The following is a 231,623-nucleotide window of genomic DNA, read 5'->3' as shown; positions in this document are numbered from 1 at the left end:
GTTGAAAATCCCAAGATTAAACCATCAATCAGCGTCAGCTCACACAGGACAGCAGCCGACAGCATGAGTCTCGGGTGCATGCCGCAGACAAGCGAGGAATTGCAGAAACTGCTCCCCACTTCCAGAGAGCCTCATCCAAAATCCAAATTTATTTCTCAATTGAGCCCCTGTTACACCTCATGGAAAAAAATTTGGTAGATCCCACACGTTGTGGAAATCGGTTTCATGTGAAGCAGTCAGCGAGTACTTCTATGCTGTATTTTATGGCTTTGAGCCAAACGTTGCGAGGTGGATCGACGTGTTTTTGTAAGTGTAGTAGCTGTGTGCACATCGTGGGCTTACCAGGCACGTCGACAACACTGGAGTTTAAAGGGTAACTTATGGTGCGACGTAACGTCAGCCCTCACGTTAGAGTACATACGTCAGTATTATCGAAACTAAGTGCACTTTATGGTGCAATCACGTGAATATCATACGTAACTTTCGTTAATGTATTCCTCCGGGGTCGAGCAATGCTTCAATATAGATTACTGAATCAAAGGAATACAAATACGGTGTTTATTAGACTGCTATAAAAGCGGAGCCAACACTGGAACCACAGACGTTAATCTGATATGACACCTCTATCATAGAAGTACATATGTAGTGTTTATTTCTTTGTTGTAAAATTAGACAGCCAGCACCACAACCTCAATTGACGTTGCACCAGCATTACGCCTGCATAGGCTGCTTATCCAAACCGGTTTATAGACCTGGCGTGGCTCTGTGGTACAATACCTGATTGCCACGCAGAATGCTTGGGTTCGATTCCTGCTGGGATCCTAATCTTTATTATTTCCATTCAATGGGTTAGTGCTGCCGATGTCGGTTTTTGTTGACGCTCTAGCATTTAAATGACCAGTGTCTGTTGTTTGCCATTCCTGGGTATATATAAACTGTCAATCACCTGTGGCACATACCCGTACTTCGCGGTCCGTAGTAAACGGGTATGTGCCACATGTGTCTGGAGGGAAAGGTTTGACTACATACGTGACAGGATTTTCATGTTATTCATGTCGCAACCCGACAGTCATATTCGTCAAATCCTCTTACCCTCCCATGCCAATTCTGTTCTACACCAAGTTAAGGAGGCGATCATGCGAGCACCCAGATGTAGATGGCTATATAGATAGATAGAAACGCTCAAACTGCCAAAGGTTTGCTAAAAAATGCTTTGCATTTAAAAGCGCAACTAACATTTACATGATGTTTTAGGAACAAACCACGAAATTGCTCCAATTGTAAAGGCTTAACCATGAACTCCCATGCTATAACCCTTTACATTCTAACACTAGCGCTCATAGCTCACGTTTCAGGCTGTTTTGCTTCACCTGTCCGGTGTGGAGAGATGCAGAACAGAGGAAAAACTGGAGGACAGTGCCTAATCCCTAACGTAATTCTCAGAAATGTCATATACTGTAAGGCTGTCTGCTGGTTACAGAGTGCTCTGCTAATTTTGGCAAAAGCATTGAATTGCACACACGGGAAGAGATGACGACACACAAAGCGCAAACTACCAACAGAAGCTTATTTCCTTGAACACAGAAAGCAAAGACCTTGCTTTTCTGAGAAATTGATGGTTAGTGCATGTGTGGTGGTTGTATAAAAAGAGTGCGTTCAAGGAAATAAACTTTTGTTGGTAGTTTGTGCTGTGTGTGTTGTCATCTTTTCTTTTAGTCAGTGTCCTGTTTGTGCAATTCAACACTTTTGATTGTGAATCTACAAGCCCGATTATCAGCCATTCTAATTTTAGCGTCTGCTGTTGGTTTAGGGCCCTATAGTACTTCTCTGATCATTCCTGTTTTACATTTATTTTATTGTGATGTGTTCAGATCCTCAAAAATACACCAGGTAAATAAGGAATAAAAAACTTTGTACGCTATGTATCTTTCAAGTAGATATGCAAGAATATTCCAAGCTGTAGACATTCACCCTGGAAATGGCCATGAGGTACGGTTGGGGTTTAACGTAACATTACTGAGGATTCGGCCCTTGACCCTGCTCTGAGTACCAAAGAACCACAGCCAGTATGGGAGCTGGGAGAGATGGTGTGATTTAACGATGCATTTGACATGTTAGTGCATTACGATATCTATTCTCGCATTTGCATTCAACCAAATTCTTTACTGTGCACTCCGATTTCTTGCAGATGCCTCAGCAGATGGAAGACCTTATAAAAGGAGCTAAGCCAGTAATTGCAGGAAAGACTTTCGATCTTGGTGTCTCAGTTGAACAAGTCCACTGAGGTCAAAGAATGACAGCTCCTCCTCCGTTATACATTTTTATCGAGGTGTTGGAGTTTGCGCTTTCAGCTAGTCTGTCAATTATAGGCATCGGGGTGGCGAAAAAGAATGTTTAAAATGCTTGACATAATCAGCACGGTGAACCTGAAGACACAGAATGGTGCTATTGCAGCCCTCTACAAACCGTCTGGTGCTACCACGTCACATGAGGACTTTGAAGAAGCACACTCATGAAATTTGCACACCTGCATCAACTCCTTTTGCCATTAGAGAGCTGTAACATTTTTGAACGCCTCGTGCACTCTTATGGCATGGCTCAGTGTGGAGAGTGCGAGACCACATGCAACATTGTGGCATGGGACGCAGGCACATGCGGGGGATGTCTGTCTGCTTATTGGACCGTTCGGTTCCATTCTGTACAGTGAGTTATTAAGGGCATCTAATATGGTCACTCTCTTAATTCTTTACACAGATGGCACTGTTTATGTATAGAGACAAAGTATTGTTATAAGCAGTTGCTAGTTTGCACTTTGAATGGTGTGCTTTGTCTGGTTTTCTACTGTAAGATAATACGTGTTCATCCAAATGTGGTCCCATTTTCAAGTCTACTTTGGTACAGCCAGTTTCGTGGACGCAGCTTCTCACGTGCTATCATTTACGATACTAATTTTTTTCTGGTTTTCATTGTTTCAAGAGGACTGATACACTCGCCAAGAATGGCATATGTGAAAAGCACTGAATCTATGTGGGTGAGGCCCATCTCTTGGCCACATCACCATCAGTCAGAAATGTGCATTGGCTGTTCAGCCCATTGTGTGACTACATCTTCAGCTATTGTTTCATTCCTCACCATTTTGCTTGCGCTCTCGTTTGTGATGTTCTTGAGATTGTCGACATTCTGTTATTTAAGGTTGTTGACAGGGAAGTTGTATTTGATTTAATCATTAATTTAACTTAATTTTATACTGTCGGCCCCATTCAGGCTATTGCAGGGGTGGAAAATGAAGAAAACGCACATACTCAGTAACTAATGAAATCCCTATGCAAACAATCTATAATTAATATGTTAAAAGAATTAAGCAATGAGCTGATAGCCAAGACACTGTACTCAAAAGCACAGCAAATACACATAATAAGAAACTATACAACAGCCTGGAGCACTGCGTCCTTCAGGTTTTTCAAGAACAAAGCTGCACATTCAGATGAAACGGTGGAGTCCAACAGCCTGTTCCACTCACTGATCGCCCGTGGAAAAGAACTGTACTTAAAGGAATCGTTGTGAGATCTGGTAGGAGGAACATTTAAAAAAGGATCGCCAACCTTTGTGCAAGATTCCTGGTTCCCTTCCCATTTGTACATGTACAGCAATGCCGGAACAAAAGTATGGCCATTATCAAATAAATAATAGATTTCGCTTAATGTTTTCAAAGAATCTTTTGTAAGACAAATAGTTGTTAAGGTGCCCTGCATGTCTCCACTCAAGGTGTGTTGATGTGCCTGTGAAACATGCATGCACTGTGTAGTGTTTGCGATTCCCAGAAAGAAAATAATGGAACAGGCAACTTTCATTGATTTGAATCTACATCACTGTTGCAAGCGAACATCAGAAATATATTTCTGAAAGCACAAAACCACGCTTCTATGATTGAATGTTACATCCACAGATGGCTGGAAAAGAACTCATGTTTACTGATGCAACATGCAGGCAGGGTAAAAAGTGCATGAGATGCAAGTTGAATAAAGAAGTGTTATATCTGGCCAGTGTGGGCTTGCAGCCTGCTATTCCACAGTGCTAACTGTGCTAGAGTATGCAATCAACAGAATGCTGTAGATATTTACTGGCTGCTTGGTAAAATTCTACTTTTTTGCTGAGTCCACATCTTATAAACATTATCCCTGCCTGTAGAAATCTCTACAAGTGTACTACTGTTACTGTCTAGCACATAGGCAGAAAATAGAACCTTATTATATTCAAGTCATATCAGAGGCTTCAAGATACCCAAGTTGTGATAAGCTGATCACTGGTGCATGCTGATGTTGCCAAAAATGTTTTGCGAGGCGGGTTCATGAACGAGAGGGATATATTAGTGACAGCTTCATGCCTCTGTCTTGTACATGCCAGTTTTTGCTGAATTTGTGGAGAAAATCATCACTTGTCATTATATCACCATTTATTATGTCCATATTTAACGATTACAGCACTAGAGTAGGCATTCAATTGCTCGGATAGTAATGCTAAGAATGGTAAATTGAACTGCGGAGTGCCGTAGTCTCCATTACAGGCCTCTGGGTGCAGCTTGTCTGTGCTCTCCTTAATGACACCGTATTGTTGTGGAAACCCATTTGTTCTGGTGCACACCTCTTAAGATTCAGGGAGTACTGCTTGTCTACTGCATAGATGCATAGAAGGTTCAAAGAGAGCGTGTGCTGTGCTAGAAAACTGTGCATCAATGTTCCATGATCCCTTGTGTCCAAGCTCTCAATAATTACCTCAACACAGGTCTGAGCATTGGTACATTAAAGTATCCAGAATTGATGCAGAGTGTTCCAGCATAATATGAATCTGTCGGATGTAGGCAATGCTAACAGTGTTGAGCTTTGTCTGCAATGTCGTTCTTGCAATGAATTGAATGGTCTCTGTTGCAGGCACCACGAGATAATGGCACACATCTGGTCAGCGCGTGTACAACTCGTATGCAAGAATATTGACCAGATTCCTGGCCCACTGAAGATAGCGAAAGTCAACCGGTCACCGACTTGAGCATATACTGCACCTTCATGACGTGTGGTAGCCTGTCCAATGCATGCACAGTGCAGTTCGTTGATTACATGCCATAGGAGGAACAAACATTTTAATGTCACTTTTGCCTCCATGGCTGTCACACACTTATTGCAGCAGAGGTACACTTGAAGGGGACACCTGCTGGTGATGAGTGTAGGTGGGGCAGTCTCGCAAGACAGATGTCCTTGTTTGCCATTGGTTACTCTGACTTTGTTAGATAAGGGGGCGATGTTTTAGAGAGACATTTTAAAAAATGGATCTATGATACAGGAGACAAGCCATGGTTTAAGCGATGTGTGAATAAAAAGAAGCGCTGGTGTCGCAAAGCAATGTGCACAACATCTCTTCACGGTAGGCCCGGACTTACAAGGCTGGATACAAGGATCATTCCAACAATACTTATTAGACTTTATGCACAAGTTTAACTCGATTGTTTCCTGGTGACGCGTCTCTCGTGATAATCATGCAAATATGTTATGCCTAAGGGCAGTCTTTCGAATAAAACAAAGTTAGGTCAGAATTATCATTTTCTAAATAATGTTCACTACAGATTGAGGCTGCAAAATACAAGTTTTTTGAGCAAGATATTTCACATTTTCTAAAAACACATCAAAAACAATTTTGGAAGGTCATTTCTCCTGCACCTACTGAAGAGTGGCCTTTGTTTGAGATTGAGTCTGGTGCTGCAATTGATGTCGTGGATGTACGTGATTTGTCAGCAGTGCATTTAATGACGGAAAACCCCTCAACATGTCAAAAGAGCTTTCCGATAGTTCTACGATTATGGAATGTATTACTGTGACCTGTGACGGCATTGCTAAAGATATTGAGCGTTTGACATTCTTTTCTTGTCATGTCCTGATGGTATTTGTACTTAGATACTGAAAATGACTAAGCACAATTCAACTCTTATGTTTTCTTGTCATGTCCTGATGGTATTCATAATAAGCTACTAAAAATTACGGAGCACAATTCTACTCGTATGTTGTTTTCTAGTCATGTCCTGACAGTGTTTGTACTAAGCTACTGAAAATGACTAAGCACAATTCGGCTTTCATGTTTTCTTGTCATGTAATGATGGTGTTTGTACTAAGCTACTAAAAATGACTAAGCAAAATTCGACTCTATGTTTTCTTGTCATGTCTTGATGGTATTTGTACTAAGCTACTAAAAATGACTAAGCACAATTTGACTTCTATGTTTACTTCTCATGTCCTGATAATATTTGTACTAAGCTACTGAAAATGACTAAGCACAATTCGACTCGTATGTTGTTTTCTAGTCCCATCCTGACAGTATTTGTACTAAGCTACTAAAGATGACTAAGCACAACTCAACTTTTATGTTTTCTTGTCACATCCTGACGGTATTTGTACTATGCTACTAAAAATTACTAAGCGCAGTTTTACTCATATGTTTTCTTGTCATGTCCCGGTGGTATTTGTACTAAGCTAGTAAAAATGACTAAGCACAATTCTACTCTTATACTAACACTATTGTTTCAAAAGTCTCACCACTGGCGAAATTCCAGACCGAATATTGGCACATGTGACACCTATATATAAAACTGGTGGCAAAAACAAACTAACCAATTAGAGACCTCAGAATTAGTGTAGAAGCTTGTGTGAGTTGCTAGGGATTTATACTTGCAAATGTGGGCGCTTCACGATGTTTTTGATGAAAGACGAATAGAACTTGTTATGTTCCCCCTGTTTCTTTTTCTCAGATTTGGACTGTATCACAGGTTATAACTGTTGTGCTTTTGCTTACGTTTATGTGCACATTATTTTCATAATTTCATCTTTGCTCATTCTTCACTGTCACCATTGTCTCATTCCAATGTGGCGCTGTTGTACTGGCTAATGTCTTGCCCACCAATTTTACACTTTGCCTTGCTGGCCAATTTGATTTGTGCAGACTTGGCCGCCGTACCTCATCTGGGCTACCATTGGGTAAAGCACTTGCTGAAGTGCCTGGCGTGTGGCTATACCACAAGGCATAGCACTCACATGGAGAGACACCAGAGGACACACACAGGCGAGTGCCCATACAAGTGCCACCACTGCAGCAAGGCCTTCAAGCAGAAGGTCCACTTGGACAAGCATGTTCGCACCCACATCGGTGAGAGACCTCTCCAGGGCTTCCCCATGCATTTTGTGCAGCAGATGAACCTTGCCCACCACTCGAAAACTCAGAAACACGGGACGTTCTTTGTATGATAATGTCAAACTGCAGTGGTAAAGGCTGAAAAAGTATGCGACTTGTGAATCTCATCCTAAGCCATCAATGGCAAGGCTGACATCTGGAGTAGACGGTTGCAAGCTTTTGTTAATAAGTCATTCGAGCAAAACTTCAGCTGTGGCAAAGTATTTCTGCCTTGACATAGAGCTCCTTAGCAAGGACAGGTGCCTGACTGTCATAGGATTTTTATAAAACGTACCTGTATTGTCTGAGAAAAAACACACTGTATAACGCTAGTGAAAATTATGAGTCACTTATTATCACAACTGTCTTCAGAAAATATCCTGTGCGTGGCTGGTATCTTCACAATACCTGAGTATCGGACACTGCCTCGTTTATTCTCAAGGGCTAACTGGATGGGTATGGGTCAAAACACTGGGTGGGGCGGACGAGAGCATGGCTCTCGCATGCATCTTCTATTTCTGTTCAATGTGAAGTGCATTTGCACCTCATAAACCGTCATTTTAACGCGTGCATACACTGGGTCTCTGGCTGTTGCGCAGCTGCAATTTCGCCTTTATTTGTGTGCAGTGGAGGATTCGCTGGTGATGGTTAAGGATGTTTTCTTGATCAGAGCTGTTTGCTGTTAGCCGTGCTGTTAATTGTTTTCCTCTTATTACCGTGAAAACTGGCGGAGGCACTGAGTACAACCAGTATGCGCTAGTTCAATCTCTGGACGCTTAGAGTTCCTGCCACCATTCCCACAGTTCTGGAGGAAAACCAGCCACTTTGTCCCAGCCACCTGACACCTTTGTGACCACCACATAAAGCTGCTTTGCTGTTAGCTGTGCAATTGATTGTTTCACTTTTATTACTACCGTGATAATATGTGCAGTTCGTCACCTCTCAAACTTATGTGGATGGCGTACACTAAGTGGACAAAAGTAAAGCCTGCATCTTGCCGATCTTTTCTGGTGTCGTGCTGTGCCTGCACCATTGAACTCGGGCTATGCAGTATCTGGACTTCTTGTGCTCTGCCATGAACTGGTTCAGACTGGTGCAGGCAAATCGAACGGACCTTATAACGAATGTTGAAAGCAATACTCATGTATGCAGTGGGCTCTCGATAATTCAAACTTGAGGGGACCATACGATTTTGCGTGAATTATAAGTTATCATAAATAACTCTGGGCATCATACCAACTTGCGTTGTAATGTCTGCTGTTTCTCAGGGCCGCCGCACTGTCACAGACAGCTCTGAATGATTCCTGGTAAAGTTTTTAGATGGCAGCAATCATACTGGTACTCGTTGCTATACAGCACATGCGTGCATGTGTAATTAAAGGGACACTAAAGAGAAACAATGAATTGGTTTAGATTGATAGAGTGTGCTCGGAGAACTCTTGTGTAGTTTATTTCACCAGCATAGGTTTATTATTAGAGGAGAAAACCAAGTTCAAAGTTTCATTTTTAAATTTCGCGCCAAATTTTGTAATTCGTGACGTAAGAAACTTCAAAGAGCATTTAACGTATTTTGGCGCCACTGGCTCGACGAAATTTCCACATACTCGTTATGTCAAGTCTCTGGCCCCGTCAGAGGACAATGTACTTCGATTTAACCGATTAGGAACTACGTAGGCCCAAGCAGGCGCCGTCAAAAATATGTGACGTCACGGCAAATGGTGCGGGAATTCCAAGGTGGTGTCGCCACCTGTATTTTCTTTTTGGGTGTTTTCTATCTTATTAAGCGTCTTCGCGCAGAAAGCGTGGTGTTTTTGGTATCGTGGAAGACTACTTTACTAATGCGAGAAAAATCGTTTTGCTCTTTAGTGTCCCTTTAAAGGGGCTCTGCAACACTTTTTCAGGTAATCATCAAATGACCTCACTATCGCAGTTGCATGGCCTCACGAATGAACTGCCCCCAAAATTTTTGGCATCCATCAAGTACGAGTGGCATTACAGGGATTTGTCACACGCTGTAAGAGCTTTCTCGCTCCTCTTATGCTACAGGCTGCGACCTTGAGCACTGACTTTTCGTCTGATGCGCTGCTCACTTTCACTGTGATCATGAGCACACTGATGAAGCACAGCGCAGGCACGTCACGTCACTCCACAGTAGCTGCGATAGCCATGCAGCTCACGATTCTCAAATCAGCCAATGGCTGTGTGCATGTTGGTATATGATGCAGTTGATTACGGCTGTGTGGCACTATTGTCGAGAGGAGAGCAACCGATTTCTAGCTGGCTGTAATTTAATTTTAAATTCCATGCCGCGTTCTGAGCTATAATGTCACATGTTTGCAGGAGCCTTGACTACCAAATAGAAGCATTTTCTGAGCATGCTCAAAAAGCGTTGCAGGGCCCCTTTAAAGGGACACTAAAGGCAAATATTAGGGGTGTGCGAATATTCGAAATTTCGAATATTTTTCGAATAGTGTTTGCTATTCGATTCGATTCGCACTGGAATTTTACTATTCGAACTATTCGAACTTCCCGAAGACAAATGCAGTCAACGTGTGGTTGAAAGTGACCCCTTCAGATTTTCAATATGCTTCACCTCATCACACCCCCGTATTGCGGCAAAGCTGCCTTTCAAGCTCCGTTACGGTCGAACTTAGGCAAGAGACAGTCAACGTCTGATTGGAAGTGGTCCCTAGATTTACAATATGCTTCACCTCCTCACACCACCGTATTGCGGCAAAGCTGCCTTTCAAGGTCCGTTACGGTCGAACTTAGCCAAGAGACAGTCAACGTCTGTTTGGAAGTGGTCCCTAGAGTTTCAGTATGCTTCACCTCATCACACCCCCGTATTGCGTACATCGCATCACACCCCGTATTGTCAGCAATGAGATGCACTATTCTGAAACCAGGTTCTTCAACCTTTTCCATCGCATATCGAATCAACATTGAGAGTTGGGAGCCATTCATACTTTTCGTAAAGAAGTACGAGACTGGTATTTGATAAGACACTGAGAGCCCGTTTATAACAAAGCATAACAGGGATTGGAGAGCACCAAGCTATTCGCTACACCCAAGTCTACATGGCCGGCGGCTGGGCGTGCGGATTTCACTTCCTTGTGGGCGCGCGTGCGATAGGTGGCAAGTGGTGTTGCATTGTGGGGTGCACTTGATTCCCCATATACTTTCCTTGGCAGTCACGAAACACTCGCGCCTAACGATTATCCCGCGTCTCTATATTAGAGTGTTTTAGCAAGCAGGGCCGGTTTACCCCACGGAAAGTGTGGTAATACCGTACCGGCTGAAGAGTGCACATGCATGAACATTACCGCACGGAAAGAATTTCCGTAACGTAACAGGGTGCACCGTGACCGGGCCTATAGGTATACGGTGAGCTGTCGGTGAGCTGCGCGTCGTGCGAAAGGTGATTCGTACTTAAATTCAAAGTACAATCAAAGGATCTGACTGTTTTTGCTTTTTTGCTTTCTTTTTATCTATCATGTTTTCTTGCCCACCCCTCATGTAATGTCCCTCGGGACCCTTGAGGTACTAATAAACGAATAAACGAATTATACTATTAAATTCCTTTGGCCCTACCAACGCGATATTGAACACCACTATTGCCATGCTTACGCACTCTTCCCATAGCAATATTAAGATGCTTTAGTTAGTCCACAAACTTCTCAGCGATAGCATTTTACCTGATCGCGGCCCCACAAACTTGAGCCGCCTGGACAGGTGGCACCATCTGGCGGTGTAATGCGCAACCAGGCAAGCAAATAACTAAACAGGTGTGTTCTACTTCATCGAAGAGGAATGGCGATTTTAGTTGGCCTCCAAATGGGTTTGAATCGCAGCTGTCATTTCCTCGGAAATGCAGCTGTCATGTCCTCGGAGCTGTGCTATGTGCACAGCTACGAGGAGCTAGTGCACATAGCATGGTCAGTCACAGACATGGTACGGCTGTTGCGACGGGTTCACCTTTCCCCTGAGCACCTGCTCTTCGCCGCTTTCGCAGCTTTCATACTTTGTGCTGGTGGGGCCGGCATGCCTTGCACGATTTCCAATTTTTGCCGACTTATACGTCATGCGAAAACAGTACTGCTCGGTTGGGTTTTGGTTTCGGTGTTGCACTTTTTTGCTTACTTAAAATTATTGTCCAATTTGCCTAGTATTTCAGATATCGGACCCGTGACAGAAGCGTCTCAGATAAAAGCACCATTACTTTGACATGGTCAAAAAATTGCCAGAGTTGGCCTTTAAAGGGTGTTTCTGCATGGAAGCAGCTTTTCTCTTCTCGCATGCCACATTAGAATGCAGCGTGATACAACAGTGGGTGAGAGGGATGGGCCCAAAACATGAAAAGAAGGGAAGGGCAGAGAAAGAGGGAGGACCGCCCAGGGGGTGGGAGGAGGAGGAGTGGCTGTTACTGACGCCCTTTCTTCCTGAACTTTCGTTATTTTTCTTTTTTTGCACACCACCGTTCGAAGACGACTTACGAGCTCGCCCAGTGGTCCGTCCATCTGAAGTGAATTAGTGCAGTCTTGTTTAACCACTCTGGCCATGCTCCAGATTCAAGGCAAAGACAACTGCGACATTCAAGTCATTGTTTCTCGGTATATTATTATCCGACCATCTGCTATCGAACTAAGCTATACTTGTGGAGCTTATAAAGATATTTGGGTGCGATTCATTTGATTGCGTCATTTAGTGGAGAACAAAGATTATCTTCAGGACAGTCGAGAAACCTAGCACAGAAGCCAGTTCACCTGCTATATTTACCCATTTCTAATATACACCTTTTTTCAGGAAAGGCAGGTTTCATATTGAGGTCACATTATAATCATATGCTTACCAAAACTGGCCCGCTTACAGCCCATCATCATTGCCAGTAAGCGGTGATAGCAGCTCACTTGTTGCTGGCAACCATGTTGCCAGGTTTTTCTTGTTTTTGGTGTCGCAGGTGTGCAGTGTGGCCTTTGATGTTGTCAAATTCGACCCGCTCAGTACTTTGCCCGAGAGAATATCTTATCAAGTGGATAGACCCTCCTTTTAAAGATGTATTGTGTCTGCTTTGGTAATGGCTTAAGCGAAAAGTTGTTTTATGCACGGCTAGCCTGCTGCAGTAGCATAGTTGTTACGGTGCTCAGCTGCTCACCTGAAAGACACGAGTCCAATTCCGGCTGCAGCGTTCGCATTTAGATGGAGGCGAAATGCTAGAGGCCTGTGCACTGTGAGATTCCAGTGCACATTAGGAACCCCAAGCGGCTGAGATTACCTGGAGACTTCCATCACTCGCAGCCTGAGTGCCTTCGGACGTTAGACCCATAAACAAACCAGCCTACATGTGGCAGAGAGTGGCAGCAGGGAGGTATCTTGTCACTTAGGTGTGCTGGGGACATGTGTTCGCGATTGGCAAACATAGAGCAAAGGCCATCGCATACTGCGAACAGGGAGATTTCTGGACCTTGAGTATGAGATCGCAGATTTTGTGAGGCAGCCCCAAGTCGCGTGCCTGCAACCATCGAGGTGCTCAAGGTAAGGCCCTTTGAACTTGCCTGGTGTCGAGGGCTTTCAAGAAGCACAGGCGGAGTGTCAGACGCTCTCGAGGAAAAGCTCATTTCTTTCCAGCGGTCCATTTTGTCGTAGCGACGCAGCATCGCTTGTCAGCGTGGGCAAATCAACAATGCCGACCAAAGTCCTGTCTATTTTTACATGCCTGCCCGTACAACAGTCGAGTAGGCTTATATATGTACCAATGTATGTACAAAGCGGCTGGTAACCCGTCGGCACAACTTCGAACTTTTGTTATTAAACATCGCCGGACTTTCAATAAAGTTGTTTCCATCCATCCATAGACAGGGGCAGAACAAGTTTGCATCAGGCAGTGATAACACCCGCAGGCAGGACGACATTGGCTGCTGTGCAAAACACTTCCCATCCACAAGGTGCGATATAGCGCATGCTAACGAGGAAAGTTGGATGGACATGGATCTAGTAATTGACTTGATCAACTGTGTGGTGCAAGAAGCTAGGCTCTGGCTTGAGACTGCTCCATTCTTGTGCCCGACACTTTTCAGTGCCACTTAGACTTGTGTGTGTCAATGACAAACTTGCAACTTGCCACATGAATTTAAAGACAATACTGGGCAGCACGACATCCCAGCTACAGCCATCGTACGTCTGCATCAATAAGGGGGTGAAGGACTGCATGCGGGCAGAAAAAAAAACTGAGACCGCTAAAATCGAGCAATTTCTTTTTGTGTAACCCCTCAAAATTGTTAGATTTCTACATTTCTAAATTCACTCTTACACTGTGAGATTAGTGTGTGCATAACACTGAGTTATGTAAAAATGAAACGGTTGTTCTTTTCGAACTATGTAGACAACTTTGTTGCATAGAACACTGTGCTGAAGTGTGATAGCTGCTCTTTTGTTATTCTGTTGCGAAATGGACCTATGTTCACTCCTGTATGGGCCTGTTTAGGCTCACAGTATCCAATAAATAAATAAAACAAATATTCCAGTGATATACAGGGTTCCATCTTTGCTCATTCCTCACTGTCACCCTCATCTCACCCCAATGTAGGATAGTTGTACTGGCTAGCCTCTCTGTCTTGCTTCCCAAAATTACTCTGCCTTTTGCTGAAATTGCTCCAATTTCACTCGTGCAGACCTGGTACCTCGTCGTCCTGGCCGACTGCCTCATCCTGGTTCTCAGAGGGGAAAGAGTGTGCTGAAGTGCCTTGCGTGTGACTATGCTACAAGTGTCACAACTCACATGGAGAGGCATCAAAGGACGCACACAGGCGAGCGCCCATACAAGTGTGACCACTGTGACAAAAGGTTCAGTCAGAAGGAGAACTTGCTCCAGCACATTCACATCCACACCGGCGAGAGACCTTTCCAGTGCCACCTCTGCCCCATGGATTTTACGCAGCAGAGCAGCCTAACGCACCACTTGCGAGGTCACAGACGCAGGACAGCTTTTGCTGATGATGTTACAACCTAACAAAGAATTCAGAGAAGGTATGCGGTGTATGTGTGTTTTTCTAGGCAGGGGTGGAAGCACTGCTCCAAGCGCACCTCCAAAACAACAATACTGAGGACAATTGCTAAACTTGGTGGAGTTCACCACGGTCAACCTTATCAAATCCGTTTTAGCGGTCGCCCCCGGAAACTGCAGAGCGGTGCGGCCAATCTAGTCAGATACATTTTAGCACTGTCAGCCACCTCACACACTACATGTTTCGTGCTGTTTTATGTGCTGAACAAGATGGATGGCTACTGAGAACTAATCTCTTTCTCGTGTCAGCCAGCACTGAAAGACACTGACGGTTTCTGTGCAACGATATCTGTGTTGTCCATGACAAGGTAGCGCAGCTATTATGTGCCATGCAGTCTTCCAGAAGCACACTGAGAATGCGTAGAACCAGCACAACGGTGAAGGGTGCGCTTATCAAAAGACCTATGCTTCAGAGCACTATAGATCTTAACCCTTTAATGCCTGAATTATGAAAGCACCGAGGAAAAAAATTTGTTTTTCATTTTTCAGCTTTAAATAGCAACCTTAACTTAAATCAGCAGTTGTATTATCCATAACAGTGGCGTAGCCAGGAATTTTGTTCGGGGGGGGGGGGGGGGGGGCTCACGTTGCACCGCGACCTCCTCATTGAATTTTTAGAACGACTAAGTATATGAATAACATTTATTTATTTATTTGTTTGTTTGTTTATTTATTTATTTATTTATTTATTATATCCTCAAAGGTCCCATATGGGACTTTACATGAGGGGTGGGCATCATAAAATGGCGGTATCGATGAAGGTGTATGTTAGGATGTGGTTGAGTCTGCTTCCTGGATGGCATTTTTGAAGCGCGCAAAATCGCGGATGACTGCTGCTTCGTTCGGAAGGTCATTCCAGTCTCGGGTGGTGCGCAAAAAGAAGGGCTGCTGAAATGAGGTGGTGTGGGCACATGGCGGAATCACAGCATTTGGGTGACTTGTGCGATGACCTCGATGGACCGGCTGGATGAGGTGGTTGTCACGCGGGGTTGAATAAAAGAATCTGTGAAAAAGGCAGAGACATGCAATACGACGACGAAGAGCGAGGGTAGAAAGATTTAACTGGGATTTGAGGGCGGAGACGCTCGAGTAGCGGGAATAATCTGAAACAATGAAGGGCTGCTGTGTTGTCGTGATCTTCTCCCTTTGTCCCCGTTGTAAGTGCGCGCTAGCCTGTGACGATGAATACATACCAACTCGCCCAGTTTTCTGCTTTGTTATGAAACAATGAATCTGGTTGCTCGGTTCTGTACTGACTCAAGTATTTCGATATGATTAGTTTGGTGGGGTTCAAAGACAGCAGCTGCGTACTCAAGTTTTGGTCTGACAATGGTGTTATAAGCGAGTAGTTTAACGGAAGGTGGTGTCATGGAAATGTTACGGCGTGTGTACCCGAGAGCGCGGTTATCGGAGTGAATTATGTGATTTATATGGTCGCCCCAAGATAGGTTACTCGAAAGATGGACACGCAGGTATTTAATCGAGTCAGTAGCAGCTATATGACAGTTGTTGATTGTGTAAGTAGCCGGCGTGTGGTTTCGGCGACGATGGAAAGAAATTAGTAATGTTTTTTTCGCATTAAGGGACATCAACCAGGTGGTACACCACTGCTGAATGCGTGAGAGGTCATGCTGTAGAGAGGAGACATCGGTGGGGTTATTTATAGGGCGGTAGAGGACACAATCTGCAGCAAAAAGACGGATGTTAGATTCAATGGAAAGCGGAATATCGTTAATGTATATTAGGAATAAAAGAGGCCCTAGGACGATACCCTGGGGCACGCTGGACAAGACATGCGAGAGGTCGGAGGAGTGATCATTAACATGCACGAATTGTTTACGGTTTGTTAGGAATGCTTTAATCCAGTTAAAAACATGCCGATGAAGGTTTAGACACGAGGTTTTTTGAAGGAGACAGGAGTGGGGTACCTTATCGAAGGCTTTTTCAAAATCTAAGAACAGTGTGTCAATTGGGATGTTACGGTCCATATGAAGGTGAATGTCGTGCAGGAATAATGTTAGTTGGGTCTCGCATGAGTGATCTTTACGAAAGCCACATTGGTTTGGGTGAAAGAAGTTTACGGATGATAAAAATGTAGCAACATGAGAAAAGATGACGTGTTCCATGATCTTTGAACAAACACTAGTGAGCGAGATTGGTCGGTAGTAACCTGCAAATGAGCGGTCACCTTTCTTGAAGAACGGAAAGACCTTCCCAACTCTCCAGTCTAATGGGACTTCACCTGTGTCGGGTGACTGCTGAAAAATGATTGACAATATGGAACTACATACATGTTTAGTATTTTTCAGAATTTTGGCGTTTATGCCATCTATACCGCATGACGAAGAGTTCTTTAATTGGTTAATAACTTTTACAGTTCCCTCTGAATTGAATGTAATCTTTGGCATTGGCGGAAAAGCAAAATGCGGAAAATCAGGAAGTTCGTTGTTAGGTTCGTTAGTAAAGACTGAACAAAATGCAGAGTTGACGGATGGAACGTCGCAGTCGGCAATGGGGGATCCAGAAGTGTCACGAAGAGAGACTGTGGTTTTGTCGTCCGGTTTCATAATTTTCCAAAAGCGGCGTGGGTATGTACATGTATTACCATGTACATACATTGTCACTGGTATGACCATTAACATGTATTACCAGTGACAATTTGTATTAGATGCTGCAAATCACTTCTTGAATGCTGCCCTCTGTTAAGAACGAGTAAGAAATGTGTTTTTTCGTAAAAATATTATGTTGGCATGTCCGCAAAATCTTTCCAGGAATAACTGTCTTCAATCTTTTCAATATTTGTGTTTGTGTGTTTGTGTAACAGGTACGGCAAATATCACGTAAACTTCGGAACTGCATCAGCTTTGAAATGAAGAGGTGCCTGATAACAAAAAAATGAAGTCCACGAAATAACCAGGATTTTAATGCAGATTGTTTACGCAAAATGTTAATCTTTTTGCACAAATGATGCGGCCAGGGAAAAGCAAGAATGGGAAAGTACACCTCGAATACGGGCAAAATATAAGTCACCGGAAACAGTGCGCAGTATGCTTACGCAAAACTTCACAAATGTACATTTAAATATGCAATCAATAAACGGAACTAAGCAATGATCACTATACATAATGGCCAACTGATATGTCCTTGGGCCAAGCTGCTGTCTCGGACGCACCATGTAAACAGAACTATAAAGGAAGAGCGCAGAAATAACGAAAGAAACTACTTCAAAACTGTTTTAAAAGTGCGAACCACTATTGTGCACTCAATTTAAAGGAAGGTTGCCGCTTCTAGTTCAAAAAGCAATGAAGAACAAAAACGACAAATGAAAGTAACAAACAATGCTGTTAGTACGGCTTCCCAATAGTTGAATTTGTTTGGTAACACCGCGTATGCCGACCTCTCAGTGAACAAGGTGAAGCTGTCGATTGGCTGGTAATGTCCACCTGATGCCCGTATTCTTATGTTTATATTAGGTCACAGTGTTAACTGCTAAAAGGTACAAAATCCTCACGGCTTTAAAAGGTGGTGAACAATAATATTGCGTCAGAATTACGGGCTCATTGACCTGAACTCTGGAACAGTAGTGTCTTTTCCTTTCGTTTGCGCTGATTTTTGTCCTGCTCGGTATCAAAGGACAACGTTGACCCGGCGAGGAAGCTTAGCGAAGCGGTCAATGACTTCCGACACGCTGATGTCGACATTTCTGTGGGCGTACAGAAGTGCCTGGCCAACCATGCGTTCCTCAGACATCGTGGAGCGCAAGTAGTTCTTAAGTAACCTCATGCTTGAAAACGTTCCCTCTGCGCTGGCAGTGGTCACTGGAAGGGTGACTAGAATCCGGAGTAGCTTGTACACATTCGCACAGAACCTGCTGTCGCAATGAGAGAGGGCATCGGTTCCTGTACCGGGGCTCTGGTTTGCTGCTTTGTTCGCCCACTTTGTCCACCATAGTCGCAGTTCTCCAAAACCAGCCCTCGTTTCGACGTCATGCGCAAAAACGGTCAGGAGATTTTCTGCTCCTTTCTCCCGATCATCTTGCATTGGTGGTACTGGGGATGGTACAATTACTGAAAAGTCCTTTAGAAGTGTCCTGTGCTGTTCGAACCGTTGGTTTAACTGGGCTAGTACGTGGTTCATGAACGGAATGAACAGGGTTCTGCGAAAATATTCTTCCGCACTTTCGAATGCATTGCTCCCAAGGTTTTGCTTCCGGACACCGGCTCGACGGCTGGTGATCTCCACATTCAGTTTTTCTGCCAATGCCTGCATTTGTGCAAATATTTTTGAGAAAGAAACATTCGTGTTCTTGCGGTCACTTTCAATTGTCTGCTGTATCACTTCTATGTCGTCAATGGCAGCGCTCATGTCGATACTCCTCGTCTGCAGCTTCTTTGACAGTGGCAAAGTCAGTCCTAACACATGTTCCGTCACATGCAGGCTTACAAGGAACGCTGGTGAAAAGAGTGCCAACATTAGACTGTTTGCCTGCACTGGACTTTCGCCATTTCCGTTAAACTTAGTCTCCTCTAGTGCTGCGATCAACGGCTGAAAGAGGCTCACAAATGAAAGCACTGCATCGTGCTTCTCGGCCCAGCGCGTTTCGCATAGTCCCAAAAGGCGCTGCCTTGTAGGCTCAGGACAGCTCAAACTTATCACTTTTCGCAAAACGTATGAGCGGCTAGAAGATTTACGGAAAAAGGCTGACGTCGCCTTCAGAGTCCCAAAACAGTTTCGAATGTCTGTGATGGAGCATGCTGCACACAAAACTAGATAAAGGGAGTGACACACGCAGTGAATACATAGAGTGCGGCTGGATATTTCTCACGGACAGCAGCTTGAACACGATTCGTTTTGTCAGCCATCGAACTTGCACCGCCGTAGCCTTGACCACGGAGATGCTGCATGTTAATTCCCATTTCTATAAGGAGCCGTATGATGGTGTCGGCCAGGGCCCGGCCATTTGGTCGTGAATTGGCACAAAGCCTAAGAACACTTCTTCGATTCCGTTCGCATCCTTATTAAGGTGCCTTGCACAAACAGTAAGCTGCTCGATACCCGCAACATCCGTCGTTTCATCAGCAAGTACGGAGAAGCAGCCTGCAGCGTTTACTTTTGCGACTAGGCTTTCCTTGATGATTGCAGCAGAAATTTCTATAATGTGGTTTTGTACATATAAACTAAAATATGAGGCCTTATTTGGGCAACTTTCCAAATGCTTTTTTTTTATCTGTGTCGCCACAATCCGCGCGCATGCGAAGCAGCTCTTTGAAGTTGCCTGTATTTGTAGAGGAGGCTGTGCTTGAATCCATGGGACCACTGTCTCTATGTCCACGGAGAGCGACACCTTGCCACCCGCAAAAGAGAACTGTCTCAACAATAGGCTGTAACTTCCTTCGGATCTCTCTTATTTGAATTTGCCTGCCATGGTCCAGCTGATCAACAACACTGGGCACACATCCTGAGAAGGTTTGAAGAAAACTATCGGCTACCAGATGAGCGTCAGTGTGATATTTAGTGACTTCATGTGCACCGAAGACTTCGAGGGCGTGCTTCCACTTCTGAAATGGATTGGATACGAGGGCCTTAGTGCGCGCATGTTGGCCCTTGCCAGTCTCACTTCTGCTAAAAAGGACACACACTCGGCAAAACGCACCCTCTTGAAGCGCTGAGAAGCTAAGCCATCGGTACCTGTCCAGCCAAGCCACGTAAACATTCGTTTCTGCTTAAAATCGTTCATAGACTTAAACATATAGCATGGCGGAGGAATCCAAGGAGAAGCTAGCAGTTGATGTTTTGTGTCATCATCCACTTTTGAGCCGCCTGTGTAGAGCCCGATATCAAACTTGCTTCTGCTAACATTTTGAGGGTCATAAAAAGATAAATAATTAAATAAATGATAATCAGGCTGAAGCCCAATAAATCCCACCACCCGGGTGACGCCGCTGGTTGGTGGTGTATGAGAGCACGAAAAATTTCGGGGAGGCTGAAGCCCCATAAGCCCCCCCCCCCCCCTGGCTACGCCCCTGATCCATAATGCAACGTTAATGCATACTTTGAGGTATGTCGCGAATTCGCGACAACCGGCACTTAAGCCAATAGTAGCTCAATATGTTCAATGCAACGCAAGTATGACATCACCGCATCAACGAAGCGGATCTCTTTACGGCGACGTAACTTGGCGTCATCATTGTTGTTAAATGCAAGTTTGACTTTGTTGCCTCCTACCAGTCACGTGACATCGTGTCGTCCACCCTGTGTGCCCTAGACTCTGCCGCCCAGTATAGCCGACTTCATGGGAGCCGACAGAATGACATGAAGGTGACGGCACCGAGAAATAGATCTAGCTCACCACTAGAGAGAGCCAGTGCTTTGTTCAGATTTTTCTGCGTCGCAAACAGATTGCTCTGCTGAACGATGTGTTCCATAAAGGTGTCATAAAAATTCCTTGAAATATTGAATAGGAGCTCGGACAGCGTCACAGTGAGGATGAGCGTTTTCAAGTGTGGCACTTCCCGCTGTTCTTGACAGTCTTTTTTTTTTTTTTTTTTTCCACCGCACTGCATGTTTTAGAGAGGCACTAGCTTGGCTGGCCTACCACATCTTTGTCTTCATCCTCACTGCTCGATGAAGACACTCGTGCTTGTGCATGAGGATCGACATCGTCGTCTTCGCTGTCATTGAGACAGCTGTCGTCACTTTTATCTTCAAGTGGCAAGCGCATGCGAAGCCATTTTTTCTCATATAATGAGCGGAAGTCCATCATGAACTTGTCATACCGGCAGTCATCACTGACTGACTCAAATGCCGGATGTCGCGAATTCGCGACATACCACAGAAGCGAGGATTGCGCAGGAAATAGCGTACTTCAAAACAATGTGACATATCGTGTGCAACCTCTTGTATGCGTGCACATCAAAAAATTTTTATAGGAGATGGAACTTACGTCCCTCGCGCAGAAAACAACTAAGTAGTGAGAGCCGCTGCACGTGCTTCGCGCTCTCCGGCAACTGATACAGAACACTGGGTTCCAGCTTGCAATACCTTACATGCAATGGCGCTAGATGTCTCGTGCTGAAAGCCACGTTCGCCGCAAATACGTGACAGCCGCCGGTGAAGGCATCAACGCGTTTCATGTGTTACTTAATCGGCGTCTTTCGGTATGTCGCGAATTCACGACAACCGGCAGTAAAGGGTTAACAGCGAAGCTGTTTTAAGCCGGCTGTGCAATGTGTACAAAAAAAACTATCATCATCATGAACCGGCAGACGCTCTCTTCATACTCTTTACAATAAAGCTGTTTAAGCTATCAGTAAGTTGTGCTCCGTCGTGCAGAACTTATCAGGTGGGTATGTGCCACAGGAATTGGACAAGCCCCACTACAGAGTACAGCAGGTGCGAGCGTTAAACGAAAACTCTGCCCAGCGAAATGGAACACGTGAAAGAGAGAGAAATAAAGAAAGAAAAAGAAAATATAGAGAGAAGGAAAGCGATAGAAAGAAAGAGGAAAGAATGGCGAAGCTTGCACTAAGTTGCACAAGGCTTGAAGCTGGACGATTCTGAAGTCTAATAAAAAACAGCCTATAACCTAGAAACAACTAGCTAAAGCCCAGCAATGACCTAGAAGCAACCTAGGAAACAACGTAGCTAAGAGCCTAGCAGCTACCTAGCAGCACGTAGCTAAAAGCCTAGCAACTACCTAGAAACAACCATCTAAAGCCTGGAAACAACCTAGAAGTAACCTGGAGTCACCTAGCTAAAGCCTACAGTCATCCTAGACGCAACCTACAAAGAACCTAGCTAAAGCCTAGCAACAACCTACAAACGGCCAGATTAGACTTCAGAATCGTCCAGCTTCGCTGTTTCAAGCCGTGCGCGACTTAGCGCAAGCTTCACCATTTGTTTCAATGCTTTTTTGAGTACCATCGTTAAAATTAAGGCTTAAATTTAGGCTAGGTAGTGCCCGAGACCTTTCTTTGTCGAGGAATACACAATGTTTTGATACTTAAAGGGACACTAAAGGCAAATATTAAATCGACGTTGAAATAGCATTCCAGAAACCTCGTAGTGCTTGTTTCGTGCCAAGGAAATGCTTATTTTGAAAGAAAAGCACGTTTTATTGGTCCGCATGGCGTTAGCTCACTTCAAATTACCCGCCTGAACGGGCCTTCTGACGTAGCAGTTGCCATGCTCAACGTTGCCCGCCTTTACTGCCCGGCCGCCGACACTACGGTTTCTTGCGCAACAGCGGCCATCAACCTTGCCAAGACCAGCCACGGGCCACTCCGAAACTGTATAGTTCACTGTAACCGAGCTTAGCTTGGCCAGCAGCTGCAGTAGAGTATAAGCAGTCCAAAAATAGCTTATATTAGCGCGGTACAAATAAGAAGTAGACACGACAGACAGGTAGGCGCTAAACTTCCAACTGTTTATTCATGTCCTTCACACCCATCTTATACATGCGTAAAAAACACAACTCATCCAGTACGCGACCCTGAACCAAGAAACGTCAATTCCTTTTCCGTCAAAGCAATTGACGGCGAGCTTACACCAGTGACTCCACTCCTGCGCCAACTGCGCCAAAGTGCGCCAAATTGTATTTACTGCGCCATCCTGATAATATCGACGAAAATTGCGCCAAACTGCGCCAAAGTCTCGGGTTTGGGGGCGTCTATCACCGGCAATCGCACGGCCGGCGCGTCAGAACATGTGCAGCTTGATCTTGGGGCTGCCAAAGTCGCAACCATGGACCAAGAATTATTCCGCTGAATAAATAGCGCTCGCGCGTGCGTCCCGTTTAGGGAATATGGCCGCTCCAGGAACCGAAGCGTTTTCTTGCTCTGAGTTCTCTAAACACGAAGTAAGCGTTGAGAGCACAGCAAGTTTACGAGCCGCCTCCTGATGCCTCAAGATGGCGCGCGCGCAAGCGACTGCCCCCTTCGGACGATGCGGTCCCCTCACCCCCCCCCCCGCTCCCCTGGCGTCCTTTCATGCTCCTTACGAAAGACGGGCGGGGCGTTTCTTCTCTGTTTGATGAGCAATCGACGGCAGGCCCGCACGCGGGAGGATGTTATCTCATGCGCTGTCCGTGCGACGGAGACAGACGGCCGGCTAGCTTAATCTCCGCTTCAGCCGCGTTCGTCGCCAGCGCTCGCGAGCTTTTACCCGCGGCTAGAATGCGCGTGGTGATGTTATTAATTTGGTCTTTACACAGAAAATTGCGGCAATGGCGACGGCAAAAATCCAAGGAGAGCGTCCATATAATTGTTATCACAATAAACATTTAAAAAAGTTGAGGAGCCATTTCACTCTGTGAAGTGGATGATAAGCGAAGCTGTTTCGCGCATGGCAAGGAAGTGACATGGTGGAGGACAGTTTGGTATGTAGGGCCAGGTTGTTAGCGTTCAATACGCAATATTAATGCGAAAGCATCAGATGCTTTATCAAACACGAAAATTGACCGTCGGCGGCGTCAATCGATTCTGATCAATTAACCTTATTGATTGCCCTGCGAATTGGTGGGATGGGCCTGGATCCCGCATAGGCTTCGGCCAAGGGTTGCTGGCCCTTGGCGGCTTCCTCGGCTCGCTGGACGGCCCAGAGTTGTTGCTCCAGGTCCGAGCTGAGCAACGCAGACTCCCAGCGTGCGCGGAGGCTGTCGCTGTTTAAGGCTGCATCACAGCTATTGTTTATTATATCTGGACATCCCCATAGTATGTGCTCTAAGGTGGCTCTAGAGTCACAATGTCTACACCTGTCTGTCGTGTGTAAGTCTGGGTGTATTACATGCATGATAGCTGGTGTTGGGGTCGAACTTCGTACGTTCGCCGAATATACCTTCATATTGTTACCCGCCCCGCGGCCGGCGTGCCCGCGCCAACACGGAAGCGGTAGTTTCGGGTGGTGGAACGACGACTGTCTGCTGGTCACGAAGGATGCAAGGACTCACGTCTCCCGAGGGGTTCAATTATGGTGCCTTACAGGAGACCATGGCCTAGCCGGGCTACAGGGACGGAAGGTACACTTGCGCCTTCGCTGTGACAGCCAAAAGCAGCGGCAATGATGCACGGGCCTATTGTATTGACGACCCGTCAACGGCTGAGGCCGAACATTCTGGAAACCGGGGTGAAATGGAGCTGAGCGGCGGCGGCGAACCGACGAGCGGGCGAGAGGCGGTGATTCCTGCGAGGAGGTGGCGAGGAGGAATCCGGGCCTGGTGCGTTCAGCGGCAGCCGACCGGGAGACAAGGAGAGAGTTATTCCTGCTTTCCGATTGGACTGTAAGAGTGTTTGAATAGGGAGACAGGGAATAAAAGCAGGGGTGCAGTGACAGGAGGGGGAGAAGAGAAACGAATAAACGTCGAACCAAGAGGCACTTGCGCCAATGTGGTTCGAAGACGTTGAGGCAACGCTCGAGTCGTATGAAGTTCCGAGCGAATGGTGGGCCGGGCTAGTTTTGCCACAGTTAAGCGAAAGGGCGCGTGGGCTGCTGTGCAGGCTGACAGCAGAGGAGCGAAAAGCTTACGTTAAGCTTAAGTAAAGCATTTTGGAGGGTCTCAGGCTTTCGGCGGCGGAGTACAAGAGGCTATTTGCGGGATCGAAAAAGGGAGAAAAGGAATCTTGGGATCAGTTTGCCGTGCGCCTTGAGAATTATTTCGACTATTATGTCCAGAGTTCAAAGGTAGGCACGTTCGAGGAACTCAAGCAGCTAGTGGTCGCGGATCGCTTGAAAGAATGTTTGAGCCCGGAAGCGAGAGCGCATGTCGTTTGTAATCAGCAGGAGGCCTTTTTGCTACTGCAGCGGTGTGGCTAGGCTCGCGGAGAGATTCGAGGAGAGTGAAAAGTGCAAGGCAGCATAAAAGAAGGCGAATGTCGAGGAGTGGCAAAAGAAAGCTAAAACACCTGTAGATATACCCACGGACGGAAAGGGGAAAAGGCGATGTTTTGAGTGCAAGGGAACCGACCACATTGCCAGGAATTGCCCCAATAAAGGGCTTAAGTGCAAGGCAAGGCACTAGGCCAGCAGGACGACAACAAAACGGTCCAGTGGTCGCGAGAGTGACTGCTTCTGCATTCGTGTTAGGAATAGCAACGACAGACAGGTTATTGCAGTGTAAAGAGCAGAAACAACCCTCACTGGAAACGGTAACGCTTAAGAGCTCAGGCCGGTCATTAAACGCCGTGGTAGACTCAGGAGCAGAAGTGAGCGTCATTAGAAAGGCAGTGGTAGCTCAGTACAATGGTACGGGTTCGCAGATAAAGTTGACGGGAGCGTTCGGGCAACAAGTGACCGCTGAGTTGGCTTACGTGCCGCTCATAGCTACTGAAGGAAGTCCTTACGTGGTGTCCGAGGTGGTGCAGTCTGCTGTGCTTTGTGCAATCACAGATAAGCTGCTAGACGGCACCGACGCGCTGATCACGCCGAACGATTACGCACAACTTCTCGAGGAAAGGGTTAGACGTGACATGGTGTCAGACGAGTGTTCAGCAGTCGAGGAGACCGAAGCCGTAGTAGAGCTGTCTGATGAGGCATGCGAGGAGCAACAGGCGATTGCGGGCCTCATAACCGCGGAGAGCAACAGCGAAGATTCCGAGCCGGTCAAAAGCAAACGACAGGAGTTTCGTGAGGCTCAGGAAGCAGACCCGGCTTTGCGAGACGCTTGGGCGCAGGCAAAGGCCGGAACGCATGGTATGCTTGTTCAGGACGAGCTATTATATCATCAGGAACACCTCGCGGGTCGCATGTGCAAACAGCTAGTGCTACCATCGCACAGGCACAAAGAAGTGCTGAAAATGGCTCACGATTCACCATGGGCAGGTCATTTAGGAGAGCGGAAAACACTACAACGGTACGTGAAAAGCTCATTTTACTGGCCGCAGATGTCGCGAGACGTAAAGGAGTACTGTAGATCGTGCCATGGATGCCAGGTGAAATCTCCGACGAGGCCGATAGATAGGGTTCTTCTAACGCCCCTGGCCAGGCCCAGCGCGCCGTTTCAGACAGTAAACATGGACTGCATCGGTCCTATGGAACCCCCTTCGGCTAGAGGTCACTGCTATGCTATTTGTGTCGTAGACTTACATACCAGATGGCCAGAAGTGGTATGCCTCCGTTCACTAACGGCAAAGGCTGCGTGTGACGCGCTACTGCAGATATTTTCTCAACATGGGGTGCCAGAGACAATTTGCTCAGATCAGCGCACCAACTTTACGTCAAGGTTGACACAGGAGATGTTGCAAAGACTGGGGGCAACACCGAGGTTTTCCACACCTGATCACCCGCAAAGCAACGGCTTAGTGGAACGCTGGAACGGCACGTTCAAAAGAATGCTTTCTCACATAGTCAGTGAACACGGGCGCGAGTGGGATAGGATGATTCCGTTTTTGTTATGGGCATATCGTGAGGCTCCACACGCGACTACAGGGCGGTCACCGTTCGAGCTCATGTACGGGCGGGTGCCGAACGGGCCCCTATCCATTCTCAAAAGGACTTGGTCAGGAGACTGGGAAATTCCGGAATCACTGGCATGCCAGCAGCGGAATATCTTGCGAAGCTTCGAAGTAGTTTGGAAGAAGCTAGCGAAGGAGCCGCCCGTCAGAGTGAAGTCAGTCAGAAGGTCCGAGCGATAAAGAAGATCCCGGCACCCGAAACGAAGGGACAACTTCGGAGTTTCTTAGGGCTAGCCAACTATTATAGGGACTACGTGCCCGAGTACTCCAAAGTCGTTATGCCTATGACCAACCTAACTGGCCGACGTATTCCGCAGAAATTACCTTGGAATACAGAGGCACAGGAAGCCTTTGACATAAGCCCCAGATCCGAGGAAAGAATTTATCCTCGCTACAGATGCATCCGATTACGCGGTTGGTGCGTGCCTGGCACAGCAGGATCTGGAGGGCAAGGAGCGCCCTATCGCTTTTCTGAGCAAGAAGCTTAGCCCGGCTCAGACCCGATGGGCCACCATAGAAAAGGAAGCTTATGCAATCATTTGGGCACTGGGGAAGTTGGACGCTTGGCTGTTTGGCGCTAAAATCAAGGTGATTACCGATCACAACCCACTCAAATTTCTGACTCTAACCACTCCGCAGAGCGCGAGGCTGACACGCTGGGCGTTGGTGTTACAGAAGTATAACCTGGAAATTGAACACAAAAAGGGGTGTCTAAACGCTAATGCCGACGCAATGTCGCGGTTGGTGACTCCTAACGATGACGCATAAAAGGGACAGCGAGTTAAGGGGGGGTGCATGCTTTGTCAGCGCGTGCGCGCGACAGAGTCAACGGGGTACGAGTGACAGTGGTGCCTCACGTGTCGAGTCAGTGAACATGTGTGAATATGCGGTTGTGTGTTGTGTGTCGCATGTCATAGATACAGTGCAACACAGTTGGAGGGGAGGTGTTGGGGGTAGAACTTCGTACGTTCGCCGAATACCTTCATATTGTTACCCGCCCCGCGGCCGGCGTGCCCGCGCCAACACGGAAGCGGTAGTTCTGGGTGGTGGAACGACGACTGTCTGCTGGTCACAAAGGATGCAAGGACTCACGTCTCCCGAGGGGTTCAATTATGGTGCCTTACAGGAGACCATGGCCTAGCCGGGCTACAGGGACGGAAGGTACACTTGCGCCTTCGCTGTGGCAGCCAAAAGCAGCGGCAATGATGCACGGGCCTATTGTATTGACGACCCGTCAACGGCTGAGGCCGAACATTCTGGAAACCGGGGTGAAATGGAGCTGAGCGGCGGCGGCGAACCGACGAGCGGGCGAGAGGCGGTGATTCCTGCGAGGAGGTGGCGAGGAGGAATCCGGGCCTGGTGCGTTCAGCGGCAGCCGACCGGGAGACAAGGAGAGAGTTATTCCTGCTTTCCGATTGGACTGTAAGAGTGTTTGAATAGGGAGACAGGGAATAAAAGCAGGGGTGCAGTGACAGGAGGGGGAAAAGAGAAACGAATAAACGTCTCTATCCAGATGATGTCGGAGCGGTCGTTTCCTCAAGGTGCCAGCAGATGAAAAGTTCTCGTCTTCGGCTTGCTTGGCGACAGCAGCAAATGTCGCGCAACCAGCGAGGCGAGTGGAAGAAACAAGAAGAACCTAACTGCTGGACTCGGGTAGGATCGGGTTTGTAACTGCCGCCATTCGACAGACTGTTTCTTGCTTAATTTCGGGTGAGGCGGTGGGAATTTACGCCTCTGCAATCTATGGTGTACTGTAATTTCGTGAAATGTGGTCATTCTATCTTCCCACTCCCACTCATCGGTATTCCCTGAGACGGCACTAATCGATGCTCGGTCTGTAAGCCCTCGAGCCATGCGGTGCGCCGCCTCATTACTACCTTCTGATAGTGTGTGAGCGGGTGTCCATATCAGTTGGACACTTTTTTCTTGATTATTACCGAGTTTTAGAATTTGAAGTGCCTCTGGGGAGATTCGGCCGTTTGCAAAGTTTCGTATCGCCGTCTGCGAATCACTGACGATCACGTCCGCTTGTGTTTGTGCTATGGCTAATGCGATAGCTATTTCCTCTGCGGTTTCTACGTGTGGCGTACTGACGGTAGCACTCGTCAAACATTTAATTTCCCTCATAATTTATCACCACGGCTGTGTAGGCGCGCTTGTGTCTGTATCTAGGTGCATCTACGAATACGATGTCCATGCTGTGACCAAATTTCTTTTGTATATCGCGTGCTCTGCTTTCCCGCCTGCCCTGATGGCGGGCGGGATGCATATTCTTGGGTATCTCTAATATGTCTGGGCATATCTACTTTGACGCCATGTTGGGTGTGATAAGTAATACCTAGCCGATCCAATATTTGCCTGCCTGTTTTAGTTTTGGATAGGCGTTCGTATTGTGCGATGCGATGTGCCTCGATTAGCTCATCCAGTGTATTGTGAAGACCTAGCTGCAGTAGACTATCGTTGCTAGTGGTGATGGAGAGTCCAATTGCTTGCTTGTATATTTTCCTGATTAAACAATCTAATTTGTATCTTTCTGATGAGTGCCATCGTAAGTATGATGCTACGTAAACTATTCTGCTTATTACAAACGCTTGGACTAGTCTAAGCAGATTGCCTTCTTTCATCCCGCTATATTTGTTGGCGGTGCGTTTAAGTAGCCGCATAATTTGAGACGTTACATCGTCTAATTTGCGTATGGTCTCTCCATTATGGCCGTTACTTTCAATAATGAGTCCCAACACTCTGATCCTGTCCACCTTGGGTATAGGTTTACCATCCGCCGTAGTGAGGTGAATTTGATGCAAAAAATAATCATGTGACGGCGTCATCATCACGTCATAGATCGTCAAAACTTGTGACGTCACCATGGCGTCATATATCGTGATGTCACGTGATGACGCCATCACGACATCGTCGCTTTAAACTGCTTCCGTAATCGGTGCGCCGATCATGGAGCTAGCGCAAAACCAGGTGAGGTGCAGATAGCTTGCAGAGAAGGAGGGGGAGGATCAACCCGTCGATCGAGAAGAAAAAGAACCTGGCTTTCGCCTTGGAGTTTTTTCAGGGGAATGCATTAGGGACAGTGTGGCAATTGGCATTGAGGCACTGCTGTACATCACGGTGTTTGTCTACAATGTCTGCTGATAACCACGTAGATGTATTTAGAGTGTTATTTCATAAAGTGCAATTTTATTGATCTGGTATTCTGTTTATTTGCTAGTGTCGATAATAATCGCCGAAGAGGTTAATTCAGAACACTCAACTGCATGAGCCCTTATTTTTTCATTAGCGAGTGAAGTATGGAGTTCTCCTGAGATGATTTTTTCCATGAGATTTGCAATGAATCGAAATATTTCTAGCCTTCATAAGAGCCCCATAGTAATATTACGGTGCATGAATGTTATTGCAATATGCTTCTGTAGTGCACTCCAGGATGTAAAATTCGCTGCTCCAGAGTGCTCCCAGATGCAAAATTATCTGCTCCAAAGTGCTCCAAGATGAAAATTTTGCTGCTCCAAAGTGCTCCAAAACGCAAATTTTGCTGCTCCAAAAATTGCTCCAAATCAGAAGTCCTCGGTAGCATCACTGGCTTACACACAAGTCTCCCATTTCTACTAAAGCCTCGGCCTCTTTTTTTTTCACGTGCGATCTGATTTCTAAACTGGCCGATAACCACACAGCTATGCAGATTAGGGGAGCACCCACACCTTTTGCAGTGCGCTGCTAGGAACCCTCCCGCTGAAAGCCTATTTTTTTGCATTGTAGCTGTGCTCGCGTAGTCTATCATTCAGACACCTCTTGGTCTGTCCTGTGTAGTATTTCCCGCATGATAATGAAAACGTGTAGACCACACAGCACTCGCAATCAACAAATCTAACCTGATGTTTCTTGTCACAAGCTAAGTGAGCAACTTTATTTGGGCACGTCAACCTGCAAAGCTCCCCCAGTTTTTTGGGTGCTGAAAAAACGACGCGGACATTAAAAGAAGCCGAGGCTATAGCAGAAATGGGAGACGTGTGTAAGCTCGCCGTGAATTGCTTTGACGGAAAATGAATTGACGTTTCTTGGTTCAGGGTCACGTGCTGGATGAGTTGTGTTTTTTGCGCATGTATAAGATGGGTGTGAAGGACATGAATAAACACTTGGAAGCTTAGCGCCTACCTGTCTGTCGTGTCGTGTCTACTTCTTATTAGCACCGCGCTACTACAAGCTAAGTTCAGGGATAACCAACTTGCCCGAACTACAACACTTCCGAAAATAGCAAGAGCCAAGCACACGCAGCAGTACGCGATACCAAAACTACTACCGAGGCGCGCAGCTCGGCGAAAATGGAACTTTTGAACCACTCGCGCCGTTCCCCTTGCTAAAGCCAAGAGGTTCTTTTTTTTATGAATCAAACAGAAACGAAAAAGCAGTCCTTTATTGCGTTTTGTGATGCCCGGGAGGTTCTTTTTTTTTTTTTTTTGTCGCAACTAGTTTGATTACTAGTAGCTAACTGTACTCGGGACTCTTGATGTCATCGGGATCATTTCCAAAATGTTCCACTCGTGGCGCACGTCATGTCCTTCATTTACCTTAATTTCTCGTTTAGTAGAGCACTGCTGTTGATAATATTGACGTTTTAGACATCCTCACACATTGACCTTTCACTCTGACATGAATTGTTATTTGCCTTTAGTCTCCCTTTAAGCATAGTTATATTGTCACGTGGTTGCGACGTCGACGAAGACAGCAGTCGGCGTTTGCAGAATGAAACTCTTTATTTGGGCCGAACTTGTGGCCGGGAAAGTGAGAACTAGAACTACAGCAATACACGCTGTACAATGATAGCGGCGAACAGGGCGTCGTCCGTCGATAAACTGACAAGCGGTCAAGCGCGTCGGCTTTTATACAGGCGCTATGGAACTTTCCAGCAATATCGCTGGTGGCGGCGTTATCTCTCGACAAAGCTGGAACATTCGCGTGCGGCGCGCAATCTTAACAAAACGATCTACAATGATCGGGAAGCTTCACGAACAATGTGGCGCGGTTTGCGCTGAGCGTTGCTGACAGTCTTCGGGGGTGTAGCTTCAACTCATGAAACATAAGACACGCGGCAATGCCCCCCTCTGAAAAAGCATCGTCCCGATGCTTAAAAACAGAACATGATTACATGCAATACTAAAGAAAACTAATAAAGGAAGCAAACATTAGCGTCCTCTGGTGCGTTAACGTGCATAGTACGGTTTAAGGCGCACCACATGCACGACCTCGGGTCGAGCTCGGCGCCTCTGAGAGTTCGTGATGCCGTCGGGGACAACCTCGCAGTCGAGTTCGCCGAGACGTCGAAGTACCCTGTATGGTCCGAAGTATCGACGCAGAAGCTTCTCGCTCAGTCCGCGTCGTCGTATTGGTGTCCAGACCCAGACACGGTCGCCGGGCTGGTACTCCACGAAGCGTCGTCGAAGGTTGTAGCGACGGCTGTCGATGTTCTGCTGGGTCTTGATGCGCAGGCGGGCGAGCTGTCGAGCTTCTTCGGCACGTTGTAAGTAAGCGGCGGCGTCGAGATTTTCTTCGTCGGTGACGTTCGGTAGCATGGCGTCGAGCGTCGTCGCCGGGCTCCTTCCGTAGACCAACTTGTACGGCGTCATCTGCGTCGTTTCTTGGACGGCCGTGTTGTAAGCGAAGGTCACGTACGGAAGGACCGCGTCCCACGTCTTGTGCTCAACGTCGACGTACATGGCCAGCATGTCGGCGATAGTCTTATGATGATGATATATGTTGTTTAATGGCGCAAGGGCCATTGATGGCCAAAGAGCGCCAGGAAACGGTGTCGGATGGGAACAATGATGATGTTTAGTGGCTGTATAAGAGCCTAAGATTCTGCGCACTAAAGGTGCGTAAAACATATATGTAATAAAATCATGAGAGTGGAGTGAAACGTGCATGGTGAGGATGAGTTTTAGGTGATCATGACGCTAAAATATAGAGGTTGTACTAGCACGGATGCCTCGTCAGCGCCCTTAGTCCTAAGGGCCTGGAGGCAGGTGCTCTTTTTGATGTAGCATCCGCAGCAGCAGCCTCCTCTAGGAGGCCGTGCTACGGATCACCTGCGTAGATGACATGAAAAGTACGTATGTCCTTTAAAAACGCATTCAATGTATCATATTTAAAAAGAGGTTCTCTACCTATGAACATCGCTGGATGAAGGGGTATGTGTTGTGTGAACGCCAGTGGAAAGTGTTTTTTTTCTGTAAGCCTCTAGCTCAGAGCATTCAAGGAGTATGTGATGTACGGTAAGTGGATATGGCCACATCTGTCACAGCTGGGTGGGTCACCACCGGACAAAAGGTGTGTGTGTGTGCTGTGTGTCCTATTCTAAGCCGACAGAGAGTGACCTCTGTACGGCGTGTTTTTGATGTAGGTGGCCAGTTACCGAGGCGTGGTTTGATCAGGTGTAACTTGTTGTGCGTTTGTAGGTCCCATAACTTTTGCCAGTAAGCCCTGAGCTTTTTCCGTATGTTTGGTTTTAGGTCCATCACGGGGACAGCAACTGAAGAGATTGCAGCGCTTACGTTGGTTGACGTGGCCAGCTGGTCAGCCAACACATTTCCTGCGATGTCGCGGTGCCCTGGCACCCAGCACACGACGATATGTTGCTTGGACGCGTACGCCGCGCAGAGTATTGAGTAGAGGGACATAATTACCGGATTTCTATGTTTTTTCAGATTTTTCAGCGCCATCACGACACTCAAGGAGTCAGTGTATATTAGAGCTGTGCACGGGCCGTATTTCCGAGCCCGAGCCCGGCCCGGGCCCGCTGACTTTGTCGAAGGCCCGCCCGAGCCCGACGGCAAAGGGCTGCGAGCCCGCCCGGCCCGGCCCGACGTACGAAAACACAATCCCGGGCCCGGCCCGGCCCGGCCCGGCTTTTACAGCGAAAGCTGTTATGAGATCATTTCACCGGCCGTTTTTGGCGCCGTAGTTGTCCGCCGCTGCCGCCGCCGCCGGTGTCCGTAACCGGTATCGCTCGAAATAAGAAAAAAAAACGAAATAAGAAAAAAATTCCAGGATGGAACGAGGTTCGAACCTGGGCCCTCTGCGTGGGAGACCAGTATTCAACCTCTGAGCCATGCCGGTGCTTGAAACTGCTTTGCAAAAGGTCCTATACAGGCTTCATGTAGAAGAGTAAAATAAACACCGAGCGTCGCACAACGCGAATTGTGTAACCACTCGTCACACAATGCGAATTGCGCAACGAGAAGGTTGTTGAATGCTTCCCCATTACAAAGGACTCTGCCATAATTCTTCATCGTCATCAGGCACAGCATCGACAAAGTGCGCATATGCCTTACATGGGTTTAGCAGGTACCAACGCTCTCCGTAGAATGACGAAAAATGGCACAGTGCCTGCTGCCCTACTTCTCAAAAATTACAATGACTTATAGCGTAGTGGGTTTCTCGCAAGTGCACTTGTATTGGTTGCCAAGGAAGCCCATAAGCGCATGATCCACTTCCTCGGGGTCTCAGTAAAATTACGATTTATAGCGTAGTGGTTTCCTCGCAGGTGCACTTGTATTGGTTGTCAAGGAAGCCCATAAGCGCATGATCCATTTCCTCGGGGTCTCAGTAAAGTTCTCGCCCCCCTCCCCGTCTCTCTCCCACGTCAACATACGTTATACAGAACGGGAGAGGCAAATAGCGACCGGGCGTCACCCAATGCAAATTACATAACTGGTGGGCCGTTTAAAGATTCCAACCCATTACAAAGGGCTGAGCCATAATTCTTCATCGTCATCAGTCGTCGCGTCAACAAAGTGCACATAATGCCTCACAGACGTGTAGCTGGTGCCTCGCTTCTCCGCAGAATGACGAATAATGGCTTAGTAGGTGCTTCCCAACTTCACAAAAATTGTGATTTATGACGTAGTGGGTACCTTTCTAGTGTACTTGTATTGAAGCCCCAAGAGAGCTTAACGGGCTCTAGAAACGCCGCTCTTCCAGCTTTCGCTGTGACTGTGCTGCGGTTTCAGCGCAGGCCTGGCGTTTTTTTTCAAGGTTCGCTGTGAAAACAAAACATCGTTTTCCGGTAGTTTGGCATTTTATTGAGCATATCAAATGTGATTACACAGATTACAAATTGTCGTGCAAAAACAGCAAGCAGTCCAACGATTTAGGCTTCAACGAAGTGCGGCGCTTTTGCCCATGCAAGTGTCAGCTTGCACGAAGGCGATCTACGTCGGGTCGCTCGTCACTGTCGCGTGCATTTTCACTCATATGGGATTTGGCCTTAAATCTAACGCGAACAGTCGCGTGGCGCCGTCACTAGCTCAGGTTATGTTACTTCTCTGTTTGTCGGAGTGCAACAGAGGCAGTGCTTTACCTGCTCCCCTTTTGTTTAAAGTAGCGAATGGAAAGGAAAAGCGGTAAAGGGCGGTCGCGGAAAAGGCGCTGTATGCGTGCTGAAAAACAATTCCTGCTCATTCTCTATGTTTCGGGCTTGAGTCGGGCTTTGCGCCGGGTCCGAGCCCGGTCCGATAAAACTCCAAGTAGCCCGAGCCCGGCCCGGGCCCGACGTGAAAATACGTCGGCCGCCCGACCGGCCCGCGGGCCGGGTCGGGCTCGGGTTACCCGGAGCCCGTGCACACCTCTAGTGTATATAACTACCCTCGGTGTATTCAATTCTTTAATGTTTTAACGGCTACGAAATAACGCGTAAGCCGCGGCTGTGAAAATGCTGGCTAGTGGGTAAAACGCCGGCATCCGAGAAAGATGGTCCAACCGCTGCATATGACACCAGCATGGGACTTAGATCAGCAGTATAATAGTTCTGGGCAGTCATATTTATGTTGGCAGCTCTAGGAAATACATCCGAATGTGTATAAGGGGCGCGTGCTTTGTGACAGCTACGAAGGATGTGTCGCAGTCCGATAAGCTGCCACTGGCCATGGCGGAGCTGCATAGTGGGGCGAATAGGGTGTATTCAAGCAGTGGGACATTTGTTCTTCAGCTAGCTCTCTAACGCGCAGTGGGGAAGGGCGTGCTATTGTGGGCCTATTGCGAAAGAGTTGAGAGCTGGACAGGTCCTTGATAGTGGAATATGCAGGTGCTGACTGTTCGCATTCACTTTAAGAAAATATATGAAAGAAGAATACGTTCTCTGCAGATGGAGTGACCACTCGTCTGATTCCACATGAAGGCTTTCAATAGGGCTTGTTCTAAAGGCACCTGTGGAGAGGCGGATACCTAGATGGTGAACTGGGTCCAGCATTTTTAGAGCGCTTGGCTTGGCAGAGTGATAGACTATCGCCCCATAGTCAAGGCGTGAGCGTACAAGGCTTTTATACAGATTCATGAGGCACTTTCTGTCGCTGCCCCACGCTGTGCGTGACAGCACCTTTAGGATATTCATTGTTTTCATGCATTTATTCTTAAGGTGTTTTATGTGCGGTACAAAGGTTAACTTCGCATCCAAAATTATACCTAGGAACTTATGTTCTGTGTTTACGGGCAAACGCTCACCCTTCATGACTATTTCAGGATCAGGGTACAAGCCTCTTTTTCGTGAAAAAAGAACGCAGGTGCTTTTCTGTGGGTTCAATTTGAACCCGTTTTCGTCAGCCCATTTGGACACCTTGTTAAGAGCAAGCTGAACCAGTCGCTCACAGATCCCAAGAGAACACGATTGAAAACCTATCTGCAGGTCGTCAACGTATACTGAATAAAACATATTACTTGGGATGTACAGACGAAGAGAATTCATTTTTATAATAAAGAGCGTACAGCTGAGCACCCACCCTGTGGCACTCCGGTTTCCTGTATAAATGTTCGGGACAAAACATTGCCCACTCGAACGCGGAATGTGCGATCAGACAGATAACTTTCGATGACATTGAACATATTACCACGTATACCCATGTGTGAGAGGTCTCTCAGTATCCCAAACCTCCAGGTCGTATCGTAGGCCTTCTCCATGTCGAGGAATACAGATAAGAAAAACTGGTTATGAACAAAAGCTTCACGTATGCATGCCTCGATACGTATGAGATGATCGGTGTGGATCGGCCTTCTCTGAACCCGCACTGGTATGGGTCGAGCAATTTGTTTGATTCAAGGAAGTGTAGTAAGCGGCAATTAATCATTTTTCAAATACTTTGCATAGGCAACTTGTTAGCGCTATGGGTCTGTAACTTGATACAGCAGAGGGATCCTTTCCTTGTTTCAAAATTGGGATTATAACAGCCTCCTTCCAAGAAGAGGGGATCACACCCGAGAGCCATATAAGGTTGTAGAGAGTGAGGAGGGGTTTTTTGCGTTTCAGAGGGTAGTTGCTTCAACATTTCGTACATTACGCAGTCAGAACCTGGGGTAGATGTGTTACAGCAGTTCAGTGCTGTTTGCAGTTCTGCTAAGCAGAATGGTTCGTTGTACGCCTCATTTTTTGCAGATTTTCTTTCCAACTTCTGTTGTTCTATTCTTGCTTTGTACTTTTGGAAGGTTTCGGAGTAGTGTGAGGAGCTCGATATGTGTTCAAAATGTGTGCCAAGAAAATTAGCTTGATCCTCCAGCTTTCTCCGAGGCTATTTACTAATGGCAGGGAGTACGTTTGTTGGCCCTTAATTTTCTTCACCTTATTCCACACTTTTCCCTCGTCTGTGTACGAGTTGATACTCGATATGAACTTTGTCCAGCTTTCTCGTCTGGCTTGTCGGCGCGTTCTCCTTGCCTGCGATTTGACCTCCTTGAAATGTTCCAGGTTTTCTGCTGTTGGGGAGTCACGAAACAACGCCCACGCTTTGTTCTGATTCATCCGCGCTTTTCTACATGCATCGTTCCACCATGGAACTCGCCGCTTAGAACCCAGGCCGCTTGTTTGGGCAATACATTTTGATGCGGCATCAAGAATAAAAGCTGTAAGATACATGACAGCGTCATCTAAGGTCAGAGCGGACAGCTCACTCCATGTCATGTGCGCAAGGGTTTTGTACCGTTCCCAATCAGCTGAGTCAACCTTCCATCGAGGAACCTGCGGGGGCAGTTGGTCTTTGGTCGGCGTACTCAGGATGATTGGGAAGTGGTCACTCCCATAAGGGTCTTTCAGAACGCTCCATTCAAAGACGGGTAAAAGGGAGGGTGATGAGATGCTAAGATCTATGGAGGAGTACGAGTTGTTTGCAAGGCTAAAATACGTAGGCTCCTTCTTATTTAAAAGACATAAACTAGACGAAAAAAGGAGCTGTTCAATGAGACGTCCTCGAGAGTCACAGCGAGGATCGCCCCAGAGGACATTGTGTGCATTAAAATCACCTAGAATCAAAAAGGGTTCTGGGAGTTCATCTAATAATGATTCTAAATCGCGTCTGTGAAGCTGATGATGTGGTGGTATATACACGGAACATATGGTAATGAGTTTGTTAAAAAGTACAGCTCGAATGGCCACTGCCTCAAGGGCCGTCTGGAGCTTCAAATGGTGGCATGCTATACTTCTATCAACTATAATGGCCACACCGCCAGACGATACGACAGCATCCTCGCAGTCTTTTCGGAAAGTAATGTATTGCCGGAGGAAGTTCGTGTGTTTTGAAGTTAGGTGTGTTTCTTGCACACACAGCACTTTCGGGTTGAACTTACTCAGAAGTTCTTGGATATCGTCTAGATTTCTAAGTAGTCCTCTTACGTTCCACTGTATGATGTTGTCCATGATGGGAAAAAGGGTGCTGTGTGTAAAGTGGACGGAGATTGGCTCATTTTACGGGGCCTTTGTTAGGCCCTGTAATTGGTGTTTTGTCCTTTTTGGAGCGGTCGAGAGAAGCTCGCCGCTCCTTCGGCGCTTCCTGCGCCGTTTGGCTTGACGTAGTGTCCATAGCCTCTTGCGAGGCACTGGACACCCGCTCGACAGAGCGGTCTGTGCGTCTCTTAGACCTCGCCTCGGTGGACGAAGTCTTTGTCCCCACCGAGCTGGAGGTCGATAAGACCCCCTTGGCCTCGTGATTGCCCTGGCTGCTGCCAGAGCTTGTGGAGGCCACTGGTGTGGACAGGTTGAATGTGGGCAGGGCAGCGCTAGCTGCTCCCACCGAAGGGGCAAGTGGCGTTAGCCTGGGCACGCTAGGCGTGTTCCGGGCTACCGCCAGGGGCCGTTGTGGTGCCGCCCCTCGTTGCACCACTTCGGCGAAGGTGTTTTTAGTGGAAACATTGACGAGATCCGTTGTCTTGCTTCCCGAAACGTGATGTTTTCTTTAACTTTTATAGTGATTATTTCTTTTTCTCTCTTCCAGGCTGGGCACGCTCTGGAGTATGCAGGGTGGCTTCCGTCGCAGTTTGCACAAAGGAACTCGTCATGATTGCAGTCGTCAGCACTGTGACCAGTTGTGCCGCACTTAGCGCAAGTCAGCTGCCCTCGGCAGCTCTGAGATGCATGTCCAAAGCGCTGGCATTTGAAACAACGCCTCGGGTTTGGAATGAACGGTCGGACATTGAGTTTCACATATCCAGTTTCAAGAGTTTCGGGTAGGGTGGTTGAACTGAAGGTGAGTATCAAGTGCTTCGTTGGTATTTCGTTGTTGTTACGTCTGATTGTGATGCGTTGGACATGTGTCACACCTTGTTCTTTCCATCCATCGAGGAGTTCTTCTTCATTCAGTGTCATCAAATCTTCGTCCGATACCACGCCCTTCACTGTATTCATGGTACGATGTGCGCTCACAGAGACAGGTATGTTTCCAAAGGCTACGAGGTGCGAGAGTTTATTGTACTGTTCCTTATTAAAGGATAAGGAACAGTACAGGTCTTGCACTCGAGGAGCAGATCTCCACTTGCCATCTTTGTGGCCTTATAACCGGTTCCAATGGTCTCCTTTAGGCACTTGGCAACAAGAAAGGGTGAGATTGCTCTAGCTTTCGTTGACGATTGTTCGCAGTGGAGGACATGGAATTTCGGGAAGGTTTCTTTGTTTTTGGGCCAGAGGAGTGAAGTTACGTCGGTGCGTACCCTTTTCGGGGCACGATCGGTTGCTGAAGGGGTCGAGGATCCCATGGGAAAAAGTGGATTTTTCGGTAACGGCGCCTACCACCCACCACGGAGCCCAACAAGGGGGCGTGTCAGAACATGTGTACAAGTCTGCGCAACGCCAGTAGTGCGACGTTACTATAACCCAATATGGTTTACCCTAGGTTGGGTAGCCACACAAGGTTAACCCTTGCCGCCACTAAAATTGGAAGTGACTAGAAGATAGGAGAGGACAGGAAAGGCTGAAAGTGAGAGAGAAAGACGAAGATGAGGGGAGAGAGAGATAGGAAAAGGCGACTGCCGATTTCCCCTGGGTGGGTCAGCCCAGGGGTGCCGTCTACGTGAAGCCGGGGCCAAAGGGGTGTGTTGCGTCTGCCGGGGGGCCTTAAAGGTCCAATCACCCAGCGTCGGCTCAACCCCCAGGATCCCCTTTTCCCCGGACACGGCATAGCCACGCACGGCGAGGCGTGGGAGGGATCGAAACCCCCCGTTAGCTCGGGTCCGTGGTGTCGCTACACACCAAACGCCTGCTTGCGCAGACGCCCCTGCGGGGGGCGATAGTCTTATTTAGACGCTCTGTGAGGCCATTGGTCTGCGGGTGGTAGGCGGTGGTGCGACGGTGGCTCGTCTCGCTGTATTTGAAGATCGCCTGAGTGAGGTCCGCCGTAAAGGCCGTACCTCTGTCTGTGATGAGGACCTCTGGGGCGCCATGACGCAATACGATGTTCTCCACGAAGAACTTGGCTACCTCGGCCGCACTGCCTTTGGGCAAGGCCTTTGTCTCGGCGTAGCGGGTGAGGTAGTCAGTTGCTACGACGATCCACTTGTTGCCGGAAGTCGACGTCGGGAACGGCCCCAGTAGGTCCATCCCGATTAGTTGGAACGGCCGGTGAGGTGGTTCGATTGGGTGCAGGAGTCCCGCTGGCCTAGTCGGCGGTGTCTTCCGTCGCTGGCAATCTCGGCAAGTCTTAACGTAGTGGGTGACGTCGGCAGCAAGGCGTGGCCAGTAGTATTTTTCCTGTATTCTGGCGAGCGTGCGGGAAACACCGAGGTGTCCAGCCGTCGGGTCGTCGTGTAGGGCCTGGAGGACTTCTGGTCGCAATGATGAGGGCACGACAAGAAGGTAGTCGGCTCGAAGTGGCGAGAAGTTCTTCTTCAGGAGAACGCCGTTCCGCAAGAAAAACGACGGCAGTCCTCGCTTGAATACCTTCGGAACATCGGCGGTCTTGCACTCGAGGTACTCCATAAGGCCCCCAAGTTCCGCGTCGGCTCGTTGCCTTTCGGCGAAGTCATCGGCACTTATAGTTCCGAGGAAGCAGTCATCGTCGTCGTCTTGCGGCGGCGCGTCGACGGGGGCACGAGACAGGCAGTCGGCGTCAGAGTGTTTTCGTCCGGACTTGTACACGACGGTAATGTCGAATTCTTGCAGTCGTAGGCTCCACCGTGCGAGGCGACCTGAAGGGTCCTTCAAGTTAGCTAGCCAACACAAGGCGTGGTGGTCGCTCACAACTTTGAAGGGCCGGCCGTAGAGATAGGGGCGAAACTTCGATGTAGCCCAGATGATGGCCAGGCACTCCTTTTCTGTTGTGGAATAGTTGATTTCTGCCTTTGATAGCGACCGGCTAGCATAACTGATGACCCTTTCCAGCCCGTCAGTCTTCTGCACGAGGACGGCTCCGAGTCCTACGCAGCTTGCGTCGGTGTGGATTTCCGTATCGGCGTCTTCGTCGAAATGCGCTAGTATCGGAGGCATCTGAAGGCGCCGTTTAAGTTCTTGAAATGCTTCGATTTGCGCCGTTTCCCACTTGAATGGCACGTCGGTCTTCGTGAGGTGCGTTAGTGGCTCGGCTATTCGTGAAAATTCCTTGACGAAGCGTCTGTAGTAGGCGCACAAGCCGAGAAAACGGCGTACGGCCTTCTTATCGGTGGGTGGCGGGAAGACAGCGATGGCAGCTGTTTTGCGCGGGTCCGGGCGAACACCATCTTTGCAGATCACGTGACCCAAAAACAAGAGCTCCTCGTACGCGAAGCGGCACTTTTCAGGCTTCAGGGTGAGTCCGGAGGTCCTGACTGCTTGAAGTACAGCTTCAAGGCGCCGAAGGTGTTCGTCGAAGTTTGAGGAAAATACAACGACGTCGTCCAAGTACACGAGGCACGTCTGCCACTTCAAGCCGGCCAGTACTGTATCCATGACGCGTTGAAATGTCGCAGGTGCCGAGCAAAGACCAAAGGGCATGACCTTGAACTCAAACAGGCCGTCTGGTGTTATAAAGGCAGTCTTTTCTCGGTCTCTCTCGTCGACTTCGATTTGCCAGTAACCGGTCTTCAGGTCCATCGACGAAAAGTACTTTGCGTTGTGTAATCGATCCAGGGCGTCGTCTATCCGGGGAAGGGGATACACGTCCTTCTTCGTCACTTTGTTCAGGCGACGATAATCGACGCAAAAACGTAGAGTTCCATCCTTCTTCTTCACTAGCACGACGGGGGATGCCCACGGACTCTTCGACGGCTGGATGATGTCGTCGCGTAGCATTTCGTCGACCTGTTTCTTAACAGCCTCGCGTTCTCGCGTCGAAACTCGGTACGGGCTCTGACGGATTGGTCGGGCACCTTCTTCTGTTATGATGCGATGTTTCGCGACTGGGGTCTGTCGAATTCTTGACGACGACGAAAAGCAGTCCTTGAATTGCAGGAGTAGGGCTTGAAGCTGGTCTTGCTTGTGCTTCGGGAGGCTCGGGTTGACGTCGAAATCTGTTTGGGGATCTCGATCCTTCGAAGCAGGTTCAGTAGCATCGAAGAAGGCGAAAGCATTGCTGGCGTCCACGAATTCGTCGATGTAGGCGACCGTCGTACCGATGTTTAGGTGCCTATATTCGTGGCTGAAGTTTGTCAGCACTACCTTTCCTTTGCCATCGCGCAGCTCGGCTATGCCTCTTGCGACGCAAATCTGACGGTTCAGAAGCAGGTGCTGATCGCCCTCAACGACGCCTTCCAAGTCTACTGATTTCTGAGTGCCGACGGAAATGATGACGCTGGAGCGAGGGAGAATGGTGACCTGGTCTTCCAGCACATTCAAGGCGTGTTTTTCTGGCGGCGTGTACGGCGGTAGTGCTTTTTCTGTGGATAGTGTTATCGACTTGGATCTCAGATCGATGACTGCACCATGAAGGCTAAGTCCATACCAAGAATGACCTCTCTCGAGCAACGCGGCAGGATTACGAAGTTCGCGGGATAAATCCGGTTGTTAATAGCGAGTCTCGCTGTGCAGATTCCCTCCGGCGTTACTAGATGACCTCCAGCTGTCCGGATTTCGGGGCCTTCCCAGGCTGTCCTAACTTTCTTCAGCTTCGCGGCGAACGGTCCACTGATGACAGAATAGTCGGCTCCGGTGTCGACGAGAGCTGTGACGTTGTGGCCGTCGATAAGGACGTCGAGGTCGCTAGTTCGTCGTCTTGAATTGCAGTTAGGTCGTGGCGTCGGGTCACGGCTACGTCGGTTTGTTCCGCTGCTTCCCTGTTGCGTTGTCAGGTCCACTTCGGTCCGCGAGGCTTCGTCGTCAGGGCTCTGTCTGGTTCGCGTCGGGTCTTCAAGGTTTCGTCGTGGCGTCGTCGTCGGCGGCGGAGGATCTTCGATGTTTCGTCGTACAGCAACCGCACCTCCATCGGTTGCTGCCCTTAGTTTTCCGGATACGGGCTAGGCGACCGGCCCCGGAACAGGCCAGTGTACTGGCGGCGTTGGGGAGAGGCGTAGCGGCCTGGCGACGGCGATCGGGAAGGTCCTCGGGGGGTCCAATGCGCTCCTGCCAGATAGTCGGCGATGTCACGTGGTCGTTCACCCTGCTGTGGACGCGGCGCGTCGATGGCGAACCCACGCAGTCCCATCCGTCGATACTGGCAGCGGCGGTAGGTGTGGCCAGCTTCTCCGCAGTGGTAGCAGAGTGGACGATGGTCGGGGGCGCGCCAAACGTCGGTCTTCCTCGGCGTGTATCGCTGGCCGGTTGGCGGGCGGTATGGCGTCGGTGGTGGCGGCGGTGGTGCCTGGCGGTGGAACTGCTGGGGCGGCGCGGCGTCTTGACGCGGGCGAGGAGGGGGGCGTTGCGTCGGGCTGCAGCAGCATAACTCATTGCTTGAAGCTGCGGCGGTGCCGGCTGAGGAACACCCAGTGACTCTTTGATTTCCTCGCGGACAATGTCTGCGATGGAATCCACTTGAGGCTGCGGCGAAGGTAACAGCTTGCGCAACTCCTCCCGCACGATCGCTCGGATGGTTTCGCGCAAGTCGTCGGTGGCTAGTGAGTGCACTTCGGAATAGGTTGCAGACAGCGGCGAGCGGTTGTACTGTTTCGTCCGCATGTCCAGTGTTTTTTCAATAGTCGTAGCCTCGGTGAGGAATTCGGCGACCGTCGTGGGCGGGTTGCGGACAAGTCCCGCGAAAAGTTCTTGTTTGACACCCCGCATGAGCAGGCGAACTTTTTTGTCTTCCGCCATCGCAGCGTCGGCCTGACGGAAAAGTCGAGTCATCTCTTCCGTGAAGATGGCGACGTTTTCGTTTGGCAGCTGCACCCGGGTCTCCAGCAAAGCAGCGGCCTTTTCCTTGCGGACGATGCTCGCGAAGGTATTGAGGAACGTCGTCCGAAAGAGGTCCCAGGATTGAAGGCTCGATTCATGGTTTTCGAACCACGTCTTCGCGGCGTCTTCTAAGTAGAAGTAGACGTGGCGCAGCTTCTCTTGAGTATCCCAGTGGTTGAAGGCGGCGACTCGCTCGTACGTCTCCAGCCAGCTCTCCGGGTCCTCAAACGACGATCCACGGAAAGTTGGTGGCTCCCTTGGCTGTTGCATCACTACCGTTGTAGGTGGCAGGGGGTCTGTCATCGTCTCGGCGGTAGATGTGACGGTCTTCGGCTGCCTGGCGTTTTCGGGAAGGAGCCCGTACTCTGGTTGTAGTCCCTTCTGCCGGCGGCTGGTTCGAGGATCCGGGTTGACCTTAGAGTCGTCTTCTTCGCGGCTTGGGCTTGGGTCAGCGCTCCGCGGTGGCGTCCGGATCATGAAGCAGCACCTCCACCAGATGTCACGTGGTTGTGACGTCGACGAAGACAGCAGTCGGCGTTTGCAGAATGAAACTCTTTATTTGGGCCGAACTTGTGGCCGGGAAAGTGAGAACTAGAACTACAGCAATACACGCTGTACAATGATAGCGGCGAACAGGGCGTCGTCCGTCGATAAACTGAGAAGCGGTCAAGCGCGTCGGCTTTTATACAGGCGCTATGGAACTTTCCAGCAATATCGCTGGTGGCGGCGTTATCTCTCGACAAAGCTGGAACATTCGCGTGCGGCGCGCAATCTTAACAAAACGATCTACAATGATCGGGAAGCTTCGCGAACAATGTGGCGCGGTTTGCGCTGAGCGTTGCTGACAGTCTTCGGGGGTGTAGCTTCAACTCATGAAACATAAGACACGCGGCAATATTTTGCTTTGGTTGCTAATACAATTCTATAGGCTTGTGCGAATATTCGAGCACTTCGAATATTCGAACGAATAATACAGTATTCGAATTCGCTTCGATTCGAATTTAATTTATTGAAAATTTCGAAGTATTCCAAATGAACGAATAGGTGTATATCAGTCCGCGTGTAACTACCCCTGTAAAGGTGATTTCACTGCAGTGGAGGGGTGCTATACCGTGAATACACCTTTCAAAAAAAAATCGCACTGTCCGCTTGTAACCTTCTGTAAAGGTGGTTTCACTGCAGTGGAGAAGTGCTATACCGTGAATACACCTTTCCCGGGAAAATCCGCACCGCCGCGAAGCCCCACTTCAAGGTTAAATGAACATATTAACCTCACATGAATCATCATTTTTTAAGTTTAAAAACTTGTTATACCGGCTTAGTATAGTAAATTTTAAAACGTAACACATTTACAGGTTATCACTTGCATTCTACCAAAAGCCAAATCCTGCTACTATTGAAGGTTACTTCCACTTCCTTTGAACCAAAAATAATGACATTTGCGCATGCGTTGTTACAATGTAAAAAAAACGTTGTGCAGATTGGTTGGGTCATGACAAATATGCTCGTTTTTTTTTTTAATAATATGTGATATATACTATTCGAATTCGATTCGAAATTATTCGACCAAAATCACTATTCGCTTCGAACCTAAAATTTACTATTCGCACAAGCCTACAATTCTACACTAGAATAGCGAGCAATTTTTTTTTGTATTGTTGCACATGTGCTATTTTGATAATCGCATGGTTTACTAAGCTACTCAGAAAAGCAATCCATGTGTTCCAATGTGTACAGTTCCTGCTCCAAAGCACTCCAGCCTGCTTCCATCCCTCTCTAGGGCTTTAAGTGTTGTGCTAGAGGGCCCAAGATGGAAGCCAGTCTGTCCAAGTGCCAGTGAAATTTGTCACTATGTACTACTTGAAAGACAGAAATGACACGCATGATACCTGGATAACTGCAGCAGTACAGAAAACTTCTACAAAATTATAATGAATGCTAAAAGTTAGACTCGTGTTCGCATTGGCCTAAGCATGTGTGCAGCTGGCCTTTATGTAATTATAGAATTATGGAATTTCATTCTGTGTTTATACATACTTACAAAAGTTGTGTTGAATGAAGTAATTTCAAAAGTACTTGTTCATTGGTGTGTTGGGAAGCGTGTACGCATGGTAAAGAAAGTCAACCGGATGACGTGAATCCCAACTCTCAACTGACTTTATTCTTGTCTCTTCACTCTCCTCTCCCTCCCCTTCCCTGTGTGGTGAGGGAGTTGAGTAGGCAAGGGGAGAACCAGTTAGGAGAGGAGAACTGCGGCGTCTTCTTTGATTGGTTTGTTGGCGGCCAACACAGCACTCCTCCCTTAGAGAGTTGCCGAACGGAGTTAGAGGTCCAGGCGAGTGGTGCTCTTGATAGCCGTTCGCTGTGCGTTAGCTTGGGCTGGCATTGAAGCTGGGGGTCCTGGCTAGGTGGAGATACTACTTCATCTTCGTTCAATAAGGTTGAGAGCTGGGCTAGTTGGTGACTGATCATTATGCCTATATGGTTAGGTAGCGCACTTTCGACGGGAACAAAAGAAACAGAAAGGACACGACACTCGAGTAGCGAGTGTCGTGTCCTTTCTGTTTCTTTTGTCCCCGTCGAAAGTGCGCTACCTAACCATATAGACATAATGATCATCTTCGTTGTCCATGTGCGCTGGCTTGATGCGGTCCAGCGACACAACCTCCTCACGACCGCACCTACTGATGGTGAAATGCTTGTTCCCGCGGCGGAGGACCTTAAATGGCCCATCGTAGGGCGGCTGAAGGGGTCGCCGAACCGCATCGTTTCGTATGAACACATATGGGGCACAATGTGAGTTGCGGGTCAACGTGCACCACACGCCACCCTGGAGGCCGCGGAGGTACCGCGCGAAGTTTGCTCATGACATTGCGTAGGCGGAGTGCGTAGTCACTGCAAGCTATGGATGCCTCCTCTGAGCCGGCAGCCCGAGTGTCATGCCATGGACCAACTCAGCGGCGCATGCAGCGAGTGTCCTCGTTTAAGGTGGACCTTATGCTCAACATGACGAGTGGGAGGGCCTCCACCCAGTTGTGGTCCTTGGTTGCTTTGAACGCGGCCTTCAGCCGACGGTGAAAGCGTTCCACCATGTCATTGCTCATGGGGTGCTACGCCGTTGTGCGTATGCCTGAGGTTCCCATGAGCTGACTGATAGCAGTGAAAAGGGCGGATTCGAACTGTCGGCTACGGTCCGTTGTTATCGTGGAGGGCACCCTGAAGCGGGCTAGCGGTAAAGGAAAGCAACCGTCTTTGCGCTGATGTCCGCGATAGGGATGACCTCCGCCCAGCGGATGAATCTGTCCACGCAGGTCAGCAGATAATTCTGTCCGTGGCAGGGTAGCAGTGGACCGATGATGTCCACGTGGACATGATCAAAGCGAGAATCCGGCGTTGGGTGTGTTCCCAGTGCTGTCGAGGTGTGGCGTTGAATCTTGGAGCGCTGGCAAGCTACACATTCACTTGCCCATGCGTCGGACGTCCCGATTAATGCATGGCCGGACAAACCCTGCCGTCACCAGTCTTTGGATGGCTCTAATCCCTGGATGAGACAGTCTGTGAAAGGACTCTGAACACATGGCGACGGAGGCTCGCAGGCACGAACAGGCGAGTTCTGCTAACGCTTTTGCGTCACAGCATACCTTGTCCTGGGATCTGGGCATGGGAAACCACTTCAGATTGAGGGCAGTGGTCGCAGTCAACAGGTGTTCTAGCTCGTCGTTGTCGCGTTGAGCTGCTGCGAAAGCGAAAAAATCAACCTGCGGTGTAAGCCCGATGGCGATAGGATTAATCTGGGAGATGGCGTCTGCTACCTCGTTGTCGCCGCCTTTGACGAGGTGGATGTCAGTCGTGAACTCTGATATACCTGTATGACATTTGGCGCAGTTGCCGTGCTGTGTGCGCTCAACTGTCGGAGCTTAGCGAGTGCAATGCATAAGTGAGCGGCTTGCGGTCGGTGAGGGCGAAAAGCTCTACACTTTGTAGGAAATAATGAAAATGTCGGATGGCAGCATACACGACCAGCAGTTCTCTTCCGAAGGTACTGTAGCAGCGCTCGGTGGAGGTTAGCTTCCTTGAGAAGAACGAAACCGGGCACCCAACGAGCTGTTGTAAGCCAGCCCCAACGGCTGTATCGGAGGCATCTACCATTGCACACTGCGGGACGCCGGGCCTGAGGCATTCAAGGAGTGCGGATTTTGCCAAGACGTCCTTGACCTTTCAGAAGGCTTCCATTGACTCCTGAGACCAGGAGAGGGTGTTCAAACAGTTTCGCGAGGTGGCAAGCATGTCGTCGAGAGGTTGGAGGATTTGGGCGCAGCGGGGGATGAAACGACGGTAGAAGTTTACTAAACCCAGAAATTCTCGAAGCTAGCGCTTTGCGGTCAGCTGCGGAAATCCTTGCACGGCTTTGACCTTGCTGAGCTGAGGTCGAACTCCTGAGGTGGAGATGACGTGTCCCAGGAACGATAGCTGTGGTACGCCAAGCTCGCATTTGGCCATGTTCACGACCACTCCGTGCTCTTCCGGAGTGCTGCTTGCGACTAGCAAGTCATCAAGATAGGCATGGCAGAAGCTGAGACCGCATACAGCACCGTCCATGAACCGCTGGAATGTCTGAGCCGCGTTTCGGAGGCCGATCGGCATTCGAGGAAACTCAGTCCGAAGCATAGCTCGGCAAACTCACTTATGAGTCAACTCACTCAGACTCAGATCGAGCCGTGAGTCTGAGTGAGTTCGGGTGAGTAGTATTTTGATGAGGTTGAGTCTGAGAGAGTCCGCTTGAAGAAAATTTTTGAGAGTCTGAGTCCGGGTGAGTCTAGTTGAGGAAAATATTGGTCAGTCTGATTCTGAGTGAGCCCTAAGCGCAAAAGATATTTCTTGAGTGAGTTCGAGTCAGCTCCACCTTTTGTTGCCGAGCTATGGTCGTATCTACTAATCTTTAGCATTACCATCAGCCTTATATCGGCTTACGTTTATACGCAAGTTTATTCACACATATCTCAGCTCACTAGCATTCATGCGCCACCACAGTATTTATTGATCAGAGGCGAATTAGGGGGACAGGTGCCACGACCTCCCCCGAGAACTCTTTCATGGGAATTTCTTATAAAAGTATCTCGTGTGAGTCGCGTATTTCATAAAAATGTCCTTAATGGATTGATATATGAAAATGATAATATATGATATGTGATGATAACTCGTACTTGAAGGTACAAGATCAAAAAGCGTATCGTAGAGCACTGATTATGTGAGATACCGACATTAAAGAGGATTGACACCATGATCGAAAAAGTTAATTTTACGCCGTGAGTCGACTCACTCAGGCTCACTCAAACTCAGGTGAAGCCGTGAATCTGAGTATAATATATAATACCTGGGGTTTAACGTCCCAAAACCACGATATGATTATGAGAGACGTCGTAGCGGAGGGCTCCGGAAATTTCGACCACCTGGGGTTCTTTAATGTGAACCTGAATCTAAGTACACAAACATTTTCACCTCCATCGAAAATGCTGCCGCCGCGGCCGGGATTCGATCCCGCGACCTTCGAGTTAGCAGTCGAGCGCCGTAACCACTAGACCACCGTGGCGGGGCTCTGAGTCATAGTAGAGTCCGGCTGAGTAGTAATATGTTGGTGAGTTAAGAGTCCGAGTGAGTCCGGTTAAGAAAACGTTTAGCAAGTCCGAGTCCGAATGAGTCCGGTTGAGGAAAATTTTGGCGAGTCTGAGTCCGAGTGAGCCCTCAGAGCAAAACATATTTCTTGAGTGAGTCTGAGTGAGCTCCGATTTTTTTGCCTACCTATGGTCCAAAGGGCGTTGCGATGGTGGTCTTCGGAGCATCCTCCGGGGAAATGGGAATCGCCCACACCAGGTCGATAGTGAAACCGTGAAGTCGCGTCGTGATATTGTGTACGTGCGGTGCCAGGTACCTGTCTGGTGTCGTAACCCGGTTCAGCGCCGTTTTCCCCCGCATGGTCGCCACTCGCCAATCTCCCGGTGTGGGCTTTGGAACCATATGGAGTGGAGATGCCCAGGAGCTCGACGAGGTCCTGATGATCCCCAGCTCCAGCATGTAGTGAAATTCTTGTCGGGCGACTTTCAATTTCTCCGGGTACACAAGCCGCGCGTGTACAGGCGCTGGTGGTGATGTAGTGGTGTACCTCGTGCTTCACCATAGAGCCGGCTGGCGGCTGCCTCTTCAACTCAGGAAACTCGTGCAGAATGCGAGTAAAATGTTCTGCGCCGGATGGCCCGAGAAAGCGGCGGAGGGTATTTCGAGGGGTTGCCCTGCACAGTCGTCTGCGACACGGGATCGTGGAGGCACCTGTTGCGCACATCGGCGAGAAAGCCGAAATGTCGTTGAAAGTCTGCACCCAGGATAGCAAACTTCACTTCTGCCACAATGAAAATCCATCGGAACGTTCTGTTCAAGAGCGGCAGCGAGCGATGTCTGTAGGTGGCGATAGTTAATGCGTTGTTGACCGCCTGAATTAAGGGGGGACGAACTGGGGACACGGCGATCTGTTGACCCCACTGGCAACACGCTCACCTCAGCGCCGTTGTCCACGAGGAATCGCAAGCCAGTGTCACGGTCGGTGAGGGAAAACACTGATTTACGACGTTCTGGGGTGTCCCGGTGTTATGCCGATCGAATGATGGATTACAGGGTAGCGGGTGCTTCACAACTGTACTTATACTAGGCAGCCTCAGAAAGTTTACAACTGGCTCTATGGCCGCTCCTCCAGCATACACTGTGATTGTTATGCGTGTTCCATGCAGGCTTGCCGTTTTTTGTCCACACGCAGTCACGTCTGACACCAAATAACTTTGCTTTTGTGCTAGCGAATACATTTTCCCTTCCTTTTTTTTTTTTTTGCTGCCCTTGTAAATCCCCAGTGTCCTTTTTTTTTTTTTTTCCATGCATTCATCAGAGCAGCACTTCAGTTCACAAAAGCCTCACACTCCCCTGCACACTCGCGAGATGCTTTGGCCATAGCATTTCTATGATGTCACTCTATCCATGGTGTAAAAGCTCTCTGACGAGCAGGCATGACTGTCTCTTTCGACCAAAGCTTTTGTTTCTCTCTGCTCTGATCCGTTCTGGCCAAGCTATGTGAGTATGAGGTGCAGACTGAACTTATTTGCTTCAAGCTTGACCTAGTAGTCAGAGCTACATTGTGCATTTTAATTGATTAGCTCAATATGAAGAAATGTCCAACAATGCATCTAAATTGCAAAATGCATGCAAGAGAGCTAGTGGACAACCCCAAGGGTAGTGAATATGCATCGGCAAGTACTCTGGCAGCAGGCTCAGTATGAAACAAGCAACCGACTCCGGCATGTAGCATTAGAAAGAGCACACCACCTCACAAACAAGTGTAGAATAAAATGAAACACCAAGCAGATGGTCGGCATTAACACATGCATACTTTTTACCATATTTACCTAAGGATTAGCAGTAACACTATGCACTAAGGATAGTGCTCTTGGCAATAAAAGCAAACAGCCAATAACTGTTCAGCCTGTTTGCTGAACAGCCGATGATGATATTGCGAAACAGAGAGCAATGTTACAATTTTTTTTTGTGTTTTTGACACGAAACTGTAAGTTCCCCATTGCATGCTGTGGAAAAATGTTTGGCTCACGTGTTCGCACGAGCTTCATTCACAGCTCCATGATGGCAAGTTCCACAAGCTTCCTGCAGATACTAGAACACAATACCACAAACGACAAACACTTCTGATCCATGGTTCTGTGTTTTAGTGTTTCTGTAAAATATTCATAAATTTGTGCCAACTAACATGATCGTATTGCCTGCCTTGTCTAAAGATTGCTGATGTTCAATATCACGAGTGTTTCAGAGCCTCTTTGATGTCAAAAGTACGAATGACTGATAGAGGAGATTTCTTGCTTGCCGATATGAAAGCTTGTAATAATTCACGAGCCACCACATTACTAGTTCTGCCCACAATCTCGCACTCATATGCAATGCATAGAGAAATGATGGCCTGTTTGCACAATTTGGGTATGGAGAGCTCTGTGGGTGTGCAAAAAAGGATCTATAAATGTTTGTTATTTGAACCTGGGCAGTCCTTGTGCCCATACACTGAATGACTTTCTTAGCAGTTAGCGCTTAATTCGGTAATCGTCTTTCGTGCATTAAGTGGCCACAGGCCTGTAGCCTGGCTGTTGTTCAGAAAGAAGTTAGGTACAAACTTACTTGAAATAAACAAGAGCAAGAGACACTTAGTGCCACATTTATTATTGACCAGAAGATGCAATTCTGGAAAATTTACAAAATGACATGCTTTGACTGTTGGCTGCCTTTGTAGGCTGCGTGAGGGCGGTACCTCCTTTTGCAAAAGAGCATTTTTTGTAGAGCGCTGCTGCCGCTACTGGCAAAAGGACTTTTTCAGGCTCAGGTACGTTTGTCTCTGCAAGCCAAAACAGTATGGTCCGGAGCAGTTGTAGCTGGCAACCCTCGACGACATGTGCAATAAATATTTTATCCGCACCAAAGACACAATTCTGATGCTCCAACGTTGGTATTTGGCAGAGTTGATGCACTGGTTCACTGGCCAGATCGGGACTGCTTCCACTCAGTGATACGTTGTCGGAGTTCTTCATCTGCAAGACACAAAAAAGGCTTGCTGGATCTTCAAAACGGAGCATTTTTCACACCCCATATACACTTGAGGCACAAATTATGAGAGACTGTCTATAAACATGCCTTGCACCAAAGACAAAGTGGTAGAGTGCTCATGTGTGCATGTTTTAGTGAGTCATCATAATTAGAATGCAATTACACATCTACTCAAGTATACTAAAGGCCCAAGCAGGCATTACACAGGAGAGTTATGATAAATCAGTGATGGTTACAGCACACACACTTGAACAGAGAATACTAGTTAATATTAAAAAACTCATGCTGAAACAGGTTGCATAAAAAGACTCAAACTGTGGGCTCGAAGTACATGCCTAAATTATTATTGGTTGTAATAATTCTGAGCAAATAAAAAGTATGCTTTCATGGCATGACCAATGACTCATCGACATGGCAGTGGAGTTAGCAAAATGACTGTCCAAAACTCCAGGTCTTTTGCTTTTTCTTGACCGCCAACGGACAGAACTAGTAAAACCAAGTTGCACCCATAAAATGTGAACACCACACCTGAAGAAGGTATGCCATGCTCCATACCGAACAGTTTGTTTCCTTTAAACTCTTTTTAGACAAAAAGTCATACTTTCCCTTCATTTAGTGCATTAAAATTGTCAAGCATTGTAAGCGATTTTTAGCACTGCATTTCAATACGGTGGAAGACCAAAAGAACAAATAAATACAGGCGAGCTATTCAATAGACCCTTTTCAAGCACGCACGCGCCACCGATGGGCGTGCAAGCACTCATGGGAAAAGTGTGTATGCCGCAGCAGTCGCCGCGATGAGTGCACTGGCCTCACGCTTTAGCTTTCCGCCTGCGCCGTGCCAGCACTTCTCAGATCAAGTGAATGTGACAAGGTGTAGCATATTAATTACTCCGGAATTCAGTCATGAACTTCTGTGTTTCACTAAGACGGCCTCTCTACGATTTCCATTTGTGTTCCTGCATGCTGCTCTTGAACCAACTGAGCGGTTCCGAAACGTCTTTTTTTGTTTTTGTTTGGCGCCAGTATTCCCTGTGGCATAAATTAAACAAAGATACAACTCGGTTTCCTACACAAATTCCACAAGCGGCCAGTGGAATTCACCGATCCATTAGGAATCGACGTCCACTGACACTGTTGATGAGCACAAGGTGAGGCTCTGAGATTTGGAGATTATGCGAGAGCGCACTACAGTCGGCCTTTAGAAGTAAGATACATTGATCAGACAGCATGCGCGTTGCTCGCACCACAGGTAACAAGATAAGCTTTTATCACCATTTGTTGACACTAACAACAGATGTTACATTTTACAAACGGCGGTTGTGTTTTCGCGTGTTGGCTCACATGTGACCACAATGTAGATATGTGTAGTCGTACTTGTTAGCAATAAGATGTTACCTTTTAAAGGCCATAGCGGTTATATGCAGTTGGCAAGTGCAGTAGTGTTCATGGCACTAAATGCTCAAGTGGAGAGCTATCTCTGGCAATTTGATACGTCACATTTGTATTATTATGTGTATTAGAAGTAACCATCAAACAAACATGAATTCACTGCTCCAGCTCATACTGTAACACGTCTTGACGGTATCGGCATGCAATAATGTGCATACTGCTTAACTGCTATATCCGATACATATCCGCCTGGTAATACCTACACTTCACTGTGTTAATCTTTTAACATTTCATGCGCAGATATACATGCAGATGCGCTCGGATGCGTGTACTATTTATATATTATATAATAATAATTGTTGGGGTTTTACGTCCCAAAACCACGATATGATTATGAGGGACGCCGTATTGGAGGGGTCCAGAAATTTTGGCCGTCTGGTGTTCTTTAACGTGCACTGACATCGCACAGTACACGGGCCTCTAGGATTTTGCCTCCATCAAAATGTGGCCGCCGCGGCAGGGATTGAACCCGCAACCTGCGGGTCAGCAGCCGAGCACCGTAACCGCTACACTACCACGGCGGACATGTGCAGTATTTTCGTTGTGAGAATGTTCAAGTGGCGACGTGTTCATTTCGTTGCGTGCTGCCACTGCTCACAACGAGCCAACGAGCAGGAGGCACTTGAACAACCGGCTCGCTCGGCGTACACACTTTTCCCACAGTGCTTCGTGCAACCGCAGGGTACTCTGGGATTGCTTGAAAGAGGTCTATTGCACCATCCTGGCACTACTGTTCTTCAGCTGCCCAACAACTTGCATCTTTTTTTTTTTTTTTAAAGCCGAACCAATCATGAGACAGAGTTCTTATTCAACAAAGGGCTCTGATTTTCCATAACCATGGAAGGCACCTGAAAAAAGCAGTAACAGAATCATGCTCTTGTGTAGAAGGTCAAGACGTGCATTTCCACGCCTATCAATTTATTCTGACCAAGCCATCGCTGTCCACACAACGACAGGCCGGATGACACCCTCAATACCTTAATAACCGCGGTGGTGCGAGCGTCAGGCCGTCGTCAGGCCTCTCTTGCTAGGCCTCTCAGCTGCTCTCGCTGTGAAAATGATCTCCGTGCTGAGAAAGCGCAAGGTTTTTTCTTCTGAAGAAAAGTTTGCGATTGTAAATGCGGTTTCCGCAGGTGAGAAAAAGAAGGACATTGCTGCGCGATTTGATATCCCAGCCAGCTCCCTGTCGACGATACTATTGAGTGCGAAGGACAGCATCCGCGAGGCAGCGGAGTCGGGCACGGGTTCGAAGAAGAAAAGACTGAAGAAGTCAACATACGCTGATGTGGACAAGGCCGTCTTCACCTGGTTTCTGGACACACGGGCACGCAATGTGCCCATAAGTGGCGCAATCCTGCAGCAGAAAGCGAAGGATTTTGCGTCTATTCTTGGCCATGACGATTTCAAGGCAAGTAACGGCTGGCTGCAAGGATTCAAGAGCCGGCACGGTGTCGTCGGTAGAGTGATTAGCGGCGAGTCCGCATCTGCTGACTGCGATGCCTCTGCCTCATGGGTGGCCGAGAAGCTGCCTGGCATCTTGGACCGCTATGCGGCGGCGGATTTGTACAACGCCGATGAAACGGCGTTGTTCTACCAGATGTTGCCGAACCACACGCTGGAGCTTAAAGGGCACAATTGTCGAGGCGGAAAGCAGAGCAAACTACGCGTCACGGTCTTGCTTTGCGCAAACAGTGACGGCAGCGACAAAAGAATCCCATTAGTTACAGGAAAAAATACCCGGCCAAGGTGTTTTAAAGGCACGAAGCGGATGCCAGTCAAGTACGTGGCCAATTCGAAGGCCTGGATGAGCCGAGAAATCTTTACTGAATGGCTGAAGGCATTCAACGAAGATGTCAAGCGTCATGGTCTCCAAATATATGTCTATTGCTGGACAACTGCTCCGCGCACCACATCGAAGGCCTTCAGCTATCGAACATCGAGCTGCAGTACATCCCTGCCAATTGCACGTCCCTAATACAGCCGTTAGACAAAGGGATCATCAACAGCTTTAAGTGCTGCTATCGTCGTCGCGTCATTCAGAAGATCCTCTTGGATATGCACTTTGAACGGCTGACTAAGATAGACATTTACCAAGCCATCGAGATGCTTGCTGCTTCCTGGCAGGAAGTATAAAAGCTGACACAGTCGCAAATTGCTTCATGAAAGCCGGGGTGTCAGTGGTTACAGAGGCTGGAGTCGACGAAGAAGAACCCCAGGAACCTTCAAATCCATCCGATGTCAGTGAGGCGTGGGATGCACTTTGCGCGAATGGTGGAGTGCCCGACGACGTTGCACTTGACGACTTTTCATACGCTGACAGTGATGCTGTATCTACCGAAGAAATGTCGGATGTGGCACTTGTAGAAACTGCCCAAGATCGCGGTGATGGTGAAGGTTCGTCAGAGGCAGATACAGTGCCGTTGCCTACTGCAAAGGAGATCTTGGACGCGCTGGACGTTCTGCGCCGTCACGTTGGCTCACAGGATGAATGACGAGGCAGCATTGGATGAGTTGGTTTCTCTGAACCGCCGCGTGACGTCATCTTTGACGCGAAAGACACATGCCAAGATAATGCAGTTTTTTTGTGCTAAATAAATATTTGAGGTGAGTGGCACTGAACTGGCATCCGCCGCGTCTTCGTTTGGTTTTTACGATAGTTTCTTTAGTCTTTACTCGAAAACTGCATGTAACAAAAACCTGGATGTAACGAGAATTCGCGAACTTTTTCCAATTTCGTTATATCCAGGTTTAACTGTATATACTGTGATGATGTGGATTGTGGCTGCGACGAAGCGAAGAGGAAACGGCAGTTCTTCTCTTTGCTATGTGCCTCTGACCGGGAGGAAGATGAAAGAGAAGAGCGAGGGCGGCGTGCGGCTCGAGCAGACGGGGCGTGACACGATTGAACGGCAGCTTGCTGAGCGGCGGTTCGAGTCGCGGCATGCTTCAACCAGGCGTCCTGCAGCCATGCGGACCTGGTTGGCCTGATGTCCCGCTGTGAGCTGCTTCCCTTGACCGAGTGTCCTGCAGCTATGCGGACCTGAGTGCTGTACTGGACGTGCAGACCTGTGGCGTGGATGTTCGTGGCCTGGCACAAGAGGGGCAACCGCCTGCTGTCCAGGTGACACGAGGTTCCCGCAGTTCGTGCTTTTGACCGGCGACTGAGCTGTACTGCAGTGGCCTGGTGTGCTGCAGTTCGACCACTATTCCGTCACAGCCTGGTCAAGCCGTCTTGGGTGCTGGACGTCCGACTGCCTCGTGGAGGGTCCACAACGACCAATCCCACCACAATGAGGACTACATATCGGCGAGTAGGACGGTTGATGTGAATCTAGGCGTGTAGGACTTCCAGACATTGCAAAGTACGGTTGTTAGTGTTGTCAAGTTTGTAGAGCGTTTAATTTATCATCTGTTGTAATATAGTCTGTGTTGTGTGCAAAAACACCTGTCTGCCGTGTCAATTCATACGGATCCTGGGCCCACATTCATTCTCTTATCGCATATACCTTGTAAAGATAATCTGCAACGCCTTTTCTCCCCGTAACAATATTATTAAAACAAAAACTAATTACTAAAACATACAAAATGTGGCCGATTTTCCCAAGGTCACAAAAGAGTTAGTGTTCTGCATGCAATAGACCAAAGCCAGAAAATTTCATAACTGCTGCCCTTTGTTATTATTATTTTCTTTTCGTGGTGGCCTTGGGGCTGTTCTTCAGATTTATGGGTGTGCCTGTACAATTGGGAGGATTGCTCAATATACAGGAGTCCCCCAGTCAAATCGGATGAGTTGGCTGGTGTGTGTGCCCCAACAATCGCACATGTTGATGTCGTGAGGCCTACTTCACCAAGTCTATCACTTCCCCTTTGGATATTTGTCCAACATTAGGGAGTTTTTGAATAGGGGCCCCAATCGTCTTGGGGCCCCAAAGGAATAGCGCCGAGGCTACTGCGCGTGCGCGAGACCCAAACAGCATTTGGGTTTTGCATTGGGGATGCTATTTCTTGAATTTAGCGGAAGCCCCAAAGCATGCCCCAAAGGCTTTGCGTCAAACAAACATGATGGCACCCACTGAAGCGACGGCTCTTGGCCAAGACTAGAGTGACTTAGAACAGGGGGAGTGTCCAAAGCACTGCAGACCTTATTCGAAAACTCCCTATTGATAGGACGTCTAATTGCAAGACGTGGCTTACTTATATGAGACAAGCCGGTGTAAGCACAAAAACTAACAATGTGACCTTCAAAAAAGAAAAAAGAAAAAGAGTGATTCCAGCACCATCTAAAAGCTAAGGTGGGAGTATCAGGGCCTCCAAGAATGGCCACCCCATGTCAGAGGTTACAACATGCAGCTGAGGCCAATGCTGACAACCAGCCAAACTGGCGGTGCAGCGCGCATGCTTGCACTCAGCCCGTGCTCGAGTTCCTCGCACCCACACGTAATTACAAAGGGTGCGCGGGCAGCACCTCTTTGCATCTGTAAGGCAGTGAATGTTCATATCAAACGTTGCGGGCAGAAAACCGGTTCACAACAATCGTACTCTAGTACATGGCAGGCTAATAGGCCTTGGCTGGGGCCACAGAAAAATTTGTATTACTCTGAAATTCGCATGAGCCGTGATTGTATCACTGAGATTCTGCTGTACTTGGTTGCTGTGATCGAAATCGCCAACGCAGTTGGTAGAGACGTGCTTAGTGCTTGTCTTAGGGGGCCACACATGTAAGTGTTTCACGTGCAAAGATAAAGAAAATGCAGATCTTTTTATGTCACTGCACCGAAGAACCAAACATTAAAGGTTGCAATGCTGCAACAAAAGAACAAGTGAGGCACACCAGTCTTACCTGGCCGCAGCATTTCCTCTGTGAGGGGCTGCCGGTTGAATGGGTCGGTGTTCGAGTTGAGCAGGTGGCGCACAATGGTCGCCTTGTCCACAACATGTCCACTGGGCAGCACCACGGGCTCTTCCATGAGTGTGTCCATGAGAGGGTCACGGAACTCGTCCGGTGCATCCGCATAGTCGGCATGGCGACGTGCCTGCTCGGCAGCGGCTGCAATGCGGGACACTAGCTGCTCGAACTGCTCGAGCCGCGGCTGCGGCTTGACACAGGCTCGTCGCATCCGGGCTGCCGCATCTGCAAACAGCTGCGGTCGATAGGAACGCTCGTCCCGTGCTACGGCCGACAGGAAAGGTGGGAAGTCCAAGTGCAGATACACATCCGTCAACTGGTCCAGCAGCCGCCGAGGTTCCCAGCCGTACTTCTCGGGCTGTGCCACCTTCAGGTCCTTGCAGCGTGGCCCACACAGCTGTCCGAGGTTTGAGTTAAGCATGGCTGCCAACCGGTCCACCAACTCCTGCAAGGAACACGTTGGCGCACATTAATAATGCCCCTTAGAGATAACGAGTTGCTGAGGGCTGTGAAAAGTCATTAGTCTTGGCCATGGAGCAAAAAATATTTAAGAGGTGAAACTCATGTTAGAACAGGTGTCCGCGGGCATCACAAAAATAGCTTGTGCCGACGGAGGCACTTCAAGCGACGGTGCCTTGCAGTGTGAAGCCGCAACCACAGTGCAAGAAAACAAAACAAAACAAAAAATATATTAAAGTGACTGCTGCGTGAGATGGCTCGAGGCGAACACACCCGCACACGCCTTTTGGCAGTATTCGTGAGCCAACGTTACTAGATCCTGCCAGTTCTCAAACTCCCACGGCGGCTGCCGTAGATGCGTGGCCCAGTTTCGTTTCCGCTCACCAGACGGCGCGGCGGCCACGGTTAGCCTAAAGTCCCTATGGGGCTTTTAGGTTAGCCCGTTGCTGTGCAGCAGGAAGCCGGCGGCACGCGTTGTAAATGGCCGTTCTTTGCCTTGAAATACTCGTTCAATGCGTCTCAAATTTCTACTGCCATTAGGGACCTCTTTGAACGATCGGGTGATGCTTTATGTATTACATTACATACATTACATTTCTAAATACGCATTATTTCAACTGTTATTATGAATGTTAACCTTAATTTTGTGTTTTCGAATAAGTATCCTGTCGTTTTTTTTTATGAATCAGCTAAATTCCAATTTCTTTAATGCCTTGCTCTGTGTATCTACTTTAAGGTTGTCAACAAGTGCATTTTTTGTGTGAATTCTTGTCATGTTGCTGCTGCTATTGTATGGGGAGGTGGGACTAGTCAAGCTGCCTTTAAGCAGCTGTTATTCCGCCATCCTTGCTACTTATGCATGTTTTGTGTTTATGTAGCAATAAACTTCATATATATATATGAGCGGAATGAAAAGCAAAGCTATAGCGGCGAAGCTGCCCGCAAACGTGCGGCCAATGGTTGCGGATATTCGTTACTGCAAACAAAAACTGAGCAAAAAAGGGGAACTTTTATTCTCAGTGCCGCGAAATGCGTTTATTGCCGAGGCCCAAGGCACACGCACACAATGCAAATGTTCAACGGCTTCACAATAGGCGAGCTTTCTTGGTGGCGATGGCAACTTTCTCGCGGGTTTGAAGGCGTCGGTTGACATCCCTGGCGTAAAAATGCATTCGTGTCACGATGAAAAAATACAGGACCTGACACGTGAACGTGGGCTTGTGCTGGTCGCAACCCAGCCTCGTCAGATCGCACTCATCCAACTCGTCCAAGACCTTCCAAAACAGGTCCGCACAGAGACCTTCCTCATCAAAAGAAAATGAAATAGATTCTTCTTTCATTTTTTCTCGCCTTGAGGTCGCGCGAATTGCTCTACGCCGAAGCGACTTCAAGCAAACCCTCTGCTTTTTCCTGCAGTCTTCGCGCTGCTTTGTACGCTGCAGAAAAAGCTTGTTCAAGGTCCTGCATTGAGCACATGTAGCGTTAAAGCTCAATACAGTGCGGTTGTTGCGTCTCCACTTTTCACCTTCTTTTGTGGCCACCAGTGATGATGCGATCTTCGGGTACTTTTCAGCAGGGCATCCCTGGCACAGCTTAAGCTTTTCAATGTAACGGATCAAACATTTCAAGTCATCAAACGAGTTCATTTCAATGCTCGGCTCCCCGGCGTAGACGCTGCGAGGCACGATTCGACCATTTGCGCAGACAGTTACTTCGAGGTTCTCCGACAGCGCCACTGACGTTTCCACACGGGGAATGTTACTTCTTATGCTAAGCTTGTACAGTAGTGCCGTTCGTTCAGCAATGCCAAGAAACCAACCTTCAATCTTCTGTCCCCCTTCGGCCAAGCGAGTTAGCATGTCAAACAAAGGTTCGCCACTATCCGTCGTCCCGATGTTTTTTGCTTCGTCGTTGCTATCACCAACTGCTGAAATCAACTGCTCACCTTGCCCTTTTCGACGCTTGCTTTATGCCGGGGAGAGTCTGCGAGCAGGAGCGTTGCGTTTCCGTGTCGGTTTCGAAAGGTAGCTCGGGCAAATTCAGAAACAGCCGAGGCACGGCGTCGTCTTTCAGTGCCCATTTGTCGCGCGGCATCGTTACCAGCTCACCACAAATGTTGTGCTCGAAGACTTTCGAAATGTCCCCATCGCGGAAGTGAAGGTCACAAACAGAACACGTGCTTGAAAGCTTTTGGTCCTGCCTGGGTACTGCTCGCTGCCATAGTGCAAGGCGTTCGGCGTCTCGGGGCGGCCTGAAAAAATGTCTCTTCACACCCGAAGGTAGAAAGGAATTGTAGCCGCTTTTACACCCGGGCACGAAACAGCGTGGCATGGTTCATACACTTGCCAGCACGGTCCACAAATGTCTGCGGGTACTCGCGCAAACGTTACCAAGCACACTGCAGCGGGCTGTTTACAACGGTCGTCCGGCCGTCCGGCCGTCCGTGTCTGTCGCGACTTGCCGCAACTTGCCGGGCAAACTCTGTCACGCGCGCCCCCACGCGGAGCGCAACGGAACGGCGTCAGGCGGAGCTCCGCAGTTTGAGAACTGGCAGGATCTAGTAACGTTGTCGTGAGCAGACGACAGCGGCGTTCCTGTCAGCGGACACGTAATATCTTTCTTTCTGTTGCATCAGTTTCTGTGAGCATACGCAAGGAGTCTGAGATGACGGAGCAAAAAACGAACTCTGCCGAGTGTGCTCCGCGTCCACACACTGTGTGACTACGGTGGAACGGGAGCAACACACTAGACCTGTTCCCTTGGCAACCGAAATGGCCCCAATTTCTAAGTCTGCCGCTAAATGCCGCCAGCATGATGTGGCTCTCCTGGAGCGTGACGTTATCAGGCCAGTAAAAGAAACCCACGTGACTGGTATGGCAAATTGAGGCGCCATCCATGGACTGAGATCAGAGTTAAAATCTGCGTTCAGTCTCTTTTCTCCCAACTCTCTTAAACCCCCTCTCTGGCGGGATCAACTCCCTCTCCTCCGGGAGGCACGCTTTCCGCCGCAGACTTCGAAATCCATTAGAAAGTTTCGTGTCTGGCATTGGTAAGGCGTGCGTTAGCCATCGTTGCTCGTCTCTTTCATGGTGCTCGCTCACTGTGTGCTTGTGCGACGCGATGTTTTACGACTCGCGCTGTTCGTGCATAGTGCTTTGTTGCTCGAATACTTCCAGAACAAGTCCCGGAATATATGTGCCGGCCCCCAAAAGAACGACAGGTGAGCGTGCCCTTTGAGTCGTGGTTTTCATTGTGTCAATTTGCATTCACGTCCATACCGAGTAGCTGTTCTCTGCAGTGGGGCTACAGTTAATGTTTTCAAACATGACTGATTTGAAAAGGGCACGATGCTGCGTTTAAATCGTTATACGAACAAGCAGCAGACATGAAGCCCATGCGAAGTTACTATAGTTACAGGTTTACAACTCTCACAGAACCGCGTGCTTGAGTGTGTGCTTTGCATTTATTTGTCTCCGGTTAATTACTCGCCATCACCTATCACCACGTTTGTGAGACATTAGATAGATGTATGAAAACTTGTGCTGCTCTGAGACGAACAAACGAGTTCACTTTTGCACGAGTCGATGGCGCTCTTTATCTCATTGGGACTTGTCCCTTTTCTTCAGGGTGGAAGCGTTTTTAAAGTATTCCGGAATGCCACACAGCTGATCGGTGCGCCCAGAGAAAAGCTGAAGAATTGCAGAATCTGCGCATTTCAAGAAGAGATGCCATGAATCCTCCGATATCATCCGTTCATTTTCTCCGCGTTTTATCATCACTAGTTATATGAAAATCAACGTTTTTGAAAATGTAGTCAATAAAGTAAGTACGGCCAATATTAGTTGTGTTATATGTGGAGTTCATTTTGACGTCTTTAAAATGATCTTTACATTATTATGCTATTTTTAGGTATTTCAACTACTTTCATTGTTTTTGCATTGCAGTGAATGTTCAATTTTGTTAGTTACGATAATTTTGTGCAATATCGTGCGCATATATCAGAAGCTCTTCTGCATTTTTGTCAGTATAAAAATTGTGTTTTTTAATATGTGCCCTAGTGTTATGTTCTGTTCTTTATTTCACCGTTCTTTAGGTTCTTAACTTTGCCGAGAACTTTCGTGTTGTTTAGTGATCATGAACACGTGTATGTTAATCTCCTGTTAATCACTTCTGTGAATCTCCTGAGCCTGTATATTGAAAATGTTGAGTTTTCGGAAACGAGGACAAAAAAACGAGACCAAAGATATTTTGTGTTGTGAGTGCAATTCATTCTTTTGCGTTCTGGAACATGCTGCACGACTGCAGTTTTTGCAGAATGCCTGATTGCAAATTGCGTACATTCAAACGTGCAACAAACGCGCGGCGCAGCGGATGCAAAAAAAAAAAAAAAAAAAAAAAGCGCCCGGCGCGCTGCACGGCGCAGCACGCGGACGAGGGAATCATAAAAAAAAAAAAGAAAAGGAGTGGGAGAGGGAGCCCGCTCACGCAAACAAAACAAAAAAGAAAAAAAAAAACGGCGCGCGAGAGAGAGCTAGGAGAGGAGGCGTGGCTGGTGTTAGTGTTGCCATGACAACGCATACCGTGTGCGCCGCCATTCTGCAGTTTGAGTTTCTGAATACCAGCCGCAAGGATAGTAACTGAAGGGACGTTGCTGCCAGCGCTGAAGTCATGAATTAAGGCGTCCTATTGGGAGGTATACGGAGTAACCTCCCCCTGATGTTATCTGGTCGCCTGAAATGGCAGAGTTGCACCTCCTAAATGCTTCTTGCTCAATGATCTTGGCATATGGCTGCTCGGGAGTGGCTAAACAGTCAGGTACTTAGAGCGGACCCCATTTCACAGTTACAGCACCCAAAGACACGAGGCATGGTGACAGCGGACAAGATACATTGCGAAGGTGTCTTCTGGTGTTCCAGCTTGCAAGTGTCGTAGCTCTTGCCAGGGATCAGTGTCCCAAGTTTGTAGCGAATGAGAGCAACTTGTTTTTGAGTGGCTGATGAACTGATGTCCTACCACTCTGCCTGATGCGCCCATCATGCACTCCAGCTATGAGATCAAACAACCTCTGTGTTGGGTGGTAGTAACTACTTCACTGGGCCAACTGTGACGTGCACAACAGTCTATTTATTGCGTCGCTGGCACACCTACACTTTCACCAACATGATTACTGGTAATCAACAATCTGCAGTGCGTGTCTCTGCCTGTTTAGAGCATCATGTGACAAGCTTCCATGCAAATACAGTCGAGCCCGACTATATCGAACCCCGTTTATATCAAATTATCCCGTATATCAAACAATTTCTAAACACGGTAAATTTACATTAAGAATATATAGCAAAAGTTACTTTTACATCGAACGAAAATAGCAACAACAACTGATATATCAAACTCCATGTGCCTCAAAAGTGCCCCAGCAAGTCATCTTTCCCTCGCGGTGGCGGGGAAAACTGCCGGCGCCACCCTAGAAAAAGTAGTTTAGATCCGGCTGTGCACGGGCGAACACCCCCCTGCAAAAAGTGATCCTGGCCTGCTCGCAGTGCTTACAGCCAATCAGAGGCCGTCGTGCTTTCTCCGAGTCGCGGTGGCGATACAAGTGAGCGCCATTTTTTCTTCCTTTATGTTTGCGTGCCTGCTGCAGCCTCTTTTCCTCGAGTCCTCATTCAGCGTGGTCCGTGCTGGTGGTGTTGCCTGTTGGCGCTCTGTGAACTTTCTTGGCGCGCTGTCGTCATGGCTTGTGCAAAGATGCAGAATTTGCCGTTCGCCGTGAAACTCGAAATCATAAATCGAGTCGAGCGCGGTGACAAGAAGTCCGACGTCGCCGCTGTGTACAGATGTCACGGAGACAATCCAGAACTGCTTTAGGCATGCGGAAGCCGGCATGCCTGGTGATGACACCCCAAATTCCGATGACAGCACTGAAGACACCGCAGGTGTTTCCGCCGAAGTTTGGAGCGAGCTGGCAGAGTTCCCGGGTGCTACCGACAGATCGGCATTCGATGAGTTCGTCAGTGCGGACGATGATGTCGCCATCATGGGCCAGCTACAAGATGAGGACTACATTGCGGACGTCGTGCTGACCACGAGCCAAAGCGACAGCAATAAAGAAATTGACAATGGCCCGTTGCCTACATCCTCCGAAGTGATTAGGGCACTTGCGTTGGTCCGGCGCTATTGCGTGAATATGGAAGGTTGCGACCTAAGCTGCTCCGACTCGTTTGACACGTGGAGGCGTGCGTGCTGACGCAGGCAGCGAAGTCGTTGAAACAGAAGAAAATCCAGGACTACAGCATAGACCATTTATAACGTAACCGCCTATAGTGCGGAACCGGATATAATGCGGTTTTTTGTGACCACCAGTTCACCTACCATTGAGTTCAATGTGTTAGCAGACCGCTTAGTATGCGCGCGCGCGCGACGACAGACCGGGTACAGTGCGGTTTCTCCGAAGAGTGCACCCCGCTGCACCCTCTACAAAAAGAAAAACGAAGTGATGGAACTCGTCGCCAACCCCTCTGAAGGGGGGAAAAAAAGAAACGTGCAAAGAAAAGAAGCACGACGGGCCTCTCTTTTCTCTCTCTTTCCTTCCCCCCCCCCCCCTCTCCTCCGTGCGGCGCCGCTGCTGAGCCGACAGCCAACCGGGCACCGGGCGGCCCGCGCGGGCGAGAGAGAAGTCGTCGGGAAGGTTCATTCGTTCGTGGGTGGTGGCCGGTTGACAGACTTGCCCCGACACATTCCAATCTTTCACTCTCTGGCTCTCTTAGTCTGTGGCGTGTGCGTGCATGCCTTGAAGAGTGTTGCCAACGTCGTAGGCCTAGCCACCGGAAATTGTGTTTGTGTGCGTTGTGCCTTGTGCGCGGCCGGTACACGTGTTGCGTTATCGATCTTCTGGCTTCTTGTGTCGCGCTGCACTGAGCTGCCATGCCGCCTGGTCCTTCCAACCCATGAAAGCGGCAAGCTTTATCTCTAGAGAAAAAGCAGAGCATCGTAAAAGATGTTGCAAGTGGAATGAAAAAGGTTTCCGTCGCTCAGAAGTACGGCATCGCCGACACAACAGTGTCGGCGATTTGGAAAAACAGAGAGAAGATGCAACAGCAGCTTCAAGGGGATACTGGATCACTCGCAAGAAAGCGGATTCGTGTTTCAAAATATGAAGACGTGGACGCCACTTTGTACAAGTGGTTTTGCGAGGTGCGAACCCAAAATGTGCCTGTGAGCGGTCCGATGCTGCAAGCGAAAGCCAGGTCATTTGCCACCTTATTGGGAATCGAAGGCTTCAACCCGTTAAACGGGTGGATTCAGTGCTTTAAGGACCGATATGGAATCAGCTGTCGTGTTATCTCCGGGGAGAGTGCTGAAGTCGATGACTCGGCTGTTCAGGCGTGGCTCAATGTAAACATGGAGACCATGCTGTCTAAGTACGCCGAGAGGGACATATACAATGCAGACGAGGCTGGTGTATTTTATAATCTCCTTCCAAACCAAACTCTCGCACTGCCCCACGAGCGTTGCTCCGGTAGAAAGGCTTCGAAGGAGCGTTTTACCGTTCTCTTCAACGCCAATATGGATGGCAGTGACAAGAGGTGCTTGTTTGTGATTGGGAGGTCGGCGCGGCCGCGCTGCTTCAATAAAAGGGAGTGCCTTCCAGTCACATACGAAGCAAACAGCAAGTCTTGGATGACACGGGAGCTGTTTGCGAACTGGCTTCAAAAATTTGATGAAGACATCGTGTCAGAAAAGCGGCAAGTCGTCTTGGTCCTTGACAACTGCAGTGCGCATCATGTAAATTTGAAGCTGAAGGCGGTAAGCCTCAAATTCTCGCCCGCAAATACAAGAGCCAGCCAATGGACCAAGGCGTGATTGCGGCAGTGAAGGCGCATTATAAAAGGCGCATATGCGAGAGGCTGCTGATAAACATTCAGCGAGATCAACCACTGAAGGTTCATCTGCGTAACGCCATTGACATGGTCACGGCATCTTGGTGGCACATAAAACTATCGACCATCGCCAAGTGTTTCGCTAAAGCTGGGTTCGTTCGCAACACCGCAGCAGGCGATCGGGATACGACGAGCGACGATGACGACGAAGCCGTCGACGTGGATGATGTGTGGTCGAACCTAATGAGAAATAACATTGTTGGTCAGGACGACACCTTCGAAGGCTTCGTGAACGACGACTGTGATGACATTGTCTGCGAACAAGCAGACACGAACGAGGCAATCGTGGCAGTTGTGCAAAATCGCGGTGACGAAGTATCAGACGACAATACCGATGAGGAGGACCACACACCAGAACTTTCATCCAGGGATGCTCTCGATTATGTCAGTAAGCTTAAGTTGTTCTGCGCGCAGAACTTGAGCGAGAAAGCTCTCCAGCATATCATCACCGTTGAAGACGAAATGGTGCAACAATGCAGTGAAGGCTCGGCGCCAGACGAAGATCACGGCATTTTTCCATTGAAAAATAAATTTTTGTTCGCTTGGTGTGCATTCCAATGCCTTATTGCATGTTGCCTTGTCAAAGACTTATTAAAGGTGAGTTTACAATAGTACCGGCATATGAATCAGCTTTTAAAGTGACGTTTTGGTTATAGTGCGGTACCGCTTATAATGCGGATTTTCCCGGCTCCCGCGACCTACTTTATAAGCGGTCTATGCTGTATTTTGTTCCAAAGTAGGACACGCAAGTAAGCCACCATAATAATAAAGTACTTTTCTTATTGGTATGTGCCTTTGTGTCATCAAATCCTATAGCGGGCCTATATCGAACTAATAAACGTTTTTTGGCGAGTTCGATATACCCAGGTTCGACTGTAGCGACAAGACTACCATGCAGAACGAGAGGATGGAAACATCGCGGTCTCCACTATTGCAACCAACCTTGGTAGAGTATGTGTGAAGCTTGGCACAGTACGAGCGTCTAATTCAGAGAAAGGCAGGGGTGCACTTCAGGTGGCCAGTTGTTCAATAACGCATAAACACTAGTCTACAGCTTGTGGCACGGTATTGTGCACAAACTTTCTTTCTCTTGTGGTAAAGTCTATAAAAGACAGACTGGAAGATGTGTTAACGTCTGCCTGAAACGATGTCGTGCTTTGCTGAAAGATGCCCCAGCACAGACCTTTATACCCATTGCTAAGCTTCTGGGTGCACACTGCTTTTTGGTAGTACATACTGCTATCATTACCAGGCATATGGATCAGTGTGCGCACGAAGTAACTGAAGCACATATTATCTATGAACATCAGCAGGAAAGCGTCAGCCACCCCTCCATACCTTTAACACAGGAAGAAACAAACTTTTAAAGCACAGCTCTTAGGCGCCCGTTCCTGCATTGAACAGTGTCGGCGGCGTAACCGACACAGCGAAGGAGGACGAGAGTGAATGCGGAGCTTGTTGATGTCACGAGCCACGGGCTCGCCGTCTTCCTTCGTCACGCGCACTGGCTTCGCTTGTTGTAATGCAGCTGTTGGTGTTTCGATTGGTTCGCGACGCCTGCAATGCACAGAGTGTGGTGTGCATAGCACTCGAGCACTGGCAGTTTCCGTGGCAATATGTAATGAATGTTACATTGCTACAACTGCGGATAGCCAGGACTTCAGACACAGTTGGCATTGCCCCAACACGAACTGCGCCCAGAATTCGCGTTAGGCAGTATCGTAATCGTCGGTGAATTTTTTTACATCGCGTGTAATTCGCATGTGTATGGTTGCAGTGCTTCTGTTTTGGGTGTGGGTAGGTTTTGTGTAATCATGGTGCAAATATGCCAATGTGTGCCACATGTTTGCCTTACACTTACAATTGACAGTGAGTGCTTGTGCTGTGTCTGCTTCGGTGTCATTGTTTAACTGCTGCACTGGTCTGACGATGCACTTTCTTACTGCAGCAGCACTTCCAGAACACTATGCACAGCTTTACTGCCCTTGAGAAAGAAAGATTGTGTTGGAAATATCCACTTTAATTGGGACTTTCTTGCGCTAGTTGGCGATATTCATGCATTCTCCCACTTTACCGCACACATCCCATTTTATGGCCACTGAGATTGTCATACGATACAGTCGCCGACCAATAAATCGGACACCGATAATTTGGACATGCTCGGTAATTCGGACAGTCGCGCGGCACCGCCGATGATCCCATAGAAGTAATGTGTAAAGACGACCGATATTTCGGACAGCTGCGATATCTACATTCGATAATCCGGACCCTGTCCGAGACTCGCGCACGCCGAATCGCCAGCCATTATCTCCTCCGGCACCCGTACCATACAAAGTATGGCCTCAGAGATCAAAACGAAAGCTAATTGGGGATCTATGAGGCTCTATTTCGATCGCTACTTTATGCCTCAGATTTGGAATTGGAAATGCTGATCTTGGAGGCACTGGTCAACTGTGGGAAATCGCATCGACATCACGAACATCCTACATTCCGGATCCTGTATCCCCGCGCTGCGCTGCTATCGCCGCCATTTTGTCGAATGCGTCTGCGGTAAAGCGTTCTGCGCGCGCGTTCATTTTTATCTTGAGACTTGCTTTATTTTACGCTCTGCTGTCTCAAAAGATCTGAGTTTAATGGTGCCAACGGTGCCCTCACAGCCAGCGCCGAAGGCCGCGCCGACGACAACGAAAGGCGGCAGATACATTCAACTGCCGATTTTTCGGACGCCCGATTTTCCGGACATGGTCGAAAATTCGGACGCTTTCGCGGCACTGTCACCAGCCCCATAGACGTCAGTGGTCAAGAACGTCAGAAATTTCGGACGCTAAAGCTCTTCGGCGTCCGATTTTTCGGACTTTCCGCCAAAATTGCAGGTTCGAAAGGCAATAATTGAAGCCCGCAACTCTGCCGCATCTATCATCTCGTAGGTTCGAACCAGCGCTTTCGCGAGTCGACCTGTTTGCGACAGTAGCAGAGTCCGAAAGTCAGCTTTGTCGCGATGCCGAAGTGTTATGGGGTGAAGCGGACCGGAAATTCAAAGGGGCCGCTATCACGGCGCCGTGCGGCGATGTCTTTACGGATAAGCAGTGGAAATGCACGGAGGCGTGATGGCGGCAGGTGGCAAGCGCGCCAGTAAGGCTCAATCGCTGACGAGCCTTACGATAAGCATCTTCAGTCAACTGCTCGATAGTGCATGTGGCCTGGTGCAGTTGCATGCGTAGTGCATGCATTTAATAGGCGAGAACCCAAACGCGCCGCGCCGCCATTCATGCTGCCTCTTTGTGGGACCGCTAAGTGCGCCGCACAGACGCGTTGCCTTCACGAACGAAACCAGCTCGTCATCGTACAGCGATCACATCACACTGGCGGAGATACAGGCGGACTTGGTTGCACGTAAGCGGATGTGCGGGCAGCAACGCATTGACAACTTTTTTCGGCCACCGGGACCTTGAAATGTCAATAAAAGTATTTTTTTTCTGGCGCATTCGTTTTTTCGGACATTCGATAATTCGGACTTATTTACGTTCCCCGTGGAGTCCGAATTATCGGTCGTCGACTGTAGAATGTACATCCACCACGATGCGGTTCAGTGCACAAAACAGGCCGTGGTAGAATTACTGTTCAGCCTCAAGAACTTCCTGCGTGTTTGTGACACTGCGCTCATTGCACCGAGACACAATGAAAGTCTGTCATGACTAATCCTGCGATTGTGGATGACGACCACACAATTTTGAAGGCAAGAGTCAAAGTGAAACTGTAATCTGCCACGACTTCTGTGAACAAAACCACAGTCATGATTATGAGATCATTGATGGTGACTATTAAACTCCTAAAGTACATTCGCAGCCAATGCGCACTGAATGTAAAAGCAAAAGCAATGCTGCTTGCACGAATCAATGAGGACAAAACCGTGGTTGATGCAGTCGTGAACAGCAACAACGCGGCTCCGAAAGTACACGCATGGCCAGCACCCACAGAGTCAAAAGGAAACTTGCTGTCTGCCACAACCACTGTGGATAAAACTGCGGTCACTATCGACGTGATCATGTATGGTGACCACCAAACTTCGAAAGCATGCATGCATCCAACGTGTACCAATCCAAAGCGATGCCGCTTGCTACAACTGCTGCAGGCGAAACCACAGTAAATGTGATCCTATATAGCAACAACGCAGCTCTGAAGGCACGTGTGCAGCCAGCACATGCAGAGTGAAAATGTAAATATCATTTGCTGCAGCCACTGCAAAAAAAAAGCATGGTTGCTATCATCGAGAGCAACTTTGTTCCTTTGAAGGTACATGGCCACTATAGTTGTAGGTTAACCCTTTGAGGGATAATGGGACGAATCTGTCCCACCTTTTCTTCTTCAGTAAAAGCTTCCTCCGCCGCTGCGCATTGCCATCAGCGCTGTGATTTTCTGCTGCCGTGGGTTATAAACATTTAAGAAACCAAGGAAAAATATTTCACGCATTTACAGTATGTGGTGTCGGTGATACGTTGAGTTTAAATTTGTTTTGCTCTGTACAATTTTTTTTAAATTGTTGTTGCTCAATTCCTCGATGCTCAATTCCTTGTCAATTAAGACGCTTTCTTTCTGAGAAATTTCTTGTCGAGCTTAATGGTACAAATGGACGTGTGACAATTTTTCCTTCCACTGTCCAAAAACACTGCACTCCGTACAACAATTAATCTCGATAAACACAGCATCGACACAACAAAAAAAAAAGAAAGCATGCTCACAGGTCGCAGGAAGGGCTCGGGCACGTGTGCAGTAAGGTAGTGGAGTGTGTCGACCGTCTCCCTGGCCAGGGTCAGGTAAGAGCGGCACTGCCGCTCGTCCAGGGCCAGCTGTCGGCGGCGGCCCTGCTGCTCGCTCACTGGCACGCTGTCCCAGTCAGTGGCTGCGGCCTGGTGCAGCCGCTTGAGGCTCTCCAGCGACTCGTCCAGCAGGAAGGTGGTGTCGTTCATCAGCATGTTGACGAAGCGCACGAACTGGCGGCCTGCCTGCGAGGCCTCTTTGAGAATGGCCTCCCTGTGCCGTGGCCGTTCCCAGAGCGCCTTGAGCAGCACACTGCACACGGATCAGTTGCACCCCTGCATTTTCTTTGTTCCCCATTATTTTTCGAGTAGTGCCACACGTGTGTGTGTGAACACCAACTGGCTGCAAATACAAGAACCTCTCTATGCTTATTTGTGAGCACACGGCCCTCTGGCACCAAGCTTTCCCAACTGGGTGTCGTCAAAAGCTCACATGCAGCATAGCACTCGAATTGGCTTGCTACATCTGTGCAGCACTGTTCTTCCTGGCATTACCTATTAAAAGAACCATCTGTGTTTTCAAGCAGCACCTTTGGATAGGATGCACCCATTTTTTTGCTCAATAGGCACGATTAAATGTAACCACACACATCAGTACATTTGTTGCGATGTGCCATACCCACAATACAATACTAATAAGCATAACCTTTACAAGCTGCAATTTCTAGCAGAATAAAACATAATAGCAGTGCTTTAATAATGTCCAAAATACTATTATCTAACAAACTTCACTCAAAGCCATCAGAGGCCTCCAATGCAGTCATAACCTTCTGCCTCTTTGGATTGCAGTATTGCAGTGTTGCAGTCACTAGATCCTGCATAACTTGTACGTGACATTGTCAGCACCTTGACCCCCTAGTTACGGCCCTGGGTGAGCTTTAGGTACATAATTCAAAAGGACTGCCTCTTATTGCGCTAGATGGGAGCAACCGTTGCAGTTCACTGCAGTGTAAGCCATGCACCCGTCCTTGTATGTGCTGTTTCTTATCTGTTAACGCTAAGCTGTGGCTCAATATGTCATGAAGGGCGGTAACTGTTTTGCAATAGTGCGTGTGGTACAGAAACAATAAAAAAAAATGTAGAATGAGGTAAAGCGACTTCGAGGGAAATTTGCAGTGGCATTTAGCGTCATAATCAGAAACATCGTGTCGTGGTCTTTTGGAAGACAATGTTCTCAGCCATATGTATGCCACCAAACGAGCTGATATTAATGAGAACTGACAGACAATTATGCCAAGGAAAGTATAGGGGACGTTATTTCTAGTAATTAGAATATAAATGTGAAGAAAGTAAAGTGGACGAAAAGATAACTTGCCGCCGGCAAGGACCGAACCTGCGACCTTCGAATAACGCGTCCGATGCTCCACCCCCGTCCACTTTACGAGCTGCGGCACCTATAGGCCATTTGGGCAGGTCATCTTGCTGCATTCGTGTGACTTAGGTCATTGTGAGAAAGGCCATCGTATATCTCGTTTACTTTTCACTCTGTGGCGCAAAAAGCAAACGAATCGTCAGTTTAAAAGATGTGTAAGGCTGTTGCCGTGTAAATGTTTTATAATCAAATGTACGTAACCTAGATATTTTTTTCAAGGTATGGCCCACGCGCTACGGAGGAAGTGCCAGTACAAATTCTTCTCATTCTCGTTCGCCTGCTTGTGGCTACCTATATGGAGGAAACGTGCTGCTGTAATCAGTTAGCCTTTACACCAAAGCATTAACTATGTGGTGTAAAAGGATAGCGGGAACGAAGCTGCTCAAAAGGAACAATGGTCTAGAACGTGTGCAGTTGAGAACTGCCCGTTTCGTCACAGGTGATTACGACTTTTCCAAAAGGTCTTTCAAAATCAAAAATACTTTAAGATGGCCTCTTCTTCAAGACAGGTGCAAATTTTTAAATTTATCTCTGTTAAATAAAATATTCCCTGGTTTAACGGGTATTCACAAAGAAAACGACATAATAGAGCCTACGTATATATCTGCCCGTACTGATCCCACATTAAAAGTGCGCAAGTTTGCTACCAGAATTAAGCTTTTTAAATATTCATTTTTCCACGAACAATTCAGCAATGGAACAAACTACCTCAAGAAATTGTCTCCGTGTCCCGTGAAACATTTGCACTTGTGCTTCAAAGTTTTACCATATTTACTCAAATCTAGGCTGCCCTCGATTGTTGGCCGATCCCTGAAATTTGCAAGGCCAGAAAAAAGAAAACTTAATCGTACTCGAATCTAAGCCGACCCCCTCACTTCCACACATCATTTTTTCGAAAAAACATCGGCTTAGGTTCGAGTAAATACGGTACTTTATCGTGGCCTGGGCAAACTTGAAAGTTATTGTTTATACTTTCGTTTCTTGCTTGTAGGAATCTGCGCTTGAGTTTTTTTCTTCTTTTGTTTTTCGCTTGCGATTTCTACTTGTATCTTTTTTTTTATGTTGTACTTGAACACACTTCAATGTTAATAATGTGTCACCCTTGGGAGCTTTATTGTGTATTTGTATTTTTTTTATGTACACGCCAGTGTTAATGGCATGTCACCATTCTGGATTTTATTATGTATTTGTATTTCAATGTTAATACCTCCTCCCTACACTAATGACCCACGTAAGTGCTGTAGGTATCGTAAATACAGTAGACTCTCAGTAAATGAAAATCTCTGAAATGGAACTGCTGCTTAAATGGAACAGACAATATTGGTTTCGTACCTGGATTCTGCACCTCTGTTTATCTCTCAGTAAATGGGACTCCTGTTAAACAGAACCCGTTTTCCTGGTCCCTTCAGGTTACGATAACAAGAATCTACTGTAAATAAATATTCCGGGGTACTAATCTGTGGTTGAGAGTATTTCAAAGCCTTGAAAGCAGTGGAGTAGCGTTCCCATTTCTGCAAGGTTTGGGGTGTCTTTCTTTCTCCTCATGTGTGCCTCCTATAGCCTTTCTTTTAGAGTATTGTGCTATGTTTATTGGGCTTTGCACATGTCATTCAGCAAGTATCAACTCTCACAAGAAAAAGTTATTGCACGTGTGTGTGGGTTGGGGTCTGGAAGCCGTACTGTGCATCAATGGTGGTGGCACACACAATATATCGTAGTGTACCGCAGCGATCAAAACGTGGAATAAGTTTATACAAGCTTCACTGCAGCGGTTAGGCCTGCTAATAAGTGGGGCTGCTGGTGTACGCGCCAAGGGAGCAAGTTTGACCCCCCCCCTTTTCCCTCCGTTGGTCCGGTAGGAAAGAAAATAAGCTCCGCAACGAATGCAAAAACGAAAATGAAGCAATGATGGGCTTCCCACAAAGGCCTGCCATTGGTCCCCACCTTTCTGGGGTAAAGGAGGGAAGTAAACAGTTCTTTGGATCCAACATCCTTGGTGCCATCATCGTCAAGAAAGATGTGTAGCCATAACCCTGCGCATTGAGAGATGATGTGAAAGGTCCGAATGAGTAATTGGTGCCCCCGTTGAGATGAACAGAGGGAGGCCTGTCTGCCCCTCTCGTGTGCATGCCTATGCTATCTGCCGTTTATGAAACCTTGCCTGAGCTGGTTTACTGAAGAAATAAAAAAAGAACTTGGGAGACTTACTAATTAGGGTGGAAAAAGGCAAATATGAGTGCCAGAGGGCATGCAGACCATTCGGAGAATCTCCATGAGAAGTGTGCCGGCCTAAGGTTACCATCCACACTTTCTATATAAAATTAAGGAGGATATTAAATGTGATTCGAACAAACAGGCATATAAATTTAGGTGTGAAGTGTGCAAGATCAAATATACTGGACAGACAGAAAGAGTGTGTCGCCAGCGTGGAACGTAGTTTGCCTTAAAGTTCAATAATTGACAGCAAGAGAAATGAATCCGAGAATTACGTCCAGTGAGCTCGCAGTTCCTAGGCTGTGGCCTCAAGTTGTCTAAGTGTGTGCGCGATAGAAGCAGGGGCGGATGCAGGGTAACCACGGGAGCACCTTGTTGCATGGTGTGCTACATTGGCAGTGAAGAAAACCAGAACGTCAACTGCGTGGTATAGCACCTCAGGTTGCGTGGTGCACCTCTTTAGTCGACTTGGCGCTTCCCGCGAGGGTATTTACAGAGTCCTTCAATATTCTCCTGGTCATGGAGCTGCACCATAACTCTATGAGGGAGCTTTGTGCGCTGCAGGCGGAGGCTGCGGGGCGGTGCTGTGTCCAGTCCGTTGGCATCGTGCCGACGGCAGCAGACGTGGCTGCCGGTGTCACTGCGAAATATTGTCGCGCGTTAGCGCGTCCTTTTCGCCGTAAGTCTTTTCATGTGGCTAGTGTGTAGTGCCTGAAGGTCGGGAAGGATGGCACGTACCTGCTGCGTACCCGGATGTCGATCCGGATACAAAGGAAACGACGAAAAAGTGTCGATGTTCTCGCTTCCTCGAGACACCGAACGGCAGGAAAAGTGGAAGTGCGCCATACCGCAACAAGGAACTCGTGGTTTCACATTCGATTCCCCACATGTACGCGTTTCTGAAGAGCACTTTGATGAGAGTGACATCGTTCGCGTGGACCAGTGGATAATCGAAGGTGCTGTCGTGACGTCGCAGCGCGACGTTCCGAAACTCCTGCGTGACGCTGTGCCGAGGATTTTCGATGGCCTCCTGGCGTATTTGTCAAGCGCGAAAATGTCCAGAGCTCGCCTGCCTAGACAGCAAACGCTTTCTAAGCGTCGTCTGGAACTTTCACCAAATGTGGAGACTGTTGAGGCTGCACCTACACTGTGCACGAGCCCCTCTGACACAGCTACTGTGGAGAATAACGCAGCTAATGAAGGTGAGCATATTGACCGCCTTGACGCACACTTACTCAGTGCATGCTTGTAAAACATGAGTTCGAGGAGTGCAATGTTTGCCGTTTTCTTTTACACAGGCACTGACATCAACAAAAACGTAGAGATAGCATGCGAAACAGACAGAGCTATATGCAGTTCCTCGCAGCTTCAAAAACTGAAAGCACACGTCCGTTGCTTGGAACAGCAACTTCAGCGCTACCAGCTGAAGCTTGCTAGGGTGACAGTGCAAGAGAGGCGCACCTTTGTCATGCGAGTGAATGACCTCTTTAAAACGTTTAATATACACACAAGATATGTGTTGTGCATGTGTATTAGTGCAAACGCCTGTACTAAATAAAAACATTTGGTTTTGAGTGCTGGTGATCTCATAGGGTTTGAATCTGATGGATCAATAAACAGTTCTTAATCGACGTGCGTAATAATCCTGGTTCTGACGTGCTAAATGTATATGTAATCAACACCTGATGAAGACCGAGACGCTTACGAATGCCGGAAATAAAGAAAAATAATTTAGCGGAAGTCGCAACTGAAGAGCGCAATAAATACATTATCACGAAATGGTAATTTTTTGCGTCACATGTTGACGCCGCCGACATGGGACACCGACAATCAATTTTTGCGTTTGATGAGGCATGTAAGGCTTTCGCCTTGACAGTAAAAACAGAAAAGAAGGATTGGGAAAACTACACAGTACTGCATGAGCAACCGAAGTTTAAATGTGGCACGGCACTGTAGTGATAAATAAACGCGAAATAAAACATGAAAACCTGGGGAAAGCCCTGTGAACTCTCCCTTGATCATCGTCAATTTTCAAAGAACTGATTCGTTCAAACTGGCTCTTAGTTCTTTAAATACGAGGCTATATTGCGATACAGTCGAGCCCACATATAACGGCCCCACTTAAAACGAACTTCGTCTTAAAACGAACGGTACCCGCGTGACCGTGGAAATATACATTAGTTCAATGGCACAAAATCACACTTACAACGAACGCCTTTGAACCCTGCCGATCGGTTACAGCGAACGGAGTCGGCCGGCGACTGTGGAGACACCCCTTTCGACCACCTATAAGCCATCGGTGAGCCAGACCACCAATAAGCCATCGGCGAGCCAAACGCCGATCCTGCCTCCGCAGGCTTCTCATTGTCGTTCTCCCCGACAGTTTTTTGTAACGCACCCCTCTGTCCTTTGTCCCCCTGCTGCTCCGAGCACCCCGCATCGCCAGTGGGTGCGGGGTGCTCACCGACTTCGATAATTCGCGATTCGTTCCGTGTTCTCGCTCATTTTGCACTCCATTCAGCATGCCCTGCACGCGTGCGGAAGGGTAAAAATGGCTTACACGGAACGAAGTGCAAATTATCGAAGTCGGTGGGGCCGCAAGTTCAACTTTTCATGATCCGTCCCGTGTGACAGCCGTTTTCACCCTTCCGCGAACCGGCGCCCCAATGAGATTCTCTGACCGCTGCGCGCGTAGGCCACTCTCCCAAGTACAGTGACTCTATCCCAACGCCGTTCTCCTCTCTTCCACCTTTATCGCAACTCCTCCGCCTGTCCACGCCGGCTCGAATTCCGAAGTTTCTTTTTCTGGGTAGAAACGAGCTCAGACAGGGCGCAGAGCCGTTCTATGCTTACTTGCTTGTGTGTCGCACGTGCGCGTCTTGCTCGCTGTTGGTGTGCGTGTGTGTCAGGATGGTGGACGGGAAGCCCTCCGCGCAAACAGATGGAAAGAAGCGAAAAGCGCTGGACATTTCTACCAAGCGAGCCATTCTAAACGAGCGAGCTCAAGGCGCTAAAAACTGCGAGCTGGTTAAGAAGTACGGCGTGTCCAAGTCAACGATATCAACGATTCTAAAGAACAAGGACAAGATAATCAGTGCCGATGCCAACTCGACGGACAGAAAGCGCCTGCAGAGGGCCACCTACGCGGACGTGGAGGAAGCGCTTCTGAAATGGTTCGTCGACGCGCGGGCTCGGAACATTCCGATAAGTGGTCCTATGATGCTGGCCAAAGCGAAAGACTTCGCATTTCTGTTGGATTTTCCCGACTTCTGCCCAGGAAATGGCTGGCTACATCGGTTCAAGGTGCGTCATGGCATTGTTTTTAAATCGATTGTCGGTGAGGCGGCCTCGGCCAGCGACCAAGACGTTGCCTCGTGGCTTGAAGCAAATCGAGACACTATTTTAAGCTATGCGGAGCGAGACGTCTATAACGCAGACGAAACTGCGTTATTCTACCAGATGCTGCCAGGAAAAACGCACGCCATGAAAGGCGACACATGTGCTGGTGGCAAGCACAGTAAAGTGCGCGTCACAGCGCTTTTGTGCACTAACATGGATGGCAGCGACCGGCGCGTGCCCTTTGTAATCGGCAAGTCAAAGAAGCCGCGTTGCTTTCGGGGCCATGTGCCTGTGCGTTACAGGCATAGTGCTAAAGCGTGGATGACGCGCGATTTATTCGCAGATAGGCTGAGCGAGTTAGACCGCGACATGCACAAGCAAGGCAGGCGTGTGCTGCTTGTGGTCGACAATTGCTCTGCGCACCACGTACAAGCCTCTCTCACGGCAGTGACCCTGCTTTTCCTGCCGCCCAACACAACGTCGAAAGTGCAACCGCTTGACTTAGGCATAATCCGCGCGTTTAAGACTTATTATAGGCGCCGCGTTGTGGAGCGCATGCTCATAGCTGTTGACCGGCCGGCAGCCAACCTGCCGCTTCGGGTGTCGCTGTACTCGGCCCTGGAGATGGTAAAGGCTTCGTGGGTGAAGGTAACGGCTACATGTGTGCAAAACTGTTTCCGCAAGGCCGGCTTCGCCGACGTCGAAGCTGATGCCGACCCTGAAGCTTCCGAAGAGGACCACTCCGGCGGCGATTTGTGGCAGCGTGTTGTCGACTCCGACATGGGAGGGCGGGACATCTGCTGGGATGATTTCGTTATGGCCGATGATGATGCTGACACCGCGGAACCGTGCACGGATGAGGGCATTGTCAATGAAGTGCGCGGCAAGAGCGACTCGGAGGAATCAGATGACGACGACGATGAAACGTTGGAGCCAGTGCCCACAAGCGTGCCTGTAGCAATTGGCTACATAGATAGCCTCAGGCAACTTGTCTATGCCAAGGGCCTCGGCGAGGAGCATGCTGCCGCTTTAAATAAACTGGAGACCACCCTTATCGCATCGGCACTCTCGAAGCAGACGTGCATCACGGACTTTTTTGCGAAAAAATAAATTTTGGGTTTTCACTTGTAACTTTTTAAAAGCTGTTTTTTCATTTATTACGAACTTCGGGATACAACGAACGGACGCCGCGTCACGCTCAGGTTCGTTATAAATGGGCTGGACTGTATATTCGTATACAACCGTATTCGTATACAAAGATTTGATATGCCCGATCAAAAGTTGCAACCACTGCGTTTCCACGACGCGTGAAGATCCGCCAGAGTCCTTGAAGGACTCTGTATCCACAAAGTTCCCCTAGATTCATCAGGAAAAAAAAATCCTGCGTTTATAGCAGTAGTATATCGTGCACAGTGGAAGCAGCATGCGTTTGTTGCCATCGAATTTCTAGCTTCAAGGCCTCATTCGACGCTAAATTGCACTGTATTAGACATTCCCTGAATTTCCGTGAGGGTAACATCACTCTGAAGACGTATTAAACGTTCACGGGTACTTTCAATCACGTTTTGCAGTTCCGACGCGCGCCGTACAACTTCAGCGCCGGTGCCGCTCCGATGCCCACGCACGGGCGAGGGCGCCCCTAGCGGCTGCTCCTGTCCCTATATCAAACTTTCGCAGAAGCTTCATGACCAGGAAAAGTATTGAAGGACTCTGGTATTTATCTTCGTGTACTGTTCTGGTCTCTCATTACATCTATCCCTCAAAAGCGGGGGAACGGCGGCACTCCCCCCTCCCCTGCCAAAACACAACATGTAAGCTCCCCACCTCGCTGCGCCCCTGAAAGAACTCACTTGTTGTGAGTGCTCCCCACTAAAAAAAAATTCTGACACCGCCGTGCTATCCCTGCAGCAAACACTTTTTCTTACACCGTGCCTTGCAAGTTCATGTTGATTCGCTTCATTGTTTCAGGTTGAAATCTGCAAAAGCCCGCGCTGTGCTCTTGCAGTCAGCGATGCACCAATTGTTGTTCGGCTTTGGGGTTTATTGAAACCAATGATGGATATTCACAGCCGATTCCAAATGAAGAATTCAAAAGTGCCCACATCTTCTTGGAGCGAGTTTGATGTAATTATGAAGAACATCGTAATCGGGGACTCCTGAACACTTGGAGTGCACAGGAATATATACACGGCTGTTAATAAACTTTGCTGCCATGGAAATGCGCCTGTCGTAGGTGGAAATTGAACCCGCATCCTACAGCTAAACAGTGCAATGCATAACCTGTTAAGGTATCTAGTAGCACACGTTTAGGGGCTAGTTGGTACATTCTTTCAGAAAGTAAGGGTTGCACAAGAAACACAGCACACAGACAGAGACGACAACATAGGTCTATGGGATACCGCTGACATGTGGGAAGTCATACATCGGCCAAATTGGCTGATGCATAAATGATCGTCTTGAGAACCATAAATGGGCATTACAAAATTGCACAGGCACTCTCACACCACATCATTGCAAAGCCTGCGGGGCGAATGAAAATAAAAAATGCGAAGTGAAACTGAAGGAAACAAAGATCTTAAACAGGAGCAAAGACAACACAGCCGTGAACTGATTGAGGCTTTTCATATTGATAGAAGCAGTAGTGATTGTATAACCACCCCCTCGTTTGCTATTTATAAAAGTGAATCTGCGTTTTTAGATGCAATGTGTGTAAGTATGGGTTTTAATCATCCATCTCCCTTTTCCAGTTTGCTCTGCGCATGTGGGGTACCTCATTTCTGGTTATTGCCCTCTCTGTGTCCTATACTATATTCACTCGCCTAAGATGTAAACAAAACACTTACAAGTTTGCACTGGTGTCGTCGCTGTCAATGTGCCATGTTTCTTGCATAATCCTTCCTTTCTGTTAAGGTATACCATACACAGTGGTTCAGAGCGAGTGTATCATGCCAAACTTCCGCTTGTAGCCTAATCTAGCAAGTTCACAGCAAAGCAAGCGCGGTTTGACGTGATGGGTCACTTTCGCGACACACACTCTTGCCGCGCCGTTGTTTTGCGCGGCCCGAATGCTGGAGGTGCAGAAAAGGGAAGCCAGCACAAAAGACATTTGAGCAGTCTACATTTGACTGAGGAGGAGGTACACTGCTTAATTGTGTTTAATTGTTAGTTTAGTTAGTTTAATTAGCAATGACAGAAATAAATATGCAGCAAGTACAAAACTCTGTTTTTGTCATGCCTTTAGTGTGCCTCGTCTCGTAATTACACTGTTTATTGGGATGGATTCATACCAACTAGCCCACCTAGCCACACTTCTGAAAAGCTATACGCTTGATTGCAAAAAAAAGCAAAAAAAAAAAGAAATGAGGTGATATTCACAACATACTTCACCCACACGTGTGCTCAGTTTGCTCGTATTGCATGCACACTGTCTGTTCGTCTGCTTTCTTTTGTCTGTAGTCGCACACCTCTCGCTTTTTTGGGGTAGCCCAAGAGGGGCCTCAAACACAGCAGCCACAAACAAATGCATACACACACGTGGCACGTCTTGAGAAATCGGCCTTTCTTTTGACCTGAAGACATTCACCCCATCCTTGGAGGGTATTTTCAACAGAGAATGATCACCTCCTATCTGAACTGTTGCACGAGAGTACCCTCAGCAGTGCCTCTTTAGGGGGTCACGCATATTAAAAACAGCCCAGGGGAGATTATCGCGGTGTCCAAGGAGCCTTCGTTGACAACGTGCATACCCCTGCTCCCAACGCTCTCTCGCTAAGCAGTAAAAGAGATGGAAAGGGGAGGCAAAAAGAAAAGACATTCCCCTGACATAAATGTTTTCGCACGCCACACTCCGAGCTTTCAAATTCAGCGCTTTTGTTTTGTCCATCTAGGCGGTTAATTAATTAATATCTGGGGTTTAACGTCCCAAAACCACAATATGATTATGAGAGATGCCGTAGTGGAGGGCAAAGGAAATTTCGACCACCTGGGGTTCTTTAACCCCTTAAGTGCTTTATTTTTTTTTTTTAATTTCCCAACTAAAAGTGCCTATTTTTTTATTGCTGATTTCAAATCTGATTGTACTAAAAAGTACCTAGTCGATGTTGAAAAAATATTTGTACCACGTACTTAGTTAAATCAACACAATAAAGCTGATTTCTGGACAATACATAGGAAACCAGCTGCTTTGCATTCAGCCGCTTTGAGATTGGTTTCGTCTACCACTAGTGATATGAGTGCATCGTCCAGAAACTGCTGAATATATTCCATAAGGTCATCTGGCGAAGACAAGTTGAAAGTCTTGCCTGGAATGGCCAAGAATGGAAAGCGAGGAGGCTTCATAGGAGGATTGTCCACATCAAGCAGGATCCACTGGCAAGCACTCGCGACGTTCGCTTCTGAGCGGTCTTCATCATCACCGGAGGAGTTGCTCAATTCACCGCCATCGCTGTATTCACTTCCGGACACAAGATAAACATCTGTATCCGAATCATCATCACTTGCAGAAGATGACGAAAATGAAAAGCTTCTTTTTCGTGTTGACGAGCCAGCTATGCATGGGTCGCCGCCACCGCAAGCCTCCTTTTCATACAAAAGCCGTGCTCTTTGTGCAGGAAAAATATTAATTGTCAAGTAAATGCTGCCATCTGGTGGATTACATGCAATCTAAGCTGTAGACAAGCGCTTCTCGTCCTGAACGCTAAAGGGAAGTACCTATTCCCCTAGGACAAGCTCTGCTCGTCCAAAGCACTTAAGGGGTTAACGTGCACCTAAATCTAAGTACACGGGCCTCAAACATTTTCGCCTCCATGGAAAATGCAGCCGCCGCGGCCGAGATCCGATCCCGCGACCTTCGGGTCAGCAGTCGAGCGCCATAACCACTAGACCACCATGGTGGGGCTCCATCTAGGTGGTGCCAGAGGAAGATTTTTGTTGTAATGATAGGAATAATGTAGATTTCTCAGTATTCCTGCAGTATTTGTGTGTGATTCGTGTGTATATTTATATCAGATAACCGTAACTGCTATATTTTAAGCTAAAAATGCGCAGATTTCAGTGTTTTTTGAAGATTACTCCAGTTTCGTTGAAGTCTGTGGCACCATAAATCAGGACAATTTACGAGCTTCATTTCGCATTTCTGTTTGCCTTATTTAAAAAATGTTACATTGAGGAACTATATCAGGGGCTCTAGTTTCCCTACGCACAAATTCAGCCACAGATATTCAGTAGCTTTCCACAAAAATGGGCCAAGGTGGGTCCTAATATTGAGAATATTGCCCAATTTTGATCAATATAATTAAAAGAGTAGCACGCATACGCCGATGAAATGTATCATTCAGTTGGAAAATTTTAATCTCTACAAACGCCCCGAAAATGAACTTTCTCCAGCAAATAGTTACCGAACAGTCTGCAGCGAAAGTTACTAAATTTGGCTGTTTTCAAAAGCTAAGCAACAATAAAGTAGAAGTCCAACATTAATTTGCTATGTTGAGGAAATAGGAAAATATGTCTTGAAATGCTGCGCAAAGAACAGTGCTGCAACTGTAGCAGATTTTGCAAAAAATGGTCACTGCTGAGGCACAGTCAGCCAAAATTGTGTGACTAGCAGTTATTCTTGGCTATCCATCCCCAAATACTAAGGTTGATTTGTTTTTAATAGCTATATCTGAAATATATTCGAGCTTTTCAATGATGTATAAGTCGACTATATAACGAACAAGAGCAAGAACAAGAACGGCCGTTGCGTCAGCTGGAAAAGCGACAAAAGCGATGTGTTCGTGCCGCCGGAGTGAGACCGCCACCTTAAAGATAGGCTCTGCAAGCACTATACCGACTGGCCTACACTGGAAGAACATCAGCTCACCCCAACTGGGCACATCAAACGTGCTTCGCTCGGCCAGCTGGCGGACTGGATAACGGCGGTGTGGAGCGAAATTCCAGATGAAACAATCATTAGAGCTTTGTAAAAGTGTTGTATTCAAACACGATGGACTGAAGTGAGGATGATGCCCTCTGGGATCAACTCAGCAAAGAGGACAGCAACATTGCGGACGACGATGAATAAACTTTATACGTACGTGCCCACAGAATGTGTGCTTACGCAATAAAAATGCGGGGTTTTCTACCGATGAAACGGCATCTTTTTGTTGTTTTTTTTTTTACCTCAATTCAAGGTAAGTTTTTTTTTTTTTTTTGCCTTGCCTTGCCGAATTTCAGGTGTCGGCCTGCAATCGAGGGCAGCCTAGATTCGAGTTAATACGGAATATTCTAAATGATTATCGACCCGTGAACACAGATTGAGTGCGAATGCGTCACAAAGTAGCGCGATTTTCGACAGCCATGACCTCGTGACGTGCAAGCAGCAGATGACGCTCTCCCGGAGTGAGCATTCACAGAATACAGCCAGCTTTCCAGCTTCCACTTCATCCCCAAGCTTGTCTCCTGTATCCCTTTCTACGGCGCAGACTGTGCCATTGATGTTCCGTGTGAAAGAGTTGTGCATGTTAGGGCAAGCAAGGAACGATGTAGGCCATGCAAGCCATCTCCCTAAGTGCACTGTGGCAGAACGGGGAGAAAGATGAAACACACGCAGTTGTGGGGACAATGCACAGGGGTTAATCTTCTGGCAGGTTCAAAGGCTGCCAGACCGAATGAGATAGCAGATGATTTTGAAAAGACCCCAACCAATTGCTGCACATGACAGGAGAGTGCGAGGCTGGCTGCCAGAGTCGACCGAGAATAGCAGGCAAAGCTGTGCGTCCAGTGCCAGCATGAAACAGGTCCACTTTTCATGTTAAACGTGCTAACATAGTCAGCGATAGGAAAGATTAGAGGAGGGGCACAGGCCACGATAATAATAGCAGCTCTGCCAGTCCACCTTCCTCGTTTTTTTAGCAGTCCCGGTCATAACAATGGCATTTAATGACATTCAAATATGGTTTTATCTGGGCTCAATTGTACACTGCTGCTGCAGAGACATTTATGTGCGAAGCAAAAAGATTGGGAGAAGATGGAGAGTAGAGTTGTCGGTCGGTCACAGTGAGCACAGTCTATTCTTAATCCCCTTTCTCATACAAATTCCAAGCAAAGCAGACCTGATGTGGTAGCGAATGGTGAACTTGTCGTAGAACTCGGATGCAGCGCCCGTGGACTCGACGTCTGTGTAGAAGCGCATGAGGGCTGGTCCCAGCTGCTGCTGAGCACAGGGCAGGTCGAGCAGCCGCCCTGCCAGCTGGCCACAGCTGCCTGCCACTGTGGCGCAAAACAGCACCTCGACCAGTTTGGCGCTCAGGTAGGGCTTGCCCAACCGGTTGGCCGAGCACAGCAGCTGTGCCAGCAGCTCGACCAGGGATGCCTCCGCCGCCTCCACTGCCTGCGCTCGATACCTGCAACACGATAGAGAAGACCTTGTGCCCACTTGCCGTGGCCAAGAACACCAGCCTTGTGGCTTTGCACAAGTGCCAGGGCAGTTACAATGTGTGCCAATGGCACCGTGCGAGCTCAAGGAAACTAGGCTTACCAAACGCAGCTACACTGAGAAGCATTCACAGTGGAATCTCGGTGATGCAAACCTGGCTGATACAAATTTGTAATATTACCCAGTCGAACTTCATTATGTGCAACAGGCCGAAATCCGGATGTTCCAAACACTTTTACGCGTCGCGACGGGTGATATGAACCGGGGTACTGAAACTACTGAGTGATGGCCAACAGCAGCTTGCTCTGGAAGCTTCAGAAGAATGCACCCGGCCAGTGCACAGAGTCAAAACTGTGCTTATCGTTGGCCACAACCACTGTGAATGAAACCACTGTAGATGTGATCATAAATAGCAACGACGCAGTTCTGAAGGCACACGCGTGGCCAGCACACGTGAATTGAAAACGAAACTACCGTTTGCCACAACCACTGCACATGCAACCACGGTTTTTCTTCTGTTAGGTAAACACCTGCTCTATTAGATCTAAAATCGGTACCGGTGGTGCTATAGTTGTTAGAATCTTATTTGCATATAAGTCAATGGCATGCAAGTCAAAATAACATCTACGAGATTTTTGAAATAACTGATGTATCAGCCATGAGACACAAAGGCCCCTAATTCTTGCATGCTTCATATTTCGTAACGAAGCAACACGCAAGAGCGTCAATAACGACACTACAGCGGCATCAGAACTTGTGCGATAGACACCGCACACTTTGAAGTACGCGGAGTAGGACAGTGGCTAAGGAGCAAGTATCACTGCACTGACACAACTAAGACAAACAATCGAAAAAACAAAAGATACGTGGGCTAGCGGAGACATTTGCGCACTTGTTTCTGTCGACACTGCCATGCGACTCTGTTCAGGGATGCAACAGCCGAAACAGGATTTGGAGCAATTTTTGGAGCAGCAAAATGTTGCTTTTGGAGCACAAAAATCCAAATTTGGAGCAGGTTACGGAAAAAAAACCTGAATTTTTCAGCCCGAAATCCCAAATTTGGAGCAGTATAACAAAGGCTTATTTTTAGAAAAGAAAACAAAAATATGTAAAAACCAGTCAACGTCAGCTAATTCGTGCACAGTGCACGTGAACACTGCTATTTCAATAAAAGCAGTGCGTTGAGCCACCCCACAGTGCGAACAATGACTAAGTCCACATTAGCATTTGCAGGACCTGTCAAATAATTTGACAGGCACTGGAAATGCTAATGTGGACCTGCGAACCAGGCAACCTAGAAATTTGTGGGATTCTTAAAGCAGGAGCAAGTTGGGGTAGTGAAAAAAGAAAACTGGCATACGCTTTTGTCAGAAACGCCATACACAGAAGCTCCAAATGATTGCCAATAATTTTGTATACGTCAGCGATCATACTAGTACTCGTAATTACATGGCACGTGCACGAATGAGTAATTAAAGAACAAAATGTGCTGTGTTCCTGACAGCTAGTACTAATAGCCCCTTCTCAATCTCAGTATGCTTTTCCGCAAGACACCAGTGTACTGCGGCAAAAGTGGCTTAAAAAGCGTTCTGCATGCAATAAAACAAGCATCAGGAAATTTGAGAACTACTGTCTTTTTCTATCGCGATAACAACTATATGGACACTCTCGACGAGTTTTTGCTGTCATCTTCCGTATGAAGTCCAAACTGATAACATATATGTGTGCATAGTATGTTCTACTGCGGGTAAAAGCGCACAAATGCGGGTGATGAACGCAGCTGAAGCAGACATCAAACGAGCCAGCCCATTTCCATCGCTCGGCGGGCGTATGTGATAACACCACTCCGCTCGGGAAGCCTGCCATCAAAGCATAGAGGAAGCGCCCCACCCGTCTTGAACGAGCATGAAAAGACGCGAGAAGGGGGAGGGGGGGAGCTGTCGCTCGAGTAGCAACTTTGAACTTTGATTCTAAGGCCACGGTCGCGATTGCTGGCGCGCGCACTATCTCGGCAGCCATCAGTGGGCTGCTCGTATATCCTGCTACGTGCTGCGCTCTCAATGCGAAGACACTGTGCAGAAAGAGCATTTTTCCCTGGAGTGGCCGTATTCTCTTACACCAACATCTTGTAGAGTTACGCAAGATCAGATACAAAAGAGTTTGCTGCCAGCCTCACTTCGTATAACATTACAATTTGTTGATATCGTATTCAATGCTTCGTCCTTGCGGTGAAACTGAGTTTTTTTTCTTTCGCAAGGGGTTAGGGTCTGCGCCTCTGTATTGGATGACAATGCCCACACTGCAAATGACTAACGCGGCCTCCATTTCTTGCTCAAATTCACGCAACTGAGCAAATTTTAAGCTGGTTGGGCATCTTGGCGCAGCATGGCGCAACTTTAACCAATATCACGATTTTGGCTCAGCTTGGCGCAAAAATAAAGAATTGTATCAAATTGGCGCAATTGGCGCAGCTGTTGCATCCCTGCTCTGTTCCACCAATAGGGACACGCGGACTTCGTCGCCTGTTCTTGCTGGAGGATCCTGGCAGAAAGATAAAATTATGTCACTGCCCTTAGTTTTATTCAGGTGGCTTAGGGGCACCAGTACCAGCTTGAGATGCGGAATTCAACCAGCGATTATTGTTTTGCACGGTGGTCTGCGATAGCAGTATCTTGTATCTTAAATGGCTCCTAAACATGTCTGAGCATTTTGAGATGACGCACAATGCATACTCTGGGCGTTCACGATCACGTCTGCCAAAATTTGAAACGCTATGCGCCGTAGAAATAGTCAAATTTCAAGGTGAACGCTGCTTGTCCTTCGTCTCACGGGCGCGTGCCTCAAGGTGGAAGGGATGACGTACGACAAGGAATGGCCCTACATGGTTATCTATGCTTTGATATGGCTGCTCTACGTAGACATTGTGCTTTAACGCTGCCCATAGCAGCACGTGGCACTGCAAGAATTATTTGAGGCGACGTGTAATTTGTGTAATCTGTTGCTTGAATCGATGAATAAAAGTTGAGGGAAATAATAAAACACGCAAGCAGAATGTGTGCGTGTTTTTATTTAATTTTTTTACTTTGAATCACAGCAAAATGTGAGACTAATCTGCCTCCGTTACGCAGGCGTTCGTGTTCTCGCCGTTCCCGCATTGTGCAGGTGCCAGCCTTGACAACGCTTGGCACGTTTTTGGTGCATCGTCTCTGGCAGCAGTTCCAGCGATGCGACGCGGTGTGTCACGGTAAGGATCCGTGATCCATGCCAGCTTCTCCAAATGTGCGTGCACCGAGGGATCCATCCCTTAGAAACAGGCTGTAGACTGCAGAGAACGCCGACATAACGCAACACCGCTCGCGTGCTCGGGGGCTCGGACATGCTAGGGCGCATCATGCGCCCGTAACCTTACGTGCGCATGACGTGTTCATGCGTATGCGTCGTGTGATCCTCCGGCTCCAATGTCGAAGAGGGCAGGGAAGGGATTTGGCTTGCGAAATCTACACGGGGCAAGTGACAAGGGTTTCAAGCTCGCCTGCTCGCATCAGGGTTTTGTGCCGCTTCAAAATACTGGTTTTCTCAGCTCGTAATGAACCTATTTAAAAATTTTTGTGGCATATTGGTCTTCATTGGGCACACAACAACTTCCAGTGTCTAACTAAAATTGCTAATGTGACCTGGTGAATGGCCCTTTAAGATACGCGATATATTATGTAATGTATCGGAAGTACAGTTACTGATACACATCGTGCGAAACGTATCGCGGTACAGATGCAAGATACCCAAAGAGTATTTAAGACTGTATCAAAGACGCATGTATCTTCGATACAGCCCAGCACTGTTTTCAAACACTTCAAAACACTTCAATATAATGAATTGCGAACTTAAAAAGTTACAACGGTGCACAAACATAAATTCCCAAGAGATAAATGCACGTGTTTTCTCTATAATTAGCATCAACGTTGGCTCATGCGCAGTTTACCCACAGTGCCTTCTCCTTTGTATTTCCCCACCCCTTTTTAGTCTTTTTGTTTTATTAAATTAGTTGCTAGATGCGCTTCGTCTGTGTCATCCCTGTTTTCTGTCTTTTGAACTAAGCAGCGCTGCCTTTATCACCCGATGTAAGCAATGCCCAGCTCTATACATGCCACTATCATCATCACCAGAACGCTCGCTTATTTCTCTACAGTCGAACCTGACTATATCGAACCCGTTTACATCAAATTATCCTGTATATCGAACAACTTCTGAACACAGTATAGTTACAGTGAGAATATATAGCGAAAATTACGGTTACATTGAACAAGAATATCAGCGACTCCCGATATATCGAACGTCAAGCGGGGCAAAAGTGCCCCCGGAAGTTGGCTTTCCCTCGTAGCGGCGGGGAAACTGGTGCTTTTCCCCACCGCTCACTCCAAAAGTGGTTTAACCCGGCGGCGCATGACCCGCTCTCCCTACCGTGACCGTGCCGCGTCAGTTGAGCCGCCGTCACCCCCCCTGCAAAAAATGATCCTGACCCGCCCGCAGCGCTTGCTGAGACAGCCAATCAAGGCCTCTTGTACTCTCGTCATGCGAACGCGCGGGTCGTGCGAGTTATCTCCCTGCATTTCTCGTTTGTTGTGCTTCGCACCATGCGCCTGTGTCGTGATGGCTAGCGTGAAGCGTCAGAATTTGCCTTTCGCCATGAAGCTTGAAATTATAAATCGATTCGAACGTGGTGAGAAGTCGGGCGTCGCGGCAGCGTGCAAGATTCCAAGGAGCACTTTCAGCACGATCTTGAAGAATAAGGCAGAGATTAGGGATAAAGCGGACAAAAGACCCGGTGCCTGTGGCACCCGAGGCGTACGCACGGCTATGTATGAAGACGTCGAGGCAGCCGTGTACAAGTGGTTCGTCGACGTTCGGTTGCGCAACCTCCCCGTGTCCGGCCCCATGATCAAACATAAAGCAAAGGACATGGCTTTTCTCCTTGGCAGGGGGAATTTTCAAGGTGGCTCCGGTTGGCTACAGCAGTTCAAAGAAAGGCATGATAAATGACGATCCTTTGCCCACATCCTCAGAGGTGATTGGTGCTCTCGCACTAGTCCGGCGCTTCTGCGCGAATGAGGAAGGTTGTGGCCTCGCCTGCTCCGACTCTTTAGACCATGTTGAGAAATGCGTGCTGTCGCAGGCAGCGAAGTTGCTCAAACAGAAAAAAATGGAAGACTATTTTAAGCGCAACTAAGCTAGCTTCGTCAATAAAGTGCTTTTATGAATGGTGTGTGAATTTATGACGTCCAATTCTTTAGCAGGCTTATATCGAATTATGCCCTATATCGAACTAACAGGCGTTTTTTGCGATTTCGATATTGCCACGCCCACTTCTTGTCTTGTTTTGATGTATTCGGGTTTGACCGGCAGAGACGGTTATCAACGCTCGACGCTGTCCGCGAAGTAGTGTTCTAGAAGCATCGCGATTGTAGTAGATCGGTTTGTTAAGATTACGCCCCGCACGCGAATGTTCCAGCTTTGTCTAGAGATTACGCCGCCACCAGCGATATTGCTGGAAAGTTCGATAGCGCCTGTATAAAAGCCGACGCGCGTGACCGCTTGTCAGTTGATCGACGGACGACGCCCTGTTCGCCGCTATCATTGTACAGCGTGCATTGCTGTAGTTCTAGTTCTCATTTTCCGGCCACAAGTTCGGCCAAATAAACAGTTTCATCCTACAAACGCCGACTGCTGTCTTCGTCGACGTCACGACCACGTGACATCTGGTGGAGGTGCTGCTTCATGATCCGGACGCCACCGCGGAGCGCTGACCCAAGCCCAAGCCGCGAAGAAGACGACTCTAAGGACAACCCGGATTCTCGAACCAGCCGCCGGCAGAAAGGACTACCCCCCCAATACGGACTCCTACCGGATAAGCCAAAAGCCACGGCGACAAGAACAACAGGCACGATGACGGCCGCAGCGAACCCTGCCGCGATAGTGATGCAGCCGCCCAGGGAGCCGCCGACATTTCGTGGTTCGCCATGTGAAGACCCCGAAACCTGGCTGGAGACGTTCGAAAGGGTCGCAACATTTAACAACTGGAACGCCGACGACAAGCTGCGCCACGTGTACTTCTACCTGGAAGAAGCAGCAAGGACATGGCTCGAGAACCGGGAGTCCACGCTTCGAACCTGGGATCTCTTTCGTAGTGCTTTTTTGGAGACGTTCACGAGCGTCGTTCGAAAGGAAAGGGCCGCATCCTTGCTGGAGACACGGGTTCAGCTCCCGAACGAAAACGTGAGCATCTTCGCGGAAGAAATGACCCGGCTGTTCCGCCACGCTGACCCCAACATGCCTGAAGAAAAGAAGGTTCGTTTCCTCATGCGAGGAGTAAAGGAACAGCTCTTCGCTGGCCTTATGAGGAATCCGCCGAATACCGTCCAAGAATTTGTCTCCGAAGCAACAACAATCGAGAAAACGCTTGAGATGCGGACACGGCAATACAACCGCAGCCTCTCGACCACAAGCTACGCCGACGTTCAAGCGCTAGGATCCGCCGACCTGCGTGAGACGATTCGAGCAATCGTGCAAGAGGAGCTGCGAAAACTTCTACCTTCGTCGCAACCTCAAGTAGATTCCATCGCCGACCTCGTGCGCCAGGAGATCCAGCATTCACTCGGTGCGCCTCAGCTAGTAGAGCCGCAGCCGCAAGCTATGAGCTATGCTGCTGCAGCCCGCCGTCATGCTCCTCCTCCACGCCCACGCCAAGACGATACACCGCCGCAGTACCGTCGCCAGACGCCGCCGCCGCCACCGATGCCCTACCGTACACCTGTCGGCCATACGCCGCCGCCGCCACCGACGCCCTACCGCCCACCTGTCGGCCAGCGCTACACCCCGAGGAAGACCGATGTCTGGCGCGCCCCTGACAACCGCCCGCTCTGCTACCATTGCGGGGAGGCCGGCCACACGTACCGCCGCTGCCAGTACCGACAGATGGGACTACGAGGATTCGCCATCAACGCGCCGCGACCGCAGCCAGGCGAACGGCCTCGCGACATCCACGACTACCTAACCGGAACGCAGTGGCAAGAACGACGTCCTTCACGCTCGCCGTCGCCCGGCCGCTACATGTCACCGCACCGCCGGCCGTACACTGGCCCAAACCGAGGCCGGTCGCCTAGCCCGTATCCGGAAAACTAAGGGCAGCAACCGATGGAGGTGCGGTTGCTGTACGACGAACTACCGAAGATCCTCCGCCGACGACGACGACGTCGCGACGAAACCTTCAGAACACGACGCGAACCAGACAGACCCCTGACGACGATATCTTGCGGACCACAGAAGACCCGACGACGCAACATGGAAGCAGCGGAACAAACCGACGCAGCCGTGACCCGACGCCGAGACCCAACCGCAATGCAAGACGACGAACTAGCGACCTCGACGTTCTCATCGACGGCCACAACGTCACCGCTCTCGTCGATACTGGATACTGCGTCATCAGTGGGCTCTTCGCCACGAAGTTGAAGAAAGTTAAGACCGCTTGGGAAGGCCCCGAAATCCGCACCGCTGGAGGCCATCTGATAACGCCGATTGGTGTCTGCACGGCGAGAGTCACCATCAATAACCGGACTTATCATGCGAGCTTTGTAATCCTACAAAACTGCTCCAGGGATGCAATACTTGGAATGGACTTCCTAAGTGAACACGGCGCCGTCATCGACCTGAGGTCCGAGTCGATAACACTAACCCCAGATAAAGCGCTCCCGCCCCGCGCGACGTCAGGGAACCATGCATTGAATGTGATAGAAGAGCAGGTGACCATTCCGCCGCGTTCCAGCGTCATTATTTTCGTCGGCACCGAAAAAGCTGAAGACATCGAAGGTGTCATCGACAGCGATCAGCGTTTGCTGCTAGACCGTGACATTTGCGTCGCAAGGGGCATTGCTCGGTTGCATGAAGGAAAAGGAAGCGTGATGCTAACGAACTTCAGCCAGGAATACAGACACCTGAGCAGGGGCACGACGATTGCATACATCGAAGAAATCTTGGCCGTCAGCGATGCGTTTGCCTTTTCAGATTCTGACGAAGCTACGACGACGATCCCTGAGCCACCCTTCGACGTAAACCCAAGTCTTCCCGCTCGCCAACAGCAACAGCTCCGACGCCTTCTGCAGGAATACAGGGACTGTTTCTCGTCGTCATCGCGGGTCCGACAAACGCCCCTTGCTAAGCACCGCATCATAACAGAAGAAAATGCTCGACCACTCCGTCAGAGTCCCTACCGGGTTTCGACGCGGGAACGGGAGGCCGTTAAGAAACAAGTCGATGAAATGCTACGCGACGACATCATCCAGCCGTCCAACAGCCCGTGGGCGTCTCCCGTGGTGTTAGTGAAGAAGAAGGATGGGACCCTACGTTTCTGCGTCGATTATCGTCGCCTGAACAAAATCACAAAGAAGGACGTGTACCCTTTCCCACGGATAGACGACACCCTGGATCGACTCCACAACGCGAATTACTTTTCGTCGATGGACCTCAAGACCGGCTACTGGCAAATTGAAGTCGACGAGAGAGACCGAGAAAAGACCGCCTTTATAACACCGGACGGCCTGTTCGAGTTCAAGGTCATGCCTTTCGGTCTTTGCTCGGCGCCTGCGACTTTCCAACGAGTCATGGATACTGTGTTAGCTGGCTTGAAGTGGCAGACTTGCCTTGTTTACTTGGACGACGTCGTTGTGTATTCCTCGAACTTCGACGAACACCTCCAGCGACTTCAATCCGTACTTCAAGCAATCAAGAACTCCGGGCTCACCCTGAAGCCAGAAAAGTGCCGCTTCGCGTACGAGGAGCTCTTGTTTTTGGGTCACGTGATCAGCAAGACTGGAGTGCTCCCAGACCCGCAGAAAACAGCTGCCATCGCCGCTTTCCCGCCACCCACCGACAAGAAGGCCGTGCGCCGATTTCTCGGCTTGTGCGCCTATTACAGACGCTTTGTCAAAGACTTTTCACGGATCGCCGAGCCACTAACGCAGCTCACGAAGACCGACGTCGAATTCAGGTGGCAAACAGCGCAAGTCGAAGCATTTCATGAACTTAAACGACGCCTGCAGACACCTCCGATACTTGCGCATTTCGACGAATACGCCGATACGGAGATTCACACCGATGCAAGCAGCATAGGACTCGGCGCCGTCCTTGTGCAGCGGACGGGCGGACTGGAAAGGGTTATCAGTTATGCTAGCCGGTCGCTGTATAAAGCAGAGGTCAACTATTCCACAACAGAAAAGGAGTGCCTCGCCATCGTCTGGGCTACGTCAAAGTTTCGCCCCTACCTCTACGGCAGGCCCTTCAAAGTTGTGAGCGACCATCACGCCTTGTGTTGGCTAGCTAACTTGAAGGACCCTTCAGGTCGCCTCGCACGGTGGAGCCTAAGACTTCAAGAATTCGACATTACTGTCGTCTACAAGTCCGGAAGGAAACACTCCGACGCCGACTGCTTGTCTCGTGCCCCCGTCGACCCACCAACGCCCGACGACCAGGATGATGACAGCTTCTTGGGAGCCATAAGTACCGAAGACTTCGCCGAACGACAGCGAGCCGACCCGGAACTGAAGGGTCTAGTGGAATACCTGGAGGGCAGGACCGTCGTTGTCCCAAAAGTATTCAGGCGAGGATTGGCATCATTTTCCTTGAAAAACAACGTCCTCGTAAAGAAGAACTTCACTCCGGCCCGAGCCAGCTACCTTATCGTTGTACCTTCGGGACTGCGACCAGAAATTTTGCATGCCCTGCACGACGACCCAACGGCTGGACACCTCGGACTTTCCCGAACGCTCGCACGAGTACAAGAAAAGTACTACTGGCCGCGCCTTGCCGCCGACGTCACTCGCTACGTAAGGACGTGCCGAGACTGTCAGCGACGGAAGACACCGCCCACGAGACCAGCAGGCTTCCTTCAGCCGATCGAGCCTCCTCGGCGACCATTCCAGCAGATCGGGATGGACCTCCTGGGGCCGTTCCCAACGTCGACTTGCGGAAATAAATGGATCGTCGTGGCTACCGACTACCTCACCCGCTACGCCGAAACAAAAGCCCTGCCCAAAGGCAGTGCCGCTGAGGTAGCCAAGTTCTTCGTTGAGAACATCGTCCTTCGACACGGCGCCCCGGAGGTTCTCATCACCGACAGAGGTACGGCGTTCACGGCTGACCTGACTCAGGCGATCTTTGAATACAGCCACACAAGCCACCGCCGCACCACCGCGTACCACCCACAGACCAACGGCCTCACCGAGCGTCTAAATAAGACCATCGCCGACATGCTGGCCATGTACGTCGACGTGGAACACAAGACGTGGGACGCCATCCTTCCGTACGTGACCTTCGCGTACAACACGGCCGTACAGGAAACGACGCAGATGACGCCATACAAGTTGGTCTACGGACGGAGCCCGGCAACGACGCTCGACGCCATGCTACCAAACGTGACCGACGAGGATAACATCGACGTGACCACGTACCTACAGCGCGCTGAAGAGGCAAGACAGCTCGCCCGCCTGCGGATCAAGAACCAGCAGACGACTGACAGCCGCCGCTACAACCTTCGACGACGCCACATGGAATACCAACCCGGTGACCGTGTATGGGTATGGACGCCAATACGCCGACGAGGACTTAGTGGGAAGCTTCTTCGACGATACTTCGGACCGTACAGGGTACTTCGACGCCTGGGCACACTCGACTATGAGGTTGTTCCAGACGGCATTACGAACTCTCAGCGGCGCCGTGCGCGACCTGAAGTCGTCCATGTCGTGCGCCTTAAGCCGTTTTTCGCGCGTTAGCGAGCCTGGGGGACTCTATTTTTTTTTTCCTTTGTTATTGTAATTTATTTGTGTATACACTTGTTTTTTTCTCTTCTATGTTCTTTCACAAGCATCGGGACGATGCTTTTTCAGAGGGGGGCATTGCCACGCCCACTTCTTGTCTTGTTTTGATGTATTCGGGTTTGACCGGCAGAGACGGTTATCAACGCTCGACGCTGTCCGCGAAGTAGTGTTCTAGAAGCATCGCGATTGTAGTAGATCGGTTTGTTAAGATTACGCCCCGCACGCGAATGTTCCAGCTTTGTCTAGAGATTACGCCGCCACCAGCGATATTGCTGGAAAGTTCGATAGCGCCTGTATAAAAGCCGACGCGCGTGACCGCTTGTCAGTTGATCGACGGACGACGCCCTGTTCGCCGCTATCATTGTACAGCGTGCATTGCTGTAGTTCTAGTTCTCATTTTCCGGCCACAAGTTCGGCCAAATAAACAGTTTCATCCTACAAACGCCGACTGCTGTCTTCGTCGACGTCACGACCACGTGACAAATATATACGGGTTTGACTGTACCTGTCGGGCATTGTGACACTGTTCAGCGCTCGATAGTCCCCGCAAGGGCGCTGGTTACTCCATGACCACTTAGGAACCACGTGCAGGGGAAATGCCCAAGCACTGGAAGAACGTTGAATGGTGCCCAACTCCAAAATATGGTCCAAGTCCTGCCATGCCACCACCAGTTCTTCAGGCTACAATCGACGTGGTTGCGCGTGAACCGCTGATCCAGTAGTGGTGATGTGGTGAAACAAGTTGTGTTTTACTGGGGATCCCACTTGGTGCTGGTGTGTCAGGTTAGAAAATTCGCCCAGTATGGAAGTGAAACAAAGAGGGCCTGCTGGCTTGATCAGCGTAGGGCTGAGCGGCATTGTCTTGAAGGCTTGCCTTTTACATCGCATTGTGACACGGGGTCCTGTAGCCTCCAGTTACGCACGTCACCTAACAGTCCAAAGTGGCACAGGAAATCTGCCCCAAGAATAGTGAATTTCATATCGACTACTATGAAGATCCATCATAGCGTTCTCTGCAGGCCCAAACTGAAGGTTAGGGAGCAGTTTGCATACGTGGCGATGGTCGTGTTGTTGACTGCTTGCAGAGGCGATGTGTTCGGGAGGTTGCAGTCCACAGGTTATGCTGGGAGTAGTTGACGAGGAAGCGGAAGCCGCTTTTACGGTCGGTTAGGAAGAAGACTGATGAGCAACATTCTTGTATGGCGGCAGCGCTGGTCACCCTCAGCGCCTTCCCGGGGCGTTTCCTGAGAACTCGCAGGGTGGTACGCATTTGCGTGCAGCATTGCTGAACTTGCGATGGTACCAATATAATTTTTGGCATTTCATAGGCGACTTCGGAGCACTCTGACTGGTTGACCGTGACATGGCATGGAGGGCAGCCACGGAGTACATGAGAGGCAAGATTTCATTCTTCTATTGAAGCTGCTCACGTGGAGACAGTTCGCTTGTGACGGCAGCGACAGACGTGGGAGCTACCGCCACGAGCTTGTCGGCTAACTCAGTCATTTTGGATAGATTGTTTTCATATGAGGCAGTCAAGCCCATTCTGACGTTCGGGGGAATTTTTTGTAGAAATATTTTTCGGAGCACCAGGCTGTCAAGACTAGGCTGGTGTGAATATTCGAGCACGTCGAATATTCAAACGCATATTACAGAATTCGAATTCGCTTCGATTTGAATTTAAATTCTTGGAAATTTCGAAGTACAGTCAACCCATTTATAACGCACCCAAAGGTGTCATGAAAAGTGGTCAATATATCCGTAGTCCGTTGTACATGGACACGGCCTTAGAAAGTGGCACTTAGCGACCAAGCCGTTTTCTTTCTGCGCATTTTTATTAAAAAGTGCTAACAACCCCTTCGGTGACAACTGTTAAGCTTTTTCACATCTTGAAGCGATGCCCGCTGCATGCTCACGAGTAATTAAACCGCCTTTGCAATGAAATGACACCGTTTCATTGAAGCGGTACCATCACGTGGAGCCGATCATCCCTGGCTAGTTGCATGCAGCGCATTGCCTACTCGGCCCACGCCGTCACTGCCCGGCTGCCTTCTATGCGTGCATTTGCGTGTTCATCATGCCTGCTTCACTCTGGACCATGCACGGGTGTGACGAGTAGCCTGTTCGTTCGACGCGGCGAAGACAAGCAAGTGATGACAATGTCGCCGTCAGTGCATCGACGTTTCTCGGTGCCCGCACTGCTTAACACCAGCGAGCTGCTTTCCTTTCCACAAAGTGGTGAGCATCTCGCATGACTTGCGAACAGCTGCATGGTGCACTTGTACCGCCGTCAATCCGCACAGTTTACGCCACACGCGTAGCCGAGTAGATAATGACTATGATAAGGTTGTTGGTGATAAGTCATAACGGCACGTCCATCGCCGGCCGCCGCCTCACCTTCGCTTCTTTTCTGATGCTTATCCGCGAAGGCATCACCGCAATCACGTGGAAGTTGTAATCATTGATTGACGGGTCTCTGCCGTTGCCGAAAAGATGGAATACCTTTTGCCGCACATTGGGGCATCGTCAAATTAAGGGGCGCAGTGATCTTTTATGGGACGAAAAGTTATCACTATTATCGCTTCTTGCATTTATGGCTTCTTGCGTTCTAAGGCATTGTTTAGTTCATCGTAGGCGGTCGTAGCTGCAGAGAACGGCATCAGAAAAGGTTGACGTGCGAAAGCTGACCCGAAGGCTTTATGCTGCCTCTTATTTCTTTTTATTTTTTTTTTATTTCCTCACCGCCACTGTGCCCCTAAAGAAACACCTGGAAAGCAAGCGACGTACCTCGCTCACAGCGTCCGAAATCTGCGTGCGGTGCTCGCTGATCTAGGATATCTCCATCGCAAGTGAACTGGAGCGGGGCACACGCAAGCACGTGCCTTTCTCATGCTTTAGAAGGCATGTCTTAACTTTTTTTTTCGATTTGTATGCGCCACATTTTTACCGCGACCGTGTCTGAAGTGTTCATTGTAAAAGTAAAAGGCTTTGAAAAATGTTCGTTATATGTGGACGCAGTTTCAATGGGTAGCATAGGAAAATTGTAAGTGCACTGAAATGTGGTCGTTATAACCGATAGATCGTTATATCTGGGATCATTATAAGTTGGTTCGACTGTATTCGAAATGAACGAGTAGGTATATATTAGTCCGCATGTAACCCCCCTGTAAAGGTGGTTTCACTGCAGTGGAGGGTGCTGCACCGTGAATACACCTTTCCAAGAAAAACCCACACTGCTGCAAAGCCCCACTTCAAGGTTAAATGAACTTACCCTCACATCAATTCATCATTTTTTAAGTTTAAAAGCTTGTTTTACAGGCTTATATGCGCTAAGTAGAGTAAATATTAAAATGTAACATATTTTACAGGTTATCACTTGCATTCTACCGAAAGTCAAATCCTGCTACTATTCAAGGTTGCTTCCACTTCTTCCTTTGAACCAAAAAGAACGACATTTGCAAGTGCCTTGTTTCAATTAAAAAAAAAAACATTGTGCAGGTTAGTTGGGTCTGACAAACATGCTCATTTTTCTTTATAATATATGATATATGTACTCTTCGAATTCGCTTCGAAATTATTTGACCGAATCACTATTCGCTTCGAACCTAAAATTTACTATTCGCACAAGCCTAGACAAGACCATCCACTTCGTTGCCCAATAATTGCTGCAGCAACTGGCTTGGCGTTCTGCCACCGAGGTTGGCTTCATGGAGAAGCTGTCGTAGCCGTTGGCTTTCGGGGTGTGACCCTGCAAATGAGTGTTGCCTTCAACACCTCGTAAACGCTGTCCGCTAGTAGGAAAAGCAACAGGTCTCGAATTTCGCTAGCGGTCGATGGCGGCAGACTGCTCACCACATAATGGTATTTCCTGGAATCTGCTGTGATGCGCCGTGCAGCAAATTGTCATTCTACCTGAATGAACCACAATGCAGGATCCGCGGTTCAAAAGGGAGGCAGTTTCACGTCTACGCTAAAGAGTGTCGGAATGTCGGTGCCCTGAGGTGTGTCCATAGCACTTGCTGCTCGTACGGGTCACCAATGTTGTTCGGGATGCGAGTGCGGCTGGAAATCAGCAGACAGACGCGAGTAGCGCGTCCCTGAAGAACAAGCAACAACTGAACTTTATTTTCGTGATCATACAGCCTCTATGGCTCAGTTGCGTACCACTTCCCTTTCCTACCACAACATGATAAGATTTCACCGACAGTCAAACATGGGAAAGAGTGTCTGGCTGCTGCTGTGCCACCGTGAAGTCGCCACAATGTCATCCCAAGCACAAAAAAAGAGTCCCTGCATTTGCTACACGATGACCAAGCAGAATGTTTTCTGGACTTGTGAATTACAGAGCTGGTGTCTTTAATCACTGAAGCACGCGTGAAGCGTCTTGGTGATCGACACCTTGTGGCTGTCTCTGTGTTCACTGGGCAACACACATGCCGGCCACGCAAATATCCTCAAATGAAGTCAATTTCCGATTTTCCGGACACCCAATTTTTCAGACATGCTTGAATATTCAGACACTTTCGCAGCACCATCACAAGCCCCATGGATGTCAATTGTATGAGAATGTTTAAAATTTCAGACACTGAAACTTTCTGCCCACATTTCAGGTCCAAAACAGCATTAATTAAAGCCCCCATCTCTGCTGCGTTGATCACCTCATAGGCTTGAACCAGTGCTTTCAAGAGTCGATATGGTTGGCGCTGTAGCAATGTCCGAAAGTCAGCTTTGCCGCAATGCTTAAGTGCTATGCGGTCAAACAGACCGGATATTTGAAAGGGCTACTATCATTGCTATCAAGGCACTGTGTGGAGATGTTTTTAGGGATAATCTCTAGGAATGCACGGAGGTGTGATGGCGGCAGGTCGCAAACGTGCCGGTATGACTTAATCCCCGACAGCCCTTTACGATAAGTACCTTCAGCTAACTGCTCGGTAGCGCATGCGGCCTAGCACAGTTGTGTGTACTGCACATTTTTATAGGCAAAAACCCTAACGCGCCACGCCGCTATTCATGCTTCCTCTTTGTGCGAGACCGTTAAGTGTGCCGCACAGACGCGTTGTCTTCACAAACGAAAGCAGCTTGCCATTGCCGCACCCGTATGCGGTCAGGAATGGAATGGGCATAATGAACACTTTCACGGCAAATGCATGTGCCCCCTGTCAGTGATGGCGTCAGCTCAGTTGGCGACATGCTGCACACAACTAGGAATGATCAGCTTCATGCAGCAGCAAATGCGGCGTGTCGGCGGAGATTTTCGTACATGCATCAGGGAAAGCTGGACGAGTCATCTGCTCTGCCACCACAGCCTTTGTGTTCCGCTTCGTCGTTTCCAAACGCTCCACGCGAGACAGCCGTAATTTATTCTGCGCTTTGCTGGTATTGGCGGCGCTCATCACGAGACGCAAATTTTCGAATGGCGGTTGACATGTGGTTGCATGGGGTCCACGGCAGGTCCCAAATATATTCACGAGAGCCTGGGAGTGCACCAAAATGCCTGATACTGGGCAGCACTGAAGCTCTTTCGGACGTGGCTGTGGCGATTTGACTGCTTGAGTGGAATGAAAAAGCATGAATTCATTTTTTCGCACTGCCCAAATTTTCGGCCGATTTTGTGATCTCTAGGAAGTCCGAAAAATCGGGATTTTTCGGACTTCCTAGAGACCGCGAAATCGTCTGAAAAACCGGGCATTTACTATATCGAAACAACAACTATGGTCCAACTATGTGACGCCCAGTCTGGCTTGGCTTGGCTCGGATTGCGTCGTATGCAGGTGCACCACGATGTCGCTTTCAATGGGGAAACCTCAGGTAGTTAGTTTCGTTTCTGAAAGTTGAAGCACACCCTTGGGCGCAGACTCGCAGAGTTTGGAGGAAACGTAGCAGGATGTAGCAGCCAGGGCACTTGGGCGTAGTTTGGTAGCATTACGGTAGCATTACTGCATATTGTTTCAACAGCATGCTCCCAATTTGTCGGGGCCTCCGCTAATCCTGTGAAAACTCTAGAAACAATAAAATATCTAAAGTGAGCCTTTCATAATCGATGAGAGAACCAAGACCTACTGTATCACAAAGAGCAAGAAATCGGCGATGTCCTCGATGTACCACTCGGGGTAGGCAGCAAACAGCTTGGGCAATGAAGATGCATCTGCTGGAGCCCTGCATGAAACAGGCATACCACTATCATGCCTTTCCACAATCCAGTTTTTATCTCCTTAATTAAGCTTGGAGCCAACTTAAATTTTGCCAAATAAAACCCATTAAAAATGCTGAACTGCTTCACGAACAAGCAAGCAAAAACAAAAAGATAATCCGAACAGCTGACAACAGTGAACCAGTCACACTGCAGTCACCGAGTAAAAAAACTAGGTGTTATATATATTTTCAAGAGGAAGAAAAGAAAAAGTTAAGGCAGCTTTGCACTAGGGGTGCCAAGCCTGAAGGAAGTGCGGAGCTGGGCAGCCTCCTTTGTTTCTTTCTTTTTCTCTCATATTTCTGTTTCTTTTTGTCTCTGTTTATTTCTATTTCTTTCTTTCTCTTTCTCGTCCTTCTCTCTCTCCATTTCTTGCTTCCTCTTTCTTTCTATCTTTTTCTGTCTTGCTTCCCTTTCTTTTTCTCTGTTTTTCTCTTTCTTCCGATCGTATGCTTCTTCCTTTGATCCTTTCTCTTTCGGTCCTTCTTTCCTTCCTTGTTCTTTATTTCTCTCTTTCATTCTATGCTACGCTTTACTCTCTCCCCTCCTCCTCACTTCCCTTTCCAGCCACCTTGCTATACTATACTATACAAGGGTATGCTATGCTCTGCTAGCGTGCTTGGATAGCCGAGTGGTTAGGACGCTCGCCTTCGGATCGTAGGTACGCAGGCTCAAATCCCACCTCACCAAGAATTTCTCTCTTTCTCTCTCCCTCTGTTTCTTTCTCTCTCTCTCTCTCTCTACTCGTTCTCTCACCCATCAGAGTTATTCCATCCCACACCGGAGAAATTGGCGCACGTGTCTGCTGTGCACTGTGCATTTGTGCACTGCATGCGAGCATTCACCTGCCAGCGGCAGCAGTGGCGCATGAATTTGATGCGTTTTTCACAGAATGCCGCGCCTAGCATCCGTGCTGTGGTCTAAAAGAAGTGACATTGTCTTCGTCGGAAACCGGCCTGCCAGCCATGTTGCCGAAGCACGTCCAGCGCTTGCGCCATTATATAGCTACAACTAATGGCAGCATGGCAGACCTACGAAGGATTGTGCTCATCTTCCTACGAAGGACTGTGCTCATCTACCAAGCCATTGCAGGCAGTGTGGGTGCAATCCTGTGCTTGACAACCCTAGAATCCTAGGTCAGGGAAAGACAAAAGCCCAAAGGGAAATTTTGGAAGCCTTCTGCATTAAGAAAGGAGGAAACAATTGCGTCAGTGACACGTCAGCGCACCCGTCTGCTAAGGAGACAACTTTTCTAGACGCCGTGATAACTCGTTAAGACTAGGGATGGGCGAATATTCGGGCATTTCAAATATTTGAATGAATATTACAGTATTCAAATTCGCTTCGATACGAATTTAGATTATTCAAAATTTCGAAGTATTCGAAATGAACAAATATATGTATACATTTTACCGCACATAACCTCCTGTAAAGGTGGTTTCACTGCAGCATCTGGTTGCTGTGCCGTGAAACAACCCATCCAGGGGAAATCTGCACTGCCGCGAAGCCACACTTCAAGGTTAAATGTACATATTTTTTAAAGTTTAAAAGCGTGTTATATGGGCTTATATGCGCTAAGTATATTAATTTTTAAATTGTAACGTCCACTTATAACCCTACTGCTATTCAAATCTTGATACTATTCAAGGCTGCTTCATTTCAAACCAAAAAAGTGACATTCACTCATACCTAGTTCCAATCCTTAAAAAAAACATGGTTGATCCCTCCGTCATAGGAATCGGAATAACACGAAAGTAAAGCGTGCCCTTACAGAAGTACCTGAATGCTTACTGTACATTGATATAAGAGAGTTTGCACAATGTATATTGATGTCTGGCAGCTAATGGCACTGTTTAACGTGTATGTACATCTTCATCCCTACGACTAACGTCCATGTTAAATGATTAAACAAACCCTTGTGGTAGCTGTAGTAGTTAACAGTGAAAGCGTAATCAGAGAACGCGGTGTGATAGCCAGAAGAGCGTCGCATATTGGACGCAGAACTTGGTCGCAATCCCACGGCATGTTAAAATGTGATTGAACACCATGGCCAGACTAGAGGAAAACGCAAAGCACGTCGTGCCGCCTCGGTAGCCCGGCCGCGATTTTTCTCGGAGCGAGCGCGTGAGCGTGGAACGCGGTGTTACAGCCAGGTGAGGCAGGCGCACGTCGCAGAGCTAGTTTTGGTCTGTATTAGCGTGATGCTATGAGCGAGGCCGACACTTTTACTACGCTTGGGCAAAGATCGCCACCTCGTGGTGTGTTAAGGCATTGACAAAATTCAACTTCTATTGAAAACGCACCGAACGGGACGGACGCGTAATGTGTTGCAGGTGCTAGTCGCGGAGGCCGCAGCAATGACGAATTACTTTACCTTACCACTCCCAGAGGTCAACACCAACCCGCCGACCGGGAGAGTGGTAGATATAAAAGGCGCGTTTTAAAGCCTCCAGAGTCTGTGACCGTGGCGCAGTGGATAGCGTGCCCGGCATCTGTTGTTGCGGACCGAGCGGTCGTGGGTTCGATGCCCGTTGACGGTACCTTTCTTCGACGTCATTTCCGTGACGGAAATACGTCACTGAAGTCTTGGTGGACCCCGGCATAAAACACTTTCGTGTGAAAATATTGTGCAAGGGTCATGACAAAAATGCTCATTTTTCTTAATATTATGCGGTAAATACTATTCGAACTATTCGATTCGAAATTATTCCATCAAATCACTATTCGCTTCGAATTCGCTTCGAACCTCTATTTCACTATTCGCCCATCCCTAGTTAAGACTTTGTTTTGTATGACGCATGGCTGCTTCATGCATGTGCAAAGGCAGTTGCCGATGGGTATAAGGTTGCGTTTCAAGCATTCTTTGATCAGTTGTAAGTGCCAGCCTGTCCCGTCGCGTTCTTTCTCTGTGGTTCATGTTTCCCGCTGGTTTTTATCCAAGTCAACACGTACCAACTAGCCCAGTCCATCGCCTTGATACCAAGAAACTAGGCTTGTGCGAATAGCAAATTTTAGGTTCGAAGCGAATTCGAAGCGAATAGTGATTTTGGTCGAATAATTTCGAATCGAATTCGAATAGTATATGTCACATATTATAAAGAAAAATGACCATATTTGTCATGACCCAACCAACCGGCACAATGTTTTAAAATTGTAACAAGGCATGTGCAAATGTCATTCTTTTTGGTTCAAAGGAAGTGGAAGCAACCTTGAATAGTAGCAGGATTTGGCTTTCGGTAGAATGCAGGTGATAGCCTGTAAAATATGTGACGTTTTAAAATTTACTGTACTTGGAGCATATAAGCAGGTATAACAAGCTTTTAAACTTAAAAAATGACGAATCGATGTGAGGGTAATCTGTTCATTTAACCTTGAAAGGGGGCTTCGCGGCAGTGCAGATTCTTCCTGGAGAGGTGCATTCACGGCATAGCACTCCGCTACTGCAGTGAAACCACCTTTACAAGGGGGTTACATGCGGACTAATATACATCTATTCGTTCATTTCGAATACTTCGAAATTTCCAATAATTTAAATTCGAATCGAAGCGAATTCGAATACTGTAATATTCGTTCGAATATTCGAAGAACTCGAATATTCGCACAAGCCTACAAGAAACAAGTTGCTAAGATATCTTTGTTCAAGAGATATTGAACAAATACTTTATGAAAAAATGAGGGAAACATTGAGATTCAACTCGGCAGACGTGAATGTTTCGGTACAGTGCTTATTTCACATAATTTTAAACAGATGGGGATATTTTCGGAGGATTGCTAGCGAGTGGCAGCTGCATGCAAGCATTCCCCAGCCAGCGGCAGCAGTGGCGCATCGTCTCCGGTCTGCCATGCTGCCATTAGTTGTGGCTATATAATGGCACAAGCGCCGGACGTGCTTCGGCAGCATGGTTGGCAGGCTGGTTTCCGACGAAGACAATGTCACTTCTTTTTGACTACAGCACAGATGCTAGGCGCAGCATTTTGTGAAAAACGCATCAAATTCATTATTTATGCTAGTTTCTGCCTGAAAATAAGGTTGTGTCAATCAGTTTCAGTGCTCAAGCTTTCATTCGGGCTAAAAATGTGTGCAGTAAAAGTTTTGTTCAGTTTCCGTTTAAGGCTTCTTGATAGGCTCACTGTGGCCTAAACAAGCAATTTTTCCTGCCGAGTATTTTAAAAGCAACACCAGCCTGAAAGAGCATTGTGTCGTTGGGTATGTCGGTGCACTTTGAAAGCCAGAAAATAAAGCACACGTGTGACTCACGATTGGAGCACGGCCATGAACACGGCAGCAGCAAGGTTGTAGAGTCCAAAGCAGCGGCTCAGCAGCAGGGGGTCCAGAAGGCCAGCGTCCGCACACAGCTTGCTCTGGGCCACGCGCCGTGCCTGTGCACGCCACTTGGCTAGCAGACGGCGATTGTGGACGGCAGCAGGGCCGTCTTCCCACAGGGGCTGGCTGGCTGCCATCTCTTGAGCAAGCCGCTGCAGCTCCCGCAGCACACGCAGTCGGCGACCGTAGCGGGCCATCGCAGGCACTACGCCCAGGTGGGACGCTTGCATCGCCAGGAACAGGCATTCCGTCGAGAAATTGGCCTCTTTCTGGGGTTGTAACCCTGCACAAAGCCTCCCTCGTCATTTAGGCAAACTGCTGTCCAAGTCATCACAGCTATTTCAATGAAGCGCGACAGGGCTACCATTCACCTTTTTTCTTTATTAGTGGAAAGCACATCTCCAAAGGCATTCTAACCTTCCCAGTGCGAGTCGTGCACATGAGTCAATATTATGAGACAGCATTATGGTGGCCGCACACTCTATAGTCGTTTGTGGGATTGCATGCACATCCCAATCTCATGAGATGTCTATGCACACAGTGGCAAGAAGAGTTGCGCTGGAGAGGGCATGTTGCCACTCCCGCTGCCTTTTACACCATGCTGCGATGCTGTGAGTCGAAGCAGCTCGTTCCCTCCTTCCCCTTTTCTGGAGAGACTCCTCCTCTCAGCTCGTGCCACTTTCGCCATGCCTCTTTGTCTTGCCAAGTGGAGAGGTGAATGCACCTCCATCAGCCGCTACCCATCATCATCACCCTTGAAGCCCCCTGGCCTTCGAGCGTGACCTACCGCCACAGTGCTAAAACGCTAAGCCACGCGAGCCGAGCTGAACGTCTCTCGACAACTGCTTCCTATTTGTTTTTTCCTAGTCGTGCGGTATGCTCCACCACTGAGGTGTTTGTGTGTATATGCTGCTAATGGCAGAGGTGTTGTAACTGAGGTGAATACCGTATTTGCACAATTCTAGAGTGTTGCCTACTGTAACATGCAGGTAAGTTTAAAACAATTGAAAAAAAAAATTGATGTCAATTTTACCGCGTACAAGAAAATATAAATAAAACAGTGACAACACATACCTAACAAAAGACATTTCATTTTATGAAAGCAATTGTAGCACGATCACAACCCAAATGACCTGCTTTATGGGCCTGTGTCGGAGTCAGATTAATACCATAATTACTGTCATAAAAACCCACATTTTTTTCACAAAAGTTGACGCCAGTTTGCAGGGGGAGGGGGGGGAGGGTCATTACACGGGAGAAAAAAATTGCGGGTGTTACAAGAGCTGAAATTTCGCATGATGGTGTTGAGAAACTTGCTGTCCAACCACTGCTAGCCTTCAAGTCAGTGGCGGGAATGCCTTGATTTCTGACTGTGGCCCGCACATGGGTTTATATCATTTTGTAGGACACTGCACATCCCCCCTCACTACAAAGCCTCTTTACATCACTGAGAACTTCCACAAGAGCAAACGTTCCTTACTTTGGCCTGCAAAATGCACGACGATTCTTTATTGCAGCCCGAAGCTCTCGTTTTCTGCAGTAACGTACGTGCATCGGATCAATGCTGAAGTGTTGTCCAGCTGCACGGTTCTCATTCCCCAGCGCATGTTCGACCACCTTGAATTCAAAACCGGCTGTGTAACCAGTGTACCGGCCCATCGTACCCTATGCACCAGGTGTCCGAAGTTCACCACGAGAAACCCAACAACAAAGAAGCAGTGACGGATGGCGGTGCACACATGTTGCAGGTGCACGTTGTGCTTTGTTTTTTGCTTTCTTTGCATGCTGCTGTGTTTGCATGGCGCTATAGGGAACCAGCGCTGGAGTTTTCATGGTGCAGGGAGCGCTGCCCTGGCGGTCAAAGCACGCATATCTCAGCTGCTCCCGCTGACGAGAGTGGCGACTGGCAGAGGCGATGCAGGCACGAGTCGCCGAAACAAAACAAACGAAGGGTGGCGGTACTGTCGTGTATTCAAGTGCCACAATACGTAGGAATGAGGGAGGATGTATAATTCTGTGTTTTTTCTTCTAAAGCTTATGAATAAATACGGAGGAGGCGTTGCACCCAGGCAGTCAGGCGATCAGAGTATGTTCTGCTCTTGCTCTCCTGTTTAATGGCGTCGGGCTGGTTTCTCAAGCGAATTTGCATCTCTGTTAGATTTACTCAATAGGAAAGGTGGCCATCAGTGGAAACGAGAGCCAAACATCAGAATTTAACCAGTGTTTTTTCAGGAGCTAAACGAGCATATTGTGCAGCATACAGTTTATGTAAAAATTTTTTCATCTGACCCCCTCCACCAAGCCCCTTGTAATGCCATCGCGTGAAGTGAATGATACAATAGGCAAGTAATCTACATTATTTGCAAACAGCTACATAGAAGGAAAGCTGCCTTGTCTACGAGATGTGTGCAGGGGCACATTTGCCTAAGCCGCTGAACTGTTACAAAAAATACACACGCGATGGATACTCGATGCTGAGATGCCACCATTTAACTTAATTTGTGCTACAGACAGGGTTCTTGTTACAAATAAAGCAGCGGTGTACTCGGAGCCCAGCTTTCTGGAGTCATGCTGCCGATGCGGTGAAGCTTCCTTCTGGATATCGGCTGCCGTGGCGAAGTGACAACGGAATTTATGCCTCGCTATGGAAGTGCGAAATGTCTTGAATTTTTACTCATTGTTTAACTCGTTAACATACTGTTTTAGTGTCTTCACTTGCCTGTGTCTGCCTAGAATTAAAGTGTTCGGTCAACATCAATCACTTCTGGGGTTTCACGTGCCAAACAAGGTCTGATTATGAGGCACGCCGTGGTGCATGACTCCAGATTGATTCTGACCGCTTAGGGGTTCTTTAATGTGCACATCAATCTAAGTAGTACACGGGTGTTCTTTGTACTTTGCCCCCATCGAAATGTAACGGCCGTGGCCAGGAATCTATCCTGCTCCCTTGGGCATGGCAGAGCAACACCATGCATGCAATGCTGCAATGGCGGTTCGCTTGATCAACGTCCGCGTGTATACATACCGCCAGTGCCTCCTCTATAACTTTCAGTGCCTGGTGGATGGGGAGGAGAACAAAAGGCGCGACCGTCGGCGCGAGTACAACCGGTCACCGCCAGGCGCCGCCACCCAAACAGGGTTTCGCGGTCTTTCGCTCGCTGCCCGCGCATCACTTGCGCAGGTGCGGCTGCTAGTTTCGTTTCCCGATTTTCTCGACTTCAGGATATCTGAGATGCTGACAATGATCGGTAGAAGCAAGGCCTACTCGACCGCTAAGCTCTTGAGCTCTTGAGACCGATTGAGTTCGAAACAGCAACACCTCTCGGGTGACTGGAACGCACGCACACCGGTAGTCGCAGTGATCTCGTTAATGACGTCGATTTCTTTTTCAGGGGGCATAAGAATGTTATCGTTAAACTGTGCGTTCCGTGAAGATCTTTCATTGCAGTGGTAGCAAAAGCACGCGTAGCACAAGTAGTCCGTCTCACTGGCAGTCACTGACCTTTCGGGCGTTAAATGTTTCTTCAAAGCGTATATGCCTAGGTCGGTAACTCTACGAAATTTTGGCTTCTTTGCAATATAATTAAAGGAGTACTGACACGATTTTGAGACATCGAAAAAGGGACATTTTTTGTTTCGTTGGTTTGCAGTGTCAACGCTGTCCACACACTGGAGTCGGAGAACACGTATAAAATATTTTAATTTTACTTTGAAGTTTTCGTCGCTGAGCATCTGCAAGCCAGCTCCACTGCAAGGACATTATCCCGACGAGTCAAGACAGTTCCCCCGAGTATGCGAGTTCTGCGTCCTGCATGCAGCCTAAATCGCAGAAATCACTGCCAGGGTCACAGGACGACAATTCACTTATCGTTGTTTATGTGCACCACGAGCAGATGACGAATTTCGTGTCAGTACTCCTTTAAGCTTCTTGTGCTTCGAAAGGTAGTCTCCACAATACACTCATTCCGAGCTATACTTTCTCGCCATGAGACGCACAGGAGGAGTAGAGTAAGAGCAAAGCACAAGAACTATCCGCGCCGAATGAAGTGTGAACAGCGCTCTGAACGCGCGGCTAGTTCAGGCCGTCTGCTGCCGACATCTAAAATAGGCAAGCGCGTCCGGTTACCGATAGTTTTGCTTTTCTTTCCTTTGACATTCCATATTTTGCTTTGCCACTGGAGCGCCACGTTAATGCTTTCCACTGATCGCAACTGGGGCAGCGCAGTTTCTCTGGCAGCAGCGTGCGTGAAGCGAGCGCTCATAGCTCCCTTATTGAGTTCTCATCTTGCTTCCATCTCCGCCTTGTTATCAGCGCCCAGCTGCGATGCGAACAGAGGGCGGATAGAATAGCGAAGCTCCAGTGCACGTGCGTTCAAGTCACCGGGGAGGTGTTGCTGTTTCGAACTCAATCGGTCTGAGGAGGCGGAAACGAGCTCTCACTGCGCCGTCTCTTACAACGAGCATCTCGGGTGCGCGCGCGCCTGCTCGGTAGCCCCGCGCTCGTGGCTGCTGCAATGACCAAATAATTTCAAAATTAACGTCTTCAGTGCCGGCGACACCTTTTTCGGTACCTGCTGGCCTTTTAATAAAAAAGCAATTCAATCCTGCCTGCATTTTATACACTTGCTGGGCAAGAAGTCGGAATTGCCAATCCTTGCCCAAGGGTCTCATTGGAGGGGTCGTAACTATTAGTGCAACGACATTATGCTACATGTTTTCAATGATTATGAAAGCTGATGTGGAGGACAATAAGTGGACAAAGTTTAAGAAATATGAAAAATGTTTTTTTTTAATTGTCGTCAGAAGTTTTCATTGTCCGGTGTTTTCTTTCACTTAGCCCGATCATGTCTCTTTACTGAAAAGTTATATAAATATAAGATTCGGCAGTGTGGTAGATAAGGATGCGAAGAACGTAATGCGCAATTTTTGTCGCTCTGCTACAAGGATTTTTCGAGATAAAGACCTTCAAAGTAAAGAAAATAACGTCTCCTGGGACTATTTTGAGGTTTTTTTATAAAAAGATCTACACTACACATCAAAACTAAAAATACCTGAGCAGAAGCAAAAACATGCATATATTTAGTTAAAGAAATTTCAGCTACCTAACTTTAATATATTTAGTGCAATTCATAACGAAAGTTGGCCAAAACAGTAGGGCGGATGAGCGCTCTACTCCACCTCTTCGTCATTATTGATTTCCTGTGCTTCGAAAAAATTTTTGGCGGCAAAACAAATTGTGGATCTCTTTTTTCCACTCATCAGGCAATAATATATAAAATTTTGAAATAAATTTGAGGGGTCGACCAGCCATCGATTGTTCGATCTTACGTGGAAATCACCCTAATAAAACTTTGAACTCGATTTTCTCCTCTATTAATAAACCTATAGTGATGGCGAAGTTAACGACATTAGTTCTCGGAGCACAATTTATCGATCTAAACCGATTCATTGTTTCTCTTTAGTGTCCCTTTAAACGCATAGTTCGAGAGGAGTGGCCTGACGAAGTAAATAAGGTTCCCGTGTCGCACCCTGTGGTCATAGCTGCCATCACTCTGGCATTTAAGGAGCCTTGATGCACAGAGGGCTGGAACTGTGTACTTTGTCAAGGTACTGAGTGGCTTTGCCAATGTTGGGTTGCCTTTGAGAGCACCGTCTGCAAAAGCTCGCAAAGTATCAAGGACAAAAAGGAGCTGGTCAGATGGATACAGTCCAGGCACTCTCTTTTTTTCGTCCGACTTGCACAGCGGCACGCAGCAGTACGACATCGCAATTCATGCAAGCTACGTGGTCACGACAAAGGATCAAAAAATCTTCCATCGCATTCAACTCGCTAAACCCAACCGCACGTGTCAAGGCAGAGCAAAGCAAACAAGCGCTCTAGGCCGCGCCCGCACCAGCACTACCAGCTCAGCGCCCGACCCTGTTTGCACAGCGCCACCACGCAGTCGCGGCGAGCGGGGGAAACGCAAGCGCCGACGGCCGCGGGAGGGTGTTCTACCAGGCACTGAAAGTTATAGAGGAGGCACTGATACCGCGGACCACCAAAGCCTCAGAGACAAATTGATGCAGCTACTCCCTTGCCTCTCTCTTTTCTTTTTTTTTTCCCTGCAGAAGTTGACAGTGCAGCATCGTCGCAGCATGGACTTATCGATGGAGGCTTGTCAGCCTGCACTTGCTTGACACAAATCCCAGCACACAGTCAGAAAATGATTACGAGGGAGCCGCCACCACAACACAGTGCCTTCTCTTCGACGCCACCTCCATGCACAGACATACCGTAAAATCACGAGCAAGCGCCCCTACCCGAGCAAGTGCGCACCCTTCCCTTTTTTGGGAGATTTGAAGTACAGTCAAGCCTGGATATATCGAATCAGAAGGAGACCACAAGAGAGTTCTATATATATAGGCAATTCGATATACAAAATATTTTATGCGTCAAAAATATACCGGATAGCTAGGTGGGCTAGTTGCTATTGCATTATGATATAAAACTTTGAGCACAAATAAACGACGCAGGATGAACAAGAGAGCGCTTGTGGTGTGTGTTTCCCTTCTTCGTCCTGTGTTGTTTATTTGCACTCAAAGTTTCATATCATAATCGAAAATATATTCAAGGGGATTTCACAAATGTTCAATATGCACAATAATACGTTATATGTGGGTTCCATATACGCAGGTTCGACTATATGCACCAATGTCGGATCAAGCACCCCCTCCTCCCACCATTTTTTTTTTCAACCTGTTCTCCGCCACAGAATCCTGCAGCAGCGGTTCCTAGGAACCCAAGTTGCTGAGGGCCTTTAGATGTGTGCACGATTTGTTAGTACTTTTACAGTGGTGCCTCGGGGTTGCATTCTGAGTTGTCACAAAATATCGATGTAAAGACCGTCTTTCTTCCCACGGGGATTCCCTCCTGTTCAGTAAAAATAGTAAAAACGCATGTGTATTCAATAAAGCATTTCATTACAAGCGCACGTGAGCATTCCTCTTAGAGGCTCTTCTGTCGCCATCTTGAATTGTGGTCCGCGACTGAGCATATAATGGCATGATTAAACATTGTTTCGATCGTCAACGGCACTGGCAATCACACTGAAATAAAATGAACAAATACATACATTAAATTTTTTTTTTTTCGAGGACCAATGCGTTCATTACCGGAGTACATACGGTACTCCTTGTGGCTGACCACAGGCCATCAGTCATGTTGCTGTACTTCTTGAAGGAATGCACCACCATCACCCACAGGAATGCCTTCTGTGCGTCATGAACCCACTTCACAAGGTCTGCCAGCGTTGGCCTTTTCATCCCTGCCAGCACCACAGCATGATCATTCCCAAGCAGCCAGTCACTTTGGTACGCAGCTTTATTAAGTCAAATGTCTAGCAGTAGCAGTTGCAATGTCATGTTATTGGGGTGACCACAAGGTCAGTGTGGCAGGTCACGAACATCTCTTCAATGTGGTCATTGACCTTAACAAGTCAAGGACAAGCATGGCGCGCACACCTGGGTCTGCTCCAGGCCTCTTCTTTCATATGGTCCAGTCAATCCATCCACCCTATTGTGTACGCTACAACCTCTTTAGGAAACACGAGGCCCACTGGCAGTGTTTTCCTTTTTAAGATCAAATACAGCTTCAGCTTGCACCTATCAACCAAGCAGCAAAGCACTGGTGTCATCCGCATCTTCTCGTTCCCAGAAGAAAGTACGCACACCTGCTTCGTTTCTCACACCTCATCCATGCAGTTCACTAGCATGTCAAAGAAATAAAACGCCGTCTGGTCCACCTTTCCGATCATGCCAGTCAGGCAGCCATGCAAATAACGGAGTTCAATTACAAATCTCTGGAAGGCTTCTTTCCATACACTTCCAGCAGCATTTGACAAATCCTTTACGTTTTATGAATTTGTTAATCCAGCATCTATTGGTCTTAAACTGAGAGTGGGAAATGCTGAAGTGCCTTGACCTTCATAATTTCTGAGGTGACGGGCTAGCCGCTGCTCACTTATAAATACCATCCGGCCATCTCCAACTGCCAGGGAATTTTCCTGCTTGGCGCCAGTAAATCCTTTCCCTGATGGCATGCACGAAAATACGGCAGTCCTTCGTTTCTGCCAATGTCGCATGCACATAACTGGGACACCTAATGCGCGTGATGCCACGCAGTTCCCCTTGCTCTCAGCAAGCAAAATAACTTTTCTTTTTAATGACGCTGTTGAGCTTAACGTTGCTTCTAGGTGGCGCCACAAGTTATGTGCTCACCTGATGGCACCACAAGTAATCTTATCATCTGTATATATACTTCAGTGCTATGAAACCAAGGGATCAAATTTTGTGCTCTTCGATCAGAGCAGGTCCTTCGACTCGTGTGCATACGTAGGAGCATGCACAATTACAAGAGACGGCGACGAGGATAACAAAGCAGCCGGCTACGCATTTCTAAGATGAGCCTGCTGCAGCCACCAGAATTCCTGTCAGCACCAGAAAAACCCGTCGTCCCTTGGAGCCAATGACGTCGGATGTTCCCGAATTATCTTGTAGCATCGGGCAGCGAGACCCACTCGAATGCCCGCCGCAAGGCTCTCCTTCTACATTGTCTTGGGGCAGAAGGTCAGTGGATTTTTTTATGCATTGCCGGCGAAGCAGAGCCCACATGCGTCGGATAAACCGGAGGTGTCAACTGCGGGGAAGGACAGCACGATGGAGATTGACGAATATGCGATTGCGCTCGCGACGCTCAACGCTTACTTCTCCACCGTCGCCAACGTTGTAGCGGAGAGCCACCGCTTTGGATTGCGTGCCCAGTAGCCAGGTGAGTCGGTGGATGCTTTCGTTACGGCTTTATGTGAGCTAGCAAGTTCATGCGACTTTGGGTTTCTGGCAGACGATTTCATCCGAGACCGATTGGTGGCAAAAGCAACCCAGTGTTCACTACAAGAACGATTGTTACTGAAGAGTTCCACATTGACCTTGGACCGCGCCATAACCATCGGCAGAAGCTTTGACACAACGGCGCAACACTGCAGCGAACGATCGTCACCAGCCGACATCTGCAGCGTGAACAGAACTCATATGCAAGCCACGGGGGCCATTCAGCCACCACTTGCACCCTGGTTGTGCTCCACTGTGGTTCCCATTGTCACATTCCACGTTCCGCTGCCTGCACGGCAAGAAATAAGACGTGCAGAAAGTGTGGAAAGTTGGGCCACTTTGCATGAATGTGCCGCTGTGAGCAAGCAAACAGAACCCTTGCTATCCAAGAACTTGCATCCGCAGATGCACTGGAGGCCCTGATTGTACTGCACTTGGGCTACAAGAGCGGAAGAGGCTTGCACATTGATGTACAGGTACATGGCATTACAATATCCAGGTTAGTGAACACCGGCTCTGCATGTCGATACTGTCTTCTGCCAGCTACAAGAAGCTCCAGTCTTCCGTTCCTCTGCAATCGTCGACCACAACGCTGTTCGACTTCTCGCGCCGCCACATTCCTGTCCAGGGTTGCTTCCGTGCTTCAGTCGCATTCAAGAGCCGCCAGGCGATAGTACTGTTCTACGTAGTTCCAGAGGGGACCAACATCCTGGGCCTAGACACCATGGTGGCTCTACAACTGCAAACTGATGGTGGATGTCTACGATGCCTTCACACTGGTTAAGAGCCTGATGGACTCCCGGCTAATGTAGCCGCCAAGTTTTCACACTTATTTGATGGCAAGCTTGGGTGCACTAAAGACTTCATGCATAAAGCAAGAATTTGTGAGGATGCCAGCCCTGTCATTGCTAAGCTGCGTCGGATACCCTTCTCGGTGAGGGACAAGGTCTCTGAAGAATTGACCGTAAAATTTGGAGCAAGCGCCCCCACCCGTCAGCTATGCCTATGCAGTCCTACACAGTGGCGAAGAAAATCGAGGTTATTCGATGGCATCGAGAAAACGGAAAGAACATGCACCAGACGTCTCGACATTTCAAGCTCGACCGGAAGCGGATACGGGAATAGGACAAGAATTTCGATAATTTGCTGCAGCTAAACAACGGGAAGGCAAAACTTCGACGGAAGCTCAGTAACGGCGCACCAGTGTTCAGCGAACACGTGGACAATGCGCTCTTCGAGTACCTTGAGCGCGAAAGAAGTGCAGGACGTGCCGTCAGCAACCGGATTCTTTCCGAAGAGGCCGTCAAAATTGCCAACAGCATGCAGTTGGGAAACTTCGTAGCCTCCAGCCATTACATAAATCGCTGGAAACAGCGGTTCGCATTGCAATGCGCCGCGCTACGAACGAGAGCCAGAAGACGCCCGAGGAACTTTCGGAGGCAGCAAGTGCCTTTCGGTCTTCCGCGAACTCGCTGCGACGGCGCAACGGCTACACCATATATAACATGGCCAACATGGATCAGACGATGGTGCGAATAGACAACCCCGCCAACAGGACGAACAACGTGGTCGGCGAAAGCACCATAGGGATTGCGAACACTGGATGTGCCCGGCGAGGCTTCATGGTTTGCCTAGCTGCTTGCGCCACCGGCCACAAGCTCCCGGCCTTCATTATCTTCAAGGAGCAAAGCGGAAAAATTCCAGCCAGGGCCTTTGCGAGCCTTCACATACCAGGTGAGAATAATATTATTTTTTTGATGGGGGCGAGGGGTCACATTGTCGCCTAGTTCGTTTTATCACAACGCTGACTTTTTTTCCCATTCGTAGCAAATGTTCGTCACATCGCCACGAAAAACGGCTGGATGACATCGGAGAAAATGCAAGAATGGCTGTTGAGAGTCTGGGGCCCAAACGTCGACAACGTGCGACGCTTACTAGTGTTGGACCAGGCGCCCATCCATAAGACACAAGCCGCCACAAATGCCTTCAAGGAGTACGACACCCGACGTGCTTTATGTGCCTGCGGGGTGCATGAGCACCCTGCAGCCCGCTGATGTGTATTGGAATAAGCCATTCCAGTCCACCTTGCGGCGTTTGTGGGAGCAGTATATGCGTGAGGAAGTGCGAACACCGAAAGGAAACTTGAAGAAGCCGTCGCGGCAACATGTGCTCGATTTTGTTGCCGAGGCGTGGGCCGCTGTGCCTGAGGAGACAGTGGCACGGTCCTTCAAGGGATGTGGTATTAGTAACGCGCTCGATGGCTCGGAGGACGGCGACCTGCACAGAGGACTGGCCGATGTTGGAGCTGTGGTGCCAGAAGACCGCGGCGGACTTCAAGCGGAATGCTGCGACCTGTTTTCTGCAATTGACTCAGAGGAGTCCTTCGATGGTTACACGGAAAGACGCCGAGCCGTCAAGAGCGTGCCTTTGATACTGGGGCAACATGCACGTGTTAAACTGCTAGGCCATGTACCTAAGGGCACCTGCAGCTCTTCGTGCCCATTCGCCATCGTCAAGTGCAGGCATCGACACATGAACTGGACGATGGCCACACCTGTAACTGTGAGCGTTTGGTGTCTTACACCGCAATGCCAGAGTTGGCTTCCCATTTTAACGACGTAGCAACATGCCCTGACTTAGCAGTGTCCGCCTCTTCTGATCCGCAGCAGAGAATTACTGGTGTGCAGGAAGCCTTGGCAGAAGTTCCAGGTGATACAGATGTCCAGCCAGAGCAATGCCAGGTCGAAGATCCTGGCCCATGCGGAAGTCTGCTTGAGGTGCAAGCAGCTCCTGGCCAGCGCGACCTAATTTACTTGATCAGAGTTCAACTTGGACTGTGAGGCACTCGTGCAGGCAGAGAAGAGGACCAGCATGATTATCAGTTTATAAGAGACGATAAGCTTAGCGATTGGTTTTGTGTAGGCTTGTGCGAATAGCAAATTTTAGGTTCGAAGCGAATTTGAAGCGAATAGTGATATTGGTCGAATAATTTAGAATCGAATTCGAATAGCGTATATCACACATTATAAAGAAAAACGAGCATATTTGTCATGACCCAACCAACCTGCACAACGTTTTTTTTAATTGTAGCAAGGCATGCGCAAATGTCATTCTTTTTGGTTCAAAGGAAGTGGAATCAACTTTGAATAGTAGCAGGATTTGGCTTTCGGTAGAATGCAAGTGATAACCTGTAAAATATGTTACGTTTTAAAATTTACTACACTTGGAGCATATAAGCTGGTACAACAAGTTTTCAAACTTAAAAAATGATGAATCGATGTGAGGGTAATATGTTCATTTAACCTTGAAGTGGGGCTTCGCGGCAGTGCGTATTTTCCCTGGAAAGGCGTATTCACAGTACAGCACCGCTCCACTGCAGTGAAACCACCTTTACAGAAGATTACAAACGGACAGTGAGGATTTTTTTTTGAAAGGTGTATTCACGGTATAGCACCCCTGCACTGCAGTGAAACCACCTTTACAGGGGGGTTACAAGCGGATTAATACACACCTATTCGTTCCTTTCGAATACTTCGAAATTTTCAATAATTCAAATTCGAATCGAAACGATTTCGAATACTGTATTATTCGTTCGAATATTCAAAGTGCTCGAATATTCGCACAAGCCTAGTTTTGTGAGAAGGGAGGATGTTGAGTAACGTTTCTTCTAGGCGCCACAAGTAATCTTATCATCTGTATATACTTCAGTGCTATGAAATTAAAGGATGGTTTTTTGTGGCCTTCGATTGGAGCAGGTCCTTCGGCTCGTGCACATAGGTGGGAGCATGTACGATTACAACAGATGCCTCGCAGTGCAGTCTCCTTGAAGCCATTACAACTGAATCCTTGTGGCAATAGTAGGAGCAACAGCACATGCATGCCAACATTTGTCCACGTGATGTTGATGTTGATTTGGCTGTTCCTTTGGGATGTTCGGAAAAAGTTTATGTGCATGGCAGCGATGCTACTAGCTATTTTGCAGCCAATCTTGCTTTTGAGCCCGATTCTACCACGCACACAAATTTGAGGGGTACATTTAGCAAAATAAGTGCACGTTAGAATTGTGCAAATACGGTAAACACAGTCACTTAAAAAACTCGTCTCTGTCTCCACTGGCCTGAAATCCTCCACGGTCACAACTTAACACAAACCGCAGGAATGGGGGGGGTCACAGTTCTAACTGTTAGCGCTGCTGCGCAAGTGCAAATGAGCGGTGGCCGTTCCACTAGTGTAGTGCGACTAGGACGAAGTGAGGTCCACACACAAGGGTCAGTGACTTGTAATACAGTAAAAGCTCGTTAATTTGGATTTCACAGGAGTGGAAAAAATGTGCGAATTAACCGAAGGCCTAATTATCGAGAGTGTCAACAAAACAATAACAAGTAGTGATTACATCAATGCATTTTTATTTTCTTGGTGACTATGTAAATCAAGTACTTAATTGCATTAGAGCAGTGTAAAAGCTGTAATTTTCGTCATTTGTGATTTCATTCACAATGACACTGCGGCTCAAGACCCCAATGTTTCAAGCCGAAACGTGCTCTGAAACCATCCGTTATTACGTACCACCATCATGAGCACGTGACAATTTTTTTGCCGGAAAAATGGCCGGCAACTGATTGTTTGCCTGACAAAATGTAGCAAACGAGTTTTCTGCCAGCGTGTGGATCGCGTCTGAAGCTCTTCATATTCAACAGCTTCTACAATGTTTGAGTTTTGCGCCACACTGCTCGAATGAAAATGAATTCACTGAGTGCTACATCTGCGGGGGACGAAACCTCGGTCTCTGAAGACACAATCATAGCGTTCACACAGTTCTGAATGCACGTGCGTGGCCTACGCCCAGCATTGAGACGAAACTGCTGAGCACAGCATCTACTGCTCAATAGGGTTGGCTTGCTAATACACAATAAGTGATGGCAACTACGCCTTTCTGAGGGCCTGCAGCCATTTCGCTTGTTCGCGAACTCCGTTTTCACTCCTTTGCATCACACATTTGCATTGCTTCGTGCTTGGCGTGCTCTGAGGATCATCCGAATTAATCGGGTTGCGGTCAAACATGACCATAGGTCGACAAACTCACTCACTGAATCTGAGTGGGTGAGTCGACTCACTCAGATACCGATCGGGCCGTGAGCCTGGGTGAGTCCGGTTGAGTAACATTTTGGTGAGTTTCAGTCCGAGTGCACCCACATAAGCCAAATTTTAGTGAGTTTGAGTTGGAGTAGGTCAGGTTGAGGAAAATATTGGAGAGTCTGAGTCCGAGTGAGCCCTAAGCGCAAAATAGAGTGAGTCTGAGTGAGCTCCACCTTTTATTGCCGACCTATGGTGCTATCTACTAATCTACAGCATTACTATCAGCCTTATATCGGCTTACGTTTATACTCAAGTCTATTCTCACATACCTCAACGCACTAGCGTTTATGCGCCACCTCAATATTTATTGATCAGAGGCGTGAGCTTGAGGGGGAGGGGAGGAGGAAGGGGTGCCATGACTTCCACCCACAAACTCTTTCAAGCGAAGTTCTTGACAAAGATATCTTGTTTGAGTCGCGTATTTCATAAAAATGTCCTTACTGGAATGAAACTACTGATAACTCATATTTGAAGGTGCAAAATCAAAAGACGCATCGTAGAGCACTGAATGTGTGAGATACTGGCGTTAAAGAGAATTGACACTAAGATCGCAAAACCTGATTTTACGCTAACAGACTCATGAGTCGACTCAGTCAGGCTCACTCAGACTCGGGTGAAGCCTTGGGTCTGAGTCTGAGGAAGTCCGGCTGAGTAATATGTTGGCGAGTCTGAGTTCGAGTGAGTCTGGTTGAGAAAAAGATTAGTGAGTCGAGTCCGTCTGAGTCCTGTTGAGGAAAGTTTTCGTGAGTCTGAGTCCGAGAGCAAAGTACATTTCTTGAGTGAGTCTGAGTGAGCCTCAGTTCTTTTGCCAACCTATGAACATGTTTAAAATGTACTTGTGGGCTAGTTGGTTGGTCATATTTACGAGTATAAGGAAAAAGGCAAAATAGCACGTGAAATTTTAGAAGCGGCAGAAATTTTCGAAAGGAGGGAAGACTGCATTAGCTGCCCTTCGGTCGCTCTATCTTCAAAAGAGAGGAAGTTTTTAGGTACAGTAGAACCTCGTTGATACGTACCCGCTTAGTACAATTTCCCGGCTCCTACGCTCGAAATCGCGCAAATTAAAAATAACCCAATACTGCTGTGTGTAATACATTCCGGTTAATACGTTCCCGGAAAATACGATTATTCAGCAGCAACGTTCAGCACCGCGGAAAACTGTGGTCGTATGATACGTTTTGGAGTCAGAAACTCTCATTCAGGTGTGCAAAAAGCGCCCTCTTGTGTACTTGTGAAGTGGCAGACAGCCGCCACGCGGCGACGGCGGCTTCACCGCAGTGCCTTTCCCCCCTCCGCGCTTTTTCTGCTTTGTTCAGTTGTCCCCTCCGCACTTTCTCTGCTTTGCAGGGCATTATCTTTTAAAGCCCGTTCTGCCGTGCGAGATGGTGCGATTACAAGTGGCGGCGAACATACCAGCGCATGTCTCAAGTTAAGACAATGCGAACTGATCAGCATGAGTGTGCGACGTAGTATGCGATAGCCGCGAACAGCTGTCGCTTTCGGGGACACTTATCACTTTCGCGAGATTTCACATATCGCGTTGTACCGCGATTGTTACGTGCACTGTGAAGAGTTGAGCTTGTTAAGCCTTCAGCGGGGCGACAGTTTTCTTCACGGACGGAGCGAGTCGCACGTGATCTTGCGAGCGTACGTGATCGTATCCCAAGTGCGTATGCTCGAGAATGTCACTTCTGCTCTTCGGGAAACCTAGCCCCACATTTCCAAGCGGCAATGCAGAAAGAACCGACGCTCATGCGGCGCAAGGTTTTGTCTGTTGATAAGGCGATAGCGTTTCTTTATGTTTACGCTGGCTGTCCCAGAGTTCGATTTTGCAATTTTCGAGTTGTCTCCGGATTTCAACACAGGTGACCACAATGTTATTTTCGGTCAGGACCGGAACTAGCTGGCTGACCTCTGGCTGCCAGCAAGATGCAGGAGTTTGAAAATCGAAGAGTCCCTCCATGTTTTTTGAGAAATAAATGTTTTTTGCCTTTGCACCTCAATAAGGGCTTGTCAGCCTCAATTTTTACTCGATTCGGATTGTACGTTTTCCCGGATCGTACGTTTATTTTCCGCGTTTTTTTCGGAAACGTATCAACGAGGTTCTACTGTATTAACACGTGATGTGGTTTGGTTTCTTGGTGTTGGTTTTTTGGTTTTTCTTATCCTGAATCCTTTTGCTCTTGCTTTATGATTTGATTGTGGCTTCTGGGTTTTGTTGCTCTTGAGATTGTCTTTGGAATTTGCTCTAGCCATATGCTATATGCATGCACAAAAAGATGCTATTTAAGCAAATGCGGTCGTCAATAAAGATGAATTGAAGTTCAGCGCTAGTGTCGTCCTTCTTTCGTGTTTCGTGTATGTGTCTTAACCTGATGTGTGCTGCCGTTTATCGTAACTATGAACATGACTGAATTAAGGAGAGTTTGATGTCATTAAAAAATACGTATGCTTGCCAGGACCAGATAACACACTTCAATTATCCGACTTTCCGAATTAACGAGCTTTTACTGCAATATATAAGTTTGATACATAACGTATATGCTTGCCAGGACCAGAGAACAAGCCCAAGACGTCTCATTTCCAAATTAACGAGGGTTGGAATGATGAGCTTTTACATTACTTCTAATTTTTTCTGCCCCCAACAAGCCGTCTAAGCTGTGTCTTCAAATTCGCTGTCAAAGAAGATGAGGCTGCCGCACTAGGCATAAGAAAGAAGTGCTCGAGAGGATGATTCGTGGCTCTATGGGCGTTCCGACCACAGAGTACTGTTCATGTATATCGCCGAGACAGGCCTCCATATGTATATTTAATAGTGTATGCCGTTGGGCAAACTTTCGAAATTAAAAAAAAAGAAAGAAAACCCAGAAAAACGGTCCTCTTGTCTTGTGAACATTTATGTTGTCCAAACCGCACGTAGCATGAACGGCTGCTTAAAGGGGTCATGAAGCACCCCTTGGGCTGATTGAAAAAACACATCCTGCGGAAAGCCGACACGGCTATGAACTGCTCTGCCAAATATTACAGTCGTGCGCGCCGCGTAATGGCCACAAGCGGAGCGCGAAGTTGCCGTTTCCTCAGGCACCCTCTTTTCAAACAGAGGCCGGTTCTCACTCTCGTCGGTGGGCGGGGCGTCTGTCTGCTGTACGTCGCAAGAGACATAGCATGCTTATTGGCCGATAGCCGACGTAAATCGAGAGCGGCGTTTGGATCAGATGCGCTTCTTGCCGCGGGGTGCCGCCACTTGCCGGCGCCGCACTCCTCAGTACACGGTAGCCGCACTCGCGCAAGCGAATCACAGCGGGAGAGCGATCGCGTTTCATGACGCGCGCTGGCGTAACTTCTTTCCCCCATGCCATCCCTCCCTGTCTAGCTTCCAGTGCGCTCGCCGGCACGAGAAAAGAGAGAAAGCGCTGGGAGCGTGCGCCAAACCCCCGTAACTCCGCTGATTCTTGACGGATTCGAGAAATTTTTGCGGCAATCGATTCGGGAGGCAGTACACTCCGATACTGAGGCCATTAGATCATTACATGGAAAAGTGGTTCATGACCCCTTTAAGGGAACGTGCGCTCAATAGAGCATAGGCCAGTTATAACGCAAGCCGCCAGAGTCGCAAATATCTGCACTGTAACGAAAACAACATTTCTGAGATGCTGCACGTGTGCAAAGCATGACCAACAGGCAGCCACGCTATTCTGACAATTGAGGCTTGCAACTGGTGTGTAAGTTTGCATCCACTGAAATTGGTAAATGTTTAACGGTTAACGTCCGCAGACCTGCAGTGCTGACATAACCAATGCGGGAAAAACGGTAACAAAAAGAAAAGAGCCATAGTGGAAAATCGCTGACTAACTTTTGGGACCTCCTCATTTATGCGGACTTCGTTGCAGTACCACAATGCACAGAAACTATACGCCGAACGGCAATTAAAATTCCACACGCTTTCAATTTTCTGGGCACGTGCCAAAAACAGTGGCGACCACGAACCCCCCCCCCCACTGTAGGGTTGCACATGCCCGCCCTCGTTTTTGTTCAAGATTTAAGTCACCCCTCCTAAATGCAACAACTGCAAAACATTTTGTTGACTCAGCATCAACCCGCAACACTGTTTATCTGCGGCCACTACTGACGAGGCAGCTAGCGCTCGTTAGGCCTAACGTGCGGGCTGCAACTTGGCATGCCATCGCAGGAAGCTTGTCCAGGACAACACGCAGATCGGGCATAGAGGAGATCACACTCCCGAGCTAAACAGCGGGCAGCACGTGGGAAACAAAATCTCAGTTTGCAGTCGCGAGAACAGCCGCGGCAACTAATCTGTAAAAAGTCTCCCAAGCTTGATCGCATCTTAAAGCATTGAACGAAAGAAAGGGTATTTTAACGGCTTGTTTTCTTTGATAAACACAACATTAATGGGAATAATAATAATATCTGGGGTTTAACGTCCCAAAACTACGATATGATTATGAGAGACGCCGTAGTGGAGGGCTCCGGAAGTTTCGACCACCTGGGGTTCTTTAACGTGCACCTAAATCTAAGTACACGGGTCTCAAACATTTTCGCCTCCATCGAAAATGCAGCCGAACATTAATGGGAACTAACAGACAATTAAGCCAAGGAAAGTATAGGGGATGTTATTTGTGGTAATTGTGATATAAATGTGAAGAATTAAAGTGGACGACAAGATAACTTGCGACTGACAGGGGCCGAACCTGCAAACTTTGAATAACGCATCCGATGCTCTACCAATTGAGCTATGGTGGCGGTCATGCTCCCGTGCACTTTATTGGGTATATCTGTGCATTTAAACCTGGGAGTGTTAGTCAGCGCTGCTCATAGCCATGACAGCAAGTGTGGAAAACTCACTTTTCTGTTCGCTGGTGTCACGTGCTACGTGACGTCAGCAGGCAGAAAGAATTGCTTCACGTTTACATCACGATTACTACAATAACATCCCCTATACTTTCCTTGGCTTGATTGTCTGTTAGTTCTCATTAATGTGTCTTAAAGCATTGCACTTGTGGGGAAATCGAGGTCACACGCGATATCTACGTGTTAAGACAACGCAACTATTTTCCCAACAGAAAACCAAACCACGAAGGAGCAGTAACGCACACTCAATGCGGACGTGAGCACCCATTCGGAGTGGAGCGTGCGCATCACAAGCAGCTGGAGCAAAGGGGGCAAAGGCTTCTCCTCCATCGCCTAGGCAACTGCTCCGCCTCCTCACAACGTGCACCCGTGTCGCACTGCTATCCCCCAATCTTTTTCTTTCTTTTTTTTCTTTCTCGCTCCTCCTTCATAACGCTGTCGTTGCCCTTGCCCCGGCTGGTGCGCCTCCCCTGAGAAGTGCGCTCACTCCCCCCCCCCCCCTCACTTCTTTGAAAATTTTCCGGCAGCCGCATTAGTATAACCGATCTTTCATCTCGGGGGACTGCACAATAAGCGGTATGCGCATGCATGGAGTTCTATGGGAGGGTAAACGGCAGTCAGACTGTAAGCTGTTAAATTACAAATGGTCTGAGCTGTATAAACGAGAACAAAGATCACACATGGTGGCCCACGTTACTACGTACAGTTGTGATGGTTGATTTCTGAAGACAACACGTCTATGGAGGAGCGTAAAAGCTTATTCATGACTTGCGCTGGAAGCCTTCTGTAACAGATCAGCGTGTAGGTGAACTCTCAACCGCACTACTAACACAGCATTTGACTTCTTGCGCAGCTGCCTTGCCGTGCACGGTCTTCTTTGTATCATTCTGTACGTGCATGTAAATAAAACAGAAGTTCAGGGGATGATGGAGGCCTGAAGAGGTGAAAAAATCCCTGAATAGGAAATGTCGCTGGAGCCACCGTTTCGACAAGTGGACGTGTCTGTCAATGCAGCAACAGCATGAAGCAGATGGCCTGCTATTAAACACTTATGCATAATTCTTGCCTCCTTTCTAGTGCTTTCTTCACCTTCATGCTAATTTATCCTTTCAATAGCTTCTCTCGGTCCTTGTTTCGCTTGGGCTAGGACACATGAGTGGTAAGAGCTAGTTCTTAATTTCAATAGCATTCCACTGGGTCACAAAACCAACTGGCCCATTACAACGCATTACAGAGCACACGATCAAGTTGAACACAAAAGAGAAAAACGAAGAAAGAGAGAACACAGTGTCACTTAACATGACCTTCTGACACAGCCACATGCGGAAAAAAGAAAAAGAAAATAACGCAATCTCTATAAAACTTGGTACATAACAATCCCTTCATGAAAGGCTCTCATACATTCTGTTTATCAGTTTCACTTTATGAAAGTATCGGCTAAGTGAGCATGTACTTAAAACCATGCTTTGCTGTGCTGGGTCAGCGCCTCCTCTATTTTTCAGTGCCTGGGCGAACGCTCTCCTCGGGCCATCGAGCGCGCGCTCCGCGTCCGCTCGCCGCTGCCGCGTGGTGGCGCTGTGCAAGTAGACTACGGGAAGCTGGCGCTGAACGGCCGCGCGTATCACGAAGCTCATGAATTCGTGTATGCATCCGAGTTTAATTGCATTTGTGCTTCTCGCAGGCTTTCACAGGTACGGGGGATGGAAAGAAACGCGAACATAGCGGCGCGCTGTTTTCATCACGCTCTAACCGTGGTGGAAACAGAAAGATGCTAGATGGTCTTTTATTGTGTCATGGATGACGTCGTGTTCTCATCAATCATCGAGGCTCTAATCACTTGAAAATAGATGCGAAACAGCAAAGAATGCAGATGCTGCATGTTTGCGTGTCTTTCCATCCCCGCTGTAAGTATTCCGCAGGCAGACTGTCAGGCCGTGCTGCCGGTTCGATACTTGCACTCCAGTTTGATAGTATTCGCGTTTTATTTTCTATTTCAGTCTATTGCAATCGCCTCAATGCCTTAGTATGTCATACTGTTGTGTTCCGCTCTGCAAATGGAACTGAAAGAAATCACGATTGTCTTTTTTTTTTCTTTCCCTTTATTGATAAAGAAAAGAAATCTCACAGGGTCCCTTATGCATTCACCTAAGGTTTTTATGAAAGGCGAAAGCGATCTTCTTTTTCTTCCAGTCAACGTATAGAACATTTCCTGCCTCCCTCCGAGATATTTCTGCGCCTAACGTGGTTTTCTTACAGCCTCAAGGATCGGAGGCATTGCAAGCTTTCTGCACATAAGCGGAGGCATGCACTGCCTCCGTGATCAGCCCATTTTTACCAAGCGAAGATGTAATATGACGACGTCACGTTAGTGACGTCATATGATGACGTCATCACGTAATTATTTTTTGCATCACTCGTGCTGGCGGCACCGACGGTCAATTTTCGCGTTTGATGAGGCATCTAAGGCTTTCGCCTTAATACACTGTTCGGCTGTCGTTCCATGCAATTCCAGCTGCCGTTGCCATTCGGTAGAGGTGGTTTGCAGTAATTAGGCGAGACAATTGGTCTCCTAATACATCTTCAAACTACACTAGAATATGCAGCCGTCATTTACAACGCGAAGATTTCATAGAATATAAAAAGCGGCAGCTTACGAAGGATGCAGTAGCGTCACTCTTTGCAGACTACCCTTCACAATTGCAGCCCAAGGTAACAACTGAATCAAGCATCGCAAGGATCCCTAAACGTGACCGTGTTGCGTCCGAACAGTCAACGAATGCATGTAGTACCAGTAGCAACGCTGCCTCGCGATCGCTGCCATGTGCGTGCAGCACTGACATTAGGTCCCGAAGCTGAAGAATCGGAGCCCATGGACACTACATGCGCTACCGGTGAAACAACCAACAATCATTATGTACATCGTCACTGGAAGTAGCTTAGTGACAATTCATGCTAATATTTAGCGCATGAACTCATGGCGTGCGTATAGTGTGCTCCACCAGTAGACGGTAGCACGTATCGGGGAACTTTAAGCGCCCAAGCTTTCAGTATGAGCTCTTGGCAAATGCTGCTTTCGGAAATCGACTTTCAGACAGCCAATAACCGACTCTCAGTCAAGCGAACGTAACGGTGACAAAACAATTTTACGCGCATCACTGGCATGCGCTCTCTCGAATCGGGCTAGCAGACGACGCGCGAGCGTCTCGATCAAATAGCCGCGAAAGACACATGCCTTCGAAATGGGCTGGTTGCCCAGAACGACAAGTGCTTCATGATTCCAGTTTACAAGTTTTCATTACACTCTAAACAACGCGAATACAGCCGAAAACTGAACCATATAGCAGCTTCGAATGCAGCCACGGCATTCGTTTCCGCGAGCGACGACGCGACGGCTGGTCTACTACGGTGGCGGCGCGCGGCGGCTAAAAGCCGCACTAACGCCGACGGTCGGTTCCCATTGCGCTCCGCTCCTTCGCCCAGGCACAGAAAAATAGAGGAGGCGCTGGCTGGGTTAATGCTATGGCTTTTGAATGCCCGACAGTTTGTATCCTGGTTGTGCTATGCAAAGAAGGCAAGGCAACTTACGTATCTCCTCAGAGAACTGCTCTGCCTCTGGGGTTGTCATGCAAAGCCGTGTGTCGGCTTTGATGTCAACTCGTGCTCCGTGGTAGAATGGGTATTGAGGATCCACCTGCATGGTAGAGATGCGTATGAGGTGTAGCGCATCACATAAATTACAACTACGCACTTCCAAAGCCCACTCAACAACAGTAAAAAATGGCACTGCTCTCTCCAGCATCAGTGCTGCTCTATGCAAATCTTGCACCAACGTAGTAATATAAATAGTGTTGAACACCAAAGTCACCAGAAAAATACTGCAATACTGAAATGACTACTGCAGGGTATCCGAGCTACATGATAGCAGCAGCTTGTGAGAAACTAATCAGAAAGATTAAGGGGGGATGCGGGAATTGTTTGTAACTTTTTAGTTTCTCGGCCTAGGTTGATGAAATTTGGCACACACACTACAAATCATCATAAAAAGAAAAATTTTAATTTTCATAAAGACATCTTTACTAGTTTTCATTTTATAAAAATTCACAAATTCCTTGCTCGTGGAAAGCCTGGCACAGTGATGAAACATGCTAGGAGGCTGGAACTACTTTGTATCTTTGCTCACATACTGTTTGGACTTGGACAGTTTTAGATTTTTCATTTTTTTACAGCCCTAATAATTTTCTGCTGAACATTAAGTGCAAATGCCTGTGTCTCAGCTAATCATGCCATACAGTAATTATGAAATAAGAAAAGAATGAAAGCCTAAACAAATATTCCAACACTGTGTCGAAGTACAGCGCAGTCTATGGATTACAATAAAACAAACATCATAAAAATCGATCCAGCCATAGTTGTGCTATGCTTTCCATGGGCGAAGAGGCATGCACAAAACACTCTTTTGAGAAAATGGACAACAAAGTTTTGGTTGCAGTTGACCCTATGCTAAAGCGCGCAAGGACAGTAATAATTGGTGTCCTTGCCAGGAGGCAATATTTTCGGCCACTTCTTCTTAATTTGGCCTGATTTAGGAGGTTTATTACCCCCTATCATTTACTGCAGACGCTTTTGTGCAGCCCCCTGGAATGCAAGTGCACCAGGCTGCATGTAAACATTGGGCATGTTGGACTGCATTGCTACTTTTGCAGCTGCGGAACGTGTTGTCAGGCGGCCTTAATATGGTGTATTAATTTGATGAAGCTTTGCGATCACCCCTGTCAACTACTAACGCCTAAAGATTCATTTTCTTGTACGATAAACAGCATCCGTGCCGTAGAGACGACGCCTTCTTGGCAGCCCGAAGCTAATGGCGACTTCGCCCCGAACTCGCCACAGAGCCGACGCCTTCTCAGCAGTCCGAAGCTGATGGCAACTTCGAATCGAACTATACCACAGACACATTTTCTCACATTATTAACATTTCTAAGTGAAACGAGAACGCTCTTCCGCTAGTGGGGACATTAGACGCCCGTTTTATCGAAACGGGACCAGGAATGCGAGCGCACGAAGCCAAGTACTAGTAAGCATTTTGATGATAAAGCGCTATGGTTTACATCGCTGTCGTTTATTACCGTCCCGGCAAGGGACGACACAACGTGCCGACAACCCATTCAGTACGCCCCAATCTAATGATGGATTCGCCCGATTCATGCAATACTGTCCCGTTTTCCTCCGTACAAATCTAAAGAGGCTTGCACTATGCCTCCCGTACACGCGTCACCTTTCGAACAGCGGCGATTCACGGCCGCGGAGTGATCAAGCAGCGAGCACTCCGCTCGTAAACACAGTGGTCGTCGCCGTGGCAACAAAGACAAGATACGACGCTGTGAATTGCACCATTTTAGCGCGATTCTACGCTTCTTTATCACCGACCTCACTTTCAAAATTATTTTTTTTTTTGGACACTTAAGAGTGCATTTTCAGTGTAATCGTTTAGATACTACGTAAATAAAGACCACAGATGCCAAAACGAGTGTTTTCCAAAAACTGATTTTTTTTGCTATTTTCGCGAATTGATCCCCGCATCCCCCCTCAACCCTTTGAGGGTTTACGCCGCACATGTTCGGCATCACCTAACAGGCACCAAAGGGTTTACGCTGTACATCTATGTCATTGCCTGTATGTTTAAAATGCGGGCCTTTTTTGATCATTTCTCTTGCTTGGCATGTGCTGCTGCCACACTTCGGGAATTCGTGGAATTTTTTTCTAGCAACGATGCCTCTCCGTTTCATTTTTATGCTCTACTACAACGGTGTGCCGGCTAGTTTCGGTTTTGTCCTTCGGCCGGTTCCCACTTACTGCACCTGCAAAAACTGATGGCTTTCTGGTTTGGAATGTTTCAAAAGGTGACGGATTTCTTACTATTTCATTTATTGCACTTCGGTAAGCGATTATGCCTGTTTTCATGCAGGCGCTGACTAACACAAACGACACCGTTGTGGTTGCGTTTCCCGTTTTGGGGACTTGCAAAAACCGCTTCCGTTTCCTTGGTGATAAGACGAATGATTATTACATGTATAGATTTCGGGCTTTTTAGTTTCCGGACGCGCTCACAACTACACAATTTTCTTCAGTGTGCTCACCCGCGCAGTTTGCTTGCGCTACGGAAGTGCACACCGGTTTCTCGGCTGCAAAAGTGAGTCTAGCGGCGACTGCTCCAAATCGCTGCTCAACTGGAGAATCAGAATCTGAATCTGAATCAATAAATGTCAGCCCATCATACGAGGAGTTACTCACGAGTTGAGACTCTGATGTTGATGAGTGAGCGACATCTCAAAAGTGGCTTTTCTCCTTCAGTCTTTCCACTTGACGCCACTTCATGCACTTATTTTTGTTTGTCTATGAACTACACAGACATTTATTGCAACGCATAATTTTTTAACAGTCGTATAGCTGTTTTTTATTATTTATCTTACTCATGAAAAAACCATGTGCATGTAACAGCACAAAAGATTTTTTTTTCTCACTTTACGGTCACCCAAAAAAGTTTTTGACAATTTTTTGCAAGCCCGTGAGGCGGCGAGGACACAGGGTCTCCGGTCCTCCTCGGGGGCGGCCTAGGCCCAGGCCACGAATTTGACGGAGTTCTTAATCAGGTTGCTACCACCACGACCACCTTTTTTCTTAAATAGATTCGTCTGAATAATTTATTAATTCAGCAATAAAAAAGTACACACTTTTGGGACACATCTCGCGAAAAAAATCAACCCTCAAAGGGTTAAGTGTGGCATCACTGCTTCACCTGCATAGAAGATGTGCTGTGATCCCTTACCAACATAATGTGTCACACAACTTGAAGAATGTTGCACAACGATGTGGCATGAGCATTGTTTCCCGCCCCTCAAACAATGGCCCATTTGCGTGCGCAAGTACATAATGAGTAAGACTCATAGGTCACCTAGCAATAGCCTTTTTGTTTGCTGTATTGACCACAGGTCACTTAATTGAAGGAGGTGTGAGGAAATGTTCACTCTCAACTAAAAAAGAAATTGAATCTAACGTGGATCTTTTTTACGACAAATCAACTCCAAATAAAAGTGCCTGCACGTAAAAACGAAACCGAAACCGTGTTGGCGACAGTCGGATACAATGTCATCGCCATCAGATATTGTTGCGAGTTCGTGTAGGATGCTTCTGCACGCGAGTGAGCTCTGCGCATTGTATTTGTTCCCTTGTGAAGTGCAAATGGTGATGTGCCGCTGTTATTATGAACGCTCACATCAAGAGAAAGTAATTTTGCTCGGTGAAGATAACTGCGTCACATCCTTTTAGCATGCTCGAGGCCTGTGACCAAGTACAACAAACAAAGGGAGGAGATCTTCAACTGTATGACGACCAGGAAAATTTTCCACAGTACGGAAACGTAAAAATATCCGGATCTCAAGGATGAGCTTTCCGACTATAACTGAAGCTACTCCATCTGGATATAGCTTGTCCCTGCATATGCGCACGCCATCTTAAAGCCAGGAAAACTGGATCGCAGAAGCACACGAACTGCCAAGGGAATAAGTTTTCTATTCTAAGAAGGCCTAATGTACCTGTCTCACTCTTTTTTTCTAATCGTCAACCTAGGGGCACGCAGGTTTTTCTTTTCCACCCGCTAATATTTGGCGGGCGTTAGATTACAGTAAAAAAGGTGATTTTTTTTGTCTCAGACAGTATCAGAGTGTCGCCATACAATGAGGCGTCAGCATAAAATTTCGTCAAATAACCGAGGTTTTTAATACATTATTTCTATGGGGGTTTTGCTGCATACAATGCGGGTCGTAAAATGCGGGTCATCGCAATACTGGGGAACGTATAATCGAGTGTCCGCTGCAGTGCTTTCACTCACTGTGGGAGTGGAAGTTTTACTGTAGAAAAGAAAGTTTCAGTTCACAGAAACTATGACCCGAAATGTTGACAAGTTGCATCGTTGCTTCCAGCAGTTTTTTCACCGTGTCTGTGCAATTAATTGATTGTCCTGTTTTGCCAATGTATGGTTTGTGACACAGTGGACACCCCACCATGTAAGTACTAATGTTTCAAATAGCACAGGTTAAATTGGATTTATTTCATGCACGTAACCACTTCTAGTGTTTTATATTGTAATTTTGAAGGTCTTTGCAAGTCTTACATCTGGGCCGAGAACAAGCTGTTAATTCTTACGAGCTACAAATTCTTGCCAAATAAAGCTTTGAAGGCTCAGGAAATGGATATTTACAGCGAAGCCTTTTTTTGATGCACTGCCGAAACTCATGCCACTTTGGCCGGAAGCATCTCTTGGTTACCATCACTGGCCTTTGAATAACTTCTACGCAATGGTGAAAGCACCTTAGAGGAATAAGTTGTGTTTGAGAAGTAGCTTGACCGTTTGGCAAGCGTAAGATTGGCAAATAACACACATTTTGGTTAGAACATAGCACTGCTCGTAACACGAAGTTTTGCAACTCCTGCAACTTACATCTTAAGACGACCACACTCTGTATGCTGTGGCAACGTGATGTGATAGCAATTGATGGTGCGGGTGAATGCTTCAGTGGTGTTGTTCACTGGGAGATCTAGAGCGGCTGCCGAAATCTTGCAGTAAGCACTCGGATTGCACTTAGCCGAACCTGCCAGTGGGACGGAGGAACGCTCCGCGTGAGATCATACCGGAAAATCTCTAGGCTCACATTACGTAAACTGGTTCTGGAAACTATTCCTGCTGCTTCCATGGCAACCTTGCCCGCAGCTGCAAAGTGTGACCAAGGTTGCTCGCAGCGGTACAAGCGCGCCATGGTGCCATTCCCAAGTTCGCCGCCGCCGCATCGTGCTGCGAGACCAGTTTAATGCGCGGTCGTGTTGTAGAAACGAAAGGAGCTCACTGGTGTTGAGCGGCGCGGGCACCAAGAAACGTCGATGCACTGACAAGCGAGCGTATACTGCATGTTTTATTAGGCGACAACCTCGTCGTGCAAGACCGCGTGGAAACGTAAGGTGCGCGTTACTTGCAAAATGCTCGTCTTCGCCGCGTTGAACGAACAGGCTACTCGCCTGCACCCGTGTCCGGTCCGGAGTGAAGCAGGCACGAAGAATGCACAAACGCACGCACACGGTATACAACAAGCGGCCCGATAGTGACGGCGTGAGCCGAGTAGGCGACGCGCTGCACGCAACTAGCCAGTGATGATCGGCGCCTCGTTGTGGCATCGCGCTTCAGTGAAACGGTGTCAATTCTTTGCAAAGGCGGTTTAATTCACTCGTGAGCACGCAGTGGGTGTCGCTTCACGACGCGAAAAGGCTTAACTTGTCACCGGAGGGGTTGTTAGAACTTTTTAATAAAAATGTTCAGAAAGAAAAAACGGCTTGATCGCTAAGTGCACGTTTTTAAGGGCATGTCCATATACAACAAACTACTGATATAACGACCACTTTTTGCGGCACTCTTGAGTTTGTTATAAACGGGTTCGACTGTATAAATATGAGTTTCATAAAGTTGCTATTGTAGGTTCCTGAGGCGAGGACACACTGATTAAGAATTCTGACTATGAGGTAATGGCAGAAGTAACGCCTGTTACTTTTTTTTGGTAACGGTAACGTGTTAACTTTTTTTATGGGTAACACGTTTCCTTTTTTCTTTAGCGTAATGGGTAACGTATTTAGTTGCTTTTTTTCGCCAATCCATACAACTGCGTGCGCTGCTTGTTCCATTTCTGCCCGAAACCGCAGCTTCGCAAAGGAGCAAGTGAGATATCATTTTAACATATGGTGTAGTAGCGCAAATTCGACGGGGACAAAGAGGACAAGAAGCAAAAAACACGACACTTGCTACTTGCCTTCGCCGCGCTGAACGAACGCATCCTCTTTGTCCCCGTCGAATTTGCGCTACTACACCATATGTTAAAATGATATCTCACCAACTAGCCCAGCTCTCAACCCTACTGAGCAAGTGAGAGCGATCTGGCATGGAGCAAGTTGCTTTGAAATGACCAGTCGAACGGGGGAACCTACTCCCGGTCGACGAGTGAAAAGCACATTCACCGCCATGGAGGAAGAACTCCTACTCTGGGTTGACCAGTGAAAAATGCCATTAATGTTTTGAATGTGGACTCCTGTGCCAATGCAACGCAGTTGTCAAACAATATGTCAGTGCAAGAGGGTCGCCATGGTGATAATGCAGAACTCAAAACGACAAAAGTACATTGCCTGTCGCTGGCAATAGTTGTCGAGCTCTGCAATCTGATCGCACACAGAGCGAATGGCTGACCTTGTCTGGCTGGACACGGAGGGCCAGCAGCTGCAGCACGGCAGCCAGGTTGAGCATGAAGCCGTCCGAGGCCACGTGGCGAGGCTCCACTTGGAGCTGGCAGCGCCGCTCGTTGGCCTTGAGCACCGACCCCAGCCACGTGAGCACTTCTTCCCGACACGACCGCACCAGGGAGCGCATCACCACGTGCAACTGGGCCTGCACGCGCAAACGTGAGTGCACACGAGACCGCCAAGGACGGCGGCTCACGCACCCTGGCAGTCTCCAACTTGCCCTGCAGCGTGTGGTGCGCCAGCTGCACGTGCTCTGGGTCCCGATCCTCGTAGTAGGCCCGCACGAGGCTAGGCTGCAGGACAATGTTGCGCTGTTTTGCACGGCCCAATAAGTGCAAGACTACTGACCTCGTCCTCGGCAAAAGGTGACAGGGCTAGGAAGGGGCCCAGCAGCGAGAGCCGGCTCAGCTCGCGGCCTCCACTGGCTGTCATAGGTGTGGGCAGCCACAAGGGGTCGTCCACCATCTGTCGGACAGGCAATGCACACAACATACACTGATGCACATAAAAACTGTGCTCCAAGTTATCTCGAAATTTTTAATGCTTACTTCAAAGTAAATTATAACAACTGCAAATTGCTGTAATTTTCAAGCCTTGCTCGTGAAAGCAAAAAAAAAAGAAGCACGAATGTACAAGTGCTGTTCCCTTGACTGCTTCTTTTATGACTAACCCATGACAAACCCATGAAGCAGCAGCAGACCATTAGCCAATACACCCAACAGGCTCAAGCAGAAAACAAGCTGTGCATCCTTTACCAACTGGCAGACCGGCCATCCTCCTTGAAAGCGCAACTGCGTCAGCTCCACCAGAGCAGCCAAGGGGGAATGGGGCACCTCCGACTGCAGAGAGCAGCTGCGCATGCGCTCCACCACTCCTCGCACCAAAGGAACAAACACCTGCGTTACCAGTGCATGTCTCGACTCAGGCACATGAATTGGGTGGTGCAGTATGGAGCTCAAATAAGTATGTCATGCATCACTACATGGAGAGAACATTTATAACGTATTTAGTTGATAAACAAGAAACATTATGTCATGGTGCAAAAAATGTTTAGTGAACAGATGAGCAATGCCTAGCCAAATACAGTCGATCCCGGGTATATCGAACTCGGATATATCGAATTATTGGCTATATTGAACAGCTGAGAAATCCCCTTGAATTTCCCATGCAAATGTATGGGGTTGGTGTGCACGTATATCGAACTCCCACACAGCGAAACATTCGCTATATCGAACGCTGCCCCGCGCCGAAGCACAGAAAGTGCATTTTTCCTAACAACTATTGATCATTTTTCGGCCGCGTTCTTGTAAGTTCCAATCCCTTGTCGCGCGCAGGTGATGAAATTGCGTTGCTCTAGTTCGTTGCGCAGCGCTTGTCAGTTCACCGGTATATTTGACGCGCAGTCCACAGGTTTTAATGCATGGGCTAGTGTTTTTCAAAGAGGCTGATTGCCGAGGGTACCAAAATGAGAATTCGAAGTGACTTGGCAGCCTTGTTGTAACGTTTGCATTCCCTTCCTTGTCTCTTCGCGCACGATGGCATGCGGACCCGCAAAGCATGGCCTTCGAGATCCGCAACCTCGTGACGTATTTTTAGTGTTTTCGGTTTTAAAATGCCGATCTCAGAGGCTACGCTTTTTTTCGCATTTCTCGCCAAAGTAGCGGCTGCTGTCTGCAAAGCCACAAGTGCCATCGGTATCGCCAACATGTCGACGGTGGAGAAATGTATCTTCGTGCGGGGTTGTCTCTTGCAGAATGTGTACTTCGCGCTTTGTTCTTGATAAATCGTCATTCGGGAGTCGAACTAAGCATTGTCCCGCTCGTAGCGATGAAAATGATGACCGGTGCTTGGAACGACGTCGAGTAAAGCACCGTCGCACACTGTTTCCTCACGGGCCTTGGTGCCAGGTGACGACTTCGGGCGCGTCATGACCGCCGACTACGGCGTACGGTGCGTTAGTGAATTTTGCGACTTCGCGTTTCCGGGCGTCGTATCAGACGGGAGCACAGCGAGTGACTTCATCGGTGCAGATAACGACGTAGCTGTTTCTTACTGCATCGATGCCGAGATCATAGCTGACGTTGCCGGTGCTGCGGAAATGGACCCGTGCGGTTTGAAGATGCCAGCCGCCGTTGCCACCGCTAAACCCTTTACCGCGCTACAGAGCTTGCATCAGCGTTCAGCGTCGATCACCGCTGTTGTGGCGTAAGGTGCTGAATTTACTTATTTGGAAAGCTTCAATAATATTGACGATGACTTGATGAATACACGGCGCGCAAGAAGCAAGACAAGTTGACGGACTTTTTTCATGCGAAATAAAGTGCGCTAACTTGCAAAAGAAGTTCTCGCCTTGTTCTTTAGCATATGTGAGCGAATCGTCATGTTCGCGCTTTTTACGATTTCAGAAAACTGTGTCGAGGCCTGCAGTGCTTTAATTAAAGCCTTACATACGCATATTTCGTATTTCGAATTATCGATATATCGAACTATTTCGCGGTCCCCTTCGAGTTCGATATATCCGGGATCGACTGTACAATGCAAACAGTGCTGACAAAAACACTTTAACAAATCCAGTATACGGTCGAACCAACTTATAACGGCAACGGTTTTAACAATATTTATTTGGATGCAGTTTCAATGAGTAGCACAGGAAAATCTTAAGTGCACCGAAGTATGGTCGTTATAACCAATAGATTGTTATATCTGGAATCATTATAAGCAGGTTCCACTGTACCCCATTTTCTGGCTAATTCTTTAGCTTTTGGGTTGTTTCAGATAATTGGGAATCACGCTTAATTAGGATATTCCTCCTGGTCCCGACGCCTTCGAATGAACAAGCTGTAGTTACATTAACCACTGACCTGACGCATGCAGTCGTGGTCACCAGCAGCCACTTCCAGCACCTCTTGGAGGAATCCACTGGGTAGTCGCTGCTCCAGCAGGGGATCCAGCAGCAGGCTTCGTTTCCAGGAGGCACTAATAGGAGTACATAAGAGTGCCGTGCTAGAAACATTTCGTTACACACAATATACTAAGTCAAAAAGAGAAAATCATAAAACTCTTCGAAAAAAAATTGGGGCAAAGAGTGAGGAAGCGGCAGAGCTGGTGGCATTGCCCTCCTCCTCACTCTCACTTTCCCATGCAAAATGGTCATGCAAGAAGACCATGTTTTCGCTTTGGACACAGTAATACAGAGGACGCAGTTCAAAGCCAGCAGAGCCTAGGCATCGAAGTTCATGAAGTGGGCTGTCTTGACAATGATTATAGTTGCAAACAACTTCAGAAGGCAGTGGCATCTCCAGTTCAAACCCCACCTGCACCCAGAGCACTCGACTGGCGTCATAAGTGGCATGGTCGGTGACCCTGTTGTCACAGGAGCAGGCCTGTGTGTTTAGTTGCGGAGGCAATCATCAGCGGCCACAGTCACCTAGGACTTCTTAACTTCTGTCTGACTCTAGTGAGGACAAACGGTCATTCCAGCCACTACATTAATGAATTTCCATTATAAAATGCGCTTTTCTTTTAAGGTCCAATATGGGGGACTGTTCAGCTTACAATTGTGTAAATAGAGTAACTTTGTTTTGCAAGGGCCGAAAAAGCTGATTTATATTAATTTTATTATGTAATTTGTTAAAAGACTTGAAGTGTTTGTTTAGAAGACCTGATGGCAACAGAAGCAACAATGAAGTCCTCATTTTTGCCTTCTGTTTGATACATTTCTCCTGACAGACAAATCTCGCAGGGCAAGTCAACAAGTGGCCTCTTGCAGGGTGCATTGCTTGAGCCTCGTGACGTGCTTTACTTGAGGAGTACTATGTGCAGAACATCGGCCCCTAGTGGTGAGGCGCACTATTACATAACCTCACTAGAGCGATGGATGAAAAAATCAATAAACAGGGGGTGTGTGCTCAAGCCGACGTCTCTACAAGTGGACTTGTCTAGGTTGGAACTGGCTGGAAAGTGATAGAGGATGACAAATGGGCCAACACAGTGTGCTAAGAACTTTGTGCACAGACCGTGCTCCCATAGTGGTGTCCATGACCATGCTGACTAGAGACGTACCACATTTACACAATTGTAGGTCGACCCATTTTATCAAAATTTGAAATCCCAAGGTGAGGGGCTCAACCTACAATTGAAACAGAAACTAGTACCGTCAGTTTCGACAGGACAAACGAGAGATGCTGTGGCATGGTTACATTACGTTTGTGTTCCGGCTCTACCTGTAACATATGCCGTATTTTCTCAGCAATAACCCGCACTCTCAGCAACGATTTGCAGGAAATTTTCTAAACATAATCCCCGCGCATTGCCACGAAGCCAGCTTCCCTGCACAGCTGTGAAGCACAGCCGTGAAGCCAACTTTGCACAACGGAATTCGCGTTTTTTTTTTCCTTGACTTCACTAAACATGTTGAGGGGCTAGTTCGTGATACATTCCCACTTAAAATATTCCAGCGCTACTTTTTACGTGGACAGGACAGAGAAGTACATGACAGAACAGGCAACTATGGAGTCGGCACCCATCTATGCATTTCTCTGTTCTGTCCTCATAAAAAAGCAGTGCTGAAATATTTCAAGGAAGAATTGTCTTGACATAAGCTCTACATTTTCTGTATGTTTGTGTGGGTTACACACAAGAAAGACGGGTAATTATTTCGCGCGCTTGTTCTGAAGAAATTTTTCTTTTTCAACCTTTACGAAACCACTGTTCGAAGCCACTGGTTTTGGTTATCGACACCCACTGGACTCGGGGGCCGAAGTTTTGTTATTTACCGTTAAAACGACCGTTGGCCGGGCGGCTATGCGAACATTCACCGGCACCACCAGACCCGTCAGGCTGCATGTGTGCTTGATCATCGCGCTTAATCGTCATGAGGGCCACAGGCCAAGAAAACTTTCGGTGCTCATTCACAACAGCGCTCAAGAGGGCTGCCAATAGCATTCTACATGCTGGAAAAAAACGAATAAGTGCGCGGCTGGAAGCAAACTGCGAGTTTTTCAACAGGCGGTGTGACAGAGGCAAACTGCAGTGCGAGCAAATTTTTCACTTGTGATACCAAGCGCTGGGGTTCTCACGTGCAGAAGTCTGGGCACTTTACGTAGCTTGCAGTGGACGTGATAGGTTTCTCATCGTGGTACGCAAAACTGTCACGCAAGAAGCCCACGCCTTCACATCGGAAACGGGGATGCCGAGGACGTACTCTGCGGCCAGCAGGGCCTGGGCATTAAGAAAGGGGATGGCTTGACAATGACGAGTGAACACGTGTGGTCAGTCCAGCGGCTACGTAAATAAATTTTCTTTATGAAATGCACTAATGTGTTCTTTTTTTGTTTTTGTTTTTTTGCCATGCAAATTTTTGAAGGCCGACCTACATTCGAGTCGACTTACAATTGCGTAAATACGGTAGGTAAGAGGTGGTGCTTGCTGTCATATCTTGCCTTTGATGTGTTCTTTGAAGCTAGTGTGCACAGACGAGCGAGTTGACAAGCTTCTTCTGCATGACAGTCTCGGCTATTGATAGATTGTCAGCAGCCGACAAAGGGAGAATAGTGTCCCAAACATGAGAGGGTGTGCTTTGGGAAGGAAGAGTGGGTGACAGCAAGTCATCTAGAGTCATGCTGTATTGAATTCAGATGTTATAAACGGCAAAATCTTGTCCCAGTTCTTATGACCTGATGCCACGCACATTGAAAGCATGTTGGTAAGCGTCTGGTTCACCCACTCTGCAAGCCCATTTGTTTGAGGACTGTAGTGCATAGAATGTAGAAAGGTGGTAACCCCTTTGCAACATCTGCAGAGAACAGGCTTCCACGGTAACTGATTATCACTTGTGGTGGCCCATGACAGAGGATGATTGGATAGAGCAAGCAAAGAGACTCGGCAGCAGGAGTCGTGCAGGGGATCTTGCTGTAACGTGCAAGGTGGTAAACGCACACTACTATCCAGTGCTCACCCACGGAAAAAGTCTCGAAGATTCTGTGGCACGAGTGAAGTGCAACAAACGTAAATTCCCTAAACCTAAGCAAAAAGTGCGGGAGTCGAGTTTATTCCGCTAAAACTTGCAGCACATAAAAATGACCTTCATGAAAGTTTAGTGCCACTGAAAGCGTGAGAATGACATTTCACGGCCATTGCACAAGCATGCGTAATCAGACTTTATACTAGTGCCGACTGAGTTAAAAATAGGCATGTCATATAAGAATTTGTTACACGGAGATCACAACATGTAGCGGTGTGTCTTATACACCAGGAAATATGGTACAAGCTTCGAAATTCACAGCCATGTCTATGACTTGGTTAAATTAAGAAGTTAGAGCTTATTATGCATGGGTGCCCGAACAGTCAACAGGCCCTCCTCACCTGGGTCCAGCCAGAACGCCTCGCAACAGCAGCACGGCCTGCCGCACTGCTTGCGTTCGCACCTCCTGCAACACCAACGGGTCCTGCGTGCACAATTACCACCTTATCTTGTCACACGGGCTCAGTCGGTTTCCCAACAGCCAGTCTCTCTACACTTTGAAACACTGCTTCATACACACACCTACCACCACTTATTATCTAAAACTTGGGGCACAAATACGGCCAAGGTTATTGCTAAAAAATGGTAAAAACTACGCCTTGGAACAGGGCACAGGATAGAAGTGGACTGGACCAGCGCAGATTGAAAACCAATTTATTGGAGCGACACCTCTTTCTCACAACAGCAAAGTGCATGCGCAACAGTCATACATAGCCGCACATCCTAAGATAACAATTTAACAACCAATAAAGTCAAGTTCTTTCTTGGACAGGGAGGAGATGCCAACTAATGCAGACGTGTAAACATCAGCTCCCGCATGTTCAAATGTTTTCCGTTGGAAGTTTTGCTCCGTGTTTGATGCCTTTTGCTCCAGTTGACACCTAAAGTCGTGAGGACCACGTGGACACCAAATTTGTCCCAGTGGTTGGACTTTTTACCAACTTTTTGAGGAACTTTTTGCTCGACCACGCCACGACTTGCTAAGCCTAACGCTGGGCTTAGTTCATTTGTGCGATTCAAGATGGCTATTCAAGTCACCGTGCAAAGGGAGGACATTTCTGCCGAAGAATTTCAGTGTGCTGGGTGGAGAACGGCACTTTCGAAGTGCAAATAAACTAAAGAGCCTCTGCCCTCAGCGGGCGTTCAAGTCACCGGCCCGCCATATGGCGAGAACGGCGGCTCCCAATCTCCTGCCAAAGTGAAGAAATGCTTCGTGAACGCGTCGAGACTGCCTCGTCTACCAAGGGAGCACTTTAAAGTCATCGTTCGGCCCCGGGGAGGCGTAAACGTAAAGAATACCAGGATTGCTCAAGCCCTCACGCCGGGCGGGTCTCTCTGCTGCGGATATCATGGAAAACATCATTTGTCCTAATGCTAAGCAAGACGCATCGCATCGCAACGCATCGCAAGCCAACGCCAGGGCCTGTGCAAGATTGGAGGCCATCACCGTTGATTAAGCAGCCTACGAAGTCAGCTCATACATCGCTGCGCCCAAAAACACATGCAAGGGCATCATCAGAAACATTGATGTGGAGATTGATCAGGAAGAGCTCAGAAGACTGATTGTTCAGCTCAGGAATCCCAATGTTCTTGAAGTGAGGCGAACCAAGAATTCCACCATGGTCGTTATTCTTTTCGAAGGACTTAAATGTCCCAAATTACGTCATGTGCGGCCCCAGCATGATCAGGTGCACCCTCTACAGAAGGCAGACGGATGTCTGCTACGCGAGCGGTCGACTCGGCCACAAAGCTGACGTGTGCCCCACTCCGGAGAATGCGATCTGCCGGGGTTGTGGATTCAACTACCCTGGCGACCAGCACGCTTGCTAGCCAAAGTACGTCCTCCGTGAAGGGCCTCATCCCACGGCTGACAGAACCTGTAGGCACAAATTCAAAGTACCTTACATCATCAGACAGAGAAGAAGGGAGCGACACAACTTCGACAAGGATTTTTCACTATTAGACGGGCTGTCCGAACTGGCCAGCAAGTCCAGGTCTTGAAGCACAGCCCGGGGAACCAAGGGAGGTGCGGCAAGACCTCCCTCGAGGGGGTGCTCCCGATCCAGGGGCCGCTCCCGGTACAGGAGCCGTTCTCAGTCCAAGGGCCCAGTCGTTCGTATACAGGTGCCTGCTGCCACGGAGACCAAGTGAGCCAACCGCGTCAAAGGATCCCCGAAACAGGTAACGGGGGTATGCCGCCAGCGCAAAACAATAGTTGAATAATTCAGTTGGAAAGAGAGAATGCCGCAATAAAAGAGGCAAGTGAGCAACTTCGGGCATGGATGGTTGAAGTTAGGAAGGCTAATCACGCTAAGAGTGAGGTTCCACAATCTCCTCAGGTCATTAGAGTGGAAACACCCATGGGAGTCCCCATGGAGGCACCATGTACTGTTCGTCCAGCCAAAAAGAGGGCTTTGACAAGGCTCATGCAGGACGAAGGGCTAGAAAGCTTTAAGATGGAGATCAGGGATATGTTCAAGTTGCTTAGCGAAACAGTAGCAATGGTTAACGTTAAGGTCGATAGCTTGGCTGACAAGTTCAACGCGACGCTAAGGTCAGCGCACTCGAAAGCAAGTGCAAATCTTTCGAGCCTAGCCATGGAGGATCCGCCTAAATAATTCAGGATTTGGCAATGGAACTGCTGGAGGTTCCACCGCAAGAGGGCGGTCCTTCAGCAGTTCATTTGTTCTCACTCAGAAAAGCCACATGTCATTTTGCTTCAGGAGACACTTTCGGATTCGGTCGTTCTAGCAGGTTACAAATTGCACGCTGTTTATGGCGACAGATAGAGAGGCATCTGCACGCTTGTCTTTAAGATATGCACCTTTGCCATGCATGATCTCTCTATGGACACCGGTAAGGTGGGAGACTCACTGGTTTAAATTATTCTGGGGGGCCAGTTCGAGTGTAGCGTTTTCATTCTTCACATTTATAGTTTGCCAAGGGACTTGAGACCGAGGCGCACGCCACTCTTGAGTAGGGTTATCTGTGGTCTTCCCGTAAAGGTGACTTGTGGCAAGCTGCGGCGAACCTGGACCTCACCCTGGCCACGGACCCAGCCTTCCCAACCAGGATGGGCAACTCTTGTGCGAGAGACACCATACCAGATCTTACCTTTGTTAAAAATGTTGAACCTGCTGCTTGGTACAACATGAACATGGATCTGGGGAGCGACCATAATATCCTACCTACCCACATCAGCGTAAAGGGTAAACCCCTAAGACAATTTGCTCTCACGGATTGGGATCACTTCCGGAATATTAGAAAAGAACGAGCACAAGCTCAAGATTCACACTACAGCCTGGAACAACGGGCCACACAGCTCAAGGGAGGCGTTAATTAGGCGACAAAAAAAGGTCCACGTGGATTTGGAAACTGACAGGATAGACAGCCGCCTCGCGCATCGTCTAGAGGCCAAGAAATCGTTACTCCATAGATGGAAGGGGCAGAGGCTCAATCGTCGGCTCCGCAAGAAGATTGCAGAACTCAACCGTTCCATCGAGGACCACTACCAGACTCTCACGAGGCAACAGTGGGATGAGGTGTGCAATTCTGTTGATGGCCAAATGAGAATAGGAGGCAAGTGGAATTTGCTTAACACCTTTTGAACAAGTCAAATTCCAAGACTATTCAACGGCAAGCCATTGCTAAAATTCTCCATGCGGCCAGACAGTCTGAATCTGAAGACACCATACTGGACGGGTTGCCTCGCAGATACCTACCTGTTGGCTCCTCTAGCTGTTCTGACTATCCATCCTACACAGTGAACTGCCTACGGATCTTTTTCTACAGTTTCAGTTTCGTTCTTCCCGAGGCGTGGGTAGTGGGGTACGTTGCAAAGCACTCAAGCAGTGCCTTTGTTGTTCAAAGAGGCTGAAGACCGCTAGGTTTCTTGGTTTGTTGCCACGTTGCAGCTTTACAGTTTGTATTTGACAGCTTTAGCAAAGCACTGTGCACTCACCGCTGCGCATAGATGTAGCATCCCATGCCAGTGCAGGAAATTGCACAGAGTTCACGTTCTGTGATAAGCGCTACTTGTCAAAACTCTTTCAAATCGACTGCAAAACGATGCCGAAACTAAGTAGACGCACCGTCACGCTCCTCTGACTTGACGTCACAAAAAAACGAGAGATGCGTTGGGGGCAGGCCACTTGGACAGATGCACCTGGCATCGCAGCAGATGATATGTCAAGTGTTTCTCACTCAATATGTTACTTTTATTTCCATAAATAGATAATGCGTACTTTCAAGGGAAAGACAAGCGCGTTTGTTTCAAGTGTCGTAAAGAAAATAATTCATTATATTGTGATGCCAAATCTGGGACGCAATCGAAGAGCAATGCATACCCTGGTGGTTGAATTTGTCCAGGTTTCAGTTCCATCTCACGGTCACGCAAACTTTTTAAAATAAGTTTTATGCCCCAAAGAATGAAGCAAGTTTTAACTGGAAGTAACTTCATATCACTTTGTTTTACACTCGGCAAGCAAGCGTTGCGAATCTCAAGAACCTAATCCATCCGAAGCAAATCCGAAGCCTGTACTTCCCATCATTCCCATGGTGGTTGAAGCGCCGCTCAAGGAGCCCGCGTAGACACTAGCTCCAGATTCCCCTCTAGGCATTACTGTAAGAAACTCTATGGTCGAATGTGTCTGCGGTAAAGCGTTTTGCTAAGGCAGTGACTACGGTGACGGGGCCCGTCAGCGCAGTACTATCGTAAGCGTGAAGGGGCCCGTCACCGTAAACCAGTGGCTACGGTGGTGAGGTTGCCCATCAGCGTAGTGATAATAAAAGTGAGGGGACCCATCAGCGCAGTAAAATCGTAAAAATGAGGGGGCCCGTCACCTAAAGTAATACGGTGACGGGCCTTGTCTCGAGCCCTCGCTGTTCTTTCGTCATCGTACAGCGATCACATCACACTGGCGGAGATACAGGCAGACTTGGTTGCACATAAGCGGAAATGCGTGCAGCAACGCATTGACAACTTTTTTCGGCCACCGGGACACTGAAAAAAAGTATTTTTTTTTCTGATGCACTCCTTTTTTCGGACATTTGATAATTCGGACTTATTTACGTTCCCCATGGAGTCCGAATTATTGGTCGTCGACTGTATTACATATGTTGCTGCCATGCAAGCTTGGTAAGGATTCCAAAAGAAGCTGGAAACCAGTTGAGCAGGCGGTCTTTTCCTCCTCCGCACAGCAAGTTATTTAGACCTCAGGCCATCACATTTAGAATGCTGCAGGACAGGTCTATCTTTCCTCAGCATCGCGTCTTCGGAGGCTTTCAAGTCTACCTGCCCTGATTGCGGGGAGGTTAGTAACCTTGAACATATGCTCTGGCAGTGCCCCTCGTTACGGGGCCTGAGTCGGATCATAGAACTGGATTTGGACTCTGGCTTATGAAGTCCAGAGTTTCTACCACAACTACGGGCCGTCCAGAAAGCCCATGATGCAGGAGTGAGGCTAGGCTTCCCCGTCCTCACAAGGGAGCGGCCCACGCCGTTGCTCTAAAGGTGTAGCATTTCTCAAGACACAAATAAAGTTCTGTGTCTGTGTGCCTGTTTCTTGCACAGGTGTAAAGATGCCTCACTAACACACTTATCAGGCCCGTTATCTTATTATACGTAAGGCTTCGATGATTTCAAGCGCCTTTTTGTCTTTTGCGCGGTCGATAATCTTGGCGTACCTGGAAAGCAGCATGCATTTTTCCTTTTTTTCATTTTACGTGACTGGCAATGTCTAGCTAAGTGCATCCCACTGTGTTGACTCAAAGAATTACTGTGCCCTTGAAGACACTTATTAATGCAGTGTCCCATCTGCCTGACATATACTGAACCACAGCCAAAGGAATCTCATAGACAACTTCTATTTTACAGGGCACCTACTTAGTTCTGTGAGTGATTCCACAGCCTGCTTTCTTTCGAAAGTTTTGGTTGTTTGTTAATATTATTTACAGCAGTAGCTCACACCCTCTGTGCAGCACGAAAAGCCATGGATGTGCCCAGTCTGGCCACCCTGGGAAGGGACGGCATCTTGCCAGAATAAACATGTCTGCCTGACGTGTGTATGTGTTGTGCGTGTGCCGAATCCACCACATCCGACGTGACCCGGAGTGCGTATCGCAGACCCACCTATAACATGGTGTGAGATGTGGTTTCTCCTGGCTAACAACAGTAACTATATCTATCGGAGCGATGGCATCGTTCCTGCCAACGGTTCCGCCGTTCTCGTAGAGCGCCAACCCCGCAGAGGACTGGAGAGTATGGAAGCAAAAGTGTGACACCTTTGAAGTGGCCGCAAAATACCACAAGGAAGATGATGAGACACGGCTCGCACTGTTACCACACGTCGGAGGGCCGGAACTCTTGCAGAAATACCAAACCCTTGTGTTTCCGTCGGCGGAGTGTAAATACAAAGGCGGGGAATGCCTTGTCCAGCACTTCGCGAAGTGCCGCAACACGACTCATGCACCCTATGTTTTTGACAACATCAGCCAGGCACCAGGTCAGTCTTCCGAGCATTTTCACATGCAGTTGCCAAACAAGGGGATCAATGTTCGTTTGGCACCCCACGCGACCGTATGACCACAGATCGGTCGGTCCTTGGAATTAATGACAGCGCACTCAGAGAACGACTCCTACGTGAGAAAACGCTTACGCTTGAGAGCGTGATGGATCAATGCATGGCGGCGCAATTGTCAAAGATGGACGTATGCGCAAGAAATACAACCTCAGAAAAGCGAGGTGTCCGCACTTAATCGTTGCACCCAACCAGCTTCGCAACATGTTGACAAGCGAGAAAAACCCTGGGGAGGCGCACCGTCGTACCGTCAGCTACCACAGCATCAATCTAATGCACAAAAAGCCTGCTTGAGGTGTCGTCAGCAGCACCAGCCACGACAGTGTCCAGCATTTGGCCAACAGTGTCACAACTGTGGAAAATTCAACCACTATGCAGCATTGTGTCAGCAGCCACAGTCAATGCACCCATACCAGTCAAACCAGCCGCGTGTCTTGCGAGCACTGCAAGAGACAGTGAAGATGTGCCACTTTCATTAGATGTGCTGACAGTTCGCGCAGTCCACCGCACGCCATCATGGCTCCAGACAATCAGGACATGATGTCTCATTCAAACTGGACACTGGTTCTGACGTGAACCTCATCTCCGCAGATGAACTGCACAAATGGCCCAATCCCCCAGTGCTCACTGATCCAAGTGCGTGCGTAACCACCTACACTGGCGATCCGCTGCCATTGCAGGGAAAGTGTCGTCTTAAGTGCTGCTCATTAGACACATTAGCAACATTGAAGTTCTGTGTAATTGATTTTCCAGCTGCTCCCACCTTGGGGCTAGATGCCTGCCGCAAGCTGAAGCTTATTCAGCGTGTCAACCAACTGGACTACAGCATGACTGTCACCAAGCAAGCAAGAAAATAGACACCACAAAGCATCATTGAAGAGTTCAGTGATGTACTTGAGGGAACAGGACATCTCCCGGGAGAATTTACAATAATTCTCAATGCAAATGCACAACCATTCATAGCCGCACCACATAAAATCCGAGCGGCCATACAAGACAAAGTCAAACAAGAATTACAGCGCCTTGAGGAAAAACATGTCACCACAAAGGTCACTGAACACACAGATTGGGCCAGTCCAGTGGTTGTCATCACCAAAAAGGACGGCTCTCTTGAGATTTGCCTTGACCCCCGAAAGCTCATTTAGGCCTTCGAGCGCCCACACTAACAAATGCCAACATTCGAAACTCTCCTCTCAAAGCAACATGGCTCTTAGGTGTTCACCCTGCTCAATGCCTCCCATGCTTTTCATCACATGAGGCTGGACGATGCCAGTTCTCGGCTGTGCACATTCACAACACCTTATGGGCGCTACCGGTTTCTTCACCTTCTCCCACTGTCTGATGAAACATGTGCCATGAATATATGAAGATACCACTGCACAACACCTGGACATAGCATAAGATAAGACAATGCAAATTACTACTTCGAGAACAATTACACATTTGTACTTGTAAATGCAACTGAAAGCAAACCAAACAAGTACATATTTTTTCATTTACACCCTGCTAGCCGTGACTATAACAAACTTCACAATTTCTGCAAACATGCCAGCATGGCTGAAGTTAGCAATTACTTGTCACTGCGCACACAAACAAATTGCTGCTTTTTTATAACTGATTAATTTTGTTCTCATCCTATCCCTAATGTAATATCTGAACAGCCCTGAAGGTAGGTCACTGATATAATCTCTCTTTATATCTTTTTGTTTACTTCAATATTGTTGCCACTTGGTTTCCTCTTGTAATGGCAGTGAAAACTTACCCGTGGGTTGGTCCTCTCCTTTAGGCCAGCACGGTCATAGCAGGAGAGCAGGTACTCCAGCACATGCCTGTGACCCTCGTCCACCCTGCACATTGGCCAACACAAGAAGCACCTCTAAGCTGTGCATATCGCCAACAGTATCCCCAGAATGACCGCATACTTTAGATCAATGCCTTGGCGATCATCTTTTGTGAGTGCACCAGTGCTATGGTAAAACTGCAACAAATGCACGCTCCCATACGCTCCCGTAGGCGTGCGCACAGTGGAGGGCGGGCTGCAACCAAGTCTACCCTACATCAGTCGGACGTGTCTCATCACTGTTTAATGCACAGGCCATGCAGATTTCTGATGACAATGGCAGCAGAGGACTCCTGATGCTGCAGCACTTCCCACCACCTTGACCTCCAGAAAGCTGGGGACCAAACGCAGGCTGTGAGAGGCACGTTTGTTTTCATTTCTGCATCCATTGTGAGGCTTGTTTTCTTTCAGACTTCCCAACACCTTGACCCCCAGAAAGCCGGGGACCAAAGGCAGGCTGTTGTGAAAGGCACATTCGTTTTTATTTCTGCATCTATTGTGAGGCTTGTTTTCTTTCAGGCTTCCCACCCCCTTGACCCCCGGAAAGCCGGGAATCAAAGGCAGGCTGTTGTGAGAGGCACGTTTGTTTTCATTTCTGCATCCATTGTGAGGCTTGTTTTCTTTCAGACTTCCCAACACCTTGACCCCCAGAAAGCCGGGGACCAAAGGCAGGCTGTTGTGAAAGGCACATTCGTTTTTATTTCTGCATCTATTGTGAGGCTTGTTTTCTTTCAGGCTTCCCACCCCCTTGACCCCCGGAAAGCCGGGAATCAAAGGCAGGCTGTTGTGAGAGGCACGTTTGTTTTCATTTCTGCATCCATTGTGAGGCTTGTTTTCTTTCAGACTTCCCAACACCTTGACCCCCAGAAAGCTGGGGACCAAAGGCAGGCTGTTGTGAAAGGCACATTCGTTTTTATTTCTGCATCTATTGTGAGGCTTGTTTTCTTTCAGGCTTCCCACCCCCTTGACCCCCGGAAAGCCGGGAATCAAAGGCAGGCTGTTGTGAGAGGCACATTTGTTTTCATTTCTGCATCCATTGTGAGGCTTGTTTTCTTTCAGACTTCCCAACACCTTGACCCCCAGAAAGCCGGGGACCAAAGGCAGGCTGTTGTGAAAGGCACATTCGTTTTTATTTCTGCATCTATTGTGAGGCTTGTTTTCTTTCAGGCTTCCCACCCCCTTGACCCCCGGAAAGTCGGGAATCAAAGGCAGGCTGTTGTGAGAGGCACGTTTCTTTTCATTCCTGCATCCATTGTGAGGCTTGTTTTCTTTCAGGCTTCCCACCCCCTTGACCCCCGGAAAGCCGGGAATCAAAGGCAGGCTGTTGTGAGAGGCACGTTTGTTTTCATTTCTGCATCCATTGTGAGGCTTGTTTTCTTTCAGGCTTCCCACCCCCTTGACCCCCGGAAAGCTGGGGACCAAAGGCAGGCTGTTGTGAAAGGCACGTTTGTTTTTATTTCTGCATCTATTGTGAGGCTTGTTTTCTTTCAGGCTTCCCACCCCCTTGACCCCCGGAAAGCCGGGAATCAAAGGCAGGCTGTTGTGAGAGGCACATTTGTTTTCATTTCTGCATCCATTGTGAGGCTTGTTTTCTTTCAGACTTCCCAACACCTTGACCCCCAGAAAGCCGGGGACCAAAGGCAGGCTGTTGTGAAAGGCACGTTCGTTTTTATTTCTGCATCTATTGTGAGGCTTGTTTTCTTTCAGGCTTCCCACCCCCTTGACCCCCGGAAAGTCGGGAATCAAAGGCAGGCTGTTGTGAGAGGCACGTTTCTTTTCATTCCTGCATCCATTGTGACGGCTTGTTTTCTTTCAGACTTCCCAAGACCTTGACCCCCAGAAAGCCGGGGACCAAAGGCAGGCTGTTGTGAAAGGCACATTCGTTTTTATTTCTGCATCTATTGTGAGGCTTGTTTTCTTTCAGGCTTCCCACCCCCTTGACCCCCGGAAAGCCGGGAATCAAAGGCAGGCTGTTGTGAGAGGCACGTTTGTTTTCATTTCTGCATCCATTGTGAGGCTTGTTTTCTTTCAGACTTCCCAACACCTTGACCCCCAGAAAGCCGGGGACCAAAGGCAGGCTGTTGTAAGAGGCACGTTTGTTTTTCATTTCTGCATCCATTGTGAGGCTTGTTTTCTTTCAGGCTTCCCACCACCTTGACCCCCAGAAAGCCGGGGACTAAAGGCAGGCTGTTGTGAGAGGCACGTTTGTTTTTCATTTCTGCATCCATTGTGAGGCTTGTTTTCTTTCAGACTTCCCAACACCTTGACCCCCAGAAAGCCGGGGACCAAAGGCAGGCTGTTGTAAGAGGCACGTTTGTTTTTCATTTCTGCATCCATTGTGAGGCTTGTTTTCTTTCAGACTTCCCAAGACCTTGACCCCCAGAAAGCCGGGGACCAAAGGCAGGCTGTTGTGAAAGGCACATTCGTTTTTATTTCTGCATCCATTGTGAGGCTTGTTTTCTTTCACTTCCCACCACCTTGATCCCCGGAAAGCCGGGGACCAAGGCAGGCTGTTGTGAGAGGCACGTTTGTTTTCATTTCTGCATCCATTGTGAGGCTTGTTTTCTTTCAGACTTCCCAAGACCTTGACCCCCAGAAAGCCGGGGACCAAAGGCAGGCTGTTGTGAAAGGCACATTCGTTTTTATTTCTGCATCCATTGTGAGGCTTGTTTTCTTTCACTTCCCACCACCTTGATCCCCGGAAAGCCGGGGACCAAAGGCAGGCTGTTGTGAGAGGCACGTTTGTTGTCATTTCTGCATCCATTGTGAGGCTTGTTTTCTTTCAGACTTCCCAACACCTTGACCCCCAGAAAGCCGGGGACCAAAGGCAGGCTGTTGTAAGAGGCACGTTTGTTTTTCATTTCTGCATCCATTGTGAGGCTTGTTTTCTTTCAGGCTTCCCACCACCTTGACCCCCGGAAAGCCGGGGACCAAAGGCAGGCTGTTGTGAGAGGCACGTTTGTTTTTCATTTCTGCATCCATTGTGAGGCTTGTTTTCTTTCAGACTTCCCAACACCTTGACCCCCAGAAAGCCGGGGACCAAAGGCAGGCTGTTGTAAGAGGCACGTTTGTTTTTCATTTCTTCATCCATTGTGAGGCTTGTTTTCTTTCAGACTTCCCAACACCTTGACCCCCAGAAAGCCGGGGACCAAAGGCAGGCTGTTGTGAAAGGCACATTCGTTTTTATTTCTGCATCCATTGTGAGGCTTGTTTTCTTTCACTTCCCACCACCTTGATCCCCGGAAAGCCGGGGACCAAAGGCAGGCTGTTGTGAGAGGCACGTTTGTTTTCATTTCTGCATCCATTGTGAGGCTTGTTTTCTTTCAGACTTCCCAAGACCTTGACCCCCAGAAAGCCGGGGACCAAAGGCAGGCTGTTGTGAAAGGCACATTCGTTTTTATTTCTGCATCCATTGTGAGGCTTGTTTTCTTTCACTTCCCACCACCTTGATCCCCGGAAAGCCGGGGACCAAAGGCAGGCTGTTGTGAGAGGCACGTTTGTTTTCATTTCTGCATCCATTGTGAGGCTTGTTTTCTTTCAGGCTTCCCACCCCCTTGACCCCCGGAAAGCCGGGAATCAAAGGCAGGCTGTTGTGAGAGGCACGTTTGTTTTCATTTCTGCATCCATTGTGAGGCTTTTCTTTCAGGCTTCCCACCACCTTGACCCCCGGAAAGCCGGGGACCAAAAGCAGGCTGTTGTAAGAGGCACGTTTGTTTTTCATTTCTGCATCCATTGTGAGGCTTGTTTTCTTTCAGGCTTCCCACCACCTTGACCCCCGGAAAGCCGGGGACCAAAGGCAGGCTGTTGTGAGAGGCACGTTTGTTTTCATTTCTGCATCCATTGTGAGGCTTGTTTTCTTTCAGACTTCCCAACACCTTGACCCCCAGAAAGCTGGGGACCAAAGGCAGGCTGTTGTGAGAGGCACGTTGTTTTCATTTCTGCATCCATTGTGAGGCTTGTTTTCTTTCAGACTTCCCAAGACCTTGACCCCCAGAAAGCCGGGGACCAAAGGCAGGCTGTTGTGAAAGGCACATTCGTTTTTATTTCTGCATCCATTGTGAGGCTTGTTTTCTTTCACTTCCCACCACCTTGATCCCCGGAAAGCCGGGGACCAAAGGCAGGCTGTTGTGAGAGGCACGTTTGTTTTCATTTCTGCATCCATTGTGAGGCTTGTTTTCTTTCAGACTTCCCAAGACCTTGACCCCCAGAAAGCCGGGGACCAAAGGCAGGCTGTTGTGAAAGGCACATTCGTTTTTATTTCTGCATCCATTGTGAGGCTTGTTTTCTTTCACTTCCCACCACCTTGATCCCCGGAAAGCCGGGACTCAAAGGCAGGCTGTTGTGAGAGGCACGTTTGTTTTCATTTCTGCATCCATTGTGAGGCTTGTTTTCTTTCAGACTTCCCAACACCTTGACCCCCAGAAAGCCGGGGACCAAAGGCAGGCTGTTGTAAGAGGCACGTTTGTTTTCATTTCTGCATCCATTGTGAGGCTTGTTTTCTTTCAGGCTTCCCACCCCCTTGACCCCCGGAAAGCCGGGAATCAAAGGCAGGCTGTTGTGAGAGGCACGTTTGTTTTTATTTCTGCATCCATTGTGAGGCTTTTCTTTCAGGCTTCCCACCACCTTGACCCCCGGAAAGCCGGGGACCAAAAGCAGGCTGTTGTAAGAGGCACGTTTGTTTTTCATTTCTGCATCCATTGTGAGGCTTGTTTTCTTTCAGGCTTCCCACCACCTTGACCCCCGGAAAGCCGGGGACCAAAGGCAGGCTGTTGTGAGAGGCACGTTTGTTTTCATTTCTGCATCCATTGTGAGGCTTGTTTTCTTTCAGACTTCCCAACACCTTGACCCCCAGAAAGCTGGGGACCAAAGGCAGGCTGTTGTGAGAGGCACGTTTGTTTTCATTTCTGCATCCATTGTGAGGCTTGTTTTCTTTCAGACTTCCCAAGACCTTGACCCCCAGAAAGCCGGGGACCAAAGGCAGGCTGTTGTGAAAGGCACATTCGTTTTTATTTCTGCATCCATTGTGAGGCTTGTTTTCTTTCACTTCCCACCACCTTGATCCCCGGAAAGCCGGGGACCAAAGGCAGGCTGTTGTGAGAGGCACGTTTGTTTTCATTTCTGCATCCATTGTGAGGCTTGTTTTCTTTCAGACTTCCCAAGACCTTGACCCCCAGAAAGCCGGGGACCAAAGGCAGGCTGTTGTGAAAGGCACATTCGTTTTTATTTCTGCATCCATTGTGAGGCTTGTTTTCTTTCACTTCCCACCACCTTGATCCCCGGAAAGCCGGGGACCAAAGGCAGGCTGTTGTGAGAGGCACGTTTGTTTTCATTTCTGCATCCATTGTGAGGCTTGTTTTCTTTCAGACTTCCCAACACCTTGACCCCCAGAAAGCCGGGGACCAAAGGCAGGCTGTTGTAAGAGGCACGTTTGTTTTTCATTTCTGCATCCATTGTGAGGCTTGTTTTCTTTCAGGCTTCCCACCACCTTGACCCCCGGAAAGCCGGGGACCAAAGGCAGGCTGTTGTGAGAGGCACGTTTGTTTTTCATTTCTGCATCCATTGTGAGGCTTGTTTTCTTTCAGACTTCCCCACACCTTGACCCCCAGAAAGCCGGGGACCAAAGGCAGGCTGTTGTGAAAGGCACATTCGTTTTTATTTCTGCATCCATTGTGAGGCTTGTTTTCTTTCACTTCCCACCACCTTGATCCCCGGAAAGCCGGGGACCAAAGGCAGGCTGTTGTGAGAGGCACGTTTGTTTTCATTTCTGCATCCATTGTGAGGCTTGTTTTCTTTCACTTCCCACCACCTTGATCCCCGGAAAGCCGGGGACCAAAGGCAGGCTGTTGTGAGAGGCACGTTTGTTTTCATTTCTGCATCCATTGTGAGGCTTGTTTTCTTTCAGACTTCCCAACACCTTGACCCCCAGAAAGCCGGGGACCAAAGGCAGGCTGTTGTAAGAGGCACGTTTGTTTTTCATTTCTGCATCCATTGTGAGGCTTGTTTTCTTTCAGACTTCCCAACACCTTGACCCCCAGAAAGCCGGGGACCAAAGGCAGGCTGTTGTGAAAGGCACATTCGTTTTTATTTCTGCATCCATTGTGAGGCTTGTTTTCTTTCACTTCCCACCACCTTGATCCCCGGAAAGCCGGGGACCAAAGGCAGGCTGTTGTGAGAGGCACGTTTGTTTTCATTTCTGCATCCATTGTGAGGCTTGTTTTCTTTCAGACTTCCCAAGACCTTGACCCCCAGAAAGCCGGGGACCAAAGGCAGGCTGTTGTGAAAGGCACATTCGTTTTTATTTCTGCATCCATTGTGAGGCTTGTTTTCTTTCACTTCCCACCACCTTGATCCCCGGAAAGCCGGGGACCAAAGGCAGGCTGTTGTGAGAGGCACGTTTGTTTTCATTTCTGCATCCATTGTGAGGCTTGTTTTCTTTCAGGCTTCCCACCCCCTTGACCCCCGGAAAGCCGGGAATCAAAGGCAGGCTGTTGTGAGAGGCACGTTTGTTTTCATTTCTGCATCCATTGTGAGGCTTTTCTTTCAGGCTTCCCACCACCTTGACCCCCGGAAAGCCGGGGACCAAAAGCAGGCTGTTGTAAGAGGCACGTTTGTTTTTCATTTCTGCATCCATTGTGAGGCTTGTTTTCTTTCAGGCTTCCCACCACCTTGACCCCCGGAAAGCCGGGGACCAAAGGCAGGCTGTTGTGAGAGGCACGTTTGTTTTCATTTCTGCATCCATTGTGAGGCTTGTTTTCTTTCAGACTTCCCAACACCTTGACCCCCAGAAAGCTGGGGACCAAAGGCAGGCTGTTGTGAGAGGCACGTTTGTTTTCATTTCTGCATCCATTGTGAGGCTTGTTTTCTTTCAGGCATCCCACCACCTTGATCCCCGGAAAGGCGGGCATCAAAGCAGGCTGTGTGAGAGGCATGTTTGTTTTCATTTCTGCATCAATTGTGAGGCTTGTTTTCTTTCAGTCTTCCCAACACCTTGAAACCCAGAAAGCTGGGGACCAAAGGCAGGCTGTTGTGAAAGGCACATTCGTTTTTATTTCTGCATCCATTGTGAGGCTTGTTTTCTTTCAGGCATCCCACCACCTTGATCCCCGGAAAGACGGGCATCAAAGGCAGGCTGTGTGAGAGGCATGTTTGTTTTCATTTCTGCATTTATTGCGGGCTTGTTTTCTTTCAGACTCAAACAATGAGGGAGAGAACTTTGCTCCCCCTTATGGAGAACCCTGTGCTTCTCTTTGGGCTTCCCTTCATTAACATGTAAGGACACCAAATGTCACATGCAGCCAATACAAAGGTGCTGACGTAACTATGGTGTCAAGGGAGTCTGGAAAAAGAAATTTCATGGTAAAAAACTCGTAAAGTCACCCTGCATTATTTCAAAATTTTCAAGAATTCAAACAAATTAGCCTAGTCCAGCCATGCTTTGTGGAACTTCGGCCCCTGCTTCTAAGTGACGCCTGGCTGAACTGACGTGAAGCCCTGGGGACTCTAGAGCGGGTCGCAGCCGTTCTGCCAAGAAGGTGAATCATTGCTGGGCACAGGGAACCACTGTGACGAGGCCGCTGCAAATCCGAGGAGCCTTGCTCGGTTGCTACCAAGGTCTACGGCCACCCGCAGGTCCCTCATGCCGCTGCCTCTAGATCAAGGCGCCTGCTGCTCTCGTCGCCAGTGCGATGCTGGCTCCTTCAACCTTCTTTGACCAATGCTCCACAGAGCAATGCCTGTCCTCTCTTCTTTAATTTATTTACCATTGCTCAGGTCGTGCACCATGAGCGCTCCTTCGACCAATTGTGCACGTGGACGTGGCAGAGGTGCACACCATCGAGGAAATTTCTGTGCCTTGCATATCATCATGTACCATGAAAACTTTTCATTGTTCGGCATGTGCCTCGTGCCGCTTAGTCTTCACAAGGACCTGCGTAATTTTGGCCAGAGAAGCGCTGCTGACACAAAACAGAGGAAAGAAGCCACGTCAGTACACATCATGAAACGTGATCACTCTCTCCAAGTGTGATTCTGGTGTGCACTAGTGTTGCTACCATGTAATTTTAGCACGCTATAGAGCATGGCACTGGCATGCGAAGCACCCTGTGGCAAGAAGTGCATCTGACTAAAACAGCGCTCTTGGCTTATGTCAGCTATCGGCCAATAGCAGCAGTCTGATAAATGACGAGATACCACCGAACAAAGTGGGGACATGACGTGTAAAAAGAGAGGGCGCTTTAGAAAGTGGCAACTTCATGTTCCACTTGTGAACTGATCCTGCTGCGCACAACTGCAAGATTTGGCTCAGCAGTTCACAACAGTGGGGCTCTTTCTATTTGTCCGCTTCTGGCTACCCGCGGGCTACCAGAGCCAGCCAGAGAGCGTTAGTTTTTCTCGGGTTGCTTTCCCCCCCCCGTGCGAAGCACTTCCGGTTGGTGTTCGTTTTCCTCGGGCTGGGCGGTTCTGGCTACAGGACAATTTTTTTGTGGAAGCTCTCTGGAAGGTTTCGGGCTGCTTTAGGGCTAGCAGACGCCGAAAAGAGACGATACGCGCTCGCCGCCATCTTTGTGAGGACTCGATAGATTGCAATGCGGGCGCTTGGGGACTACACCATCTCTTGTCATTACACTCGGCATTATCTTCTAAAGCTTGTTCCGCCGTGCGAGATGGTGCGATTACGAGTGGTGGCGAGCATTTGGAGCTAATGTTTATTGCTTTTTTTTTGTGTCCCATGAAGTTTCCTTCCGTGAACAATGCGGCGAACTGTCGCGTTCTAACTGCGTCGTTCACATGTCCCAAAAGTTATGTACGTATTCGTACGCACGCATCGAGACCCCTTTCGAGTTTATTTTTTCGTAGTGGGATTCGACTGTGGTGTCGTGAGTGCTTTCTGTGCACTTAGCAAAGACGATTGTGATCGAACTAGCTATTTCGCTCCGTCTTATGTTTGCGTGCGCGAACCCCGTCGACGCTCGCGCATTCAGGTTAAAAAAATGGGCGGCTGTACATCCGTGTGTGTGTGTGTGTGTGTGTGGTGTGTGTGTGTGTGTGTGTGTGTGTGTGTGTGTGTGTGTGTGTGTGTGTGTGTGTGTGTGTGTGTGTGTATGCCTGTGTAATCTGTGTTCTGACTACTTTTTCATTGTTTTTTTTGCCCTTCCTGTTGTAGTCCCTCAAGGGATTGACAGTATCTGCTGGCAACTTCCAGCAGATTGCAAGCTGAACCTTGAACAGATCAAGTCGCTGACAAATTTGCTCTAAAATGCAAACTCTGTCAAGCAGTTCAAACTGCACTTCTCCATTCGTGGAAGTACCCTTGCAAGTGCACATTCACTTTGATTCCAAAAATTCCAGCAAGTTCCTTTTTTTAGTCGATCCCTTATAAAATGGGCTGAAGTCTTGCTAATGTCATTGACGTCGACTGTGAAGATGATGGAGAAGGCGTCTTCGTAAACTGCCTCAATGTTGGCGAGCAATAATGGCCCACAGTTGACAATAATGTGAAGCACATCCTCACAGCACCATGTCATGCCGCATCTAATGGCGCCGCCAAATGTATGTGTACTGTTAAATGTATGTGTACCGGATGTGATGAAAAGCCTGCTAAGGCACATAATATCAGAGTTCATGTGGAATAAGTTAGCTGCAATGAGTAATGTAGCATGGCAACAAGAAGCAATTCTGAGGAATAACTTTTCAACTGCCATGTTTGTGTCTCAGTGCGTAAGGTATGCAACAGACTGTGCAATTCAGTTTCCTTTCCTAGTTTTGTTAAACTACAAGTGTTTTTCAACCACCTTACAGAAAACAAATTGCAGTATAGCTCTTTGTGCAATTTCGACACTGATCACCACGCTCATTGTGAAGAGTGTGACTGCAATTTTTGTTGAATGCTACTGAAAGCCCTGTCTCAGTGCAGCAAGAAATTGCAGCAGTATTGCACCATGTGAGACAGCAATTTCTATCAAACCGCACCATCTAATTGACAAATTTTCCATACTGCAGCCACGGTGAATATGATGCTGTAGTTTTTCGGGCAGTGCCCCGAGTGCACAACTCATTTGCTTAAAATGGCACGCACCTTTCAGCCTGTAGCCTGACCCTCTGCACGTTCTCCGCAAGACACAGCTGCACAAGCTCAGCAGTAGGCAGACCTGCACAGCGTGATTGCACATGATTAAACTGTTTAGTTACACACTCTCTGGCCGTCACAACCAAGGATACTTCGAACGAACTATTACACAGATTTCCTTAGTAAGGACTAAAATGTGCCTATCTCTCGGCAACATTAATTTGCCAGGCTGAGAGAGCCCACAAATAGTGAGTGAGCAGATCGTTATATCGATAAATGAGCCATGTAAGGTAAGCACATTAATACTGATGATTTCTGAGGTTCTAAGTGCCCAAAGCACAATACGATTATGAGGCGCACTGTTGCGTGCAGCTTCTTTGACGTGCAACTATATATCTAAGTACACAAGTGTTTTTGCATTTTGCCCCCATACAAATGCGTCCGTAGTGGCCAGGAATAGAACCCGTGTCCTCGAACTTAGCAGGCCTACTCCATAGCCGCTCAACTCCCGACAGTGGGTGAGATCGCATGCCATTCTGAATGAATGATTTTTTTGCCCCATGTTATCTGTTGCAACTTCCTTTTCATCATTACTCGTAGCAGAAGACTAATCATCATCATTATTGACGCTCCTCACAAACTGACGTGTGCTCTCGTGGCAGCGCCGGCTCACCCTCTTTTTTTTTTCTTTTTTTTCTCAGTTTCGTTAAAGCTTCTCATCCTGCAAGATGTGTCCTTTGCTCGATGCTTATTGCACCACACTTGGAAAGATCAGAGGTCCAACAGATGGTGCTGGGAAACCGAGACCTTTAGACACTGCCAACATCATCGATATGTGGAGCTGCAACATCTTTGAAGACGTGGCGCCTGCAATCTTGGCAAGATTCCCCGACTGCGGGCGGCAGAAGGGAACGCCACAGCCTGCGGTCCAAAGTGGGTGTCCTGTTGTCCGATGCGGAAGACCACACGCGAGGAAATCGAAAGGTCACGTCAGCTGCAGTAAGTGTACTCCTCCATCGAATCGGCTCATCTGATGGTCAGATAGAGAAAGTGGATGAGGCGATTTTTCAAGAGGCGCCAGACGACCTGTTGGACAGCGAGACGTTAGACACTGGAAAATACCCTGACAGCGAACCTACCAGTCAAGCTGAGTGAATGTCTGTCACCTTCAACCCCACGCCCTATGAACGTCCACCTTCTGGCAAGAGCAAGCTTCCCAAACTACGCAGTTTACATCAGCAGTTCAAAACAACGAGCTAAGCACAGCTGACAAGTTCAAATGCTTGAGCAGTCTGGTGACCAGAGCAGTCGCCTCAGCCATATCGCAATTGCAAGCTACCAAAGAGTGCTATAAAGATGCCATAGAAATTTTAAAGAAGCCTTTCGAAGATAAACAGATCACCTGCAACGTTTGCTGGACCTAAAGCTGGTGTCGTCGTCAGCAGATGTCCATCAGCTGAGGCAACTTTACGACAAGGTACAGGTTCATATTCGAAGCCTCAAGGCACTTGGCACGAACTTGAAAACTTATTGTATCACGCTTCGGGAAATCCTGCTAAGAGTTCTGCTTACAGACATGGTACTGCAGTTCCACGAGGGGTGCAAGGCATCATCATCAGTTGCAGCTTCTTCGAATCCACAATGCGACTCAACCCGTACAACGGTTCCACCCGATAATGAGCTTCAAGTGCTTTTGGAATTCTTCAACCTTCAAATTATTTGTGGGGAAGCTGCTGCTGAACAAGAGATACAGAAAAAAATTCATTGCGCCCCAGAGAAAGGAGAACGAAAAACCAGTCATCCACGTGACGTTTCCACGACAGCTGCTCTACAAAGGTCAGCTAGTAGTCCACAACGCCTGTTTTGCCATTCTGAAAAGCATTCTGCTGAAGTCTGTGATAAATAGGACATCAGCCTCTAGCTCAAAAAGGAGATGCTTACCAAAGTCAAACGATGCTTTTGTTGCCTAAAGCAGGATTATTTGGCGAAAAATTGCAGAAGCCAGTTAAAATGTGGCAAGTGCACTAGAAGGCAGGCAACATCCGTTTGTGCATCAGATGTCAAAAATGACAAGGAGAATGTGATATCTACATCGGTCAATCCAGTCTCCAAGCAAGCAAGCTCAGTCATAATGCTACAGACTCTGACTGCCACCATATCAGGCGCCAGAACATCCAATCGCTATCGAGTCCTTTTCAATGGCAGAAGTCAGCGGAGCTTCATTACGGCCAAAGGTGACGAAAGATTTGGTTGTGAATTATTAGAAGACGAAATGTTGACCGTAGGCGTGTTCGGTGGTGAACACACACGTAAAACCATGAAGAAGGTGTGAGTATCGATTCTCCCTGCAAATAACAAATTTCCAATTTCAATCAATGCGCTAGTGGTGGACACAATATGCAGTGAATGTATTCCGGTACCAGAAGAAAACGTTTTAAAGCAATGAATAAGAGGCACTTGGATACGCAAGCTCTTTTTACAAGGAGTTGAAGACAAACAGATTGCGGTCCTCATTGGATCAGACTGGGATCTAGTAACGGGTACAGTGAAGCCTGTGCACGAAAAGCTGAAGGCTGTCAAGACGAGACTGGGATGGACTGTACAAGGCCCATTGTCTGTTGCAGCTCACGTAATCCAGTGTGCCAGTGTTGTAGTCCTTCGAGCAACGGTGACAGAGTAAGAGATCTCGAAACTTTTGACTAGTTTCTGGATCTGGAAAGTATCGGGATCAAGGCCGAATACAAAGGAGCTATGGTCGCCGATTCAGTGCTGCCGAATTTTGAGAACAACATCAAGGAGAAAGACAATCGATACAAAGTCATGCTACCGTGGAAGGAAAAAGTTGACCTGGGTGAAAACTGTGCAGTTGCAACCAAACATCTGCGTAGTTTGATGAAGAAGCGTAACACGATACAATGCGACTATTCGAATGCACCTCGATGAAGGATCTGCTGAAAAAGTACCGCCAACAGAAGAGCATCCACTTGGACCACTGTATTATATGCCGCATCGAGCTATAATACCTGAGGGCCGATCTACTACAAAGGTACGCATCATATTCGACACTTTGTCTCCTGAATCTCGTTTAAAGTCCTTGAACAATAATCTGGAGGCTGGCCCAAATCTAAATCCTGACGCAGTAATGCTACTGCTTCATTTCTGACGCTACAAGGTAGCGATGAATACCGATGTTGAGAAGGCATCCCTACAGATTGGCCTGCAAGAACCAGACAGAGATGCGCTTTGCCTTTCCTGGTTCAAGACTTCACCCCAAGTGGGCAGCCCACTTCCAGAAATAGAAGTTTGGAGAATGACTAGAGTGCCCTTTGGAGCTACTTCAAGTCCTTTACTATTGACTGCTACCTTGAAGCACCACTCCATGTCCGTAGAAAACCGCTATCCTGCGACAGCCCGGCTATTGCAAGACTCCCTATACATTTGAGATCTTCAAAGAAGCTTCCACGAACCTTTGTAAATGGGCCAGCAAAGACCCTGTTGCATCTGCTGCCTTCAAACAAGGAATCACTTCTCCTGGAAAATCGCTTAGCTCACCTTCAGGACCTCTGAAAGTCCTGGGACCTTACTGGAACAAGCAGACAAATACCTTTTCGTTTATGCCCCAGGACATCCTTCAGTTCGTAGAGGAGCATCAATTTACCAAACACTTTGTGCTTCAGTGTGTTGCAAAGATCTCGGGGTTTCTGTCACTTTTTCTAGTACAGGCAAATATCTTAAAATATATCTGGAGGGAAAACCTTGACTGGGATGAGACCTGAATTGTCTGGCTTAAATTGAGCAAGGAGGTAGCCATGCCCTCAGTACTCCAAGGTTCCTAGGCCATTACAAGCACCGACATGCATTCATGTGAGTAGTGAGCCTTAATGTATTTTGAAATACATGATGCTATTTATGCTCCAAAACACGTTTATTTACATGGCAGGTTTAACACAATCAAAATTAAAAGTAATCATTATTCGGCATTTGCTTGCCTTTCTTCTGTCACGACTCCATGAGCATCGTTCGCAGCTTGCCCAAGAGCTCAGCGTCCGAATTCTCATCTGCTGAGAAATGTTGCTGTTTCGTTGTTTTGCATCTCTAGCAAATTTGGTTCGGTTTGGTTTTGCAGCACATTGTGATCTCTCTGGGCAGACTTCTGCGAGGAGCGATGAAAACCAGGGGCTCCCAGTTCGAATGAACCATTGTGGATACCAATGCGTTCGAATTATCGGGAGTTTTCCCCCATAGAAATACACAGGGCTGTGCCGGGACCACGGCGTCAGTTCGAATTAACCGAGTTAGAATTAACGAGCTTTCACTGTACTCACAAGATGGCGACAGTGGAACAGCCACCTTAAACACTAAAGAGCAAAACAGTTTTTCTCCTATTAGTAAAGTACTCTTTCACGATACCAGAAACACCACGCTTGCTGTGAGAAGACACTTAGTCAGCGAGAAAACGCGCAAAAACAAAATGTGGGTGGCAACGCCACCTTGAAGTTTCCACACCACTCACCGTGACGTCACATGTTTTGACGACACCTACTAGGGACTACGTAGTTCCTAATCGGTAAAAATGAAGTACATTGTTTTCTGAGGAGGCCATAGACTTAACATACCAAGTTTGGGGTAATTTTGTTGAGCCAATGGCGGCAAAATATAAATACACTTTGAAATCCGTGACGTCATGCGGGGAGATTTCGGCGCAAAATTTAAAAATGAGACTTTCAACTTTATTTTCTCCTCTATTAATAAACCTATGATGGAGAAATTAACGACATTAGAGGTGTCAGAGCACAATTTATCGATCTAAACCGATTCATTGTTTCTCTTTAGTGTCCCTTTAAAGGTCTTTTGAAACAGTGTTTTGAAATTTTGCCATTGTCCAGGTAACAGCATTATCAAATCATTTACACCACAAATTAAGCAGCAATGAGCAATCAGATGTTACCCTCCTTTTCAGCACTGCTTTTCCTTCTCAAAATGGTCATCAACCAGTTTTCGAAGTAATCGTCGACTGACCTCAGTATCGGAGTTTACTGCCTCACGAATCAATGGCAGGAAAAGTATTTTGAACCTGCCATTGACAAGAAGAATTACGGATTTTTTGCACAAGATCCGTAAAAGATCCTCTCTTCTTTCATTGCGATGAGCGTGCTGGAAGCTACACAGGAAGGAATGACAAGCAGGAAAGAAGTAACGTCACGCGAGTCATGACCTTAAGCGCGTGTCACGAAAAGCAGCTGCTTTCTCCCGGTGTTATTCCGGCGCATGCAAGTGTTGCCACTGTGCAATTTTACCACACCATACAGCGCACTGCCCGCCACGTGGCAGCACCTAGTGGAAGAAAAGTGCATGTAGTCCAAACACCGGTCTTGGTTTGTGTCAGCTATTGGCCAATAGCAGCAATCTGCTTATGACAAAACATCTGAAGACTGGGTATGGTGAAGAGAGGGCACTTGAGAAAGTGGCAATGTTGCGCTCCCCTAGTGAACTCTCCCTGCTGCACACGACCGCGAGATTTGACTGAGCCGTGCACAGCAGTGCCTGCTTCCCGCTGCATGGGATTTTTTAACCAAGCTTGAGGATTGGTTGAGGAGCCCTTCAACTCGTTGAATGTGCAGCTGCCACTTGCGAGGGCAGCGCCATTGATGGATTGGGCTGCGCTTCTTTCTGTGTGGCCACTGCAAAAAAACACCAGTATGCTTCGCGCTGCCGAAGTACGTCGTACAGGCCACGTAAAGCACATGGTGGAGCCCTGCGTCGGCGCATGCCGTTGTGATATCAGCTGCTCCCATTTTCAGCACACTGATAATCTGCTAATGCCAAGAAGTGTGCTGAAATCTTAAGGTATCTGACAACGATCACCGATACACGGACACACTGGCAATCTGGTGGTGTCTTCGGGGTGAAGCTGCAACTGCAGATACATGCGTGCTGCAGTTGATCGGATAGCGAGAGCCCAATGGTCACTGAAGCGACCCTGCCCACTGGTTGCCTTGCACAGGAACACGATGCAGCAGCTTTACATGTCACCAATCCCAAGACTTGCAGCACACAATGCAGCTAGGGCAACCTATGATGCCCAAGAAAAGAAACCTCGAAATAAACACTGTCGCACAGCTCGCATCAACACCGAGCAGACTGTAACAAAGGCAGACACTCGCTCTCCACCAGATGTCCCAATGTCTAGTAGTAAATTGTAATTGTGTGTTCTCTTTTCTGTCACTGTTTTTTTTTAAACAAAACAAATTATAAAGAGTTTCAACTGTTATGAACAGAATTTGCTCACTTAACGATGAAAAAATTGTCAGTGACGCAGGCTGGACGTCCAATCAGATCGCTCATTAGCGTTACGTTGCACTTTCACATTACGTCCTATGGAAGCAGGCGGTTGAAAACTCGTTTGGCTCAGCCGCTGTGATCTGTAGCGATTTGCAGACCCTCTACTAAAATGTTACTCAATTTACACAAAGTGCTTAAAACAATTTGCTTATGATCCTTAGGACTTGCTCTACTGACTCAAACTTTGCAACACAGTACCAGACCTTCTTCAATTCTGCAACCCGTAATAATACAAACATGACTCGTACACACACAGACACTGTTGCAATTTACAAAGTGTGGTCCCTCCGAACAAACGTGTCGTAATTCAGGTAGTCAATTTGTTTCCACACAATTGTAAACCAAATCTCATTTGTTATTGTGATGCAGGACGGCTTTAAATGTTGCGCTTCCATAGTGCTGTATGAAGAGCTAGCAGCTTAGTTTGGTGAACAGAGAAAGTGGTGTCATGCCGCTATGGAAAACACTCAAGGTCATAACGGCCAGTTGCATTAACAGAATTCCTCAGGCCTATTTATGCCGTAGTGGGGCACTACCGACCACCTGGGGTTCTTTAACGTGCACCTCAATCTACATACACGGGTGTCCCTGCATTTTGTTCCTGAAGAAATGCAGCCGCATTGGTTGCAAATCGAACTGGTGTCCTTGAGCTTAGCTCCTAACCGGCCAAGCAGCCAGGGCTGGTGGAATAGTATTATTATTAAGAGTGATAGATCAATGAAAAAACCTGCCAATACCTGTTGTGTTGCTTGCTCCCATATTCTGCAGAGCTGCTGGTGACGCTGCAAAAGAAACAGTAATCCAATTTTTACTCGAATTTCACCCAATGTTTAGTTTTGGGCTGTATGCTGTGATGTGATAGTATTTTCCTCACACAAACCTGAGCCATAGATCAGCAGTGTTTGTGCAATAGTATCGTGAAAAATTGTTTTGGGACCCCTTTAAAAGAAGCTGCAACAAGATCTTGCAAGGGTGGATCTTTGGCCTTGTTGGTGCGACATATGCAAATGTTAAGCGCAGTACTGAATTGACGAGGACGGGAGTGTGTGTGTCACTCCCTGTCCCGTCCTCGTCAATTCAGTACTGCGCTTAACGTTTGCATAAGATCTTGCAATGCAAAGCCTGCCTTAAAGTAGTGTATATGTGAGAGGATCATCTGCCTATAATTTTGGTTTGAAATGCAAGAAAAAATGTTAGAAAACCTTACAAAGGTAGCTGTTTTTGACAGGGGTGTGCAAATATTTGAACTTTCAAATATTTTTCGAATAGTGTTTGCTATTCAATTTGATTCGCACCGGAATTTGACTGTTCGAAGTATTCGAACTTCAGCAAGGTAAAAACATTCAAAGTCTGATTTTTCGGCCTCCCTAAGGACCGCGAAATCGTCCAAAATACCATGGAAAAAAATGAATTCATGCTTTTTGATTCCGCTCAAGCAGTCTAATCACCACAGCGACGTCCGAAATAGCTTTAATGCCTCCCAGTACAATTATCAGGCATTTTGGTGCGCACCCAGGCTCTCTTGAATACATTAGGTACCTGCAACGAAGCCCTCACTATGTGCCAACCGCCAATTCCAAATTTGACGCAAAACACAACAACTCACTATTTTGATGCAAATTTGTGTCTCGTGATGATCGCTGCTGATACCAGCAAAGCGCAGAATAGGTTATGGCTCTCTTGCACGAAGCATCTGGAAACGATGACGTGGAACACAAAGGCTGTGGCGGAAGAGCGGACAACTCGTCCGGCTTTCCCCGATGTGTGTGCGCATGCATCGTCGAATCTCCGCTGATACACAGCATTTGCTACCGCGTGAAGCCGATCGTTCCTAGTTGTGTGCAGCATGTCGCCAACTAAGCTGACGCCGTCACTGCCGCACGCACTTGCTGTACCATACACACGCATTTGTCATGAAAGTGTTCGAGGTGCTTACTCCGTTCCTGACCACACAGGGGCGCGGTGATGACGAACTGCTTATGTTTGTCAAGGCAACGCGTCTGTGTGGCGCACTTAGCTGTCTTGCACAAAGAGGCAGCATGAACGGCGGTGTGGTATGTTTGGGTTATACGCATACCACTGTGCTCAGCAACATCCACTGCTGAGTTGTTAGCTGAAGATGCTTATCATAAGGGTTGTCAGCGATTAAGCCGTACTGGCATGTTTGCTAACTGCCCCCATCACGCCTCTGTGCATTTCCTGTGCTTATCCATAAAGACATCGCTGCACTGCACCGTGACAGTGGCCCCTTCAGACGTTTGATATGTTTCACCCCATCACATTCTGGCATTGTGGCAAAGCTGCCTTTCGAACTCTGCTACGGCCAAAATGAACAGACTCACAAAAGCGCTGGTTTGAGCCTACCAGATGATAGATGTGGCAGAGGTGGGGGCTTTAAATAATGCCGTTTCGGACCTGACATTTGGGTAGAAAATCCAAAAAATCGGACGCCGAAGAGTTTCTGCGTGCGAAATTTCAGATGCTCTAATACATTGACGTCTATGGGGCAGATTAGGAACTCCGGACTCGGAGGGAGCGTGCCCTTGCCCGCCGCATCAGTTGGGCCCCCACAGAAGTTGAAGCAGGAGGAGAGGTTGAAGAAATAAATAGCTTTTTTTCCTTTCACATGTGAAGTGTTGTCAGCACCCCTTTGGTTCCACCAAATCCCGTAAATAACTACAATTCGGCCTCTGCATTGCCCCATTCTTCATAAGACAACTAGGGAACAGCACCCCTTCAGTACCTCACCAACCTAGCCAAAAGAAACACTTTCATATTGCTATCTCATAAGAATATGCTCAGGAATCATCTGCAAATTTTTTTTGTAATTTCACTTCGAAGTATTTGAAAAATATTTGAGAAATATTAGAAAAATATTCTATTCGATTCGCACTCAGACTTTAACATTCGAATTCGCTTCACACCCACAATCTTGCGATTTGCACAGCTCTAGATTTTGATGTCGACATTGAAAGAAAATAAAAAATGCTCTCACTACCACTTGCAGACGGTGATGCATGGACAGGCCCCCCATGACACCTATTAGCATCTGCATCACTCATTTTGATGGCCTGCATATGCCAACACGCAACTTCCAAAATTACCTCTGTGCCAGTGCAGTCGTGGAGGCCACTAATGTCAGTGACCTACTCAGAGCGATACAGCTTCGATCAGCAGCACTGTCAGTGCACGAGTGCTGCTCATTTTTCAATTCGCATCTTATTGTGCAAACTGTGGCCTTCCTTAAAGGGACACTAAAGGCAAATATTAAGTCGACGTTGATTGTTGAAATAGCGGTCCACAAACATCGTAGTGCTACTTTTGTGCCAAGGAAGTGCTTGTTTTGAAATAAAATCATGTTTTAGTGTTCCGCATCGCGTTAGCGCACTTCAAATCACCCGCCTAAAAGCGGTCTTTCTGACGTCACTGTTGCCATGCCCAACGTTGCCCACCTTTACTGCGCAGCCGCCGACACTAGTAGCAGCAGAGCGAAAGAAAGCAGGAGCCACAGCAGCAACAACGGCCATAGAAGCCATCGAAGCTTGCCACAATCACCGCAATTGATGTCGACGGTGAACCTGACGAGACGCAGGCTCGCGACGCTGGGCTCCAATTCATCGACTTGAGCACCAGTGGCATGCTGCTGAGGGCTCGTAGTGCCGGCGTCGTTGCATACTACGACAGCAGCCTTGGCAGCGACTCTCCACGCGTGCAGTTCCCCATGGCAACGCCAAAGAGGCTCTTTTTTCCATGAATCAAACAGAAACGAACATGCGGCATTTTATTACATCTCTTGATGCACGGAAGGTTCTTTTTTTATTGCAAGTAGTTTGATTGCTAGTGACTAATTGTAGTCGGACGCTCTCACGTCATCGGGATAATTTCCAAAATGTCCCCCTCGTGGCACACGTCGTGTGATACATTTAGCTGAATTTCTCAGTAAGTAGGGCACTGCTGTTGATAATATTGCTGTTTTAGAAGTTGTCCTACATTGAGCTTTCACTCTGACATAAATTCTTTAACACTGGTGTTTTACAGGTAACGCAACCAAGACAAGTGCCAAATAAAAGGCCCACCATATTGAGCAAGCCAGATATCACTAAGGCTGTTGCATCGCAGATGCTAAGAAGCCATGCAGTGCTTACGCTGAAGATTCTTTAATAAAGGGACTGACAACTAGCCAGAAAGTGTCACTGGTAGATGGGGAAAGATTGCCAATTAGAGTGATCTGAATAGGATTTGCATTCTTAAATTGTGTTTAAATGTCACAAAAACTGGAGAAGTGGCCATCGCTCTCGCAGCCGCTAATCGGGATTCGAGAGTCATCATCGCTGACTCACGGGGAGCCTGTAAAAACATTGAAAGAGGATACGCCCCATACCTCGCGTATAAAATTTTGCAAAACAGCGACTACACCGGAGCACCTACGCCCCGAACGATAGCATGGACTCCCGCACACGTGGGTCTCGAGGGTAATGAAGCGGCAAACGCCGCGGCCTGCAGGCTTACTTACCGGGCCACGCCCTCACCTCACTCCGATGCGGACTCCGATTTCAATCCAGTTTTCACGTTCAGAGAAATTATAAACTACTACCAATTAGAGCATGCAACTTTTCATAAACCCTGCAAAGGGCTCACGAGGGAGGAGGAACGATTACTCCTCCGTCTGTACACCAAAACAATACTGTGCCCGGCAGTCCAAAAACATTTCGACCCTGCGTGTTCAGGGAAGTGCCCATACTGTGGGGAAGGGTCCTCGGACATCTTCCATATGGTGTGGGCGTGTCAATTAACACCAGACCTCCCCCCCCCTACCCCATCCCACCCGAGAGGACTGGGAGGCGGCCCTGCTCGACTGCTCGGACCTAACCAGCCAGAAGGCCCTGGTCACGCGCGCCCGGGTGGCGGCTACTGCCAATGGACTCCTGTAAGGAGGAGCCCACCCAGCCATGGCCCCCATTCGGGGAGCCTCCACCTCTTGAAACCCACCCGAAATAAAGTCTTACTACTACTACACATCGTGTCACCTGCGCAATGAGTTGTTTGGATTACTGTACGTAGTCTGTTGTTATTTAGATGCACTGCCATTCATGCTTAAAATTACAGTCCGTATATTACTAGGCATTATGAAGTAAAAGGAGTCGACACCGAGAAGCGGCACACTGCCTTCGTGGCAATAGTGAGATCATGTTGAGACACGGCGCATGAACGTATGCACAAACCAAACCGCTGTCAAATTTACATACCACTATGTTTTGTGCTGTGTTGCATCAGCCGTGTGTATGACTTCAATTGGCACTACAGGTCAAAAACTGCTGATAAAAAATGTTTCACACCGTTTTCCACGTTACCCCTCCATGATAAGACACTCAGACCAATAAGCTTCCTGTTCCGCTAATGAAAAAAGGTACTATAAAAATTGAATGTCAGTCCCTTTAAATCCTTTCATTAAAATTTCATTACATACATAGCTGTGTAGCAGTACAACGGGCCACAAGACCGTCTTCCTCTTTGCGTGTTTAAAGTTGGTTGTGCACTTAAAGTTGGTTGTGTGGGCAGGATACCAATGCAATTAAGTAATCTCAGTTCCCACTTTAACTTCACTCAAACATAGAAGGTCGTGAAGAAGCACTTTCAATAAAGGGTTTCTGACAGAGCTGTGCGAATAGCAAAATTTGGGGTGGAAAGCGAATTCGTGTATTGAAGTTTGAATGCAAATCAAATCGAATATTGGAAAATATTTCTGGAATAATTTTCTAATACTTCAAAGTGAAATTACAGAAAAAAAGTTAAAGAGGATCCCTAAGCATATTCTTATGAGATGGGAACATGAAAGCACTTCTTTTGGCTAGGATGGTGAAGCACTGGAGGGTTGCTGCTGAGTGGTGTTCCCTAGGCAATGCAGATGCCGAATTGTGTTTATTCACGTGATTTGGTACAACCAAAGTGGGGTCGACAACACTTTGCACATGAAAAGAAAAGATGCTATTTCGTCAACCTCTCCTCCTTCTCTGGAGGCTGAGGACAGCTAAATCGCGTCAATTTTGTGTGCCTGAAACCAGTGCAGACAAAGGTGCAGCTGCATGTCAATGAGGAAAAGTATCTATGGGCTGAAAGTGAGAAAATATAGTAGACTCTCAGTAAATGGAAATCTCTTAAACGGACCTGCTGCTTAAATGGAACAACGTCCTCTGATACAATTGGTTTTGTACTTGTATTCAGCACCCCTGTTCATCTCTCCGTAAATGGAACTCCTGTTAAATGAAACAGATTTTCCAGCTCCCTTCAGGTTCCGTTTAACGAGAGTCTACTGTATCTGGATCTCGATGACAAGCTTGCTGGCGTTGTCAAGCAACTCCGTGCAGGCAGAGCTTGATCGCGTGCCCTTGAAACGGCACGCAATCAAGGTGTATCCAGAAGTGACCTTAAAGCCAGCAAACTGCCAGCAGAGTAAATTTCGCTTTCTACGAAGCTGCATTGTGCTTGTCTCTTGAGCTCGTTTCGCAGAAATTCTGGTGTTGGCGTCGTTGGTTGTGAGCGAAAAAACATCTTGTCCGTGACTGAAAAATCGAGAAAGAAGCAAATAAAATAAATAATAAAAAAATTTAGCAGTGGCTTAGCTCGGCTATGCCAGGATATACGTAGAGTGAGCTAAGGTGGCACTTTCGATAAGTTTCACTGTATAGTCAGTCAATCAGCGAGCCTTGACGTCTATCGACGGCGTCTTGTTGTTGCTGTTGCTGAGATGGTCGGGCACGTCGCTCAGCCTCCTGGCGACGCCACTTTGCTAGACGTTCGTCCCTTTGCTCCAGTGTCTCCGCAGCACGTTTAAGCCTTCTTCTATTCGTTCTTCCTACGCTCAACCGCTAATTGCTAGGTAACTACTTCGGTATCCGATGAGGTAAGCTTCTCCACTCTTCTGCACTGCTGAGCAGCAATTTCGCTCTCCTTCTCCATGGCTATACCACACTGGCAAACGCCCCGCTATATGTATACCTCCACTGATACCTCTGTGCATGTGCACAAAATGAGAGGCGCTATCAAGGGGCTCAGGCGCACAGCTGGGCACGAGCCGGCACCAGCGTGTCTGCCACGGCTATGACGTCACTCCTCTGGAATGCGCAGACCGGCAAGGCGCACGCGGCGGGGACAGCTCCGACGCGCGAGCTGTGCACCGTGTGACGTCACTGCTCCTCGCGCGTGCACAGCACGGCTCTCCAGGAGCCACACGAAACTGCTCAACCTCTGCCAGTGTAGCTCACGCTACAAAACTTCGGTTCAAGTGAGAATCGAACCCAGGCCATCTGCGTGGCAAGCAGGTGTTCCGCCACAGAGCCACACTATTGCTTGAAATTTATTCAGAAAAAAAAACACCACGTGAATGTCACGTAGTGGAAGGAGTCTCCTTAACGCATGCAATATTGTGTGGCAGAAGCGTAGAATCGCGCCAGGCCTCAAAACATGTGACTTGCGCAACGAGTGGGTGTTTTAAAGGCCTATTCTTTACAAAGCGCTCAGACATATTTAATCGTCATCAGCTGCAAAAGCATCAACAAACTGAGCAGCTGCATAGGTTCACGTGTTACCTTATGGACGTGTAGTGGGCCCTTCGATGATTCGCAAAAGGAAGAATTATGGCGTAGTGGGCACTTAACAACTGTACTTGCAGCAGGCATTCTAGAATAGTTTGAAACAGCCAATGTTACGCCCACAGTCGTTCGTTTCCTTATGGCACGGTTGAGGCATGCACAGAGAACCGAAGTTAGGCTAGCAATTGAGAAGGCAATGATGCGCACAGGGCCCGATTAGGCTATCCCGTTCTACTCTTGAAGGCGAAGCTCAAGCTTCCTCCAAGTTTTTTTTCTTGTGATCGTCAATATAGCGGCATGTCACAGTCTAAAAGATCTTGTAATTATGGGCACATCCATTTTTATTTAGAACTCTCGAAAACTGGGTACGCGTTACATTTATTTAAGTACATTATAAGCGATGCTGCGCTGTGCTTTTTAATCTGCACTCTTTCTAGTCTGTGTGCAGTGATTGAGCCACCCTGTGTGAAATAGTGTCAGGGTGTGGCGACAGCCGTTAATCTTTTGATAGGTCGAAATTCAAGAGGAGAACTGGGTTTACACGCATCATTTAGAAGAGCTGCGATTTGATTTTAAGAAACTGAAACCGTTATATTTATTTTCTGGAAGTTAGAATACTTCGAATAGTAAACATCCGGTGCAAATCGAATCTGGAAGTTAGAATACTTCGAATAGTAAATATCTGGTGCAAATCGAATCGAATAACAAACACTATTAGAAAAATATTCGAAAGTTCGAATATTCATACACCCCTAGCTTCTGAAGAATAGCAAGTAAGAAGGGAAAGAAGAGATTCAAGGTCGTAAGCTTGTAAACAGCTGACATCCAAGCACGAAATAAGAAATAAGCGTCAAGTAAATTAATGTCACCCGCAAGCATGACAGGCTTGTTTCCTTCTGGAAGAATGTTAAGAACAGCATCAAGTGCTTCACAGAAAGCTTAAATGGCAGAATGAAGCGAGAGGTGAGTGAAGATGACATTGTTGTATTGTCAACACCTCAGACAGTGTGATCAAGTTTTACAACAATTCATAATGGGAGACATTTAGTTGGAAATCCTGCCTTAACTTGCATCTAATGGCTGACCATTAAAAGCAAGATGGATGAGCCATCATCATGCTGTGGTGAAATGCAATTTCCATAGAGATTTCAATGCCAATAACTAGGCCAGCAAGAAAGACTGAGGACAAGATAATCACCATAGTGTTTGTGCTTTAACTGAATGAGAGGTGTTTCAAATTATGGATATCAATAATTGACATAAGAGGAAAACAATGAAAAAAGCCTCATGAAAGGCTGTGAACTAAATTTATGGAACACTGCTTCCACTACACCATAAGCAGTATACATACAGGAAGGCCAACACGAGTCTGAAAGGCTGCCAGTCCTTCACTATATGTGCTATGTGGACTGAGCCGTAATGGAATCAAAGGCACACGGAACACGTTACAAAGGCACTTCCAAGTTGCAGTTACGCCTGGCTATCCAGATTGCACTCACAGAGTTCCAGGTTGCACTGTGTTCAGTAGTTGTGCTAGTAAGCTCCCAATCTCTTATGGCCCAAACAAGCAACTAGAGCAAATTGACAAATCAGGCACACTAGAACATCACATTTTCAATAACTCTGATAGAAGGAAGAGAAATGATGTGTCGCACTGTGTCAATGTGGCTACGAAGAAAGCTGGCGTTGCCTGAACGTGTACTTTGTGCAGCAACTTCAAGCTGGCACGCTGGACAACTCTAAGCAATGGTTTGGTATTTTTGAATTACTGTGACAAATATCACTCGTTCCACCCAATGGCAGGACACTCTTGCTTCGTCCGAACCTGGTGCTAAATAAATTGATCTCTCTAGATGTAAAGAAATTACATCAAATCCCATTTTAACAACATTTAAGTGCCTGATGTAGTGTAAAATGTTTCTAGAAATGAAAGTGGAGTGAGTGCTCACTTGAGCAAAGCGGTGGTGATTCCCCCAGCAGCTGTAGCAACCACTCATGCAGGTCTTCGCTGCTCTTGTTGGACAGTGCTGCGGCGACTGGCTCTGGTAGTGGCTCGTCTGTCTCCATGCTGTCGATGCCAACATCGGCACTGCACACATATTGTGGAGAGATGCACGAGCCAACAGTTGAGACCAGAACCAGAGGTTCTGTGCTGTGTTCGCATGCTACATATGAGATGTGTTCAAAAAGAAAGCCAACTTTTGCCATAACACCTTTACTGCTTACTGTGCAACATTTTAAGCACTGGCCCCCTCAAAGTAGCCCCTCTACTGGCAATGCACTGTCCCCATCATTTCTTCCATTTTTAGAAAGCCTCCTAGAACGCACTTTCTAGGATGGCACGCAGGTCTCTTCTCACATTGTCCTGAATCTCCTCTATGGTTTGGAAATGACGTCCTTTCAACATGGTTTTAACTTTGGGAAATAGAAAAAGTCTGATGGGGCTATGTTCCGAAAATATGGTGGATGGGGCACAGCAGGAGTGTGGTGGTTTGCTAAGTAGCAGTGGACAAGGAGTGACACACGAGCCGGCACACTGTCATGATGCAACATCCAAGTCCGGTTTTCCCACAATTCAGGCCTCTTACTGCGCACAGAATCTCTCAAATGCGCTGGAATTTCCCTGGTAGACTTCCTTGTTTACCATCCGACCATGTGGTGCAAATTCCTGATGGACAGTGCCTTCACAGTCAAAAGACACAACCAACATCACCTTCATTTTTAACCGACTTATGCGTGCTTTTTTTTGGATGAGGAGAACCCTTGCCCACCCACTGCAATGACTGCACCTTCGTTTCAACATCATAGCCATGTCTCATCGCCCGTTATGATGTTCTTAAGAAAGTTTCCATTGGCAGCGGCAAGCAGTTCCTGGCTCGTTTCAACACAGGTCTGTTTCTGTCCGTCAGTCAACAAATGCGGCATGAATTTTGCCCTGACACGACGCATCTTAAATTTGTCACTCAAGATTTCATGGCATGATCCCACGCTGATACCCACTTCGTCAGAAACTTCACGAACAGTTAAACAATGATTTCCACAAATCACAGTACGAGCTCATTCGATGTGGTCATCATCTGTTGATGTGGAAGGTCGTCCAGGTTTGGTATTGCCACCGACCAACATTCTGCTGTGTTCAAAACACTTAAACCACTCACAGCACTGTACGCGACTCATACAGTCCTCCCCATATGCTTGGCTAAGCATTTGAAATGTCTCTGTGAAAGTTTCCTTAAGCTTATGGGTCATTCCATGCCAAATCGCCCAGCGTTTTTCCGACCATCACAAATATGGCTGAAAAAATTTCCACGCTTTTCTTGAAGTTCAAAACTCGTTCTGCTCGTTTATTTCTGTCGTTAAAAATTTTCCCGCCTGTTTGTGAGAGTCTGTAGTTTTGCGCCGACTGAGCTAAAAGGCATCAAACAACAATTTTTTTTCAAAGGGCGTTTATAGGATGCACTCAATAAAATGGTATTTCCGGCAAGCTAATGAAGTGATGTAACTGTAAAAATAATGACTTATTTATGTATATCGATTCTTCGAGGGCTTTTCGCACGAGCAAAATTGAATAAAGTTGCAAAGTTTGATATTTTTTTCCAGGAACAAGGCAAACTCAAAGAGTAGAAATTAATTATATACTGGAAGCCTGTTCGACATACTACAAAAGAAAAATAATTTAGTCGCTGAAGGTGTAGCAAATCGTCTGAAAAAAAAATTGTGAATTTCACTTTTTTTGAGAAAAGCTCTGTATTCATCGTCAAAAAACTTGCCTTGGTAGTCGGACTAAAAATATGCACGATACTTCATTTGAAAGCTCTATGTATTAGGTGAACATAGACAAAGTTACAAAAGGGTATTATTTTTGTAACTGGAGAAATATTTTTTTGAAATTTTGTATCTCCACCAGCTTTTCACCCACGTAACTCAAGCGGCATGAAGCACTCGCAAAGGCAATATTCAGCCCATGCCCACTGACCTGGGATGCAGACGTCAAATATGGTGCTGTCTATAAAGTAATTGAAAAGGAAATGGGGTTGCTTTATAGACAGCACCATATTTGACGTCTGCATCCCAGGTCAGTGGGCATGGGCTGAATATTGCCTTTGCGAGTGCTTCATGCCGCTTGAGTTACGTGGGCGAAAAGCTGGTGGAGATACAAAATTTCAAAAAAATATTTCTCAAGTTACAAAAATAATACCCTTTTGTAACTTTGTCTATGTTCACCTAATACATAGAGCTTTCAAAAGAAGTATCGTGCATATTTTTAGTCCGACCACCAAGGCAAGTTTTTTGACGATGAATACAGAGCTTTTCTCAAAAAAAGTGAAATTCACAATTTTTTTTCAGACGATTTGCTACACCTTCAGCGACTAAATTATTTTTCTTTTGTAGTATGTCGAACAGGCTTCCAGTATATAATTAATTTCTACTCTTTGAGTTTGCCTTGTTCCTGGAAAAAAATATCAAACTTTGCAACTTTATTCAATTTTGCTCGTGCGAAAAGCCCTCGAAGAATCGATATACATAAATAAGTCATTATTTTTACAGTTACATCACTTCATTAGCTTGCCGGAAATACCATTTTATTGAGTGCATCCTATAAACGCCCTTTGAAAAAAATTGTTGTTTGATGCCTTTTAGCTCAGTCGGCGCAAAACTACAGACTCTCACAAACAGGCGGGAAAATTTTTGGCAACGGAAATAAACGAGCAGAACGAGTTTTGAACTTCAAGAAAAGCGTGGAAATTTTTTCAGCCATATTTGTGATGGTCGGGAAAACGCTGGGTGATTTGGCATGGAATGACCCTTATAGCAAAATTTCACACACATTTAAGCTCTTCTTCCAGCTCTTTCATTGTCACTTTGGCACTAATCCAAAGAACAGCTTTTCCATGAGCTCACTTTAGTGGCTGTAGCTCACAAACTAACGGTCAGAGCGAAATGCAGCAAATGACAGTTTCTTGTCTAAACTTGCCACTACGGGCAATTAGTAGCCGCAGTGCGCTCCCTCTGGCAGTTAGCGTGCTATTCCAAAAGTTCAGTTGTTGTTTTTTTTAAACACACCTTGCACGTCTATGCAAACACGTGCGGTACCTTCCCTCGAAGAAAGTGCTTTTTAATTACCTCCGATTTTGCGACACAATAGGAAGTCCTGCAAATGTCCCCAATAGTTTCTCAGTACAGCAATGAAGATATTGTCACGTGGTCGTGACGTCGACAAAGACAGCAGTCGGCGTTTGCAGGATGAAACTGTTTATTTGACCAAACTTGTGGCCGGAAAATGAGAACTAGCACTACAGCAATACACGCTGTACAATGATAGCGGCGAACAGGGCGTCGTCCATCGATCCACTGACAAGCGGTCAAGCGTGTCGACTTTCATACCGGCGCTATCGAACTTTCCAGCAATATCGCTGGTGGCAGCGTTATCTCTAGACAAAGCTGGAACGTTCGCGTGCGGGGCGCAATCTTAACAAAACGATCTACTACAGACGCAAAGCTTCTCGAACACTGCTTCGCGGACAGCGTCGAGCGTTGATAACCGTCCCTGCCGGTCAAACCCGAATACATCAAAACAAGACAAGAAGTGGGCGTGGCATTGCCCCCCTCTGAAAAAGCATCATCCCGATGCTTGTGAAAGAACATAGAAGAGAAATAAAAAACAAGTGCATACACAAATAAATTACAATAACAAAGGAAAAAAATAGAGTCCCCAGGTTCGCTAACGCGCAAAAAACGGCTTAAGGCGCACGACATGGACGACTTCAGGTCGTGCGCGGCGACGCTGGGAGTTCGTAATGCCGTCCAGGATCACCTCGTAGTCAAGAGCGCCGAGGCGTCGAAGAACCTTGTATGGCCTGAAGTATCGCCGAAGGAGTTTTTCGCTAAGCCCACGCCGGCATATCGGCGTCCAGACCCAAACACAATCGCTGGGCTGGTATTCCGCGAAGCGTCGTCGGAGATTGTAGCGATGGCTGTCGGTGTGCTGCTGGGTCTTGATGCGCAGGCGGGCGAGCTGTCGAGCTTCTTCGGCACGTTGTAAGTAAGCGGCGGCATCGAGGTTTTCTTCGTCGGTGACGTTGGGTAGCATGGCGTCGAGCGTCGTCGCCGGGCTCCTTCCGTAGACCAACTTGTACGGCGTCATCTGCGTCGTTTCTTGGACGGCCGTGTTGTATGCGAAGGTCACATACGGAGGGATGGCATCCCACGTCTTGGGTTCGACATCGACATACATGGCCAACATGTCGGCGATGGTCTTGTTTAGCAGCTCGGTGAGGCCATTTGTCTGTGGGTGGTAGGCTGTGGTCCGGCGGTGGCTTGTTTGGCTGTATCTCAGTATTGCCTGAGTTAGATCAGCAGTAAACGCCGTACCTCTGTCGGTGATGAGGACTTCTGGGGCACCATGACGCAGGACGATGTTCTCAACGAAGAACTTTGCTACCTCGGCGGCACTGCCTCTGGGCAGGGCCCTTGTCTCGGCGTCTCGGCGTAGCGGGTGAGGTAGTCGGTAGCTACGACGATTCATTTGTTTCCGGTATTGGACGTCGGGAACGGCCCCAGTTAGTCCATCCCGATTTGCTGGAACGGCCGTTGAGGTGGCTCGATAGGCTGCATAAGTCCGGCTGGCCTAGTGGGCGGTGTCTTGCGTCGCTGACAGTCCCGGCAGGTCTCCACGTAACGAGTGACGTCGGCGGAAAGGCGCGGCCAGTAGTACTTCTCCTGTATTCTTGCTAGCGTGCGAGAAACACCCAGATGTCCAGCCATCGGGTCGTCGTGCAGAGCCTGGAGGACCTCTGGCCGCAATGTCGAGGGTACCACGAGAAGGCAATCGGCTCGAAGCGGTGAGAAATTCTTCCTTAGGAGAACACCGCTGCGCAAGAAAAACGACGTCAGTCCCCGCGTGAATACCTTCGGAACAACGGTGGTCCTGCCCTCGAGGTATTCCACAAGGCCCCTGAGCTCTGGATCCGTTCGCTGTCGTTCGGCGAAGTCGTCGGCACTTATGATTCCCAAGAAGGAGTCGTCCTCCTTGTCGTCCTGCGGCGGTGAGTCGACAGGGGCGTGAGACAGGCAGTCAGCGTCGGAGTGTTTTCTTCCGGACTTGTAAACGACGGTAATGTCGAATTCTTGAAGTCGTAGGCTCCACCGTGCGAGGCGACCTGAAGGGTCCTTCAAGTTAGCTAGCCAACACAATGCGTGGTGGTCGCTCACAATTTTGAAGGGCCTGCCGTAGAGGTAGGGGCGAAACTTGAATGCAGCCCAGATGATCGCTAGGCACTCCTTTTCTGTTGTGGAATAGTTCATTTCTGCCTTTGATAGCGACCGGCTAGCACAACTGATGACCCTTTCCTGCCCGTCAGTCTTTTGCACGAGGACGGCGCCGAGTCCTACGCTGCTTGCGTCGGTGTGGATTTCCGTATCGGCGTATTCGTCGAAATGTGCTAGTATCGGAGGCATCTGAAGGCGTCGTTTCAGTTCTTCAAATGCTTCGATTTGTGCCGTTTCCCACTTGAATGGCACGTCGGTCTTCGTGAGGTGAGTTAGCAGTTCGGCGATTCGTGAAAATTCCTTGATGAAGCGCCTGTAGTAGGCGCACAAGCCGAGAAAACAGCATACGGCTTTCGTGTCGGTGGGGGGCGGGAAGGCAGCGATGGTAGCTGTTTTCCGCGGGTCTGGGCGAACACCATCCTTGCTGATCACGTGACCCAAAAACAGTAGCTCCTCGGGTTTGACCGTCCCTGCCGGTCAAACCCGAATACATCAAAACAAGACAAGAAGTGGGCGTGGCAATATTTAAAACTTTTTCAAAGCACAGACACCTATAGCAGCGATTACTGGGCAGTAAAAAACTGGTCGACATAATGTTTCTGTAGGTACTATAGGCGTCAAATGAAACCCGAACAGCGGCAAGCCTTTGCAATGGTATAGTGCGCACCCTCCAGTTATCACCATGAACAGGTGCGCATATGCACAGTGCGGCCAAACCAGTTGCGCAGGCCTGTCAATGGTGATGACAGGACAGCGCACGCTGTACCATTGCGAAGGCTCGCCACTGTTCGAGTTTCATTTGATGCCGATAGTACAGCACACGAAACACTGGAATTGTTTTTTAGTCATCTGTCCTTCGAGACTTAAGAAAATGTCTCAGGTTGCACAACTAAAGGCAATCAATCCACCCAAAAAAGGCAGTCGCAGCAAGGCAGCAACGACACGCAATACAGAACAATGGAGAAACAATATTCCCGCAAATAGTGAAATGACAGCTCACCGAGTAATTACATGCCATGTAGTAAGTAGCAGGAAATATATAGGTCTTAAGATATTAAACAATAAGTCGAGAATTTTTCTTTTCACAGACAATCATTACACACTTTTTCATATGCACTTTTCATTCGCTCTGACACTTTTTATATGCACTGGCTGGACAACAGAGCGAGACTATACACTGAAAAGAAAAAAAGTCAGAATGTTTCCATATAATCATACAATAAGTCAAGAAAAAAGAAGAAACATTCTGGACCTTTATTACACAATTTGACAAAAGAAATGATATTTTTTTCACATATATATTGTGCAAGGTGTGATGAATGCAAAACTAATACATAATTTTCACTTTCACGCACATTCTATAAAACGAAACAATAGAATGCTGTAATCAGACGTTTGCTATCACAGAAAATAATAAGGTGAGAATTTATCTCCTTTCTCAGCTGTAATAAGATACCTTACTCGAGTTTTTCTTTTATAATGGTACCGATATTCTGGAGCTGTGATATCTAGAAGGTTTAATGTTCGCATGCCATAATTTGTGTAAACACAAGGAGTTTAAATTCAACAGCTTCCAAGTCTACGGAGGGTTTCTTGTACATAAGTGCACAAAAAATGCTGAATCTCGTCTACTCTAAATGCTTCAGGAAAAATGTTGCGCATGAATATATAAGAAGGAAGGATATCACATTAGAGCGATTCCCACTACAAACACAGAAAAAGATCTTGCGCGTGCTTTTGACCTTGAAGCTCAGTCAACATCAATTCCCTTCTTCCTCGGACAAGCAACGAGCATGCATAGTGTCTATTTGTTCTCCTCTCCCATGCGCTCCCTCTCCGTTGGTCAGCTAAAGCCACAAGCCAGTGGGCGCCTCGATACCTCCACTTCTGTAATAAGAAATGTGGACAGTGTGCCACTGCTGGCCACCACGGCATGCTCTCTATGGTAGTTGCTGCTGTCACTCAACAAGCTTGGTTTAACCATTCATTTCTTTTTTTCTATAAGAAGTACTGCATGTTTTTCAAAGTTCAATAAAAAAATATGTTCATAATTGATCAAACAGTTCTTTTAAGCTTCAATAAAGATCCAATGCCCGTCTTGGGGCTTGAACAGTGGCTGCACTAGAACTGCTGACAGGCAAACCAAAACTTGCTGACAAGGGTGAGCTGGTTTTTGAGTGGCTGACAAAAGAAGAAGGCACTGTGGGCACTCCAGTGTGCCTTCTTTCGTGTTTGGCCCTTAACCACCTTCACTCCAATTTTGACAAGTCATCTCTACATAAAAACCAATGGTGCTCGTATTTTTTTATGCTGCAGCCAAGCAAGAGTGGGCACTGTTCAGTACAGTGGATGTGCATTAACTAGAATGAATGGGCAGTGTCGTGCTTTGTGAGTAGTAGCTTCGTACAAAGCCCTCGTCGGATTGTGTGCGCACCTCTTGCTGGGGCAGTCCTCTTCTTCAGTCTCCATGGCGTTTTCCATGCTCGGCACACGCACAGCTAGCCGTGCCAGGCGTCGCCTGCGCAGCTGAAAGTGACACAATGAAGAAAGGGGCTCTCAAAGTATTCCCACACTTGTCACTCACTGCACGTGCACAACCAAAAACTCGTCCAAAGAGAGTCCTAGTGTATGTGGCACCCATTGGGCAGGGCCACTGTTGAGATGGGGGAGCATCCATCAACAACAAAAGAAGTGCCAGCTACGAGAGGGAATACAGGAAAGGAAGGTGCTCGACAATGCCCTGCTTGCGGCCCTACACAAAGGGGAGGGGGTTAAAGAGAGAGGCTGTGGATATTAATGTGACAGGCAAGGTGCCACAGAGTGACAGCAAGTGGAGGGGTGCACAAATAAAATTATGAGTTCAAGCCTCCAACGTCCCTTAACCATTTGAGGGTCAATGACATAAACATATGGTGGCTGATGCCGTGCATTTACAACAAATTTCTCAAGTGTAAAAAATGCGAGCCAATTTTTAACTCTTTTCTTACCCAGCAAGTGCTGTCACACTGCAGGGATGCAAGGACCCGCTTGCCGTCAGGTTTCATCCCAACATTATTTAGTTTGGCACATTGGCTATTGCCTTCCCATCCACGCTTGCATGAGAGCGAGGTAGGAAGCTTGTTTTTGTCTAGTGTGCACTTTCCACCTGTTGCACTCACAAGAACTGATGTGGATCCATTTACAACTTTTTCACGATCATTTAATACTCATTCGCCTATTGTCTACAATGGTGCAAGTACAGTTGTTCACAATTGTGCGCCGATATACAGTGTAAACCACTTATAACAATACCAGATATGTATAACAATATATCACTTGTAACAATCACAGTCTTCAGATTTGTCCATTTTTCCACTGTCCTCATGTAAAAGCAAACCATATATAATGATACAATTATCGACGACGTATCGGATACAAGAAAGAGAAATGGACAACCACTGTTTCGTAGCACAGAGCCACAAGGAAATCCACACGGATTTCTCAGAAAGAAAGCTTCTTAGTTGCCGAAAAATTCACTCTGGTCTGGGGATCGAACCCAGGACCAACACCTTTTCGGGGCAGTCGCTCTACCAACTGAGCTAACCAGGAAGCTAACCATTGGCAGCGCAAGGGCGAATTAATTGACAACTTGAAGTACATGGACATTTTTTAATATTGCTAATCAGTTAGGCGGCGGAAGGGTTAAGAAAGGGAAATGAACAACCACCCGTTTTGTAGCACAAAGCCACAAAGAAATCCGTATGGATTTTTCAGAAAGAAAGCTTCTTAGTTGCCGAAAATTTTTTCGGAAATAGATGGTGTCAGTGACCAGCTATGTCTAAACAAAGCCTTCGAAAGAATTGTAAAATGGTGTAATGATTGGCAGATGGCTTTAACAAAGCAGCTTTTATGAAAATCTGCCTCTATGAAAGTCTGCCTCTTTTTTTCCTTGTGTCCATGTACAGTACGGTCCACTCTTAGAAGGAACACGCAAGCGCGCGGCCGGCGGTCCGCAGCGGAATGCTGGCGAGATTTGGAAACGCGGAACATGCGCGTAGAATCACATGGCCGGTTCATATCTTCGCCCCAGCGCTCGGCGCGCGCTAGCGAAATTCTATATTTCTACGGTTGGAAGGACAAGCTTGCTATTATCTCAGCATCGGGCATAAATTTCCTTGTCATAAAAAGCGGCGGGCTGGTGCGAGCAGCGTGTTGAAAGCTTATGACTAACTTATCAGTGAGCACTTTGGTTGGTTGCTAATTCATTATGAGGGAAACTGTGCAAAAAAGAAAACAACGTCGACAAAGGGAGAACAGAACAGTACAAGCGCATGTGCTTGTGCTGTGCTCCCTTTGTCGACGTTTTTTTTTGCGCAGTTTCCCTCATAATGAGCGCTTACACTAGGTTACACAAGTGACAGGCTTCGTTATCACTTTCACAGAATTCCGCAGCTGGGGGTCCCAGTCGAAATTTGGCCGCTGGGGCCGCGAATCGCAACACATCAAAACTGGCGAGAAACCAGTGCGACAAACAAACACCTTTTCTTTTTCTGCCTGCTGATTACGCGACGATGCGCAGAAAGAGTGGTGGCTACATGAATCACACAGCTGAAAAACGGAAGCACTGTCCAGCGCTCGCCAAGCGCAGGGCCGGCAATTGTAGCAGACGAACAGCGGCAAACGCGGCCCTTACGCTTTTATGCGCGTGCGCCGTGTTTACAAATATCGCCGCCAGTTTGCCCTACGCGGGCCGCCGGCGACGCGATCGCGTGTTCCCTCTAACAGTGGACCGCACTGTACGTTTTGCGCAAAAGAAGTCCATTTTATGAAAATCTCACACAAGCATAGTTTTCTGCACTTGCTATACTAGGCACGTAAAGTCTTATTCTCCGAGGTTATCTTAATACCTGGATTTCTGATGATCTTGGATGAAACGAACACATTAATGCTGCTTGCAATCCTGCCAACCAAAAGCTTTTCTTCCTCAGGCTGACCACTCCTGCGATTCATCTTCTTGCATTTAGCGCAACTGTACAGCCTATATTAAGTTACGATTCTATAATCTAGTATTCTTTTAATAAAATGACATTAACCCTTTGTATCCCAGCGTCCCCATATGTGGACAAAACATATCAGTGAAGTGGGATCAGGCTAGCCAACGCATTGCCTTAAAAATCTGTTTGAAATGTTGGCATTACTTCAGAATTTCATAAAAACATCTATATGTGTCCACTTCTGTGCACAAACAGCGGTAAGTGCACACAGAACAATGGCGTTCTTCCCAAGTCGCCTGTAGAGGTGTATGCCTACGTATTTTTTATAGGTTCACTCTAAATTCGTAAGAGTTTTTATATTATTGAGATTTATTCCAGAAAAGCAAGGGTTTATTATTATTTATTTATACGTACTGTCAATCCCAGAGGGATTATAACAGGTGAACAATCAGAGACAGTGATTTAGTAGTCAATAAAAAAATAAAAAAATAAAAATGAAAAATAATAAGAAATTAAAAAAAAAACATACAAGAACATTTTTTCGAAGTACAAACACATTGGCACTTTACTTCCTCAGGCTGACCCTGTATCCCAGCGTCCCAGATGGATCTTGTCTTTGTGACAGATCCATACCTGCCAAGTTTGGAGAAACGGAATCCGGGAGATCTACTCAACGGGGGAGGGGGGAGGGTTAAGAAGTATGCCGACCGCGGGGGGGGGGGGGTACTGCGATAGCAATTATATGGACACTGTCAGCGGGATTTTGCGGTCGCCGCTGATCTGTACAGAGTCCAAACCGATAACATCGCATACGCATCGTCCGTTTCACGTGCGAGTAAAAGTGTGCTAGCGCTAGGGACGAACGCGGTTGAAGCAGAGATGAAACGACCCGGCCGTCGCCGTCGCGCGAAAGGCACATGCGATAACATCGCTCCGCGTGCGAGGCTTGTCGTCGCTTGGTTACCAGTTATTTCGTCGGGCAAGGGACCATAAGGGGCGCCGTTGAGACGGGGACGGTCGCGAGCGCTGGTGAACGCGCTATCTCGACAGACATCGGTAACGGCTACCCTTTTAAGTGCTGGGCTCTCCACTTAAAGCAGTAGTGACACAAAATTTTGAAGGCGAGATAACTTGTGGGATAGATTTGTGTGTACACAAACGCATCATCTACGAAATATTAACGGCTGATATAACCTATAACACGTTTAGGATCAATTTTTAAATTGCGTGTAGCGCATCTGTACGCGAAACGTCCCACCTCGCGTCACCGTGACGCACGGGGCGCGCAAAGCACTGGACGCGCGGGGCAAAACTGGATTTCCGGGAGATTTTCTTATGACCCGTACAACCGGGAGAAACGTTCAAAATCCGGGAGTCTCCCGGGTAATCCGGGAGACTTGGCAGGTATGCAGATCTTGTCTTGAAGACAGATGGATCTTGTCTTTGTGTGACTTTTGTTGCACTGTGGGCGACCAAAGTTTTGCAAGTTGAGTTGTCACTGCGGCGTCCACGTTTGTGGACACCAGGCATACCGAGTTCGTGTAAAAAGCTGATAGAACGCTGCATGTATAGTAAGACCCGCTTCGTTGCCGTGCGGCTCTACCCAAAACATTATCAGTGATATAGCTAAACACACCTTGTAGAAGTTATTTAGAATTTATTTGCTTTATTCTGGACGCGGATTAAATGATGAAGACATACATGCCACAATTTTCGAGCTGACTAGCAGAAGCGAATGATCTGATTTGGAGGCCACCGGTAATTAGCACGTTGAAGTAGAGCCATCAACAAGCAAATGCCTTATGAAAAATGCTATTGCTGATGATGAAAGCATTCAGTTTGAACGTAACCATGAACGCACTGGTAATCATGATCAACCATGATAAAGATGGTGACGAACACGTTGAAGTAGAGTGGTGCGCAAGCAGATGGGCCTTGAATGGTGATAATGATGGTGATGATGAAGGCGTTGAATCAGAGCCGTTAGCCATCGGCCACGAGACCCTTTATGATGATGATGATGATGATAATAATAATAAATGATGATGATGGTGTTGAATATGGTAAGTAGTGATGATGATAGTGATTAATGTGTTGCAACAGAGCCGTCGGCAAGCAAAGTTCCCATGTACGATGAAGAAGGATGATGGACCCAGTGTAGGGGAGAGTCGGGAGCTTTGGGACAGTTGGAGGAATGGGACAACTCGTTTATCTCTCCTCCAGTTACTTCAAAGACGTTGGCCAACGACTCATAAAATGGTGCTAACAGACCAAATGCGTGGATGTAATGGCCGGCGTCTTTGGCGAATGGAGCTTTCTGCAACTGGAAGTCGCCATTTTCATGTGTTCAAAGTAAGTTTCTGCTATCTCAATTGTAACGCTCTCAGATTTGAACCGCTTTGTGGACACTGCTATCAATCTTTCTCCGAAAAGACGCATCAGCGCTGTACTTTTTCAAAGAAAAAGTATAAGCATTACGACTGAATTTTAGCCGCTGAACATTCTTTCCTTTGGAAACGTACTTTGGGAGGAATGGGACAGTTGAATTGTGGGAGGAACGGGACACTGTCCCGTTCCTCTCTATCCTATACTGCGATGCCACGTTACACAGCGCAAAAAGGAAAGGCAAAACAAAGTCATGGCATGTAAATTGGGGAAGCATACAACTGAACAAGAATTCAGAGTTTAGCAAGACAGTATCAAAAAAGTAGTGCAGCACAGTCAAGAATGCTGCCACAGGCCATCCAAAAAAGAAATGGTGTTTGCTGAAGGACTGCTGTTCTTCAACTGAAGAAGACACACCTGCCGTTGTCTTTGACAATTCTGACGACATGTCAGATTATGATAACGACTGGCATGACATTTGTGAAATCAGTTGGCCTAATGAAATATTCAAGTGACAGAAGGCGATGTCTTTCTTGTCAATTTTAGTAAAAAAAATTTCTGTGGCTGGAGTGAATAGCAGTATGAACATGTCAGTGTCAGTGTGCAGTTCCTGCGGAACAAAGAAAAGAGCTCTCAGTTCTGCTTTCCTAAGAAACATATGGGGACTTCACCAGTTACTGACATTGTGATGATACCTAGGTGCCAATGTCAAAAAGTATCGGTGCAGCGAAGTTTGTGCAACGCCATTTATTGTGTGATGTTGAACTATCCGCTTGTAATGGTCACTGAACACACTTGAACCATTTTGTTACATACGTCCCACTCCTCCCAAGTGGTGTCCCACTCCACCCACAGAGACAGGTGGAATGGGACAGATTTTAGCCATCACAAACTATTTTTTTACAGCTCAACCAGGAGCCATAGGAACCGTTGCGTCTCAAGGGTTTTGCGGCTTGTTTAGACCTGTATTATAATCAATCAAACACCGTTCCACGTTGAAGTTCTACAAAACTAAAAATATAATTGTAAAAAGTGTCCTAATCCTCCCGACTCTCCCCTAACTGGTGTTCCCAGCGTCCACATATGTGGACACTTGTTTTCTTGTAGAACTAAAGCTAAAACTTCCCATGTTTTGGTTTATTCCCACTTTCGTATGTATTGTAATTGCATATACGCAAAAAAATATTTACTTGCGCAGCTGGATTGGCCATGGGATACAAAGGGTTAATAAAACAAAGTATTCAAAAGAGGGCAGTAGCTTTGGCCAGTGACAGCACTGGTAATAAGAGCCAAGCTACCAAACTTGACTCAAGGGAATCGAGTTGTAAAATTAAAATTACTGTTTGAACTGCTCAAGGGTCCCTCTCAGCTGCATTCTTTTTAAACAGGTTTTGCTACTAGGCAAAGACATGCCTCCACTGCTTTAATACTACTTCTTTCCCAGGACAGTAATAGACCTTTGTCAAGCACACGAGCGCTCATGGGAACTGCAAAGGAGAAAAGTGTGTACGCCGACGAGCACGCGAGCCTCACGCTTGTGCCGTGCTAGCACTTCTTAGACTAAGTGAATTTGGCAAGGTACAAAATATTAGTGCATAATTCAGTGACGAACTTGTGTGTTTAGCTGCAATGGCCTCTACGATTTATATCTGTCTAGTGTTTCCACGTGCCACTGCTGGACCAGCTGTGCAGTTGCAAAGCGTCGTTGTTTTTTTCTTGCACCAGTGTGCCCTACAGCATAAATTCAATCAAAAAAATACAATTCGGTTTCCTAGATGAAGTGGTCTATGAAATGCGCGGATGCATTTGGAATCAACATTCAGCAGCACTGTCGGCGAGCACAAGGTAAGGTTCTGATATTTAAAGGGCACGCGGGAGAGTATAGTCACCATTTAGTAAAACCAGACAGATTAACTAGGCAGTGTGCGCGTCGCTCGCAATATAGGTGACAAACGATAAGCTTCCACCAACCTTCGTTGACACTGACTGCAGATTTTACATATGCTGATTGTGTTTTCGTGTGTTGGCTCAGAGGTGACCATATACAAGGTGTCTAAAGAAATGTGTCCAAAATCCTTAAAAATCAGGAAAATAAGGTATTTGCTCGCTGCCTTCACAATTGCTTATTCTGTAGCGGCAGGCATCTTAAGATGGTTAAAGGCATCATTTGGGACAGTAAGAAGGTTAAATTTATTAACTTTTCAATTAGCAGAGTTAGGCGGTTACTTCAAACGGGAGAAATGAAGTTCTTCATGCAAAGATACCATCATAGTTTTGAGATATAGAAAAAGCAGCCTCTAGTAATCATTGCAAAGTAATGAAATTCAACTAAATTCAATGGCAGAACTGAAACTGAAGCACCAATGAGCGCAAGAAGCAAACAACAAGAACGATGTCCCTGTTCGCAAGACAACGATTATTACATAGTTCTTCCACGTTCGTTATTGTATGTGCACCATGCGCGCTATAATTGCAAGCGCAGCCCGCACACCCCCACAATGAAGTCGGTTGATGGTTATATAACAACACTCACTCATTCTGGACAACTCAGGAGAATATGGCAGTTATGCTCTTCCACGTTTCGGTTTCGCAGCTGAATTTGGGTGAACTTCATTACTTTGCAATTATTACTAGAGGCCGCTCTTTCAATATCTCAGTGCTCTTCGCATAAAGGACTTCAATTCTCCCATTTGACATAACTGCCTAACTTACTAATTAAAAGGTTAACTTTCTTAATTACTGTCCCAAATGATGTTTTTAACCATCTTAAGATGCCTGCGGCTACAGAAGAAGTAATTGTGAAGGCATCGAACAAATATCTAATTTCTGTGATTTTTTAGGGTTTTGGACACATTTCTTGAAACACCCGGTATACCGTAGATATTGTTACGTGGTCGTGACAGTGAAAAAGCTGACAATCGGGCTGTTAAAGATGAAACTTTTATTGGGTGAACTTGTGCCCAGGAAATGAAAGTCAGAGCAATACAGGCAGTACACTGACAGTGGCGATCACAGTTATCGGCCGTCGGTAATCTGCTTTTCTATGAAAATGCGTCGGCTTACATACATGCTTTATTGAACATTCCAACATTATCGCTAGTGCTTGCGTTAGCTCAAGAATAAATTTGGTTGCTCATGTCCTGCGCATAATCTTAGCAGAACAATCAGACGCAATCGCAAAGCTTCCCACACATTGCCGCGCAGCGTGCACCGAGCTGTACTAACAGTTTTTGTGGCTGAATCACATCAAAATACAGAAATAAGGGTGTGTGGCAACATGAGATGGAACACTGAAATTACCTTTTAAACGCAGTTGGCATGCGCAAAAGTGTCCATGACATTAAGTTTTCAAGAGGAAAGGAATTTCTTGCAATCCCATGTCACATTCATATCAGTACATTACAAGTAATTGTTGAATAAACATGAATTTGGTGTTCCAGCTCATACTGCTTATGATAATATGTGACGATGATATAGGCACACGATGACACGCATGCCACTTAACTGCTACATCCGATATACATCCGCTCGGTAATACCTACACTGACTGTGTTATTCCTTTTGTATTTCATATGTGGGGATACATGTTCAGATATGTGTAGCATTTGCGATTTAAAGGGACACTAAAGGCAAATAACAATTTATGTCAGAGTGAAAGCTCAATGTATGACAACGTCTAAAACGGCAATATTATCAACAGCAGTGCCCTACTTACTGAGAAATTAAGCTAAATGTATCACACGATGAGCGCCACGAGCGGCACATTTTGGAAATGATCCCGATGACGTGGGAAAGTTCGACTACAATTAATCACTCGTAATTAAACAAGTTGCAATAAAAAAAGCACCTTCCGTGCATCAAGAGAAGTAATAAAATGCTGCTTGTTCGTTTCTGTTTGATTCATGGAAAAAAGAACCTCTTTGGTGTTGCCATGGGGAACGGCACGCGTGGTGCAAAGGTGTACGTTTTCGTCGAACTGCGCTTCGCCCGGCATCCTGCTTCGTTCACGCGCTCGCATCTCAGTGGTAGTTTCGGTATCGCGTACTGCCGCGTGTGTTTTGCGCGCTCGTGAAAGTCGCTCTGACAGAAAGTTCGACAAAATGCCGCATGCATGTGATGTTGCCGGATGCCCGAATGGTGCACGCCGCCGCGCAGTAAAGGCGGGCAACGTTGGGCACGGCAGCAGTGACGTGAGAAACACTGCTTTCAGGCGGGTGATTTGAAGTGCGCCAACGCGATGCGGATCACTAAAATGTGATTTTATTTAAAATTAAGCACTTTCTTGGCACAAAAGTAGCACTACAAAGTTTCTGGATCGTTATTTCAACAATCAACGTCAACTTAATATTTGCCTTTAGTGTCCCTTTAAGAATCGTCAACAAATGACGACGTGTTCGTGTTTCCTCGGCACCAATGACCGAACAGCCGGCTCACTCGATGTACACACGTTTCACACAAGGTATTCTGGGATTGCTTGAGGAAGGTCTACTGAATGTAATCAACTGTCAAATCATGTGATGTTGCGGCTTTCCTTAAATCTGTTTGTCTCATAGTGCCGCACTGTGTAATGACTTGTTTATTCCAACTGCTGTAATCAATGCGCCTTTTATATTTCATGTTACCTATATTGTGTTTGTACCAGTACCTATACGTTCTTTTTTTCCTACCTTTGCCAAACTAGTAGGGGTGTGCAAATATTCGAGTTTCGAATCGAATAATACGTAGTCGAATAATTCGATACAACTTTCAAATAGCTACTATTCGAAGTTTCGAATAATTCGACAGGGCAAACACCTAAACAGCGACAAAGGCCAATGGTGCAACTTGGTTAGGGTGGGTGGCTAAAACTAACGCTAACGTTGTTACAGTAAGTCTTCCGTTAAAACTTGCACCGATATCCTAGTTCATAAGCGAGCGTTCATTTATTTTCAAGCAGATTATGTCATTTCCGCACATAAAGGCCTTATCCCAAGAAAGAATGATCCTTAGAAATACTGTGAAAGAGGATGGAGCTGCATTTCAACCAGGTATCGCCAAAATTTCTTTGCAATACCTTCCCACCCCTGCTACTGAGGTGCTCAGTGAGCGCATGTTTTCAACTGCAGGAAACACCGTAACATCACGGTGAGAGAGCCTGAAGCCATGTGTTGTGCAACAGATTGTGTTTCCGCATGACAAGTTTGTATCTTTCGGTAGCACTCACTCGCTGCATTATGTGCTCGAGGACATAAGCAATTTCATTTCTTCGTTCTTTCTTTCAATTTTCAAAAGAAAAATCTTTAGTATTCAATACTCGATTCGATATTCAATGTATTTGGCTACTATTTTGCACTATTCCATTCGAGACAAAATTTCACTATTTGCACACCTCTACAAACTATTCTATCATAACCCCACCCTGCGAAAATCTCGCAATGGGATTTCAGTATCTCTAAATGAAGAAATAAATTTAATAAATAAATAAAGTGGTATCGCATTCGTACCTAACGTACGCACATTCGTTAGCTACATACTAGCAGCCTTCGCCTCGTCATCACGTGAGGCGAAGTTGGCTCCTGTCAGCGCACTTCACTGCAATATATTACTGCTCCAGAAGGTGAGTCCAGCACGTCCTCTACCATAGCCACTGCGCAAGACTTGTGGTGCTGGGAAGAGATTTCGCGGGGTAACCGACCTCGATGAATTTGCGACATCAGACACCAATGGTTACACTCCAGGCACCGTTTTCACAGTGGCCGCGAGTATGAAACATTTTCTGTGCTGTTGACTGCATGATTTGGCAGGCTGTGCTTTGGCAGTCTTGCTCAATAGGATACGAGGTCGTCATAAACGTGGGTGAACAAGTGAGAACTGGAAAGTCTTGCGATACTGCTGTGTTGCATATGCAGCGTACAACTAGATGAGCATTCTGGAGCAGACTCGGGAAAACATTTCAATGAATCCTGCGTGTCAACTAAACAGCACTGATTCGCGTAATTAATGTCAATCTCGTTATTAAAGCGTTCAGAGAATCGCAGAAGCATTACGAGCTCCGGAACAACGGTCGATCACACGACAACAAATCGGGGGGATAATTTTTACGCGTCCACGATCTAGCGTGAACATGACAGTGGAAAACACTGCTCATCAGCGCCGTGTAAGCCAGAGGCAAACAAGTGATGCGATGACTTGCACGCGGCTCATTGAGGCATATCTTACCTCGTCTGGCGTAAGTTCGCTCATTCTGGTTCAAGCAGTGGGCACAGCTAGAGCACAACACGACCGAGCATTCTTCTCGCCACTTGAGCAAAGTCACCGCTACAGTAGTCACCGCACTCCGGCACGTAGAAAGGGTGGCGATAGTCATTGGGCTGTTCCCTTTAGATCGGGTCACTGCATACTGCTACAGTGTTCTAGAAGTTTATAGTGCGCTCACTGAGCGGCGGAGCGTGACGCACTTCATGTCGCCGCCGACAGGCGGCGCGGCTCCCAGCGTCACCTGAAACTTTCCGGCGGATTGCTGGGCGCGGCTAGCGCGCGTTGCTGTTTTGCGCGCAAGAAAAGTCAAAGTTACGGTGCGCAACACACGGAGCTTCTTTTGATGAAACTTTTCTGTGAGTTGTGAAATAAATTACTGTCGCTGTGACTGATTTACGAAGGGTGGGCAATGTTTTAAGCGGCTATTGCATAGATGAATGCTCCTCCACGTAGCCGCTGCAGTAACAGATAGGGCATGTAGTTGGGCGTTGAAGTTCTTTTTTGTCCTGCTGATCGATACGATTTTCAATGCCCTTTCGCCGCTGTAACGATCATAGCGACTTCACTCTCGCCTTTCGAGCCCCACAACAACGCCTCACTTTTTTCTCTTTTTTTTATTCGCATATATGAGCTGGTCTGTGTAATAGGAGAATCTGTTGCTGGGCCTGTTGGTATACATACTTGAAGAAACGAAAAAACCAGCTTACGGACGCTTACACAAGAAGAGAAGACACCCGCTGGAACTAGCAACAGGTTTAATGAAACCACATAACGTTCCCTGATAAGCCAAGCGCGCATGCGTCGTACATAAAACACGTGTGATTCACAATAAGAGAGAATGACATCAGTAACCACATTTTTTTTTAAAATAAGCAATCTCTTTCTTTGACAGTGACAGATACAGTAATGCATTTGTTCGAACCATATGTTTCCAGATTTGCGCTTCAATCACTTCCCGTTCGTATTAATTGCGTGGTTCCCAATTTGCGTGCCTTTCAGATCAGGAGAACAGCCGCACACCCGGCAATGAGCACGCAGATTTGCTCCTCCTCCTGGCCTGATAGACGTCTGCTCTGATTTTATTTACACAAACCCCTGCCTATGTATGCGTAAATGCTTGCCATGATTAACAATGCAAAAATGGTCACGACCATTAAACAGCCAACGACGACGTTGCCCAATCCCTACGGGTCTCCCGCTTCCTAATGACAGCTACTTCAGTCTCCCCTCTACAGCTCCTTTTTCTGTACACGAGTATGGTTTTGCTGTCACCACCCTCCTGATTTTTTTTTTTGCTTTTATTGTTACCGCACTTGACTACGCGGCCACTCCTAGCTTCGTTGGGTCCAACTGTTTTTGTTGTCAAACGCTGCCCCAGCAATTTCTTTGCACGTACGCTGCATGCCCTATGTGCACGACCGCCGGAGGCTGTAGCGCGTCCCTCCCGTCCAGATGCAGCGGCGGACCGTCTTTGAGACAGTTGCAGTTTGCGGACAGACACAAATGCCGCTTCTTCAGAAAAACAAGCATACGTAAGTGCAGCAAAGCGGCACGCGTGGTGCCGATCGACAAAGGTCCTTCAAACGAATGAATGGCGCGAACATGCGCTGCAGGGGAATCAGCTTAAAAGAAGAATAAAATGCTCGACCCCCTTCTCCCTCCATTTTTTTTTGTGGTCTCTTTTATGTGTCATTGTGGTGGCCCTCTTACCGCCTTCAACTCCGCGTTTGTTGATCCCCCCGGAACTACATCGTAACCGGCGTAACCCCGACCAGGGCTTCGCACCCCGCAAGAGAAGTTTTCAGGAGAAACTGGCGGCAGCGCCCCTGGCGGGCGCCCAGGCTGTCGACGCGGAGAGGGCCATGGGGGCGCGGCGCAGGGATACGGCAGTGAGCCCACTGCCCCATTCTAGTACACTGTAATACTGCGGTGGCGCTACAGTGGCTCGCTAGCGTTTGTTGATGGGTGGATGGATGTTACGAGACGGTAACCTGCTGTGAACATGGGCAATGTACTATGGTGTTTTCTTTGAGTTCTTTTTTTTTTTGTGTGTGTGTGTGTGAGATCTCAGTAGCGCACTGCACCCAACAGCTAATTGGTTAAGACGACCGATATAACTACCGGCGATCACGGGGAGCTGCAGCGCCTTCTTCCCGTTCAACCTGTCGGAGAACTGAGAATCAACGAAACAAAAATCCGGCAGATCCCACGCACTGTGGGAATATATGTAATGCGGAACAGCCAGCAACGAGCTGCATACATCGCCTTGTTTGCAGGGCCGTACCCAGGAATTTTTTCCCGGGGTGGGGGTGTTTGCGTGTAGAACGGCTAACTTTGGCAACTGGTGGTCGCTGTGGTGCAAGTATTTTAGTGTCACCCGAAAAGTTAAAGCATGAAAAAATTTCAATTTCGGGGGGTGTTTCAACATCGGGCCTGTGCCCCCCCCCCCCCCCGAAATTCTTTTTCCGCCTCGTGTTAGAGAGCACGAAATGACACTCGACCACACTCACCTGCCCAGACACTACGTCAGATCAAGGCCGTGCCACCCCCCCCCCCCCCCCCGAAAAACATTTATGCCTGCGCCACTGGTTTGAGCACGCACCCTTGACGTGTCCTAGCTTAAAGCACTGGTGACACTGAAGTCCAAAACACGGCAGGAAGTGGAAGATGGAAGCTTGCGATGAAAAAAACCGTAAACGGGGGTGGGTGCTCGAGCCGACGTTTCGACAAGTGGACTTGTCGCTAGAACTGATTTAAAAAATCAGTTCTAGACAATTCCACTTGTCGAAACGTCGGCTCGAGCACCCACCCCCTGTTTACGGATTATTCCATCGCAAGCTTCCTCTAAAAATCAGTTCTAGCCTTGAAGACACGCGTCCACTTGTCGAAACGTCAGCTCGAGCACCCGCCCCCTGTTTACGGAGTTTTTCATTGATACTGAAGTAGCTTCTGTACGAATGGCCGAACAGGATGTCGGAAAATCTCCGACTTTTGACATGGAATGGCAGAGGTGTAGCCAGAAATTTTTTTCGGGGGGGGGGGGGGGTTCAACCAACCTTTTTGTATGTTCGTGCGTGCGTTTAATAATTTTATGTGTGCGTGTATATATATATATATACACGCACACATACAATATATCCACATGCAAAATTGAAAAATTTCGGGGGGGGGGGGTCTCAACCCTCCCCCCCTGGCTACGCCTCTGTGGAATGGTGTACAATCGCCTTTGTACACAGCGCGTCTTCCCAAGACGGTGCACTTGAGTGATGACAATATATACCTCTCATTTGCCGGTTTTATGAGGGTAGGCAAGTCTGCGTCGGGAATCGCGATGTCTATGTCGTATATCACACCAGCTATGGATGCACCCATCGGTATAAAAGAACGCACTTTGATGCCGCCTAGCTCAGTGACTTGCTGAATTCCGCGTATTTATTCTGACGTCCTTGATCTCATTAGGCACCACACGTTCCAGAAAAGCGGATAGTGCTTGCCTATTCAGCAGTCGCAAGTTTCCCGAGAACTCTTCCGGCACGAAGATTATATGACGTGCGGAATGCTCATGCCTTGACTTCAGCCGTACTCGCGGAAGCGGACGAGGCTTTCTGCGTTGACAGTCTTCTCCGTTCTGGCTGATCCACCCGTGACCTCGTAGGCGGAACGTGCTTGAGTTTCTTCTTGCATAGTTTGCCACTTAATGTGGTCGTCACCACAGATCGTGCACTTAGGGGTGCACTCATGTCCTTGTGCGTGTTCACGTGTACCACACGTGGAACATACATTGGCGTCGGGCACACGTCGGTTTGGTGCCCTACAGAGTATACCTTGCATGCCGGCTGTGTCGGCTTGTGGGGATAGTAGACGGCTTCCGCTGCCATAAAGTACACTTATCTGGGCAGTGTGTTGCCCGTGAAGGTAATGATATGACTGTCTTTGCAGATCCGAGCATTCGCGCCCGCTCAATACCCTTTCGCACACGGAGATTTGCCATGAGTTCTGCTTGGGAGGTCCCGGGCGGAGTACCATGGTCGATGTAGAGTCACTGTATATGCTACCTTTAGTCTGAAGGTAGCATATACAGTAACTCTAGGTCGATGTATCTCAGGACGCCCCCTGGATCCGCTACATACGAATTGAACGAGTGCGCTCGACCCCTGATAGTCAGATGGGCCTCTGGCCGCATGCTCATGAGAAGCCGATAAGATCGTGATATTGGGGTCCGGTTCCCGGGTGGACGCGCAGCTTGATACTACTGCCGTCGAAGTGTCGGTGGCAATTAAGCGTCTATCACAGCGGTGGATAGTTCCTACACGAGTAGGTCATTCACAGCGAGGGCTTTGTGCGGCCTCAGGACGATTTTTATATACCTTCCTTCGGCAGGGGTGGGAGCGGCGGGCGCCTCCTCGGACGACGTCCACGCTTCACCTGACTTCCCTGCTTTGGTTGGCTGCTTGACGAGGTGTTGCAATCCGCAGCTTCTGACGCGTTTTTCTGCTTTTTAGGAGCGAAGCTCCTTAGGCCCGCACTCCTCCGCGTCGTCGAAGCTCCCTTCTCTTATAAGCATCGCTTTAGGTTGCAGTGGCCGGTGATCTAAGGGCAAATGTTTAGGCCTTGCGCGGTCTGGTTCTAGCGCACCAGAAATTCGAGGTTAAAATAAGCTCTGTGCACAAGTGGTCTTAAATTTCATCACCTTTATCGTGGATTGTGAAATGACAGCCATCATTCCAGCGCACTACGGGCGCTTTGTCGAAGGTAGTAGCAGACGGTCTCCCCAACCGGCGCCGGAGCAAAAAGACAATAGGCAGTTTTAGAATAGCGTACGCAAAGCTTTGCGATGGCTTTTCGCGCAACTGCGCATGCGTCGTACGCTAACCGCTTGGTGGCTTCCGTTAAGTGACGAAAATAGGCGATGCGCAAAGCGCCGACGACGCCATCTGCCGCCACGGCTCAGAACCGTCTGCGGGTTCGGGCGAACAGTGTTCCCGCAAGCGTGTACGCGAGTGCACGGATGGATGCGTTTTTCATCGTGATTTAACGACTCTATCGGGCTTCAGCAATGTCGGAAAATAACTGCAGCGCTGTCGGCTACTCAAACACATACAAAAACGCCAGGAACGAACTTTTACAAATTTCCGGTGCTAGTTCATGAGGAGAGCGACGGCGGCGGTGGATTGCGGCTGTCCGACGCAGAAGGTAAGCAATCGCGCTTTGTTTACGGCAGTGTTAGAACGATTACCGTGTTTTTATTTTTTCATTTATGCCGCTAAGTCTTCAGCGAAAGCTACTACGTTTACACTTTGTCGCCTCGCCTGCATTGTAGACGCTACAATGCACATGAGGTTGTTATTAAGACGCGATGCCTAGGCTCTCTTGAAAAAAATCACAGCATATCCACGGAGCTGCACCATTTTCTAAGTCCTTGCTATACTCTCTCCCCTCCTCCTCACCTTGTTATACTGGAAAAAAGAGAAAGCTCTGAATGAAAAACAGGATTCTGCCGGCGTATATAAAGGCACCTACATTACTATGCATTTATTCTCCACCTCTCCTACCGTTGCATTGCATATCTATACTTGGCTTTCCTCCTCTCTTAGCCTTACTCTCCCCACTTCGCCATTTTTGTGCGGTCGACAAACGGCATTACTCTAAGCTTAAACAGCTCTGCTGTTAAAATAACGCTATCGAGATTTCACTGTTCTTGTGCCACAAAAGCACTTGCCGACTGTAGTGCAGGAGTTCACATCACACTAGCTTCATTTGGACTGAAAGGCTAATGGGTTGAATGGAACCAGGCTTGGTCAGCCTGTGCTAGGTGCGGGTCACAATTGGAATCAAGAGGCCAAGAAGACCAGAGCATGACTCTTTCAGGCTCGAGCCACAAAAACTGTACATGCACCCTGGCGTCCTTTCAAATTGGACATAAGAATGGAAAACCGGAGGGCAAAACTCTTTTGCAAGCCCAATTTATTCTTTACTGCAGCAGTTGTAACATGAACCTGAATTCTTCAACGAAGTACTGTGCCAGCAATTTATTTCAGCTCTTCAAAAGGGTCCACTCTGCGGTTAAGGTCGAGCAGTTGGTTGACAAAGTCCACATCTTCGTACAGGTCAGCCATTCCAGTGAGGAGGGACAGTAGCTTGTCGGGAGCCATGTCTATCTGTTGGGCACATTCTGTGACTGCTGGTGGTGTGGCAGAGCCAAATGACCCGAATGGCAGTTTTGCCTCTGTTCTCCGGCCGTCCTTGTTATAGAAGAGCGTGAAGACAGGATTGCGGTTGAGCTCATCCAGTTTACAGTAGACGCCTGCCGTAGGGCCATGACCGTTGCTGCGTGCCACCAGAGTCCTAAAGTCGTAGAGAAGATTTCGTTTCTCCGAGTAACTGAGTGCGCTCTGAAAGGCACCGCCTACGTACAGAACGTTGTCCCACGTCTTGCTGCTCCCCATGCGGGTTTCAGTCACCCGCCAGAGCACGTAGCCTTCGCCCAAAGCCTCGTAGCAGTACTCCTTGGTGGACTTGGCCGTGTGAGACTGGACAAAGTGGCCAGTGTGTGGAGCGCAGCCATCATCCATGACCACGACTGGAAAGCCCACGTGGTATCCCGGATCCAGCAGGACCAGACCCCGGCGAGTGCCCGCCAGCACTCTCAGAGCCACCAGCACATGCTCCTTGACACTGGACGCATCGTCTGGCGGGTCGTGGCTGCAGTAAGATGCCACATCAGGGATCCACTCTTCGCAAGAGACCAAGAAAGGCTGTGCATAGGGAAACTGCTGCTCCATGGCATGACAGAGGTGCAGGCTCAAGCCGACACATGACAAGCCTTCCTCGAACACTTCAGCAGGGTAGTTTCGGAGGAAAGTTGCCAGGCTGGTGGTGCTGCCTTCACGGTAGTCCTTGTAAAAGCGCAACAGGTTGCCCAGGGTGTTGTAGTGCCTGTGTCGCAGTTCCTTGCACAGAAGCTGTCCCAGTTGAGCCAAGAAAGCCTCCAGGTCTGCAGTTGTGTCAAAGGTCAATGGAGCGCCACTGATCGGGGCCCAGTAAGGCCGTGGCAGAAGTCGTGACTCTTCAGCATGGGGCTTTTCGGGGGTTCCACCCCCTACAGTATGCTTCACATTCCGGTTCAAAGGCTGCTCTGGCAGATGGTCGTTCACCTGAAAATAATTAATGGGTTTCTTAGCTCCCAACAACGATACAAGATACAGGGGTGCTGAAAAAATAATAAGAAAAAGGACCCAAAGAATGCACAAAACTCTTCATGCCTTCAGTACCAAACAAGACACAGTCAAATTTAAGCAGTAGATCTAGAGAAGATGTGCCACGCCAACAGGTGCTCATGTTGAGGCTATATGATGGCGGGGACGAATACATGTTAATCTTAATTTTCAGTGTTCTTGATAAGTTTCATGAAATACTGATGTATTAACAAGTGAAGCTCAATACGCCAAATCAGTTCTGCAGAAGCAAGCAAGGCAAATAAATGTTTGCTGTTAATTCCATCGAATTACTGGAGATTTCTCGTGACAGAATGAACGTATGAACTCTAGTGGTCTCCAGACCATCTTGTGCATGGGCAGCATTGTTTTACTCTTACCCTTCATTTGAAATAATTTTCAATCACTGAAGTTTCAGCTTCCATGATGTGAGTAAAATAATTTAGTTAAGTTCCATTACTTTTGCTTTACAAAAATGTTCAGGACTGATCTCGCTTATGGCCAAAATGATTTATTTGGCAGACAACAGCATTTTGATATTCATAAGCGCCTGTGCTGGAGCTATGGAGCTAGATGGAACATTTTAATGGAATAAGCAGTGCTGAAAAACTGACAAGAAGATGGGAGTATGCGATGCTCTTGTCTTGTAAACTTTGCAGAGTTACTTATTCCACCAAGTATGTAGGAAGTTTGAGGTCATTCAAGCGGTTTGTACCCGTTATTGGGCAACACTAAGTGTCACTGCCTGCTTTATTCAATTATACAACACTTGGGTTATACAAAAGTTTTCAGTGGTGCTCTCAAGTTGTACAACTGGGTGTTCCACTGCACAAGATTTCTATTAGCTTGTTGAAAAGGTCCGTTGATATTCCCTTTGAGTTACCGTCCTCAATGTCATTACATTGTGCCTTTAAATATTCTTTCTCATCTATCGAAGTTTGTTTTGGGAACTTGGCAGTTAGTAACATTGCCTGTGATGTGACCCTCTCAGCTTTGGCCACGCTTCTTTCTCGTGCTATGCTACTTCTATAGGAGTCATTTTTTTTTATTCTCCTTTCTCAGAATGACTTTCTGGCTTCCTTAGTAGATAATATTTGTTTTCTCAGATCACTCTAAAGCTCATTCGGTGCCCTATCTAAAAGATCCATATGTTTCAAAAATATCGGCTGACCAGATAAGTGTTGCCTTTGATGAACATACCGTTTGGGCCGCTTCATGGTTGCTGGCTGAGTAGTCATCCCAGGGAAGGAAGAGCAGAGTCCCACACCGAAAAATACCCACAAGGCCAACCAACCTGAAATGCATTGAGGAAGGACAAAAATCAATTCACAAGATTGAAGCACATGGTACAAACAATGATGGGAAGGCCTGCACTCTCCATGTAGACTTTAGAAATTTGCCAAAAGGTCTGGTTCAATGACCATCGAAAAATGCATTCAATTCAGCAGCCATATACAGTGTCACCATTTACAATCCATCCACTGCCACCCGAGCAAATCAGTCATGTGCAACCCAGTGCAGCACATTATGCTGCAAGGACCGAGATCAGCCCCAACCACCGATTTGATTCCCCGGAAGACCACTGATTGCTGCACAAAGCAACAATCTGTGGATTTGTTTTCATAGGCAGCTTGCACCTTAGAGATATCACATAGTGCTATACGATAGCAAAAGAAGCGGATTTTGTGCATAGCACTTCTGCATTGAGCTGGTGCAAGTAACCGGACGTCAAAAATAAAAAGTGCAACAGTTATGCCTGCTTATTCATGTATATAGAAATACAAAAAAAGGCTCGTACCATCGAGGAAGAATTTAGGACAGAACAGAAAAGCGAGTCTTCAGGAAAGGATGCCCTTTTCTGTTCTGTCCTAAATTCTTCCTCAATGGTACAAGTCTTGTATTTCAGTAAGCATGTACCAACTAGCCCAACAAGTTCATTCATTTATTATTGTTTCTACTTTCGTGCGCACAGCATGTGTTCAATGGACATTGCATGCAGGATTACTTTTTTTCTAGACAGTGTGGCTTTCTTGCAGAATTCATCTCATTACCAGATGCTTTGTGCATGCACGTATGCATGTCGCACACATTGTGGTAGCCAGGGGTAAACAATTAATTTTATCTTCAAGGCATCTGCAAACCACTCAAGGCTGTTGTTTGGCATAAATGATAGAAGTGTGCACGGGAGCATCACACTTAATTGGGCTAGTTGGTTCTGCAAGTCGACGATGTATGTGCACTTCGAAGACAAAGAAGAGACCGGACACACACTGCGCAACTTTGGACTTACTTATTAGAAAGAGGGAAGCGTCACATATATACACTGAAGCACGTGACCCAGGGCATGCGCATTACAAATCACTCAGCATTCAAAAACTGCTACTCTTTCTTTGATAATGACAACACCACCATGCTTACACATGAATCTGCGCATTCCAAAATTGATTTGGCTTCCAGTGAGTCTCGCGGATTGATTATGGTTGCAGGATATGACGGCGCACTGATCAAGTTTCAGGGTGCATGAGCACCTTTGGCAGCAAGTTGCTAGATGACCGTAGGAACCATTCTTGACATTATTATTGTGTTCTCTTAAGCGCTCGTTGAGGCAGCGCCCAGTTTGCCCTATGTATACCTTTCCACAAGCAAGTGGAATGTTGTACACTACCTCCTTTTGGCACAGAACAAATCTAATTTTATGGTTCACGTCACAGACTGGTGGCTTACTGAAGGAAGGCTCTCAATTTGCACAGTCTGGATAATTTTTGCGGGGCGGAAAATACAACGTTCACACCGGCCTTTCAAGCACCTTTCTTGATTGTGCGAAATGCGATGAATGTATGGAATGACTGCAACTTTCACATTCCTGCTACTTTTATTGTTGTTTTGTTGACAACAAGATTGCTTCCCTATTCTTTTTACTAACCCTTCGGATACCGACACTAACACATGGTCAGGGTAGCTGACGCCTGTAGACGACCTACCTGTTCTAAAAACATTAAAAAAGCATTATTTAGGCACATGTTAGTGATGCTTCTTTTTACAAGTTTCGAATGAGCCGAGCCATGGGGTGAAATCGGTTTGTTACTCCTTGGCTGACACCCCCAGCAGTCTCGTTATTACGAAACGTGATGCATAAATCCAAAATCTTAATGGAACCATTTTACGGAAGTTTGTTGGTCACCTGCAACGGTGCCAATGTCTGCCTAAAAGCAGTCAACATGCTATCGACATCAAAGTATGTGCCATTAGACATTTTGTCAAAAATGACTAAAAAAAATCGACAAACCTGAATATTTTAAAAACATTGGAAAGTGCAAATGTATCCTTGAGACGCTTGTCTAACTGGTCCAGAAATAGTTCACTCAAAACTGGTGCCAAGCTAGATTCATATGCCACTTCACTGCAGGTAAAGGCACCCGTCCCAGCGTACATATGTAGAGCACAGGTAAAAGGGTAGCAGTGCCAGAAAGCTTGCAGGAGGAATTCCTATTTTATTCTGAAAGCTAATTGCCCCAAACCGGCCAATACTTGCCTCAATGCTCTTGAGCAGGGCAGCTTGAGGAATCGAATAATACAGATCTTTGACATCCATCGACAGAGCGTCAAGGATAATGCCTTCCTGTTTACCAAAGAATTCTACTTCCACTGAATTTTTAACTCTGAAGGGATCTTCGCCCACAAGAAGGTCGAGTATGCTTTGCAGGAAAATAGCTATTTCTTTCTGCTACGTGTTCTCAGATACAATAACCCTGAGGGGGCAACCTGGCTTGTGGGTTTTTGCGCTATAAAATACTTCTGAAGCATCATTCTTACTAGCACTGATTCTCTTGACTAGTCCCGGAAGGTGAAAGCCGTCACATAGCCTTTTCAATTTCTTTTTTAGTTCCCTCAAGGAAACAGTGTCACAGCTGTTGAAAACAGACTTGAGAGCTTCACAGGCTTTTGCTTTGTACAAGCTAACAAGCATAACGGCAGAGCCTCCTTCTCTGTCAGAGTTCAGCAGGCACAACGAGTTCGCTTTCAAATAGGACGCTATCCAAGGTATGGGCTGCGGCAAATAATCAATTTCGCACTTGGTTACAGCACCAACACCACTTAAAGCACGAACAGTTCATCAGCGTCTGTGACGTGAACCATAAAATTAGATTCGTTCAGTGCCAAAAGGACGTAGTGTACAACATTCCACTTTCTTGTGGAAAGGTATACATAGGGCAAACTGGGCATTGCCTTAACGAGCACCTAAGAGAACACAGTAATAATGTCAAGAATGGTTCCTATGGTTATTTAGCAACTCACTGCCAAAGGTGCTCATGCACCCTGAAATTTGATCACTGCACCGTCATATCCCGCAACCATAATCAATCCGCGAGACTCATAGCAGAAGCCAAATCAATTTTGGAATGCGCAGATTCATGTGTAAGCGTAGAGTCATTGTCATTATCAGAGAAAGAGTTCCAGTTTTTGAATGCCGAGTGATTTGTAATGCGCATGCCCTGGATCACGTGCTTCAGTGTATATATGTGATGTTTCCCTCTTTCTAAGAAAGAAGTTGAAAGTTGTGCAGTGTGTGTCCTGTCTCTTCCCGGTCCGCGTCTTCAAAGTGCACCCACATTGTGGACATGGGAACATACCCAGTGAACTTCACCGAGATCAACTGACCTTCGAAAGTCCTCGTAGCTGAGCTTCAACAGAGTACATCTTGAAGCAATCTTTGTTTTAAAAGCCTTTCTTTACTTGGTTTTTCGATATCGCCACTCATTTCGTTCATCTAACTTGTACACTTGCACTGCAAGCGAATGCACATTGACACAACTGTGCCTTGTTTCTTTCTGGGCACATCAAACCCATATCACCTGCATGAAAATGTTTGCCCACTTTTGCTGGTCCTTTGTCACAATGATATATCAGAACACAGCGAAGGCAAGACCCACAATGCTGCAATGTGAAAATGTGCATGTATAAATGCATCAAAGTCTCACCATGATGACAAGTGGAGCCATACTCTGAGTCAAGATGGCCATTCCGACACAAACAGAGATACCAGGGACACGAATGGAGCCAGGTAGTTGCCTTTCAGTTTTAGCTCCTGATCTGAAATATAGCGGAACAATGAAATTCTGCCCTGAAGAAGAGATATGTCACGTTTATTTCATGTAGTTCTGAACAGATCCATTCTGAAGTTACAGAATACTTGTATCCTCACACCACAATAACCGATTCTTCGAGTTGGAATACACACAACCCACACTTTCATAAATTACGCTAGATCTGCAAAAAAAAAAAAAAAAAAAAAAAACCCTCAATGGAACACTCGCCCATGGAAAGCAGTTATGTCATATGGCATTGATCAAACATTAGTGTTATTTTGGTCACGAAAGTAATATTGATGCATTGGAGAAATTGTGGTTGATCTCTCTTCGTAGTAATCGTTCATAACAGAAAGTGCCATCATAGAAGTAGTTGCAGTTGTGTAGGATGTTAATACCAGCGTGCTAATTGTCTTTCCTTTCCCCGAGTGGCAAGCAGTGTTGGTGTGAATGGACCCTTGCTGTGCACAGTTTGTGTATGCCACTTGTTTGAATATAGTGAACTGTGGACTAACCAATCGTTTCAATTTGGGTGTTGGGACATTTAGCTGATGCTAATATGTATAGGTGATCCCTAATGCCACAACAGAATGGTGAATTGCATGCACAGTTGCTTAAGATGGCTGCAAGAAACTACTCTGGCAGCTGACAAAAATCACCTAAGTAGTGATAAAACATTACAGTTGTACAGGGAAATGACACAATGGTCTCGTACATGAAATGATAAAGAACCGCACATTATTACATTTCCTTGATTGATACAAACTGCCTGGCTTAACAGTACAATTTTAGAGAAAGCTGATCCATGTCCAAACATTTACGTGTGGAGGCAAATACTTCAATTCACAAATTTATTTCTCTCAATGTTAGATATGAAAACAGCGCGCAATACTATGTGGTGGCAAGAATCTTCAGATACTTTTTAGAATTAGGTATCCATGGCAATGTGCCTAATGAAATGTTTCTTATCAAACCGGGTCCTTATTGAAGTAGGCAATGTTCTGTTCCAAGACATTTTAAGAAATCAGTATTCCACAGGGAGGTATACTTTGTTGTACTTTTCTTACTTTTCATACACAGTGCGATTATTCAGTATACAATGATGACGTCAAAATAGGATTCAAATCGTTCAACCTCCCAACTTCCTGGTGACAAGTCATCAACGAACAGCTAAAATTGGATTTCACTTAAATACCCTCAAAGCATCCTATTCTCAAAGGGACGCCCATACACAAACTGCACGGAAATTTGTGCAATTAAATGAAAAAAAAAATTGATTTCAGGCATAATTCAGGACAGAAAGCGCACATTTGTTCCACACTGGAAGTGTCTAAAAAAGAAAAAACAAGCGCTTAAAAGAGAAGGTACAGTCACGCACAAAATTTTCAGAGCATGTGCCAAATTGTATCGCTGCACCTTCTGAAGGTTCCATTGCTAACTTTGAAAGCTTGTACTGAGCACACACACACACATCCTTTTATACTATCCAGCCTGCTCGTTTCAACCACGCTCGTATTGAAACATGGGAGACAACGCAAGGTGCCAATTCCTGCAGTCGATTTGAAGCCGATTATGTCGCAACAATAAACACTTCATTTGTAAAACGAGGTATTTTTGTCCCAATATCGTTGCTTCGTGCTTCCACGGCGAGTGCAGAAATGACACATTGTGCTTCATTCCACATATTGCGGTGCTCATGCATTTGAAGAAAGCGAACAAGCAGACTGGAAAGTGGAAAAGGACGGGCGTGTGTAGTACGTGCTTTCGAAGTTAGCTGTGAAATCGGTAGAGGGTGCAGCAACGCAGTTTTGCACACTCCTGTGGTCTTTAGAATTTTCACTCCGACTGCACATTCTAGGAATTTGGTCACAAGCAACAAAACTAGCATTTTCTGAAGTACCAGTTTGAGAGTAGCAGAGGAATAAGTGCACCGTATGAATCTTGCATGCACTTAGCACATTTAGCACATGCCATAGTTAGATAACAATCAGATTTCAGTTGTACTAGCAAGGCAGTATAAGGACAACTACACTTTCTTCTCCTTTTGAGGAGGTGGCGCAAGCACTGCCTCTGACACAGCTGTTCCACTATCACAGTCCACTAAGAGCCACTTTATGCACATTATGCTCCAGCCTCATGGCCACCTGGCCCAGGGTGGATGGCCTTCTCTCATTGGCTGCTCAAGGTGAGCAGCCAACGAGTGACAAGCAGAAGGCCAAACGCGCTTTGCGGGGCAGCTTGAGCGCGAAGTGGCCCTTAGTTGCAGCAAATATTTGGTCCAGGAAATTACTGCACTGATAACGACAGTAAACTAGCCTTGTTAGTCTGAAGAACGAAGTATTTGATGCATGTTTATTTGACAAGATACAAGTTTTGTCTGTAGCCATAAGTTCACAGGAAACTTGCACAGCATACATGAATAATAGCCCAAGCTGTGTTTGGCAATATTAGTGACACAGCAACAAATATACAGGACCGCCCAGAAACTATAAAAACGTTGGAACAAATTTGTGTTTCAATGGACACTGCTATAGCAACTATATTCTTTTTTTTTTTTTGGGAAAGCTAAGTCATTGGGGTCACAATATAAATTGAAGTCGGGCAATTCTGCATAAAAGTAAATGTCATAATGCGAGAGGTCTTGCAAAGGCCCGACTGCACCCACATATTCGTGAATAGGGTCGAGCAATGAAAGGCTTAAACTTAGGAACAAATATCGTGAATGAGTTATCACTGTCGTGTCATACGATTCAAGTCATCGAAAATAACGCGTCACACGGAGCGATTCGAATGGAAACCACGAAAGGGATCTGCAAATGACGTGTTAGTTTAGAGCAGTCAACCATACTAATGCAAGGGGCACGAGTCATGTGCATGGAACAATGAGAGGCAAATTTCAACTCTGCAGCTGAATGTGGCAAATGAATCAAATGGTTAGAAAAAGAAAGATTTTTGTTTATATATACTACGAGCGCAGCATCGCCAGGGATGTTGGATGATTTTGAGGATGTATACTCGTTGCATTCAAGCTGCTAAAGATCAAACGTTCTGGTTTAGGGAACTTGGCTTGCAAAACGAAAATGAGAGCTGCGCTGCAGCAACGAATTATACGAACGGCCGTAAGCGAGCCACGCTGGCAAAAAAGAAAAAAGAAGAAAAAAGCTGCTACAAGGTCGCAAGCTCAGTCGAGTGCCACGTGAGGAGTTCCTGCTGACGTCGCAGCGAGATCGCTGCCAACGCGCAGTTGATAAAGGCCTGCCGATTTGGCATCCGCCCCATGTCCTTGCATTGTTTCCGGTGCCGAAATCCCGCGACAATTCCTAGGAAATCAATATGTACAGTTACACGCGCACGCAGTTACTGCTTGAGAAGGAAACCTTCCCGACAGCGTAAAGGCACTGCGTGAAAAACTGCAATGCGCAGGGAATTCTGGCGATGGATGACCATGTGTCAGTGACCCCACCTCGTAACGCTTCAGACGTTGTTAGGACTTACCCATACAACGGTGCGCTTCGACAGAAAACCAAGGAAAGAAACGGGCGCCTGCTGTTGAGACGGCAGCTCTCCACGCACACCACACACACTGGCGCCAATTATCACTCGCGGTTACAGCACTCCCTTTATACAAAGCGGGCCAGTCCACGTGACCCGCAGACACCCTCTGCGGCTCGTCGCCGATATCGCGTCGCGTCGCCGGGCCGCAGCCACCGCAGCTGTTTCTCGCCAGCCGATGACATCACAAAGCTGACATCATAAAGGCGTGGTCTACGCATGCGCAAGAAGTAGAACAGACGTCAATCGAGAGGACTGAAGCCGATGACATAAAAAAAACTGACATCATGAAGGCGTGGACTGCGTAAGCGAGCGCATGCGCAATGCGAAGAACAATTGGTTCCCTTTTCCTACGGAAGAACACCCTTTATGCCGCAGTACCGACTATCGCCGGTCTCTGCCTGAAGGCTGCGACGCAGCACCGTCGCACTTGGTATTCTTGCATATTCTTGAGTGTATGCATATTCCTGTATACGCGTGTACAAAAAGAACCAGTTAGGGTGCAGTGGCTCGAGCTGAAGCTAGAGTACAAGATGCCGAGACGTGCGCGCTCCGCTTTGAGTGAGAATATCTGCGTCGTCTGCTACGGTGGCCGCCATGTTCAGGCGGACCGCAAAGGCCGCGCAATGTGACGCTTACGCACAACATTGCTATTATGCTGCATTTTCTCTTCATTGCAGCATCAAGAAAATAAGTGTGTGAGCTTCGTTACGCTGTGCGAGTACCGTATGTACTCGTGGAATGGCCGCACACGTGTAAAAGCCACATATTCACCCTCATGTTAGCCGCACCCTTCATTTTTTTTTTTAGAAACTTAGCAGTATTATTCGATGCGTGATGCGAGAATTCCGCGGCTTTTCCCCCCAAACTTCCAAACGGCTTAGCGAAAGTTCGAGGTTGACTAAGAATGTGTGCGCAGAGGTGTGCGTTCCGTGACAAGCACAGCATATCTCCTCCCTTCTGGAGTACGTAACAGACAAGAAAGTACACAGGGCAGCGCTAGTCCTGTGTACTCTCTTGCCCGTGTCTACTTCGCGCTGTGTTTAACTATGATACGCACCAACTGGCTCGCATTCACTCGCTTTTACGTAACAGAGGCGTGAACCAGTGGCTACGCAATTTCGACAGAGCTGCAGCGCGTGAAGGCGAAAGTACATTTCTCCCCACCGTCGCACAACGATGTGCTAGCGTATGCTTCACTATGCGCAAAAAAAAAAAGGAAAATAAAAAAAACGACTCTTTTCATTTGTTCACTTCTCCTGTACACTCCGTTTCATACATCAGGTGCAACGCTGTGCAAGCTATGCAGGAAGTTCGGTCAGCAAGATATGTGCGAGAACGCGCGTCTCGCCCATGGCTTTCGTCGTTCTAAACGCTTGTGCGAGCCGCGCGTGATGCGTCGCGACGGGCTGCAAACGAAACACCAAAAGTGAAAACAAAGACGCTATGCGGTCCAGAACAACTTATTCACAACCGTATAACGGTGTTTGTTTATATCTGGGGAACGAAGTATCCGCATTTATTACTGCGCCTAAAGACGAAAAGAAATCGCATTTCGGTTGGTAAAGTCAATGGACTATTTCTTGATGCGAACGCATCTACTGCAAGAAATCCCGCTAGCCTTCACAGCGTTGCACCTGATGTGTGAAACGGAGTATATATATATTAATATATGCTTTGCGAAGTAGACGACGTGCAACACGAAAACTTTTTATTAATCCGACGTTTCAGCCGGGGACCGGCCTTCATCAGGGAACACACAATACAGAAATGCGCTCTTTTTAAGCAGACACGTGGTATAAGGGGCCCCTAACATGTGATCTATCACTGTCACACAGTAATCACTGCAGTAAGGCGAGTTATGCACGGTGACAACAACAGGTAATTGCAAAGGCGTGTAAACGTATCTGAAGAATAGGGGCTTACATGAAACAGATCGCGTGACTAATAATTTGAAAGCCGTAACAAAATCTACAAACAAAAATACAATTCTGCGAGCGCATATAAAAAAAAAAAGCGCTTGAACACGACAAGATGCGTCACTAAACAATTGAAGGGGTGAGAACAGCAACAACAAAGGGCAAAGAAAAGCGATGCTACGAAAGCGTGCAGCAAAACTCTGCGTATACAGTGATTATTATTAGATTGTGATGATACTAGAACTTAGTTCCGCGCCGAAAGAAACGTCAGCTTGCCTGGATTTTCATTTATGCCCGATGAGACAGCGTTGAACTTGTGGATGAGGAATGACTCGCGAATTTCTCTATCATGGTCTATGTTATTGCCCCTCATTCCTTTCAATATACCCCACAAAATTTCCTGATTAACGTTGTCGTACGCCCCAGTGATGTCTAGAAAAGCCATGTACAAGGGCCTATTTTCTATTTTAGATATTTCTATACACTGAGTGAGAACAAACAGGTTATCTTCTAACCGCCTGTCGACTCGAAATCCATTCTCGTTGTCCATTCTCGAAATCCATTGTCGACTCGAAATCCAAAATATCGTTGTGTTCTGCCCACTTTTCTATTTTCATTTTTACTGCTTGCATGGCCAACCTGTATAGTACCGATGTAATGGTTAGTGGTCTATACGAGCGAATGTTATCCTTTTCTCCCTTGCCTTTATAGATTAAGTTAATTCTACCTTTTCGCCAACTATCCGGTATTTGCCTGCCCTTTAAGCATTTTTCTACAGCTTTCAGCAGTGCTTCTTTAGTGCTATTTCCTAGTTCGTTAATGAGGCTAACGGGAATCCCATCTAAACCCGCGGCAGTGCGCTTTGGAATTTTTCCTTCAGCTTTTTTCCAATTGAAATTCTCCAGCACTAGCTCTTCCTCGGTTGCTCTCTCCGCCACACTTTTACTCACCGGGGAAATCCCCTGGACGCTCTTTTTAAACGAATCGGCTGTTACGTCTTTCGAATGTAACCTAGCGCTTCGTACCCTTCCAATTGATTTCCACCTTCATCGAGAATATGTTGTTGCGTTGTGACAGACTTCCTACCTAGCGCCTTTATGTGGCTCCAAAATACCCTAGGTGCGGCCTCCTTTTTTTCGTGAATCTCTGTCACCCAGCGTTCACTTTCGCCTTTCATTTTTGCCTCGACCAATTTCTGTACAATGGATTTTTTCTCTAGATATATTTCCCATATTTCGTTGACTTCGTCCTGCGGTCGCTTGTCCTTTTTTGCCCTTCTATGATTCCGTGATGCTTCACGCCGCTTCTCGATCGCTTCCCGGATTTCCTTGTTCCACCAACTTTTTGGCTTCCTCTTTCCTTTCCAGCAAATAGTTTTCTTCTCTCTCCCTATCTCTTTCGTCATTAGATCTAATAGCTCACTGTACTCCCAGTCCTTGCCTGGTATTTTGCCTACTTCTTCCTCGACTCTTGTGGCTATATTTATTATTTGTTTGTCATTTAAATACGAGGTGCCAGACTTTGATTCTATGCTCTCATTTCCAGTTTTATATCCCATTTGTAATGTTATTCGTTTATGATCACTATCCAAGCTTTTAATCCCTTCCTCGTCTATTCTCATTTCTCTCAGTTTGTGATAAATTCCTTCAGACATGAGACAATAATCAATACTTGACTGTTTGTTTCCGACTTCCCACGTGATCTGGCCGTCACATTTAGGCCCCGTGTTAACCATCTCCAGACTATGTTGCTCGCAGAGATCTAGTAATAACTTCCCATTGGTGTCTGAATATCCGTCAAGGTCGTGTATGTGGGCATTCATGTCCCCTAGAAGGATGATTTCCGCCCCATTACCAAATTCCTTAATATCCTCACTCATGCAATCCACTATCTCCTGATTCTTTTCTCTGCAGTTATTTCCCGTCCACAAGTAGGCAACCCCTAGCCACGTTTTCTTTCCACCTACTGTGCCCAAAACCCAGAGGTGCTCTGAACACGTCTGTTTCACTCTTACCCATTTGGCGCCGCGGTGAATTAGCATTCCTACACCCCCACCTTTCCTTTCTGATATGATCCTGTTGTACCCTTCCCAAACATAATTTTCAATATGTGGTGGATCTTCCAAGTCTCTAAGGTGTGTTTCTGTAACCGCATAAACGCCTATCTGTTCTTTGTTTAACTGCTCCTCAATCTCTAACCATTTTGCCTTTTTTCTGCCACCCTGCATGTTTATGTAACTTATTGCAATACGCGCCTTATCCCTTTTTCTTTTACCTTTTTTCTGGTTTTTCCCAATACTACCTGTCAAAGAGTCCTGGCTGTTTTCCCTGTTACTAGCTACCCCGGACTCTGAAGGGCCCGCGTGCCCCCCCAAAAAAGCTACTGCGTGTCCTGCCAGCCGCCAGCCCACCTCATGACCAAGCCTCTTATCGAAGTGAATTCTGTCTCTTTGGAAACCGCCCCACCTGTGCACCTCCCTGTTGATATCCACTACCTCGAAACCCTTCTCTCGACTAATTCGCCATACGTCTTTGTTTGCGTCGACAACCGCTCTTTGCAAGTTGATATTGCGCACTGGCACTTCCGGTATTGTGCATACTACAATTTTCACCTGGGGGACACGCTGCGCATATTATCGACCCCTTTCACCAAGGTCATCGCTAGTCCTGACGATTCTTCATTGAACACGTCATTTAGCCCAGCCGCAATTACCACGAGGTTACGTCTGTGAGCTTTAGCTGCGAGTTTTTCACTCGCTTGCCTCATGACTGTCCCCAGCGTATGTCCTGGGAATGTGCCTATCGAGACTCTCTTATCTCCTTTCACCCTTTCTTTGATTGCCTCTGCGCATCGGGCTAAATTTGAGTCACCGGCAATAATGACCCGCTCAGACATTCCTTCTGTATCCTGCATCTGGCTGCTGTCTGGGTGACTAGCGTGAGTCACGGCTGCGGCTTTGTTCCCTCCCTCCCTCAAAACTACTTCTCGGAAGGTGGGCCCTGTGACCACTGCACCTGCATTTGCCATGCCTGCTGTTCCCTTCGCCTCTCCCGCACGGGGGGTCGTCCAACACCACCTAGACTATTGACAAGGCCCCTCCAGAGAGAGCGTGACGTCACGCTAGTTGCCCACCTGCACGCACCCCGTCCGTCGTCTCCACTCGTTCTCGTTATATCTGCTATGGGCACTTACTGAAAGCAGGTGTTTCTTTTTTTTGTTCCTGCGCGGTCTGCATTTGTTTACGCTTGCCTTTACACCTTACAGGCATCGAACTGTAACAAGAATCAGACATGCATTTGTAGAAGTGGTTTTATTAGGACGAAAGGCTAAAACCGTCCTACCTCATTCCTTGTTCAAGGTTTTGATTTTTCTGTCAGCAGCATTTTTTTTGTGCGGTGCTTTGGATGGTGCAGTAATGCTTTCATTTGGGCCAGTTGGTGCAAATTTGTAACTTGATTCATGGCTGCGCTAAAAACACGGACAAGAGAAGAGACGTACACAGGACGTCTCGCCCGTCCTGTGTTATCCGTGTTTTTAGCGCAGCCATGAATCAAGTTACAACTTTGGATGGTGTCGTTTCGAAGTCTACAAAAGTTGTTCAAAGCGACATTTGTTGCAACACGCACTACAATCCGCACTATAGTCTCAGAGGTATGGCCATTTTCGCAAGTCTTTAGCTCAACATTTTCTAGCAGTGATGTGGAAATGGAGCTGACAATGCCTCGTTGGTTGTTCGACGCGAGGAACCCTTTGCATTTTCTGCCTTGGTGAGCTTTTCGAAAACAAGCGTTGCCACCAGCATCATGTGCACAGTACATGGCTGCGGAAGCTTTAAGCTTCCTCTTGACAAGCTGCCATTCATTGTGTTAGCTTCCACATCTATGTTCCTGCTCTTCAGAACGAGTACGGCGCTGCAAAGTCCTTCCCGACGCTGCGTCGAAATGTGACAGCTTTCTGATGAAGTCAGCCTCGAGGAAGTGGAGTTCGCAGACCTGCGCCAAGCATAACACAGACTTAATTACTTTCTTACGAAACGGGCTAATGGGAACTTTGACACGACCCTGAGTATTTCTGCTCTATTTACCGCACTGCCCTACCTGAAGCGCGACAAAACTACCATCACCGCACACGATACTCGCTCCGTTCAACAGTAACAGAGAAAGAACACCAGCAATGCGACAGAGCCGGTAAAAGAGCAAATTTCAGCAGTTTCTCACCTTGGAGTGTATGCTTGGTGTGAAATCCTTTCGCGGATTGGCTTTTATCCAAGACTTTTTCCGAGCTTCATCCTTGGGGAATGCGAAAACACGCACTTTCGGACCACTGTCATAATTGCCGCGGCATCCGGGAACACAACAACGTCCCATGTCGCACTGATCGAGGTGTAATCACATACTCACAAATGCAACACCAATAAAATTAGACACGTGGCAACAGACGAAGACTCAGAGCAGTGAGATGCAGCACCAAGGCTAACGCAGTCTAACCAGCGAAGCAGGTAGCGAAGAAAGGCAAACCTGTCGTGGCTTGTCCGCCGTTCGGGGTAAAAAAGTGCGCGGGGTCACCAGCACCTACACCTGAGCGACGCGTCCTCGGCCACTGGACAGTAGGACAACTAGCGTGACGTATGCCGTCTGGAGAGAGGGGTATGAACAGGCCTTGTGAATAGTCTAGGTGGTGTTGGGTCGTCGCCCTAATCCTTCCACCGTCACCTGCGTCTTCTTTGTTCTCTTTGACGACCTTCGATAGGCCCTCCTCGGCTGACCGGAGCCTTTCTCCCATGGCCTTCTCTCGCTCTGTCGCCAACGCATTCTCCAGCTCCGAGATTCTCGTCATGAGCCCACTCTGGACAGTAGAGATGGGCAAAGCGGCTCACTTGAGTGAGCGGCTCCGAACGGCTCAGCTCACTTAAGTGAACCGGCTCACTTGAACGGCTCACCGGTTCACGGTTCACCCTAAATCGACGAAGAAAGGGAAAACACTAGGAGGGAGAGGAGGCAAAAAGGAGGCTGCCTTCCCCCTCCTGGAATTTCGCGGCGTGCGCTGGTCGCTGCTGGATGCCTCCGCTCCCCGCACCCCCCCCCCCTTCGCTTTTTCCTTCCATCTTGTTTCTGCGCACGCATGTGCACACGCGAGAAAGCTCATATTTGCTTCTCCGTTTCGCAAGTGTTGTTGTTTTGAGGTTCGTCGTAAACTGCCTGCCGCCGAGCGAGTTCTCGCTCGGTGTTTCTGCGTCGCGAGGGCATGGGCGGGCATGGGGCAGGTGCATCAACCGGAAAAGCAGCAGAAAGTTCATGGCGGCACTTCGGCTTCCGCTAGGCGGGGAACCGGTGTAAAGGGAGAGGGGGCGGACGAGTTGGCGCTACTTAACCTAGCCGGGCGGAAAACGCATGGAGGGGCTTTAGTTTAAGCGTGTTGCCAATGGACGTGCATGGCGTGTCCACGACAGGCGAGGATGCTGCGACTACGTTGATTGTCCCTTCTCCAATGTTGTTGGCTGCGACCACTGTAGCTGCGACTGTTGTGAGCAAGGACAAAAGGGCAGTTGCTCTCTGTCATCCCCAATAGATGGCGTGAAAGCCAGCGTAGCGTTTGTAACGTACCTCTATCAAGGAACGCGAACTCGAACGAAGCGGCTCGACCGGTTCAACGAACAACAGGTTCAACGTGGCTCACTAAGCGAGAGAGAACCGGCTACCGACAATGCACTACTGTACCGCCACCTTAACCCGGCTCATGCGCTCACCGGCTCACCGCTCATCCCCGGCTCTCTGAGCATCTGAGCAGATCGGTTCAGCACGGCTCACTGAACGAGCGAGAACTGCGAGAACCGGGTCTCCCCCTTTCCCAAAGAACCGCCGCTCACTTTTACTGAGCCGCGGATCACCCGCTCTTTTAAAAGAGCCGCTCAAAAGAGCCGCCTCGCTCCTGTGCGACCCATCTCTACTGGACAGCCATCATGTTCTCCATTTTCTCCTCGAGTTCGCATTGTCTGCACTTGGCGTCAGCTTCTTCTGCCTTCTCGTCCGCACAAACTTCCATCTTCCAACCTACCCCGCACCCTGAACATTTTACGGTCTTTTCGACCACCGCTAGGTCTGTTCACTGATACCCACGTATTAGAAAACTGTCACAAATAATCACGGCGTACTAAATACACTACCCTAAGTGAAAAGGAACCACAAAATCAATGAACACGCTACACTTCAAGGCACTTGTGCGTGCACGTGCTCAGTCTACGCGCGGACCTCAGCCACGTGGTGGCAGAAAAAAAAAACACAGTAGAAAGTAATACACAAAAAATATACAAAGTAATAAAAAAGAACATATACAAACTAATAAACCCAATCAGGCTTTACGCTAACGCCTTATAGAAAGCTACAGACAGAGGCAAGCTCAAATGATGCAAATACACTTATCTGTCGCTGTCGTTCCGGAGCTCTCGAAAAACACGTCCATCCTGCCTGACAGCCACCTGGCGCCATATTGAAATGCGCGCCGTCTAACGTGCAAGATTGGCGAAATCGCCATCTTGGGCTGCGCGTAATCGAACCGGCGCGCTATCCGTTGGTGTGAGAGCTCTGCTAAAGCCTGTATTTGCTGATTTTTTGTTTCTTCAGACTGTTTTGTTTGATTTCGTCGCTGCCACTGACCGATTCGTCGCTGTCTGAACCGTTCGGCGGCGCGCATTCGCGCTTGCGACGCAAGGATGAGCTCCGCGTCTACGAACGGCAGTGCTTCGTCGTCGGTACCAGTAGCAGCAAGCGTAGTACAAGGTCGATCACGGCGTGAAGTGTTAATAATCGGTAACTAGAGTGTTCTTGCAGCTGTCTACCACTTTCCTGTATTGGCGTACTAAAAGTCTACGGATTATCCATCAGTTTCACACCTCCGCGCATACTCGTTCGCGGCGCGTAAGTTTGTCGGCTGTAAACTGTAAACACCACACAATCCTTCTTTACAGATACCTTGACCTACATTCACCCCGACGACGTCGAAGACTAGGTCGAGTACACGTGGCCAGAAATACGGTGAGTGAACATTGTTGAGGCGAATGCGTGGGGTCTTTGCCAGGTGTGTAACTACGAAGCACTGGAGCCGCACAACTACGCGCAGTCTGGCTGGGTGAGTCAGTCGCTGGCGCACAATGTGAAGGAAGAAGGCGTGCTGATGAAAGGAACATCTTAAGAAAAAACTTCGCAGCAGGATGAGACACCAAGAAAGAACTGACGAAAACGAGCGCAGACTCACAACTAGTGTATTGAAAACCGTGTCAACCTTAAAAAGCCGCAGCAAAGGTAATGTGTCACAAACAACGAAAAAACACGTCAATCCGCGTAACCAATAAACAACACCGGTTGAAGATTTCAAATTGGCGATCACTGCCGCCTAGTTAATGATAGCACGTGGACCGCAGATAATAGAACTCCTTGTCGGACAAACTGATAGAGGGAGCGCTGACACATTTTGACCCTTTCCTCTGATGTGGAAGGCCTCTATTATCTTGCGGCCCATGTATCTACTATCCCTGGACACTACTTTCGCCTCATTAAAGACGGGTTCAGGGATAGTAGGTACATGGGCCGCAAGATAATAGAGGCCTTCCACATCAGAGGAAAGGGTGAAAGATGTGTCAGCGCTCCCTCTATCAGTTTGTCCGACAAGGAGTTCGATTATCTACGGTCCACGTGCTATCATTAACTAGGCGGCAGTGATCGTCAATTTGAAATCTTTGACCGGTGTTGTTTATTGGTTACGCGGATTGACGTGTTTTTTCGTTGTTTGTGACACATCACCTTTGCTGCGGCTTTTTAAGGTTGACACGGTTTTCAATAAACTAGTTGTGAGTCTGCGCTCGTTTTCGTCAGTTCTTTCTTGGTGTCTCGTCCTGCTGCGCAGTTTTTTCTTAAGATGTTCCCGTACTAACTCGCCCAACTTTCAACCCTTGTTACTGATGAAGGGAAATGTGACACCGTCGTAAGCCGTCAACAGTAGGCCCCATCGCACGTGGGATTCCGCGAGGCTTTCCGATGAAGTACGGCACGCGCAGGCTGCACATGCGTAACCGGACAAGGCGGAGCTTGCGGCCGTGTCGGCCGCTGTGTTATGGACGATATGAAGCACGAATCCGCAACATTCTTACGAGTTACTAGGTGAGTCATCAGTGGCTGGCGTACCTTCCTATCCAGGATGCTGCACGGGAACGTTGTTCTCGTCGGTTTTCTTGCCGCCAACGAAATACCGGAAAGAGAGGCGTGACGATGGCGACTGCGGAAGTTCTTCCGATTTGCTGAAGCCACCCACTGCTTTCAGGCGACGAAGGAAAACGATGCAGCGCGAACATGCCACACTTGCACTCATCGCGTGGCGTACTGTGCTGCGGACACACGATTGCACCTGAAATATTTCTCTTCTGCTGCTTGTTCGTTCACTCGTACACGACACAGTGATGGCCAGATGACTTGCTATGCGAATGCAGTAAATTTTCTGCCATGATAGTCACTTCATACCGGAGACGGGCGCACAACACAGTCACACAAACGCGTACCGAAGCAACACAAATGCAGCAATGGCACAGCCCAAAGCACGCTAACACTGAGAGCATACCCTCTACCCCTGCAGCTCACTGGTTCGAGGCTGCTCCTGTGAAAAGGTCTATACCACGTGTCTGCTTAAAAAGAGCGTATTTCTGTATTGTGTGTTCCCTGATGAAGGCCGGTCCCCGGCTGAAACGTCGGATTAATAAAAAGTATCGTGTTGCACGTCCTCTACTTCGCAAAGCATATATTAATATATATATATATATATATATATATATATATATATATATATATATATATATATATATATATATATATATATATATATATTGAAAGACGGCAGCAATGTCGGGGACTCGACGCCTTTTATTCAGCAGGGCCGCCCGACCAATTCCACGAACGAGGAAGACGCTCCAAGTGATGATGATTATATACAGGTGAAGAAGATGAAGGACGAATGCTGTGAATATTGTGCTCACACTAATTTCTCCCTCGCGCGGAAGCGGCCAACCTGGCCGCTGTTTATGGCGATGCCGTACGTCGTAGGAATGGTTTTAAGCGTGACACATGAACAACCTCCGTGCCACGGCAACGACCATCGGAAGGCATGATAACGGGAGTTACCCGATAGTTCACGGGAGAAGTTTGCTCGACAACAGCGTAGGGGCCAATAAAACGTGACTGAAATTTATCACATAGGCCAGGAACTCGCGTTGGGGTCCACAGCAATACTTCGTCTCCGGGACTGAACTGAACGATGCGATGAACGTCATCGTAGCGAGTCTTGCGCTCCTGTTGACTTGCCTCGGTATTGAGGCGGGCGTGGTGGCGACAAGTGGCCAGGCGAGAGATTAAGTGCGCACTCGATGACGCCGACGAGTCCACGGGGACATCAAAAAAGGAGACGTCGAGGGGAGATGTCGGTTGACGGCCATAAACAAGAAAGAAGGGTGAATAGCCCGTGGTGCGCTGCGTTGTTGTACGCAAAGGTCACGAATGGCAGGATGGTGTCCCAGTTGGTGTGGTCGGCATTAATATACATGGAGATCATATCCGACAGAGTTCGATGAAAGCGCTCTGTGAGGCCATTAGTCTGGGGATGGTAGCTGGAAGTCGTCTTATGGATGGTATTACATGCGTCGAGAACGTCTTCGAGTAGTTTCGAGAGAAACGCCTTGCCGCGGTCACTCAAAAGGACGCGCGGCGCGCCATGTCGCAAAAAGATAGCTTCCAGGAAGAAAGTGGCGATGTCCTCCGCTGATCCTGAAGGGAGGGCAGCTGTTTCGGCGTACCTGGTCAAGTGGTCGACTGCAGTGACAATCCATCGCTTGCCGGTGGCTGATATTGGCAGTGGTCCGTAGAGGTCGATGCCAATGACTTCAAATGGAGCGTCAGGACATGGGAGAGGTTGTAGGAGTCCGGCTGGAGATGAAGTGGGTCGTTTGCGGCGCTGGCAGAGCGAGCATGAAGCAACATATCGTGCTACGCAGGTGGAGAGTCCAGGCCAGGCGAAACGACTGCGAATTCGTTCATATGTTTTGTGAAAGCCGAGGTGGCCAGCCTTGGGGTCGTCGTGAAATGCTTCTAATATCTGTGCTCTGAGTGAACGAGGAGCGACGGGAACCCAACGCTGTCCTTCAGGATGGAATACAAAGCGGTAGAGGATTGAGTTTTCTATCTTGAAGTTCTGCAACTGGCGACGGGCGCGGGCGTTGGGAGGACGAGACGAGCCGTGAAGGCGTTGCATAATGGAGTGGCAGTAAGCGTCGCTACGTTGACGAGACGCGAACGTCTCGTTGCGGAATGAAGGAAGCACATTCAGAGCGGCGAGCGAATGGACTGAAGAAGACGCGTTGACTGGGTCGCTCACGGATGACGACAGGCCGGGTATGTTTGACGACGGAGGTAATGGACAACGGCTAAGGGCATCTGCATCATTGTGTTTCTTGCCAGATTTGTACGTAACGTCGAAGTCGTATTCTTGAAGACGAAGTATCCAGCGACCGAGACGTCCTGACAAATTCTTTAACGTCGACAACCAGCACAAAGCATGGTGGTCAGTCACGACGGTAAAGTGGCGGCCGTGGAGGTAAGGTCGAAATTTCTGAATGGCCCAGACAACGGCGAGACACTCCTGCTCAGTGATGGTGTAGTTTTTCTCCGCTGATGTGAGGGTACGACTTGCGTATGCGATCACGCGTTCGCCAGAACGCTCATGTCGTTGCAATAGAACAGCGCCGAGTCCATTGACCGCTGGCGTCAGTATGGAGGAGAGTGGGTGCGGTGTCATCGAAGTGACAAAGCACTGGCTCTGACGTGAGGGCACCTTTCAAGGTGTCAAAAGCCATTTGGCACTCGTCCGACCATACGTATGACGTTCCCGAAGAAAGGAGTTGGTGAAGTGGTGTGGCAATGGTGGCGAAGTCGCGTATAAAGCGCCGGAAGTAAGAGGCGAGGCCAAGAAAGCTGCGGAGCTCTTTGGAGCGATGAGGCGTCGGGAAGCGAAGAACAGCGGCAATCTTGTCGGGATCAGGCCGAATGCCGTCTTTGCTGACGAGGTGTCCCAATACCTTAATACTTTTGCTTGCAAAGCGGCACTTTTTGGTATTCAGCTGGAGACCAGCAGCTGCGAGGCACGCCAGAACTTCGTCTAGGCGCTGCAGGTGTTGTTCGAATGTGGAAGAAAATATCGCTATGTCGTCGAGGTAACATAAGCACGTCTTCCACTTAAGGCCCCGCATTAAAGTGTCCATCATTCGTTCAAAAGTTGCTGGCGCATTGCAGAGGCCGAAAGGCATGACGTTGAATTCGTAAAGTCCGTCGGGTGTGGCAAAGGCAGTTTTTTCCTTGTCGTCCTCGTGCATGGGAATTTGCCAGTAACCCGAGCGTAGGTCAAGGCTGGAAAAATATTCCGCTCCTTGCAAGGAATCTAAAGCATCATCAATGCGAGGCAGGGGATATACATCTTTTCTGGTTATTTTGTTCAAGGCACGGTAGTCAACGCAGAATCGCACCGAGCCGTCTTTCTTGCGCACAAGAACGACAGGAGACGACCAAGGGCTTGCGGAGGGGCGGATGATATTTTGCTTGAGCATATAGGCAACGTGCTTGTCGATGATCTCGCGTTCGCTAGAAGAGACACGGTAGGGTCGGCGGCGGACAATAGAAGTTCCATCGGTGTGTATACGATGGGCTGCCGCCGATGTCTGCCCTAGAATAGGGGAGTGTACGTCGAAGGAAGAGATATGCTTCGACAACAACGCCAGTAGTTCGTCTGCTTGCGGCGGAGTCAAATCCGTGCTTATTGAATTGGCGAGAGTCGTAGCAAGAGTAGCATCCGTTGGTGAGCGTGGTTCCGCCCCACTAGTATTCGCAGCTACTACAGAGACAGGTTGTGTGTCCACGCCGCAAACTACAACAGCGCCTTCAGGAAGCAGAATCGGCTCATTTGTGACATTGAGTACAGCGAGGAAGGCGGTGCCATTGGTGAAGCGAACAAGGCTCGATGCCAGTGCAATTCCTTTGGATATATAACGGGCTGATGGAGCGACTAGAACGTCACCGTGGTCAATGAAGTCTGAAGCAACCGTAAGAACATGTTCGTGGCCAGGTGGCACCACGGAATCTTTGACGGTTCGTAGGCGATGGCGTGACCAATCTTCCGCGTCGGTAGCATCAGTCTCTTGCATATGTACGAGGCGTTGTCGACAAGAGATGGAAGCGGCAGCCTCAGAAAGAAAGTCCCATCCCAAAATAAGCATATAAGCGCAGGAGGTCAACACGGCGAACTGAATATGGTGCTTGATCCCTTCAATGAAAACTCGAATGGTGCACTGTGCTGATGGCCGTATCGTTAAGTCATTTGCGCTACGTAAGGGAGTGCCATTATAAGGTGTAGTAACCTTGCGGAGACGACGACACAAATCAGCATGAATTACAGAAATAGCGGCCCCCGTGTCCACCAATGCTTGAATAGGCACCCCTTCAGCATACACTAATAACAAATTGGCCGGGCCCTCTGGAGGTGTTGGTGTTTGTCCGAGCGATGCAGCTTTCCCTCCAAAAACTGCACCAGCTAGTTTTCCGAGCGGTATTCAGAGATAGGGACGACCGGTCGTAGAGGTGATATTGAGCGTCGCAGAGGGGACGGGGACCGGTGACGTCCTGACCGGTAGTTTCGAGGTGCGTCGGCTGAAGAAGACGGGGAGAGGGAACGTGTTGAAGGACGGCGCTGGTACTGGTTAGGAGGGGACGTCGAATCTCTTTCGTATACGTCGTAGCCGCGGCGTTCGTCCTGCTGGCGTTTGCGACAATATCGGGAAATATGGCCTCGAATGCCACAATAATAACATATCGGGCGAGACGAGCGCCAGGGGGCGTAGACGGCAGGAGTAGGTGGGACAGGTGGACGTGGCGCAAATGCTGCTAAGTTGGTCGGAGCAGGAACAGGATGCACGCTTTGAGCCAAGGAAGGTTGCATGGCAGCGATTTGCGCATATGTCGGGGGCGGAGGTGGTGGCGTCTGAATGTCAGACGTGAGAGCGCAAGCCATGGAGGACAGCTCCTCTTTGATGATGTCGCGCAGACCAGTAGACAAAGAGCGAGGCTGTGGGGCTGGCGGACATGACAGTCCTTGCGCTTGAAGCTCCTCGCGAATCAGAGTGCGAATCAACGTACGCAAATCCGCATCCGAGGAAGGCCGAATGTCACAGGCGTCGGGTTGCAATCGGATAGCTTGTAGTTCATCGAGATGTTGGAAAGTCGTGATGACATCCTCGACGGTGGTGGGGTTTTTGACGGCCAGAGCGTTGAACGCGACGTGGCCTATCCCTTTGAGGACGTGTCGAACCCGATCAGCCTCTGTCATAGCCGAGTCCACGCGACGGCAAAGGGCAAGGACGTCCTCGATGTACGAGGTGTACGTCTCTCCTGGATGTTGTACGCGGCCGTCGAGCTTCCTTTTCGAGACTTCAGAATGGATGTTTGGGGTCCCGAAAATCCTCCGAATTTGTTGAGCGAAGGTAGGCCAGTCAGGGAAGCTGCCCTCGTGGTTAAAAAACCACGTTTTTGCTACGTCGGACAGATAGAAGGCGACGTGACGAAGTTTTTGAGGTGCGTCCCATTGGTTGTACACACTGGTCATGTCATATTCTTTGAGCCATACTTCGACATCGTCGCGTGGGAGACCGGAGAAGATGGGTGGGTCCCGCTGCCGGGCGGTGACGGTCCATGCGGGGGCGGGTGGTTGGACGGGGTTCGCGGATGGTCCAAGCAGCGTGTCTTAGGCCATGACAGCGGGTACGCTGAGCAAACGACGACCGGAACGAAGCTCCAGGGAACTCGACGTTGTAGAGGACTTGAGGATCAAAAGCAGCCTCCACCACTTTGAAAGACGGCAGCAATGTCGGGGACTCGACGCCTTTTATTCAGCAGGGCCGCCCGACCAATTCTACGAACGAGGAAGACGCTCCAAGTGATGATGATTATATACAGGTGAAGAAGATGAAGGACGAATGCTGTGAATATTGTGCTCACAATATATATATATATATATATATATATATATATATATATATATATATATATATACATATATATATATATATATATATATATATATATATATATATATATATATATATATATATATATATATATATATATATATATATATATATACACTAAGCGATCGAGTGCTGCTGTTCGTTAAAGGTAAGTACCGCCTTTTAAACGGTCGACAAATGCCTCTTTGTAGGCACGAGCCCGTACGCCAAGCAGAAAAGGTGGCTGTTTTACGGACGGGTTTCGGTGCCGCCATGCTGGGCTGTTAACCTTGCCGTGGGCGCATACACATGAAAACTGTTGGGTTGGTGCATTCGGCGTTTCCTGGCTTTATCAGTTCGCGTCAGGCATAGAGTTTCATACAATACCCTAGAGAGGAATTTGGCGCTGCGATCGTTCAACCACCATGGGAATGATGGTACTGTAACATGCGTTTCGCCGGAGTAAGGGCTCTCTCGCGAACAATAGATGACGTCACTGCTACGTCACTCACGTGTGACGTCACTTGAAGACTTTTTTTCCCTAAGTTAGTTTTGACTTTTCCCCGTGTCGCCACGGAGTGCCTAGTATGTCACGTGCTTCATGAATTTCGTCCCTAATGTCCTAGTGTCATCTTCACCTCCGCCGGCGCTGTCTCCGCGCACGTGTCACGAAGTGTCGTCGGTGTCGTCAAGTAGCCGCAAAAGTCAATACTCCCATGAAATGCGACGTTTGTGGCGTTGGCCTGTCTTCACTGGAAAAATATGTGGAGCACCACATCGCAGCGCACAAATTCGCCGCCGACTACGTGCAGCAGGCGTTCCACAAAGATAAAGGTGAGTACCCATCCTGTTTTCAGTCTATAGTTGTTGGAAAAGGCAGTGTCAGTGCATTTTTATCATCTTTTGTGGTGAGGCTGTACAGCACATGACCGCTTCCACGTGCATTCACTGTGCCAGCTAGTTATAATTCGCATGTGCTTGTCGCGTAGAAAAAAAAAAAGAAGAAAACAAGTATGCACAGAGGCACTAATTTTCACAATTTGCTCGATTACACTGAAAGTACTGCCGCTTGCGTCGCTTTTTTGTTTTCCCTCTAAAAACAAAGCAGAGCAAATATGTCCGGTGGATACATGATGTGTTGAAACAGGTGAGCCCACAAGACAGGGACAGTGAAAACGACACATAGAGCGCTACTTCCAACCAACATTTAATGCACTACACTCATCACGTGGTAACATCGAGTGCTTCAGAACAAGACTATCAAAAAAAGAATTTAATTTTTTTCTTCCTTACGCTTTTTTTTTTCTCGCTAAAGATTACAGGCGGTAACGTGCCCATGGAAACAGGGCGACAAAGCGAAAAAACCCTTGATACCATACAGAAGTTTTTGACCGAGCTCATGAATGCGTTATCAACGGCAAAAACGGCTGTGTGATAAATGCGACATGAGATGAACATGGGTTTTAACAAAAAGCGGGTCATCCAAATGAAGAAACAATGATGCGGCTGAACAAAGGAGGCTGTAAAAAGGTATTAAAAATGGCCTTGAAAAGGTTAACACTTAAAAAGTGAGAACAACAATAAAAGTTTTGCAAAAACGCAGACTCTTTCTTCGAGAGTGACACAGGGGGCATGCTGACACAGCTGGGTCCGAGCTGTTCTGCACATGATGCATCATATATTTCTCGAGCTATGACAGCCTGGTCAAGAAAGGGGGTACAACCGCAAGCTGCACAGTGTAAGGCCATGTTGCCGTCAGACTTTTAAATTGTTGGCGTGTTCACGCAAGCGATCGTTAATACATTGGCCAGTTTGGCAGATGTAAACACACCCACAAGAGAGCGGAATCCTATACACGATGCCGCATTTGCAAGACAAAAACCGCGTGGTGTGCTACTTGCAGCATGTCAGGCCTTTCACTGTTCACGTTTACACGCTTGCACAGGCCTCCAAAGTTTGTTGTGGGCGGTAAACACTACACTGACTCCTGCGCATCCTGCAGCCTTCTTAATCCTATGTGACACTTGGTGCACGTATGGGATAACAGCAGTTTTTGTCCCATCTCTGTTTTTTGGAGGCACATCACTGGTTTTCTTGAGTCTGTGCAACAAGGTCTCCGCAAGGTCACACAAAACTCTGGAAAACGTGTGCTCTCGAAGAAAGATTTTGTGTTTTTGCAAAACCTGTTGACTTTTATTGTTCTTACTTTTTAAGTTTTAACCTTTTAAAGGCCTTTTTTAATACCTTTTGATGACCTCCGCTGTTAAGCCGTACACTTTGTTTCTTCATTTGTATGACCCATTTTTGTTAAAACCCATGTTCATCTCATGTCACATTTATCACCCAGTCGTTTTTGCCGTTGATAGCACATTCGTAAGCTCGGTCAAAAACTTATGCTTCAGAAGTTTTTCAGAAAGAATATCAGTGCACTGAATGAGATGAAGGGTAACTGAAGGACTTAATTTATTTTGTGAAGCAGAGAGAGTGAGGGAGCAAAATAAAACATTTGACATTAATCTATCAGGGGCGTAGCCAGAAATTTTTTTCGGGGGGGGGGGGGGGGTTCAACCATACTTTATGTATGTTCGTGCGTGCGTTTGTATGTGTGCGTGCCTATATACGCAAGCAAAATTGATAAAATTTCGGGGGGGGGGGGTTCCCCCCTTGGCTACGCCCCTGTAATCTATGTCTAAGGCCTTTGAACTATTTTCGTTGGTTTAATGTCTCTCTCTGATACTATGTTGTATTTGTATTACAGAATTCAGTGAATGGAAAGCTCAGGAAGAGGCGAACTGTTGGTTTGTTCTTCACACGTCTCCCAAAAAGCTGGCCAGTGGGGAAACGAGGAGCCACTACTACTCTAAAAGATCAGGAGTGGCTAGGCCAAAGGAAGGTCATGGTAATCGTCGAGAAAAAAGTCAGGGTACCTGCAAGTCCAGTAAGATATGTCTTTCATTTATTACTGTGACGAAGAAGGAGAACACTCAGAGCCCGGCACCTGAAGATATCACCATAAATGTAAGGTACCAAAGAAAGCATTATGGCCATAAAGCAGAAATTCAGC

At 47.7% G+C, this 231,623-nt stretch overlaps 3 protein-coding genes, 1 non-coding gene and 1 pseudogene across 5 annotated transcripts; 2 read left to right on the top strand and 3 right to left on the bottom strand.

Annotated features, from left to right (window-relative positions):
• Positions 1 to 6,855: 6,855 nt before the first annotated feature.
• Positions 6,856 to 14,677, top strand: LOC119389141 (zinc finger protein 674-like). The gene is made up of 2 exons (XM_037656376.2): positions 6,856 to 7,185; positions 13,878 to 14,677. The coding sequence occupies exons 1-2, from the start codon at positions 6,927 to 6,929 to the stop codon at positions 14,213 to 14,215; spliced, it is 597 nt and encodes a 198-aa protein (XP_037512304.1). The 5' UTR covers positions 6,856 to 6,926; the 3' UTR covers positions 14,216 to 14,677.
• A 37,820-nt stretch (positions 14,678 to 52,497) lies between these two features.
• LOC119390936 (ubiquitin conjugation factor E4 B) lies at positions 52,498 to 196,828 on the bottom strand. 2 transcript variants are annotated; one of them, XM_037658652.2, is made up of 19 exons: positions 196,666 to 196,828; positions 185,544 to 185,635; positions 177,790 to 177,929; positions 168,989 to 169,033; positions 161,919 to 161,991; positions 151,766 to 151,850; positions 143,767 to 143,849; positions 140,265 to 140,379; positions 138,159 to 138,299; positions 137,752 to 137,868; positions 137,604 to 137,696; positions 137,351 to 137,548; positions 130,654 to 130,759; positions 108,130 to 108,478; positions 103,742 to 103,837; positions 86,494 to 86,784; positions 72,400 to 72,730; positions 59,202 to 59,712; positions 52,498 to 52,893 (listed from the first exon to the last, which is right to left on the bottom strand). In XM_037658652.2, the coding sequence occupies exons 1-19, from the start codon at positions 196,687 to 196,689 to the stop codon at positions 52,838 to 52,840; spliced, it is 2,946 nt and encodes a 981-aa protein (XP_037514580.1). In that variant the 5' UTR covers positions 196,690 to 196,828; the 3' UTR covers positions 52,498 to 52,837. The 2 variants fall into 2 exon arrangements, with proteins under 2 accessions (XP_037514580.1, XP_037514581.1); XM_037658653.2 differs by lacking the exon at positions 168,989 to 169,033.
• On the top strand, positions 118,067 to 118,895 carry LOC119390939 (uncharacterized; annotated as a pseudogene).
• Trnaf-gaa (transfer RNA phenylalanine (anticodon GAA)) lies at positions 186,621 to 186,697 on the bottom strand. Its single transcript has one exon. It is a non-coding gene; the product is annotated as a tRNA-Phe (tRNA).
• A 5,820-nt stretch (positions 196,829 to 202,648) lies between the features above and the next one.
• Positions 202,649 to 217,134, bottom strand: LOC119391888 (uncharacterized). Its single transcript, XM_049415433.1, has 4 exons — positions 217,088 to 217,134; positions 208,898 to 208,921; positions 205,119 to 205,212; positions 202,649 to 203,858 (listed from the first exon to the last, which is right to left on the bottom strand). Exons 1-4 carry the CDS (start codon positions 217,132 to 217,134, stop codon positions 202,734 to 202,736), a joined length of 1,290 nt encoding a protein of 429 aa, XP_049271390.1. The 3' UTR covers positions 202,649 to 202,733.
• Between the last annotated feature and the right edge of the window lie 14,489 nt (positions 217,135 to 231,623).

This window comes from Rhipicephalus sanguineus, chromosome 4, assembly GCF_013339695.2.
Source record: "Rhipicephalus sanguineus isolate Rsan-2018 chromosome 4, BIME_Rsan_1.4, whole genome shotgun sequence".
In the NCBI taxonomy this organism is placed as follows: domain Eukaryota; kingdom Metazoa; phylum Arthropoda; class Arachnida; order Ixodida; family Ixodidae; genus Rhipicephalus; species Rhipicephalus sanguineus.
Note: the sequence above shows the minus strand (reverse complement) of the source record. Positions and strands in the feature narration are given on the sequence as shown.

What these genes read in the sequence shown, in the direction of transcription:
- LOC119389141 (XM_037656376.2), top strand. Translation starts at nt 6,927, where the DNA reads ATGTCTTGCCCACCAATTTTACACTTTGCCTTGCTGGCCAATTTGATT. An exon ending in GCATGTTCGCACCCACATCG is followed by an intron (nt 7,186 to 13,877) that starts GTGAGAGACCTC and finishes TCACTCGTGCAG; the next exon opens with ACCTGGTACCTCGTCGTCCT.
- LOC119391888 (XM_049415433.1), bottom strand. Translation starts at nt 217,134, where the DNA reads ATGACCTTGGTGAAAGGGGTCGATAATATGCGCAGCGTGTCCCCCAG. An exon ending in ATGCGCAGCGTGTCCCCCAG is followed by an intron (nt 208,922 to 217,087) that starts GTGAAAATTGTA and finishes ATCTTGACTCAG; the next exon opens with AGTATGGCTCCACTTGTCAT. An exon ending in TGGCTCCACTTGTCATCATG is followed by an intron (nt 205,213 to 208,897) that starts GTGAGACTTTGA and finishes AATGCATTTCAG; the next exon opens with GTTGGTTGGCCTTGTGGGTA.
- LOC119390936 (XM_037658652.2), bottom strand. Translation starts at nt 196,689, where the DNA reads ATGAGCGAACTTACGCCAGACGAG. An exon ending in GGCGTTCTGGCTGGACCCAG is followed by an intron (nt 140,380 to 143,766) that starts GTGAGGAGGGCC and finishes TACTCCTATTAG; the next exon opens with TGCCTCCTGGAAACGAAGCC. An exon ending in TTCATGGCCGTGCTCCAATC is followed by an intron (nt 103,838 to 108,129) that starts GTGAGTCACACG and finishes TGTTTCATGCAG; the next exon opens with GGCTCCAGCAGATGCATCTT.